The 257883-nt window shown below is 37.4% G+C and overlaps 3 protein-coding genes across 3 annotated transcripts; 1 reads left to right on the forward strand and 2 right to left on the reverse strand.

Annotated features, from left to right (window-relative positions):
* Positions 1-5352: 5352 nt before the first annotated feature.
* LOC121380558 (nuclear pore complex protein Nup160-like) lies at positions 5353-204328 on the reverse strand. The gene is made up of 32 exons (XM_041509426.1): positions 204216-204328; positions 201196-201307; positions 177808-178015; positions 173514-173748; positions 159506-159584; positions 156790-156904; positions 147517-147595; positions 144506-144594; positions 142524-142598; positions 134682-134779; positions 131157-131316; positions 127097-127192; positions 123479-123583; positions 119457-119522; positions 109095-109203; positions 103655-103820; positions 102376-102518; positions 101260-101420; positions 70135-70268; positions 62935-63005; positions 58134-58290; positions 50577-50732; positions 44405-44537; positions 37939-38502; positions 35608-35677; positions 30718-30828; positions 29752-29878; positions 29224-29346; positions 13379-13520; positions 7973-8110; positions 7081-7185; positions 5353-5601 (listed from the first exon to the last, which is right to left on the reverse strand). Exons 1-32 carry the CDS (start codon positions 204304-204306, stop codon positions 5506-5508), a joined length of 4314 nt encoding a protein of 1437 aa, XP_041365360.1. The 5' UTR covers positions 204307-204328; the 3' UTR covers positions 5353-5505.
* A 2096-nt stretch (positions 204329-206424) lies between these two features.
* LOC121380982 (U1 small nuclear ribonucleoprotein C-like) lies at positions 206425-234850 on the forward strand. The gene is made up of 6 exons (XM_041510043.1): positions 206425-206486; positions 215824-215866; positions 224321-224429; positions 227267-227377; positions 231145-231258; positions 233049-234850. Exons 1-6 carry the CDS (start codon positions 206479-206481, stop codon positions 233162-233164), a joined length of 501 nt encoding a protein of 166 aa, XP_041365977.1. The 5' UTR covers positions 206425-206478; the 3' UTR covers positions 233165-234850.
* On the reverse strand, positions 233705-236439 carry LOC121381820 (keratin-associated protein 4-12-like). Its single transcript, XM_041511178.1, has 2 exons — positions 236306-236439; positions 233705-234110 (listed from the first exon to the last, which is right to left on the reverse strand). Exons 1-2 carry the CDS (start codon positions 236437-236439, stop codon positions 233705-233707), a joined length of 540 nt encoding a protein of 179 aa, XP_041367112.1.
* Between the last annotated feature and the right edge of the window lie 21444 nt (positions 236440-257883).

A 257883-nucleotide genomic window follows, 5' to 3' on the forward strand; every position in this document is an offset into this window, starting at 1 on the left:
CCTATTTCACGTGCGAAATCATTATCTCGCTCAACTAAACCAGGCTGTTCCATGAAGCGGACATTCCATGTACCCCTTCATATGTTCATGTTTTGTTTCTTTTTGCCAGTAATGACAGCCCGTAGTAACAATTATACCTTATATGAATGAGAAATACTTATTTCTATTATTAGTGAACATAGGGATGTTGTCGAGGATAAAAACAAATCCAACAAACAGCAGAAGTAACAGGGAAATAGAACGTACGTGGACGACAATAACCACTAAATTCAATGCAATTCAAGGCACCCGAAATCGTACAACTAAACAATTAAAAGGATGCTGGAAAAATGTCGCCGAGTCTTGTGTGAAAACAGCAAAGATGTATAATATTGTTCTAAACACTTTGCTAGAAAAGAGAACCGATTCATATTCTGCAGTTATAGTTGGATACTCTAGAAAACATACCGACTTTCAGACTTGCCGACAATCTGTATATTCAATATTGTGCAGATATAAAAAAAAAATGTTTTCTTTAACAACACCACTAGAACACACTGATTAATTAATCATCGGCTGTTGGATGTCAGACGTTTGGTAATTTTAACACGTTTTCAGACGAAAGTCGGTACAGTTTCCATTAGTAGCAAGATATGTTTAAATGCACTTTCCCACAAACAGGACAGTCCATACCATGGCCTTTGTCTATACCAGTCGTGGGACAGAAAAACCCTAACATTTTAGTAACTCATTAAAGCATATTGAAGTAATAAAAAACACTTTATAACAAGATGTTAAAACATTTATGACCAATTTTCTAATTACGAATTGTTATAAACCTACATGTGACCTTGGGAGGGGTAACAAATTATGCTAAACGCATGTGTTATAGATCTTTGGAAAGGTATTCTAAAGCATAACATGACAGGAATGGTTTCGTATTGAATTTCAAAAATAATATTTTATCACCCCCACCCCACCCCCCACCCCCACCCCACACACACACACTGCTGTTGACAAATGTTTGTTTCGTAACATCTATCTCGTCTCCACATAATGTATTCCCTGTGTCATGCTGCAATGACTAAAATGGTGCGACAAATAGCACGGTTTGCATTTGCTATACTCATAGAAGTTAAGTCCGCACATACTATTTGAAATGATCCTGTTGCAAGAAACCTCAACGTGACCAATGGTTGTTGCATAAGTGTAATCGTATGGCCCCTCTTTATACGTTGTAATTGATTACGAAAGATAATTTCCAAGTTATGCACACCTTCTTTGGTAAAACGGGTATACATCAAATGGGTTAAACTGTAATCTAAAAACACGCGGTATCTTGAATATATGCCTATTTTCTAGCATTATTTCCATATCGTGAACGTCCGAGTCCGCCATATTTCCATGGACCAAGGCCTTAAAGGCCCGATTTTGAGGTTTAACTTGAACCTGGTTCAAGAAGATTTTGATCGAAGATTCAAATTTGATTTGCAATGAGAAATGAGAATTTTAGTTGAGCCGAGTTTGAACCGAGTTTAAACGAGAAATCGGCCCTTACACAAGTTAAACTGGTTTAACTATACTGGTTTAGCTAAAGCACACAAGTTATACTGGTTTAGCTAAAGCACACAAGTTAAACTGGTGTAACTATACTGGGTTAGCTAAAACACACAAGTTAAACTGGTTTAACTATACTGGTTTAGCTAAAACACACAAGTTAAACTGGTTAACTATACTGGTTTAGCTAAAACACACAAGTTAAACTGGTTTAACTATACTGGTTTAGCTAAAACATACAAGTTAAACTGGATTAACTATACTGGTTTAGCTAAAACACAGAAGTTAAACTGGGTTAACTATACTGGTTCAGCTAAAATAATTTTGGTTGAAAATGCTGAGTTGACGCGTAAAGCAGTATGAGGCGGAAGTGTAGTTATCCACACTTGCACAAGACATCAAAACAATGTTAGGGTGTTGTGATGACACTGCTATTCCCACGTTACACTAGTTTAACTAAAACACTTTGTGTTCACATTTAAACTGTTTTAGTTACACTAGTTTAACTAAAACACTTTGTGTTCACATTTAAATTTAAACTGTTTTAGTTACACCAGTTTAACTAAACCACCTACATGTACCAAAGTGTTTTAGCTACATCAGTATAGTGAAAAGAAAATGTTCACATTTTAAGTGTGAACACAACTAGTTAAGGATATAGGTATTTTCCAGAAATAAAATGCAGAAAGCAACTTAATTTTCCAACTTTCCTTCAAAAGGTACTTCTACACATAATCTTTTACATGAGAAGTTGCAAGGCCCAGTCCCCAGTAAAACCGCATCATGCTATGTCTAGTTCATGTTCAGATTTGGAATGCGATAGGATCGTAAATATCATCTAATGGAGGCCCAGTCCCCAGTATATATCATCTGATGGAAATCAAAGAATTGCACATCGTGGGAAGAAAAGAAGTTGATGATTTATCGAAATACTTAAATATTAAAAATATTCTGGGAGACTACAGCTTTAAGTCTTAACTACTAAACATTTCACAAATGCTTTTAGAAACTTACATATTGATTATGTTTAGCTCCTTTTGTCAACACATGTTTAATGTGTAACTAATTTTTTTGGACAATAAAACAAAAATAGTGAAGTGTTACATAATAACTTGAAGTTAACTGTTTGGTCCAGCAGCTCATTTATCATTGATTGATCTTCATCTCTCAGTATTGACTGCTATAAGCAAATACAAACAAGAATTTCTGAACTTTTCTCATTTAAAAAAAAATATCAGTTAAAATAGCAATGATGTTTCATTGCAGGCCCTTGGATTTCTTTGATGACCAAAAGGTTCAGAGAAAATTATTATCGCAGAACACAAAATTATAGCTTGCACTGTTGTCTAGTTTTATCTTTTCTTTTGTTTGGTTTGGTTTTTTATCTCGACTTACCCAACAGTTTGTTAACCCATCAGGAGACATGTCAAACACATTTCTGCAGGTATGGAGCCAATGACTGTAAGATTAGTATTTTGGTACCTTTATTTATGAAACAAAATGTGATGTTTCTGACATATTTGCTGATCATAACTTGCCATTTTGACCTATAAAACTATTTTGGGGGTTGGGGGAAGTCAAAAATAAAAATATCAAATGTAATACATGTAGCTCATTGAAAAGGTATTTTTAATCTGAACACTGGGACAGTGGTTTCATTTTGATATTGCAATGTATTTATCCCCTCCCCATCCCCTATTACACAGTGATTTATTTGTCATGTACAGTTGATATAATAAGAGCACTGGTCAGGTCAGGTCAAGTCCGTGATATATCCGTCAAAAGTAAAACTATGGTACACAACACACCACCATCCCAAGTTGCATCCAAGCTTTGATGATCCCATATGAATTCAAAAGATATGGCTCAGACAAGGATTTTCTTTAAATGTGCAGTAATGTGTGAAAGGTAGGTCCCAGTGACCTATTTATGGCACACACTTAGACATGGCCATCCCAAATTGTACTTGCATGCAAGGTTTGATGATGCTATATGAATTAATAAGAAAGATGTACTCCGGAAACGAAAAGTACACATGGACAAACAGACAACCATACCATAATACAACCTATCAAAGATGGGTGTATAACTATATTTAGCATTAATTTGAGACTGGGAAGCAATACTGCAGTATGATAGACAAATGCCTTATTATTATGAATGTCTGGTGAATACAGCTATTGTTGTTTGTCTAGTGGAACACCATCTAGTAAGATAATGAGGCTGACAGATTTGTACTTTGTAGTACAGAATCTACATATCAGTTTTAAAAAGTGTGTTCTTGTAAAAGTATGTAATCCAGTCTGTTTTCAAGTGATGTGATTAATAACATAAGTTTCCTTTGTTTGTTCATCTTTCTTGTGATGTGATTAATAACAAGTTTCCTTTGTCACTAGTTTATTTGTTCATCTTTCTTGTGATGTGATTAATAACAAGTTTCCTTTGTCACTAGTTTATTTGTTCATCTTTCTTGCATGTGGGGCGGGACGTAGCTCAATGGTAAAGTGCTTGTTTGATGTGCGGTCAGTCTAGGATTGATCCCCGTCGGTGGGCCCATTGTGCTATTTCTCGTTCCAGCCAGTGCATGATGACTAGCAACCCTTGCTGCTAATGGAAAAAATGTAGGGGTTTTCTCTCCAAGACTATAGGTCAAAATGATCAAATGTTTGACACTGCAGTCAGTCGATGATTAATAAAATGTTTGACATCCAATAGTCGATGATTAATAAAATCAATGTGCTCTAGTGGTGTCGTTAAACAAACTTTTTTCTTGTATGTGTACAGTGTTATGAATTTCATACAAATGTTTAACACTGCCCTTTGTTAAGATCCAAGAGTAAAGTTTTGTCACTTCCTCTAAAGAGTAATGTCTGGGAGTACCGACTGTCAAGCTGTAACGTACCGACTGTCAAGCTGTAACGTACTTCCTCTAAAGAGTAATGTCTGGGAGTACCGACTGTCAAGCTGTAACGTACCGACTGTCAAGCTGTAACGTACTTCCTCTAAAGAGTAATGTCTGGGAGTACCGACTGTCAAGCTGTAACGTACTTCCTCTAAAGAGCAATGTCTGGGAGTACCGACTGACAAGCTGTATCGTACTTCCTCTAAAGAGTAATGTCTGGGAGTACCGACTGTCAAGCTGAAACGTACTTCCTCTAAAGAGTAATGTCTGGGAGTACCGACTGTCAAGCTGTAACGTACTTCCTCTAAAGAGTAAAGGCCATCGGTCTACAGGCTGGTAGGTACTGGGTTCGGATCCGTTGAGGCATGGGATTTTTAATCCAGATACCGACTCCAAACCCTGAATGAGTGCTCCGCAAGGCTCAATGGGTAGGTGTAAACCACTTGCACCGACCAGTGATCCATAACTGGTTCAACAAAGGCCATGGTTTGTGCTATCCTGCCTGTGGGAAGCACAAATAAAAGATCCCTTGCTGCTAATCGGAAAGAGTAGCCCATGTAGTGGCGACAGCGGGTTTCCTCTCAAAATCTGTGTGGTCCTTAACCATATGTCTGACGCCACATAACTGTAAATAAAATGTGTTGAGTGCGTCGTTAAATAAAACATTTCTTTCTTTGTAAAGAGTAATGTATGGGAGTACCGACTGTCAAGTGTCCAACTTAAAGAGATTTTAGAACAACTAAAATTACATATTAAATAAATATTTGTGCATTTAGAATATCAGTGTCTGTATAAACAAACTGTTTCTGGTCATGACTGGACTTTACTTCCCAATGATTTAATCACATCGTTAATGGACAATGGGCCTATAATTCACACTAACAGAGGTTAAATATACAATAAAAACAACAAAATAAAATAAACACATTTAATATTGAATGAGCATGAAAAATAATGACATCACTATGTTGATGGTACTGTGTTTGTCGAATATGTGAAAATGATATTTGTCCAGTTTCTGGAAATGTCTTCCGACAGTCCTCGAATCACCAGTGAAAGCAGACACACTACTGTGATACTGGATGTGTTGCACAGATATTGTTTGAAATTCTTTCCAACAGCCTATGGTAATCGGCCATTTTGTCTGTCAATTCCTGAAACATCTGAAAGTAAAGAAATACCATTTTAGCAACAAATTATATTAAACCAAGTTTGGACATGCCTTTAATGCCGATCTTTTTGTTCACTTCTCATTGAAAACTAAAACCATTAGTGTGAAGTGTTTGTTCACTTCCCATGGAATACTAAAACCATTACTGTGATGTGTTTGTTCACTTCCCATGGAATACTAAAACCATTACTGTGATGTGTTTGTTCACTGAATACTAAAACCATTACTGTGACGTGTTTGTTCACTTCCCATGGAATACTAAAACCATTACTGTGATGTGTTTGTTCACTTCCCATGGAATACTAAAACCATTACTGTGATGTGTTTGTTCACTTCCCATGGAATACTAAAACCATTACTGTGATGTGTTTGTTCACTGAATACGAAAACCATTACTGTGTTGTGATTGTTCACTTCCCATGGAATACTAAAACCATTACTGTGATGTGTTTGTTCACTTTTCATTGAATACTAAAACAATTAGTGTGATGTTTTTGTTCACTTTTCATTGAATACTAAAACAATTAGTGCGATATTTGTTCACTTCCCATGGAATACAATTGTGATGTGTTTTTCGTAATTTCTCATGAGATAATTATGGTCAATAACTACGGTCAATGACTACGGTCAATGACTACGGTCAATAACTACGGTCAATAACTACGGTCAATGACTACGGTCAATAACTACGGTCAATGACTACGGTCAATGACTACGGTCAATAACTACGGTCAATAACTACGGTCAATCACTACGGTCAATGACATACGGTCAATAACTACGGTCAATAACTACGGTCAATGACATACAGTCAATAACTACGGTCAATAACTACGGTCAATGACATACAGTCAATAACTACGGTCAATGACTACGGTCAATGACTACGGTCAATAACTACGGTCAATGACTACAGTCAATAACTACGGTCAATGACATACAGTCAAGCATCAGAGGTAATTAGAGAGGAAGGAAGGAAATGTTTCTTATTTAACGACGCACTCAACACATTTTATTTTCGGTTATATGGTTACGGACCACATATATTAAGGGAGGGAACCCGATGTCGCCACTTCAAGGGCTACTGCTTTCGATTAGCAGCAAGGTATCTTTTATATGCACTATTCCATAGACAGGATTGCACATACCACAGATTTGATGTACCAGTCGTGGTGCACTGGCTGGAGTGAGAAACAGCGCAATGGGGTGATCGATCCCAAACTGATAGCCCATCAAGCGAGGTCTTTACCATTGGTCTATGCCTCCCCCCACCCCCAATTAAGAGAGGAAACCCACTGCTACCAACCCATGATTTACTCTTTTCACTTGAAAGCAAGATGTGAGAAAGAAACATAATAATATGCCTACATAAAAGTTTATATGAAAGTTTTCAGACAGGACATCACACACCATTGCCTCGACTCATACGTGACGGAGAACAGGTACTACCAATGGTACACAAAAAACTTACTCTGTTGTATGTTGGGTCATCCTGGTGATCTTTAATGGCTGCAAGCAGCTGGTCGATGCTTACGTAAGGAATCCAAGCTTCTTGAGGAATGTGATGTACACATCCCTGGAAAAAATTAAATTTTATAAATTTCAATGTCATTCAGGCTTCCCACATGTATGTATCTTGTAAAAACATTCCATGACAAAATAATTCTTAAAAACTGTAAAGAATAAATATAGGAGTCAACATACATTGATCAAGTAATATTAATTCTAATTGGTTTAAATTTTATTTAAATCTTTTTTTTAAAGGTGACATCCCCTGCCATATATCCATCCTCTCCAAATTAAAAAATGTCATTGGGTTTATACATTTTAAAAGTTATTTTATGGTAAGTTTACCAAGCATGTTGGAAACACACTGCTACTCCAACTACTGCTGACACACTGCTACTCTACCTACTGCTGACACACTGCTACTCCAACTACTGCTGACACACTGCTACTCTACCTACTGCTATCGCACTGCTACTCTACCTACTGCTAACACACGGCTACTCTACCTACTGCTAACGCACTGCTACTCTACCTACTGCTAACGCACTGCTACTCTACCTACTGCTAACACACGGCTACTCTACCTACTGCTAACGCACTGCTACTCTACCTTCTGCTAACGCACTGCTACTCTACCTACTGCTAACGCACTGCTACTCTACCTTCTGCTAACGCACTGCTACTCCACCTACTGCTACTCTACCTACTGCTAACGCACTGCTACTCTACCTACTTATAACGCACTGCTACTCTACCTACTGTTAATATACTGCTACTCTACCTACTGCATTTGTTGCTAAACTTGCCAAATACAGGTCCAATAAAGGAATGATGAACTTATTTCCTTCACTTACTTTCAAGCTGAACAGTTTGCTGTCCTGCCCTTGCAGAGAGACTGACACAGCATCAATCAGTTCCACACTGAGCTGGTGAGCCTCTTCCAACAGATCATAGTCAATGTACAACCGTAACAACTCTTCTGCATTCAAACTCTGAAATACACAACTACTATGATAACTAGCATTCTGAGAGTACTGCTAAATCAATGCATGTCACCTAGCGTTCAAGACCATGACTAAACACTGCCTAATCCCCATGGGAGTCAAACTTGATCTGTAGTTCTACATGTTTAGCCTGAACACAAAATGTTAGCTCAATATCTTGATGTATTTTGAACAAAAGAGATTCCGATGAACTATATGCAAGATGGTCAGATAGAGACAAAACAAACAGTGCCCTCTGGTTGGACTGGTAGGGGACTAATAATCTATTTTTAAAAATGCCTACCAAGATCTGTACAGGTTATTCATATGTATCGCGGATTTAGGCCAATTTTTATTCACATATTTACCTTTGACGCCCAACAGCCAATGTATGCTCTCACTGACATGTCTTGTTCATAACATTCCACGAAGCGATCTTGTCGCTGTACCTACTATTGCAAACTTAATTGTGTTCTACGATCATCAGCCCATCCAGGACGCAGCGTAGCTTACTATGATTGTAAATTACAGTGAAAATTTACAATTGGTACGAGGCAGTAGTAAGCCACTAACGTAGATGTCAAACGGCAGTTAGATGATGATTTGATCATTTTCTAAGAAGGATACTAACATGTAAAAATGGATCTAACATATACCAAATACCTTTTATCAAACTTGGCATTCGATGAAAACATTTCAAGCCATACGACCTTCATACGAAAATACGGGAGATAACTCTCATGTCTTATGCATTTGGCAGAATTATCACATAGCAAATAAATTGACAAAATTACTTCACTGATGTCCGATACCAATTAATACATCCAAGATGTTCTGAAAAGTTGGTAACCAATTTATTATTCAACTAATTCGCACTTCTTCACAAAGAAGATTTTAATTATTAAAGATGCACTTACGACTACAGCAAGGTTGCTTTGTAGAACAGCTGTAAAGTTTACAATGTCAGTTGTAAAATTCATCGTAAGTCACTACAATGAACCTAGTCCTACAATAAACCTAGTCACTACAATGAACCTAGTCCTACAATTAACCTAGTCACTACAATGAACCTAGTCCTACAATGAACCTAGTCCTACAATAAACCTAGTCACTACAATAAACCTAGTCACTACAATGAACCTAGTCACTACAATGAACCTAGTCCTACAATGAACCTAGTCACTACAATTAACCTAGTCCTACAATAAACCTAGTCACTACAATGAACCTAGTCACTACAATGAACCTAGTCACTACAATGAACCTAGTCACTACAATGAACCTAGTCCTACAATGAACCTAGTCACTACAATGAACCTAGTCACTACAATGAACCTAGTCACTACAATGAACCTAGTCACTACAATAAACCTAGTCCTACAATGAACCTAGTCACTACAATGAACCTAGTCCTACAATGAACCTAGTCACTACAATGAACCTAGTCCTACAATAAACCTAGTCACTACAATGAACCTAGTCACTACAATAAACCTAGTCCTACAATAAACCTAGTCACTACAATGAACCTAGTCCTACAATGAACCTAGTCACTACAATGAACCTAGTCACTACAATGAACCTAGTCACTACAATGAACCTAGTCACTACAATGAACCTAGTCACTACAATGAACCTAGTCACTACAATAAACCTAGTCACTACAATGAACCTAGTCACTACAATGAACCTAGTCACTACAATGAACCTAGTCCTACAATGAACCTAGTCACTACAATTAACCTAGTCACTACAATGAACCTAGTCACTACAATGAACCTAGTCACTACAATGAACCTAGTCACTACAATAAACCTAGTCCTACAATGAACCTAGTCACTACAATAAACCTTAGCTTCAATGTTTGTGTGGAACGGGGCCTGGGCCCAGACTTTGGAAGCTATCGTAGTGCTATGATATTGTAAACCGTCTCAGGCTATGGCATGCATTATGACTTCATACAAATCATAGTTTATATGAGAGTTTTATGATATCGTAGTGCTATGATATTGTAAACCGTCTCAGGCTATGGCATGCATTATGACTTCATACAAATCATAGTTTATATGACATTTTTATGATATCGTAGTGCTATGATATTGTAAACCGTCTCAGGCTATGGCATGCATTATGACTTCATACAAATCATAGTTTATATGAGAGTTTTATGATATCGTAGTGCTATGATATTGTAAACCGTCTCAGGCTATGGCATGCATTATGACTTCATACAAATCATAGTTTATATGAGAGTTTTATGATATCGTAGTGCTATGATATTGTAAACCGTCTCAGGCTATGGCATGCATTATGACTTCATACAAATCATAGTTTATATGAGAGTTTTATGATATCGTAGTGCTATGATATTGTAAACCATCTCAGGCTATGGCATGCATTATGACTTCATACAAATCATAGTTTATATGACAGTTTTATGATATCGTAGTGCTATGATATTGTAAACCGTCTCAGGCTATGGCATGCATTATGACTTCATACAAATCATAGTTTATATGAGAGTTTTATGATATCGTAGTGCTATGATATTGTAAACCGTCTCAGGCTATGGCATGCATTATGACTTCATACAAATCATAGTTTATATGAGAGTTTTATGATATCGTAGTGCTATGATATTGTAAACCGTCTCAGGCTATGGCATGCATTATGACTTCATACAAATCATAGTTTATATGAGAGTTTTATGATATCGTAGTGCTAAGATAGCTTCGAAAAATGTCTAGCATAGAGCCAATTTTACTAAACATCATAAGTTTACGTCTGCGACTAACAGATATAATGGCAGTGTTTCTGCCAGAAAGAATTTTTTGGGTATGGTGCTATGAAATTTAATATTTACAATGTGTGTGCTGAATGCAACCGCAGTCGACGAGGTATGAAATAATAAATTTAATATTTACAATGTGTGTGCTGAATGCAACCGCAGTCGACGAGGTATGGAAAGTATGAAATAATAAATTTTGTCAAAATGTCAACTTAAAAAAAATTAAATCTGCAAAAACATTTAGGTATGGCACCACCCCCATTTTACCCTCTGGCAGTAAATGTGGTTTACCCTCTGGCAGTAAATGTGGTTTACCCTCTGGCAGTAAATGTGGTTCACTTGTAGATTAACACCCGTTTTACCCTCTGGCAGTAAATGTGGTTCACTTGTAGATTAACACCCGTTTTACCCTCTGGCAGTAAATGTGGTTCACTTGTAGATTAACACCCGTTTTACCCTCTGGCAGTAAATGTGGTTCACTTGTAGATTAACACCCGTTTTACCCTCTGGCAGTAAATGTGGTTTACTTGTAGATTAACATTCATGTGCAAAACTAGGCTTACGATGTTTAGTGAAACTAGACCCCATAGTTGTAAAGAAATAGTTTAGTTAGAAAGAAAGAAATGTTTTATTTAATGACGCACTCAACACATTTTATTTATGGTTATATGGCATCAGACATATGGTTAAGGACCACACAGATTTTGAGAGGAAACCCGCTGTCGCTACATGGGCTACTCTTTCCGATTAGCAGCAAGCGATCTTTTATTTGCGCTTCCCACAGGCAGGATAGCACAAACCATGGCCTTTGTGGAACCAGTTATGGATCACTGGTCGGTGCAAGTGGTTTACACCTACCCACTGAGCCTTGCGGAGCACTCACTCAGGGTTTGGAGTTGGTATCTGGATTAAAAATCCAATGACTCGACTGGGATCCGAACCCAGTACCTACCGGCCTGTAGACCGATGGCCTAACCACGACGCCACCGAGGCCGGTAGTTTAGTTAGAAGTACATGTACTTGACTGGTTAATACATGTTATGAATTTTGATTCGGACAGGTTAACACTGGTTAATTCTCACACCTTTCTGGTTTTAAAACATTTTTAAATTAAATAATAATAGGTGGACGAAAAGATCAAAGGGTGAAATATTAAAATTCTTATAACTCTGGCCAAGATTTTCCAAAACAAAATATACTGTAGATCCTGAAATTAATGTGAAGTTATTGACAAGTTATTCAAATACCAATATATTTTATAAAACACAATTTGGGGAATATAATTATTATAAAGTTTAATTATTGAATCAGTAGCACAGCTCCTTGTCAGCCATCTGCGATGGATGCAGTGTCTTTCGCTACTCGTCACTGAGTTGACATCATTCACCTGTGATGGTTGCAGTGTCATTCACTACTATCACAGAGTTGAAACCATTCACCTGTGATGGTTGCAGTGTCATTTGCTACTATCACAGAGTTGACACCATTCACCTGCGATGGTTGCAGTGTCTTTCGCTACTCGTCACTGAGTTGACATCATTCACCTGTGATGGTTGCAGTGTCATTCACTACTATCACAGAGTTGAAACCATTCACCTGTGATGGTTGCAGTGTCGTTTGCTACTATCACAGAGTTGACACCATTCACCTGTGTCGTTTGCTACTATCACAGAGTTGACACCATTCACCTGCGATGGTTGCAGTGTCTTTCACTACTCGTCACAGAGTTGACACCATTCACCTGTGATGGTTGCAGTGTCGTTCACTACTATCACAGAGTTGACACCATTCACCTGTGATGGTTGCAGTGTCGTTCACTACTCATCACAGAGTTGACATCATTCACCTGCGATGGTTGCAGTGTCTTTCACTACTCGTCACAGTGTTGACACCATTCACCTGCGATGGTTGCAGTGTCATTCGCATTCATTCAGGGATTTGATGGGCCTCGGTGGCGTAGTGGTTAGGCCATCGGTCTACAGGCTGGTAGGTACTGGGTTCGGATCCCAGTCGAGGCATGGGATTTTTAATCCAGATACCGACTCCAAACCCTGAACGAGTGCTCTGCAAGGCTCAGTGGATAGGTGTAAACCACTTGCACCGACCAGTGTTCCATAACTGGTTCAACAAAGGCCATGGTTTGTGCTATCCTGCCTGTGGGAAGCACAAATAAAGATCCCTTGCTGCTAATCGGAAAGAGTAGCCCATCTAGTGGCGACAACAGGTTTCCTCTTAAAATCTGTGTGGTCCTTAACCATATGTCTGGCGCCATATAACCGTAAATAAAATGTGTTGAGTGCGTCGTTAAATAAAACATTTCTTTCTTTTCTTTCTTTCATTCAGGGACATTATATTCATGATCCAATCTGAAAATTGTGCTGAATGAAAAAATGGCAGGTAGACCTAAATGGTAAATGTTAAGTTAAGGCTATCAGAAATGTAGCTCAGGCTACAAGACGCAGACAATGGAAGTGTTGCCAGACACCTACCTTGTACCGGTTGACAAACCAAGCGGGAAGAGCAAATCCATGAGACAGCAGCTTTTCCCCAGTACACCGGTGATATTTAGCGGTTTTATCTTCGTAACATTCTAAATACTTCTGCAGCATCGCCCACGCCTGGTCTGAAGCACTGAAAACAGTTTCATACAACCTTATGTCAACTAGTTTATTATTGCTACAAAGTACTAGAATAAGAAACACAACTTAAACTTAATATTTCTGTCCACAGAATGTGCTTGGTGTCCACCTTAGGTGTGATAATCAGTTACCCTCCATGCATTCACTATCCCCTCCCATCCAACAAAGGCCCTGGTGTGTACTGTCCGCTCTAAGACCCTGGTGTGTACTGTCCGCTCTAAGGGCCTGGTGTGTACTGTCCGCTCTAAGGGTCTGGTGTGTACTGTCCGCTCTAAGGCCCTGGTGTGTACTGTCCGCTCTAAGGGCCTGGTGTGTACTGTCCTCTCTAAGGGTCTGGTGTGTACTGTCCGCTCTAAGACCCTGGTGTGTACTGTCCGCTCTAAGACCCTGGTGTGTACTGTCCGCTCTAAGGGCCTGGTGTGTACTGTCCTCTAAGGCCCTGGTGTGTACTGTCCGCTCTAAGGGCCTGGTGTGTACTGTCCTCTCTAAGGGCCTGGTGTGTCTGTCCGCTCTAAGGCCCTGGTGTGTACTGTCCGCTCTAAGGGTCTGGTGAGTACTGTCCGCTCTAAGGGTCTGGTGTGTACTGTCCTCTAAGGGCCTGGTGTGTACTGTCCTCTCTAAGGCCCTGGTGTGTACTGTCCGCTCTAAGGGCCTGGTGTGTCTGTCCGCTCTAAGGCCCTGGTGTGTACTGTCCGCTCTAAGGGCCTGGTGTGTACTGTCCTCTCTAAGGGCCTGGTGTGTCTGTCCGCTCTAAGGCCCTGGTGTGTACTGTCCGCTCTAAGGGCCTGGTATGTACTGTCCTCTCTAAGGGCCTGGTGTGTACTGTCTGCTCTAAGGGCCTGGTGTGTACTGTCCTCTCTAAGGCCCTGGTGTGTACTGTCTGCTCTAAGGCCCTGGTGTGTACTGTCCGCTCTAAGGCCCTGGTGTGTACTGTCCTCTAAGGGCCTGGTGTGTACTGTCCGCTCAAAGGGCCTGGTGTGTACTGTCCGCTCTAAGGGTCTGGTGAGTACTGTCCGCTCTAAGGGTCTGGTGTGTACTGTCCTCTAAGGGCCTGGTGTGTACTGTCCTCTCTAAGGCCCTGGTGTGTACTGTCCGCTCTAAGGGCCTGGTGTGTACTGTCCGCTCTAAGGGCAAGTTTAATTGGCACATTGTGGACATCTGTGCTCAGCTTCAAGTACAAGGTATACATCTTTCATGTGCAGAAAGAAATATATAATGATTCTTATCTCTGTTCGATAACGATTGTTTGGTATTGTGCAATAAATTAAATTGAATGGAATATTCATAGTCAGCCCTATATTAAATACAACTGCCCTGTAGATAGCCATTCCAATGTTAAATATGACTGCCCTGTACATAGCCAGCCCTATGTTAAATATGACTGCCCTGTAGATAGCCAGCACTATGTTAAATATGACTGCTGTGTACATAGCCAGCACTATGTTAAATATGACTGCCCTGTAGATAGCCAGCACAATGTTAAATATGACTGCCCTGTACATAGCCAGCACTATGTTAAATATGACTGCCCTGTAGATAGCCAGCACTATGTTAAATATGACTGCCCTGTAGATAGCCAGCACTATGTTAAATATGACTGCCCTGTAGATAGCCAGCACTATGTTAAATATGACTGCCCTGTACATAGCCAGCCCTATGTTAAATATGACTGTCCTGTAGATAGCCAGCACTATGTTAAATACAACTGCCCTGTAGATAGTCAGCACTATGTTAAATACAACTGCCCTGTAGATAGCCAGCACTATGTTAAATATGACTTCCCTGTAGATAGCCAGCACTACGTTAAATATGACTGCCCTGTAGATAGCCAGCACCTACCTTAAATATGACTTCCCTGTAGATAGCCAGCACCATGTTAAATATGATGGTCCTGTAGATAGCCAGCATTACGTTAAATATGACTGTCCTGTAGATAGCCAGACCCATGTTAAATATGACTGCCCTGTAGATAGTCAGCATTATGTCAAATATGACTGCCCTGTACATAGCCAGCCCTATGTTAAATATGACTGTCCTGTAGATAGCCAGACCCATGTTAAATATGACTGCCCTGTAGATAGTCAGCACTATGTTAAATACAACTGCCCTGTAGATAGCCAGCCATATGTTAAATGACAAAGATGGTCGCTTCCATCGATCAGTAGCTTACGACAGTTACCGTTACATAATTTAATAGTATTTCAAACAGCATCTAGTGTGTCCCATACCAGTATCCATTTGTACATTTGATATACACAATAAAAGTCATATTTATTTGAGCAATGAAAATATTTTAATTTGATCATTTCAGCAATATCGGACTGTAAAAAACCACTTATTTGGAGACAGATTAATCACGTGATCAGAAAGGTCATTCTGTCTTTTGTGTCCACCAACTCTCATCCGATATTTAGTCCTCAACTGTTGACTGAATTGGTCGTAATGATGATTTTCACTTATTGTCATTTGTTTATTCAACAATTCCTAATAAAATATCAGAAACTTTTCATTTTGTTAGAGATATCAATGCTTATAAAAACAATGGAAGTGGTAGTATTCATCATTAAAGATGGGTGCCAAATAATATATACATTGCCTTTACAAAAACGAAACTACTTTTATCAGCTTGAAATATCAGCGACTGATTTATTCTAAAATGATAGAAATAAAAAGAACAGAAAAATGTTATCCCATATTAGGGAATAACTTAAAAACAAATCTTTAATATTTTTCAGATATTTTGAAATCTTTATCAAAATAATATTAAAATTTTGATCGGATCACTAAAACGAATGCCGGTGAATGTCAAACGGACAATATCTCCAGTTCACAACATAAAAGATGAGTCATCATACCAACTTGTTTGTACCAGATACTGAGGGGCAGAATACAGAACAGGTCTTTCAACAAAGTCGACCAACACACAATCATATACCAATCAAGGTTTCAATTTGTTTAATAATTTGAATGGTGGGGTGGGTGTGGGTGTGGGGGTGTTGCAGTCAAGGAGAACACGGTGTACAGTAGTCAAGTGGACCTGAGCACAAAAAGATCCTTATGAAGTATGGAATTGAGCAAGTACAAAGAGGGCAAAAAGATCCTGATGAAGTGTGGAATCGAGTAAGTACAAAGAGGGTAAAAAGATCCTGATGAGGTGTGGAATCGAGTAAGTACAAAGAGGGCAAAACGATCCTGATGAGGTGTGGAATCGAGTAAGTACAAAGAGAGCAAAAAGATCCTGATGAAGTATGGAATCGAGTAAGTACAAAGAGGGCAAAAAGATCCTGATGAAGTGTGGAATCGAGTAAGTACAAAGAGGGCAAAAAGATCCTTATGAAGTGTGGAATCGAGTAAGTACAAAGAGGGCAAAAAGATCCTGATGAAGTGTGGAATCGAGTAAGTACAAAGAGGGCAAAAAGATCCTGATGAAGTGTGGAATCGAGTAAGTACAAAGAGGGCAAAAAGATCCTTATGAGGTGTGGAATCGAGCAAGTACAAAGAGGGCAAAAAGATCTTATGAAGTGTGGAATCGAGTAAGTACAAAGAGGGTAAAAAGATCCTGATGAGGTGTGGAATCGAGTAAGTACAAAGAGGGCAAAAAGATCCTGATGAAGTGTGGAATCGAGTAAGTACAAAGAGGGCAAAAAGATCCTGATGAAGTGTGGAATCGAGTAAGTACAAAGAGGGTAAAAAGATCCTTATGAAGTGTGGAATCGAGTAAGTACAAAGAGGGTAAAAAGATCCTTATGAAGTGTGGAATCGAGTAAGTACAAAGAGGGCAAAAAGATCCTTATGAAGTGTGGAATCTAGTAAGTACAAAGAGGGCAAAAAGATCCTGATGAAGTGTGGAATCGAGTAAGTACAAAGAGGGCAAAAAGATCCTGATGAAGTGTGGAATCGAGCAAGTACAAAGAGGGCAAAAAGATCCTGATGAAGTGTGGAATCGAGTAAGTACAAAGAGGGCAAAAAGATCCTTATGAGGTGTGGAATCGAGCAAGTACAAAGAGGGTAAAAAGATCCTTATGAGGTGTGGAATCGAGCAAGTACAAAGAGGGTAAAAAGATCCTTATGAAGTGTGGAATCGAGTAAGTACAAAGAGGGTAAAAAGATCCTTATGAGGTGTGGAATCGAGTAAGTACAAAGAGGGTAAAAAGATCCTTATGAGGTGTGGAATCGAGTAAGTACAAAGAGGGTAAAAAGATCCTTATGAAGTGTGGAATCGAGTAAGTACAAAGAGGGTAAAAAGATCCTTATGAAGTGTGGAATCGAGTAAGTACAATTGGGTAAGTAGAAAGTACTTGCCCGGTCGCCAAATGTGAGTAAAAATTCTGACGGACGAGTTAAAAAATACAACTACCAGTCTGACGGGGATCCGTCTTTTTTTTATTGACTAATTTAATTTGTTACATACATAACCCTATTTTGTTTTTGCATTGAATTCGCGGTGTGTTCTGAATAGATTGTTCTGTTAAACACCTTCAGGATGTCACTTGAATTTAAAAGAAATGTGAAATGAGTATTTTAAAATTTATTGATTTGTCAGTCACGGTTTGGGTCTTGTTTTAGTTGGCTACATGATTTTTAATCACTTACCAAGTGTCCTTAATTTTTTGTCATTAAAAAAAAAAAAAAAAATTAAAGTTGAACAACAATATATTCTATAGGCTGACCGACTAGTAGAAAGTCTGCCGGGTTAGTAAATTTTAGTTCGTTCTGGTCCGGCGGGCTAGTGAAACATTTTCCATTTTTGCACCACTGCATATATTACTATAATACTTATAGATTTTCAATTTGTCCCAATACATTACATCATAGTTAAAATATATGGAGATTACATGTATGTCATGGTGGGTTTTTTAATTACAATTTTATGTCAACTCATAATTTGTAAAAAACATATTTTCATGCATTACACACTTTATGCCAACAGTGAAATACCTGCTATCTCTGGACATTTAGATGGTGACATCACGAGATAAACTGACTTATTGACCTGCTATCTCTGGACACATAGATGGTGACATCACGAGATAAACTGACTTATTAACCTGCTATCTTTGGACACATAGATGGTGACATCACGAGATAAACTGACTTATTAACCTGTTATCTCTGGACATATAGATGGTGACACCACGAGATAAACTGACTTATTAACCTGCTATCTCTGGACACATAGATGGTGACATCACAAGATAAACTGACTTATTAACATGAACTACCTGCTATCTCTGGACACATAGATGGTGACATTACAAGATAAACTGATTTATTAACCTGTTATCTCTGGACATGTAGATGGTGACATCACGAGATAAACTGACTTATTAACGTGAACTACCTGCTATCTCTGGACATATAGACAGTGACATCACGAGATAAACTGACTTATTAACGTGAACTACCTGCTATCTCTGGACACATAGATGGTGACATTACAAGATAAACTGACTTATTAACCTGCTATCTCTGGACACATAGATGGTGACATCACGAGATAAACTGACTTATTAACGTGAACTACCTGCTATCTCTGGACACATAGATGGTGACATTACAAGATAAACTGACTTATTAACCCGTTATCTCTGGACTTATAGATGGTGACATCACAAGATAAACTGACTTATTAACCTGCTATCTCTGGACACATAGATGGTGACATCACGAGATAAACTGACTTATTAACCTGCTATCTCTGGACACATAGATGGTGACATCACGAGATAAACTGACTTATTAACCTGCTATCTCTGGACACATAGATGGTGACATCACAAGATAAACTGACTTATTAACCTGCTATCTCTGGACACATAGATGGTGACATCACGAGATAAACTGACTTATTAACCTGCTATCTCTGGACACATAGATGGTGACATCACGAGATAAACTGACTTATTAACCCGTTATCTCTGGACATACAGATGGTGACATCACAAGATAAACTGACTTAGTAACGTGTTATCTCTGGACATATAGACAGTGACATCACCAGATAAACTGACTTATTAACATGAACTACCTGCTATCTCTGGACACATAGTTGGTGACATCACGAGATAAACTGACTTATTAACGTGAACTACCTGCTATCTCTGGACATATAGATGGTGACATCACGAGATAAACTGACTGGAGAAAACTTGGAGTGTTTTCTCTTTTATAGATACATTACCTGTCCTCAAACAAGGGCACCTCCCCCCCACGCTAGTGGTCTGGTCCGAACATCCCAACAGCCAATGGGATGGCCTAAATTCTTCTACTGCATACTGCTCTCTAGTTCCGGTCACATGACTGTAACTTCCTTCTTTTTCCCTGAGCGCATCGCACAGAGAATAGGAAGCGGGGAGGCCTGGGCAGGATGAAATCTTGAGGACAGGTAATGTATCTATAAAAGAGAAAACACTCCAAGTTTTCTCCATTTCTATAGACATTACCTGTCCTCAAACAAGGGCAGCATTCAACAGATGGTGGTGGGTGCCGAGATCCGTAGATGCTTGTGATAACTCCCCAAACCGGAAAGAGGCTGACTAGTGGAAGAATGAGGCCAACCCTGGTAAGCCCTCCTCCTAGGGATGCCCGTCACAGACCAATGCAGGTGATGTTAGTAACAACAACCAGAATGGTGGCATCCGTCAGCAGTGGCAGGTACGGCTCCCAGAACAAAGGACCAGGAGGCGGCTGCCACATCTCATGCTGGTTCTGACAGGGTGGGAAGTCGTAGCCACCAGGGATGCAGGTGTTAGGTAACCCTCACGTATTGAAGTGTTATTTTTGTAATAACAAGCGACAACCTAATGAGGTGCATCCATCAGAACATTGAACAGAACAAGACCCCCGAGTGTTTTCTGTCTAGTACACCAAAGAACTGTTAGTTCAATAACGACAACAAATAACCACATGCAGTTCAGGGTAAAGGTTATCGAGACAAAAGTTCCGGCACCAGTACGTGAACTGTGCAAAAGAACAAAAGTCTAAGCAATCCTCACCTGTCGGTATGCAGCCCAGAATCAGACAGACATCAACGGCGACGAGGACGGCTTGTATTCAACAGAGTCTGTGCAGCAACAACCGGACCCAGATGATGGAACCCCTCAACGTCTTCTGTGGAGATATCCCTCAGATAATAGTTGGCGAAGAGTCCATAGCCCAGAAACAACCAGTGATAATGTGCTGAATGGGTGTGTTGCCGTGCAGGGACATTGTGACAGCCAAGGCACGGAGTTCATGCGGATTAGAAGCAGATGGAGCAGGTAAACCCTCCTGATAGGCAGTCAGGATAGAAGACCGGATCCAGGTGGCCACCGTGTTTTTGGTAATATCCCTCAACCGACTTTGGTTACAGGAAAGGAAAAGTCTTTTGCGATGTTGTCGAAAAGATCTGGTCCTCTCGATGTACCAGGGCTCTGACAGGGCACAACGCCAAGTCCGCAATGTCCGCTGGACCAACGATAGAGGAGAGGGCCTGCACAACATACGAACGAGGCGCTTGGTCTGGTAACTGATTCTTTGCAACAAAGTTCACGAGTAACCCCAAGTTGACTGCACGCTGATCTCGGTGAAAACATACCAAGTCTACATCAAGAGCATGGAGTTCTGAGACACGGGCAGCTGTGGCAAAACGAGTAAAAACACCGCCTTCCACGTCAAGTCTTGCAGGGAAGAAGATTCGATCGGCTCATAAGGTGTGGTCGATAACGCTCGTAACACCAGATTCAGGTCCCACCTTGGTGGCTGAAACCGGTGTACTTGATCATCAAGGCGAAACCCTTTGATCATCTTATGGATCTTCGGAATACCCGATAACTTCGTTCCAGTAGCGACATCACGAACAGTAGCGATGACCAAAACGTACCCAGCGATGGTAGACCCCTTTAATCGTAAAGTGGTCCGCAGATACAGCAAAAAAACCCCAGCAAGACGAAGTATCTGGATCGTCTGAGGTTTTAGTTTTTGCCGGACACACCATCGGTAAAAACAAAGCCATCTGACGTTGTAAGCCGCAGTAGTAGATGATCTGTGCGCTTTCAAAATGGCTGCCGTAGACTGTGAAAAAAACCCTTTCTTTCTCAAACTCTTGGAGATAAAGTCCACGCGTGCAGTTGGAACAACTGCGGACATGGATGGTATAGTCTTGACGTGGGATGCAGCAACAGATGATCCCAGTCTGGCAGCGGTAAAGGATGTGGATCGGCAAGACATATTAGATCTGGATACCACATCCTGGAAGGCCACATTGGAGCAATGAGTAACAGGCGACAATGGTACAGCTGAAACCTCTGGATCACCCTTGGAAGGAGGATTGGTGGAGGAAAAGCGTACGGGTCCATCTGTTCCCAGCTGATGGCCAAGGCGTCGAGATCCAGAGCTTCGGGATCTGGCACTGGTGACACGTAAACCCTCAGCTGATGGTTGAATCGTGTGGCGAAGAGATCGATGTTTGGTGTCCAAAGTCTGTCGCACACCCATCGAAACGCTTCGGGATGGAGCATCCATTCCGTCGGCTGTGGAGACGACGGCCGAGACAGTGTGTCGACTAGTACATTGGAAACCCCTGGAATATGGCGAGCCCGAAGTTGCAACGGAATCTCGTCAACCAGCTTGTAGAGACGATAAGTCAAATGCAGTAGACTGCTGGAGTGGGTTCCGCCCTGACGGTTGATATAAGCCACCGCGGTGGTACTGTCTGTGGCTACCATGAGAGAGGCGCCTGACAGCATCTCTCGCCAATGAAGGATGACGTAACTGCCAACATCTCCAACAGGTTGATGTGTAGATCGGCTTCATCTGGAAACCACAGCCACCAACAGGGACTGGACTGCAAGGCGACTGGTAACTGGATCAGCAAATCTGCGTTATTGTACTGAATGCATGGATTCAGAAACAAACTGGATACCGCGACCTCTAAGCATAAAATGTTGCGCCGACGTCAAAATTACTCTTGCAATGATACTTCATGAAACAGTAATAGAGTGATTCAGGAATCAAGACATCGGAAACAGCGACCCCGTGATACAGGCAAGAGCCAAGACAGCGTAGCAACTCGCTACGCTACATGCCCGATATACCTGGAAGTGAAGCAACGCAAAACAGCAACCGGCTAAAATCCACGGCCGTCACACCACCCGGTGCGAAACAGCAGCAGAGACCATCTAGACAGCATCAGTCACGAACTCTGGCGGTAACAACAGTGAACATCAGTGAGTTGATAAGCCGCAATGAACCATAGGAAAACGGTGACGGTAAAACCCCCGTACCACGTGATGGCAACTGGATAACTTTCGGAACCAGTGGAAGTAGCGACTGTCTTGCATCGCCACCGGATATAGAGAACGATCTACCGAATGTCGCTGAACCTTCCTCGAACAAGAGAATATCGGTGCACGGGATCTCAACACAAGTGACCGGACCAGTAGACTGTCTTCGTCACCAACCCAGAACGCTTGTAACGTCGAACCCCTTCACGGCAAAGAGCCGTATGTAGACCACAGGTCTGCCAAGATTACCGGCTTGTGCTGAAAGTCGAGAATGGATCGTTTCAGGCAAGTCGGTTGACGATAGTGTGCAATCGTAGTGAACATCGACGTCACAGAAGATATAAGGTAGACGAGCATCAAAGTCGACAGCTGGAACAAGGCATATCCTCTGGCATCCTGCACATGAGGAGTTATGGTCGCCAGGAAAACATCAAATAGGACAGCATGTACAAACATGTACACTGAACTGAAGCCATCGACATGACGTGCCAATCTAAGTTCTAGGAAGACGTCTGGTCCCGCCGGAAACAGCGTCATCCAAGGCCGGCGCCTCACCGTTGAAGGATAGGTTGAAGACGGTATACGTTCGTTGTGACGAATGGGGAACGGCACAAACGAAGTCTACTCAAGTAAACCTCGACATCGGATCAGTCCTCAAACGGAAACCTTCTAGAATGGTGCCAGTGGACTGTGCAGTGACGAAAGCATATACACCGCAGCGAGACAATCAGTCACAGCCATGTGGGTCACTGCGTCCGGATCTTCTATAACGGAAGGTGTTGACGCATCATCTGGAAAATCGGTCAGTAACCTGGCACTTCGATCCAATGTACTGGCTGCAATCGGATACACGGACCGTGGACGGTCCCGGTACCGAACGGTGAGCCGATGACGCAATTTTCCAGTTCGTTACAGGGCTCCGTCTGCTTGCTGGAACAACGATCCGCACGGGCCGGTTACTGGTAGCCGTATAAACCGACGGGGGCCTGTGGCAGCCAACGATCGAATGCCGACATCTGCCGGTGGAACCTCCGTGGCGATCATCGAAACCGGACCCTTCTTGGCTGAAACCGGTGGATGGGCCAGCGGCGGTAGCATATCAGATATGACAGCCAGACAATCCCTCAGTGACAGGTGGTCCGCCGCATCCAGATCTTCCAGCACCGCAAGAACCGATACATCATCAGAAAGTCACGTAGCACCCATGAACAGGCCAGTCACTCTGGTCATGGCCCGATGGAGATACCGGAGAACCGGACCGTGGGCGGTCCCGTGTGGATACCAAGGAACGGATGACCACATCGTCGTTGGATGTGGCAAGGACGGCAACATGTCGTAGACGGCCGCCAGGCAATCCCTCATAGTCATATGGTCCGTAGAGTCGGGCTCTTCAATGACAGATGCCACAGGCGCTTCATCACCAAAGTCTCGTAGAACTCGAGCACAAGCCAATCGATGTACCGTAATGGAAGTCGCCGGTTAAACCGGACCGTGGATGGTCCCGTCTAGCCCTCGGAGGCCTTGGAAGCCACATCAACTGAAGGTTGGCGCTGACGATCTGTGGAACCCGTAGGGAGCCATACAGGTCATGTGGAACGGCTACGGTCCCGGCTCTGATGCGCCGAAGAGGACTTCCCCGCCGAAGATCGGTGAGCCTTGGAATCCGTGGAGCGTCTGTCGGAATGAGCCGGCTTCTTAGAGGGCTGCGTAAAGACTGCAGGCCTGTCATCCGAAGTCTTAGGTATCGGTGGAGCTGAAGAAGCCGCACCCCCTGAAGAGGGGACTGGAACCGGACCTGACCCCGAACCCGCCGGTTTGGGTAAGGTCGCCATTGACGCCATTGTTTCTTTCAGCATGATCGGTAGAATTGAATGTAACACTTCTGCCTCGGAGTCAGCAATCGAAGGCGAAGATTCCACCTTCTTGGTCCTCGCTGACACCACCTTCAGGTAAGCCGCGAACTCGACATCAGACAAGCCTGAACAAAGGTCGCATCTAGAAGTGAGGCCACATGGAACACGACAACCTGGACATAAGTCGTGTGGGTCGCTGCCGGCACTAACTTCTTGCAGCGTAAACACGCTCGAACTAGTCGCTGAACATTATCAGATATGATAATAGTAATTTTTCAATCTGTGAAAAGAAAGAAAAACCAACCATAACACAAATACAAAGCTGGTAAATAAAGACGCCATTTTGCAAATGGCGTCCGACACGACAACCGGCAATATAAACAACATTTCATGTAATTAAACGCTTGGAAAGTCAAGCGAAATATGCGAAAAAACATACGAAAGCTAACGAAAACGAAGGTGAAAAACATTTCACCCAAACACGAATACAAAACCAAAGGTCTTATAAAAGTTGACTCCAAACAGAGCCAAGCAAAAGGACGTCCAGACCCTTTAGCGAAGAGAAAAAGAAGGAAGTTACAGTCATGTGACCGGAACTAGAGAGCAGTATGCAGTAGAAGAATTTAGGCCATCCCATTGGCTGTTGGGATGTTCGGACCAGACCACATGCGTGGGGGGGAGGTGCCCTTGTTTGAGGACAGGTAATGTCTATAGAAATTATTAACGTGAACTACCTGCTATCTCTGGACACATAAATGGTGACATCACAAGATAAACTGATTTATTAACCTGTTATCTCTGGACATATAGACGGTGACATCACGAGATAAACTGACTTATTAACCTGTTATCTCTGGACACATAGATGGTGACATCACGAGATACACTGACTTATTAACTGACTTATTAACGTGAACTACCTGCTATCTCTGGACACATAGATGGTGACATCACGAGATAAACTGACTTATTAACTGACTTATTAACGTGAACTACCTGCTATCTCTGCACACATAGATGGTGACATCACAAGATAAACTGACTTATTAACTGACTTATTAACGTGAACTACCTGCTATCTCTGCACACATAGATGGTGACATCACAAGATAAACTGACTTATTAACTGACTTATTAACGTGAACTACCTGCTATCTCTGCACACATAGATGGTGACATCACAAGATAAACTGACTTATTAACGTGAACTACCTGCTATCTCTGGACACATAGATGGTGACATCACAAGATAAACTGACTTATTAACCTGTTATCTCTGGACATATAGATGGTGAAATCACGAGATAAACTGACTTATTAACCTGTTATCTCTGGACATATAGATGGTGACATCACGAGATAAACTGACTTATTAACGTGAACTACCTGCTATCTCTGGACATATAGATGGTGAAATCATGAGATAAACTGACTTATTAACCTGTTATCTCTGCACACATAGATGGTGACATCACAAGATAAACTGACTTATTAACGTGAACTACCTGCTATCTCTGGACATATAGATGGTGAAATCACGAGATAAACTGACTTATTAACGTGAACTACCTGCTATCTCTGGACATATAGATGGTGAAATCACGAGATAAACTGACTTATTAACCTGTTATCTCTGCACACATAGATGGTGACATCACGAGATAAACTGACTTATTAACGTGAACTACCTGCTATCTCTGGACACATAGATGGTGACATCACGAGATAAACTGACTTATTAACGTGAACTACCTGCATTTGCAAAATGGCGTCCGACACGACAACCGGCAATATAAACAACATTTCATGTAATTAAACGCTTGGAAAGTCAAGCGAAATATGCGAAAAAACATACGAAAGCTAACGAAAACGAAGGTGAAAAACATTTCACCCAAACACGAATACAAAACCAAAGGTCTTATAAAAGTTGACTCCAAACAGAGCCAAGCAAAAGGACGTCCAGACCCTTTAGCGAAGAGAAAAAGAAGGAAGTTACAGTCATGTGACCGGAACTAGAGAGCAGTATGCAGTAGAAGAATTTAGGCCATCCCATTGGCTGTTGGGATGTTCGGACCAGACCACATGCGTGGGGGGGAGGTGCCCTTGTTTGAGGACAGGTAATGTCTATAGAAATTATTAACGTGAACTACCTGCTATCTCTGGACACATAAATGGTGACATCACAAGATAAACTGATTTATTAACCTGTTATCTCTGGACATATAGACGGTGACATCACGAGATAAACTGACTTATTAACCTGTTATCTCTGGACACATAGATGGTGACATCACGAGATACACTGACTTATTAACTGACTTATTAACGTGAACTACCTGCTATCTCTGGACACATAGATGGTGACATCACGAGATAAACTGACTTATTAACTGACTTATTAACGTGAACTACCTGCTATCTCTGCACACATAGATGGTGACATCACAAGATAAACTGACTTATTAACTGACTTATTAACGTGAACTACCTGCTATCTCTGCACACATAGATGGTGACATCACAAGATAAACTGACTTATTAACTGACTTATTAACGTGAACTACCTGCTATCTCTGCACACATAGATGGTGACATCACAAGATAAACTGACTTATTAACGTGAACTACCTGCTATCTCTGGACACATAGATGGTGACATCACAAGATAAACTGACTTATTAACCTGTTATCTCTGGACATATAGATGGTGAAATCACGAGATAAACTGACTTATTAACCTGTTATCTCTGGACATATAGATGGTGACATCACGAGATAAACTGACTTATTAACGTGAACTACCTGCTATCTCTGGACATATAGATGGTGAAATCATGAGATAAACTGACTTATTAACCTGTTATCTCTGCACACATAGATGGTGACATCACAAGATAAACTGACTTATTAACGTGAACTACCTGCTATCTCTGGACATATAGATGGTGAAATCACGAGATAAACTGACTTATTAACGTGAACTACCTGCTATCTCTGGACATATAGATGGTGAAATCACGAGATAAACTGACTTATTAACCTGTTATCTCTGCACACATAGATGGTGACATCACGAGATAAACTGACTTATTAACGTGAACTACCTGCTATCTCTGGACACATAGATGGTGACATCACGAGATAAACTGACTTATTAACGTGAACTACCTGCTATCTCTGGACATATAGATGGTGACATCAAGAGATAAACTGACTTATTAACTGACTTATTAACGTGAACTACCTGCTATCTCTGCACACATAGATGGTGACATCACGAGATAAACTGACTTATTAACGTGAACTACCTGCTATCTCTGGACATATAGACGGTGACATCACAAGATAAACTGACTTATTAACCTGTTATCTCTGCACACATAGATGGTGACATCACAAGATAAACTGACTTATTAACGTGAACTACCTGCTATCTCTGGACACATAGATGGTGACATCACGAGATAAACTGACTTATTAACGTGAACTACCTGCTATCTCTGGACATATAGATGGTGACATCAAGAGATAAACTGACTTATTAACTGACTTATTAACGTGAACTACCTGCTATCTCTGCACACATAGATGGTGACATCACGAGATAAACTGACTTATTAACGTGAACTACCTGCTATCTCTGGACATATAGATGGTGACATCAAGAGATAAACTGACTTATTAACTGACTTATTAACGTGAACTACCTGCTATCTCTGCACACATAGATGGTGACATCACGAGATAAACTGACTTATTAACGTGAACTACCTGCTATCTCTGGACATATAGACGGTGACATCACGAGATAAACTGACTTATTAACCTGTTATCTCTGGACATATAGATGGTGACATCACGAGATAAACTGACTTATTAACGTGAACTACCTGCTATCTCTGGACATATAGATGGTGAAATCACGAGATAAACTGACTTATTAACCTGTTATCTCTGCACACATAGATGGTGACATCACGAGATAAACTGACTTATTAACGTGAACTACCTGCTATCTCTGGACATGTAGATGGTGAAATCACGAGATAAACTGACTTATTAACCTGTTATCTCTGCACACATAGATGGTGACATCACGAGATAAACTGACTTATTAACGTGAACTACCTGCTATCTCTGGACACATAGATGGTGACATCACGAGATAAACTGACTTATTAACGTGAACTACCTGCTATCTCTGGACATATAGATGGTGACATCAAGAGATAAACTGACTTATTAACTGACTTATTAACGTGAACTACCTGCTATCTCTGCACACATAGATGGTGACATCACGAGATAAACTGACTTATTAACGTGAACTACCTGCTATCTCTGGACATATAGACGGTGACATCACAAGATAAACTGACTTATTAACGTGAACTATCTGCTATCTCTGGACACATAGACGGTGACATCACGAGATAAACTGACTTATTAACGTGAACTATCTGCTATCTCTGGACACATAGACGGTGACATCACGAGATAAACTGACTTATTAACCTGCTATCTCTGGACATATAGATGGTGACATAACAAGATAAACTGACTTATTAATGTGAACTACCTGCTATCTCTGGACACCACGTTGTCGGTTATCTGCTGTTTCTGTAGCCAGTCCCAGGCTTGGGCCGTGTAGTCGTTGTCACCAATCATAAAATACGAGCTGTTCTTTGCAAGGTTCACACATCTGTGGAGAAAATAATTTGAGATATTTAGCTTCTGGCTTCACCCCACAAACAGAATGCTTATTTGACTCATTTTTCTTCGACAGACCTGCTTCACATACAACTGTAACTTCACTAAGTAAAAATGGGTCAAACATCTGGAACCCACATGAACAAAATGTTTATGACAATTCTATTAGATTAATTATGTGCTTTAAAAAGTGTATGCTTTTCATCAGACATGAAAAGAACATATCCTTCGCATGTTACTAACAGCATTTTCATTCAGTAACATGGGGACAAAAACCGAGAATAATATTCTTTATATAATAGTATTAAAATGTTTCCCAACACTGTGTTTAAATTCGCAAGTTAATGTTTATCCATTCATGCAAAATGATTTATGAATTTGTGCGAACAATTCAAACCTTAGAGCTAAGTTTTCAAAGACTGTGTTCAAGGGCAGATTGAAACACTGAGCAAGTACAACTGCTCGGTCAAAGAGTCCAGCATTTACCAGCAGTCCAACCATTTCATCAGCATCGGCTGTTGGACCTGGAACATAAAAACAATTATTATTTCAACAAACAGAGAATAAAACACTTATTACTGCAACAATAAGAGAATAAAACAATTATTATTTCATCAATCAGAGAATAAAACAATTATTACTTAAACAATCACTGAATAAAACAATTATTACTTCACCAATCACAAAATAAAACAAAAACAATTATTACTTCAACAACCACAGAATAAACTGGGGTTTTTACTTCAGCAATCATAAAATAAAACAAAACTGATTATCACTTGAACTATACATGTACATAGCTGCAGGGTCATGGTCAGGCATAGCAAATGATTACCTGACATAGCTGCAGGGTCATGGTCGTGTATAGCAAATGATTACCTGACATAGCTGCAGGGTCATGATCGTGTATAGCAAATGATTACCTGACATACCTGCAGGGTCATGGTCGTGTATAGCAAATGATTACCTGACATAGCTGCAGGGTCATGATCGTGTGTAGCAAATGATTACCTGACATAGCTGCAGGGTCATGGTCGTGTGTAGCAAATGATTACCTGACATAGCTGCAGGGTCATGATCGTGTATAGCAAATGATTACTGGACATAGCTGCAGGGTCATGATCGTGTATAGCAAATGATTACCTGACATAGCTGCAGGGTCATGATCGTGTATAGCAAATGATTACCTGACATAGCTGCAGGGTCATGATCGTGTATAGCAAATGATTACCTGACATAGCTGCAGGGTCATGATCGTGTATAGCAAATGATTACCTGACATAGCTGCAGGGTCATGATCGTGTATAGCAAATGATTACCTGACATAGCTGCAGGGTCATGATCGTGTGTAGCAAATGATTACCTGACATAGCTGCAGGGTCATGATCGTGTCTCGCCAGACGAAGGCGAGCATCCACCAACATGTATTCTCTTTCTATGTCTGCTAGCTCTAAAATCTCCATCTTCTGACCACCTGATGTATAAAAGACAACCAAATAGTTGAACTGTAAGTAACAAGATAAATATTTATATGCAATTTACTTAAGTTAATTTTCATAAATAAATAAACTAATAAGCTACTTATCCGGACTTGAAATATTGGCCTGATAAAAGTGAACAGCAATGAATGAATGTTAAATGACACCCCAGTACAAAAATACATCAAACAATGGTAAAATATGAATGAACTCATGATCAACATCAATATTAAAATTCTAATGTTAAACTAAAACACAGTGTAACGAGCCACGCAAAGTATAAATATCACAAGAATATTAAAATTCCAAGTATATAAATATAACAGGTAAATATACTAAAATTTAAAATAAAAATAAAAATTAGCATCTCTTAAACATCTCAAAATACGTTCTGGGTGGAACCGAAACTATTACATCACATTTTTCTCATTAAAATAGATATTCACCTACTAAAAACACCAAAATGGAGAAAACTTCAGGTGTTTTCTCTTTCATAGATACAACACCTGCCCTAACAGTGCATATTCCCCTTCAGGTGTTTTCTCTTTCATAGATTATTAGATACAACACCTGCCCTCAACAGTGCATATTCCCCTTCAAGTGTTTTCTCTTTCATAGATACAACACCTGCCCTCAACAGTACATATTCCCCTTCAGGTGTTTTCTCTTTCATAGATACAACACCTGCCCTCAACAGTGCATATTCCCCTTCAAGTGTTTTCTCTTTCATAGATACAACACCTGCCCTCAACAGTACATATTCCCCTTCAGGTGTTTTCTCTTTCATAGATACAACACCTGCCCTCAACAGTGCATATTCCCCTTCAAGTGTTTTCTCTTTCATAGATACAACACCTGCCCTCAACAGTACATATTCCCCTTTAGGTGTTTTCTCTTTCATAGATTACTAGATACAACACCTGCCCTCAACAGTGCATATTCCCCTTCAAGTGTTTTCTCTTTCATAGATACAACACCTGCCCTCATCAGTGCATATTCCCTTAAGGGAACATCCCAACAGCCAATGGGATGGCCGAAATATCTTCTACTGTGCACCCATTCCTGTTCTGGTCAAGATACTTAACTTCCTCCTTTTCCCTGAGCGAATCAAACGGAGAACTGGAAGTGGGGAGGCCTGGGAGGGTATAAACCCTTGAGGACAGGTGAAGTATCTATAAAAGAGAAAACACCTCAAGTTTTCTCCATTTCTTTTCAACTTCATGTCCTCAAAAATGCATCATTCAACAGAAGACGGTGGGTCCCATACTCTGAAGATGCATTATTCTTCTTCCCATGGACCAGTTGGAAACACAGTGGAAGAATAGGCCAACCATAGTAAACCCATCTCCGTGGAATGCCCAGAACATGTTAGTAGCAACAGCAGTGATGGCGGCATCGGTCAGTGGAATGGAGGACAGACCCCACGGTTGAACCTAAACTGTGAACCAGTCATTCATTATAAATAGGGTTCTGACAGGGTGGGTAAGCGTAGCCACCGGGGATGCAGGTGTTGGGTAACCTCCCAATCAATTCTTGTTATTAAATACATCAACAACCTTATGGGTGCATCCATCAGAACATTGTACTAAAACAGCCCCCTGTTTTTACTTTCTAGTAAACAGTGATCTGCTAGTTCAATTAGGAGGAAACATGTCACCAATATGCAGTGCACAATGACTAATGTTATCATGACAAAGGTCCTGTCACCAAACCAGTGCGTTAACTTCAGATCAGTGCAACAAACAAGTGTCAAGGCGAGACCTCAGTTGTTGATTCGTTGGACAGCTCGTGGTGCAGTCTATGAATCTGACAGAACATCAGTGGCGACAAGGACCCAAATGATGGAATCCCTCAACGTCTTTGGTGGATACATCATGAAGACAGTAGTTTGTGAAGATTGAGTCAGTGGCCCCAAAACACCCTTTTAAGATACTGTTAATAGGTGTGTTGCAGTGCAACATTGTTGTGGAAAGTGCTTGGAGTTCATGCGGGATAGATGCTGATGGGGGAGGTAATCCCTCAGCTTGGTAAGAACAGAGGATCGTGGAACAAATCCAAGTAGACACAGTGTTCTTAGTGATGTTTTTCAAGTGGCTCTGGTTGCACAAGAAAAACAGCTGCTTTCGATGGTGTCGGTAAGATGTCATTCTCTCAATGTAATGTTTGAGGGCTCGAACAGGACATTAATAATGATAAGTCCTCAACCTAGTGTGGACCCACAATGGAAGACGAGTGCTTGGACAGAGTAGATACATGGTGCTTCATCAGGAAGTTGGCAACGAAGTTCATCAGGAGTCCCAAGGTGACAGAAGTATCATCTCGCTTAAACCACACCACCTGCATGGCATGTATCTCTGACACTCTTGCCACCATAGCGAAGCCCAGCAGAAACACTGTCTTCCTCGTCAACATCTAATGACGCCGCAGTTAAAGGCTCATAAGGTGCTTTAGACAAGGCCCTCAGAACAAGATTCAGGTCCCATTTCAGTGGATGAAATGTTGAACCCGGTCTTCATGCTTGAAACCCTTTATCAGTGTGGATCTCAGGAATCGCCGCCAACTTGGAACCGGTGGCTGAATCACAGACAGTATAGATGAACGAGATGTAGCCGGCTATGGTAGAACCCTAGAGTTTCAAAGTGGACCGGAGATATAGCAAAAACTCTGCAACTTCTCCATACGAATTGTATGAGGTCTCAGCTTATGCCGTATGCACCATCCGTGAAATCAAAGCCAACGGACATTATATGCAGCAGCAGTGGATGCCCGATGCACCTTCAGTAACACCGCCGTGGTCATGGAAGAGAACCCTTTCTTCTTCAAACTCTCGGAGATAAAGTACACGTGTGTAGTTGGAACAAGCATGGATTGGGATGGCACTGTCTTGACGTGGGATGAAGCAGGAGGCAATCCCAATCAGGTCAGGATACCAGACTGCCTGGCCACATCGGATTGTTGAAGAGTAGTTGAAAGCAAAACACTTGAAACTGCTGGAGCACTCTGGGAAGCAGTACTGGCAAAGGGAACGCATAAGTGTCCAGACTGTCCCAAATGATGGCCAATGTGTCGAGATTGAGAGCTTCCGGATCCGGAACAGATGAAACATACACCCAAAGCTGGCAATTGATGTGTGTCGCGGGCAGGTCAACGTTTTGTGTCCAAAGCCTTTGGAAGACCCACCGGAAGGCTTCTGGATTGAACATGCACTCTGTAGCTTGTGGAGTGGATGGTCGGGACAACGTATCTGCCAGGACATTTGAAACTCCTGGAATGTGACGGGCTCATAGCTGCAGTGGAATGGCATCTACCAACTCGTACAGACAATAGGTGAGCCGGAGCAGGGTGATGGTGTGTGTGTCCCGCCTTGCTGCTTGATGTAAGTTGCGGCTGTCACGTTGTCTGTGGCTACCAGGAGAGTCAGGGATCAACAGCTAGCGCCAATGTTGGCCTTGTTTGTCTTCTAACAATCGGCTATACGAGCAAACATTACTGATTAATCGTGTTTATTAAATCCCAACACTGACAAATCAAAGAAATACACTGATAACAATAAACTGTAATTATCAGTCGACAATTACAAGATTTCCGTGCTCTTATTCACTCATGCCGCGTGATCGACAAAAGACATCGATGGAGAATTTATTATAAGAATCCCCCCCACCCCCCCCCCCCATGTTTAAGCAATGACATTGAGAAAAGTACAAGATTGAGAAAGTATGGAAACGAAAACTTTATTTGACCATAATTTGCACATTAAAAAAAAAAAATTCTATACTGAAACCCCCCCCCCCCCTATTTTTGCAGTGATGGAACCCGTACAACTGGCTGTAAAATCCGTATGCCGTATAAGTCGGCATTTTACCGTACAAAATACGGTCAATCCGTACAAGTACGCAGCCCTGTATAGTGTTTCTGTTCATTTATCTCTAATTTTAGTTATTTCTCTTACTCAGCAAACCATCTAATAGAACACATTTCTATTTGCAATTTGTTTTACTATGGACAAATATAATTTACTTATTTCATAACAAAAATGTAAGTAAATTACCCATTAAAAATAATATGTTTGCTATTCCCAAGTTTGATACTTTTCCATACTAATGAGAAAATGATGATACCGACAGAAAACAGTTTTGTGGAGACTGAACAAAGTAAATTAATTTCAGATGGCATGGCATACTCTGAGTCTTTATACTCCTTCAAGACTGTACATGTGTGGAATGCTCTTTTATATCTGTGATAATTAAATGGTAATATATGCTATTTTGTATGAAAGATTCTGAAATGCTGTTTTATATCTGTGATAATTAAATGGTAATATATGCTATTTTGTATGAAAGATTCTGAAATGCTGTTTTATATCTGTGATAATTAAATGGTAATATATACTATTTTGTATGAAAGATTCTGAAATCCTATTTTATTTTTAAGTAATAAGAGTGAAATGATATGAAATGCCATTTTGTTTTATGAAATGATATGAAATTCAAATTACAGGAGTGAAATGATATAAATTCAAGTAACAGGAATTCAATGTTTTGAAATTCAAGTAACACGAGTGAAATGTTCTGAAATTCAAGTAACAGGAGTGAAATGATATGAAATTCAAATAACAGGAGTGAAATCATATGAAATGCTCATATATTATATGTTAGCTCTTCATATATAGCATAATAAATAACCCACATAACAGTGTAAAACAATGTCTTTGAAATATTAATTTGTTTTAAATATTACTTTTACAAAATCTAAGTTTAATCAAGACAAGCTCTTACATGGCTGCTCTGGTTTGTTTTCTCCATCGAGGCCATGTTTTAGTGAATGTTCAGGACTTTCATACCCAAGCTGAAACAATAAGAGACAAAAAACCATATTATACAGCAACTTACGGTATTGACAAGTGAAACACTTTGGAAAGGCACTGGAAACATTGGCATATGACCGCAAATACATAGAGGCTATTTCATGGTTTTCTTCGAATACGATTTTTATGTCAAAGAGTGATGTGTGAAAACCATATTTTCACGAATTGCGAAGCAATGAGTGAAAATATGGTTTTCACACATCACGAGTTGACATAAAAAATTGTATTCGGAAAAACACCATGAAATGGTCTATTTATTATATACAGATTTCCTAATTTTTGACAATATCTTTCGCTTTTTGGTAATAGCTTTCGCTTATCCTATCGAAAACACGTAACGTCATGATATATTTCTTCCTATGGAACTTTGCCAGAATATTTACTTGACCATAGACTTTTAAAAAGAAATTTGAATAAAAATTATCTTTATTAACATTTATTTAACAATACTGCAGTGCAAACATACCTGACAACATGATTCTCTAAAAACTCCCACAAAAACAAAACGAGTCGAACGCGGTTAAATTCTTACACTAACACTCGATGACACTACATTGTGTCATCATTATGCAGCTTCGTAGTCAATTCGTTTGATATATTTTGTCGTAATTGCACTTCGTATCCCTTTTTTTATAGGTGCAGATGTTTAAATTACATTTTTTATTTTTTTGCATTCGGTCAGATGCATTGGTAATCATCAAATTTAAATACAAAGAAACGAGACAAAGGGGATAATTTAATCATGCACTTTTACAAAAAAGTAAATACGATTTCTATATTTTCACTGTAGCTAAAATAGTGAAAATATGACTTCACCGGATATCACTTTTATGGTTTCCGTAGATCTATATATTTCATTGCTATGTATATAATAAACTGGTATTCAAAACAAAATGTATTCAATATGTAATTTTAGCTGCAGAAGACATGTAATCAAATTGTATTAAAGTACTTTGATTTTGTCTTATTTTCTTTGGCTAACTAAAACTGAATTTGGCTACAAATTTTCAGACCAAATTTTCACAATCGCTAATAATTTTTTGGGTCCAGCTTAAACCCTGGTTTTCTCCATATAAAACCATTTTCTCCTTCTACTAAAAATACTGCAATGAAACTGAATGAAATTAAATAGCACACTCCATATTTTTACCACTTTCTGTATCCCGCATTCTGTTCTCCATGTTCGGCAGCTTAACAGTACATCTTTAACATTCTGACTACTGCATGCAGAAATTGGGCTATTTCTTGTTCTAGCCAGTGCACGACGGTATATCAAAGGGTGTGGTATGTGCTATCCTGTCTGTGGGATGGTGCATATAAAAGATCCCTTACTACTTATGGAAAAATGTAGTAAGTTTCCTCAATAAGATTATATGTCAAAATGACCAAATGTTTGACATCCAATAGCCGATGATGAATAAATCAGTGTGCTTTACTGTATTTTCGCTTGACAAACAATGATGGAACTTCGCAGTCATTTATAATATTCCGTTGTCCACCACAGTAGAAACAGGAAAAGTGGTCATATTTTTTCAGACAATGGGGCATTGCACAACAAATGGCTAAAGACTGCAAAATGGATCTATTATATGACCAAAAAACCCCAAAATAAAATGTGAATTGCTAGAGAACAAGATTGTGTTTCGGTGGTGGTATGTTTGTGTTTTCTTACAGGTTTGTGTTTAGGTGGTGGTACATATGTTTTCTTAAGATTGTGTTTTGGTGGTGGTACGTTTGTGTTTTCTAACTGGTTTGTGTTTCGGTGGTGGTACGTTTGTGTTTTCTAACTTGTTTGTGTTAATGTGGTGATACATGTTTTCTTACCAGTTTGTGTTAATGCGGCGATATGTTTGTGTTTTCTTACCAGTTTGTGTTAATGCGGTGGTACGTTTGTGTTTTCTTACCAGTTTATGTTAATGTGGTGGTACGTTTGTGTTTTCTTACCAGTTTGTGTTAATGTGGTGGTACGTTTGTGTTTTCTTACCAGTTTGTGTTAACGCGGTGGTACGTTTGTATTTTCTTACCGGTTTGTGTTTAGGCGGTGGTAGGTTTGTGTTTTCTTACCGGTTTTTGTTTGGGTGGTGGTACGTTTGTGTTTTCTTACCGGTTTGTGTTTCGGTGGTGGTACGTTTGTGTTTTCTTACCGGTTTGTGTTTCGGTGGTGGTACGTTTGTGTTTTCTTACCAGTTTGTGTTTTCTTATCGGTTTGTATTTTGGCGGTGGTACGTTTGTGTTTTCTTACCGGTTTGTGTTTCGGCGGTGGTACAGGTTTCACTATCCAGGCGTACTCGTGTTTGGCGAGTCTGAGTGCGCTGAGAGCAGCCAGGTAGCACTGCGCCTGTCTCTGCAGACCCTTCAGTCCGGGCAGCTCGCAGCCCAGTCGCTTGCCGTGCTCGTACATGACACTGCCGGCAGTGCGGAACCGGTGGCGGTACACGTGGAAGGCGTACAGCAGGTTGTAGTAGTTGTGTGTGGCCAAGTCGACGGACCGCGCACGGTTCTCCAGGATGGACACCACCTCGTCCTCCAGGCCGATGTACGGGAAGCGGACGACGGCGTCAAGGTCCCCGCGGTCTCCCAGCACGATGAGCAGCTGGCGCAGACAGTCACGGCGGCGTGACATGTCTGGGTTCCCAACCATCGCCGCGTACGCAGCCTCGTTGTGGCCCAGCTCCAGGTTGTACTTGAACACCTTCGACCACAGCGTTGCCAGGTTCGGGTCGTCCGCCGCAGCCTGGCCAATTGCAGCATGAGCAAGATCAATCACCATGTCAGGCATCAGAAATTCTTCAAACTGTTTGATGACCTGGAAAATAAAATAAACAAGAAGACCCATCAGAATTTCATCTAACTGTTTAATAACCAGGAAAAGAAAATAAACATGAAAACCAGGAAACAATCAGAATTAATAGAACTCCACATTTTTAACTAAAGCCACTAGTTTGAATATACAACGTGTCCAGAGACTTGAAATGAAAATAAAGGAGATAAAGCCATAGGCTTTATTTGTGGCCGCAATGCAGTCTGGGGGATGAGTTCGGGGGGGGGGGGGGGGGGGGGGGGGGAAGAGAGAGATGTCCCTGACGTTCGTCTATCGAAATTTTGGAAAAAAACCAACAAGTGACCTGAGATGCATTCTGACAGCATCTAGAGTCAACATTTCAAGGTTTGCTCTGAAGAAATCTGTCCACAATCTATAAGATTTTAACAAGAAACTGTATTAAATAATAACAGAACATACTATAAGTCAGATATTTAATAGCTGTTTTATTTTAATGAATGGCCTCCTCCTTTACCCTCTGATGCCATATAATCTTAAATAAAATGTGTTGAGTGCATCATATTAAATAAAATATTTCCTTCCTTCCTTCATCCTTTGCCCCTCACAGCCATTCCATCCTGACCAACATGTCCTTCATTAACACAGATATGATACACAGTACATTATATTATTACCTTTTATCATGTATCCAATGTACACCAGCAAGTGAATTTTAACATAGTATAAGATAATTATCTTATTTTCCTATGTGACTACTTAATATTTACACTACTTATTGGAAGTCTAGTAATATGATGCTACATGAAAATCTGCAATGAATTACAAATGGACTAATGTAAAGCTAATTGTAAAATTGGAAGAAAAATAAATCATGTTATATTTGCACTTGCTGGTGTAGTCTAATATTTGGTTTACTAGACAATACACCTTTATAAACCAGTGTTTTATTGCAGAAAGAGCTCAGTTTGAAAGAATAAAAGTCACTTGAATACAATTACACACTCAACTGTGAGGAAATAAGCCAATAAAAATGCAGACAATCTCCTTTTTTTCCAAAATTAGATAACTGCCAAATAAGTGAAAGACTCAATTGTCAATGTATTTCTTATGGACAAATTCACAATGTATTTCTTATGGACAAATTCACAATATATTTCTTATGGACAAATTCACAATGTATTTCTTATGGACAAATTCACAATGTATTTCTTATGGACAAATTCACAATGTATTTCTTATGGACAAATTCACAATGTATTTCCTACAAAATCGTTTAACAAACTGACATCAAACTTCTACTTTATGACCTTTATATTAGACTGATCCATAACGATCTAGCTTTTGGGGTCACCCAAAGGTCAAGGACACATTTAATCAAAAAGAGATACAGATGTCAGTTATTTTCTACACAACTGTGAATACATTTCAAATTTCTACTATGTAACCATATAATAAGCTGACCTATATTTTGCTCTATTTAACAAACCATCGGGGGGGAGGGGGTGAGCACGGGACATGCCCCTCAATGAACCCTTTTTTTAACTATTAAATTTTATAAAATCATACATACATAATGTGGGCTGACCCTCTCCCCAATATGGGTTGTACCCTCCATGTAACCAACTGACCTCAATTGCATGACCTTAGTGCTAGATAGCCACATATATTGGCTTTGGTCATTAGGTCAAAGGTCAAAGTTACCTACATAAAAACAAAAATCAAAGCAGTTTTTTTTACAAACCATGCAACAGATATACTTCAGATTTGTCCACCACATCAATGTCCTTCATGCAAATCAGGCACAGTGACACTATCACTTGCTAAATGATTTTAAGTCACTATCAGTAAAACATTTACATTAGATTTCTAGGTATTGCTGTTCAAATCATTCACAACAAACATCACAAAATCTTCATGTAAAGAGTATTTTTTTGAACAACTTTTAAGGTCACAGTCAAATATCACGGTCACTGTACCTAATTAAAAAAATGTTTCTATGTGATTTTACTGCAATCCATTTGACAGCTAGCCCAAATAAAAATGCATGCTTGCGGCAAGATTGTCGCAAGGTAGTTGCAATGCAAGCTATTTGCAAGCTAACATTTAGCTTGCGTAAGGTAGTCAGTAATTCTGCAAGCTTCCCGCAAGCATGTTTTCATTTTGCAAGCTTGCTGCAAGGTATTCACAAGTGTGTGGCAAGCTTGCTACAACCTAGTTGCAAGCAAGCAAGAAAAGCTTGCAACAAGCTAGTCGCATGGTTGCAAAAAGGTTCCAAATACTAGCTCAAAACGCGGTAGTTACGCAGTTGTCGCAAGGTTGTTACCAGATATTTAATAAGCTTGCAATTTTTAGGTTCACCAAAAACCAATAACACGAGGATGGACTAGCTTCACACTTCCACTTTAGGTGCAGTTGCTGTGAAAGAAATCTAACAACTTCATACTCTGATACCACTTGCCTGCAAAAATCAGCACGGCCAGCCATTTGTAAAGAAAGGCTATATGAAAAACTCCCCTTGAAACCCACTTCGCCAATGAAGGGAGGAACATGGGGATTATCAGGGACGTAGGCTGGGGCTGAAACCCCCCCACCCCCCTGCTAATTTATTTTTATAGTGCAACCATTGCAATTAGGAAAACGACTGGAAAAAAAAAAAATGCTGTGGAAAAGTAGTGTCCACGGCAATTTTACCGTTAACATGCATGTTTAAACTCTGAATTATAAGTAAATCTGAATGATGAGTTGGTTATTTGTTTTGTTTGACAATACCAGTAGTGGTATTCATTGACTGAAAGTCACTAACGGTTAACAGGCAAATGACACAAATGTCAAGTACAAGGGCTCCCAATTTCTAGGAGGGGGAGGGGAGGGGGCTGGTTATGGCCAAATTAAAGAAAATGACTGAATAAAGATAACAACCCCCCTCCCCCCAAATCCTAGAGTTGCGAAAAAATCACTATGCTATTTTACATGGATTACAACTAATTTTGCAGGCAGAATAATGGAATTATATGGTAGAAAATCTTGGGATGGCACATTTTGCCCAAATATCTTGAGAATTTGAAATTTTGCTTCAGTACTGGGGTGTGGCGTGGGGGAGAGCAGTTGTAAGGGGATGACGTGCCAGTTCATTATCTTTTAATTATATTACATCAAAGTGTCAAAATATATTTAATGGGATATAGAATTAAATCTTTTTCTATAGTAACAGCATAATTTCTTTTGGAAATTTGTCACCAAGACCGAATGCACCCCCTTTGAAACTCTTCAAATATCTCATCATCAAGCTGACTTCAAATGACTTGGAGTGTATGTTGAACATTTTACTAAAAATAGCCATGGTTCAAGCTGTCACCCCCTGCAATCTAGTGGCCCCTGCAATGCATGTGTTATGAACAGTCAACAGAGTTCAATTACCTAGAAGGAACTCGCTCAATATTGGTAACTGACATGTACTTTCGATGATGCACAATGGCGAGAAGATTCAGATACTTAGTAATAACAGTTCAGTTAGTTTTAATATCTACTTTTAATCTGTTTTCAGTTCACAAAGTATATTTTATTTTTAACAATAAGGAAAAAATACATCTTGAAAAAACAAATCCAATATAGTCCACAGCAAAATAAATGCTTGATGCACAGTCGGTTTTGGAATCGATCCTTATAGGTGGGCCCATTGGGCTATTTCTTTCCAGCCAGTGCACCACGACTGGTATATAAAAGACAGTGGTATGTGCTACCCTGTCTGTGAGATGGTGCATATATAAAAGATCCCTTGCTACTAATGTAAAAACAAAGTGGGTTTCCTCTCTAAGACTATATGTAAAAATTACCAAATGTTTAACATCCAATAGCTGATTAGCTTATTAATATATCAATGTGCTCTAGTGGTGTCATTAAACAAAACTGGAAAGAGTTTGACCCGTACCCCTCTATATCAAAGGCTGTAAAGACTAACCCTAACCATTGAAGGGGGTGGGGGGGGGGGGTATGGGTCGAACTCATGCCAAAAAGATTAGTGGTAGTTAATCTTAAGGCAGTGATGAATTTTACTTGTAGAATGCAGGAAATTGCATTTCAGGACATCTAGTTTCAAACGTTTACGGAGGAGTATACCCCCGAACACCCCAGAAACTTTCCTTTGCACCCTCGATCTGTCAGCCCCCAATGTCTACTTGCTTCCATCGTGCCTGGTAAAATTTGTCAAATGGCTCCGTTATTCCATCGTAATTAATACAGAAGTAACATCGCTGGTCGGTAAATGTAAAAATTTTGACCGGATCAACACGCAATCTAATGGTCGGTGAGCGGCATTTATTAACCATGTATAACACGCATGTGCTGTTCGCCACATGACTGGACATAATGAGCATAGACCAGTGTTCGAGATTTAAAATTTTGGCCAGTATCCCAGTTGGATACAAACATTTCAAAATCTGGTATCCCACCTGAGAATTTAGTATTATATGGCATCCTAGTGGGTTCTTGAAGTCTGGTATCCAAAATTAAATTCTGGTATCCCCGGGATATCGGGATACCATTAATCTCAAACACTGTGGACATTACTTCAAAAAGAGGAAGTTGCACATTTTAATTAGTGTTTTCACTTAATTTACAACTACTGTAATAACTACTTTTAACTTGTAAAGATGTTACTAAAACATTAATATTGTTTTAGAGAAATAATAATAATTAAAATATTAAAAATTTTGAAGAAAAAAGTATGAAACAATTCCAGTGACGGACGTTACATTCAAATAGGCTGGAGGTTAGGGTTGTGACTGGTCACTTATTGAACACGTATAATGATAAACACTTTTTTATTCCTCAGTGTACCCACATGGGCAATTCCACAGTGACGGACGTTACATTCAGAGAGGCTGGAGGTTAGGGTTGTGACTGGTCACTTATTGAACACGTATAATGATAAACACTTTTCTATTCCTCAGTGTACCCACATGGGCAATTCCACGGTGACGGACGTTACATTGAGAAAGGCTGGAGATCATTCCAACTCTAGCAATCAGGTCAGTTGGAATGATCTCCAACCTCTCTCAACGTAAAGTCCATCACCGTGGAATTGCCCATCAGGGTACACCGAGGAATAAAAAACGCAACATTATAGATTAAAAACAAACTATCTTTAATTTTTTTAATTTATTATAATAATGTTTTATTTGCAACAAGCACTGATCCTCAGCTGCCAGTTGTCTTTGAGGCTTTTAAGTACCTATTATCCATTTTCATATGCAAAAACCTAAAACAGTCAAACCATAGCAACAACGGTTCCATTCGATGTCATAATATTTGACCTAGAACGTGTATACACATCTGCAGCATTCTACGGGTTAAGACAATACCATTATAACTATGAATCTTCCACAATTAATTTTTGGTTCCTGCAAGTATAAACCGAAAAACGATGTGCACACTGTATAACTACATGTACGTGTAGTGTGTTATACAAAAGTGTGCACATCGTGTCTTCGGTTCATACTTGCATGAACCAAAACATAATTGCGGTCAATCCTTGTAATTAAAATTTATATGCATAATTTAACAATCCATGTTTGAATTTGTTTTGTTTACCTTTAAATATGTCTGTAGTATTGTTCGTGTGAACGTGATTGAGACTTGTCGCATAGGAATGCAAACTTTCATCAGGTGACTGCCAAAAGACTTCATGTGATAAATGATGTAATTTTATAAGTGACGTCATTTTCAGCGACTCTTAGCTGTGTACTCTTAGCTGTGTACGGTTCATGTAGCCATGCTGGAAGGAACTGTCCCATTTGTATAGTTTAGTCTGTTTCATGACTGTGTGGACACCTGAATATAACGTGTCAAACATTCACACTGTCGGTGAACCGTTTAATGTTTCTCAACAACTGTAGAAGAATGCATATAACAGTATAATAGCACACACCTTGAGGAAATAGAGAACTTCTAGTCTCTGGAGGTGATCGTCTGGCGCCTGTAGGAGTTTTTCTGTGAGAAACGTGTCTACTCCGAGTCCACTGGTGGCCTGCATGAAACACTGGGCAGCTTGGTGAGGTTGGCTAAAAACATACAGAACAGGTGGCACTACACGGTATATAGCACCAAATCAAAACCCATAGACGACAATAGTAACACAATTGTAAGATATGCATGTGTGCTGGAGGGTTAAGCTTTAACAGAGAAACACTTTATTATTATAACAAGAACTTAACAAGAATTTGACGTAGTAAACCTGTACTGGAATGGGACAGACAATACAGGTATCCCCTGCATGATAAACTTAAACAACTGAGAAAGAATGACACCATCTGAGCCAAAATAATCTTGGTAACACCATAGACATTTTTGCTTGGGACAAGGCCCTTAACATGATTTTCTTGATCTATCTTATTTAAAGTTTTGATGTTCATCCATCTTTATATAATCACACAATTTAATACATTATTATATTTAGAAGAGATTTTATAGAAATTGAAATGTTGGTGATTTTACTTGTGACACACCGATTTTCTGTGGTTAACATTTTTATAAGCTTAAAAGCAAATCTTTTAAAACTTACTTTCTAGATCCCTTCTTATTAGTTTAACATAAAAAAATTATGTTATTTCATTTAGGACATTCAGAAAGAAATGTGATAAGCGTGCACAGTGATTTGAAACATTTGTGATAATGACTTGTATGTAGATACATGTTTGTATAACGATAACCCTAGTGTACTGAACATCTAACTAGTCTAAAAGTATAGGGGCTGTAACTTTCTTATTACACATCCATTACTATATGGATACATGTATGTATAACCCTACTGTCAGTGTACTGAACGTCTAACTAGTTTAAAAGTATAGGGGCTGTAACTTTCTTATTACACACCCATTACTATATGGATACATGTATGTATAACCCTACTGTCAGTGTACTGAACTTAAACTAGTTTAAAAGTATAGGGGCTGTAACTTTCTTATTACACACCCATTACTATATGGATACATGTATGTATAACCCTACTGTCAATGTACTGAACGTCTAACTAGTCTAAAAGTATAGGGGCTGTAACTTTCTTATTACACACCCATTACTATCTGGATACATGTATGTATAACCCTACTGTCAGTGTACTGAACGTCTAACTAGTCTAAAAGTATAGGGGCTGTAACTTTCTTATTACACACCCATTACTATCTGGATACATGTATGTATAACCCTACTGTCAGTGTACTGAACGTCTAACTAGTTTAAAAGTATAGGGGCTGTAACTTTCTTATTACACACCCATTACTATGTGGATACATGTATGTATAACCCTACTGTCAGTGTACTGAACGTCTAACTAGTCTAAAAGTATAGGGGCTGTAACTTTCTTATTACACACCCATTACTATCTGGATACATGTATGTATAACCCTACTGTCAGTGTACTGAACGTCTAACTAGTCTAAAAGTATAGGGGCTGTAACTTTCTTATTACACATCCATTACTATCTGGATACATGTATGTATAACCCTACTGTCAGTGTACTGAACGTCTAACTAGTTTAAAAGTATAGGGGCTGTAACTTTCTTATTACACATCCATTACTATCTGGATACATGTATGTATAACCCTACTGTCAGTGTACTGAACGTCTAACTAGTCTAAAAGTATAGGGGCTGTAACTTTCTTATTACACATCCATTACTATCTGGATACATGTATGTATAACCCTACTGTCAGTGTACTGAACGTCTAACTAGTCTAAAAGTATAGGGGCTGTAACTTTCTTATTACACACCCATTACTATATGGATACATGTATGTATAACCCTACTGTCAGTATACTGAACTTACAACTAGTTTAAAAGTATAGGGGCTGTAACTTTCTTATTACACACCCATTACTATCTGGATACATGTATGTATAACCCTACTGTCAGTGTACTGAACTTACAACTAGTCTAAAAGTATAGGGGCTGTAACTTTCTTATTACACATCCATTACTATCTGGATACATGTATGTATAACCCTACTGTCAGTGTACTGAACGTCTAACTAGTCTAAAAGTATAGGGGCTGTAACTTTCTTATTACACACCCATTACTATGTGGATACATGTATGTATAACCCTACTGTTAGTGTACTGAACTTACAACTAGTTTAAAAGTATAGGGGCTGTAACTTTCTTATTACACACCCATTACTATCTGGATACATGTATGTATAACCCTACTGTCAGTGTACTGAACTTACAACTAGTCTAAAAGTATAGGGGCTGTAACTTTCTTATTACACATCCATTACTATCTGGATACATGTATGTATAACCCTACTGTCAGTGTACTGAACGTCTAACTAGTCTAAAAGTATAGGGGCTGTAACTTTCTTATTACACACCCATTACTATGTGGATACATGTATGTATAACCCTACTGTCAGTGTACTGAACGTCTAACTAGTTTAAAAGTATAGGGGCTGTAACTTTCTTATTACACATCCATTACTATCTGGATACATGTATGTATAACCCTACTGTCAGTGTACTGAACGTCTAACTAGTCTAAAAGTATAGGGGCTGTAACTTTCTTATTACACATCCATTACTATCTGGATACATGTATGTATAACCCTACTGTCAGTGTACTGAACGTCTAACTAGTCTAAAAGTATAGGGGCTGTAACTTTCTTATTACACACCCATTACTATATGGATACATGTATGTATAACCCTACTGTCAGTATACTGAACTTACAACTAGTTTAAAAGTATAGGGGCTGTAACTTTCTTATTACACACCCATTACTATCTGGATACATGTATGTATAACCCTACTGTCAGTGTACTGAACTTCTAACTAGTCTAAAAGTATAGGGGCTGTAACTTTCTTATTACACACCCATTACTATCTGGATACATGTATGTATAACCCTACTGTCAGTGTACTGAACTTCTAACTAGTCTAAAAGTATAGGGGCTGTAACTTTCTTATTACACATCCATTACTATCTGGATACATGTATGTATAACCCTACTGTCAGTGTACTGAACGTCTAACTAGTCTAAAAGTATAGGGGCTGTAACTTTCTTATTACACATCCATTACTATCTGGATACATGTATGTATAACCCTACTGTCAGTGTACTGAACGTCTAACTAGTCTAAAAGTATAGGGGCTGTAACTTTCTTATTACACACCCATTACTATGTGGATACATGTATGTATAACCCTACTGTTAGTGTACTGAACTTACAACTAGTTTAAAAGTATAGGGGCTGTAACTTTCTTATTACACACCCATTACTATCTGGATACATGTATGTATAACCCTACTGTCAGTGTACTGAACTTACAACTAGTCTAAAAGTATAGGGGCTGTAACTTTCTTATTACACATCCATTACTATCTGGATACATGTATGTATAACCCTACTGTCAGTGTACTGAACATTAACTAGTCTAAAAGTATAGGGGCTGTAACTTTCTTATTACACATCCATTACTATCTGGATACATGTATGTATAACCCTACTGTCAGTGTACTGAACGTCTAACTAGTCTAAAAGTATAGGGGCTGTAACTTTCTTATTACACACCCATTACTATGTGGATACATGTATGTATAACCCTACTGTTAGTGTACTGAACTTACAACTAGTTTAAAAGTATAGGGGCTGTAACTTTCTTATTACACACCCATTACTATCTGGATACATGTATGTATAACCCTACTGTCAGTGTACTGAACTTACAACTAGTCTAAAAGTATAGGGGCTGTAACTTTCTTATTACACATCCATTACTATCTGGATACATGTATGTATAACCCTACTGTCAGTGTACTGAACGTCTAACTAGTCTAAAAGTATAGGGGCTGTAACTTTCTTATTACACACCCATTACTATATGGATATTTGCCACCAAATTGTAGGCCTATACTTAGAGAATAGCTAACGAGCTACGAGGAATTACGAATTATCTGTCCCGAGTGAATGAATGTTGTAAACCCGAGCCTTTGGCGAGGGTTTTACAACATTCATTTACAAGGGACAGATAATTCGTAACTCCTCGTAGCGAGTTGGTTATTCTCTTTATTACCCATTGTCAATTTTAACTGATTTTTAATGTTTACAATACAAAATAATACAACTGTATTTGCATTTGAAAATAATTATTTTTATATATTACTAAAGCCGCTGCTTATGAAAATATACCATTTCATGTTTACGAAACAAATGAGTCAAATTTTTTTTGTAAATCTGTGTAGATCGTATAACGTATGTGTAATCTGACTCATGAATGGAAACATTATATGAATGAAAGTGAAGTTCCGGCCATAGCAAGCAACCAACCAAACGTCGTGATTTTTAAACCAGCCAATCAGTGGCTGTAGAAGCAATCTGCACACTGTGCAGAGATCGAAAAAATATTACCCTGTATATTTTAGCCCATATGGGTAATAAACCCAAATATTGTTAAAATAGCCAGATTCAAAATTGTAAATACAAAAATGTAACGCCGAAAGATAAATGTCTCCTTCCCGCCAATAACCCTAGCGATCCGACAAAACCGCAATACATGATCAAGTTTGTTTCTTTTGTTTAATGACACCACTAGAGCACATTGATTACTTAATCATCAGCTACTGGATGTCAAACATTTGGTAACTCCGACCCATAGTCATTAGAGGTAACCCGCTACATTTTTCCTCATGCAGCAAGGGATCTTTTATATGCACTTACCCACAGACAGGAAATACCACGGCCTTTGACCAGTTGTGGTGCACTGGTTGGAATAAGAAAACCCCCAGTCATTTGAATGGATCCACTGAGGTGGTTTCATTCTGCGATGCAAGCACCTCAAAGAAGCACTCAACAAACTGAGCTAAATCCCACCCCCAATATGTAATGAGGGCTACACGTATCTGTGCACAATGCAGTCGATTGGGGATCCGGCAAACAAGTGGTTCATTCCACGTGCCTCATCTATAGGACAGCTACTCCCAGATTACTGCAGATTTCATCTGTCTTGCACTGCCACAGAGGACTGCCAGTCCTAGACTAATTTACTGAATCAAAACTAGCACCGGACAGAGCTCATTGGTACAGTTGTGATGATACGCACCCACGAATCACTGTCATAACAGTAATGATATCAGGTGTTTGCAAACGAGGAGTATATCCTGCCCAACACCAGTGGCACCAGCAATATGGAATTATCTAAAGAGTATGGGTAGTGTGATTTTAATATTTCACACAAATTATTATATGGATATTTGCCACATTCTGTGAAAAGTGTAGGCCAATAGTTCAAATATTGTCAAAACAGCAAGAGATTAAAAATTGTAAGTATGAAAATGTGACACCAAATGCTAGTCAGGGATCGAACTTAAGAATTGGTCTCCCACAGCAATTTTGTAAAGAAATGCCATGAGTGAAATAGCCCACCGATGGCAATTTTGTAAAGAAATGCCATGAGTGAAATAGCCCACCGATGGCAATTTTGAGCTTCCCTATGGCAATTTTGAAAACAAAGTGACATTTGCAACAAATAAACATGAACGAAAGGTTATTTTGCTATATGTAGACATATTTCAAATGCACAAATATTAAATACAGGCAGATACTATACATCAGGTGTATACATTTTGTCACTGCTGAGGAACTTCACTGACACACTTTTGTTGGTAATGATCTCTACCTACGGCAATTTATATCTGAAAAATGGCAGTTGCATTTGTCGGTGCAGTCGTTACGTTCGAACACTGCTACGTGAATTTGATCTACCTTTGTTTACTTGAAAAGGTGGACACCATCTTGCTCATAGACAGCACTCAAAAAAAAAAATTCCCATGAGGAAATTGATTTTATGATTCCCCCACCCCCCAACATGATTTCTTTCCATTTTTCTCTTTATTTTGACCTTCAGTTCATTTACTGTGAATAATACCATGCCGTAAACAAAGGTAGATAGATAAAAGTTCATTTAGCTTTTGGCAACAAACATTTTTACTTACAATTTTGATTCTGTTGCTATTTTAACTATATTTGACCATAATATTAAATTATATACATATATAGTAACAAATAATACTAAAAGAAAATGTATCAGAAATGAAATACTCACTCAAAGTGCAGATAACTCAAGCCAAGTAGGAAACACCGGGATGCTGCATTGAAGGGGCACCATCCGGCCAGAAGACGGACATATTCTTGTAGGTGGAGATACTGACAAGATTTGACCAGAAATTCTGCGAATAAAAAGTTTTCACTATTCGGCCATCTGCATCTCGCTAAGGATGCATAACTGAAGGAAATATTTTAATTCCGAACTGGAACATATTAACATGTGGGCAAAACAAAATGGACGGTTAAGTTTAATCGAGAAAACACCCGGAAGCTATGACATTCAGCCATAAAGGTTACTATAATCCAAACTTATTTTTAAATAATGCCCAAGTATTAGAGGTTGCAAATTACAAACATTTGGAGATGGGGAGTTTCACATAAGTATTATCAACATCTTCACATGACAAGTATTATCGAAGCGGCCAGCAACATAATTATAATCAGAAATCTGGACATAATCACAGAAGTATTATCGACACCGTCTGTAACATGATTATCAGAAATCGAGGAACATCACACCAGCTTCTTTAAAAAATCCTGGGTTTATATCTTTAAAGGAAAGGAGGAGCACCATAAATTATGTATAATGGACAAAACTGCAAATAATCCAGAGCCCATCTACTTAACTTTACAACACACCACACACTGGATGTGCACTGTACACCCTGCTCCTCATCCATAGGAATACTACATATACCAACACATCACACACTGGATGTGCACTGTACACCCTGCTCCTCATCCCGTAGGAATACTACATATACCAACACACCACACACTGGATGTGCACTGTAAACCCTGCTCCTCATCCCGTAGGAATACTACATATACCAACACACCACACAATGGATGTGCACTGTACACCCTGCTCCTCATCCCGTAGGAATACTACATATAAACCCTGCTCCTCACCCCGTAGGAATACTACATATACCAACACACCACACACTGGATGTGCACTGTACACCTTGCTCCTCATCCCGTAGGAATACTACATATACCAACACACCACACACTGGATGTGCACTGTACACCCTGCTCCTCATCACGTAGGAATACTATATATACCAACACACCACACACTGGATGTGCACTGCACACCTTGCTCCTCATCCCGTAGGAATACTACATATACCAACACACCACACACTGGATGTGCACTGTAAACCCTGCTCCTCATCCCGTATGAATACTACATATACCAACACACCACACTGGATGTGCACTGTACACCCTGCTCCTCATCCCGTAGGAATACTACATATACCAACACACCACACACTGGATGTGCACTGTACACCCTGCCCTAAAAGTTGATGCCGTCATCGCCGTTGGAAAAGCAATACATGTATCTTGCCTTTTTATGTGGTAAAGGCAAGAGAACACGTCTGACTTGGTAGCAGCAAGACTGAAGAGAAAACCATCTGACTCAGTAAAAGGTAAGAGAAAAACGTCTGACTCAGTAAAGGCAAGAGAAAACAATCTGACTCAGTAAAGGCAAGAAAAAAAGTCTGACTCAGTAAAAGGCAAGAGAAAACCGTGTGACTCAGTAAAAGGTAAGAGAAAACTATCTGAATCAGTAAAGGCAAGAGAAAATGTCTGACTCAGTAAAAGGCAAGAGAAAACTGTCTGACTCAGTAAAGGCAAGAGAAAAACGTCTGACTCAGTAAAGGTAAGAGAAAAACGTTTGACTCAGTAAAGGCAAGAGAAAACCATCTGACTCAGTAAAGGCAAGAGAAAGAGTCTGACTCAGTAAAAGGCAAGAGAAAACCGTCTGACTCAGTAAAAGGCAAGAGAAAACTGTCTGACTCAGTAAAGGCAAGAGAAAACGTCTGACTCAGTAAAAGGCAAGAGAAAACCATCTGACTCAGTAAAAGGTAAGAGAAAAACGTTTGACTCAGTAAAGGCAAGAGAAAACTGTCGACTCAGTATAGGCAAGAGAAAACCATCTGACTCAGTAACGGCAAGAGAAAATTAAACAGTCTGACTCGGTAAAGGCAAGAGAAAACCGTCTGACTCGGTAAAGGCAAGAGAAAACCGTCTGACTCGGTAAAGGCAAGAGAAAACCGTCTGACTCGGTAAAGGCAAGAGAAAACTGTCTGACTCGGTAAAGGCAAGAGAAAACCGTCTGACTCAGTAAAAGGTAAGAGAAAAACGTCTGACTCAGTAAAGGCAAGAGAAAACTGTCGACTCAGTATAGGCAAGAGAAAACCGTCTGACTCAGTAAAGGCAAGAGAAAATTAAACAGTCTGACTCGGTAAAGGCAAGAGAAAACCGTCTGACTCGGTAAAGGCAAGAGAAAACAGTCTGACTCGGTAAAGGCAAGAGAAAACCGTCTGACTCGGTAAAGGCAAGAGAAAACTGTCTGACTCGGTAAAGGCAAGAGAAAACCGTCTGACTCAGTAAAAGGTAAGAGAAAAATGTCTGACTCAGTAAAGGCAAGAGAAAACTGTCGACTCAGTATAGGCAAGAGAAAACCGTCTGACTCAGTAAAGGCAAGAGAAAATTAAACAGTCTGACTCGGTAAAGGCAAGAGAAAACCGTCTGACTCGGTAAAGGCAAGAGAAAACCGTCTGACTCGGTAAAGGCAAGAGAAAACCGTCTGACTCGGTAAAGGCAAGAGAAAACCGCCTGACTCGGTAAAAGCAAGAGAAAACCATCCGACTCGGTAAAAGCAAGAGAAAATCATCCAACTCGGTAAAAGCAAGAAAAAATGTTTGACTCTGTAAAGGCAAGAGAAAACCGTCTGGCTAAATCAGATGGAGGAATATAAGACTTCATCATATGCTGTCATGTGGGATAGAAAAAGTACAAATTTTAACGTGGGACAAGGCTTGCAGAATCCCAAGGTTGAAATTTTCACGACCGAGGGGTACTTTTTCTATCCCACATGACCGCATAAGATGCAGTAATTTTCTCTCATCTGTTCAGTAAATAAACTATTATTTTACAAGAACAGATAAGGATCGCTGAAAAAGTTACTTTTTTATTTGACCATTTTATCATAAATACACTACATTATCGTATTTGCTGTCTTAACTTTTATAATTAAGGTTTTAATAAGAAAATATTGATTTAAAATTGTTGTCTGATGACCTCATATTACCAACCACATCATATTGAGCACAAGCACTTCATATCCCATGTACATGTACATGTGTAGGATAGACATTTCTTACATATTTTTCAGGGGTCCAATTAAATTTTTTGGGTAGCATGGCAAGTGTTGCCTTTGGTTTAATAAAACAAATTAGGGCACCAAGGCATGTTGGAGGGGTACCAAGACAAGTTGGAGGGTCACCAAGGCATGTTTGAGGGTCACCAAGACAAGTTGGAGGGTCACCAAGGTATGTTGGATGGGCACCAAGGCATGTTGGAGGGTCACCAAGGTATGTTGGATGGGCACCAAGGCATGTTGGAGGGTCACCAAGGTATGTTGGATGGGCACCAAGGTATGTTGGATGGGCACCAAGGTATGTTGGAGGGTCACCAAGGTATGTTGGAGGGTCACCAAGGCATGTTTGAGGGTCACCAAGGCATGTTTGAGGGTCACCAAGGCATGTTGGAGGGGCACCAAGGTATGTTGGATGGGCACCAAGGTATGTTGGAGGGTCACCAAGGCATGTTGGAGGGTCACCAAGGCATGTTGGAGGGTCACCAAGGCATGTTGGAGGGTCACCAAGGCATGTTGGAGGGTCACCAAGGCATGTTGGAGGGTCACCAAGGCATGTTTGAGGGTCACCAAGACAAGTTGGAGGGTCACCAAGGCATGTTGGAGGGTCACCAAGGTATGTTGGAGGGTCACCAAGGCATGTTGGAGGGTCACCAAGGTATGTTGGATGGGCACCAAGGCATGTTGGAGGGTCACCAAGGTATGTTGGATGGGCACCAAGGTATGTTGGATGGGCACCAAGGTATGTTGGATGGGCACCAAGGTATGTTGGAGGGTCACCAAGGCATGTTGGAGGGTCACCAAGGCATGTTTGAGGGTCACCAAGGCATGTTTGAGGGTCACCAAGGCATGTTTGAGGGTCACCAAGGTATGTTGGATGGGCACCAAGGTATGTTGGAGGGTCACCAAGGCATGTTGGAGGGTCACCAAGGCATGTTGGAGGGTCACCAAGGCATGTTGGAGGGTCACCAAGGCATGTTGGAGGGTCACCAAGGCATGTTGGAGGGTCACCAAGGCATGTTGGAGGGTCACCAAGGCATGTTGGAGGGTCACCAAGGCATGTTGGATGGGCACCAAGGTATGTTGGAGGGTCACCAAGGTATGTTGGAGGGTCACCAAGGCATGTTTGAGGGTCACCAAGGTATGTTGGATGGGCACCAAGGTATGTTGGATGGGCACCAAGGTATGTTGGAGGGTCACCAAGGCATGTTGGAGGGTCACCAAGGTATGTTGGATGGGCACCAAGGTATGTTGGATGGGCACCAAGGTATGTTGGAGGGTCACCAAGGCATGTTGGAGGGTCACCAAGGTATGTTGGATGGGCACCAAGGCATGTTGGAGGGGCACCAAGGCAAATTTTTCTTCTAAAGGGTGTCACGAAGACAACTTACTTTTTATCAAATTTCTCAGACAAAAATTGTTTCACCTTCTTTCAATGGACTCTAGCCTATGCAATTTGTTGGATATAGATGCCTTTTAATAAAAGTAGATATGTGATAGACAGCTGGGTTTAAACTTTATACCAACCTGTACAGTACAGTAGAGAATAACACACTTGAAATAATAGTATCAACGTAAATAACATTATTTATTATGGGCATTTTAGCACGTTTTGTTTTAGATCCAAGTAAATGAGACATTTCAGTTCGTGTGTCAACAAGTTAGCTTCATGTTTGATGAACGTCAAGGTCACAATGGAGTAGGCAAACATGAAAAAGAGAAGCTCCTGTAAAAAGTGTGATATTTTAAGATAAAAAACCCATCCATTACAACTATGTTGCAGTCAGGAAGTGCAATATTGGCACAGGAAACTTTGCAGCAAACCTTTTAAGGTAAAGCTAGCTAAAAACTCTTGGTTTGATTCAAAATTTCGATCCTTCTTGACATACAAGACTATACTATACTAGACTATAACCAGACCTGTCAACCCTCCCGGATTCCGCGGGAGTCTCCCGGTATTTGATCAAATCTCCTTAAACCTGTGCAGGAGACAGTTTCTCCTGTTAAATGACATTTTTGTAAGCATAAAAAAAAAAATCGATCCTCTTTTGTCAAAATAACAGAAGAGAAGTAACTCTGCCTTTTTTTTCTCATTCGGAAAATGTCGACTACTTTCGGTTTCCGAGAATGTAACAGGCCGAATTGTCCCGACTGTTTAACCTTTGCCGAAGTGAGAATTGTGGGATAGCCTATTTATATTGTTAAAAAAGCACATGGAGTTTATAAAATGACGTGTTATTATAATGTTTGTTGTCATGGTAATGGCTACGAAGCGTGTTGCCGCTAATTCAACTGGCTGTGTATTGACATTCAGTGTTGCCATATATAAAATAAAAAAAACTATCCAATTTAGTTCTAATAACACCTCTGAATTGTAAAATGTCTTCCCACTGGATTATATAATGCAACTATGACGAATCTGAACTGCCAGACTCCCGAGTTGACCGATATACACGATGCATATTAAACTCACATGTCACAGCAAGACAACGAAAAGACCAATTAGCTGTATAAACATACTTGTGTCAGTTAATTTTGTATGTTTGTGCGGTAAAATGTTGGTTATAAGGGTACACTTCAAGAAATTATTTTTGTACAATTAAAAAATGTTGTGTTTGACATTGACATAAAGTTACTCACGGAAATGGGTATAATTCCGGTATATTTCACATGATGTCCGTAATGAGGTTTTACTTATGATTAATGAAAATACAATGTTTATTGCATCATTATAATGATTTTAAATAAGTACCACGCCACCGTTCCTCATTATAGTAAAAACTGAATATTAATTTATAAGATTTATATAAATTAGTTTTTGGTACTTATGTACACTAACCACAAATGATAATGTAACGCAACCTGTAAGGCTGTAAGTGTAATACCGTAAATGTACTAATTAATTTATTTTTTTCTTGTTCATGTTCTTAACATTTTTGGATAAAATATTTATTTATTTTAAATATGTTTTAAATCATAATATTTAAACTTAAAAAAAACACCCCAAAAATGCCAAGATCTAGAAGTATATATGACATTATAAAGTATTCATATCACTTATTGTAATAATTTTTTTTTTTAAATCTTACGATTTTGGGTTAAATTGTGTGAATTAAAAAAATCTCCTGCTTTTTGACAAAATCTCCTGCTTTTTCAACACACACCTCCTGCTTTCTCTTGACTAAAGGTTGACAGGTCTGCTATAACAACAGGTTTTAAAAAAAATTCTAAACATCTGCTCATTCAACCACGATGAACTTTTATTTAAGTGAAGTACACATGTACTAAAACAACAAATGAGTCAAACAAGAGCCACAAATAGAAATCACAACAGCGACTCTAGCTTTGAAACAGCTGATCACACAAGCCGATCGAGTTCAAAACCAAAAGCGAAACCAGATGCAAAAGAAGTTAAAACTTGCGATCACCAATTTTACCTCTCAAACACCATCGCAATCAACTTCCTTTGATACGATTATTAAACATTTGAAAGATCTTAATGATCACCAGCAACAGATTTCGATCAAGCTAGACACTTGTATTAGTGAGAACTACTTCAAAAGCGATCTTGATAGTGTGAAGGCTGAAATCATTAACAGTTTTAATGAAAATGTGGAAAAACTAGAAGGAAAGATTTCTAGAATTTGAATCAAAGCAACAACAACTCATTCATCAAAATAATGAATTAAAAAAGGAAACTGGAGCCATGCATATGAAAGTTGAAACAATGGAGTTTACTGCAAAATTAGAACTCGACCCAAGATGGGATCACCTAGGCCAAGCTCCGGTCTAACGGAAGGATTGTTTAAGTACTGTCAATGTGGCTTGGACCCAAGATGGGATCACCTAGGCCAAGCTCCGGTCCAACGGAAGGATTGTTTAAGTACTGTCGATGTGGCTTGGACCCAAGATGGGATCACCTAGGCCAAGCTCCGGTCCAACGGAAGGATTGTTTAAGTACTGTCGATGTGGCTTGGACCCAAGATGGGATCACCTAGGCCAAGCTCTGGTCTAACGGTAGGATTGTTTAAGTACTGTCGATGTGAGACCTGCCGTGATCATACGTTCTTGTATCTGTTTTCGAAATATTGACAATATGGAACTTTACAGTTGGATTGTCTCATCGTCGTCATCATTACTGTTTTAAAATAGCATTATTTATTTATTCAGCTAATTATGTACTTGATGCCAAGGATGAGACTAAAGGATACACTATCTTGGCAATGATGCTAATTATGAGAGACTAAAGGATGCACTATCTTGGCAATGATGCCAAGGATGAGAGACTAAAAGATACACTATCTTGGCAATGATACTGAGGATGAGAGACTACAAGATACACTATCTTGGCAATGATGCCAAGGATGAGAGACTAAAGGATACACTATCTTAGCAATGATGCCGACGAGAGGCACCAGCACCTGCGACCACACCATCTTCGGTTCCCTCTCCATCATGTCACACTGAGCGAGCAGGGATCGAGCCTGTGTCCCACCAACTCCCTCAATAAACAGCTCAGCCAGGGTGCTGTATCTCACACCTACAACAAAAACAATACACTGTCGTCAAACCAGTGTCGTGTGTGTTACACCTACAACAAAAACAACACACTGTCGTCAAACCAGTGCAATCATGTGTCTGTAAAGTCTAAACAGATTTAACAAATACATTGTCATCAAACCAGGGTCATTATATGCCTGTGAAGTCTAAACAGAATAGCACCATGCATAAATTGCTCGGGCAACATGTCAGTCCTTGAATAAACACAAATACATTGTCCTCAAAGCTACTGCATCATACATCTGTGAAGTACCAACAGAAATAACTACATTATAGTGAAACCAATAATTTTTACTTGTCACATGCTTTAGGGACATACATATAGAATACTATACGAGTTTTCGCTAGATATCATTTTACGAAACGAGTGAACTTCCCAAACGTATCTGACCTCACTTTCGTTCGGTCAGATACGTTTGGGAAGTTCACGAGTTTCGTAAAAATTATATCTAGTGAAAACGAGTGTGGTATTTTATTTATTACCCTCCTTTAAATCACGCAAATTATAAAAAATAAATAAATCAATCAATCAATTTTGCATTTCAAGACTGGATGTTGATTTGCATAACTAGCCGGTGCACCACTACGTGCCGCCGCATTGAGAAATAGTTCATTATACTTCCGCTACTTCTCAGTGACATTGTCAGGGGAGTGGTGTAGACGTACTTCCCCTTAAATTTGCATCAGGTTTCTTTTTTTTTATTTAAACAAAGTTGTAAGGTACATGCATATATATATATGTTTATTTTCATATTGGGTGATAAAAGGGTAAAACTAATGCATAATTCCATATTTTAACAAAACGCCCCCAAGAAACAAATGTTCCCGTTACGCCACTGGTTATGCTAATAATGATGAATTCACAAATCACAGCTGACAATAACAATTTGTTTACCAAAAATCTAACCAATAAGAGAATAACAAGTGTTTTCGCAGTTAAAAATGTGTAGTATGCAAAAGCAGCTGAGTTCACGGAAAAACTAAAGTTACAGTATTAGTCAATTTCAACTTCAACTTTTTGACGTTTAGCAGTCGGGGAATTTTGATTGATTATGTTTATGTTTATGGTGCAGCGAAAATGGAACCGACAAAATCACAGCGGTTTTCTTTGGACTCTGTTGTTAAATTAACAACTTGTTTTGACTGAGTGAAAGGGACGGCCATGTGAGGGACACTGTAACTGGGGCCAGTGAAGGAGGAAATTACGTTACTCAGTTGTCGATGATGTACTGTGGATATATTGCTGTAATTATTTATACTTTGCACATTTCGATGGCCAGACATTTGCATTATTGCAGTTGGTGGGACATTATTTTCTCTAAGAGTTTGGATCATCGTTTTTCTAGCCGAGTGGTTTGTTAACCGTTTGCCTGTGAAGCCAACTGAATTTGCCATTCGTCTCATTATGGAGCCAAGTTTATTTTTTCCGACCGGACCTCATTTGAACCAGGGATGGTTGTTTGGAGGTGCAGTTTTTGCACTGGTGGCTAAATAAAACGGGGTATCAGAAGAACAAAAATCAGCTGGACGTAAACGAGCATAGAGTTTGTAGAGAGAAACCGGACATCGTGGATCACCGGGGATAGCCCATGCACGAGGTGCCACGTCACGGACATTCCTTGGGTCTACTCCAGTGCGTGTTTTTGTTTGGCGTTCGTTATATTCCATAAACTCTTTGCCATCTTAATCCACTTTAAGGGTGACATCGCCCCATTTCATTTTATGATGCGGTGTGACACTTCGAAGTCCAAAATGCCTGGTGTTATTCCACCACAAAGTGTTCAATATTGATTCGGGGTTATTCCAACCCAGGACACCGGAATCCCACAATCTTTGAATTTCGTCGCCTGACAGACTTTCGGAACGGAAAGGTAGGTTGCCTAAACCTTCCATTTTCAATACTTTTTGTTTCGTCAACAGCACTTTTCTAAGCTTGCAAAATTCTCTATCTTGAAGTAATGATTTTTCGTAATGAAGGGAAGTGAGGTACCTATCAAAGCTAGACAGTTTGGAAGTCAGGGAAAACGGTTCATAATCTTCACCATTTGATTTTTTAATGGAAATAAAGAATCTACACAGAATATTACAAAGCTCACTTGGGGGTATTGATTTGATAGGCCTACTTTCACCACTCTCGATCACAAATTTCTGCAAAATTTTAACATCATACTGGGTTTTACGCCAGGTGTTTTGGTTTCGATTTGTTTGGATGTAACTGTTGATATCTGATGTATCATCGAACTGATCAGCCTAATTATCAGCTGGTTCATCGAAAAAATCATCCTTAAACAATTCTTCATAGTCAATGTCAAGGATATCATGTCCTGTCTCAAATGGATGGAGAGATGAAACAGTCTCCGGGACAAGGCTCAACCGGTATTGAGATACTTGCCTCACGTCACCAAAGTCAGTTTTTATGTTAAACATGCGATAGGTTCCAAGTGGTTTCACAATTGAAATTACTCTGCCCTTAATGTTTCCATCAATTTTTACTAAACTATTGACATTAATCGATGTGGCCATGTGTTGATTGCGAACCTGTAGCTGACGATATTATGTTGTCACGGTAATAAAAAATGCATTTGCTATGTATTTTCTTTTAAAGCATATATTAATCTTTCGTTTTGTGAAAATAAATATGTTTAATTACTGTTCTGTTCATTATTTTATTTTTATTTTTCATTTAAAATTATTTCTCAATCGGTCCGGTGAACATCAACTTATAATGCATGACATTGCTGAATCGGGGAATGACATTTGTAGTAAAGTTGTGGGATATTACTGACCTTGACATTAATTATGAATGAAAAAATAGTCCCGTTATGCTAATAAGGTTGCTGTCCAACCAATCGAAATGGACTCTGTTCTCTGTTGACAAATCAAAATAGTTTGTAATACGCACCTGGTGGTGCGTACGAAATTTGTACGACACCGCTATATCTTCACCAGGAGGGTAATAAATTTGATAATAACGTACTGTGTTTGTTATAAAAGCCTTCAATTTCTATATACGTAAATGTACATGCTTAAAAGAAATGATGCAAACCACTTAACACACTGATCCGAATATTGCTGTAACTTTGTATTTTAATCACGTTCACAGATAATTCTCAAAAACCACAGATCTATATATTGTCTTGAAAAAGTCTACAATGAACTGCATTAAAATAACATATTATTACCAATTTAACCATGAAAACAGAGTCGTAAACGTGAACTTTTAAAACTAAGTGATGCCATTTTGTGTTGGTCAAATTGCGATCACGTCATTTTTAGTTGCTTTGTGAGTGTCAAATCGTCCAATAGTATTGTACGTTACACCAGTGCAGAATATTTCTCACTCGGATAACATGAAAAATAGTTCCCCCGTTGTGTGACTGATGTGGTAATATAAACATTTATTGCATTTTGACATGTATTTACAGTTATTTAATAATCTTGCTACATTTTCATATGCCATTACTGGTGTTGCATACAAGAGAACCTGAAAAGAACATTATTCTTGCAGGGAACATTTTGTTTTAAAAATTTTGATTCGCGATATTTCAAGTCAATAGAAAATTGATTAGCAATTACTGTTTAATGTTTTAAAATTAAGTAGCCAGGGGTGCAGAAATGGAAAATATTTCACTAGCCCACCGGATCAGTGCCAACTAAAATTGACCAGTAATTTCTACTAGTCCGCCAACCTATAGAACAATGTATTATTGTTTAACAATATTAAAGTATAGACCGTCTTCATTTCATTGGTAGGCTAAGTGATCAACATCACGTGGCAAACAAAATCAAGCCTCAGACCTTGATTGACAAAACAATAAAGTTTGAAATATTCTCGTAAAGTCTTTTACATTTTATTCATATAGATTTACAAAATTCAAGTGACATAACACAACATAAACAAGCCATTTCTAGAAAGTATTGACCTCTGACCAGCTCTTTATCCGGACTGCAGTTCAGAATACCGAAGGTTGTTTTTGTTTGTTTGTTTTTTTAAAGTTTATTCAGAACACCGAAGTTGTCTATTGTCAATGCAATGCACTGTTAATTTCCGGTACTGCCCATTTGGATGTTAATTTCCGGTACTGCCCATTTGGATGTTAATTTCCGGTACTGCCCATTTGGATGTTAATTTGTTTAAGAAAATTTCACATTTGTAACAAAAGCTATCACTTGACATTAATTGGAAACTTATAAAACAAAGACTAAAAAAATATATTTGCCAAAATCTGAAACAGAAATACATCCCAGTTATAAATGGTACCTTGAAAAATAGCCATCTGTCTATATTGGCCAATTCTAATAATGGACATCTTGTATAACAACCACCTTTGTACAACAAGTAGTTCAGTTATACAGGTAATGTATATCCTTTCAACATGAAAATGCTTGCTTTCTAACTAAATATTTATACCTGTATAAAGGGCACCTCAAAACCATTTTTAAAAATTATTATTGTACACTTGTCTGAAAACTTGTCATGATAGTTTTATAAAATAAAATATGAAAAGGCACCAATTGATATATTCCTATTTTATTATTATGGCTTGTTTAATCTCAGAGCAACATGGTACTAGACTTTTGAGCCTGAGTCAACCTACCTGAAAAAGAAAACAAAAAAAGCTACCTTGTTTGGGGTAAATGGCTCCAGGACCGTCCGAGATCTCCAGGGCAGCAAGCTGTCGAGTGTTGAAGTCGCTGCAAGTAAAGAATCTCACAAATTACTCACACAGATACAACCATTATTACTTCAGGATCTCACCCCTGTATTACTCACACAGATACAACCATTTATATTTCATGATCTCACCATATTATTCACACAGACACAACCATTATTATTTCATGATCTCACCATATTACTCACAGATACAACCATCATTACTTCATGATCTCACCCCTATATTACTCACACAGATACAACCATTTATATTTCATCTCACCATATTACTCACAGATACAACCATTATTACTTCAATATCTCACTGCATTACTCACACAGATACAACCATTATTATTTCATGATTTCACTTATTACTCAGATACAACAATTATTATTTCATGATCTCACCGTATTACTCAGATACAACCATTATTACTTCAATATCTCACTGTATTACTCACACAGATACAACAATTATTATATCATGATCTCACTGTATTACTCACACAGATACAACCATTATTACTTCATGATCTCATTGTATTACTCAAACAGATACAACCATTATTACTTCATGATCTCACCATATTAGAGATACAACCATTATTACTTCATGATTTCACCATATTACTCACAGATACAACGTCTCACGATATTACTCAAACAGATACAACCATTATTACTTCATGATCTCACCATATTACAGATACAACTGTTATTACTTCATGATTTCACCATATTACTCACAGATACAACGTCTCACGATATTACTCAAACAGATACAACCATTATTACTTCATGATCTCACCATATTACAGATACAACCGTTATTACTTCATGATTTCACCATATTACTCACAGATACAACCATTATTACTTTATCAGTCCTTGCCTTTTGAAAAACAAAGGCGAGTGAAAAATCGCACACCTGAAAATGCTTAGGCAAGTGAAAAATTGCACTCATCAAAATGCTAAGGTGAGTGAAAATCAAGCATTTATTAATTTAGTAATTGGTACATGTAAATGTAGAGACATATGTTGCAAAAATTAACCAATAAACCAATAATATTTTCTTCTAATGTTATGTTGTTTGGTTCATTAGTGTAGTCTGACTTCTTTTCCCTTTCAGGAATGGAGTTATAGTTTATTAAAAAGTTTCAGGAGTAGTACTATAGATATATAATTATGACATGTGAAGAACATTTGATTTTTAATTACAATATGTTCTATTCAGATAATTTGATGCACACAATTATATATATACCTTTTCAGTGTTAAGATGGTTTGATGAACGTGCAGCTAAACATATATAGGAATCAACTTGTCTTGAATTTGATTATTATGTACAACGAACATGATTAGGATAGTTGGGATTGGAAAAAAAACACTGGTTCAGAGGAGGTGGTTCATGAACTACGACCCAAGCATATCTGGTGTGCACTACTGACTCATATTATTAAAACATTTAAAAAACCCAAAAAACTTGTGAAACGTGGGCCTACAATTACTTCAATTGATAGTGTTAGTTGTGACATTGACATTCACGTGGCATTTTTAATTCAACAATTACGGAACCACCACTACAAGTTACGAACAGCTCTGACGGCGTTATGTCATTGATCTAGAACGGCCCCAATGTTGTTAATAACAAAATACACAAACTATTTAAAAATCTGTCATTGCAAAGGATTTTATTCCAAACGTGGGATGCCATAATAAAGATAATTAAAACAACAACATAATTTTAGACACCATCATCAATGTGTAATAAGTTGTCAAGTAGACCAGCGTGTGAGTGCAGAATTCCAAGAGTAGAAATAATCTGACCCCAACAGCTCTGATTGGTCAATATGCCACAGACTTCTGTGCATCAAATCATGTTCCAGTCACATGGTCTGTGACTTTCTAGCAAACGAAACAAAAATTAAATAGTCGGAAATGATCATTGATTACTGTTACTATACTGTGTACATATATACATATCTAAATAACATATGCACATTTATTAACCTCTGGCTGAAATACAAATATTGAAATGAAGTTTTATTTGATTTTTTTTTTAAAGATAAAAAAGAAAAATAATAAGACGTAAAAAAAATACCTAGGCTTATTCCTACATACTATTATCATTTCTTTTCCTTCTTTTTATTATTCCATCTAAAAATTTTTTAAAGAAAGTATATAATTACACGATTGCCATTTTCGGGACCCTACATAAGCTTTGTAGACTAACAGTTATGAAGCCATTATTTAATTCAATCCCATTTCTCTTTTTGTCATAACTATATAACAGTATAAATGAGTTATCCTTATCAGACGTTGTGATCTATTACCTTACAAAAGTGAACTGTTTCTAATTAATAATAAGTTAAATAGGCAAAGAATTTTGATCGGATTGGTACGTCTTCGAAGATGTCTATTAAACCTGTATTTTCCGATTTGTATAGCAAAGATAAGTACCAGTCATATATTAAAATCTTGCATGGACGCTACCGTTCTAACATTGTTTTCTGGTATTATTAAACAGATCTTTCTATCAGCTACATACGGTAAAATAGTGGCAATCAATATACAAAATTATTTTACGTGCGCTGTTTGTTAAGTGTAACGTGTGTTATTTTTCACACTCGCCAGATTGAAATTACATGCGCTGTACAAGCGCGATCGCACCCGCGCACCTTAAAAGGCAAGGTCTTCTTCATGATCTCACCACATTACTCACAGATACAACCATTATTACTTCATGATCTCACGATATTACTCACAGATACAACCATTATTACTTCATGATCTCACCCCTGTATTACTCACACAAATACAACCATTTATATTTCATGATCTCACATTACTCACAGATACAACCATTATTACTTCATGATCTCACAATATTACTCACAGATACAACCATTATTACTTCATGATCTCAACCCTGTATTACTCACACAAATACAACCATTTATATTTCATGATCTCACATTACTCACAGATACAACCATTATTACTTCATGATCTCACAATATTACTCACAGATACAACCATTATTACTTCATGATCTCAACCCTGTATTACTCACACAAATACAACCATTTATATTTCATGATCTCACATTACTCACAGATACAACCATTATTACTTCATGATCTCACCCCTGTATTACTCACACAAATACAACCATTTATATTTCATGATCTCACCACATTACTCACAGATACAACCATTATTACTTCATGATCTCACGATATTACTCACAGATACAACCATTATTACTTCATGATCTCACCCCTGTATTACTCACACAAATACAACCATTTATATTTCATGATCTCACATTACTCACAGATACAACCATTATTACTTCATGATCTCACGATATTACTCACAGATACAACCATTATTACTTCATGATCTCACCCCTGTATTACTCACACAAATACAACCATTTATATTTCATGATCTCACCACATTACTCACAGATACAACCATTATTACTTCATGATCTCACCCCTGTATTACTCACACAGATACAACCATTATCATTTCATGATTTCACCATATTACTCACAGATACAACCATTATTACTTCATGATCTCACTGTATTACTCACACAGTTATTATAACCATTATTACTTCCTTATTATTATATCCTTGATAATTTTCCGTTATGCCCTTATTGTGTCCTCAAAATTGCTGATCCCATATCCCGCTAAGACAATAATTGCAGTGACTTGCTAAGAACGAAACCTAACCCTAACCCTCGTGATCCCATATCCCGCTAAGACAATAACTGCAGTGACCTGCTAAGAACAAAACCTAACCCTAACCCTCCTGATCCCATATCCCTCTAAGACAATAATTGCAGTGACCTGCTAAGAACGAAATTCAAACCCTGCTAAATCATGTTTTTATATTAAAATTTCAGATAATTTGAGCTATATATTCAAAAAAATTTAAACTACTTTATTTGCCCACAAACAAAGATAAAGTTTGAAAAATGTTAAACTACTTTATTTGCCCACAAATAGAGATAAAGTTTGAAAAATGTTAAACTACTTTATTTGCCCACAAACAGAGATAAAGTTTTTAAAATGTTAAACTGCTTTATTTCCTACTTTATTTGCCCACAAACAAAGATAAAATTTGAAAAATGTTAAACTGCTTTATTTCCCTACTTTATTTTCCCACAAACAAAGATAAAGTTTGAAAAATGTTAAACTACTTTATTTGCCCACAAATAGAGATAAAGTTTGAAAAATGTTAAACTACTTTATTTGCCCACAAATAGAGATAAAGTTTGAAAAATGTTAAACTGCTTTATTTCCCTACTTTATTTGCCCACAAACAAAGATAAAGTTTGAAAAATGTTAAACTGCTTTATTTCCCTACTTTATTTGCCCACAAACAGATATAAAGTTTGAAAAATGTTAAACTACTTTATTTGCCCACAAATAGAGATAAAGTTTGAAAAATGTTAAACTACTAAACTTATTTGCCCCACACTTTAACAAAAAGATAAAGTTTGAAAAATGTTAAACTGCTTTATTTCCTACTTTATTTGCCCACAAACAAAGATAAAATTTGAAAAAGAGTATTTCCCTACTTTAAAGATAAAGTTTGAAAAATGTTAAACTTTATTTGCCCACAAATAGAGATAAAGTTTGAAAAATGTTAAACTGCTTTATTTCCTACTTTATTTGCCCACAAACAAGACAAATTTGAAAAATGTTAAACTGCTTTATTTCCCTACTTTTGAAAAGATAAAGTTTGAAAAAAACTACTTTATTTGCCCACAAACAGAGATAAACTTTAAAATGTTAAATTCCTACTTTATTTGCCCACAAACAAAGATAAAATTTGAAAAATGTTAAACTGCTTTATTTCCCTACTTTATTTTCCCACAAACAAAGATAAAGTTTGAAAAATGTTAAACTACTTTATTTGCCCACAAATAGAGATAAAGTTTGAAAAATGTTAAACTACTTTATTTGCCCACAAATAGAGATAAAGTTTGAAAAATGTTAAACTGCTTTATTTCCCTACTTTATTTGCCCACAAACAGAGATAAAGTTTGAAAAATGTTAAACTACTTTATTTGCCCACAAATAGAGATAAAGTTTGAAAAATGTTAAACTACTTTATTTGCCCACAAACAGAGATAAAGTTTGAAAAATGTTAAACTGCTTTATTCCCTACTTTATTTGCCCACAAACAAAGATAAAGTTTGAAAAATGTTAAACTGCTTTATTTCCCTACTTTATTTGCCCACAAACAGATATAAAGTTTGAAAAATGTTAAACTACTTTATTTGCCCACAAATAGAGATAAAGTTTGAAAAATGTTAAACTACTTTATTTGCCCACAAACAAAGATAAAGTTTGAAAAATGTTAAACTACTTTATTTGCCCCCAGAGATAAAGTTTGAAAAATGTTACTTTACTTTATTTGCCCACAAACAAAGATAAAATTTGAAAAATGTTAAACTGCTTTATTTCCCTACTTTATTTTCCCACAAACAAAGATAAAGTTTGAAAAATGTTAAACTACTTTATTTGCCCACAAATAGAGATAAAGTTTGAAAAATGTTAAACTACTTTATTTGCCCACAAATAGAGATAAAGTTTGAAAAATGTTAAACTGCTTTATTTCCCTACTTTATTTGCCCACAAACAGAGATAAAGTTTGAAAAATGTTAAACTACTTTATTTGCCCACAAATAGAGATAAAGTTTGAAAAATGTTAAACTACTTTATTTGCCCACAAATAGAGATAAAGTTTGAAAAATGTTAAACTACTTTATTTGCCCACAAATAGAGATAAAGTTTGAAAAATGTTAAACTGCTTTATTTCCCTACTTTATTTGCCCACAAACAGAGATAAAGTTTGAAAAATGTTAAACTACTTTATTTGCCCACAAATAGAGATAAAGTTTGAAAAATGTTAAACTACTTTATTTGCCCACAAACAAAGATAAAGTTTGAAAAATGTTAAACTACTTTATTTGCCCACAAACAGAGATAAAGTTTGAAAAATGTTAAACTGCTTTATTCCCTACTTTATTTGCCCACAAACAAAGATAAAGTTTGAAAAATGTTAAACTGCTTTATTTCCCTACTTTATTTGCCCACAAACAGATATAAAGTTTGAAAAATGTTAAACTACTTTATTTGCCCACAAATAGAGATAAAGTTTAAAAAATGTTAAACTGCTTTATTTCCCTACTTTATTTGCCCACAAACAGATATAAAGTTTGAAAAATGTTAAACTACTTTATTTGCCCACAAATAGAGATAAAGTTTGAAAAATGTTAAACTGCTTTATTTCCCTACTTTATTTGCCCACAAACAGAGATAAAGTTTGAAAAATGTTAAACTACTTTATTTTCCCACAAACAAAGATAAAGTTTGAAAAATGTTAAACTACTTTATTTGCCCACAAATAGAGATAAAGTTTGAAAAATGTTAAACTGCTTTATTTCCCTACTTTATTTGCCCACAAACAGAGATAAAGTTTGAAAAATGTTAAACTACTTTATTTGCCCACAAACAAAGATAAAGTTTGAAAAATGTTAAACTACTTTATTTGCCCACAAATAGAGATAAAGTTTGAAAAATGTTAAACTACTTTATTTGCCCACAAACAGAGATAAAGTTTGAAAAATGTTAAACTGCTTTATTCCCTACTTTATTTGCCCACAAAGATAAAGTTTGAAAAATGTTAAACTGCTTTATTTCCCTACTTTATTTGCCCACAAATAGATATAAAGTTTGAAAAATGTTAAACTACTTTATTTGCCCACAAATAGATATAAAGTCTGAAAAATGTTAAACTACTTTATTTGCCCACAAATAGAGATAAAGTTTGAAAAATGTTAAACTGCTTTATTTCCCTACTTTATTTGCCCACAAACAGAGATAAAGTTTGAAAAATGTTAAACTACTTTATTTGCCCACAAACAGAGATAAAGTTTGAAAAATGTTAAACTACTTTATTTGCCCACAAATAGAGATAAAGTTTAAAAAATGTTAAACTACTTTATTTGCCCACATGGATAGTGTTTGAAAAATGTTAAACTACTTTATTTGCCCACAAACAAAGACAGTATTTGAAAAATGTTAAACTACTTTATTTGCCCACATGGATGCACACAGCAGTTTAGCAGTACTCACAGTGTGCTTGTCTGGTTGCTCACGACGACAGTCTGCGAGGTCCACACCAGGAGAAGATAACTCTGGATAAGGTTAGATGTTTCAGACAGCAAATGAGACTTAATTTTGTTTGTTACCTCAGGACCTATTCCACACTGAAAAACACAAACAAGAGTACCGGTGAGGTACATGATGCCATTCAAAAGTAGGTCATGGTGACCTAGTTATGGTATGCAACACACACCCATCCCAAGTTGTACTAGTTTGTATGCACGGTTTGATGGATCATATTATGGCTATATGATAAAAAAGAACAGGCCGTAGGATTTGAAATTTCATGGGAAACACTTTTTCGGTTTTATACCTTGTGATCATGGGAACCCATCGGAAACTATTTTTAGGTTCCATGTAAACAAGTCATGGAACCCATTTTTAATACCAATGATTTAAGTTATTGCAGAAAGCGACACATTTTCAAACTCAATATAAAGTTGATTTTCGACACACCCTTTCCATTACAGGGTTTCTGCCAGAGAAAAAAGGGTATGGTGCCATACCCAAATGGTTTTGCAGGGTTTTTTTTTAAAGTTAACCTTTTTGGACCTTCTGTATGCCAGCTCATGTGTGACTCAACTGCCACCTTCTGTATGCCAGCTCATGTGTGACTCAACTGCCACCTTCTGTATGCCAGCTCATGTGTGACTCAACTGCCACCTTCTGTATACCAGCTCATGTGTGACTCAACTGTCACCTTCTGTATACCAGCTCATGTGTGAAGTCAACTTTTGTTGGCTAGTAGTCAAAAGGTTAAATATTTTCAACAAAATTACATTTGAATTACAATACCATTTCCTGACCCCTATATTTAAGAGATACACTACAAATAATTAGTGCCAGTGATTTTGGTTCAATTGTGCAACGTCTTTGATTTGAGCGTGTGTTGAAACTCTGATTCCGGTTTACTTGAACCGGAACACTAAAAACTTTGCTTAACACAACAATCCGAATTGGGTCTTGTGACTGTGTCAAACACACTCTCCAGTAGTGTGATATTAGAAACTTAAAAAAATTAATTCTTCATATATATATATTATTGTTTTCATTTAATAGTCGTACTGGATATAGTAATCATGGGAAACAAAATTACGGTTCTGTAATTTTATCAACACAGTACAGGAAACGATCATTTCCTTGAAATCTGAAGGCCTGCAAAAAAATTATTTAATGTGCAGTAATGTTTCAAAAATAGGTCACAGTGGCATATAATCTGCAGCAATGCTTCAAAAATAGGTCACAGTGGCATATAATGTGCTTAGCTTAGTAACTGGTTTAACGTGTCCATATACCACTAGGGTTTCGAACACGCCTATCCTGAGTCCGGTCTCCGATAGGATCAGGAGCCTGACTCGGGACAGGAATAACCTAACAAATAGGGTCAATTTTGAATATTAACGTCAAAAGTATAAAAAGGGGAAAATTGGGGTTAAAATGTTTTGGTTGCGCCCTTAAAGAAAATTATCAACATTCCTAACCTATATAAATTATTAATATAATATATTTTCGGCGCAAATTTAGATGGGCTGGTCTAAAATTAATAATAATTCTTAAACAATATTCATTAAGCCCATGGGAGGTTAAGAGAAAAGGGGCTGCCAGTCATATTTTAAACATTGGTGTGACCAGGTGAGGGTCGGGAGGGAGGGGAGGCCGGCCCTACACAAAACCTAAGGCCGAACCGCCTATGCATATAGCCCCAAAGAATACCCTAACTCCCGGCATCCCATCACCGCCCCCCCCCCCCCCCCCCGCCACCCCCACCGTGTCCAACCGCAGTTCAGTCCAATCCTGGCAGCCTACTAGTTATTTAGGAAGTTATTATAACTTCCCAAACCGGCGTCACTTAAAGAGTGACACCAAAGGGTTGTAAGAGTTTAATCGCTGGTGCCACTAGGGGAGTGGCACAAAAAATCCAGCGATAGTTAATTTAGTGTTTCATTTTGGAGCATATAATGTTTCAAAAATAGGTCACAGTGGCACATAATGTGCAGTAATGTTTCAAAAATAGGTCACAGTGGCACATAATGTGCAGTAATGTTTCAAAAATAGGTCACAGTGACACGTGCAGTAATGTTTCAAAAATAGGTCAGTGGTGGCATAATTAAAGTTTAAAAGTTTGTTTTGTTTAACAACACCACTAGAGCACATTGATTTATTAATCATTGGTTAGAGGATGTCAAACATATGGTAATTTTGACACAGTCATAGAGAGGAAACCCACTACATTTTTCCATTAGCAACAATTAAGGGGTCTTTTATATGCACCATCCCACAGAAAGGATAGCACATACCATGATATGCCAGTCATGGTGCACTAGCTGGATAGAGAAATAACCCAATGGGCCCACCGATGGGATCAATCCTAGACCGACAGCATACGTGCACTTTACCACTAGGCTATGTTCCGCCCCATTGACATAATTAAGGTACATGACACGCTGCCTTTCCAAGTTGTACTAGCTTTGATTATCCTACACGCTGCCTTTCCAAGTTGTACTAGCTTTGATTATCCTACACGCTGCTTTTCCAAGTTGTACTAGCTTTGATTATCCTACACGCTGCCTTTCCAAGTTGTACTAGCTTTGATTATCCTACACGCTGCCTTTCCAAGTTGTACTAGCTTTGATTATCCTACACGCTGCCTTTCCAAGTTGTACTAGCTTTGATTATCCTACACGCTGCCTTTCCAAGTTGTACTAGCTTTGATTATCCTACACGCTGCCTTTCCAAGTTGTACTAGCTTTGATTATCCTACACGCTGCCTTTCCAAGTTGTACTTGCATGCTAGCTTTGATTATCCCACACGTACATCGGGCCGTTGTACTTGCATGCTAGCTTTGATTATCCAACACGTACATCGGGCCGTTGTACTTGCATGCTAGCTTTGATTATCCCACACGTACATCGGGCCGTTGTACTTGCATGCTAGCTTTGATTATCCCACACGTACATCGGGCCGTTGTACTTGCATGCTAGCTTTGATTATCCCACACGTACATCGGGCCGTTGTACTTGCATGCTAGCTTTGATTATCCCACACGTACATCGGGCCGTTGTACTTGCATGCTAGCTTTGATTATCCCACACGTACATCGGGCCGTTGTACTTGCATGCTAGCTTTGATTATCCCACACGTACATCGGGCAGTTGTACTTGCATGCTAGCTTTGATTATCCCACACGTACATCGGGCCGTTGTACTTGCATGCTAGCTTTGATTATCCCACACGTACATCGGGCCGTTGCACTTGCATGCTAGCTTTGATTATCCCACACGTACATCGGGCCGTTGCACTTGCATGCTTGCTTTGATTATCCCACACGTACATCGGGCCGTTGCACTTGCATGCTAGCTTTGATTATCCCACACGTACATCGGGCCGTTGTACTTGCATGCTAGCTTTGATTATCCCACACGTACATCGGGCCGTTGTACTTGCATGCTAGCTTTGATTATCCCACACGTACATCGGGCCGTTGTACTTGCATGCTAGCTTTGATTATCCCACACGTACATCGGGCCGTTGTACTTGCATGCTAGCTTTGATTATCCCACACGTACATCGGGCCGTTGTACTTGCATGCTAGCTTTGATTATCCCACACGTACATCGGGCAGTTGTACTTGCATGCTAGCTTTGATTATCCCACACGTACATCGGGCCGTTGCACTTGCATGCTAGCTTTGATTATCCCACACGTACATCGGGCCGTTGCACTTGCATGCTAGCTTTGATTATCCCACACGTACATCGGGCCGTTGCACTTGCATGCTTGCTTTGATTATCCCACACGTACATCGGGCCGTTGCACTTGCATGCTAGCTTTGATTATCCCACACGTACATCGGGCCGTTGCACTTGCATGCTAGCTTTGATTATCCCACACGTACATCGGGCCGTTGTACTTGCATGCTAGCTTTGTTTATCCCAAACGTACATCGGGCCGTTGTACTTGCATGCTAGCTTTGATTATCCCACACGTACATCGGGCCGTTGTACTTGCATGCTAGCTTTGATTATCCCACACGTACATCGGGCCGTTGTACTTGCATGCTAGCTTTGATTATCCCACACGTACATCGGGCCGTTGTACTTGCATGCTAGCTTTGATTATCCCACACGTACATCGGGCCGTTGTACTTGCATGCTAGCTTTGATTATCCCACACGTACATCGGGCCGTTGTACTTGCATGCTAGCTTTGATTATCCCACACGTACATCGGGCCGTTGTACTTGCATGCTAGCTTTGATTATCCCACACGTACATCGGGCCGTTGTACTTGCATGCTAGCTTTGATTATCCCACACGTACATCGGGCCGTTGTACTTGCATGCTAGCTTTGATTATCCCACACGTACATCGGGCCGTTGTACTTGCATGCTAGCTTTGATTATCCCACACGTACATCGGGCCGTTGTACTTGCATGCTAGCTTTGATTATCCCACACGTACATCGGGCCGTTGTACTTGCATGCTAGCTTTGATTATCCCACACGTACATCGGGCCGTTGTACTTGCATGCTAGCTTTGATTATCCCACACGTACATCGGGCCGTTGTACTTGCATGCTAGCTTTGATTATCCCACACGTACATCGGGCCGTTGTACTTGCATGCTAGCTTTGATTATCCCACACGTACATCGGGCCGTTGTACTTGCATGCTAGCTTTGATTATCCCACACGTACATCGGGCCGTTGTACTTGCATGCTAGCTTTGATTATCCCACACGTACATCGGGCCGTTGCACTTGCATGCTAGCTTTGATTATCCCACACGTACATCGGGCCGTTGCACTTGCATGCTTGCTTTGATTATCCCACACGTACATCGGGCCGTTGCACTTGCATGCTAGCTTTGATTATCCCACACGTACATCGGGCCGTTGTACTTGCATGCTAGCTTTGATTATCCCACACGTACATCGGGCCGTTGTACTTGCATGCTAGCTTTGATTATCCCACACGTACATCGGGCCGTTGTACTTGCATGCTAGCTTTGATTATCCCACACGTACATCGGGCCGTTGTACTTGCATGCTAGCTTTGATTATCCCACACGTACATCGGGCCGTTGCACTTGCATGCTAGCTTTGATTATCCCACACGTACATCGGGCCGTTGCACTTGCATGCTTGCTTTGATTATCCCACACGTACATCGGGCCGTTGCACTTGCATGCTTGCTTTGATTATCCCACACGTACATCGGGCCGTTGTACTTGCATGCTAGCTTTGATTATCCCACACGTACATCGGGCCGTTGTACTTGCATGCTAGCTTTGTTTATCCCACACGTACATCGGGCCGTTGGCCACGAATTTAGTTCAGAGGGTTGGCAAAATAGTTTAATGTAAACTCAGCCCCCAAACGGGTTGAAAATCCTTAAATGTTTTTAAAAATTAATTTGCTTTTATATGCATTCTGGAGTACATAATAAAAAAAATTATGAGTGTCATATACAAATATACAATGCAGCAAACTCAGAATTGTCCCTTTAAGTTATATTTCAATAATGTTTATAATTTTGATAACAGTAATTGGAAAAGGAAGTATGGAATTATTTGACTAAACACTTAAAGGAATGCTAAAGCAAGGCTTTTGGTGTGTATATTCAACGATACATAATGCACATTATTGCTTAATATCAACAAGTATAATCTTATAGTTAATTAATAAAGTGGTTAAATGTGACAGCTATTATATATAACAGGCACAGCCATTTTGTACCATCCCAGTGAATACGCCCTCTGGCGAGCTGGTGGTTACGTAATACCTAACGTGTCACATCAGGAATTAAGTCTTCGAACTGAAGAAACAAAACATACCCGTTTTTTGCAGATGCATCGCAATGTTCTGTAATATTATCTATCCCAGTAACACAGCAACGTGTATATGTGGTTTATTTTTCAATACAAAATAAAACACCATTGTCAAAGTGTTGAAATAACTATTATATTTTGTATATAAATTAACCCACGTACTGAAATAATAGTCGGGAGTATTTTCTTGTGTAATTGGTATTTTCTTTCCGTGGCCTGTACCAGTGGTTCTTGATTGGCAGGTGTATATGTGCCCCTTTTATTAAGATCACAGCGCGGACACCCCTCAAATCGTAATGGACATTATCACTTTATTACTGTAAGTAATTCTGTAAAACCCTTGATTAAGTAGACTTTCCCATCTAAAATCACAAAACTGACCAATTACGTAGTCCCAGAGAAAAGAAAATTATCACTTGGGTATTGTGAGTGGTCGTTTTTGCTCGAACGTATCCTACCAATAGGCCTAATAATATGGATTTTTTCTTTGGATTTTTTTTAAAGAAAAAAATACTATAACTCCATTTCGTTATATTGATGCAAATTGAAATATATTTAGTTAAATAGTTTATTATACTATCAAGTCATTTATGTTGTTTTACAAGTCAGGTTGATGGAAGCGAAGCGCCTTATCATAAATTAGAGCATTTGTTTACACTGTGTATAATAGAGAAGTTGGACCTGAGCTGACGTCACTTCGCCCCACGCTATACCACCGGACGTCACAAAAACGAAACAAAATGGCTGCCCCCAGTTAGCAGGAATAATCATGTTTTTTTAATTAATTCTAAAATTATGCGTTTTTCATTTGTTAAAGTGTCAGTATGTGTTGATGGTCCGGGTATGCATCTTTCCAACACATAATGCTCTTGTTGGAGTTTAGTCTACCTTTAATACATTCACTTGATAAAACCAATAAATGAATGTAAATAGCCTATTATTGTACAATTTGTAATACTGATATAACTGTGATTGTGCCTGATTGTTTGTCACTTTATACAACAGATGAATCATACTTTATCTAGTTTTTCAAGAAAAATATTTTAAAATATTCGTCAGTTTCAAATGAAGTTATCAAGTACATGTACAATAATCTATAAATGAATGCTTAAAGACATGCTAACACAAGAAATACCTTGGTTACCGGGTGTGAAACAAAGGTAAGTATATGAATGAATGAAGCAAAAAACTAAGGAATTAAACATTAACAAGAGCATGCTTTGTTACATATAAATTGTGTGGATATAAAATTCTGCTTATGCCCGTGATAGTTACAACTGTTTGTGTGCCAGTGATTACAGGAAAATAGTGGCAAAATAACTGGTAATGTTTTGTGACTTACAACTCTAAAGCTAGTGAGTGTGTCGCAAACCTCAATGGTTAGGTGTAACCTCTTACACCGACCTGTGTGCACAACTGGTTTATCAAAGGTTGTGGTATGTACTGTTCTATTTGTAGGAGAGTGCATATAAAAGATCCCTTTCTGTTTAGGAATACGCAGAAGGTTTCCTCTCATAATAACACTAACTTCTGTCCTGGGCAGGCAGTCGAGGCAGCTGGACTGTCTGTCCAGAACAGACGTGCTTGAACCTTAATTGAATAGAAGCACATAAATAAGTTAAAACTAACAATTTTTTAAATGAAAATTAAAAAAGAAGGATTCTATATTCATCTGTCCAACAATAATATTTAAAAAAAATTTTAAAATAAATATCTTTTCTAGTGTATTTAGGACATGGTAGACTTAACAATTTTATAATTTACAATGTTAGTTTTATTCTGTAAGAATAAGTATTTCTAAATCCAGTATTAAAGTACACACTTGCAATCAATTGGTCCAATGAATCCCAGTGACCATTTACAAAAAATAATGAAAATAAATTGAAATTTACTGACATATTTAATCATTTGATTTAGCAGTAAACATTATCAGTATCAGTAAACAACCCTTCCCCTAGCTAGCTTATCAGAAGGTCCCTAAATTTCTACAAGGCCAGTTTGTCACTGGAGTAAATCAGAAAATATTGCATATTTTTTAATAAAGACAATTTTCCAACAATCGGAACTCTTCGCCTGATATCTTACGAAAGTTACTAAACTTGCCTTTCAATTTGAAAGGAAGTAACTCCATCAATCAATTGTTAGAAGAAAATGATTCCGCGGCTCGTAAACATACTTAATATAGAATGATTTGATTTATAACGACATCAAATTAGTACTTGTGATAGTTTTGGAAAATGTTCATGGAAATCGTTGTTATATTAACCTTCTGACTACTGCAGGCGAGATATCTCGCCCGACATCACATTAGTCGACATACTAATACGATAATAAATTTGATCGTTTTACCAACAACAAAAATCACCAAATATTGCAATATGAATTGTAGTTTGGATTTTTAAAACAATTCTGGTCAGAAAACCACTGTTATCGGGAATAATGGACATAAATAGTGGACAGCTGGCCACAAATGCGACTTTTTCAATTTTTTGCCTAATGTTAATCACCATTAACTGATCTAAAAAACATAAAAATTACAAAAACCCACGAAATTATTACTTACCGATTCATATATGAACTTTATTTTATGTAATTATGAAACATTTAAGTGAAAATATGTCAGTAAAAATTATAAACTTGTACCCTCTTAACATGGTTTTTGTTAAAAATTAATCCAGTAGTCAAAAAGTTAAAGAACCATTTTGGACATACAAAAAAAGATTTATGGTCGGCAGGTTCAAATTTGGGTCGGTCGGGTAACCGGAAACAAACAATATTTTATGATACGCGTAAGGAAGATATGGCCTAGACAAAGATTTCCTTTAATGTGCATTAATGTGTGAAAAATAGGTCACAGTGACCTAGTTGCAGTACACAACACACTGCCACTCCCAAGTTGCACATGCATGCAAGGTTTAATTTTCTTATATGAAATGATAAGAAAGATATGCTCCAGAAACAAAAACATTTATGGATGGATGGACACTGCCATACCGTAACCTTTAGACTACTCAGGGGTGGGAATTGGTGAACTGTAAAAAAAAAAGAGGAAATCTAGAGGGGTCCTGGAAATGCTTGAAATCCTAGGTTAAAATCTGTGCCATCTAACACACTTTTGAGGAAAGGACGATTAAAATGTGAGGAAATGCAATGTTCCCAGGGTTGAAAATTAACATGAAAACCATGGTCGCCAAACTTGCCCTAAAATTTTCACATTCTAATTTAACTGCACAGCCAAATATTGAAAACTAGAATGTTCTTTGTTGAAGAATAACCATATGCTCATTGTACATGTATATAGACCATATGCTTCAAAAGAAAACCGATGAATTGGCATGTAACTTCATATGCTCATTGTACATGTATATAGACCATTTGCTTCAAAAGGAAACCGATGAATTGGCATGTAACTTCATATGCTCATTGTACATGTATATAGACCATTTGCTTCAAAAGGAAACCGATGAATTGGCATGTAACTTCATATGCTCATTGTACATGTATATAGACCATTTGCTTCAAAAGGAAACCGATGAACTGGCATGTAACTTCATATGCTCATTGTACATGTATATAGACCATTTGCTTCAAAAGGAAACCGATGAATTGGTATGTAACTTCATAATGAATAAAGTTAAAATGCATATAAAAACATGATAAAAAGTTTTAAACCCATTTAACACTTTTTGAGAAAGAAAAGAATTCAGTAAAACAAAAAATGTTTCTTTACAAATTACCATTAAATTATACATGTTAAATCTCATTTTAATACAGCGGTGAAGACAAAATGATAGAACAGCCAAGGTATGCAGCTTGACTTGCACAGTCTCTGAAGTAAAATTTTTTTAAAATAATGCAGTACAAAGAGAAAAAAAGTAGAACTGAGCATGCTTTAGTATATAAACTAGTCTGGAGTGGCAGTCCTCTTTGTGGCAATGCCAGAGGGCTGAAATAAATTTTCTGGCGATGCAAGAGGGATAACATTTCCTCGGGAGTGGCTGTCCTCCTAGACGAAGCACGCACACGTTTAATTTGGATATTGTAAATACTAGTAGGCTACTAATAAAATAAATATCGAAAGAAAAATAAACCTGTGACCAAAATCCCCCCCCCCCCCCCTCCCCAAACAAAACATTTTACCAAAATATACGATGTATCACATTACAAAGTATAAACACATGGTACCGTACTTATTGTTTATTACAGTAATATTTGGACAGTTATGTCATCATGTAAATCTTGGTGTCACTTTAGATCTGATCCGTTCTTATTTCATGCAAATCGCTTAAACTTAAAACAATATCGACAACAACAATCAATTAACTGACCTTTGGAATTAGCCCTATGGTAATGGAAAATGTAATTAGTATTTTTATCTGCGTGCATGTGCTGTTGTTAGTGTGAGTTAAAACTACAAGAAAGATTTTGATTTTGTCCTAGACTAATGTAAGCTAATTAAATATTGTTCCTTTTTACCATAACATTGAATAACAATTGTCAAATAGTAGCTCTACTAGATAATTATGGCGTATCCAGTCCATTCCAATAAGCCGACGACTTCCAGATTAAAAATATATATGCAATATCTTCAATATGTTTTGAGCTCTATTTTCAGAAAGACACAGCCCAAAGCCAGAGAAGCTGAGTCTGGCGTTGTCAAAATATTGAACATGTTCTATGTCTTCTGCTTCTGTATTTCGCGCCAACACAGATGCAGTGATTTTTTGTCACATTCGATTCAGTTTCAGTGTCTTTTCTTTTTTGACTGGTACCATTACTTGCCAGACCCTAAAATTGATGGTCGCCCAACGGACTATCTTTCTAAAATTCTGTCGCCCTTAGCCAATAAAGGTCACCACGGGCGACTGGGTGACTGCTAATTTTCAACCCTGTGTTCCATGAGAGGAAAACAGTGGATCCGAGGAGAATTTCCACCCATGACTACTGGACTAATTTTTGACAAAAACTACGTTGAGTTTATAATTTTTACTGACATATATTCACTTAAATGTTTTATAAATACATAAAATAAAGTTCATATTTGAATCGGTAAGTATTATTTTTGTGTATTTTTCTAATTTTTTCTATTTTAGATCAGTTATTGTTGATTAAAATTAGGCAAAAAATCTAAAAAATCGCATTTACTTACGGGCATTTGTGGCCAGCTGTCCAGTATTCATGTTCATTATTCCCATTAACAGTGGCTTTCTGACCAGAATTTAAAAAACAAAACAAACTACGATTCATATCCAATATATGGTGATTTTCGTTGTTGGTAAAACGATCAAATTTATTATTAAATTAGCTGTCACAATAAGCTATCGATCCCTGAAAATGACCGTGACATGCCACCATTGTTGTCAAACGAAAATACTTGCCAAAAACCACTTTTTCAACTCAAAATTCCAAGGTACTTTCCTGTGAAAAACTTAAATCTAAAGACACAGGAAGCAAATGACTTTGAAACAAAATAGCGATGACATGTGAAAATTGAATGTTGACATCTTTTGATCAATAATAGTTCAGGGAGTTATGTAAACTTGCATATTTTTTTTTGCTCAAGTCAGTAAAATGTATTTTTTTTTATTCTTAAGACTATCCAGAATTAGAAATCCATTGGTAGCATTTTTTTATCGGTCATTTGATCATGACAGCCATCTTGAAATACACATAGATGAGAATGCCCCATCTCAAAAAATCCTGAAAATTACAGTGGCTTATTTAGAACATTGTTTAAATGACATACTGTTTAGCAGGTTATAAATAATAATGAAAGGCAGTCAATGGTACTGCGGGGAATGCTCCCCCGGACAATTTTGAAAATATAATTTTCCTGAAAGCCGATTTCCTGGCATCTGAGTAAAAATATTAATCATTTTCTAATTATCAGTTTAGATAATTTTTAAGGTTTTTTTTAGTTGATTTTATTTTGGTGGTTTCGCAATATTTTTTATTCATCTTAAATTTTATAATACAGTTTATTTTTTTACACACATTGATTATCAAGAAACATTTTTGCCACCTCCTGTCTCTCACATCTACAGCTTGCATTTTGAACCAAATATCAAATTATGTTGTATGTAGTGTTATTAATCATTTGTTAAAAATATGTACTGGACAAAAAAAAACCACCCTACATTTTCTACCATTCTTGTTTGCTTATTTGATGTCAAGTCTTTGGCTATAGGCTATGGCTAAATGTTACACAAAAAAAAAAAAAAAAAATGTAAATTTTCGGATGTATTTTTTGTCCTTGAATATCATTAAATATTGTTTAAATGATGCAGACGTAACAACGGCTGCCTTATTGGAAATTGCCAACAATTTCGCCACTGTCACTTGTTTGGCTGACCAGTTATGTGAGGGAGTATCGACCGGCATACGCCGCTGTAGTCCAAACAAATACGCACATTTACACTGCCTACAGATCTCAGAGATCAAAACTGATCAATGGTGATGAAAATAACATATGTGGATAATATAACCGTGGCCATGTTAGAATCCCCGAAATGCTGGTTGGTATAAAAACCCGCACTTCTTGGTAAGTATAAAATCTGGATTGCTAGGTTGGTATAAAATGTAGCAAATTTTGACAAAACCCGGAACATAATCGGACAGCGCAAAAATCCAGAATTCCGGAGGATTCTCATCTATGAATACAAAATGGCCACCAGTTTAGGGTATTTTGTATTTACTCCCAGTTAACACAGAAACACAATTTTTGTGTCTATTTACAATTTTGAGAACAATGAACTCGCTAATAACATTTTGTTTAATAATTTGGACATAACCGCCATCTTATAATTCAAAATGGCAGTCATTTAAATATCTTTATGTATAACTTTACTCTCAGTTGACCCACAACAACAATTTAGGTATCTCTTTACATTTATGAGCTCAGTGAATGAATTCGTACAAAAAGAAAATTGTTGTCAGACCTAGGCAATCATCTTGGAATTCAAAATGTCCACCATTTTAACATATTTTCCCATATATTTCAACTCCCGGTTAACATAAAAGACAATGTGTTTTGTCTATGTAAATTTTTGCAGTCATAAATTTATTGGTGATATTTTTATAGTTATCCAGCAATGACAACCATCTTGAAATTCAAAATGGCCACCATTTTAATGTATTTTTGATATATCTAAACTCCAGGTTGACATAGAAGCACAATTATTTTTATCTACATACACATCTAGGATCAATGAATTAATTGGTGACATTTTTATATCCTCCAATCATAGCAACCACCTTGAAATTCAAAATGGCCACCAATTTAATAATTTGGCAAACAATTTTCCTCCTAGTCCACATATATTTTATATCAAATGATTAAACTATTGTATTAGATGTAGCATGGAATCTTGAGCTCAAATATTTTCTTGGGGATGTGCTTTTTGAGTATGCTGTTTTCATATCCCAGAGATATGTGGCAATGTTTCCACACTTTGATTTGGTAATGGCTTCTTAAACATCTTTCCTCTCAGAATAACTGTATCAGTTGTACAAATGATTCTTCAGCTTTATACCATGCAGTAAAATTTTCACATTTTTACTGAACTCTTTGTACAGTTCATCACCAATTCCAAACTGGCTAAGAGCTTCAGATATAGCTGGTGGATCGTTTCCGAATGCATCCAATAATATATTTTGCAAATACCATCAATTTATCCTTTTGTGTTACATCCAGTTACTGCATTGAAAGCCTTCTAATGTTGAGGTTCTTTTTGAACCCAGTTCATAATAAATTAATTCCATGTTGATCTGGTTGTGATTTACGTCTGTACTACCTATAATTATTTATTACCCATATGGGCTCAAATATACGGGGTAATATTTTTTCGATCTCTGCACAGTGTGCAGATTGCTTCTACAGTCACTGATTGGCTGGCTTTAAAAAGACAAGATTTGATTGGCAATTACATACTGCCGGGACTTCATTCATGATTCCATTTATCGGTCAAACTATTACTACGAACTACAAATATTTTTATACGATACGAACATTTACGGAATTAAAAATCAAAATATATGTACAAATTTTTAAAAATATTTTTATTTTATTATTTTGACTGGGTTTTTATTGGAACTATTCTTTGGTGGATACTGTTGGGTGTGCACCGGTAACGGCGCGTATGAATATATTGTTATGGCTGGTAGAGCTTGTTAGTTGTTACATCAGCGAGAACGTAAATATACTTTTAAAATCGTTAAAGATTGACAATGGGTAATAAAGAGAATAACCAACTCACTACGAGGAATTACGGATTATCTGTCCCTCGTGAATTAATGCTGTAAAACATTAATTCAACATTAATTCACTCGGGACAGATAATCCGTAATTCCTCGTAGCTCGTTAGTTATTCTCTAAGTATTGGGACCCATGTGTGTAACCTTCCCAGGATGAGAACCCAACAGTCTGTGTCTAGTGTAGAAATTCACTTCATATATGCCAGATATGTTGTCAGTGATCAGAAGCATTTCCTGAATTAATTGATTCACTATTAGATAAAAGATTTACATGTGTATGTTTACAACAGAGCAATATTTATGAAAGATGACATATTTCCATGAACCAGGCTACAGATTTTCGAAGCTATCTTAGCACTACGATATCATAAAACTATCAAAGGCCATGATGTGACAGTGACATGTGCCAAAGCCAACTTCAGTTGTATGATATCATAGTGCTAAGTTATCTTCGAGACTAATGACACAGGTAGTAGGGATGACTTGTATGTTTAGGATGTTACTCCTATCAATGAAATCAAGTAGATATATAAAGGATCATCAGATAACACATCTGGCAGATAGTTATAGAGACACAATAAAAGATGTTATCTGAAATGTACCAAAATACAGCTGTCAGTACACAGAAAGAAGTAGACATGAACAAAACAAATTGTGCTTCCACGTTAACCGGAGTGCAGATATTTGACAAATATATTAAAATAGTAGTCATTTTGAATTTAAAGATGGCTGCCAAGATCAGACAATTTTTTCCTTTCTTTTCACAAAATAATCAGCTGAGCACATAAATGTAAACTGAGACCAAAATTATTGTTCTGTGTTAAGTAGGAGTAAAGATGGAGAAAAAATACGGTGAAATGACGTCCATTTTGTATTTCAAGATGGCTGCCATGATCAGGTGAATAATAAAAATACAGTACACGAACCAACCATAGTGGCAATATCGGAGATCGGCTCGGCGGTTTCGGCGGTCTTGGGGAAAAAAAATGTTTCCAAACATTCGCCGATCGGCGTATCGGCAATTTTGTAAAATATTTATTTCAACAAGAATTACGTTTGCACTTCATCCAACGCATAGAACTGTTCATTATGATTATATTGACCATGTTTACATGCACATTGTTATTAACAGCTTCAAGTCATAAAAGTGAAACACCAATTTTTAAAAATAAATAAATTGTGAAACTGACTCACGTGCAACTTGCGTCAGCTGTGGAAGAATTCAATATATTTGATGGGGATGTGCCACCGATTTAAAAAAATAATAATAAAAAAATGGGTAGAGGGGTGGTTCGAGGTAGGGATGTTTAAAACCAAATTGGCTATCAGACTATTTTGTTCCACACCAGTAACAACTTGCTGCGATTCTGCAAATTCGCACCAGTCACTTTGCTGCGAATCTGTGACCTCTTTATCTGTCGGTTGTTGTCAACTACCGATATGTTATAAATTTAATTTAATTAAAAAAAAAAAAAAAAAAAAAAAAAAAAAAACTTATATGCCGCAGCGTTGACATGTTTTAAAAGCAGAATTATTAATTTATTATCCTAAAACTTCTGTTATTGATATATTCCGAATGGCATCTTAAATCATTCACTCTATACTGACTATAATAAATTTTAAAACCAAAACACATGATGTAATTTAACTGACCGACAACCCTTGTAGACAGCTGAAAAAGGAAAACTATAAAGGAATTGCGGTTTTGAGAAAAAAGAAGTGAAATCTACAAATAAATGTGCATGTGGCTTGCCTACGTGACGTCTGTCACAAGCGGCTAACAAAAACTTCATTTTATTTGTATTATTATTACATGTATTATTATTTAGGGTGTTTTTTAAAATTCGTTTCTTTTTTTCTTTTTCTGTTTTTGCCAATGCAGGCGCGTATGAAATAATGTCTAGACTGGCGAGCTATGTTTATGGGGGGGGGGGGGTGTGTGTGTGTGTGTGTGTGTGTTTTACAAAACAATGTACACAGGCGCATGTGCAGAAAACTGAGTACCGGTGTCTAGACTGGTGAGATGTTTTTAGGGAATGTCGTCATGCTTCGCAATTTTTTTATATTTTTTTAAAGAAAATTCGGGAAGGGGGAGGAGGGTAGACCCTGAAGCACACCCCTGTGCACACACGCCTGCAATATAATTATGTTTGCGGCTTAATTTACCAACGGCCCAAACGATCGCGGGTCTGCAAGCTGCTTTGTTAATCGATTTCCAAAAGGAACTAGGGTTTAGGTTTTATTTGAGGCTGTTTTTACTGTGGATATATTCCCGCTAGCCCCCATTTACATTTTCTTCACTATCTATAACAATAGCATTATACATGTATGTTTACCACCGATTTGACAAATGATCGTTAGTCGTTTCGTCTGCTTTGGGAGTGATTTTTGATAGGAACGTACGCAGGCACGTGGTAACAATATCCGGGTGTGGGGGTTTGGAGCACAATCTCTAATGGAGGGGGCTCAGTCTCTAGTGGGGGAGGAGGAAACAGAAGCCAATTTTAAAAAATCTGTATTTATATATAGGACAAAAAAAAAAAAAACCCCGTACATATTCGTCCACAAGTGGGAGAGGTGTGTGCTACATGTGCCTGGAAGAGGTTTTATATGGGGATGTTGTTGCTGCAAATATGTTATATCTAACCCCATTTACCTTTTCACTAGCTGTACCAATATCATTCTGTGTACCATCGATTTGACCAACGATCGCCGTTTGTTTGTGTGCTGATTTGTCAATATGAGAGTTGGCGTGATTTTCAAAAGGAACGTTGGTAAAGGTTGTATCTGGGGCTGTTGTTGTTGTTGCAAGAATATTCTCTTTTGCCCCCATTTACCCTTTCTGCTCTAGCTGTACCAATATCATGTTTACCGCCGAGTTGTCCAATGATCCAAACCATTGTTTCGTCTGCGAGCTGTTTTATTTAATTAATGTGAGTTAGCGTCATTTCCTAAAGGATCTTAGATACAGGTTTTATCTGGTGCTGTTGTTGTGGGCCCGGTATATAATCCCTAACCCCCAATTACATTTTCTCTACTAGCTGTATCAATAACATTGTATACTTGTTTACCGCCGATTTGACCAATGACTGCCGATTTGACCAACGATCGCCGATCGTTTGTGTGCTGCTTTGTTAATATGTGAGCTGGCGTAATTTCAAAAAGTAACTTGGGTACAGGTTTTATCTGGGGCTGTTATTGTTACTGGTGTATTCTCTCTAGCCACCATTTACCCTTTCTCCACTTGCTGTATCAATAACATTGTATACTTGTTTACCGCCGATTTGACCACCGATCGCCGATCGTTTGTGTGCTGCTTTGTTAATATGTGAGCTGGCGTAATTTCAAATAGGAACTTGTGTACCGGTTTTATCTGGGGCTGTTGTTGTTACTGGTGTATTCTCTCTAGCCACCATTTACCCTTTCTCCACTTGCTGTACAAATATTATGTTTACCGCCAATTTGACCAATGATTACCCGTTGTTTCGTTTCATAACTCCTGTTAATAGTTATTGTGAGCTGGCGTGGTTTCCAAAAGAAACTTGGGTACCTGATTTATCTGGCACTGTTACCTGTGTTCCAATAGCTGTACCAGTATGCTTACTAGTATATTTTTTTTACCAACGGTCCTATGTTATTTTGTCTAGGAGCTTTCTTTTAATAACTCAAAACGTGTCAGCAATTACAAAAGGATTGAGTGCGGGTTTTATATAGGGCTGTCATTTACATGTTCATTTGATTTTGATTTGGAAAAATGTGTAATCATAAAATATGCCATTTCTCTCCAATAACCGTACATGCACAGTTGTGCGTTTACCAACCCGATTTACGAAAGTAATTTGGGTGCAGGTTTGTCTGGTGTGTGCGACCCCCCCCCCCCCCCCAACACACACACACACAGATAGAGGGGTTCTGGGGTTATTTCAGGTGTTATTTACTTTTATTTTATTTTTATTAGGGTCTTTTTCTTCAAATATATCAGTTTTGACTGATTAGTATTTACAATATTGTGACGATTTAAAAAACAACAACAAAAAACCCAAACAAGAACATTTTAATTCAAAATTTGTCTCGCAGCTGTTCCTTTTTAAGCACATAAAATTCAGTGCAGCGGGAGTGGAGAAACAACAGCAGTCTGAAGATTGGATTCACCCACGCTATATTCCTCGTGCTGGGACCAACAATGGGTAAGACTCGATAAGAATAACGTTATCTAAATTTGAAAGAAAAAAAACTGGATCTTTGGTTAAAAAAACCTAATTAATAATAATAATTTTTAAAAATCGACACCATATGCGCACGGTATCAACCGATGGTAAATATATACATGGAAGATGACGTTACGGTACTACATATAGCAACTGAAATTTTAGATGTGTACTCTGCTTTAAAAAAAAAAAAACCTACTTATATCCACGCCTGGATGTTATTTATATAGTTGCGATCTATCAGCAGTGATGACAGTAAATTGTCCTATCTTTCTAGAAAAATCAATCAATCAATCAATAAAGTAAAAAATAAATGAGATGATGAAGGTTGGTTTCATCCACACTTAATTTACTTTGTTTTTAATTTATGATATTTGGACTGTCTTTGGATTTCTTTATCTTTTTTCAGGTATTTAATACAGTAAGTTCAAAGCCAAATAATAAGAAGACAAAGAAGAAGGACCGTTACAGTAGTGTCTGATATATTTTATGTATTTGTAGAATAAAATAAAATTATCAAGATATATTAACCAAAAACGCTTTTAATGGTTAAAGAATTTAACCCACCCCAATAATGAATAATGAAATTAAATATCCCAGAATGCACCCACAGACATCTTGAATTAACAAAAAAGAGAGAAGAAAGTCTATACATCATTTATGTGGCATGTAATCGGAGGGGACTTTGTTTTCACCAAAGTGAGTTACAGACTATTCCCAAAAAAAACAACCCTCCATCCAATAATTATTTACCGTTATGCCACCCACAACTGATACTGCCACAACCCCACCCCCCCGCCCCTTTTTCTGACCCAAGTAGAAGCGTCTCTACGTCTCTTCTTATCATTGGAACGAGTACTACAATTGCAATGCCTTCACCCCCCCCCCCCCCCCCCCCCCCCCACCCCCAGTATGGTCATTTTTTTTAAATAACCCTATAAATGTAGAACTCCACCAAACTCATAAATATTAACAATGTTATACTGTTTGCTTGGTGAACTGTTCTAAAATACGCCAAAATTCCTTCAAGAAGGGGCGGGATTTAGCTGAGTCAATTGAGCGCTCGCTTGAGGTGTTTGCGTCGCAGGATCGAACCACCTCAGTGAATCCGTTCAACTGACTGGGGTTTTTCTCGTTCCAACCAGTGCACGGGTCAAAGGCCATGGTATGTGCGTTCTTGTCTGTGGGCAAGTGCATATGAAAGATCCCTTGCTGCATTAAGAAAATATCGCGGGTTTCCTCTATTGACTACGAGTCAGAATTACCAAATGTTTGACATCCAATAGCCGATGATTAATAATCAATGTGCTCGGAATATTCAAAATTCAATAGCATCAAAATTGCCCCCTCTCCCACCCACCACAACCATTTTCCTTTCCTGGGCCGAGGCACCTGCGCCCATAACAGGCGTGCGCTACATCTTGTTCTGAATGTGCAGGTAAAACCCTATGACTCTATTGGTAATTGTCTGTGATTAATTTCCCCTGCGCGTGCTGTAACCTCACCGTGGTGCAGGGGTGTAACATTCTCTTTGAGAATGGCCAATACAGCACACATTGAAGTTTTAGAGTAAAAGTCAGTATCTCTCTGTGATATTTGTATTTTGCACAGTTCTTTACACTGTTTTTATTTATATCTTGAATTTTTCTGTTGATGTTGATCATCACCTTATTTGTTTCCATTACCATAGTTTGACACCCAATAGCCGATGTATTTTTCGTGCTGGGGTGTCGTTAAACATTCATTCATTCGTTCATTCGTTCGTGATTAATTTATGGGAAATTTAACTGAAAATACTGACGTTTTCCTGAAAGTACAACTTGCAGCAATTCACTGGACTCAGTGTGACAAGTATCAACAATAATTTGTGAAATATCACATTTACCACAAGCAGTGTCCAGCATATTATTTTGTTTAGAATACCAGCTGAACGGTGTTGTAGTGGATTACATGAACCCATGGTCGGGCCACAAGGCTTCGGGTCCCTTCCGGTACTACAATCTTTCACCCTACTACAGTGCCTCAGCAAAAAAAAAAGAGAAAAAAAAAGAAGTAAATAAAAAAAAGAAAAAAAAAGAAAAAGAAAGAATAAATAAATAAAAATTGACAAGCTCGTAGTACTTGTGGGGCCCCTAGGCTTCAGCGTAGTTAGCCTTGTGGATAATACGGCCCTGCACGAAACTTGGAACAGAATCCCCACACTGACCATCAGTGTGATGATTGTTTCTCCCCTTTGATGATCCATGCATATATATATATATATATATATATATATATATATATATATATATATATATATATATATATATATATATATATATACTACTCAAAAGAATTTAAGGGTCAGACGATATTTTCGACATTATTTTCTGAATGTCAATTATATTAGCTAGACCATAATGTAACGCATGGTATTGTTCCATTTTGACGAAAGTGGGTCTAAGCAACTCATAAATGAATTAAAATCCACTGTCATTGACACTGTCGACTAGTTCTAATGGCGAAAACATGCTTACATTTGCACGTAAATTAGGGCGAAAGCGAAAGGTCTGCTAAGTGCCCATAACTTGCTTTTTCACAAAGCGCTTCATTTTCACGCTTTGCACGTGTATTCCATGTTCCCAATGCTGAATTTCCGTATAATTGGAGCTTGCGTTCGTGTACGGTGCACACTCCAAATTCGACAATGGTACGACTTCAACTGACTATCGAAGATCGAGGAAGGGCTATTGCTTGGCTTCAGGATGGCAATACGCAAAGAAATGTTGCTCTGAGACTTGGTGTCAGTCAGAGTGTCGTTGGCTGACTGTGGCAACGGTACCAAGCAACGAATTCTGTTCGAAATCATCCACGTTCGGGAAGACCCCGAAGCACTACAAATAGAGAGGACCGCTACATCACCAATATGGCTCTACGTCAACGCACAACCACTGCACGCCGATTACGTGACAATCTGCGGACTGCGACTGGAACTCGAGTGTCTGATCAAACCATACGCAATCGTCTGAGAGCCAATAATCTACGCTGCCGTCGCCAGGCTGTTCGACCACCACTCTTACCACGTCACAGAACGGCCAGACGTCACTGGTGCACGCTTCATCTGCGGTGGCAACGTGTTCAGTGGGGTCAAGTGATGTTCACTGATGAGTCCAGGTTTAGTCTCCAGTTCAACGACGGTCGGGTTCGTGTCTACAGACGTCCTGGGGAGCGCTTCGCTGACGTTAACGTTAGACAACGTCACCGGTTCGGTGGTGGCAGCATCATGGTGTGGGCGGCATCTCTATCCACCACAGGACCCCCCTCTATGTGGTGGATGGCAATCTGAATGGAATCCGCTATCTGAATGAGATTATCCGGCCGTTGGTTCTCCCAGGCCTTCAGCAGATTGGCGGCGGGGCAGTTCTGCAGGATGACAATGCCAGACCCCACCGCGCCAGGGTGGTAACAGACTTTCTCAGACAACAAGGTATCGCCAGAATGGATTGGCCAGCATATTCGCCTGACTTGGCCCCAATAGAGAAGGCTGGGACGAATTAGGCAGGAGAGTTCGGGATAACCATGCCCCTCCGGCCAACCTTCATGATTTGGGTCAACTTCTTATGGCAGAGTGGCAGGCCATTCCCCAAGAGTTCTTCAGATGTCTGATCAACAGCATGAGGCAACGATGTGTCGAGTGTATTCGCGCCAGGGGTGGATTCACACACTATTAAACGAATGTTCTAATGTGTAAAATCCATGTTTGACAACCTTCAACTTTGACAGCATGTCATGTGGCTTTCTTGTATACAGTGACGTTTATTTGTGGTTTTTTGAAAATATGGAACAATAAATAAAATTTTTTGGTGTAGTTTACATAATCAATCTAATACACTCTGAAACTTATTTGGTTATAAATTTTTGACCCTTAAATTCTTTTGAGTAGTATATATACATATATATATATATATATATATATGTGTGTGTGTATGTGTGTGTGTATGTGTGTGTATATATAGGTGTATATATAGGTGTGCGCCCCCCCCCCCCCCCCCTTTGGCAGCTTCCTACGGCCACTGCTGGTTTAGCCTAATATATTTTTAATTATGCTGTTCTAAGTCAAATTTTAATATATTTATCAATTTTTTTTTCTTTGAAGTCATTTAATATTTGGTTTTAATAATTTCTCTTAACTAATGGTTGGTTACACAGTGATTAATTTTTAAACAACTGGCCTGATTTGCATGCTTGGCAACGGTCGATTCAACCAATTGTCACATACAATGAAGGTGGCATGCTGCAACAGTGTGACGTCATCTGATCTCTCTCTCACACACACACACAAACACACACACGATAAGACCCTACTGCTCGGGGAGATTAAAAATCAAAACAAACGGAGCCCATTGATTTTGTTTATTCAAATTATTGCATTGACTTTTTAAAATCACCCATAAAAATGTAGTTAGTATTATTTAGCACAATTAATTTATTAATATATATCCAAAAGATAATAATTATTGCGAAGACTAATCGTCGAACAGTGCACTGGCTAGTACTTAATCCATTATGATGACCCAGACAATGTTAGAACTGTTCCTATACAAGACGCACGAGCTGCTTGACATGTTTTAGTTTTGACTTAGGCTTGTAGGTCAAAGAAAAAGCCGACATGAAATTGAGAACGTTTTATCTAAGCCAAATCGCAGTTATTTTCGTGTTACTACGTAATATTTGTAAAGTTTGTTTGTTTTATTTAACGACGCCACTAGAGCACAATGATTTTTTATCTTATTATCGGCTATTGGACGTCAAACATATGGTCTTTCTGACAATATTTTATGTTTTTTAGAGGAAACCCGCTGGCGCCACATAAGCTACTCTTTTTACGATAGGCAGCAAGGGATCTTTTATTTGTGCTTCCCACAGACAGAATAGCACAAACCATGGCCTTTGTTGAACCAGTTATTGATCACTGGTTGGTGCAAGTGGTTTACACCTACCCACTGAGCCTCGCGGAGCACTCACTCAGGGTTACTCAGGGTTTGGAGTCAGTATCTCGATTAAAAATACCATGCCTCGACTGGGATCTGAACCCAGTACCTACCAGCCTGTAGACCGATGGCCTAACCACGACGCCGGTACATAATATTTATTTATATTACTCGTTTTTACTGTGGTGTTCTTTAAAAATTTACCATTTATGAACATTTATCTGTACTTTAATATTGTTAGAAGTTAAAGTGCATTGTTTAATGACACTACTAGAATACATTGATCATAGGCTATTGGATGTCAAACACCACGTTGTCATCAGAAAAAACCCCGCTACATTTTTTTTCTGATGTAGCAAGGGATCTTTTTTATGCTTTTTCCCACAGACAAGAAAATACATAAGACAGCCTTTGACCAGATGTGGTGCACTAGTTGGAACGAGAAAAAAAATCCAATCAGGTGAATGGATACACCGATGTGGTTCGATCATGCGACCCAAGCACAGCAAGCGAGCACTCAACCGATGCCTCAAGATATTGAGTTGAAATATTGTGTACTTTTATTCTTAATTTATTTAGTATTTTTGTACTTACAATTTTGAATCAGTTGCTATTTTAACAATATTTGTCCTAATGCCTACAATTTTTACTAAATGTCGCAATTGGTGTGTGTGTGTGTGTGTGTGTGTGTGTGTGTGTGAAACAAAGTGAATATTTCCTTTTCTGAACAGATCGGGCCCTTTTAAGGGCAACTATGGGCAACCTAGGGAGACATCTTAACTCCAACAAGGTCCCAGTAACAAGCTACTCTCGGCATACTAAGTTCAAAAATATATATAGCTCCCCATTTCCATTTAGGCGGACCGTTCAAAAATGCGTCAAATTTCCTACATTCAATTATGCTTAATCCTACGGGATATCCCAAATGCCATAGCACCAAAACCACCTCCACCTGCTACCGATTGGATGTGCTACTCTCTTACACCTGCAAGTGCAGACAGTCCCCTCTCCCACCCACCCCAACCCTTTCCTGCCCTGGACGGAGGAGCCAGCTGAGGCTGGCACCTGTGCCCATGACAGGCATGCGCTAAAACAGCTTGCTCTGAATGTGCACGTTAAACCCTATGACCTGACATAACCTGATTATGAAAGCACTCCGTTTAAAATTTCAGTCAGGTCAAGTCATATTTAAAGTGCACATTCAGAACAATTTTGGTTCTTATTGACAAACAAAATTTGAGACCACTGTCTGCATTTTTATTTTTGGTGAACCCTCTAAATTTGTGCACAACTGTTAATCTAGTGTTCACTTGTTTGGCTGAATTGGCTGTATTGCATTTCCCCTTCCCCTCCTACTATGTAACCATTAAAGGGACATTCCCGACTTTGCTGCAATTTTTAAGATGTTATTGACTAACACATACTTTTTAACGATTGTAATTACATATCAAACATATTTTTCTGCATAAAATATTAGTGGCTGTATATTAAACGTGTTTCTGATCGTTCTAATAGTTGTACTAGGTTAAATTTCATTTTATTTCCTAAAAAAAATTTTTTTCGTATGTACGAAATTATTTGAAGACAAAATCCAGTTTGGGCTTCTTACAAATATTAAGACAACCAGAAACACATTGAATATACAGACAATGATATTCTAAACGAGAAAATATATTTAATATGCAAATTTAATCGTAGAAATATTTTATTTGTCGGAAACTTCTTATAATGCAGCAAACTCAGGAATGTCCCTTTTATATCCTAAAAGGTACCGACATAATAGTCCTCATTCTCCCACTTTTCCAGTTACTCTGTTCAGAAGGCCGGAAATGTGACATTTTAACCCCTGAAATTCAAACTTGTCTCAGAGAAGCAGGTTCAGACGGTGAAATATATTTATTTTCATCTCCCAGGCCATTGAACCGACACCATGCCCCCACCCTCTCCACGGCTTTCAAATACACCCCACGGTCATTGTTATAGGCTACATCCCTCCCCACCCCACCCCCAGAAAAAAATCAAAATAAAAGATTTTCACTTCAATTTTATTATTTATAAATATCTCCCCCCCCCCCCCCCCCCCCCCCCCCCCCCCCCCCCCCCCCCCCCCCCCCCCCCCATGATAGTACATACTTAGTAGCTGGAACGAGACATAATCCCACTGGCGGGGATCGACCACGATTCTAGACTTAAATGAATGCGTCCGAGCAAGGCACAAGACAACTTCATCCTTCCTGCACCGGCAGTAAGAGGACTACCCCTATTCCAAGATTGGATTGACAAAATGAAGCTTGATCGTGACCGCACAGTCCTTGCAATATTAAAGCAACAGATAAAACAACAACAACAAACATACCAAAAAACCCAACAACAAACAAACAAAAAAAAACCCCAACAACCCCGTATTCAAAATCCAGTTGACAAACTTGTTTTTATGTCATTTTCTGCATCTGCACATGCACATGTATGCAGGTGTTCATGTGTATTGCATCACAATCAGGTGTACGTACATGTGTTCTTACCATCTCTCCATACAGCCCACCAAAGCAAGTACAAAGCTACACAGCAAAGAGCCATAAAAGCGTATTGCGTAATGTGTATTCAGTTCAAAGAGCGTGCATGTTCATGTAAAGTACGTAATTCGACAGTATTGTTCTGCTTGCTAACGCTTGGTGCCTGTGTTAAAGGGACATTCCTGAGTTTGCTGCATTGTAAGATGTTTCCCACTAATAAAATATTTCTACGATTAAACTTACATATTAAATATATTTTCTTGTTTAAAATATCAGTGTCTGTATATTCAATGTGTTTCTATTTGTAAGAAGCCCAAACTGGAATTTGTCTTAAAGGGACACAAATATTTTAGGAAATAAAATGAAATTTACACATATTAGAATGATCAGAAACACATTTAATATATAGCCACTAATATTTTATGCATAAAAATATATTTGATATATAATTACAATTGTTAAAAAGTATCTGTTAGTCAATAACATCTTAAAAATTGCAGCAAAGTCGCGAATGTCCCTTTAACAAAGTAGCTCGCAGACGAAACGACTCGTGATCGTTGGTCAAATCGGCGGTAAACATACATGTATAGAGGATAATAAACGAGTTACCAGTTATTATCAAATTTATGTCTCGAGTGAAATAATAAATAATGATATTGGTACAACTAGTGGAGAATACACATGCAAAATAAACAGCTCCAGATAAAACCTGTAACCTAAGTTCCTTTTGCAAATCACGTAAACACATTTATGTAACTAAGCATATCACAGACCGGCGATCGTTTGTAACTTTGGCGGTATAAACACACACACTGGTGTGCATGTATGGCTACTGGTGAAAAAAAGGGGTATTTTATTATGGGGTGTTTTTCCAAATCGAACTGAATGGATAAAATTAGCATATAAATATATGACATAAAAAAACTAAAATAATAATAGTAATAAAAAAAAAAATGGAATATTTTCCCCAAATCAAATTGTATGGTTTAACATTGAAAAAAATGTATACACACACAAACAAACAACATTAAAGAGAGATATCTACAACGACAGTCCTAGAAAAAGAAAATATACATATAGCTGTAATACAAACAGCCCCTGTACCGAAATTCTTTTTGGAAATCACTCCAGCACACATTTATTAAACAAAGCTCGTAAACGACATGTAACCCGCGATCGTTGGTAAAATCGGCGGTAAACGTATACAGGTAATATTGGTACAATTAGTGGAGGAAAAGGTAAATGGGTGATAGAATACATTTTCCACAACAGCTCCAGATAAAACCTGTACCCATGTCCTTTTTGAAATCACGCCAACACACATTTATTTAACAAAGTTCGTAAACGACATGTAACCCGCGATCGTTGTGATCGTCGGTCAAATCGCGGTACACGTTTACAGGTAATATTGGTACAATTAGTGGAGGAAAAGGTAAATGGGTGATAGAGAAAATACATCTGCAACAACAATAGCTCCAGATAAAACCTGTACCCATGTTCATTTTGGAAATCACGCCAACACACATTTATTTAACAAAACTCGTAAACGACATGCAACCCGCGATCGTTGGGATCGTTGGTCACATCGGTGGTGAATATACAATGAGATTTGTAGTCACATGTTATTATTATTGTTGAAAACTTTAACGAAGACACACAAAAAAATAAAGTAAATACTACAATATACTACTTGCTCCCAAATTTCTGGCAGCACCTGAAAAGGTATCATAAAACATATCAATAGACTTAGCGGGGATCAAATACCATATATGTAATGTATTTTATTGGCCAAACAAGAAAATTATTAAAATTTGAAAACTAACACCCCAGCGAACAGATTCGACATCCCAGGCCTGTGGGAATTTAGGTGGACGGGGGGGGGGGAGAGCGGAGCAGCCCACCCCGCTTGCACTCGAGGACAAAAATAAAGTAAAAATATGGTCTGTGTCCGATCTCCACACCATGGGGGTTGTGATCCCCCGCTAAGTTGTGCACCCTCCCCCAGATATTATTCCTACGGACCTGGGAACCTGATTCCCTCCAACAAATAAAACAATATCCATAGCTGCCCATGACAATCGTCGCGTAGGCAAAAGCAAACTTATTATTATTTTTAAATATTTATTAACACGCAGTATCCCCCCCCCCCTCCTTTTAAAAACACTTATTTTTATCATTTTCTCTTTTATTATTATTATTATTTATTTAACTTTTTAAAATGTAGTAAACGTAAAAACAGATTCGACATCCCCTCACAAATGAAATGAACTGTCCACTGCTGTGCTAATTATCACGTACGCAAAAGCAAGCTTATTCTTTCGTTTCCCCCTTTTTCTTTCGATTTCACTTCTTTCCTTAGTAAACCGAAGAACTCTTCCTTCTCCATACACTCCTGTTCATTGTTTGTTTATTGTAATCGTTTCCCACTGAATGATTTACAAGGGCTATTGGTTAATAAAAATCTATTATTTAATTATTATTTTCAATGTAGTGCGAATGCCTTGTAAACACGTCAATCGCGATTTAAAAACTTCCACGTGAAATATATATATATATATATATTATTATTTTTTTAAACTTTTTTTTTACTTCATAACATCATGTAGTGGCAATTGTCAACCCACAAAAAAAGCTTAGAGGCTCAAATCAAGTAGCTCGTGCACGTTTTCAGTGTCTGCAGCTACTGCCGATCAACCGTCTAAACAGGAAATTTTAACATTTTGCCGACTAGTCTAGACACCGTCTAGCTTGGACGGAGTCGCCATCTAGACGCAATTATGGTTGGTTCGCGTACTGGACATCTTTGAATTCACTGACATAAAATGTTTTAAGACATCAAAAATATGTCTCTATGTTAAATGGGAGTGGAGATATATAAAGAAAATATATGAAAATTATAACCATTTTAAATCTCAAGATGGCTGACATGATAGGGTCAGAAAAAAAGGCTACCAATGGATTTCTGGTTCAGGTAGGTCATGGGAACATATGACAAAAAAATTATAATTTGAGCTAAAAAAATGCAACCTTAAAAAATTGAACGCTACTACCTGGACCATAATTTGTAATACCTTGACAATTTGTCAAACGTGTTTATTCCATGTGGCATACTAAGTATCAATTTCCCAATGATGATTTGAGCAAGTCTATCCCACTCCTCTTGCAGCGACTGGTCAGGTTCAGCTAAAATAGCCGGTGGCCGTTGCCATACACCTTGAAACACAAACCGTCGACCAGCACAGTGAGCAAGTGAGTACACGGGACAACAATCGGTGCCAGTATGTTATCCTGGTAATACTGACCAGTGACCCTCCGTTGAGCACTATGGAGTGGTGTTCTGTCAGTCGTAGTGATGCCTATCCAAGAAGTCCAGAGTGAATCTGGCCTCTGGACATTACACGAGACCACTGATGATTCACCCAGTTTCTACGCTGTGTACACCATTGGCGCCTGTTTACCATGTGGCGATTTGTTAACGGTGGCACAACACGTGGTCACCGAGCATGCAGATGGGCTGCAAGTAGACGATTTTTAATCATCTGACCTGTCACTTGGAACACAGTAGCTTGGTGTAACTGTGCAGCGATATGAGTCGCTGTTTGAGCTTGATTTCATATAACCTGGGTTTTGTGTCTGCTGCTATCTGTTCCATAGTCTGCAGATCACAAACGGAGAAACATTGAACATATTGGGTACATTACGCCGAATTTTACCAGTTTGAAGCATGCCCTAAGCACTAAGGTGTTCTTCACGTCGAAGACACCGCATCACTAATTCAAAGACAAACAATGCAAATCATCTGAGAACAAAAGTTAAAGGATCTTGAAATTCAGCAAAATTAACAGCAGTAATCACTCAAACAGATTTATCAACCGCTCTGTGAAGTGTCAAAATTGCGAATGACTCCCTACCCACGTGTATGGGGCTATTGTGTGTTGCACGTGCACATTTTTGGCTGTGTTCTTTCCTAGAAAGTCATTTTTGAAAGCTGATCATTGGTAATGACATTTGCATTTTAAATGCCCCTACGTTTTTTTTTAAAGGATATATATATATATATATATATAATATATATATATATATATATATATAAATTCAAATGAAGCTTGTTATCGGTGTGCCGCTAGAGTGCTCTATACTGTTACAGTAGAGCGGTTACACATATAATAATAACTTGGATATATTATATTTTGACTTCCATGATTTATTTACATACAATACTGTTTCGTACAGGTCGCGATGTTTGTGCGAACCTGCACTCTTCAGTGCATAGACCAGAGTGATTTGTATAGAACATTAATTACGGCAACGTGTCTCTTCTAATCATGTTAAATTACTCAAGAACTGGTCAGCAAATGTAGACACAAAGACAAATACCTCTTGAGTAATTTAACATGATTAGAAGAGACACGTTGCCGTAATTAATGTTCTATACAAATCACTCTGGTCTATGCACTGAAGAGTGCAGGTTCGCACAAACATCGCGACCTGTACGAAACAGTATTGTATGTAAATAAACCATGGAAGTCAAAGTATAATATATCCAAGTTATTATTATTATATATATATATATATATATATATATATATATATATATATATATATATATATATATATATATATATTTATCATATAATATCTTACATTTTCAGTGCAATCAAAGTATGTGATATTTTTCAGATCACATACTTTAAGAATTTGATAACTTTGCAAATTAGATGTAAATTAGTCGAGGTCTCGGCACTAGGTTTATTGACATTTAAGCAAACGTACTTGGGTGACACTCCATGATTGACGTATGCATTCATAGTCATCAAATAAAAACATTTCAATGGCAATTTGACACTGAAAGCTGTCCAGCATTTAGAAAACAAAAAACGTTAGACATAACTTTATTTTGATGTAAGGACATCCAAAATGATGTCATTTGAGTTTGACGTCATTTCCATTAAAAAATACACCGCGTCACATATTCTTACGTCATTTGAATATCTAGTAATGGCGGACTGGAATTAAAGTTGTGTGTACAGTTTACAAAAAAACTTTGTATTAAGCTTGAGCTTATATGATAAAGAGATTATTACCCTCGTGTATTTCGGTATCATCAATATCATATATTAGGAATAAAAATAATTTATTATGCTCGCATAATACAATATTTATTCCTAATATATGATATTGACGATACCGAAAAACACTCTGGTAATAACCTCTATATATATAATAAAATAATTAAATATTAATGCTTAAATGACTCCCCACACGTGATCCAAGTGAAGGGAATGAAATAAATGATGTAGAGAAGATAAAGTGAGATAACCTACTGGGTCGTGGAGTTTGAGAATGGCACACTGTAAGATGAGCAAGTCTCGTGAGAAAGCCAGCCTGGTGGAGGAGATCTGCTCAAAGACTTGAGCCAACACAGCCGAGGCAGTCGAACTGGTAAACAGATGACTGCATTGAAGCTGGCGAGTCGCATCAGCAACTACAAAAAAAACATGTAGATATATATATATATATATATAGAATTCATCACAAGTATTTTTTAATATGAAAAATGTCAACAGAGTCTATGTTAATCAGTATTTGTCGAGGTTCTGCCATGGTAAATATGGTAAATAGTGGTTGAGGAAAGACAGTAAATAGTGGTCGAGGAAAGACAGTAAATAGTGGTTGACGAAAGGCAGTAAATAGAGGTCACGGAAAGGCAGTAAATAGAAGTCGAGGAAAGGCAGTAAATAGAGGTCGAGAAAAGGCAGTAATTAGAGGTCGCAGAAAGGCAGTAAATAGTGGTCGTGGAAAGGCAGTAAATAGTGGTCGTGGAAAGGCAGTAAATAGAGGTCGAGGAAAGGCAGTAAATAGAGGTCGTGGAAAGGCAGTAAATAGAGGTTGTGGAAAGGCAGTAAATAGAGGTCGAGGAAAGGCAATAAATAGAGGTCAAGGAAAGGCAGTAAATATTTGAGGAAAGACAGTAAATAGTGGTCGCGGAAGGCAGTAAATAGTGGTCGCGGAAAGGCAGTAAATAGAGGTCGTAGAAAGGCAGTAAATAGAGTTTGAGGAAAGGCAATAAATAGTGGTTGCGGTAAGGCAGTAAATAGAGTTTGAGGAAAGACAGTAAATAGTGGTCAGGGAAAGGCAGTAAATAGAAGTCGTGGAAAGGCAGTAAATAGAGGTCGAGGAAAGACAGTAAGTGGTGGTCACAGAAAGGCAGTAAATAGTGGTCAAGGAAAGGCAGTAAATAGACGTCACGGAAAGGCAGTAAATAGAGGTCATGGAAAGGCAGTAAATAGAGGTCGAGGAAAGGCAGTAAACAGTGGTTGAGGAAAGAAAGTAAATAGAGGTTGCAGAAAGGCAGTAAATAGAGGTCACAGAAAGGCAGTAAACAGAGGTCAGGCAGTAAACAGAGGTTGCATTGTTAGAGTGTCGTAAGCCAGACTGACCTGAGTCGTCCATCATTTCGTCTTCGCGGCCCTCAGGTTGCAGGTCCAACATCTTGAGCAAGACGTGCAGTGCAGGCAGCAGTCTGCGCACCTCCTGTAGGCGAGGTATCACATACGGATCCAGGCACTCGGAGCTCTCGCCACTGACAAGCAAAACGAAACATGTTGTAAACACCAAACATACATTATGTGATGACATTTCAGAGCAGATGTTAACAAGTCTGTTGAATGAACTGCCTCGCCTATAACGAACGTACTTGCTCTCATCACAGCTGCATCCATTAGATCTATATATCAATGCTGGTTTATAAAACAAAATTTAAAAATAATTATTCAATAAAAAAAATTAATAAACACTTTAGTTTAATTAACTGAAATATTTTGTCACATGAATTGTGATGAACATCCATGGGTGCAGCTATTAACAAGGTTTCACTGATCTAAGACAGTTTGTGAGAAATGGTGAAAAACAAAAATTTAATGTTAAGCAAAAAACAAATACTGTTTGTCTTCGTCTGGAAGTCAAATTTTTTTAAAGCTAAGATATATGGTATATTTTAATAAAAAATTGTTTAATCAATTCATTTTTAATTCTTTTAACATGCATTGTTGTAAATTTCCATAGAAACAACTATAAAATAAATTCCATCGATATATGACTTAAAGTTTGTGAAAATTGGAACTACATGTACATGCAAACCATTAATGCTAAGCTAAACGCACACATTTTAATCAGAAATGTTTAGTTAATTAATTTTTAATTCTTTTCACATATGACGAATATCCATGGGTGCAACTAAAAACAGGTTTAACTGACCTAGGACTTAGAGTTTGTGAGCAAATGATGTAAGTGTGAAAATCTAACTTTAAACTTTAATGCAAAAGTTGACAAATTCACCGCCACTACACTACACTACACTAACCTACAAACTACACTACTATACAATACACACTAAACTACACTACACACTAAACTACACTACACACTAAACTACACTGACATCGCCCCAGTCAGAAAAGTATTACCTATAAGTCTCGTTTTCACCTTGTACAGGTGAGACAATAAAACTAAATATATTGTAAACAGCAAACAGATGGGATGACATTTTAGAGAACATTAACAAAAAAACTAAATTTTGTCAGTAGAAACATTTTAATAATAATAAAACAAAAAATGCAATGTGACCATGGTGCAATATAAAAGCCTAACTATTATTCTTATGGCAGACTGGAATATAGCAAGACAACAATTCCTAATGACTTTAAACAATATACATACTTGCTATTGCAAAACAAAAATTCTGCAGCTTTTTCTGCCAGTGACTTTGGTGATTCCATCATGATGAGATTTGCTTCAAACTGAGCACACAGCTCCTCAGTCATAGCCTCCCTGATGAGACACACGCAGTCACAAATCTGTTTAACATCCTGGCTCAGTGCGTAGTCTAGAAGCAGAACACAATACAATAACTGTGTTATGGACATTCCTCATTTTAGAAATATGTTTAAATTCCTGGCTCAGTGCATAGTCTAGAAGCAGAACATAATACAATAACTGTGTTATGGACATTCCTCATTTTAGAAATATGTTTAAATTCCTGGCTCAGTGCCTAGTCTAGAAGCAGAACATAATACAATAACTGTGTTATGGACATTCTCATTTTAGAAATATGTTTAAATTCCTGGCTCAGTGTGTAGTCTAGTAGCAGAACATAATACAATAACTAAATTTTTTTGTTCATATTTCGATGAAACAAAAGCCACGCCTACTACCCCCCCCCCCCCCCGACTCACACTACTTTTGTGCAACAAGCCAGATTATTCAGGCAACCATATTTAGATATTTTGAAAAACCCCACAAAATGTATACGATAATTAATGGAAAATGCTACAGCAGAGAAGATCTATACGCATTGATTTAAAAAAAAAAAAAGCTTACGTGTAAGCGATGTTCTACAGCTGTTGGCGAAAATTAAATGGTTCCACCGACAGCATAAATGTTAGACACATTCCCTTCATTCACTTTTATAAAATATAAACTAAACATGAATAGGTCAATTCCTTCCAATATAACTAAATGATCCATAAAAATGCACAGCAGGTAGAGGAAATGGCGTCGCTTATCAAAATTACGTCATTTACCAAATGACGTCATTTACAAAAAACACCTGATTCAAATAATAGTGAATGAAAGTTTGCATTCTTATGCGACATAAATATCAATGAAGTTTACACAAACAATACTACAGGCGTATTTAAAGCTAAACAAAATAAATTCATTTATGTATTGTTAAAGTATGCAAATAAATTTAATTATAAGATTTGACCGCAATTATTTTTTGCTTTATGCAAGTATGAACCGAAAAAACGATGTGCACACTTTTGTATGACCCACTATGCGGAGTCATAAAGTGCACACAGTTTTTTGGGTTCATACTTGCATGAACCAAAAAATAATTGCGGTCAATTCTTAATTGAACAGGTCTATGAGGTACTGAGGAGTAACTCTGTTTAGTGTTTTATATACAAGAATGGCTTTTTGATATTCGACTCTTAAATTCTGCCAATAGCCGATGTATTTTTCGTGCTGGGGTGTCGTTAAACATCAGTGTTCAAGATTAAAAGTTTTGGGCAGTATCCCAGTTGGATACTAACAATTCAAAATCTGGTATCCCACCTGAGAATTTAGTATCCCACTTAAATGAAATTCATAAATAACATTATAACAAATTTGGACGACACCGTTCTCGTTCCCAATCTATTGCTATACCGCAATCAAAATCGCAGAATTCGTGAAATTCGCAATCAAACGGAATTGGCAAAAATATTTGCTGCATCTATTTTTGCGTAATACTGACATAAATTAATATTTAGCAGTAATCAATAAGCGTTTCTGACATTACTAGCGATAAACCTACCTGTATCAATTTTCTGCAGATGTGGAATCGATCAATATCTCAAATAAAATTGAAGGGAGGAAACATCCCACAAAAACAATAGCGACTTAGCGGTTCCCAGCATTAGACTGGGTACGAGTTGGGGGGAGATATTGTTACGGCATGGCATTAGACTGAGTAAGAGCTCAAAAATACTGTTACTTAACTTCACCAGTAAAAGACGACTTTCACTGTTTCAGCTAAAAATAAAAATGCAGTATTAATAAAACCAAGAACCGTATATGGTATCCCGGTGGGATACTGGGTTCTTGAAGTCTGGTATCCAAAATTAAATTCTGGTATCCCCGGGATACTGGGATACCGTTAATCTCGAACACTGAACATTCATTCATTCATTCATTCATTCATTTGACTCTTCTGTTTATTTTTAGCCACTTTAGTTCATGAAAAAGTAAATCAGTTGGATCATCAGGTGATTTGTCAAAAATAATATGTGCCGTTTTTTTTTTTTTAATTTATTTATTTTAAGTCTAATTTAGAACAATTTCCCCATATACTACTTGATATAGTCAAGCAGTAATCGAATAATGGTTGAATATAAGCATTAAAATAAAGTATTCTAATGTTTAGAGGAAGACACTTCTTTATTTTTGCAAGCAGAGTCATTTTTGAAGTTAGTGCTTTACATACCTCATCAACTTGTGTATCCCATTGAAGGAAACTGTCTATATATACCCCAAGGAGCTTATGACTCGATACTTGCTCTATTTGTGTGTCATTACATCTTAATTCTATATCTTTTTGTTTTATATGAGATAATTTTGGGGCAGTAGTTATTAAAGAACTTTTTGTTTTGTTCTTATTCAGAAACATGTTGTTGTTTTTACACCAAGCTTCAATGCTTTTCATATCTTTATTTAATTTATATTTTATAATGTCTATTGATGGGCCTGAGACATGTATCGTTGTATCATCTGCAAACATGTCTACATGTGATTCAGTAATAGCTAATGAAGGTCATTTATCAATATAAGAAAGAGTAAGGGTCCAAGTACTGAGCCCTGTGGTACAACTGCTCTAACATTTAAATAAGATGATTGAGTATTCCCTATGTATACTTGCTGTTTTTTGTTTTGGAGATAGGACTTTATTAACTTTATGGAACCTTCATCAAAATTGTAGCATTTCAGTTTAGAAACAAGATTTTTATGGTCAACCAAACTGAATGCTTTTTTAAAATCAAGAAAAATTACTCCTGTTAAATTTCCATTATTACTTTCTTTTAACCAAAGGTCTGTGATATTTATAAGAGCTGACTGACATGAGTGAAATCTTCGAAAACCAGATTGTTCATTGTGAATGAGGTCATTATCATTTAGGTATGAGGATATCAAATACTTTTGATAATGTTGATAAAACTGATATTGGTCTATAATTGCTAGAGTTATCTTTTGCACCATGTTTAAAAATAGCTGTTACTTTTCCACATTTTAGAAGGTCTGGGTAAGAATTTGTTTTAATACTTATATTAATAATATGGGTTACTGACTGTGTAATAACAGATGCGGTAAGCTTTAATAATTTGGGACCAATATTATCAACACCTACTGTTTTTTTCACATTTAAGTTCAACAATGTATTGAGAACCTCTGCGTTTGATATAGCCCTAAAAGTAAATGGAGACACATCTGATAATTGACAGGATACTACATACTACAACCTCTAATATTCCAGTCTTAAGGCACTGGTTGGAATTGGGAAAGATCCTGTTTTAAAGTTAACAAGTTCTTACCAGTATACTTCACACAGCCCCCAAAATGATTGATACAAGACTAAAATATGAGTGGCCATTATAAGTAGCATTTATAGAGTTCTTTCAAAATACAGTCAGACCTCGTTACAACAACCGTCATTACTACATTTACACCATCCGACCACAAATTGTCGGGAACGAACATACACCAATGTAATTCACAACTTCCGACATCGACAGAGCAAATTAGGAACAAACGTGCACCTAACATATAAAAACAGCTCTTTACAATGACAATACATAATCACAGATGCCGTAGTACTATGGCAGTACACACAGCCATTTGGCATCCTTAATCTTGTTGCTAGCCAACAGTCACATGATGTCTGAGTTACCGACGTATATTGCTTTTGAACATAAGCCTTTCGTCATTCAATTAAAGGATTAACTTCGAACAATCAAGTTTACTATTTTTATGACATTTTGTAAATGAAATAGGTACCAATCGATTAGATCGACTGTGAATGCACTTTGATTAATAATAATATAATAATTTATTTAATGATGGTCTGTGATCCATCCCCGTCGGTGGAACCATTGGGCTATTTCTCATTCCAGCCAGTGCACCACGACTGGTATATTAAATGCTTTGGTATGTGTTATCATGTCTGTAGGATGGTGCATATAAATGATCACTTGCTACTATTGACACCCAATAGCCGATGATTAATAAATCGCTATAACGACAATTTCGATATAACGACAAAGTGAGCCAGGGACGAACGTGGTCATTGTAACGAGGTCTGACTGTATATCTAACAAGCAAACAGACCGGCTAATGGGCTAAGTGCCGGCCAGAAAGGACATTGTGTACATTTTTGTATTCCTCATATGTATGTTAAAAAACAAGTTTTGATAAACAGCTTTCTAGTGGTGTGTTTGGCAAATATGGGGTTCAAAGTAGTTCCTCCTCCCAACAACATGGAAGAACCTTTTAACTGATGATACAACTTGCAACTTGGCAAGTAATCTCACCATCAAAGTCAAAGTTGATCTCTAACAGTACAATATAACTATATACAAAATATCAGCTCATTATCCTGAGGCATTGCGAAAACATTTCCTGAAAACTATATGTTGGACAGATGGACAGATGGACGAGTATAGGATTAATAAAGAAACTAAAAGAGTGTTGTGATATTTGGACAAGTTAATGTTAATTCTAACCCAACTTGTGGTGTTCTTTCTTGAACTAATATCAAATGGAATAATGAAAAACATTAAAATCATAACTGTTGTGGTATGGACAAGTTCCATAAGAGGAGACGACATGGGGGTAAATGAGGACCCGGGGGAGGTTGAGGGCAGGTAAGATAATGAAGACTAATATCCCTTTCCTCACTTTGTTCCTACACACAAGCTAGGAATATGACAAATGTTTTAACATTGAAATGCACTAAAGTCAGGCCTCCCAGCCACTTGTACATATTAAAATATAGGAAATATAAAATTTGAGTATATGAGTTTTATAAGAATTTTGAGGTCAAATATATGAGTTTTATAGGAAATTTGGACCGATTACCATGATTATAGGCATTTTACATGGATTTCTAAAGACATTTACATTACTAATTGTATGTTCTTACCTTGCGTATGTACACAAGATACCATCTACTACCTCAACAAATATATACCAAGGCTTGTCAGCAATCCATACCAATATCCAGGATACTTTGAAAGTTGGTGCATCTTGTATCAGTAATACATCCTCCTCACCTCATCAGGTGAGCAGAATCTTGATTGGCACTCGATACAGATCTCCCACATTCAAAGCAGCTTCTCAATTTCTGACAGGCCTTTCACTCAGTAATATATTTTATTCATTGGCATTCATCAGCATTTTGGCAAAGCAATGGCATTCATCGGCATTTTGGCAAAGCAATTGAGTCAAATATAGGAAATACAGGAAATGAATCCCAATATAGGAGTTTTATAGGATCCTATAAAAAATATAGGAAATATAGGAGGTCTGGGAGGCCTGACTAAAAGTATTTTTGACAAAGGCTTACCTTCGACTGAGATATTTAGAAGGTCGAGGTTGAGCGGTGACAGACAGCCGGACGACAGCAGATACATCTCCTCCAGCTGGTCACACGGCCGCACGTAACTCATGCAGTCCTAAACACAAAGTCAGCCAAATTACCACGTAACTCACGCAGTCCTAAACACAGTCAGCCAAATTACCACGTAACTCACGCAGTCCTAAACACAAATTCAGCCACATTACCACGTAACTCACGCAGTCCTAAACACAAAGTCAGCCACATTGCCACGTAACTCACGCAGTCCCAAACACAAAGTCAGCCAAATTGCCACGTAACTCACACAGTCCTAAACACAAAGTCAGCCACATTACCACGTAGCTCACACAGTCCTAAACACAAAGTCAGCCAAATTACCACGCTACTAACCGATTTTATCACAACCATCACACAGCTGCACATATCTCACGCAGTCCTAAACACAAAGTCAGCCAAATTACTACGTAACTCACGCAGTCCTAAACACAGTCAGCTAAATGACTATGTAACTCACACAGTCCTAAACACAAAGTCAGCCAAATTACTACATAACTCACGCATCGAAAAACAAAACTGCAAATATTTTAGCTCCCAATACACATAAATACTTCATGTAAGTTGCTAATCCCATATTTTCACAGGCAAGGAATTCAATAAACATGATAACAATAATGTATATCTATTTTTTATACTTAAAAATCAAATATGGGACCCATTCCTGCACATGTACACAGTTAAGTACACTGCAGCAATGCTGCTAAATATGTACGGTCTTCATGCCTTCTTGCAGCCCCCTCTAATCACTTCCACACAAGATTTGGCTGCTTCTGGAAGTGATGTGTAGAAAGGAATCAACTGATCATTGGGATCCTTGGTCTACTCCCAACCACACAAGGTTGGTAGCTGTTGTTTGGCTACCACTGATTGTACCCAAATATCACCTGCTTGGTATGCAGCCCTAACTGTTAGTATGTTTGGTAAGGGCACCTTTTGTATACCTTTTATGCCTGGTCCACCTGGGTGTTTTCGTTTGATGAACTATGATGAACCTTTCAAACTGCTACATGCTCTTAGCTGTGATGCAGACGTTTATTTTGCTAAATTATTTGAAATGAATTAATGTCTTTTATGTTTACTTGTGCCAACATAATGAAAATATAATGGAAGTGATGCCCTGAACTTCACAGTTACCAGTTCCGGGAGACTAGTGATTAGGGAAATGCATGCAGAAGATGCTGGAACTTATATTTGCATTGCTCAGAATATTGAAAGGCAAAAGGATATCCCACTAATCCAAATTACAGTCTATGGTATGTATTATGTTAGTGAAAGTAGGGAAGTTAGTGAGCACCTGGCACCAACCTATTAACACCACCAAGTGATAGACACTGTTGTAATTGTTGTTAGTGAGCACCTGGCACCAACCTATTAACACCACCAAGTGATAGACACTTTTGTAATTGCTGTTGGTGAGCACCTGGCACCAACCTATTAACACCACCATGTGATAGACACTTTTGTAATTGTTGTTAGTGAGCACCTGGCACCAACCTATTAACACCACCAAGTGATAGACACTGTTGTAATTGTTGTGAGTACCTGACACCAACCTATTAACACCACCAAGTAATAGACACTGTTGTAATTGTTGTGAGTACCTGGTACCAACCTATTAAAACCACCAAGTGATAGACACTGTTGTAATTGTTGTTAGTGAGCACCTGGCACCAACCTATTAACAAAACCAAGTGATAGACACTGTTGTAATAGTTGTGAGTACCTGACACCAACCTATTAACACCACCAAGTGATAGACACTGTTGTAATTGTTGTGAGTACCTGGTACCAACCTATTAAAACCACCAAGTGATAGACACTGTTGTAATTGTTGTTAGTGAGCACCTGGCACCAACCTATTAACAAAACCAAGTGATAGACACTGTTGTAATAGTTGTGAGTACCTGACACCAACCTATTAACACCACCAAGTGATAAACACTGTTGTAATAGTTGTTAGTGAGAACCTGGCACCAACCTATTAACACCACCAAGTGATAGGCACTGTTGTAATTGTTGTTAGTGAGCACCTGGCACCAACCTATTAACACCACCAAGTGATAGACACTGTTGTAATTGTTGTTAGTGAGCACCTGGCACCAACCTATTAACACCACCAAGTGATAGACACTGTTGTAATTGTTGTTAGTGAGCACCTGGCACCAACCTATTAACACCACCAAGTGATAGACACTGTTGTAATAGTTGTGAGTACCTGACACCAACCTATTAACACCACCAAGTAATAGACACTGTTGTAATTGTTGTGAGTACCTGGCACCAACCTATTAACACCACCAAGTGATAGACACTTTTGTAATTGTTGTTGGTGAGCACCTGGCACCAACCTATTAACACCACCATGTGATAGACACTTTTGTAATTGTTGTTAGTGAGCACCTGGCACCAACCTATTAACACCACCAAGTGATAGACACTGTTGTAATTGTTGTGAGTACCTGACACCAACCTATTAACACCACCAAGTAATAGACACTGTTGTAATTGTTGTGAGTACCTGGTACCAACCTATTAAAACCACCAAGTGATAGACACTGTTGTAATTGTTGTTAGTGAGCACCTGGCACCAACCTATTAACAAAACCAAGTGATAGACACTGTTGTAATAGTTGTGAGTACCTGACACCAACCTATTAACACCACCAAGTGATAGACACTGTTGTAATTGTTGTGAGTACCTGGTACCAACCTATTAAAACCACCAAGTGATAGATACTGTTGTAATAGTTGTGAGTACCTGGCACCAACCTATTAACACCACCAAGTGATAGACACTGTTGTAATAGTTGTTAGTGAGAACCTGGCACCAACCTATTAACACCACCAAGTGATAGGCACTGTTGTAATTGTTGTTAGTGAGCACCTGGCACCAACCTATTAACACCACCAAGTGATAGACACTGTTGTAATTGTTGTTAGTGAGCACCTGGCACCAACCTATTAACACCACCAAGTGATAGACACTGTTGTAATTGTTGTTAGTGAGCACCTGGCACCAACCTATTAACACCACCAAGTGATAGACACTGTTGTAATAGTTGTGAGTACCTGACACCAACCTATTAACACCACCAAGTAATAGACACTGTTGTAATTGTTGTGAGTACCTGGCACCAACCTATTAACACCACCAAGTGATAGACACTGTTGTAATTGTTGTTAGTGAGCACCTGGCACCAACCTATTAACAAAACCAAGTGATAGACACTGTTGTAATAGTTGTGAGTACCTGACACCAACCTATTAACACCACCAAGTGATAGACACTGTTGTAATAGTTGTGAGTACCTGGCACCAACCTATTAACACCACCAAGTGATAGACACTGTTGTAATAGTTGTTAGTGAGAACCTGGCACCAACCTATTAACACCACCAAGTGATAGACTCTTATAATACTCTTGAGTGCCAAATAAACGTACACCTACGTTTATTAAATTTGTGAAAAAAAATTGTTGTCTATGCTTATTCAGCACCCTACGTTTAATTACATCTAAACAAATTTAACCCCTACCCTGATTCGGCACCTAACGCTTATGTCATGTCATGTCATAGGGTTTTACGTGCACATTCAGAATTATTATATACAATTCTTAATTTATCAAATGCTTACATATAGCCTCTATTACGGGTACCGATTTTCCGCGATCACGGAATCGCGGACTTGCAAATCTTAAACGGAATTTACAATTTTCCCAGTTGTCAAATAAAATGCCAACTTTTGTGGTCAAATAATAGATTTATTTATTTATTTATTAATATACATACATTGTTTTTCTGCTTAATTGATCATTTGAACCATTAAGGCACAACAAAGTATGTTACTCTACGACAAAATGTAAACACGTTTCCGAACATTGTTGGCCGCCATTTTGTTTTTATCGCACGGCTCGGTTCGGTTTTATTTGGTTGGGTAAATTCCTAGGATGAGTTCGATTGAGTGCTCGCCTGTAAATCAATGCAACAGTTCATGCAAGCGCTTATATAAATTAATCAATTACACTTCAACACTTCATCTTTTCACCAAACATTGAAGACGGAGTACCGAATTCTTAAATGTAAATATGACTTTTTTAAAGCTATGTATACTAGAGTAGATAAAGTACAGTTCCTTTAGGATAAGGGGAACTGGCCCAAACTTTATCTACATTCTTTCCTCTTTTTATATATTTTTTTTTACATTACAAATTCCACTCATTTTAATTACAAATTCCACTCAACCTTTTTATTTTCACTTGCAAATAGAGTTTATTAGAAATTAGCAATAAAAATTAGGCAGAGTTACACCAGCTGAGATTTATGCATGGCAGCCCCTGGCATCATAAGTTTCCCCACCTACGCTTTAAAAATAAAGAATGATACAGGTAAAAATTAAGTTGATGAAATTACGTTTTGTTATAATTGACCATGTGTTAAATATAGGAGATGAATCTAGCGAGCTGTCATCCACCCTGATTGTTTTGGTTTTCTTGCATGGAACTTTTGGATTTTTTCCCAAAGCTGCAATCTCGCCTCACATTAATTATCATAATTTCATTTAAACGTACAAACACACTTACAGTTTTAATTAATTGTGCGTGACAGTAACACAGTTGTAACAGTTAGATAATAGAAACATATGTTTATAGTGAACACATTTTTTCATACTATGGAATTTACTAAAAGGTATATATTTCTGAGCCGCTTGTTTTCTAAATTACATGTACACATGTACACACAATAGTATATTTTTGTTATTTCCAAAAAACTTAATTTTTATTTTTACGTCAAACCAAATTGTTTTCATTACTAGTCAATTTTTACAATTTAGCTAAATTTCCAGAGCCTATGCTAATTCTGCACTCTACTCTTATTGTTTTGTTTTTTTATTTCCACAGCCTACTTTTAATTGATTTTAGGAAATTTTCCAGACCCTATGCTTATTCAGCCCCTATGTTTATTAGGCACTCGAGAGTAGTTGTGAGCACCTGGCACCAACCTATTAACACCACCAAGTGATAGACACTGTTGTAATAGTTGTGAGTACCTGACAACAACCTATTAACACCACCAAGTGATAGACACTGTTGTAATAGTTGTGAGTACCCGGCACCAACCTATTAACACCACCCAGTGATAGACACTGTTGTAATAGTTGTGAGTACCCGGCACCAACCTATTAACACCACCCAGTGATAGACACTGTTGTAATAGTTGTGAGTACCTGACACCAACATATTAACACCACCAAGTGATAGACACTGTTGTAATACTGATGACACCAGTGAGTTTACGGTCAATATACAACACTACCAAAATACAATCTGCACGCATGGCTACTGCAGTCATCTGACGACACCAGTGAGTTTACGGTCAATATACAACACTACCAAAATACAATCTGCACGCATGGCTACTGCAGTCATCTGACGACACCAGTGAGTTTACGGTCAATATACAACACTACCAAAATACAATCTGCACGCATGGCTACTGCAGTCATCTGACGACACCAGTGAGTTTACGGTCAATATACAACACTACCAAAATACAATCTGCACGCATGGCTACTGCAGTCATCTGACGACACCAGTGAGTTTACGGTCAATATACAACACTACCAAAATACAATCTGCACGCATGGCTACTGCAGTCACCTGACGACACCAGTGAGTTTACGGTCAATATACAACACTACCAAATATCTGATGACACCAGTGAGTTTACGGTCAATATACAACACTACCAAAATACAATCTGCACGCATGGCTACTGCAGTCACCTGACGACACCAGTGAGTTTACGGTCAATATACAACACTACCAAAATACAATCTGCACGCATGGCTACTGCAGTCACCTGACGACACCAGTGAGTTTACGGTCAATATACAACACTACCAAAATACAATCTGCACGCATGGCTACTGCAGTCATCTGACGACACCAGTGAGTTTACGGTCAATATACAACACTACCAAAATACAATATGCACGCATGGCTACTGCAGTCATCTGACGACACCAGTGAGTTTACGGTCAATATACAACACTACCAAAATACAATCTGCACGCATGGCTACTGCAGTCACCTGACGACACCAGTGAGTTTACGGTCAATATACAACACTACCAAAATACAATCTGCACGCATGGCTACTGCAGTCACCTGACGACACCAGTGAGTTTACGGTCAATATACAACACTACCAAAATACAATCTGCACGCATGGCTACTGCAGTCATCTGACGACACCAGTGAGTTTACGGTCAATATACAACACTACCAAAATACAATCTGCACGCATGGCTACTGCAGTCACCTGACGATCAATATACAACACTACCAAATATCTGATGACACCAGTGAGTTTACGGTCAATATACAACACTACCAAAATACAATATGCACGCATGGCTACTGCAGTCATCTGACGACACCAGTGAGTTTACGGTCAATATACAACACTACCAAAATACAATCTGCACGCATGGCTACTGCAGTCATCTGACGACACCAGTGAGTTTACGGTCAATATACAACACTACCAAAATACAATCTGCACGCATGGCTACTGCAGTCACCTGACGACACCAGTGAGTTTACGGTCAATATACAACACTACCAAAATACAATCTGCACGCATGGCTACTGCAGTCACCTGACGACACCAGTGAGTTTACGGTCAATATACAACACTACCAAAATACAATCTGCACGCATGGCTACTGCAGTCACCTGAAGACACCAGTGAGTTTACGGTCAATATACAACACTACCAAAATACAATCTGCACGCATGGCTACTGCAGTCACCTGACACCAGTGAGTTTACGGTCAATATACAACACTACCAAAATACAATCTGCACGCATGGCTACTGCAGTCACCTGAAGACACCAGTGAGTTTACGGTCAATATACAACACTACCAAAATACAATCTGCACGCATGGCTACTGCAGTCACCTGACGATCAATATACAACACTACCAAAATACAATCTGCACGCATGGCTACTGCAGTCACCTGACGATCAATATACAACACTACCAAAATACAATCTGCACGCATGGCTACTGCAGTCACCTGACGACACCAGTGAGTTTACGGTCAATATACAACACTACCAAAATACAATCTGCACGCATGGCTACTGCAGTCACCTGACGATCAATATACAACACTACCAAAATACAATCTGCACGCATGGCTACTGCAGTCACCTGACGATCAATATACAACACTACCAAAATACAATCTGCACGCATGGCTACTGCAATATACTGCAGTCAATACAATCTGACGACACCAGTGAGTTTACGGTCAATATACAACACTACCAAAATACAATCTGCACGCATGGCTACTGCAGTCATCTGACGACACCAGTGAGTTTACGGTCAATATACAACACTACCAAAATACAATCTGCACGCATGGCTACTGCAGTCACCTGACGACACCAGTGAGTTTACGGTCAATATACAACACTACCAAAATACAATCTGCACGCATGGCTATGCAGTCATCTGACGACACCAGTGAGTTTACGGCACGCATGGCTACTGCAGTCACCTGACGACACCAGTGAGTTTACGGTCAATATACAACACTACCAAAATACAATCTGCACGCATGGCTACTGCAGTCACCTGACGACACCAGTGAGTTTACGGTCAATATACAACACTACCAAAATACAATCTGCACGCATGGCTACTGCAGCTGAGACACCAGTGAGTTTACGGTCAATATACAACACTACCAAAATACAATCTGCACGCATGGCTACTGCAGTCACCTGACGACACCAGTGAGTTTACGGTCAATATACAACACTACCAAAATACAATCTGCACGCATGGCTACTGCAGTCATCTGACGACACCAGTGAGTTTACGGTCAATATACAACACTACCAAAATACAATCTGCACGCATGGCTACTGCAGTCATCTGACGACACCAGTGAGTTTACGGTCAATATACAACACTACCAAAATACAATCTGCACGCATGGCTACTGCAGTCACCTGACGACACCAGTGAGTTTACGGTCAATATACAACACTACCAAAATACAATCTGCACGCATGGCTACTGCAGCATGGATCAATATACAACACTACCAAAATACAATACTGCAGTCAGTCACCTGACGACACCAGTGAGTTTACGGTCAATATACAACACTACCAAAATACAATCTGCACGCATGGCTACTGCAGTCACCTGACGACACCAGTGAGTTTACGGTCAATATACAACACTACCAAAATACAATATGCACGCATGGCTACTGCAGTCACCTGACGACACCAGTGAGTTTACGGTCAATATACAACACTACCAAAATACAATCTGCACGCATGGCTACTGCAGTCACCTGACGATCAATATACAACACTACCAAAATACAATATGCACGCATGGCTACTGCAGTCATCTGACGACACCAGTGAGTTTACGGTCAATATACAACACTACCAAAATACAATCTGCACGCATGGCTACTGCAGTCACCTGACGACACCAGTGAGTTTACGGTCAATATACAACACTACCAAAATACAATCTGCACGCATGGCTACTGCAGTCATCTGACGACACCAGTGAGTTTACGGTCAATATACAACACTACCAAAATACAATATGCACGCATGGCTACTGCAGTCATCTGACGACACCAGTGAGTTTACGGTCAATATACAACACTACCAAAATACAATCTGCACGCATGGCTACAGTCACTGACGACACCAGTGAGTTTACGGTCAATATACAACACTACAAAATACTGCACGCATGGCTACTGCAGTCACCTGACGACACCAGTGAGTTTACGGTCAATATACAACACTACCAAAATACAATCTGCACGCATGGCTACTGCAGTCATCTGACGACACCAGTGAGTTTACGGTCAATATACAACACTACCAAAATACAATCTGCACGCATGGCTACTGCAGTCACCTGACGACACCAGTGAGTTTACGGTCAATATACAACACTACCAAAATACAATCTGCACGCATGGCTACTGCAGTCACCTGATGACACCACGGTCAATATACAACACTACCAAAATACAATGCACGCATGGCTACTGCAGTCATCTGACGACACCAGTGAGTTTACGGTCAATATACAACACTACCAAAATACAATCTGCACGCATGGCTACTGCAGTCATCTGACGACACCAGTGAGTTTACGGTCAATATACAACACTACCAAAATACAATCTGCACGCATGGCTACTGCAGTCATCTGACGATCAATATACAACACTACCAAAATACAATCTGCACGCATGGCTACTGCAGTCATCTGACGACACCAGTGAGTTTACGGTCAATATACAACACTACCAAAATACAATCTGCACGCATGGCTACTGCAGTCATCTGACGACACCAGTGAGTTTACGGTCAATATACAACACTACCAAAATACAATCTGCACGCATGGCTACTGCAGTCATCTGACGACACCAGTGAGTTTACGGTCAATATACAACACTACCAAAATACAATCTGCACGCATGGCTACTGCAGTCACCTGACGACACCAGTGAGTTTACGGTCAATATACAACACTACCAAAATACAATCTGCACGCATGGCTACTGCAGTCACCTGACGACACCAGTGAGTTTACGGTCAATATACAACACTACCAAAATACAATCTGCACGCATGGCTACTGCAGTCATCTGACGACACCAGTGAGTTTACGGTCAATATACAACACTACCAAAATACAATCTGCACGCATGGCTACTGCAGTCACCTGACGACACCAGTGAGTTTACGGTCAATATACAACACTACCAAAATACAATCTGCACGCATGGCTACTGCAGTCATCTGACGACACCAGTGAGTTTACGGTCAATATACAACACTACCAAAATACAATCTGCACGCATGGCTACTGCAGTCATCTGACGACACCAGTGAGTTTACGGTCAATATACAACACTACCAAAATACAATCTGCACGCATGGCTACTGCAGTCACCTGATGACACCAGTGAGTTTACGGTCAATATACAACACTACCAAAATACAATCTGCACGCATGGCTACTGCAGTCACCTGATGACACCAGTGAGTTTACGGTAAATATACAACACTACCAAAATACAATATGCACGCATGGCTACTGCAGTCACCTGAAGACACCAGATCTGTTAATGTTGCCAATACTCTCAGTTATATCAAATAAAGACTTAGTAGAGTGCAACAGCTTTTTAATTACATAAAAAAATATATTACTATTTTGTTTTACCTTTTTAATCAGTCCAACTAATCCAGTAGTGTTGTTGGCAAAAAGACCTTTCACTTTGGCACCAACCTGCAAAAAAGGCAAGAACATGATAGGCTGCTTTGAATACTATTATTAATGGGGAACTAAGCTACATTCTTGTGGAATAAATATAACAAACAAGAACATGATAACACACACACACACACACACATACACACAGTCTCTCTCTGTCTCTGTCTCTCTCTGTAACTCCCTCTCTCTCTATACCTCTCCCTCTCTCCGTACCCCCTCATTATCTCTCTGTACCGTTTCCCTCTCTCTCTGTACTTCTCCCTTTCTCTGTATATCTTTCCCTCTCTCTGTACCCCTCATTATCTCTCTGTAACGTTTTACTCTCTCTCTGTACCTCTCCCTTTCTCTGTATACCTCTCCCTCTCTCTGTACCCCCTCATTATCTCTCTGTACTGTTTCCCTCTCTCTGTACCTCACCCTTTCTCTGTATACCTCTCCCTCTCTCTGTACCCCCTCATTATCTCTCTGTACTGTTTCCCTCTCTCTCTGTACCTCTCCCTCTCTCTCTATACCTCTCCCTCTCTCTGTACCCCCTCATTATCTCTCTGTACCTATCCCTTTCTTGGTGTACCTCTCCGTCTCTCTGTACCCCCTCATTATCTCTCTGTACCGTTTCCCTCTCTCTCTATACCTAACCCTCTCTCCGTACCCCCTCATTATCTCTCTGTACTGTTTCCCTCTCTCTGTACCTCACCCTTTCTCTGTATACCTCTCCCTCTCTTTGTACCCCCTCATTATCTCTCTGTACTGTTTCCCTCTCTCTCTGTACCTCTCCCTCTCTCTCTATACCTCTCCCTCTCTCTGTACCCCCTCATTATCTCTGTACCGTTTCCCTCTCTCTGTACCTATCCCTTTCTTGGTATACCTCTCCGTCTCTCTGTACCCCCTCATTATCTCTCTGTACCGTTTCCCTCTCTCTCTATACCTAACCCTCTCTCCGTACCCCCTCATTATCTCTCTGTACCGTTTCCCTCTCTCTGTACCTATCCCTTTCTTGGTATACCTCTCCGTCTCTCTGTACCCCCTCATTATCTCTCTGTACCGTTTCCTTCTCTCTCTGTACCTCTCTCTCTATACCTAACCCTCTCTCCGTACCCCCTCATTATCTCTCTGTACCGTTTCCCTCTCTCTGTACCTATCCCTTTCTTGGTATACCTCTCCGTCTCTCTGTACCCACTCATTATCTCTCTGTACCGTTTCCTTCTCTCTCTGTACCTCTCTCTCTATACCTAACCCTCTCTCCGTACCCCCTCATTATCTCTCTGTACCGTTTCCCTCTCTCTGTACCTCACCCTTTCTCTGTATACCTCTCCCTCTCTCTGTACCCCCTCATTATCTCTCTGTACCGTTTCCCTCTCTCTCTGTATACCTCTCTCTTTCTCTGTATACCTCTCCCTCTCTCTGTACCCCCTCATTATCTCTCTGTACCGTTTCCCTCTCTCTCTGTATACCTCTCCCTTTCTCTGTATACCTCTCCCTCTCTCTGTACCCCCTCATTATCTCTCTGTACCGTTTCCCTCTTTCTCTGTATACCTCTCCCTTTCTCTGTATACCTCTCCTTCTCTCTGTACCGTTTCCCTCTTTCTCTGTACCCCCTCATTATCTCTCTGTACCGTTTCCCTCTCTCTCTATACCTAACCCTCTCTCCGTACCCCCTCATTATCTCTCTGTACCGTTTCCCTCTCTCTGTACCTATCCCTTTCTTGGTATACCTCTCCGTCTCTCTGTACCCCCTCATTATCTCTCTGTACCGTTTCCTTCTCTCTCTGTACCTCTCTCTCTATACCTAACCCTCTCTCCGTACCCCCTCATTATCTCTCTGTACCGTTTCCCTCTCTCTGTACCTATCCCTTTCTTGGTATACCTCTCCGTCTCTCTGTACCCACTCATTATCTCTCTGTACCGTTTCCTTCTCTCTCTGTACCTCTCTCTCTATACCTAACCCTCTCTCCGTACCCCCTCATTATCTCTCTGTACCGTTTCCCTCTCTCTGTACCTCACCCTTTCTCTGTATACCTCTCCCTCTCTCTGTACCCCCTCATTATCTCTCTGTACCGTTTCCCTCTCTCTCTGTATACCTCTCTCTTTCTCTGTATACCTCTCCCTCTCTCTGTACCCCCTCATTATCTCTCTGTACCGTTTCCCTCTCTCTCTGTATACCTCTCCCTTTCTCTGTATACCTCTCCCTCTCTCTGTACCCCCTCATTATCTCTCTGTACCGTTTCCCTCTTTCTCTGTATACCTCTCCCTTTCTCTGTATACCTCTCCTTCTCTCTGTACCGTTTCCCTCTTTCTCTGTACCCCCTCATTATCTCTCTGTACCGTTTCCCTCTCTCTCTGTACTTCTCCCTTTCTCTGTATATCTTTCCATCTCTCTGTACCCCTCATTATCTCTCTGTAACGTTTTACTCTCTCTCTGTACCTCTCGCTTTCTCTGTATACCTCTCCCTCTTTCTGTACCCCCTCATTATCTCTCTGTACCTCACCCTTTCTCTGTATACCTCTTCCTCTCTCTGTACCCCCTCATTATCTCTCTGTACCGTTTCCCTCTCTCTCTGTACCTCTCCCTCTCTCTCTATACCTCTCCCTCTCTCTGTACCCCCTCATTATCTCTCTGTACAGTTTCCCTCTCTCTGTACCTATCCCTTTCTTGGTATACCTCTCCGTCTCTCTGTACCCCCTCATTATCTCTCTGTACCGTTTCCTTCTCTCTCTGTACCTCTCTCTCTATACCTAACCCTCTCTCCGTATCCCCTCATTATCTCTCTGTACCGTTTCCCTCTCTCTGTACCTCACCCTTTCTCTGTATACCTCTCCCTCTCTCTGTACCCCCTCATTATCTCTCTGTACTGTTTCCCTCTCTCTCTCTGTATACCTCTCCCTTTCTCTGTATACCTCTCCCTCTCTCTGTACCCCCTCATTATCTCTCTGTACTGTTTCCCTCTCTCTCTGTACCTCTCCCTCTCTCTCTATACCTCTCCCTCTCTCTGTACCCCCTCATTATCTCTCTGTACCGTTTCTCTCTCTGTGTACCTCTCCCTTTCTCTGTACCCTGTCTCTCCCTCTCTCTTTGTACCCTCTCCCTCTCTCTGTACCTCCTCTCCCTGTCTCCCTGTGTGTGTACCCTCCCCCCTCTCCCTCCCTTTCTTTGTACCCTTCTCATTCTCTCGCTGTCTCTTCCCCCCCCCTCTGTATGCTCTCTCACCCCTCTGTCCCCCCCCCCTCTCTCTGTACGCTCTCCCTGTCTCCCTCTGTACTCTCCCTCTCTGTCTTTCTTTCTCTCCTCCACCTTCATCCCTCTCTCTGTCTGTCTCTCCCTCCCCCTCCCTCTGTACCCTCTCTCTATCTGCCCCTCCCTCTTCCTCTAAAAGGGAAAAAAAGTCAAGACTATGCTAATGAACGAAACAACATAAATTTAAAAGAAAATATTATTCGTTTATTGGTTCATTTTTTAAACATACAATGTATGTCTCTACATTTATATGTACTAATTTCTTCATAAATTGATACTGGGGTTTTTTTTCACTCGCCTTGTGTAAACCATTTTGATGAGTGCAATTTTAAACTCGCCATGGTTTTTCAAAAACTAATGTCTGCACCGATTTAAAAAGATTAAAGCTGTAACTTGTAATATTTTAAGTTTGACAAGGGGTAGGTGGAGGTATAGGTGGGGGGAGAGAGAGGGGTGGGAGAGAGAGACAGACAGAGATAGAGAGACAGAGACAGAGACAGAGACAGAGACAGAGACAGAGAGAGAGAGAGAGAGAGAGAGAGAGAGAGAGAAGAGAGACAGAGAGGGGTGGGAGAGAGAGACAGACAGAGATAGAGAGACAGAGAGAGACAGAGACAGAGAGAGAGAGAGAGAGAGAGAGAGAGAGAGAGAGAGAGAGAGAGAGAGAGAGAGAGAGAGAGAGAGAGAGAGAGAGAGAGAGAGAGAGAGAGAGAGAGAGAGAGAAAGAGAGACAGATTACCTCTTGGTACTGAATACAGCAGGAGTAGAATTTGGTCCACTGTTCCAGCTGCAGCTGATAGTACTCCTCTTCCTGCACTTCGTAGTCCATCACACAGTTACGAATCTGTTAACACAAACCCATACTTTATTAGTTACGAATCTGTCAACACAAACCCATACTTTATTACAGTTACGAATCTGTCAACACAAACCAACACTTTATTACAGTTACGAATCTGTCAACACAAACCAACACATTATTACAGTTACGAATCTGTCAACACAAACAACACTTTATTAGTTACGAATCTCAACACAAACCAACACTTTATTACAGTTACGAATCTGTCAACACAAACCAACACTTTATTACCGTTACGAATTTGTCAACACAAACCAACACTTTATTGCAGTTATGAATCTGTCAACACAAACCAACACTTTATTATAGTTACAAATCTGTCAACACAAACCAACATTTTATTAGTTACGAATCTGTCAACACAAACCAACACATTATGTCAGTTACGAATCTGTCAACACAAACAACACTTTATTAGTTACAAATCTCAACACAAACCAGCACTTTGTTTACAAATTTGTGAACACAAACCAACACTTTATTGCAGTTATGAATCTGTCAACACAAAGCAACACTTTATTACAGTAACGAATCTGTCAACACAAAACAACACTTTATTAGTTACGAATCTGTCAACACAAACCAACACTTTATTACAGAGTTACGAATCTATTACATACAAACAGCTTCCACATGACTAGATATGTAGGTTTTTACATACAAACAGCTTCCACATGACTACAGATATGTAGGTTATTACATACAAACAGCTTCCACATGACTAGATATGTAGGTTATTACATACAAACAGCTTCCACCTGACTAGATATGTAGGTTATTACATACAAACAGCTTCCACGTGACTAGATATGTAGGTTATTACATACAAACAGCTTCCACATGACTAGATATGTAGGTTATTACATACAAACAGCTTCCATATGACTATATATGTAGGTTATTACATACAAACAGCTTCCACATGACTAGATATGTAGGTTATTACATACAAACAACTTTCACATGACTAGATATGTAGGTTATTACATACAAACAGCTTCCATATGACTATATATGTAGGTTATTACATACAAACAGCTTCCACATGACTAGATATGTAGGTTATTACATACAAACAGCTTCCATATGACTATATATGTAGGTTATTACATACAAACAGCTTCCATATGACTAGATATGTAGGTTATTACATACAAACAGCTTCCACATGACTAGATATGTAGGTTATTACCAGGCCTTCTAGAATTCAAAAATATGGATTTGAAAATTCACTGGCCATAGATAAAATTTCACTTGCCCAACTTTTAAACACTAACGAAATAAAAACACAACAAATGAAATTAAACCAGTTAACTTTATGATATTAATAAATAATTAAATATGTGATACATTAAAATATTCAAAATATAAAATGTTCATTAGTACAGGGTTTTATCACCTATGTTCCTAGACTCAGATAATGGGCACCATTCCCCACCATTCTTGAGAGGCCATGTCATTTTTTATTCACAATTTTGAAGTAAAAAATTCCCAATGTGAATTTAAAGTAAATCTAATTCATTTGACAAACTTTCCCTCCTCAATAAAGTTTTGTAATGCACAGTAGATACATTTATTTGAATAAACACAAGTACATGTTTAGCATTACTTTTTAAATTCTAACTTAGCTAAATAAGATGTTTTTGAAATGAAACTGAAAATTTCCAATCTTTGGTAAAACTACGCTAAAATTCCCAATGCCAATGGTTGTCAAGTCAAATTTTAGAAATAAAACCCTGTAGTAATAATAACCCTATAATAAAAAATATTATTAAGTTAATATTTATTTCATAATATAAATTTATTCCTAATTAACTTAAACTCAAAATTAAGATTGTATTAATGTATGAATAAAGATCTACATATCTGATATGTAACGAAGGAGTGGGGGTAACGCTATTTGTTGTACAGCGCGACTTTACTCCCCTTGAAATTATCGCACAAGTCTTAACCAACCCATGACCCTGCATAAATTTGTCCACTCGCACCGAAACACACAAACGCGGTTTCATGTATGTACCACAAAGTGTAAGCTTTATTATAAAGACAACTTGAATAAGTTTTTATTCTATCATTCAACATTGTAATGCGAAGTCATCCATTCATATTTACCGTGACACGTGGTATACACATTCTAACATGGTTCACTTGTGAATTTGTTGTGCTCATGGAAATTAACAAACCAAGTTTAAATGCTGAACAAAAACGTATTAGTAGCAAGGTGTACATTGTTTTGACAGAGTTTCGATGTGGATTACAAACACCTCCCACGATAAAAGTGTTACACTTTACGCAAAGTCCAATACATGGAACAGCGTAAAGCGGTTACGTGCAAATTTAGCGATCGAAATAGGAATATAGTTAAAATTATGACATATCTGCTTCACACCACTAAAGTGTGCCAAATCCTCTTGTAATATGTGGGCAATCTGTGTCAGTTCTCGCCGTTGTTTTGACGAATAGTGGTACAATTTAAAGAGACTTAATGTTCGATTACAGTTGACATTAATTAATCTACTGTTTCGCATTGTTGTCATGATTGAATTTATATTAACACGACTAACCCGAACAAATATGGCGACAAATCAAACGTAGCAATTTTGTTTGGGTTTTTTTTTGGGGGGGGGGGGGGGGGGGGGGGGGGGGGGTTGTTGTTGTTTTTTGTTGTGTTTTTTTCTGTCATTTTTTATTACTTGCCATCGGGAACAGCTAAACGCATTTTTTTGTGGCCCAAGTGTAAAATTCACTGGCCTCGGGCATCGGGCCACCGTATTCTAGAAGGCCTGTTATTACATACAAACAACTTTCACATGACTAGATATGAAAAACAATCATTATTACACAGGGATTTATCCAGGGATTCTCTGGGTCTGAACATAGCACCCTTCCCAGGAAAGAAATGTTTAATTTATTTAACGACGCACTCAACACAATTTACTCATGGTTATATGGCGTAGGACATATGGTTAATGACCACACAGATATTGACAGAGGAAAACCGCTGTCAGCACTTCATAGGCTACACTTTTCGGTTAGCAGCAAGGGATCTTTTATATGCACCACCCCATAGACAGAATAGCACATACCACGGCCTTTGATGTACCAGTCGTGGTGCACTGGCTGGAGCGAGAAATAGCCCAATGGGGCCCACTGACGGGGATCGATTCCAAACCAACCGTGCATCAAGCGAGCACTTTACCACTGGGCTACGTCTCGCCCCTTCCCAAAACAAAGTGACATTGAAAATTCCCAATTTTTTTACTAAAACGTCCCAATATATATATTTAATTATGTCTGTTCAAATACATTAATCTAACAGTCATGTACAGCATCATTCAGTGACCTGAAAAAATATCCCAATTGGAATGACTCGCTCTAATTTAGCCAATCCTGTTGAACTTGGCACCCTGGTGAAAAATCTGTGTTACAGCAAGAAAGTAAGTTTTAGTGAGACAATGTCTGAGGATACAGTAGCTCTAAGAGTAAAGACATTACCTCTGATTCCACAGCAGCGACAACCTCCTCCCTCAAACCGGCCATGCTCACCACTGTGTCGGGGTGTACAGGCATATCCAGAGATCTGCGGTAAACCTGCCAAACACACTCATATTTAAACAGTCATTTTAAAACACAATCTTTGTCAAAAGGTAAACAAAGTAGAAGCCTATTTTTGTATCATCGTTAGTTATAACTGTTTTTTCTTAATCTATACTAGTTTACAGAGATGCCACGATGTGGTTTATAAAAATCATTGGTGAGCTATAAACTGCTCTCCTAAAATTATGTACATATAGGAGAGAAATTGTGTCAAATTACAATCTTTTTGTGTAAAATAAATTAGATATCAGCATGTGATGAGGCGAGCAGTTTTTCACCATCATGCTGATATGAATACTTCGCCTGCCCTCTAGGGTTTCAACCCACCACACAGGTGGAAGCAATTGCTCAAAGGAAAGCATAAAAGTTGTCTATACCATAAAATTGTTTTTTGTTTCAGATGAAATCTCTACATCATACTTAAATAAAGAGAATTATTTAGCAATGCAGATGAAATCTCTACACCATACTTAAATAAAGAGAATTATGTAGCAATGCAGATGAAATCTCTACACCATACTTAAATAAAGAGAATTATTTAGCAATGCAGATGAAATCTCTACACCATACTTAAATAAAGAGAATTATGTCGCAATGCAGATGAAATCTCTACACCATACTTAAATAAAGAGAATTATTTAGCAATGCAGATGAAATCTCCAGTCCTTATGGTTTGACGCGAGTAATTGCTCATGTCCGCGTGTGCTCGTGGCAAAACTATTTCCACATGGGCAAAGAACTGCTTGCCAAGTCACATGCCGAATATCAGTAATTTATTTACTCAAAACTACTGTGGATTTGTACCATGGAAAATTAAAAATACCTTCCAGTGTTACTTCTACGTATATAGAAATGTTTAACTTCTGCTTTTAATGTTTTGCAAGCGGTGTATTGATTGGTCATTGAGACTTAATTTAACAGCAGAATGTCTTCATTGATTGGACAAAGTATACGGGTCAAGGATTTATTTCCTGATTTGCTCGTGCTTTTCCAAATGACCTATGTTCTTTCATCTGGAACGTCTCCATTTGCGGTCCCATTATCGGCCAAGATGAATCGAATGTCACCTGTTTTGTACTTTGATCATTCGTTCTTGAGTTTTGTTTTGTTGATTTAATATTTTTTATTATACTTATGTCAAAAATTTATTAACCCGTGTACTGTTACATAAAACATGGTTACTCTGACAATAAAGTATTGCCATGTAGGCCTAGATCGATTTTCAGGTGTTGTCAGAATTTGTAGGCCTACACAGGGCGCACAGAGTGTATTCGAAAGTTGGGGGGTGGGGGCACTATCAGTGCGATGTTCTGGGGGGTAAAAATACATGTATTAGAGGGTCCAAATCTGTTAAGGGGTTCGAGGGCATGCTCCCCGAAAAAAAAAGTAGAAGTTAATTTCAGGTGTTAAAATACGGCATTTCAAAAGTGTGGGGGGGAAGAGAGCATGGCCAACGCAGCCCCCGTTCCAAGGCCCCTGCTATGGGCATTGGCAATTAGTCACGAAGCGTAGAAACTTCTAGAAAGTTGAACATGCAGAAATTTACCACTAAATGTTATCCTAGAATTGCTGATGGTGTACTAAATTAAATCTGTTTAAAAAAAAGAAAAAGTTCTGACCCTCTTCCTCTCAATCTAGAAATCTCATACCTTGTGTAAGTGCAGTTATTTCACTTCTTTGTCATAAATCACATGCCTTCAATAACTTGAACTTACTTTAAGATAGATACATCTAACAACACCTCGCAGATTGTTTTCCCCATTTGGATACTGAGAGCAATTGCTCTCCTACATAATTTCACAAGAGCAATTTAGGGCATCGATTTTCAAACCATAAGCACTGAATCTCTACACCATATTTAACCTGACTACTGCAGGCAAGATATCTGGCCCAACCAGTCACCAACCAACACTATACTGCATACAATACATTCATTCATTCATATTTCCTGACACATTGCACACGGCGCTGACTAAAACAATGACAGAACAACCCTGTATACTGCATACAATACATTCATTCATTCACATTTCCTGACACACTGCACACAGCGCTGACCAAAATAATGACAGAACAACACTGTATACTGCATACAATACATTCATTCATATTTCCTGACACACTGCACATGGCGCTGACCAAAACAATGAACAACACTGTATACTGCATATAATACATTCATTCATTCATTTTCCTGACACACTGCACACGGCGCTGACCAAAACAATGACAGAACAACACTGTATACTGCATACAATATATTCATTCATTCATATTTCCTGACACACTGACCGGAGACAATACTAAGACTGTCAAAAAGTGACCGGAGACAACACTAAGACTGTCAAAAAGTGACCTAAGACAACATTAAGACTGCCAGAAAGTTACTTAAGAAAAAACTAAGACTGTCAGAAAGTGACCTACAACAGAACTAAGACTTTTAGAAAGCGACCTGAGACAAAACTAAAACTGTCAGAAAGTGACCTAAGACAACACTAAGACTATCAATGCTGTCAGAAAACAACCAGAGACAACACTATGACTGACAATGCTGTGTCAGAAAGTGACCAGAGACAACACTATGACTGACAATACTGTGTCAGAAAATAACCAGAGACAACACTAAGACTCAGTTCTGTCAGAAAGTGACCTGAGACAACACTAAGACTGACAATACTGTGTGAGAAAGTGACCGGAGACAACACTAAGATTGACAATCAGAAAGTGGCCTAAGAGACAACTAAGACTGTCAGAAAGTGACCTAAGAGACAACTAAGACTGTCAGAAAGTGACCGGAGACAACTAAGACTGTCAGAAAGTGACCTAAGAGACAACTAAGACTGTCAGAAAGTGACCTAAGAGACAACTAAGACTGTCAGAAAGTGACCAGAGACAACTAAGACTGTCAGAAAGTGACCGGAGACAACTAAGACTGTCAGAAAGTGACCTAAGAGACAACTAAGACTGTCAGAAAGTGACCGGAGACAACTAAGACTGTCAGAAAGTGACCTAAGAGACAACTAAGACTGTCAGAAAGTGACCTAAGAGACAACTAAGACTGTCAGAAAGTGACGGGAGACAAAACTAAGACTGTTAGTGCTGCCAGAAAATGACCAAAGACAACATTAAAACTGTCAGAAAGATGCTTAAGCCAACATTAAGACTGTCAAAAAGTGACCTAAGACCAATAAGATTGTGAGAAAGTGATCTAAGACAACACTAACACTGTGAGAAAGTGACCTAAGAAAACACTAACACTGTCAGTGCTGACAGAGAGTGACCTAAGACAACATTAAGATTGTCAGAAAGTTACTTAAGACAACATAAAGACTGTGAGAAAGTGACCTAAGACAACATTAAGACAGACATAAAGTGACCTCAGACTGTGAGAAAGTGATCTAAGACAACACTAAGACTGTCAGAAAGTGATCTAAGACAACATTAAGACTGTCTGAAAGTGATTTAAGACAACACTAAATTTGTCAGAAAGTCTAAGACAACACTGTCAGAAAGTGATCTAAGACAACACTAAGATTGTCAGAAAGATACCTAAAACAACATTAAGACTGTCAGAAAATTACCTAAGACAACACTAAGACTGTCAGAAAATTACCTAAGACAACACTAAGACTGTCAGAAAGTGATCTAAGACTGTCATAAAGTGACATAAGATGACACTAAGATTGTCCGAAAGTGATCTAAGACAACACTAAGACTGTCAGAAAGTCACCTAAAGGGAGGGACAACTCAAATATGAGCCTGATGTGTTGGAAAGATGCATACCCGGACGGCCAACACATAATGACACTTTAAGAAAAAAAAAACATGTAATTTTACAGTTAATAAAAAAACGTGATTAACACTAAGACTGTCAGAAAGTGATCTAAGACAACACTAAGACTGTCAGAAAGTGATCTAAGACAACACTAAGACTGTCAGAAAGTGATCTAAGACTTACATTTAAAGCTTTGAGCAGGTCCTGACTGCTGAATCTGCCTGGATGAAATATGCGTTCGAGATAAACATCACTTGGGTCCTGGAATGGAGGGATAAGTATCTCAGCCACCTCGCGGCGTTGTAGCAGAACATCAATCCATCTTTCACCCTCAGAGTGATCTCTAGGAAACGAAAACAGAGTAAAACTTAGAATGAGAATTGAGATTCACTGCATGTCTTTGCTTCATTTTCATTGCAGTAATGAAGGCATGTGAATAATTTGGTAGCATATTTTACAACTTTTATGAATAATTTTATATATTACTATTGTACTTAGAGTTAGGCACCTAAGAACAACAGGTTTGAATGAATGAAAGCATAATGACAATCCATCATAAAAATACATCAGCTACTATAGTCCATCCCACAGAGAATGCCTTTTTTTCATATTTCTAAGCAGATTGTTTTCTAAATTGCACACAAAAATAGAAAGAAAGAAATGTTTTATTTAACGACGCACTCCACACATTTTATTTACGGTTATATGGCATCAGACATATGGTTAAGGACCACACAGATTTTGAGAGGAAACCCGCTGTCGCCACTACATGGGCTACTCTTCCGATTAGCAGCAAAGGATCTTTTATTTGCACTTCCCACAGGCAGGATAGCACAAACCATGGCCTTTGTTGAACCAGTTATGGATCACTGGTCGGTGCAAGTGGTTTACACCTACCCACTGAGCCTTAAGAGCACTCACTCAGGGTTTAAAGTCGGTATCTGGATTAAAAATCCCATGCCTCGACTGGGATCCGAACCCAGTACCTACCAGCCTGTAGACCGGTGGCCTGCCACGACACCACCGAGGCCGGTCCACAAAAATAGTTTGTTTTCCCCAAAGGCATATAGCGTAGAGGCCCGCTATGTCTTAAGTGTATAAGTAAGAGTTTTGATGTTTTGTAATAGAGTGGCCCACTATGTCTTAAGTGTATAAGTAAGAGTTTTGATGTTGTCTAATAGAGCGTCCCGCTATGTCTTAAGTGTATAAGTAAGAGTTTTGATGTTGTCTAATAGAGCGTCCCGCTATGTCTTAAGTGTATAAGTAAGAGTTTTGATGTTGTGTAACATAACCAAACAAAACATGGAAATGCACAGACCTAAGGTCAGGGAAGATGACGTCCATTATGGAATCACAGACCTAAGGCAAGGGAAGATGACATCCATTATGAAATGCAGAGACCTAAGGACAGAGAATATGACGTCCATTATGGAATCACAGACCTAAGGCCAGGGAAGATGACATCGCCCATTATGAAATGCACAGACCTAAGGCCAGGGAATATGACGTCCATTATGGAATCACAGACCTAAGGCCAGGGAATATGACGCCCATTATGGAATCACAGACCTAAGGCCAGGGAAGATGACGTCCATTATGAAATGCAGACACATAAGGCCAGGGTAGATGACGTCCATTATGGAATCACAGACCTATGGTCAGGGAAGATGACGTCCATTATGAAATGCAGAGACCTAAGGACAGAGAATATGACGTCCATTATGGAATCACAGACCTAAGGCCAGGGAAGATGACATCGCCCATTATGAAATGCACAGACCTAAGGCCAGGGAATATGACGTCCATTATGGAATCACAGACCTAAGGCCAGGGAATATGACGCCCATTATGGAATCACAGACCTAAGGCCAGGGAAGATGACGTCCATTATGAAATGCAGACACATAAGGCCAGGGTAGATGACGTCCATTATGGAATCACAGACCTATGGTCAGGGAAGATGACGTCCATTATGAAATGCAGAGACCTAAGGCCAGGGAAGATGACGTCCATTATTAAATGCAGAGACCTAAGGCCAGGGAAGATGACGTCCATTATGAAATGCAGAGACCTAAGGCCAGGGAATATGACGTCCATTATGGAATCACAGATCTAAGGCTAGGGAATATGACATCCATTATGGAATCACAGAACTAAGGCCAGGGAAGAAGACGTACAATATGGAATCACAGACCTAAGGTCAGGGAAGATGACGTCCATTATGAAATGCACAGACCTAAGGCCAGGGAAGATGACGTCCATTATGGAATCACAAACCTAAGGCCAGGGAAGATGACGTCCATTATGAAATGCACAGACCTAAGGCCAGGGAAGATGATGTCCATTATGAAATGCAGAAACCTAAGGCCAGGGAATATGACATCCATTATGGAATCACAGACCTAAGGTCAGGGAAGATGACGTCCATTATGGAATCACAGACCTGAGGTCAGGGAAGATGACGTCCATTATGGAATCACAGACCTAAGGTCAGGGAAGATGACGTCCATTATGGAATCACAGACCTGAGGTCAGGGAAGATGACGTCCATTATGAAATGCACAGACCTAAGGCCAGGGAAGATGACGTCCATTATGAAAATGCACAGACCTAAGGCCATGGAAGATGACGTCCATTATGAAAATGCACAGACCTAAGGCCAGGGAAGATGACGTCCATTATGAAAATACATCAGGTGGTGCTCACCTTATTTTGCTATTTATCAATGAAACTTTGCAACGCCACACAACTATCAATGAAACTTTGCATTGCAACGCCACACAACTATCAATGAAACTTTGCATTGCAACGCCACACAACTATCAATGAAACTTTGCATTGCAACGCCACACAACTATCAGTGAAACTTTGCATTGCAACGCCACACAACTATCAATGAAACTTTGCATTGCAATGCCACACAGCTATCAATGAAACTTTGCATTGCAACGCCACACAACTATCAATGAAACTTTGCATTGCAACGCCACACAACTATCAATGAAATTTACACAAACAATATCATAAACTATTCAAGGCTAAACAAAATTATTAAAATATATATTTTGTTAAATTATGCGACTACCATTAATTATAAAAATTGACAGCTAGTATTTTTATGATTATAAAAGTATGAATCAAAAGAACTATATACACATATTTTGCATGACGATCTTTGCAGTCACACTGTATGATGCAGTCACGACCTCTCAAAACACGTATTTCACATTGTGTGAGACAAAAAATATCAGATGGGTATCTCCATCACTGCAGTGTTTATAAACAGGCATTCTGATTCACCCCTCTAACAGGTGAAACATGTCCTCAATACCCAACTAGGGAAGAGGCCTTCAACACCCTTTCCTTTGATAGCAGTCAATTGCTAAATGTAAGACAATCAAGCTGGCATGCATCAAATGTGACGCCATCTTGCAACCATTTCCACTTGCCTATGATTGCGTAATTTGTGAATCTCTCCAAAGTGCAAGTGCCATAACTCTTGAAAGTCAAATGTGATGTGTACTAGTACACCTGAAATATATACACCGTAACATGGCCACTCACAAAGATAATGGAGTGATCTGTAGTAGTACATGATAAAGCTGTAAGTCTAAAAATATACATGCCTTAACTCACGAGGATAAAGGTGGGATCTGTAATAGTACATGATAAAGCTGTAAGTCTATAAATGTATACGCCTTAACTCACGAGGATAAAGGTGTGGCGCGTAATATGGTTTCTCCTGATGAGCTAGTCCATAATGTGAACAGCTTTCCTGATGATATACAAAAGTCAACCAAGTCCTCCTAAAAACAAACAAGAATATATTTGTATCGGTGCACTGCACTCATTACATTATCAATATAATTAACATAAACCCCATCTCAGTTTAGAGAAGTTAATCTGAATAACCTAATTAAACTGTTATAAACCAATGTCACTCCAGTATTTATTTCCAGTAATATCAAACATATGGCTTTATCTCCAGTAATATCAAACATATGGCTTTATCTCCAGTAACATCAAACATATGGCTTTATCTCCAGTAACATCAAACATATGGCTTTATCTCCAGTAACATCAAACATATGGCTTTATCTCCAGTAATATCAAACATATGGCTTTATCTCCATTAATATCAAACATAATGGCTTTATCTCCAGTAATATCAAAAATAAGGCTTTATCTCCAATAATATCAAACATATGGCTTTATCTCCAGTAATATCAAACATATGGCTTTATCTCCAGTAACATCAAACATATGGCTTTATCTCCAGTAACATCAAACATATGGCATTATCTCCAGTAACATCAAACATATGGCTTTATCTCCAGTAATATCAAACATATGGCTTTATCTCCATTAATATCAAAAATAAGGCTTTATCTCCAATAATATCAAACATATGGCTTTATCTCCATTAATATCAAACATATGGCTTTATCTCCAGTAATATCAAAAATAAGGCTTTATCTCCATTAATATCAAACATATGGCTTTATCTCCAGTAATATCAAAAATAAGGCTTTATCTCCAATAATATCAAACATATGGCTTTATCTCCAATAATATCAAACATATGGCTTTATCTCCAATATGTCATGAAAAGAATGGTTAACTGATACTTCACTGATACTCCACCTATAAGTGGTTTATCAGTGGTATAAGTGAACTGGAATTAGACATGTTTTTTGCTGTTTCTACAAGTGAAATATAAGTGAAATATTAGTTTGGAGATAGTCCTTTTGCAAAGGAAATGATGTGTTCCAAATGAACAGGGAAAAAACTATGTTCAAAACATTTTCATGGTTATTTTTTTTAAATTCATAAATTCTCACAGGATTTATCAAATTCATTGGGAACAGTGGCTAAACAACCAAACATACATGTAACAGAATTTGATAGTATTCCAATAATAATTCTTTTAAATATTAATTTCTAATTTTCATTATTATTCATACTTACCTAGTGCTAGCACAACAAATATGCTATTCAACCTGAGTCATACCTTCACAATGCAGAATTTTCTCCCTTGCAGGATATTCACAATGCTATCCTTGCACGGGCTACCTGTAACTTCATTCTCGGTTCAAAGTCCACCCAAACCCACCAAGGGAAAGCCTCATAGGGGTGGGTGGGAGGTATAGTTTGTTGTGCTAGCACTAGATAAGTACGAATAATAATGAAAATTAGAAACAAATTTTCTAATAGTCTTATTCAACTTACCTTGCTAGCACAATAATATGCTATAACGGACATGCAATGACACCATTAGAGCACGTGAATTCAACATTAATGGGAGGAGGTAAGAAAATAGAGGACTTACCCGTTCCCAAAAAGCTCCTTTTAAGTAATGGCATGGAGATAGGACGAACCACAACATATGGTAACAAGGAATCAAAAGACTTTTGAGAATAAAAAGGGGACTTCCCAAAAGAAAAAACTCACCCCCATGAAAGGGAGGAAAACATCTCCCCAGGGAGAGGAAACGGTAAACAACACTACAAAAACCCCATCCCTCAGAAAGGGGTGGAGTGTTAAACATGTCCGAAATGTGAATTGATGGCAGTCGGACGGAAAAGAGGTCTACCCCTTTCCATTGCCCTGCGCACAGACATGACGTGTTGAGCCGCAATGACTGTCTGGATCCTGCACGTACCGTCAGGACCAACCGTCATATCCCAGAAATAAAAACAGTCAAAAGTGTGCCGTCCTTTCCAAACCCCTGCATTCATGACCTTTATAATATTTAAAGAGTTATGAAAGTTCAGGGAAGTTCAGGGAAGCAGAAATGGCTCGGATTTCATGTGGTTTAACGGAGAAATTCCGTAACACATGATCACACGCCATCTCATATGCTAGCTTGATGGTAGCTGCTATCCATCGAGACAAAGCATTTTTAGTGACATCACCAGGCCGAACAGGGGTATGTCGACTGAGCATTTTTAGTGGCATCACCAGGCCGAATGGTATAAGAAATCAAAAATCTCTTTTTACCCCGCCGCAGGTTCTTCATACGCTCCAAATAATACTTCAATGCTCTCACCGGGCAAAGAAGTCTATCCGAGTTGTCAGATGACAGTGTACGAGATAAACTGTGAATGACAGTAGGTGGAAACTCTTCCCCCAGAGACTGGTTTTTAGCAACAAAGATAGGGTCGGTATGTAAAGTGACAGACCCGTCCAAATTGTAATCAACCAAGTCATGCAAAAAAGCATGTCTCTCACTGATCTGACGAAAAGCCACCAGTAAACCAGAAAGAGAGTCTTCCACGTCAAGGCAGGAAGACTAGCAAACCTCAATGGCTCATAAGGCGCACCCTTAAGAGCGTGTAACACCAGAAAGACATTCTATTTCGGAAGAATGGAAGGTCGTTCAACCGTGGATTGCAATGATTTAAGTAAATCATGCAACACCAAGTTCGTAGAAAAGTCACGACACCCACACTGTTTAAGAGTAGTGAAAATCGCAGCTCTGTGACTTTTCACTGTCTTGACTTTAAGTTTCCTTACTTGGACCAACGCCAGAAAGTACTCCGCTAAATCGTTGACAGTAGCCGATAAGGGATCAAAATCCCGTGCGTTCACCCAACGAACTCACACATGCCATTGACACTGATAAACCGACTCGGTAGAACTGTGCTTTGCTGAAGAGATGAGGTGCGCAATTCTTGTCAAAAAACCTCTGTGTCGCAAGGAAGCCCTGATAACCTCCACGCGTGAAGCCGGAAGACTTCTGGTTTCAGATGCCACACCGTCTGACTCAGTCGCTGACTGAGTAGATCGGGCAACGCTGGTAACCGTAACAGGACTGCCACTACCAGTGACAGGAGCTGTGGAAACCAGGGCTGCGCCACCCACAGAGGAGCCATCAATGTCACGTGACAAGGTTCCTGGACCACTTTGGTCAACACCTTGCCGAGTAAGACAGGAGGAGGGAAGGCATAAAAATCCAGTCCCGTCCAATCCATACTCAACGCGTCGTACTCCAACGCCAATGTGTCCAGTACCTGGGACACGAACACTGGCAATTGGTTGTTCAACCGTGTGGCAAACATGTCCACCTGTGGACTGCCCCAAACACGGAGAACCGCTGCGACCACCCCTGTGTTCAACATCCACTCCGTCTGAACAGGGGTATGTCGACTGAGGGCATCGGCTAACACATTCACTGAAGAAGGAACAAGACCGACAGTCTGGACACAACACATGTGTGTCTTTACGTCGTAATGGAAATAGACAACCATCTTTCGCACAAACTTCCCATGCACTAGCTGTCATCGAACTTGTGTCGTACATGGTAAATTCCACACAGAATTCCCAACTACCAACCGTATGTCAAGTTCAACCGAAAAAACTAAAAGTTACAAAGTAAAGAAAACTAATTTGCCAAAGCTAAAACAGGTGTTGACAGGTGGACTGCAGAATTGAGAATGAAGTTACAGGTAGCCCGTACAAGGATAGCATTGCGCATATCCGGCAAGGGAGAGAATTCTGCAGTGTGAAGGTATGAGTCAAGTTGAATAGCATATTTATTGTGCTAGCACAGTAAGTTGAATAAGACTATTAATGGTAATTTGTATTTACGTATAAAAAAGTTAATTATCTAAAAAAAAATAAAAAAAATAAAAAAAAACCCACAAGAAAACCAAAGACAACAACAATGACATCAGGAATTCAGATAGAACAAGGGATTATTATGAGAGGTGCAAAATCCTGAGATTAATAGGCTTGCCATCTTAGGCAGTATGGTGCAACTTCAAAAGGACTTAATCATAACTGATATGAGACATGACCAATCATAACTGATATGAGACCTGACCAATCATAACTGATATGAGACGTGACCAGTTTATAACTGATATGAGACGTGACCAATCATAACTGATATGAAACCTGACCAATCATAACTGATACGAGACCTGACCAATCATAACTGATACGAGACCTGACCAATCATAACTGATACGAGACCTGACCAATCAACTAATATGAGACCTGACCAATCATAACTGATATGAGACGTGACCAATCATAACTGATATGAGACCTGACCAATCATAACTGATATGAGACGTGACCAATCATAACCAATATGAGACATGACCAATCATAACTGATATGAGACCTGACCAATCATAACTGATATGAGACCTGACCAGTACTGATATGAGACCTGCATAACTGATATGAGACTTGACCAATCATTACATGATATGAGACGTGACCAGTTTACAACTGATATGAGACATGACCAATCATAATTGATATGAGACATGACCAGTCATAACTGATATGAGACCTGACCAATCATAACTGATATGAGACGTGACCAGTTTATAACTGATATGAGATGTGACCAATCATAATTGACATGAGACGTGACGAGTCATAACTGATATGAGACATGACCAGTCATAACTGATATGAGTCGTGACCAGTCATAATCAGGGAACATTTTGTTTTTAAAATCTTAATTAGTGATATTTCTAGTCAAATGAAAATGATTAGCCATTACTGTTTAATGTTGTAGCGATCTCTGAAACTTGCGTAGCGAATTGCGACACGATACTGAACAAAAATTTCCCTAATAATCGATACTAGACCTGGCCAATCAACCACTGCAATTAAGAAAATTATTTGCTCTGGAAAAATAGTGTCACACAGCATTTTACACAGCAATTTTTCCGTTAACATGTTTGCAACTCTGGATTGTAAGTATATTTGAGTGATGAGTTTGTTATTTGTTTTGTTTGACAATATGCTGTAAGATTTATTTATGACAGTAGCGGTATTCGTTGACTAAAAGTGACATAACAGTTAACACATGGATGATGTGTACGTTCTAGAACAATGGGGTTGCAAGGCGATGACAATTTATCTTATCTCGCCTTCATGTAAAATTGTTTGATCTCATTGGTTGTTTGCCGTTGGACAAATCCCTTATCCCCCTGTGGGCGGAGCCAAATTCTCTTATACCCCGTCTGTAATTTCCAACAGTTTCCAGCCGCCCCAGTTAATGCTAAAGCAATAATTAGATTATAAATAACATTGATAATCAATCAAGTATACATAATTAATTTAATTTTTACTATAAAATACAATATTTCAATACTTTTAAAAGCTGCAATGTTGAACTCGGCCACCTAATTACGGTCGTGGTGTTATTGTATTAATGCGCGATTAGCAACAGTTTTTTTTTTTTTTTTTTTTTTTTTACTACATACATTTCTGATAAAAAAAAGTTGTTTTTTTTATTCTATTTTTATTAATATCTGTTTCAGACAATTTCGTATTACAAACATTTGAAGTTAAAAACTCGTTTATCGATGGAACTATTTTTCGTCACTGGCAAGTGGTTTCGTTCGCGTCCGCGTGGTACGGCTCCGTTAATAAATTGTTAACAATTATTGTCTGACGTTATTTTGATTATTTGGCTATATGGTTTAACATGTCGGCAAGATAAATTGGTTGTAGAAGCATCTCTCGGGGTATATGGCTTTTTATGTACCCTCTGTGTGCTCTTTTACCCCCTCGCCTTCGGCTCGGGGTAAAAGAACACACAGAGGGTACATAAAAAGCCATATACCCCTCGTGTTGCTTCTACAACTTATAATATACAGCGTCAGTCCACAGTGACGTGCCAGTTCAATCTTTATATTTTAATTATATTACAAAGTGTCAGAATATATTTAATGCGATATAGAATTAAAATAATTTTCTTTAATAACGGCATAATTTCTGTTAGGAAATCTGTCACCAAAAACAAATGCCCCCCTTTCAAGACCAAGTAAATCAGTAAAGTTTGTTTAGTTTTTTTGGATTAGGCCACTCGGCACCAGAAAAGGGTAGTATATTTTGCCAATATAAATGACGGAGAATTTTGATTAAACTATATATATATACAAATACAGCATCATCAGGCTGGCTCTAACACTTCAAGTGACTTGTAGGGGTGTATATTGAACATTTTACTGAAAATCAAACCCCCATAATGCACCATTAGCCACGGTTCAACAATGTATAAAGTGTCATGCCTCTGCAATCCAGTCCCTGCAATGCAATACCCTCCGGCAATGGAATCATGAGCTGGCTATGTCAGTACTTGAATCCATGGCTGGCGTGCCTGAACCTCAAGGATATGGGCACGTTAAAATAGTTCCTTCCTTCATTCCTGCAATGCACTTGCTATGAACAGTCAAGAGAGTTCAATGACCTGGTTGATACTTGCTTAATGCTGGTAAGTTACATGCCCGATGACACCGAAATTCGGATTCTTAGTAATAACGGTGCAATTACTGTTTTAATAGTTACTTTTAATCTGTTTTATTTTTAACAATAAGGAAAAAATACATCTTAAAAAACTCTGTGGCACTGTCAATTGCCACGGGCAATTGCAGGGGTTGCCAATAACTGATATGAGACATGACCAGCCATATTCATAATTGATATTATCAACGACCAATGATAATTGATATGAGACTGTACCAATCATGATGATAGGAGACCTGATCAGTCATAACTAATAGGAGACCTGACCAATAGTTTGCTACTTATTTTGAGGGCTGATAATTTTCCATGTGAAAATCAAAATCAAATCATTTATCCCCAAAAGAAATAAAAAATGGGGAATTTTAATTCAAATTAGGAATTTTTCACTCCTTAAATGGGATACAAAAAAAATGACATCCCTATTTTTTAAACTTCTTATCTATATTACTAGTGATAATGTCAACTTACTGACGGCCCATACACTGACACGAGCCAGGTTATCTGAAACGATAATGTCAACTTACTGACAGCCCATACACTGACACGAGCCGGGCTATCTGAAACGATAATGTCAACTTACTGACGGCCCATACACTGACACAAGCCGGGCTATCTGAAAACTGACATGAGCCAGGCTATCTGAAACGATAATGTCAACTTACTGACAGCCCATACACTGACACGAGCCAGGCTATTTGAAACGATAATGTCAACTTACTGACAGCCCATACACTGACACGAGCCAGGCTATCTGAAACGATAATGTCAACTTACTGACGGCCCATACACTGACACGAGCCGGGTTATCTGAAACGATAATGTCAACTTACTGACGGCCCATACACTGACACGAGCAGGGTTATCTGAAATGATAATGTCAACTTACTGACGGCCCATACACTGACACAAGCTGGGTTATCTGAAATGTTAATGTCAACTTACTGACGGCCCATACACTGACACAAGCCGGGTTATCTAAAATGATAATGTCAACTGACTGATGGCCCATACACTGACATGGGCCGGGCTATCTGAAACGATAATGTCAACTTACTGACAGCCCATACACTGACACGAGCCAGGTTATTTGAAACGATGTCAACTTACTGATGGTCCATACACTGACACGAGCCAGGTTATCTGAAACGATAATGTCAACTTACTGATGGCCCATACACTGACTAGAGCCAGGTTATCTGAAACGATAATGTCAACTTACTGACGGCCCATACACTGACACGAGCCAGGCTATCTGAAACGATAATGTCAACTTACTGACGGCCCATACACTGACACGAGCCGGGCTATCTGAAACCGTCCGTCGGTGAAGTGGGGCTCAAGAAGACAAAACTGAAACGATCAAAAGTAACACATCATTAATAGTGTTTTCACCTAGGTAACCCATCGTTTGGTTATCAAAATGCTAAATATGTTCATAGGAAACATCCACGAGAAAAATCAAGATATTATAATTTGATTGCAAAAAAAAATTGCCTGCAAAAATAATTTTCTTTGGTAGAAAAAGGATCTCCAAATATCATGACGCAAGATACAATGTTATAGAAATATATTAAACATGTAGTCTGCAAGTTAGGCCAATACAGATACTGCAATGTTACAGAAATATATTAAACATGGAGCCTGCAAGTTAGGCCAATACAGGTACTGTAATGTTACAGAAATATATTAAACATGTAGCTTGCAAATTAGGCCAATACAGGTACTGCAGTGTTACAGAAATATATTAAACATGGAGCCTGCAAGTTAGGCCAATACAGGTACTGCAATGTTACAGAAATATATTAAACATGTAGCTTGCAAGTTAGGCCAATACAGGTACTGCAATGTTACAGAAATATATTAAACATGGGCCTGCAAGTCAGGCCAATACAGGTACTGCAATGTTACAGAAATATATTAAAACATGTGGCCTGCAAGTTAGGCCAATACAGGTACTGCAATGTTAGAAATATATTAAAACATGTGGCCTGCAAGTTAGGCCAATACAGGTACTGCAATGTTAGAAATATATTACACATGTACATGTAGTTTGCAAGTTAGGCCAATACAGGTACTGTAATGTTACCGAAATATATTAAACATGTAGCTTGCAAGTTAGGCCAATACAGGTACTGCAATGTTAGAAATATATTACACATGTACATGTAGTTTGCAAGTTAGGCCAATACAGGTACTGTAATGTTACCGAAATATATTAAACATGTAGCTTGCAAGTTAGGCCAATACTGGTACTGCAATGTTACAGAAATATATTAAACATGTAGCTTGCAAGTTAGGCCAATACTGGTACTGCAATGTTACCGAAATATATTAAACATGGAGCCTGCAAGTTAGGCCAATACAGGTACCGTAATGTTACAGAAATATATTAGGGAAATAATTTTAAGAGAATGGTAATTGAATTTTCTGTTTTAAACCCTCAATTCATGAATTGTGCCTTCTTAAAGGAATGAGAATAATACAATGTCCAACCCATCCATAACATACAAATATCGCCATTCCACCAAAATATACAAGGGTCCATCAGTGTTAATAAGTTAAAAATACATTCTAAGCCTGCAAACTCATTCAGTTAGTGTGCTTTTGTAACGGGGTAAAAATAGATGACTATGTATGTATGTTGTATTTTATCACCTACTTATTTTAGAATATTAATTTTTATTAATTGGTTATTTTGTTTGGTTTTAGGATATTCGTCATAGAGAATACCCTATTAGACAACGCCCTAACCCCTTTTTTCCCGCCAAATCAGCTGTGATAAAGATCATTGGTGGAGTTTAGCTAATGATATTTTATTCTGGTGTCACATGACCATTCAATGAACCAGCGGTGTATTTATTTTGAACTGTATTGGTGACCTATGTCCACAGATGAGGGTTTTGATGTATGTTTATTTTGATAACATGTAATTGTGTGTGCTAAGTAATATAAATTAATCTCCTTAACAATGTGTATTATGTCAAGCTGCGTGACTGGTGTAGACTACTATAACATTTGCATTGTACACGTTGTCTTATCAATTATATTATATTATTTTTAGATACTATTTTCATTACCTTTATTTGTTGGTTACTGGACAAATCAAATCCTACCCAGCATTGTTGTTGTCCTCCTTCCTGATTAGACAGATTTAACCAAAATGCTACACTTTTCCTCCACAAATAGGTTTACAATACCACAATATTTATTATCATCAATAAAAAATTTAAAAATCATTTTGAAAACTGTAAACTAACCTGGTTTCTGTCTGGAAAGTTGAGGTGCACACACACTCTTAAACAGGAAAAACTTGACGTCTGGATTTTTTTAATCGTGTGACCAGATGCTGTAAGAGAGAAAAATCCAGACGTAATTCTGCAGCAATGATAAACAAATAAAACAGGCTTACTATATATTTTTAGGTAACACAGCTAGCTGAAATGGAGAAAACTTGGATAATTTTCTCTTTTATTAGTTTTAACATAATTAATCTGATCTCATACAATGGCATATTCCCCCTATGTAAGTAGACTGGCCTGAACATCCCAACAATTTTGCTGAGGCCTAATTCACAAAACTCTTGCAACTTTGCGATCTCGCTAAAAGACTTGCAAAGAGGATGCTTTGTTGTCTAGCAGAGCCAAAGAGACCTTTGTGAATTAGGCCCCAGATCTTTATCAGCCATGAATGTCTACATTTAGAGTAGGACTTTAATAATCTGACATGATTGCTTACTGCAGATCTTTATCAGCCATGAATTTCTACATTTAGAGTAGGACTTTAATGATCTGACATGATTGCTTACTGCAGATCTTTATCACACATGAATGTCTACATTTAGAGTAGGACTTTAATGATCTGACATGATTGCTTACTGCAGATCTTTATCACACATGAATGTCTACATTTAGAGTAGGACTTTAATGATCTGACATGATTGCTTACTGCAGATCTTTATCACACATGAATGTCTACATTTAGAGTAGGACTTTAATGATCTGGCATGATTGCTTACTGTAGATCTTTATCACACATGAATGTCTACATTTAGAGTAGGACTTTAATAATCTGACATGATTGCTTACTGTAGATCTTTATCAGCCATGAATGTCTACATTTAGAGTAGGACTTTAATAATCTGACATGATTGCTTACTGCAGATCTTTATCAGCCATGAATGTCTACATTTAGAGTAGGACTTTAATAATCTGACATGATTGCTTACTGCAGATCTTTATCAGCCATGAATGTCTACATTTAGAGTAGGACTTTAATAATCTGACATGACTGCTTACTGCAGATCTTTATCAGACATGAATGTCTACATTTAGAGTAGGACTTTAATAATCTGACATGACTGCTTACTGTAGATCTTTATCAGACATGAATGTCTACATTTAGAGTAGGACTTTAATAATCTGACATGATTGCTTACTGTAGATCTTTATCAGACATGAATGTCTACATTTAGAGTAGGACTTTAATAATCTGACATGATTGCTTACTGTAGATCTTTATCAGACATGAATGTCTACATTTAGAGTAGGACTTTAATAATCTGACATGATTGCTTACTGCAGATCTTTATCAGACATGAATGTCTACATTTAGAGTAGGACTTTAATAATCTGACATGATTGCTTACTGCAGATCTTTATCAGACATGAATGTCTACATTTAGAGTAGGACTTTAATAATCTGACATGATTGCTTACTGCAGATCTTTATCACACATGAATGTCTACATTTAGAGTAGGACTTTAATAATCTGACATGATTGCTTACTGCAGATCTTTATCACACATGAATGTCTACATTTAGAGTAGGACTTTAATAATCATTTAGAGTAGGACTTTAATAATCTGACATGATTGCTTACTGTAGATCTTTATCAGACATGAATGTCTACATTTAGAGTAGGACTTTAATAATCTGACATGATTGCTTACTGTAGATCTTTATCAGCCATGAATGTCTACATTTAGAGTAGGACTTTAATAATCTGACATGATTGCTTACTGTAGATCTTTATCAGCCATGAATGTCTACATTTAGAGTAGGACTTTAATAATCTGACATGATTGCTTATTGCAGGTCTTTATCAGCCATGAATGTCTACATTTAGAGTAGGACTTTAATAATCTGACATGATTGCTTACTGTAGAGCTTTATCAGCCATGAATGTCTACATTTAGAGTAGGACTTTAATAATCTGACATGATTGCTTACTGCAGATCTTTATCAGCCATGAATGTCTACATTTAGAGTAGGACTTTAATAATCTGACATGATTGCTTACTGTAGATCTTTATCAGCCATGAATGTCTACACTTAGAGTAGGACTTTAATAATCTGACATGATTGCTTAATGCAAAATACAAACAAAACAATCAAAACTCACTATTTTACTTACATATATTCACTTAAATGTTTTATAAATACATCAGAATAAAGTTCAATTTGTATCGGCAAGTTTTTGTAATTTTTATATTTTAGACCAGTTAATGTTGTTTAAAATTAGGCAAAAAAACAAACAAAACAGAGTTGTGTTTACTTACGGGCATTTGTTGCCAGCTGTCCAGTATTTATGTCCATTATTCCCAATAATAGTGGTTTTCTGACCAGAATTTGTTTTTTGTTTTTTAAATAACTACGATTCATATCCCATGACGTCGGACATATGGTTAAGGACCACACATATATTGAGGGAGGAAACCCGCCGTCGCCACTTCATGTACTACTCTTTTCGATTAGCAGCAAGGGATCTTTTATATGCACCATCCCAGACAGGATAGCACATATCACAGCATTTGATGTACCAGTCGTGGTGCACTGGCTGGAGGTAAAACAATCAAATTCATTATCAAATTAGCAGTCACAATCAGCTATCGATCCCTGAAAATGACTGCAACGTGCCGAAAATACTTGCTGAAAACCACTTTTTAAACTCAAAATTCCAAGGTATTTTCCATTGAAAAACGAAAACTAAAGCAGCCATTGTGTCAAATAATGTTTACAGGAAACTGTATAATTTATTTCCAGTGAGAGTCATGTGCAAAACGGTGGGGAATATGTATTCAAGAATGCACTGTATATAATGTACAGTATGTCGACTGGCGTGATGTCGGGCGAGATCTCGCCTGCAGTAGTCAGAAGGTTAAAATGATCACAGTTTTAAAGCAAGAAATAATTTACACATACTGCTGTCTCTGCTATTATGCCTTTAGAAAAACGAACAGGTTTAAAGTAGGAAATAATTTCAACATACTGCTGCTAAGTGGTGGCATACTGAGATCTCCGTCTGGCAGACAGTCCAACAGATTGAAGACCAAAACACATTCTCGAGTCTGTCAAAAACAAAAACAATAAACAGTTTACAAACACTTAATAGACTTTTGTGAAACATTTTCTACGTTGTCCTGGTATTCCATTTAACCAAACATTAATCACTTTAACTGACCTTTAACCCCACTTTAGCTGACCATTAACCTCTTTAACTGACCATTAACCACACTTTAACTGACCATTAACCACACTTTAGCTGACCATTAACACTTTAACTGACCATTAACCACACTTTAACTGACCATTAACTACTTTAACTGACCATTAACCACACTTTAGCTGACCATTAACCACTTTAACTGACCATTAACCACACTTTAACTGACCATTAACCGCACTTTAACTGAACATTAACCACACCTTAACTGAACATTAACCACTTTTAACTGAACATTAACCACACTATAACCCCTATCAGGCTGCATTGTTTTTAAAAAACTTCAAGAATTTGACCTATCATACATTTTTAATGATATCTCTCTTAATGTTTGGCATATTGAAATGAAAATATACACACTTATTCTATAATGGACTGGCTACTTTACTACAATATTTTAAAATAAATTATTTTATTTATGTTACCATGGCAACAAGTACAAAGTTAAAAAGATTTGTTCTTTGATACTACTTAATAAAAAAATAATTTTAAGTTAATAAAGTTCTTGTAATGTAAGACAATATCTTTATTTATTAACTATATTTATGTTTTTAATGTATTTTCCCCCTAGAAAACACCTTTATTTGATAAAAAAATGACATGAAATGATTAGTACTATCAGTTTTGTTTCATCATAATTTTCGGCATTAACTACAGTTTTAAAAGTGTTACTATTGCTACATTTTTTGTTAATTATTCTTCAAATTACACACACCTTAAGAATATTAAATGTCCTTTAAAAATTACCATGGTATGCAAATGTTTATGAAGCAGGTTTACTTTTTTTTTAATCTGTTACCATGGTAACCACTGCAAATTGGGTAACTGCCAAAAAGGTGAAATTGAAGCAGGTTTACTTTTACCAAAATCAATGAATAGTGTTATTATAATCCTCTGTTAACAGACCCTTATACAACAAGAATGTATCTGATTAATATTAAGGTCCTGAGGTCAAAGGTCATGTACATAGTTAATAATGAAAACAGTAGTTTCCATTGGATTACATACTAAATCATTTAAGAAATTTCTTCAAACATCTTACTTATGAACTTCAAACTAGGCAAACTAACTAATGCAAATATTACTTTGTAGGTCAGATTATCAGGTCAACTGTCAAGGTCACATTAAAAAAAAGGGGCAATTATTGGGCATTTCTAACAAAAAAGACACAACTGTTGGGCATTTCTCACAAAACTTCTTACAAAAATTGTTAAACAAACAGACCTAAAACTTTTACTATGCATCACCAATCTATATTTTGCTTTTGGGGTTACCAAGTCAAATGTCAAGGTCACAATGAATAGAAAGAATCAACTGTCAATGTATTTCTTATAGAACCGTTTACTTGATTGACCGTAAACCTCTAACTTATGAACTTCAAACTAAGCAAACTAACTAATGCACATATTACTTTGTAGGTCATAAATTATTAGGTCAAAGGTCAAGGTCACATACAAAAGAGGAAAAAAAAGAAATAATTGTTGGGCATTTCTGACAAAACTTCTTACAAAATTGTTAAACAATCTTACCTAAAACTTCTATGCAACACTGATTTATATTTTGCTTTCAAGGTCACCAGATCAAATGTCAAGGTCACAATGAATAGAAAGAACCATGGCCATTATGCTAAGCAGATCCATATTCTGCTTTCTTTTGGGGTTACAAGATCAAAGGTCAAGGTCACAGTAAAAGGAGACAAAGACAATGTATTTCCTACAAACTGTTTAACAAACTAACATTAAACTTCTACTTTATGACTTTTATATTAGACTGATCCATAACGATCTAGCTTTTGGGGATCACCCGGTCAAAGGGCAAGGTCACATTTTGCTCATTGTTTCACTACCAAACTATTTAACAAACTAGCAGGAGGTGGCGGGCACAGAGTCACGCCCCCAATTAAACCTCTTTTTTTTAACTTAAATCTTATAAAATTATACACATACATACATAGTTGTACACCCCCCCCCCCCCCACCCCCCATGTAACAAACTGACCTCATTTGTCTGCTGCATGACCGCAGTGCTAAATAGCCACATATTGGGTTTGGGTCATTAGGTCAAAGGTCAAAGTTATTTACATAAAAACTAAAAATTCAAAATAGTTTATTTTATTTTATAGTGCATATTAGGCTTGTTTGTACTAAGAAATATATTATTATGTACATCAAACTCATCAGATACAACACCAAACTCTGAGCTCTGTATAATAATACATTTTGTAAATTGAACCCAATTATTGTAATACATTTCCAATGGGTTGCCCTTATATTGTAGTATATGCATTATGGGATGGGACAAGACCGTTAAAAATTATGGTAAAAACAAATGTCTGCATTACGTTAATGTTGAATGGTCCTTTGTTGATCTTTGAGGGGCATGACGATGCCTGTGGTAAAGCGCTCGCTTGATTGGTAACAGTTTGGGATCAATCCCCATCGGTGGGTCCATTGATCTATTTGTGGTTCCAGCCAGTGCACCACGACAAAGGCAGTGGTATGTGCTATCCTGTCTGTGAGATGGTGCATATAAAAGATCCCTAGCTACTACCCATATTTGACCGGAAATTAGCCCATGTCTTTGAATAAGACCACACACACACACACACACACCCCCCCCCCCGTTTTGATAGCATTTAAGAAATTAGGCCCTCATTCGTAAATAAGCCCACCCCCAACTTCATCACCTTATAAATTACACGAAATTGCAAGTTTGCGCAAAGTTAATTTAAAAGGTCATACCTCCTGCAGATAATTAAACACAAATGTAACACAAAATTTTAGCACCAGTGAGATTTAGCAGTCTAACAGTAACAGTGTGTAACATTGTTTTCAATTTCATGCCTGCAGTATTTCATTGAAGTACCCAAGTCTGAACTAAAAACCAATGTCTATTTTTACCACCACACTGGGTCCGCAGTTAAGCAAATACCGTATTCTGATTGGCTAAGAACAATGACCTAGACTGACAATTCTTTGTAGTGTAAGCTGACTGCCTGTGTCAGAAACTTTTAATACCCCGCTGTCTCTCACATTCGCAATAAAATATAGAATATCAGGTTTTTATGTTTTGATAACGTGGTTATTTGGCGAGGTTTAGACAACAGTGTAACAGGCGACTTTCACCTAGCCTGTTACACTGATATCGAAATGTAGTAACTTGATACATTTTTTTTATCATCATGCAACCTTTTTTAAGTTATATTTTTCTAATATGTTTCAGTCAAAAGCGGTATACAAACGCATCCCACGATTCCCCATCTCCTTGAGAGCGTTACGTAAACAGGCACAGTGGAGACAGGGCTCTAGTGACCCCCCCCCCACCATCTCCTTGAGAGCGTTATGTAAACAGGCACAGTGGAGACAGGGCTCTAGTGACCCCCCCCCCCACCATCTCCTTGAGAGCGTTACGTAAACAGGCACAGTGGAGACAGGGCTCTAGTGACCCCCCCCCCCCCACCATCTCCTTGAGAGCGTTATGTAAACAGGCACAGTGGAGACAGGGCTCTAGTGACCCCCCCCCCCCACCATCTCCTTGAGAGCGTTATGTAAACAGGCACAGTGGAGACAGGGCTCTAGTGACCCCCCCCCCCCACACCATCTCCTTGAGAGCGTTATGTAAACAGGCACAGTGGAGACAGGGCTCTAGTGACCCCCCCCCCCACCATCTCCTTGAGAGCGTTATGTAAACAGGCACAGTGGAGACAGGGCTCTAGTGACCCCCCCCCCCACCACCATCTCCTTGAGAGCGTTACGTAAACAGGCACAGTGGAGACAGGGCTCTAGTGACCCCCCCCCCCCCACCATCTCCTTGAGAGCGTTACGTAAACAGGCACAGTGGAGACAGGGCTCTAGTGACCCCCCCCCCCCACCATCTCCTTGAGAGCGTTATGTAACAGGCACAGTGGAGACAGGGCTCTAGTGACCCCCCCCCCCCCACCATCTCCTTGAGAGCGTTACGTAAACAGGCACAGTGGAGACAGGGCTCTAGTGACCCCCCCCCCCCCCCACCATAATAATTCTGAATCAAAGATAATATTGTAGTAAATATTAAGGCAAAGATGAATTTTATTTGTAGAATGCAGGAAATTGCATTTCAGATCATCTAGTTTTTAGAAGTTTACGAGGGAATATACCCCGGAACCCCCTAAATTTTTTATTTCCATCATCTATCTGTCGGCCCCCTACATATCAATAAGCGGAGGGCTGGAGGTGACTCGAGTTAGCAATTTAATGATCGCTGAGCAGAACTATTACGTTCGACACATAACTTTACATAATGAGCACGGACATTACTTCAAAAATAGGAAGTTGCGCATTTTAATCAGACCTGTCAACCTTTAGTCAAGAGAAAGCAGGAGGTGTGTGTTGAAAAAGCAGGAGATTTGGTCAAAAAGCAGGAGATTTTTTAAATTCACACAATTTAACCCAAAATCGCAAGATTTAAAAAAAACATTATTACACTAAGTTATATGAATACTTTATAATGTCATATATACTTCTTAACTTTAGATCTTGGCATTAAAACAAAACAAAAAAAAATATTATTATTATTTTTATTTTTTTTTAAGTTTAAATATTATTATGATTTAATACATATTTAAACAAAAAAAAATATTTTATCCAAAAATGTTAAGAACATGAACAAGAAATAAAAAATTTAATTAGTACATTTACGGTATTACACTTACAGCCTTACAGGTTGCGTTACATTATCATTTGTGGTTAGTGTACCTAATACCAAAGACAAATTTATATAAATCTTATAAATTAATATTCAGTTTTTACTATAATGAGGAACGGTGGCGTGGTACTGATTTAAAATCATTATAATGATGCAATAAACATTGTATTTTCATTAATCATAAGTAAAACCTCTTTACGGACATCGTGTGAAATATACCGGAATTATACCCATTTCCGTGAGTAACTTTATGTCAATGTCAAACAACATTTTTTAATTGTACAAAAATAATTTCTTGAAGTGTACCCTTATAACCAACATTTTACCGCACAAACATACAAAATTCACTGACACAAGTATGTTTATACAGCTAATTGGTCTTTTCGTTGTCTTGCTGTGACATGTGATTTTAACATGCATCGTGTGTATCGCTGTCAACTCAGATTTGTCATAGTTGCATTATGTAATCCAGTGGGAAGACATTTTACAATTCAGAGGTGTTATTAAAAGTAAAGTTTGTTTTATTTAACGACGCCACTAGAGCACATTGATTTTTAATCTTATCATCGGCTATTGGAACTAAATTGGATAGTTTTTTTTTTTTATATGGCAACACTGAATGTCAATACACAGCCTGTTTAATTAGCGGCAACACGCTTCGTAGCCATTACGATGACAACAAACATTATAATAACACATCATTTTATAAACTCCATGTGCTTTTTTAACAATATAAATAGGCTATCCCACAATTCTCACTTCGGCAAAGGTTAAACAGTCGGGACAATTCGGCCTGTTACATTCTCGGAAACCGAAAGTAGTCGACATTTTCCGAATGAGAAAAAAAGGCAGAGTTACTTCCCTTCTGTTATTTTGACAAAAGAGGATCGATTTTTTTTTTATGCTTACAAAAATGTCATTTAACAGGAGAAACTGTCTCCCGCACAGTGGTAAGGAGATTTGATCAAATACCGGGAGACTCCCGCAGAATCCGGGAGGGTTGACAGGTCTGATTTTAATTAATGTTTTCACTTAATTTACAACTACTGTAATAACTACTTTTTACTTACAAAGACGTTATCAGAACAATTTTTTTTAAATAAATAATAATAATATGAAGAAAAAAGTACGAAACATATGCACACCTTTTGGAAAAATAAGATCGTCTGTTTAAACTTGCACAGAAAATATTGCATTGAATGTGTTGCCGAAGATCCCAAATGGTATGTGTTAACGAAAATGGTTAAATCAAAAGAAAAATTTGTATTCTTCTACCAAAAATGTATTATATCGAACAATGTAGGCCTATTACTAAAAACTACGATACAACAAACTGTATTGAAACAGGATACACCTAATTTGCATATCCAGGTCAGACTTCTTTGTCACGTGATTCTCCATTTAACTGTCAGTCGGAAAGCCCGAAACCATGGAAACTAAATGTTTTCGATGTCAGGTTTATTTTAATCTAGTGTTCACCATTAAAATAATTTATCTTGGGTGTCAAATATTATTTTGACCGCCTTTATAAAAACGAAACTACTTTTATCAGTTAGCGATGTCAATGCGATGGATTCATTTGAAGAATATAAAAATAAAACGAACAATTTTTTTTATCCCACTTTAGAGGATTATTTCCAAAAATCTTTATTCTTTTCTCAAATCTCTTTAAATCTTTATTAAAATATAATAACGAAAGTTTGTATCAGTTCAGGCGTGCATGCAAGTTAGGGTTTCAGGGTGGAAACCCCTCCGTATTCAAGGAAATTTTCTCTTCCTCACCCCAATATATTTTCCGGAGCATGACCCCATAAAACTGCACTCGTTAGAGTAAGAACCCCCCTCTCCCTTCCTTGTTAAAATGCCTGCATACAAGCATAACCACATCTACTGGACTAATGCAAATGCAGCGCCTTGCCACTCCATAATTATATGTGTGACATGCTATGTTCGGGTTTTTGTGATTGGTTCCTAAAATTGAGGAAGTTCAAAGCAATCCCCTCTGCGGTCTTATCGGCCTTGCCCCACTTTTGAGAATACATACTGGTAGTTTCATTTAATGTAAGAGTGATTTGATGGGAATTGGGGAGAGAAACAGTACCGAGCATAAATGCAGTTCACCTTTATTAGTGCAACAAAAACAATTCTTATTATTATTTATTTTTGTTTAGGCAATTCATCTTTGTGAATAGCTATATACACGGGCGTACGACCCGGGGGGGGGGGCAAAACAGTGGGAAAACTTCGGGCAGTTTTTATCTGGGTAAAATTTTGGGCAAATCAACCCCTCCAGCCCCCCTAAATCAAAGAGTCCCCATACGCCCTTGGCTATATAGGCCTGTAAATCGCATGTAAATTTACACTGCATTACCATACCATAAAGTTTAGTGATTTTTTATGAAGTACAACAATAATAACTTAGTGATTTATTGCACATACAAACAAAAACCAACCAAAATTTAAAAAGAAGGAAAGAAGAAAAAACCCAAACCCCAAAAAACAAAACAACACAACAACACTGATATTCGTTGATACGTTAGCGCTACTGATATCTTTCGTGATAAAAGGAAGTGGTACTTGTGCTGTCAAATGATCCATTTTTGTAATAAATATCAACTGCTTTATAACATCTAATATAACATCAACAAATCATTTTTTTTAAATCGATAGGGAATGGGGAAACAATGACATCACGTGATCAGCTGTCAAAAATTGCGCGAATGTTCTTTTAGGTACCAGACGTCGTCAAGTCGTCATAGTAAAACGTGTTCCATATAACTACGTTTTAGTAATATTTCGAAGTGAAACTACACTGTTCTTGTAATTCTGGTGATATAGCAATGTATAATACAGTTCGTTGTAGCATGTGGGTAGGCCTACACTGAGGAATAAAAACTGCAACATCATAGATTAAAAACAAACGCATCTTTATTTATTTTATTTTTTTAAATTTGCAATAAACACCCATTCTCAGCTGTCAGTTTTTGAGGATTTTATACACCTATTATCCATTAACGTTTTCATATGGAAAAAAATTAAAACAGTCAAACCATAGCGACGCTATGACGATGGTTCCATGTGATGTTATAATACTTGACCTAGAACGTGTATACACATCTGCAGCACTCTACGGGTTAAACATTAACCACACTTTAACTAAACATTAACCACACCGTAACTAAGCATTAAACATTAACCACACCTTAACTAAACATTAACCACACTTTAACTAAACATTAACCACAATTTAAGTAAACATTAACCACACCTTAACTAAACATTAACCACACCTTAACTAAACATTATCCACACCTTAACTAAACATTAACCACACTTTAACTGAACATTAACCACACTTTAACTGAACATTAACAACACTTTAACTTAGAATTAACCACACTTTAACTGAACATTAACCACTTTAACTGAACATTAACCACACATTAACCACACATTAACTAAACATTAACCCAACATTAACCACTCTTTAACCTTTAGACTACTGGATTAATATTTGACGAAACCCACGTTGGGTGGGTACAAGTTTATAATTTTTACTCACATATATTCACTTAAATGTTTTATAAATACATAAAATAAAGTTCATATTTGAATCGGCAAGTATTATTTTTGTGGGTTTTTTATAATTTTTATATCTTAGATCAGTTAATGTTGATTAAAATTAGGCAAACATTTTTAAAAGTCGCCTTTACTTACGGGAATTTGTGGCCCGCTGTCCAATATTTATGTCCATTATTCCCAATAACAGTGGTTTTCTGACCAGAATTTTTAAAAAACCCGAACTATGATTCACATCACAATATTTAATGATTTTCGTTGTTGCTAAAACGATCAAATTAGCTGTCACAATCAGCTATCAGTCCCTAAATATGACCATGACTTGCCGCCATTGTTGTCAAGCGAAAATATTTGCCAAAAAACACTTTTTGAACTCTAAATTCCAAGGTATTTTCCATTAAAACCAAACAAAAGCTGTGAAATAAATTGTTTCCTGTTAAAAAAAAATTGTTTCCTGCAAGTGTCGTGTGCAAAACGACGGGAAATATGAATTGGGGAATACACTGTATACAGTGTACAGTATGTCGACTGGCGTGATGTCAGGCAAGTAGTCAGAAGGTTAACTGAACATTAACCACACTTTTACCTAACATTAACTAAACATTATGCACACTATAAGCAAATATCATAAGTTGGCTTAACCAAGATTAAAGTGTTTATAGATTTTGTTCTCAACAAACTTCAACCATTTTTCATCACTTGTTAAATGCATTTTTCATTACCCGTATTACAATTTTTAGCCCTTTTCTGCAGTTATACAGCTGAAAGAACCACTAACCTTGACAGACCAAAGTCGTAGCTTATGGTCCCTACACACACAGAAAACAATGAAGTCTCCCCTCAGAGGCTGGATGTCTATTGATGTCGCAGTTTCTGCCGATTGCTGACCACCCCTGAAACCATTTGTACAAATATCAGTGTCACCAGCGCCGGTCTTATAATAACACAACATTATTTGCAAATGTAAAATACAAACACTACTATTGTCAAGATACAAGCTGATGCTGTGTCTGGGGGCTTCAGATATTTACTCATCAACTAGCCATTAAATTAAAACTTATTCTGTCACTCATTTCAAAGCATGAAAAGAACCAGAGGCCTATAGCATTCTACAACTTAATTTTGAATTTGTAGTAGATAATTCATTAATTTGTAAAGACCACCTAATGTTTAATTTTTATTTAAATTTTTTAAATTTAATAGAAATTCTAAAATATCTTGAGCTATTTTCTGAAGGCCCAAAGAAATCATAGTACCAAGTTTTAGAACTATTCTATCAAAACTCTAGAAGGTAGACTTTTAAATGTTTAATGTTAAATTTGTATTTAACATTTTAAAATTTAATAAAATTTAAAAAAATATGAATTTTAAAAATATATCTCTATTAATTTGTGAAAACTGCCCCTGAGAATCCGAATATCAAGTTTCAACTATCCAATCAAACATTTAGGATAAAAATATCAAAGGAAATTTGACAGACTGATGGACGGACAGACACTGAACTAATCAGTATTAGAAAACCTCTGCTGATGAACATCATATCGAAGCTAAAAGTATTTAAAATTTTAATTTAATTAATTCTTTATTTGTTTTCACATGCATTGTGATGAACATCCAGATATATTGTGATGAACATCCAGATATATTGTGATGAACATCCAGATGAACTGTGATGAACATCCAGGTGCATTGTGATGAACATCCAGATGAACTGTGACGAACATCCAGTTGCACTGTGACGAACATCCAGTTGCACTGTAACGAACATCCAGTTGCACTGTGATGAACATCCAGATGAACTGTGAACTGTGATGAACATCCAGATGAACTGTGATGAACATCCAGATGAACTGTGAACATCCAGATGAACTGTGACGAACATCCAGATACATTGTAATGAGCATACAGATGAACTGTGATGAACATCCAGATGTAACTATAAACCATATTTTGTAACTATAAACCGTTTATCAGAAACAGAGCTAAATGCACAATTTAACTTTAAATAAAGTATGATTAAATTGATTAATTTGCTGTGATGGACATCTATAGGTGCAACTTTAAACCATTTCACTGATGTAGGACTTATAGTTTGTGACAAATGAATCTAAACTTGAAAATTTAACAAAAAAGCTAAAATATTTTAATGAAAAATGTCTGTAACAGTGTGAATACTCATTCAACATAACAGTCTGTTGCTGTGTCTGTTACAATGTGAATACTCATACAACATACCAGTTTGTTGCTGTGTCTATATTACAGTATGAATACTCATACAACATACCAGTCTGTTGCTGTCTGTATTACAGTGTGAATACTCATACAACATACCAGTCAGTTGCTGTGTCTGTTACAATGTGAATACTCATACAACATACCAGTCTGTTGCTGTGTCTGTGTTACAATGTGAATACTCATACAACATACCAGTCTGTTGCTGTCTGTATTACAGTGTGAATACTCATACAACATACCAGTCAGTTGCTGTGTCTGTTACAATGTGAATACTCATACAACATACCAGTCTGTTGCTGTGTCTGTTACAATGTGAATACTCATACAACATACCAGTCTGTTGCTGTCTGTATTGCAGTGTGAATACTCATACAACATACCAGTCAGTTGCTGTGTCTGTTACAATGTGAATACTCATACAACATACCAGTCTGTTGCTGTGTCTGTTACAATGTGAATACTCATACAACATACCAGTCTGTTGCTGTCTGTATTGCAGTGTGAATACTCATACAACATACCAGTCTGTTGCTGTGTCTGTGTTACAATGTGAATACTCATACAACATACCAGTCTGTTGCTGTGCCTGTATTACAGTATGAATACTCATACAACATACCAGTCTGTTGCTGTCTGTATTACAGTGTGAATACTCATACAACATACCAGTCTGTTGCTGTGTCTGTGTTACAATGTGAATACTCATACAACATACCAGTCTGTTGCTGTCTGTATTACAGTATGAATACTCATACAACATACCAGTCTGTTGCTGTCTGTATTACAGTGTGAATACTCATACAACATACCAGTCAGTTGCTGTGTCTGTATTAGTGTGAATACTCATAAAACATACCAGTCTGTTGCTGTGTCTGTATTAGTGTGAATACTCATACAACATACCAGTCTGTTGCTGTGTCTGTATTAGTGTGAATACTCATAAAACATACTAGTCTGTTGCTGTGTCTGTATTGCAGTGTGAATACTCATACAACATACCAGTCTGTTGCTGTGTCTGTGTTACAATGTGAATACTCATACAACATACCAGTCTGTTGCTGTCTGTTACAGTGTAAGTGAATGAATGAATGAATGAATGTTTAACAACAACCCATCATAGCCACCCACCCACCCCCACCCCCGGTTTTTGTGGTTTTGCCAAGAAATATGTTGTGTTAAGAAGTGTGTTGTGTTAAGAAGTGTGTTGTGTTAAGAAGTCTGTTGTGTTAAGAAATATGTTGTGTTAAGAAGTGTGTAACCTGATCATGACAGGAACAAGACCCTTCCACAGTTTCTGCATCACAGTCGACTGGGTCAGCTCACTCTGCATGACAATACCTACATAAAATATCAAAGTCATCAAATACACAATACATACATAAAAAACCCAGTCATCACATACACAATACCTACCTGTACATAAAATAAGTCATCACATACACAATACCTACATACAATAACAGTCATCAAAGACACAATACCTACATACAATAACAGTCATCAACGACACAATACCTACATACAATAACAGTCATCAAAGACACAATACCTACATACAATAACAGGCATCACATACACAATACCTACAGTACACGAACCAACCATAATGGCGTCTAGACGGCGACTCCGACCAAGCTAGACGGCGTCTAGACTATCGGGGAAAAAATTGAAACATTCCTGTTAGACGGTTGATTGGCGGTCACTGCGAACGTGCACGAGCTACTTGATTTGAGCCTCTGACCTTTTTCTTGTTGTCAGTTGCCGTGGAGGTTGTCAGTTACACTATGTAGCAGAGTACACTACGTGATGAATTAAAAAAACAAAAACAAATTTAATTTTTTTTTTATAATATATTTATTTCACGTTGTTTTTTTTGTTGTTTTTTAAATCGCGATATACGTGTTAACAAGGCATTCGCACTACACTGAAAATAATAACTAAATAATACATTTATATTGACCATTAACCCTTGTAAATCTTTCAAAGGGAAACGATTACAATAAGCAAACAATAAAAAGGAGTGTATGGAGAAGGGAGAGTTCGGTTTACTAACAAAAGGCATGAAATCGAGACAAAAATGGATGGATGGGGGGGGGGGGGGGGGGGAAGAAAGAATAAGCTTGGTTTTGCGTATGTGATAGTTGGCACAGCAGGGAAGTTCATTTCATTTGTAAGGGGAGATCGAATCTGTTTTTACGTTTGTTGTATTTAAAAAAGTAAAATAAATAATAATCAAAAAAGAAAGTGAATACAATAAAATAAAAATGTTTTTAAAAGGATAGTGGGGGGGGGGGGGGAATACTGCGAGTTAGATGGGAAATAAAAAATATATAAATATTTTTAAATAATGTTTTATTTTGCCTACATGACAATTGTCACAGGCAGCTATGGTTTTATCTGGAGCTGTTTATTTTGCATGTGTATTCTCCACTAGTTGTACCAATATCATTATACATGTATGTTTACCGCCAATTTGACCAACGATCACGAGTCATTTCGTCTGCGAGCTGCTTTTTTAATATGTAAATGTGTACGAGTGTGATTTCCAAAAGGAACTTGGATATAGGCTGTATCTAGTGCTAGTGCCGTTCTTGTTCTTGTTCTTGTTCTTGTTGCAGACCCGGTATAGTCCCCGTTAATTTGATCCATACAATTTTATTTTGGGAAAACTTCTTAAGATTTATTTCATCCACGCTAAATCTTTTACTGGTTTATATTTTGATTTATTTTCTTTCTTTTTTTCAGGCGTTACAGTAAGTACAAAAAAAATAAAAATAAAAGACTAGGAAGAAGAATCTGGTGTATTTTGGGTACAATTCCATGTCATTCCCATTTTTATCCAACGTTATATTATTATCAATGGAATAAATGTTAATATCCGACCTAATAGTCCTCATTCTCCCACTTTTCCAGTTACTCTGTTCAGAAGGTCGGAAATGTGACATTTTAACACCTGAAATTCAAACTTGTCTCAGAGAAGCAGGTTCAGACCCTGAAATACATTTATTTTCATCTCCTAGGCCACAGAACCGACACCATGCCCCCCTTTCAAATACACTCCTTGGTCATTGTTATAGACTGTATCCCTCCCCCACCCCACCCCCCAAAATCAAAATAAAATATCTCCACTTCAATTTTATTATTTATAAATATGCCCCCCCCCCCCCCCCCCATGATAGTACATACCCATGCCTTAGTAGCTGGAACGAGACATAATCCCACTGGCGGGGATTGACCACGATTCTAGACTCAAATGAATGCGTCTGAGCAAGGCACAAGACAACTTCATTCTTCCTGCACCGGCAGTAAGAGGACTGCCACTATTCCAAGATTGGATTGACAAAATGAAGCTTGTTCGTGACCGGTCCTTGCAAAATCAAAGCAAGATACCCCCCCCCCCCCCCCAAACCCCAAAAAACAACAACAACCAACCCCCTATTCGAAATCCAGTTAACAAACTTGTCTTTATGTCCTAGTCTGCACATGTACATGTATGCAGATGTTCATGTGTATTGCATCGCAACCAGGTGTACGTACATGTGTTCTTACCATCTCTCCATACAGACCACCAAAGCAAGTACAGAGCTACACAGCAAAGAGCCATAAAACCCTATTGCGTAATGTGTATTCAGTTCAAAGAGCGTGTATGTTCATGTAAAGTACGTAATTCGACAGTATTGTTCTGCTGGCTAATGCTTGGTGCCTGTGTTAATGGTTACATAGTAGGAGGGGAAGAGGAAATGTGATGGACTGAAATATGCAATACATTTAGTCTAATTCGGCCAAAAAAGTACACTAGATTAAAAGTTGGGCACAAATTTAGAGGGTTCATCAAAAATAAAAATGAAGACAATTAATGTATTTTAGAACAGTGTTTCAAATTTTGTTCGTCAATAAGAACCAAAAGTGTTCTGGATGTGCAATTTAAATATGACTTTACCTGACGGAAATTTTAAACAGTGCTTTCATAATCAGGTTAGGTCAGGTCATAGGGTTTAACGTGCACATTCAGAGTACGCTGTTTTAGGGCACGCTGTCATGGGCACAGGTGCCAGCCTCAACTGGCTCCTCCGTCCCGGACAGGAAAGGGTTGGGGTGGGTGAAAGATGGGACTGTCTGCACTGGCAGGTGTAAGAGTGCAGCCCGTCCAATCGGTAGCAGATGGAGGTGGTTTTGGTGATATGGTAGTTGGAATATCCCTTAGGATTAAGCCAAATTGAATGTAGGAAATCTGACGCATTTTTTAATGGTCCGCCTAAATGGAAATGGGGAGCGATATATATTTTTGAACTTAGTATAGTATGCCGAGAGTAGCTCGTTACTGGGACTTAGTTGGTGTTGAGGTGTCTCCCTAGGTTGCCCATAGTGGCCCTTAAAAGGGCCAGATCTGTTCAGAAAAGGAAAATATTCACTTGGTTTCACCCACACACACACCGATTGTCACGTTCAGTAAAAAGTGTAGGCATTAGGACAACTATTGTTAAAATAGCAATTGATCCAAAATTGTACGTAAAAAAAAATGCTAAATAAATTTAACAATAAAAATGTACACAATATTTCAATTCAATATCTTGAGGCAACGGTTGAGTGCTCGCTTGCGGTGCTTGCGTCGCAAGATCGGACCACCTCGGTGTATCCATTCACCTGATTGGGTTTTACTCGTTCCAACTAGTGCACCACATCTGGTCAAAGGCTGTCATGTGTGTTCCTGTCTGTGGGAAAGAGCATAAAAAAATATTCCTTGCTGCATTAGAAAAAAATGTAGGGGGTTTCCTCTGATGACAACGTGGTGTTTGACATCCAATTGCCTATGATCAATGTATTCTAGTGGTGTCGTTAAACAATACATTTTGATGCTATTTAACAATATTAAGTACAGATAAATGTTCATAAAAGGTAAATTTTTAAGGAACACCACAGTAAAAACGAGTAATATAAACAAATATTATGTACCGGCTTCGGTGGCATCGTGGTTAGGCCATCGGTCTACAGGTTGGTGGGTACTGGCTTCGGATCCCAGTCGAAGCATGGGATTTGTAATCCAGATACCGACTCCAATGGTTCAACAAAGGCCATGGTTTGTGCTATCCTGTCTGTGGGAAGCGCAAATAAAAGATCCCTTGCTGCCTATCGTAAAAGAGTAGACTATGTGGTGCCAGCGGGTTTCCTCTTAAAAAAACCCAGTAAGAATGACCATATGTTTGACATCCAATAGCCGATGATAAGATGTGCTCTGGTGGCGTCGTTAAATAAAACAAACAAACTTCATAAATATTATGCAGTAACACGAAAACAACTGCGATTTAGCTCAGATGATAAAACGTTCTCAATTTCATGTCGGCTTTTTCTTTGACCTACAAGCCCAAGTCAAAACTAAAACAATGTCTATTTCTCAAGCAGCTCGTGCGTCTTGTATCAGGGACAGTTCTAACAGATTGTCTGGGTCACCATAATGGATTAAGTACTAGCCAGTGCGCTGTTCGACGATTAGTCTTCGCAATAATTATTATCTTTTGGATATAAATTAATAAATTAATTGTGCTAAATAATACTAACTACATTTTTAGGGGTGATTTTAAAAAGTCAATGCAATAATTTGAATAAACAAAATCATGGGCTCCGTTTCTTTGATGTTTGATCTCCCCGAGCAGTATGGTCTAATCGTGTGTGTGTGTTGTGTGTGTGTGTGTGTGTGTGTGTGTGTGTGTGTGTGTGTGTGTGTGTGTTTGAGAGAGAGAGAGAGATCAGATGACATCACACTGTTGCAGCATGCCACCTTCATTGTATGTGACAATCGGTTGAATCGACCGTTGCCAAGCATGCAAATCGGGCCAGTTCAATAATTAATCACTGTGTAACCATTAGTTAAAGGGAAATTCCTGAGTTTGCTGCATTGTAAGATGTTTCCGACTATTAAAATATTTCTACGATTAAACTTGCATATTAAATATATTTTCTTGTTTAGAATATCAGTGTCTGTATATTCAATGTGTTTCTGGTCGTCTTAATATTTGTAAGAAGCCCAAACTGGATTTTGTCTTCAAATAATTTCGTACGTACAAAAAAAAAATTATGTTTGGAAATGAAATGAAATTTAACCTAGTACAAATATTAGAACGATCAGAAACACATTTAATATACAGCAATTAATATATTATGCAAAACAATATATTTAATTACAATCATTAAAAAGCCTTTGTTATCGATAACATTTTAAAAAGTGCAGCAAACTCAGGAATGTCCCTTTAAGTTTAAGAGAAATTATTAAAACCAAATATTAAATGACTTCAAAGAACAATTGAAAAATATATTAAAATTTGACTTAGAACAGCATAATTAAAAATATATTAGGCTAACCCAGCAGTGGCGTAGGAAGCTGCCAAAAGGTCGGGGGGGGGGGGGAGAACACACACACACACACACACATATATATATAAATAAAGGGGGGGGGGGAGGGGGCAGTATCAGTTGTGGGTAGCATAACGGTAAATAATTATTGGGTGGAGTCTTTTTTTTTTCGGGGTGAGGGTAGAAATAGAGCCTGTAACTTACTTTGGTAAAAACAAGTCCCCTCCAATTACATGCCACATAAATGATGTCTAGACTTTCTTCTCTCTTTTTTTTTTTGTTAATTCAAGATGTCTGTGGGTGCATTCTGGGATATTTAATTTCATTATTCATTATTGGGGAGGGGTTAAATTATTTAACCATTAAATACTTTTTTGGTTATTCTATAAATACATAAAATATATCAGACACTACTATAAAGGTCTTTCTTCTTTGTCTTCTTATTATTTGGCGTTGAACTTACTATATTAAATACCTGAAAAAGATAAATAAATCCAAAGACAGTCCAAATATCATAAATTAAAAACAAAGTAAATTAAGTGTGGATGAAACCAATCTTCGTCATCTCATTTATTTTTCACTTTATTGATTGATTGATTGATTTTTCTAGGAAGATAGGACAATTTACTATCATCACTGCTGATACATGTAGATCGCAACAATAAATAAAATCCAGGTGCGGATATAAGTAGGGTTTTTTTTTATTAAGGGGATAGGGGCAATCTAAATCTGTGCCTATATTTTATAAAAGCAGAGTATACATCTAAAATTTCAGTTGCTATATGTAGTACCGTAGTGTCATCTTCCATCTTCGGTTGATACCGTGCGCATATGGTTTTCGATTTAAAAAAAAAAAAAAAACATTTTTTTTACCAAAGATCCACAGGGGTTTTTTCTATCAAATTTAGGTAACGTTATTCTTATCGAGTCTTACCCATTGTCTGTCCCAGCACGAGGAATTCGCACCTCCAACCCCCCACCCTCATTAAAAAGCCCGCGTACGCGCCTGATATACTAGTATTTTCTTTATGTGATAGAACAAACTGGCCTAGCTGTGCCCCATCGCCGGCCCAATGACACCTATCCCCCCCCCCCCCCTTTTTTTTTACAATGACCGGCCATCCCATATAACACGTGGAAAAGATGGAATTAACACTCATGTACGGTGTGGTGATTTGCTTCCTTTGAGAGTCTGTGTATTCGAGACGTCTGGAGTCTGTGTATTCGAGACCTCTGGTGCTTTTCTGTAAAGCAGGCGAAACAAGACCGTAAAAGATAAATGTTTTGCATACTTCGGATTGTAGTTAGGTTGTGTGGGGAGCATAATTGTTTAAAACGTGTCGTTTTAGGCAGGGTTGAGGGTTAAATTACATGTTACCTAATATATCTTTTGATAATTATATTTTATTTTACAAACTGAAATACACAAAATATACTAGATACTAAGTTATAAAGGTCTTATTTCATCTGCCGTATTATTTTATTTTTGAACTTACTGTATTAAACACCTGGAGGAGGGTGGGGGGGGGGGGGGGGTCCAGAAAGTGAAAATATAAAACAATAAATATAGCGTGGATGAATCCAATCTTCAGACTGCTGTTGTTTCTCCGCTCCCGCAGCTGCGAGACAAAATTTGAATAAAAATTGGGTTTTTTGGTTGTTTTTGGGTTGTTTTTTTAAATCGTCACAATATTCAAAACTGATAGAGAGAATACACAAGTAACAACAACAGCCCCAGATAAAACCTGTACCCAAGTTCCTATTTAAAAATACGCCAGCTCACATATTAACAAAGCAGCGCACAAACGATCGGCGAACGTTGGTCAAATCGGCGGTAAACAAGTATACAATGTTATTGATACAGCTAGTATAGAAAATGTAATTGGGGGCTAGAGATAATATACCGGGCCTATAACAACAGCACCAGATAAAACCTGTATCTAAGATCCTTTAGGAAATTACGCTAACTCACATTAATTAAACAAAACAGCTCGCAGAAAAACGATGGTTCGGATCGTTGGACAAATCGGCGGTAAACATGATATTGGTACAGCTAGAGGAGAAAGGGTAAATGGTGGCTAGAGAATATTTTTGCAACAACAACAACAACAGCCCCAGATACAACCTCTACCAAAGTTCCTTTTGGAAATCACACCAACTTTCATATTGACAAATCAGCATACAAATAACCGGCGATCGTTGGGATCGTTGGTCAAATCGACGGTAAACAGAAACAGAATGATATTGGTACAGCTAGTGAAAAGGTAAATGGGGTTAGATATAACATATTTGCAGTAAAGCACACACCCCTCCCACTTGTGGACGAATATGTACGTGTTTTTTTGTAGTTTTTTTGTTTTTGTCCTATATATAAATAAAGGTTTTTTAAAATTGCCTTGTGTCCCTTCTCCCACTATAGACCGAGCCTCCTCCATTACAGATTGTGCTCCAAACCCCCACACCCAGATATTGTTACCACGTGCCTGCGTACCAAAGTTCCTATCGAAAATCACTCCCAACGCATTTTTATATTAACAAAGCAGTTCGCAGACGAAACGACTAACGATCATTTGTCAAATCGGCGGTAAACATACATGTATAATGATATTGGTACAGATAGTGAAGCAAATGTAAATGGGGTCTAGAGGGAATATATCCACAATAAAAACAGCCTCAAATAAAACCTGTACCCAAATTCCTTTTGGACATCTATTAACAAAACAGCTTGCAGACCCGCGATCGTTTGGGCCGTTGGTAAATTACGCCGCAAACATAATGATATTGAAGGTGCGTGTGCACAGGGGTGTGCTTCAGGGTCTACCTTCCTCCCCCTTCCCGAATTTCTTTTTTTTTTCTTTTTTTTTTAGCGAAGCATGACCCGACATTCCCTAAAGACATCTCTCACCAGTCTAGACACCCGTACTCAATTTTCTGCACATGCACCTGTGTACATTGTTTTGTAACCCACACCCCCCATAAACGTAGCTTGCCAGTCTAGACCCCCCCCCCCCCCCCCCCCCCCCCCTCCCCCCTTGCTAACATTATTTCATACGCACCTGCATTGGCAAAAACAGAAAAAGAAAAAAAGAAACAAATTTTTAAAAACACCCTAAATAATAATACATGTAATAATAATACAAATAAGTTTTTGTTAGCCACATGCACATTTATTTGTCGATTTCACTTCTTTTCTCTCGAAACCGCAACACCCTACAACCCATCCCCACCCCTTTTCCTTTATTACTACTAATAGTTTTCCTTTTTCAGCTATCTACAAGGGTTGCCGGTCAGTTAAATTACATCATGTGTTTGGTTTTAAAATTTATTATAGTCAGTATAGAATGGATGATTTAAGATGTCAATCGGTATATATCAATATCATAAGTTTTAGGATAATAATTTAATAATTCTGCTTTTAAAAAATATGTCAACGCTGCGGCATAAAAGGTGGGGGTTTTTGTTATTTTTTTCGGTTTAAAAAAAAACAAAATAATAATTAAAAAATTAAATTTATAACATTAACATATCGGCAGTTGACAACAACCGACAGATAAAGAGGTCACAGATTCGCAGCAAAGTGACCGGTGCGAATTTGCAGAATCGCAGCAAGTTGTTACTGCTGTGGAACAAAATAGTCTGATAGCCAATTTGGTTTTAAACATCCATCCCTCAAAATCGACGGCACATCGAAACGTCAAACTGATCAAACTGATCCCCATCATATATAATGAATTCTTCCACAGCTGACGCAAGTTGCATGTGAGTCAGTTTCACAATTTAATTATTTTTAAAAATCGGTGTTTCACTTGTTTGACTTGAAGCTGTTAATAAGAATGTGCATGGAAACATAGTCAATATAAATAATAATGAACAGTTCTACGCGTTGGATAAAGTGCAAACGTATTTCTTGTTAAAATAAAAGTTTTACAAAATTGTCGATCCGCCGATCGGCGAATGTTTGGAAACATTTTTTTTTTCCAAGACCGCCGAAACCGCCGAGCCGACCGCTGAGCCGATTGCCGATATTGCCACTTTGGTTAGTTCGTGTACTGTACATACAATAACAGTCATCAAAGACACAATACCCACATACAATAACAGTCATCAAAGACACAATACCCACATACAATAACAGTCATCAAAGACACAATACCCACATACAATAACAGTCATCAAAGACACAATACGTACATACAATAACAGTCATCAAAGACACAATACCCACATACAATAACAGTCATCACATACACAATACCCACATACAATAACAGTCATCACATACAGAGTACCTAAATACAATAACAGTCATCACATACACAGTACATACATACAATAACAGTCATCACATACACAATACCTACATACTATAACAGTCATCAAAGACACAATACCTACATACAATAACAGTCATCACATACACAATACCTACATACAATAACAGTCATCACATACACAATACCTACATACAATAACAGTCATCAAAGATCCAATACATACATACAATAACAGTCATCAAAGACACAATACCTATATACAATAACAGTCATCAAAGATCCAATACCCACATACAATAACAGTCATCAAAGACACAATACCCACATACAATAACAGTCATCAAAGATCCAATACCTACATACAATAACAGTCATCAAAGATCCAATACCTACATACAATAACAGTCATCAAAGATCCAATACCCACATACAATAACAGTCATCAAAGATCCAATACCTACATACAATAACAGTCATCACATACACAATACCTACATACAATAACAGTCATCAAAGATCCAATACCCACATACAATAACAGTTATCAAAGATCCAATACCTACATACAATAACAGTCATCACATACACAATACCCACATACAATAACAGTCATCAAAGATCCAATACCCACATACAATAACAGTCATCACATACACAATACCTACATACAATAACAGTCATCAAAGATCCAATACCCACATACAATAACAGTCATCACATACACAATACATACATACTATAACAGTCATCAAAGATCCAATACCCACATACAATAACAGTCATCAAAGATCCAATACCTACATACAATAACAGTCATCAAAGATCCAATACCCACATACAATAACAGTCATCACATACACAATACCTACATACAATAACAGTCATCAAAGATCCAATACCCACATACAATAACAGTCATCAAAGATCCAATACCTACATACAATAAGTCATCAAAGACACAATACCTACATACAATAACAGTCATCAAAGACACAATACCTACATACAATAACAGTCATCAAAGACACAATACCTACATACAATAACAATCATCAAAGACACAATATCTATATACAATAACAGTCATCAAAGACACAATACCTATATACAATAACAGTCATCAAAGACACAATACCTACATACAATAACAGTCATCAAAGACACAATACCTACATACAATAACAGTCATCACATACACAATACATACATACAATAAGTCATCACACACACAATACATACATACAATAACAGTCATCACATACACAATACCTACATACAATAACAGTCATCAAAGACACAATACCTACATACAATAACAGTCATCAAAGACACAATACCCACATACAATAAGTCATCAAAGGCACAATACCTACATACAATAACAGTCATCAAAGACACTATACCTACATACAATAACAGTCATCAAAGACACAATACCTACATACAATAACAGTCATCAAAGACACAATACCTACATACTATAACAGTCATCAAAGACACTATACCTACATACAATAACAGTCATCACATACACAATACCTACATACAATAACAGTCATCAAAGACACAATACATACATACAATAACAGTCATCAAAGATCCAATACCCACATACTATAACAGTCATCAAAGACACAATACCTACATACAATAAGTCATCAAAGACACAATACCTACATACAATAACAGTCATCACATACACAATACCTACATACAATAACAGTCATCAAAGACACAATACCTACATACTATAACAGTCATCAAAGACACTATACCTACATACAATAACAGTCATCAAAGACACAATACCTACATACAATAAGTCATCAAAGACACAATACCTACATACAATAACAGTCATCAAAGATCCAATACCCACATACAATAACAGTCATCAAAGACACAATACCTACATACAATAACAGTCATCACATACACAATACCTACATACAATAACAGTCATCACATACACAATACCTACATACAATAACAGTCATCACATACACAATACCTACATACAATAACAGTAATCACATACACAATACCTACATACAATAAGTCATCACATACACAGTACCTACATACAATAACAGTCATCAAAGACACAATACCTACATACAATAACAGTCATCACATACACAATACCTACATACAATAACAGTCATCACATACACAATACTTACATACAATAACAGTCATCAAAGACACAATACCTACATACAATAACAGTCATCACATACACAATACATACATACTATAACAGTCATCAAAGACACTATACCTCCATATAATAACAGTCATCACATACACAATACATACATACTATAACAGTCATCAAAGACACTATACCTACACACAATAACAGTCATCAAAGACACAATACCTACATACAATAACAGTCATCACATACACAATACTTACATACAATAACAGTCATCAAAGACACAATACCTACATACAATAACAGTCATCACATACACAATACATACATACTATAACAGTCATCAAAGACACTATACCTCCATATAATAACAGTCATCACATACACAATACATACATACTATAACAGTCATCAAAGACACTATACCTACACACAATAACAGTCATCAAAGACACAATACATACATACTATAACAGTCAGCAAAGACACAATACCTACATATAATAACAGTCATCACATACACAATACCTACATACTATAACAGTCAGCAAAGACACAATACATACATACTATAACAGTAAGCAAAGACACAATACATACATACTATAACAGTCATTTCTTTTCTTTGGGACTATGTAATTGGTCAGTTCTGTGGTTTTAGATGGAAAAGTGCACTTAATCAATAGTTTTACAGAACTATTTACAGTAATAAACCATATCCATTAACATTTTAGGGGCGACAGGTAATATTCCACAATACCGGTATGTATTTTTGTGTCTAGATGGCGTAAATTAATTGGCTCGTCTGGTTACCAATCAAATACACACCTGCCAATCAGGAATCACAGGTAGAAGCAACGAACAGCATAGACCAATTAACTAAGAAAACACTGTGTATCATTTCAGTACGTAGCTTAATGCAGGGACAAAACATTGTTAATTATTTCGACTTGTTGTGTAGCCACTTTGACAATGGTATTTTATTTTGTATTGAAAAATAATATATATAGTGCTGGATATACTTATTGCTTGCTTACTTGGATATGTATTATTACAGAACATTGCAATGTATGACTATTTATCATCCCGAAAAAGCAGGTAGATTGTGTTTCTCTAGTTCTAAGGCTCATTCCTGACGTTACGCGTTAAGTATTACGTAACCACCAGCTCGCCAGAGGGCGTACACACTGAGATGGTACAAAATGGCTTCCCCCGTTATATATAATAGCCGTCACATTTAACCGTTTTATTAATTAACTATACGATTATATTTGTTGATATTAAGCAATAATGTGCATTATATATCGTTCAATATGCATACCAGGCCAAATGCCTTAATTGTCCCTTCCTTTAACGCAGTTCCGGAATCTGCTCTTTGCAAATGAACAGGGGTGTAAAGCAAGTGCTACAAACAAGTTTATAATTTCCGAGTTCACTTGAACAAAGTATAAATATTATGAACTGTATTCTTATAAAAGTTGCATGATATTTTAGTTTAGATATAATAAACCTTTTAACAGAACATACTTAATGTTTTTTAAGTAGTCTGCAAATGTAAATTTATATTCATGTAAAATGAACGTGTAAGGTGAAGTTAGATTTCATTAGCCCTTCATCATAATCATGATGGTGTGATGCCCTCTAAGCATACATGAATATATTCTTTAAATTCTGCTTTTTAATAAATTATGCTCAATAAATTAAAAATACAAGGCTGCAATCGATGTACAACCCTCTCCTGCTGTTGTTTACTAAGCCTGCACTATTTAAAAACATTTGTAGCGTAACAGAGCTCATGTTTACTTTGAGCCCAGCCATGGCTGTTTGCGAGAGACTTCTCAGCTATGAACAGGGTAAAAACATCCCAGAGAAGTGTTTTGGGGCAGAGAGTAAAATTTTTGAACCAATGCCAGCCATAAAAGATGCTCATAACATCCACAACCATACAACAAGTGGTCACGAAGACATACACTGACACAACAGTTATATTTAGATGAACAAGTGGACAGTACCAAACAAATAACAAAGTTTAAATCAACAAATGGACACTATTTAAAAAATAATGTAGAAAAGACAGTGGATACTACTAGTACTTCCTGGGTAAGTGTTGTAACCTATTGGCAAAATGCTTTATTTGTGCAATTAAACCAATTACTTTCAAGATTATTACATTATTAAACACTGTATTAAATTAAATAGGACTATCAAGAAGTTTGGGCAAGTGGAAAAATATATGGGGCAAGTGAATATGATTGGCACTTACCCTGTGGCAAGTAATTTTTTTGAAAAGTTTTGAACCCCTGCTTTGAACTTAGAGGCCAAATATGTAGACGTTTGTTTTGTTTAACGACACCACTAGAACACATTGATTTATTAATCATTGGCTATTGGATATCAAACATTTGGTAATTTTCACGGGGACGAGCTGTCAGACTGAGACTACACTGGAGGTGGGGGGAGGATATCAAAAATAAGATGGCCAACCTTGAAGTCCAGCAGGTGGCATCCTGACAAGAACAACGCCCCCTGTGCTGGTGCCAAGGGCAAACAGTGCGTCTCCATCCCCAGTCACATATGTAGCTGCTGTGAGGACGCTGTAACTGGTGTTGCCGCTCGGATTCAACATATGTTTGTCCTGGGGATACATCTTGTCAGACAGGGAAGCATTGTGGAACACAGACAGCGCAGCCGAGTCACTTGTGATGGAAAATGCTGACTCCTAAAGATATATCAAGAGAAAAGAGGACACAGTAAATGATAGGAATATTTGTTTCACACCACCTATAAACTGTTTGCGTCAAAAGGAACTGACAAATTGGCTTATAACTCTACAATGAATAATACTAAAATTAATATAAAAACACATTCATTATCTTAAAAAAAATTCTAATGTACATAAAAAAATCCCTTTACAAATTACCATCAAATTGTACAGGGTAAATTTCATTTTTCATACAGGGGTGAACGTGGTTATTGAAACAGCCATTGTAGTGAATTGTACGTACAGAGCAGCCTTTAGCCTGTGCATACCAGTCCCACGGAGTATATGTGAACGTGGGAGGAGGGGGCACTGTCATGGGGATGGCCCAGGGATGGAAATTTGAGGGCCCAAAGCTGTTCTGGAGGCGGGTTGGGGTTGGGGTGGGGTGTTCTCCACCAACATAATGTCCCAGCGTTCTGAACATAATAACTGGAAAAGGTGGGGGACCATAACCCCGTACCCCCCGTTCCAAGGCCCCTCAAAACTGCATATCGATTACTATTACAATACCCATGAAATACACACGTGAGGTAAAGGAAATAATGTTTAATGTTTATGATTTTTTTAAAGCTGAGAATGTAAGTGGAAGACCATTCTATCATTTGACAAAATTCATGGCATTTTTTAGAGTAAATAATTAAAAAAACATTTTGAAACAAAATACTAAAGTCAATCGGGAAATCAAAGGGACAAAAAATGGACAAACTTTATAGCTTCCAAAAAGAACTTGTTAGAAACACTATCAGGAATTTCTTTTCGTAAAACAAATTCATATTGTTAAGAATTTTTAAGAAATTCATGGAAAAGGAACATTCTTTAACTATTTCAAAACATACTCGATTAGTTACTGCTACTCTCTTATGGTTATAGATAAATAAAATAAATAATTAAATAGTGGTGAAAACAAGCGACTTTTATGTGAATAATATGATATTGTAAGTTTACGGAACAATTATCTTTGAACAATAAAAAGGAAACGTCAAGAAGGATATGAACCTATTTTCCAAGATGAAATATGAGTAAATGGTTCCCACACAGTTACAAGTTAGTGGGTACCTAGTACTAGTGATGGCTAGTGGTCGTAAAATTCCCTCTGGTAAAGATGCGAAAGTAAAGGCTTCTTCCCTGGCGGAGCACTGGTGTTTAGAGCCAAACCCAAGGACAATCATGACTACCACTCGGAGATAAATAGTAAGGTTTTTGTGGCGGGGCGCTGGTGTTTAGAGCCAAACCCAAGGACAATCGTGACTACCACTCGGAGATAAATAGTAAGGTTTTTGTGGCGGGGTGCTGGTGTTTAGAGCCAAAACCAAGGATAATCATGACTACCACTCGGAGATAAATAGTAAGGTTTTTGTGGCGGGGCACTGGTGTTTAGAGCCAAACCCAAGGACAATCGTGACTACCACAGAGAGATAAATAGTAAGGTTTCTGTGGCAGGGCACTGGTGTTTAGAGCCAAACCCAAGGACAATCGTGACTACCACAGAGAGATAAATAGTAAGGTTTTTGTGGCGGAGCACTGGTGTTTAGAGCCAAACCCAAGGACAATCGTGACTACCACAGAGAGATAAATAGTAAGGTTTTTGTGGCGGAGCACTGGTGTTTAGAGCCAAACTCAAGGACAATCGTGACTACCACAGAGAGATAAATAGTAAGGTTTTTGTGGCGGGGCACTGGTGTTTAGAGCCAAACCCAAGGACAATCGTGACTACCACTCAGAGATAAATAGTAAGGTTTTTGTGGCGGGGCACTGGTGTTTAGAGCCAAACCCAAGGACAATCGTGACTACCACAGAGAGATAAATAGTAAGGTTTTTGTGGTGGCGCACTGGTGTTTAGAGCCAAACCCAAGGACAATCGTGACTACCACTCAGAGATAAATAGTAAGGTTTTAGTGGAGTGGGTTGAAAACCAGAGTGATTTGACATTTTGTTTAGGATGGAAGGAAGGAAGGAAGGAAGGAAGGAAGGAAGGAAGGAAGGAAGGAAGGAAGGAAGGAAGGCCACTGACCAATATTTAAAAAAAAAACAGGGAATAAATGTTAATTAATAACCTCTTTACTTCTTAAAAGATGAGCCCTCTATGTTAACATTTCTGTCCAGGAGCCAGACGGCAACTACTTCTATTTTTTTAAGTGCCAAATAGAAAAATTAGGAGCCATATTTATATACTGATATAGTGTATCGGTATATATGTGTGTATGCATATTTATGTGTGTTTGTGTCTATGTGAGTGTGTGTAACTTTGAAAAGCATGAAGTTTATCAGAGAAACAATTGTGCAATTTATCTATGTACTGAGTGACTAGTGTCTATAATTGTCTGTTTATTATCACATCAGCAAGTAAATTCTAATCTCATTAAAAAAAACCTTTACTAAAATGCAACACTAGAAAGTGGCAATCTTCCTATTTATGAAATGGAAAACAGTATTCAAATTCATTGATCATGTATCATGGGTAAACCAGTTTCGGTGAGCATAAGCATTTTATTCTAAAACATATCAATATTTATAAACAGACAGTTGTTTTTCAAACAGCTACCTTTTCATTAGTATTTCTACACTTCAAATAAGCACTAAACAGGCCTCTATGTAGCAAAGATCACCACACGTGCGTCAAAACCTGTATCATACATCAGCAGAAAATATTGTTAACTACGTAACCTGAAACGTTTAGTGGTATAGCTTACAGCAAAAACTTTTAAACACAAAAATTTTCAGTGTTTTAAAAAAACATGTATGTTGTTCAACAAAACATGTACTTATAATAATTTATAAAAATTAGTTTAAATAGTTTAAAGGGACACGCCCTAGTTACGGCTAGTTGTTAACCATTACGGCGTTGTTTTTCGCTATTAAACCCATTTTTTCACAAATAAAATTGCACTTTACTTACATTTTATTATTTAGAATACACATTTCCATTCACCTGAAGTGCTTTTTGGTAATCCTGGTAATCCTGATGTTTGTAAAACCACGAAATGCATTTTTTTTATTTCTTAAAAAGCTGCACGCACTCGAGAAAAAAGCGTTAAGCAAGCGAGGTCCAATCTATTTTTAGAGGGAATCTTCCTGTGTAAATGTCACAGACGTTGGTATACCACGTGACCATTATCATTTTGGTTTGGTTTGTTTTCTCGTGCACGGTTTGCGCAATCAACATCCGATTTGTTGTCGTTTGCTTGTTGTTCATTCGTGCGATTTTTCTTCACAGTTCGTGAACATTTTCAGTAACAATAATGTTCAGACAAATGTCTCAATACAAAACGTTACAAACCCTTAAAACCAATAATTTTGCTAAGTCTTACGATATCTGGAGAGGGGATACAATGAGGACAGAACAGTTGGAACATGTCCAGGAGAGGTGAAAGGAACGCACCCCAAGTCTGTGCGCACTCTATGAAATTTGTCGCGATGTAGGCATTGTTGTGCTTCGAGCGACATCTACCGGTGACATCAGAATACTAACTTTCAAAATTATTTCAAGCAATTGGGACATGGGGATTCCCATGGTATTTATTGATATAAAACCTGCTTTTTCACTCCATTTGATAAAAACGTGATCTAAGTGTGTTACAGGTTTGTAGATTAACCAAATTATAATTTATTTTCGCTGGATGGAACTAGGGCGTTCGGCTTTAAGGCAAATTACAAAATGGACTCTTCGAGAACCAATGTCATCAGATAACTTTTAGAAAAACAAATATAGCAAAAAAGTATTTCAGATACTTAACTTGAAAAGCCTACATTTAAACCAACTAATCACCAAATAATTTTATAAACTTCAGACAACACAATTAAAACAATTACTGTAGAAACAAATTTAGTTTTTTATGGAAAGTTCCATTTTACCCATATATTTTTAATTACAATTAAAAATTGCATCGCAATTGTTTGCAACACAAAAATGCATTTGACTAGCAAAGCATGATATTTGTGTCATATTTTGCAATGTGATACCGCTTATTTCGCATCCTGTTGTATGTAAAAGTAAGAAGTGTAGAAGAAAGCACCTACGTGTCTGCAGATTTCCTCCGGGTGTGGGAAGACAAGTCTGTGTACACTGGCCACAGTGGCCACCAGCACGACAACGCTGTTGTGCAACTCATGGATCGACACACCATCGAGGATGGGCGTGTCCTGGAACCGGTAGCGGATGTGATTGGCAGTTAGACTGACATCCAGTGACTGCTCCACCAACTCAAGAACATCATTGTACACTCGCCTGAAACAGTCAACTAACATTGTACACTTGCCTGAAACAGTCAACTAACACTGTACACTCGCCTGAAACAGTCAACTAACATTGTACACTTGTCTGTAACAGTCAACTAACACTGTACACTCGCCTGAAACAGTCCACTAACATTATATACTCTCCTGAAACAGTCAACTAACATTGTACACTCTCCTGAAACAAGTCAACTAACATTGTATACTCGCCTGAAACAGTCAACTAACACTGTACACTCGCCTGAAACAGTCAACTAACATTGTACACTCGCCTGAAACGGTCAACTAACATTGTACACTCGCCTGAAATGGTCAACATTGTACACTCGCCTGAAACGGTCAACTAACATTGTACACTCGCCTGAAATGGTCAACTAACATTGTACACTCGCCTGAAACGGCCAACTAACACTGTACACTCACCTGAAACGGTCAACTAACACTGTACACTCGCCTGAAACAGCCAACTAACACTGTACACTCACCTGAAACAGTCAACTAACATTGTACACTCACCTGAAACAGTCAATTAACATTGTACACTTACCTGAAACAGTCAACTAACACTGTACACTCGCCTGAAACAGTCAACTAAAATTGTACACTCGCCTGAAACAGTCAACTAACAATGTACACTCGCCTGAAACAGTCAACTAACACTGTACACTCGCCTGAAACAGTCAACTAACATTGTACACTCACCTGAAACAGTCAACTAACACTGTACACTCGCCTGAAACAGCCAACTAACACTGTACACTCGCCTGAAACAGTCAACTAACATTGTACACTTACCTGAAACAGTCAATTAACATTGCACACTCACCTGAAACAGTACCTGTTGACTTTTATAATAACACAAACAATATGTACACTTTAACAGCAATTCATGTGGGTTTTTTAACAAATTAGGGAAAATAGTACAGTCCAAAAAGTAGGAAAAAGAAGGAAAAGGAGGATTGCTGGACAGCCTTAAGAGGCCAATACACATGACTAATACACACACATTTTTAATACTAGCAATGCCCCCAATGTACCAAACTACCCACCAAATTTCAGGTAAATCAGCCCAGAACTTTTCTCAGAAAATTACAAAACAGACTGCTTAAAAAAATAAAAAATAATAATAACCCTAGCAAAAACAATAGGTTCCAAGCCGAAAAAGCTTGGGAACCCAATAATAAATTCTTAATTTAGTGAGGGTAAATCAGTTAGCAATAGCTAATCTTCCCTGAAGCCCTCAAGTACAAACAATACTGAATTACAATATACACAAATTTATAACATATAGAAAACACATATATGGCTTAATAATTATACATAACATAAAGTGTATTACATGTATATACCAGTATTTATAACATATAGAAAACACATATATGGTACGTATTCATTTATTCACTGAAACAAGCAAGTCTTTCGGATGGGCAAGTGGAAAAATATTATGGGCAAGCAACCCTGGATCAAAAATTCCTGTAGTCAAAATATTAGCCAAATGGAATTTTTATTCAACATAATAAAAATGTTTTAGCCAAAATTGCATTGTGCAGTACTGTAGTGGGTTTTTTTTTACAAATTTACATCAAGATTTACTTGCATGTAATCTTATTGTTTAATGTCTGCAACGATGTCTCTTGACATGTGGTCTCGGATAACTATGAAGTGTGACCTATATTCACATTGACAGCTTGGGATAACCTACTTGTCATTCGGCCCTGAAATAGCATTCAAACTAACACACAATATTGATTAGTTTTTATTACGTTGGTTCAAAGACTTTACAAAGTTAGAATGACAAGCTACAGATTTTTACTTTCATGTATGTTGAACATATGCCATTAAAATTAATAACTATGATTATTAAAATAAGCAGTCCTAGAGGGGATGATTTTCCATTTAATATAAACTATATCCATATATGTTTTATTGTTACAGCTCTGAGCTGATATGCTATTGCTATTTTTTAAATACCTGTAAATATTTTGGTTGAAACAAATTTAAAAAAAATAAGTTATGTATTGTGTACTTGCTACTAATAAAGACAAAAAAGTGATGTACATAAGCAGTGTTTCTGCCAGAAAGAAATGTTTAGGTAGGGCACTATGGAATTGAATGAACCAGTATGGGGGGGGCCTCCCCTAGAAATAAAATGGGTTGAGTTTAGGGTGCAAGTGCGAATAATTTTTACATGCTCATATACCACTAGAGTTTTGAGCATGTCCGTCCCGGGGCCTGTCTCTGGATAGCCAGGGGCTTGTCCCGACACAGAACAAAATTAAGCGGACAATTTTGAAATTTATATCCAAAAATTAAATAGTGGGCCTTTAAAATTTTGATGCGCATCTCTACTCATTAAATTTGGTCGCTAGATTAGATCGGGTGGTCAAAAAGAAATTAGATAAGATCGGTGGCCTGACTTGGGATGGAGGGGAGGGAGGGGGTTGAAAATGGGCAGAATTTTGAAAATAGCAATTAGTAAAAAAAAGTTAATAGAATTTAAAAAAAAAAGAAAAAAAAAAGTTACAAGCCAAAAAAAAGTTACAAGCCAAAAAAAAGAAGAATTGACTGCTCGGTCGAATATTTATATAATTTGGAGCATTTTAGAAGGACAGTCCAAAAATAAATAAGAGAAAGAAGAGAGGATCGGACTATTTAATAATATTTTTAAAAAAGAAAGTAATTTCGACAAAGTTTTGAACGAAGGTCTAAAAGTTTAAAGTCCGATCTATATGTCCACGTGAGTGGCCTCGTTAATGCCGTTAAGGTGCACAGCTTGTAGGGACGATATGGCTTGTATCCCGTCAAGAAAACCCCTAGATTGACAGTCAATAGACGTTGAAGGTGTAGTGCTGTGCTGAAATACAGATCTTGAGAAGCCGGATCTGTCTGAACGAGAGAGAGAGAGAGAATCAGACTAGGGTATATTCCAGTCGTCATGGGTTGGTATAGTGGTGCGGACGGGCCCGACTCCGGAGGATACGAGATGGTATCACAATAAAACAAAGTAAAGTCGACAAAAGAGTAGTAGGGGCCGACCCCGCTTCCTATTTCTTCTTAGAGTGGGGCGGTCACTATCTAGGACAGGCTCTAAACACGAACAGTTTAGGGTTAGGTTTAAGTAAATCATATAGTAATGATAATAGTAATTAATTTTGTCAAAAGGTTAATTTAAAAACAAAAAAATCTGCAAAACATTTGTTTTGGTGAGTGAAATGCTTAGTGGGATAGGTTAGAACCAAAACTTTCAAACATAAAACTTTCAGTGTTTTATCAAAATATGTATGTTGTTCAACAAAATATGTACTTATAATAATTTATCAAAAATATTTTTAAAATTTTCAAGCAAATTACAAAATGGAGTCCTTGAGAACCAATGTTAACAGACAGCATTTTAAGGAAAACTAATATAACAATTCTGATGTCTTGCAATCATATTATGAGTTGAACAAATGAATAGTTATACGGTAAAATTGTTTGGTTAAAATATATAAGCTGCATTCTGAGTTTTAATAAATATATAAACAGATATCCAGAGATATTTACGTTAAAACATATAAGGACCATTTATATTTGGCAAGTATCTGTAAAGAGAGTTTTGTCAGCAGATGCCATGACAATCATGTGACTTCAATAACTAAATAGCAGTACAGTTGAAAACAGATAAAAATAGTTTATAAAATTAAGTTTTCTTTCAAATGACAGTCTTTGAAAATCATAGAAAACAAGTATTAAGAAATGTGCCGTGTTTATGATGGAGTCAAGTTTAATCTTGCTCTCTTTGCTTGTTTTAACTTTATTTTTATGAACATTTCTGTGAATGTGCAGGGCTTCTAGATTATAGTAGCCCCACTCCCACGGCTAGTGATATTTAATGTTGGGCTAGTAAATAACTACTATTGCATTGCCAGACAGGGCTTCTAGATTATAGTAGCCCCACTCCCATGGCTAGTGATATTTAATGTTGGGCTAGTAAATAACTACTATTGCATTGCCAGACAGGGCTTCTAGATTATAGTAGCCCCACTCCCATGGCTAGTGATATTTAATGTTGGGCTAGTAAATAACTACTATTGCATTGCCAGACAGGGCTTTTAGATTATAGTAGCCCCACTCCCATGGCTAGTGATATTTAATGTTGGGCTAGTAAATAACTACTATTGCATTGCCAGACAGGGCTTTTAGATTATAGTAGCCCCACTCCCATGGCTAGTGATATTTAATGTTGGGCTAGTAAATAACTACTATTGCATTGCCCGATGGCTAGTGAACTTTGTTTGGCCAAATGTTGCAGTCAAGTCTATTTTGTAAATATGAATATCTAGCCTCCACCCCATCCCAAATGTTAGTGATTTTAAACTCTATCTCGCTCTTTAGGTGACATATCTGATTATTACTATTATTTAGTAAAATTGTATTAATTTAAAGTAAAGTATGGCTATTGAATTTTTATTCGTGGCTAGTAAAATTTTTAAATCACTGATCCTATGGCTTGTGGATTTTATTAAAAAAATTCCAGAAGCCCTGGAATGTGACAGACATTTGTTACCACTCTCCCTTAAAAATAAAACAAACAAAAAACATTATGAAATCAGTAAATATGCTGAACACTTCCTTTTACAAAGTTCTGCAAAAAGAAGTGACTTAATTAAAGAGACAGTGCCATTCAGTTTGGCATTTTCAGGAAGCAGCGCAAGATTTGCATATGACAGTTTTATCTATAGATATTTATTTTACTTCTCTTTTTTTTTCATTCTATTAATGATTACACCTTTTGGTAAAATGGGCAACATTGCACATTACTGTCCATTTTTCACAAACAATATAAATTACACAATCATAGCATGACAAACAAAAGTGATTGTTTGTTAGTAGTAAACTAGTAAACCATATGATAATAGTTAAAGGGACAGACACTAGTTTCAGCCCATGAAAATGCACACTAAGTTTAGTTAATCTACAAACCTGTAACGCATTTGGATAAAGTTACAATTGAGTGAAACATGAGGATGTGACTTTGAAATGGTGAAATACCCTATAAAACTAGACTAAAACTTGACACTATAACTGTTACATCTCAGACACACATGCATTTTAAAAAATATGAGAAATGCATTTTGTGATATTAAAAACACCAGGATGACCAAAAACACTTTGAATGTACGGAAATGGATAATCTAAAGAACAAAATGTAAGTAAAGTAAAAATGGCTCTAATAGTAAAAACAATGTGCCTTTAAGAGGACTTGAGAATTCACATTATTATGGTACCTGTACTCAGCTTGCAGTCAGAATAAGGGGGTGGTGGGCAAGGGTGGGGTGGAGATTGTTGTATTTTATATTTAATTTTAATCATCATTTTAATGGACAAACAAACGTATGCAATATTCCTGTTGAAATTTATCGATCTTGAAATATGAATTCTCTTCTAATGGGAGGAGAAATGCAAGACGAGTGCTATAGCTACAGCCATGTTGAAACACTGCGCACTCGCTCAGCTTGTGATAGCAAACAGCAGTTACGCCTGGTGGACAGGTGTCATAAAGTACGCCCATCACTGTGCTGTTTCCGATATAACTACTTCATTGTCTGTAAACATTGGTTTATGTTGTCAAATCATTGTCGTGCGCCCGTGTACCACATACAGGGTATGGAATAGTGATGATTTATTGTCAAACATGATTATTACACCTTCATTTAGTTAATTGACTGACAATGGACTGAAGACAATTACAGTACATTTGCACTACATTTATCACTTATTCCACATTTGTACTTTGTTACTTTAGTTAAATATTTATAAAAATATATATATTATTTGTAGTTGTGTAGCATATTGCAATTGCAATGGCCAATTGTATATAAATGGAATTGTTTATTTAGACAATTGCAGTTTTACTGTCCAACTGTTTTCAGTTTGACAGTTTACAATAACTTCAGTACTAGCTACACTGAAATTTACTGGATACATACACAATTGCTATTATTGCTGTTCAGCTGTTATAACTTGAACAGCTCAGTTTTATTTTATTTATTTACTCAATTTCTTCTTTCTCCCTTTGCAATATATATATTTTTTCAAGACATTTTTATATCGCGATTTGTTGTTACTTTCCTGATTGTGTTCCGTATTTCATTTAAATTGAATGACTGAACTGTTACTTTTATAGAGATTTGGTGTTGATATGGTTTTAGGAGTTGGAATATATTTGCTTGCTTATTGTTGTTTCTGCTGATGAGTGTTGGTTGTAAATCTGTCATTAGCTAATGATAGATTGATGGTAGTTAGTTACATTTCTGTTTCAGGAATCAAAATTTTTCTTCACTTTAATCTGGATTTTATTGACATATATGTATACGGTTTGACTTTGGTTTGTCTTAGTTTGAGATATTTTATATCTACATTTGGGACAAAGAGCTTTATGATTTCATAATTTGTTGATTTCAGAAGCCTATTGGTGAATTCTTTCCATTAAATTAGATAACTTTGTTTATTTTTTTTACAACACTGATGCTGGTTTTTCTTATTTATGTAGTGACTTTAAATTAGTTTTAAGTTATTACATACTTGGGAATTATTTAAATTCTGTTGATTGTTATCATACCGAATTACAATCATGGAACTTAATCAGCAAGAGATAGGGGAAATGATCAGTATCTTTCATAAGATGGCTTTAGCGCCTAAATATGATACACCTGAGGAATTAAAAGCGTGGATTCAAGGCATGTCTCAACAACAGGAGCCGATTATCAAGATTGAGGATCCTTTACCTCCATCCAAGGAATCTGCTGTTGCTTTCCCCCGTTTTCCGAAATTATCCTTCTTTAGTGGAGATGGACAGGGGAAAGATACTTCATTTGACTTGTGGACTTATGAAGTTGATTGTTTACTTCAGGATAAAACTTAAAGTTCTGAGGTAATTAGTCAGGCCATTAGACAATCACTGAGAGGTGAAGCCGCTCGAGTGGCTATGCGATTGGGTCCTAAAGCTTCTATTTCAAATGTTTTGGCGAAACTTAGAAGTATTTTTGGGACAGTGCAGCGCAGAGAAGCTTTGATGGCACAATTCTATAATGCGAGTCAGGGTGTTGAAGAGGATATAGCAACTTGGGGTTGTCGATTGGAAAATCTTTTGTCTAAGGTAACAGAGCATCATTCAATTCCATTGCCAGAGCAAGATGAAATGTTGAGGAATATGTTATGGAGTGGACTGGTACCGGAATTGAAGATTGTTTCTGGTCATAAGTTTGACAGCATACATTCCTTTGATGTGCTTAGGGTGGCTTTGAGGGAAATTGAGTACGACATGAAGAGTAATTCGGTTGCTGCAGCCATGGCATCATCTTCGTCCAAGAAACCAGCTTCAGTGAAGATGGCAGCATCAACAGAAGCTGTGACACGTACCGATTTGGATAAACTGACTTCAGTGGTACAGGATCTTTGTAGCCAGGTTTCAGATTTGAAACATAAACAAGATTCTGCTTTTGTTCACCAACAACAATTTCAGATTCCACCAAGCCAGTCCAGATACGATTCACCATACAACCAAAATAGAGGTGGTAGGAAACCCTTGAGCCGTGAACCTAGGTCTTATGACAGTCATCAGTATGGACAGAGACAGATGTCACAGAACATGGACAACAGTAGACCTAAGACATTTCCAACTAGAAGTAATGAGCCTGCTTCATCTTTTCCAAATGGAAATAACTTGGAGGGTGCAGGTGATGCAAGGTATGAATGTCAGGAACCAGTGTGTTACCGGTGTGGTTACGCAGGACACATTGCATTAGGCTGCAGAGTGCGACTCGATCATTTACGCCGACCTTTAAACTCCCGGGGACTTATGCGAAGAGGGCGACCATAGGTTCCACAGCATGCCCTACAGTGAATCGAGTGCCTGATGGGTTAGTTGGCCAAGCTAACGAGGTAGAAGTATCTATTGAAGGGGTACCAGTGTGTGCTCTTCTAGATACAGGTGCCACAGTTTCCATTATTTCAGAATCATTTTTTATGACTAATCTACAGCATATCCCTTTGGAACCTGTTGGGGATCTTCTTAACATTGAATGTGCTGGAGGAGAAAACCTTCCATATAAGGGTTTTGTGGAGGTTCAACTTGCTATTACTGGTGGTGGTATCGATGTGGGATGTGTACCATGTTTGTTTTTGATTGTCCCTGATACTAAGTATAATGCTCGTGTGCCTGTGTTGCTTGGTACTAACATCTTGAGTTGTCTGATAGCAGAATGCAAGGCTAAACATGGAAACAGATTTCTGCAAAAAGCTCCATTGTTTACTACATGGTACTTGGCTTACAGAAGTATGGTTTTGCAGGAGAAAAACTTGATAAGGAATGATTGGCGTTTGGGTTTAGTTAAAATGCAGAAGACCAAAACATTTTTATTCCTCCCAATAGTAGAGTGGTTGTAAGAGGTCAAGTGGATAAAGTTTTGAGATCTCCGAAGGTTTGTGCACTTCTCCAACCAACACTGAGGTCATCTTTAACTGACGACATTGATATTGAACCTACTGTTATTGATTTTGACAGTGAGAGTGTGGACATTATTGAAGTTCATGTCTGTAATGTAACATCTCGAACGGTAATTATTCCGCCACGTGCGCTGCTTTGCGAACTACACCCAGTGACTTTAGAGGATCCACCAACTCAACAGCCGATTGATGTACCAACATTGTTAGATCAGGTTGAGATTGAGAAAAATGGTCTTACTCGGGAGGAGATGGAACAAGGAATAAATCTTGTTCAAAAGTTTCATGACATATTCTCCAAAAGTGATGAAGATCTTGGTTATTCCGGGCAGGTTCGGCATAGAATTGATTTGTACGACACTACTCCATTCAAACAACGACATAGACGGATTCCTCCATCCATGTTTGAAGAGGTAAAGAGTCACTTACAACAACTTTTATCCGCTGGAGTTATTAGACGATCGCACAGCCCATGGTCTTCGAATGTTGTATTGGCAAAGAAGAAAGATGGTAAGCTTAGAATGTGTATTGATTATAGACAGTTGAATAATCGAACCATCAAGGATTCCTATGCATTGCCACGGATTGATGAACTTTTGGATTGTTTGGGAGGCATGAAATATTTCTCGGTTCTTGATATGAAAAGCGGATATCATCAGGTTGAAATTGAGGAAACCCATAAAGAACGGACCGCTTTTACAGTTGGGCCTCTCGGATTTTATGAGTTTAACAGGATGCCCTTTGGATTGTCCAATGCTCCGGTAACATACCAGCGCCTGATGGAAACTTGTCTTGATGAATTGCATCTCAACATTTGTATGATTTACATTGACGATTTGATTGTCTTTTCGAAGTCTTATGAAGAACACGTCCAGAGATTAGAGATGGTGTTTCAACGACTTCGTGACTGTGGGTTGAAGCTTGCTCCAAAGAAATGCAATTTATTCAAGCAACGAGTGAAGTATGTCGGGTATATTGTTACTGCAGATGGCATAGAAGCAGATCCGGAGAAGGTGGATAAAATCAAACAATGGCCTACCCCAGTAAATCCAGAAGAGGTGAGGAAATTTCTTGGGTTTGCAGGATATTATAGAAAGTTTGTACCCAATTTTTCCAAGATTGCCAAGCCATTAAATGAACTTATGCCAAAGTCCGCTTCTAAGAAGTCAAGAAGACAAGCTTCTGATATGGTGCAGTGGGAATGGGGAAAAGAACAGGAAGAGGCATTTGAACACTTAAAAAGTAGACTGTCTTCTCCACCCATATTAGGATATGCAGACTATAATAAACCATTTGAACTTCACACAGATGCTAGTGCTCAAGGTTTAGGAGCTGTATTATACCAAAAACATGATGGACTTTTAAGAGTCATTGCCTATGCCAGTAGAGGAGTGAGCCGTTCTGAAAAGAATTATTCAGCTCACAAACTGGAATTTTTATGTCTGAAATGGGCAATATCAGAAAAATTCCATGACTATTTATATGGACATGATTTTGTTGTGGTGACTGACAACAATCCTTTAACTTACATATTGATTTCTGCTCGTCTTGACGCCACTGGGCATCGGTGGTTGGCTTCGTTGGCTAATTACAATTTCAGTATCAGATATAGACCAGGCAAGGCTAATGCTGATGCGGACACTTTGTCAAGATTGCCAGAATACACAGATGACTCACAAGAAATGGAAAGTTTGTCAAAGGATTCCATTGAAGCAATTTGTAAATTTACTGGTGTTTCAAATTTAGTAGAAAGTTTGTGTTTGGCTATTGATGTTGATGAATTTGATGATGTAAATATTACAGATGACAAGTGTGAACTGAATGCCCATGAATGGAGACATTCGTAAAACAAGGATCCAACACTTGCCACAGTAATTGGACACTTGACGAATAGAACCAGACCTGACAGAAAGCAGTATGCTGGAAACAAGGAGATGATTGGACTTTTGAAGACATTTCAACAGTTTCGACTTAAGCGTGGTGTTTTGTATCGAATCACTGAAGTGGATGGTGAAACACATGAACAGTTGGTTCTTCCCAGTAGATGCCTATCTGTTGCTATGACCAGTTTACATGATAATGTTGGACATCCGGGCAGAGACAGAACATTATCACTCATTAAAGACCGCTTTTTCTGGCCAGGAATGACCAAAGATGTAGAGGAGCACGTACATAACTGTGTGCCTTGTCTACGAAGAAAGACTCCCACAAGTCGAGCACCTTTGGTCAGTATAGAAACATCACATCCATTGGAACTTGTTTGTATGGATTTCCTGACATTAGAACCATCGAAAGGAGGACAGCAATATGTCTTGGTGGTTACAGACCATTTCACAAGGTATGCACAGGCCTATCCCACTAAGAACATGACTGCAAAGACTACGGCAGAGACATTCTTCAACAACTTTGTAGTTCACTATGGGATTCCAAAACGTATTCATTCCGATAAAGGAGCTAACTTTACAGGGAAACTGATGCAAGAGTTGTGTGCCATGTTGCAGATTGACAAGTCTATAGAACCACTCCCTATCACCCAATGGGTAATGGGATGTGTGAATGCTTTAATAGGACACTCTGCAACATGCTCGGAACTCTAGACCCGGACAGCAAGAAGAATTGGAGAGGACATGTAGGACCTTTAGTTCATGCGTATAATTGTACACGGCATGAGACTACAGGTTACTCTCCATTCTTATTGATGTTTGGGCGTGAACCACGTCTACCCATAGATCTAGCTTTTGGATTGGATATGGAGCCAAAGAAGTCCAAATCTGTTAGAGCATACAATACAGAATTACGAGAATGTCTAAAACATGCCTATGATTTAGCCTCCACTACAGTCAAGAAGTCACAGGAAAGACAGAAGCTTTATTATGACCAGAAAGCTAGAGCTGCAGTGTTAGAGCCAGGAGACAGAGTGCTAGTGAAGATTGTTGCTTTTGATGGTAAGCACAAGCTATCGGATAAGTGGGAAGAAGATGTTTACATTGTTCAGAAGCAACCAAATCCATCTATTCCAGTTTTTATCATTGGAAAGGAAAATGGAGATGATCGCAAGAGAACACTGCATAGAAACTTATTACTTCCCATAGGATCCATTCCTCACCAAGAACCTTTGGTGCCAGTTCCTAAACCAAGGAGGAATAGGATGTTAACATCTTCATTACCGAATAGCACCGAAATTAAAGATACTTCTGTGGTTGATAGTGATGAGTCTGGGGATGACGATTTGGTTATAATGTCCACATACCCATCCGAAACTTCAGTGTCAGCTGATATTGCAGCTGATGGGCCGACTGAAGTGGAAGTAGTACAGGATGACCAGAGAGAGGACATTTTTAGTGCTGGGGATGAGGTTTTAGAAGGAGATGCAGAGATATCGGAAGATGCTGTGTCAGAGATATCGAAAGACGATGTTTCGAATGAGCCAGTATCTGACGAACTGCCAACTTATCTGGTGGATGTGGATCCTGATCCGCGTGGAAACGACATTGTTGTGGAAGATACTCCGATTACTCCACCTACAACCTTCACCTCGAAGGTCTAGTCGACGGCGCACACAGCCTACGTGGATGACTGGTGGAGATTATGTATTTTCAGCAGTGTCACAACCTGACTGGTTTGTAAGAGCCAATTACCTCAGGTCTCTTCTAGCTGAGGGAGTGCTGACTACACAGTCAGAAGTTAGTCATGCTATTCTGAGCCTGGTCACCGGTGATGCTAAATGACGGGGACGTCATTTCACGGTGGGGGGAAGTGTGTGGCAGGTGATATTTTAGTAATATTAAGTGTATATAGTTTGCTATTTTTAATATTATGTTTTAGGTATTTGTCAGATATAGTTGTCTGCCAAATAGTATTTATTTTAATTAGTTTTCTTAGTCAGGTATCCTTTATCTGATTGGATAATAGCACTGCATGCTTTTCATGATCACAAATCACACTGACAGCAGACATGTTGGACATGAGATTGTGACAGGACAAATTACATTTACAGGTACAAATTAGTTTAATAGTTTTATTTAAACATTATTAAAACAACAAATATAATATAATATAGTTATGTAGAAATTAATCATTACAGGTAAATGGTGGTTAAATTATTTTGATAATTTAATTATTATTGTGTAAAGTTTTGTGAGTAACTATTAACTAATTGTTAAATGTTTAAATAGTTTCTAAAAGTAATCTTAACAATATATAATATTATTTATTTAGCTTAAAGGTTATATTTTAAGCTTAGGTTTGTATTTTAGGCATTTATCCATTTTTAATATTTCCAATAATATTTACTAATTTATATCAATGGGTGTATGCGGTGTGAATGTTTTATGTTTTGTCTGTAATGAGGTAATGATTAATAACTCATATTAGGTATTTAGTTATATTTATATCAATGGGTGTATGCGGTGTGAATGTTTTATGTTTTGTCTGTAATGAGGTAATGATTAATAACTCATATCAGGTATTTAGTTATTTTATATCAATGGGTGTATGCGGTGTGAATGTTTTACATTTTGTTTGTAATGAGGTAATGCTTAATAACTCATATCAGGTATTTAGTTATATTTATATCAATGGGTGTATGCGGTGTGAATGTTTTATGTTTTGTTTGTAATGAGGTAATGCTTAATAACTCATATTAGGTATTTAGTTATATTTATATCAATGGGTGTATGCGGTGTGAATGTTTTATGTGTTGTTTGTAATGAGGTAATGCTTAATAACTCATATTAGGTATTTAGTTATATTTATATCAATGGGTGTATGCGGTGTGAATGTTTTATGTGTTGTCTGTAATGAGGTAATGATTAATAACTCATATTAGGTATTTAGTTATATTTATATCAATGGGTGTATGCGGTGTGAATGTTTTATGTTTTGTTTGTAATGAGGTGATGCTTAATAACTCATATCAGGTATTTAGTTATATTTATATCAATGGGTGTATGCGGTGTGAATGTTTTATGTGTTGTTTGTAATGAGGTGATGCTTAATAACTCATATTAGGTATTTAGTTATATTTATATCAATGGGTGTATGCGGTGTGAATGTTTTTTGTTTTGTTTGTAATGAGGTAATGCTTAATAACTCATATCAGGTATTTAGTTATATTTATATCAATGGGTGTATGCGGTGTGAATGTTTTATGTTTTGTCTGTAATGAGGTAATGCTTAATAACTCATATCAGGTATTTAGTTATATTTATATCAATGGGTGTATGCGGTGTGAATGTTTTATGTTTTGTCTGTAATGAGGTAATGCTTAATAACTCATATCAGGTATTTAGTTATATTTATATCAATGGGTGTATGCGGTGTGAATGTTTTATGTTTTGTTTGTAATGAGGTAATGCTTAATAACTCATATTAGGTATTTAGTTATATTTATATCAATGGGTGTATGCGGTGTGTTTTGTTTGTAATGAGGTAATGCTGTTTAATAACTCATAACATTAGGGGTATTTAGTTATATTTTATTATTCCCCAGGTTTTGACAGTAGTGACAACTCACTTGTGAAATCATTGTCGTGCGCCCGTGTACCACATACAGGGTATGGAATAGTGATGATTTATTGTCAAACATGAATTCAATACCTTATAAATATTTAATGTCATTATATTGTAATTGTAATATTTAATAGAGTAAAGTATTTATTTTCTCACAACATATTCACTTGTAATTTATTTACATCTAATTAGGGTAATATATTCATTTAATGCTAACCATTTACTTTAGTGGTTATCTCCCCTTGAAATAGTATTTTTTATCATCTATAGGTGTGAACCAGAAAAAGTTAACTATGGATTGTAATATTTTTATGATGATGATTTATGTTTTTATTATGATGAATTGAAGATCTGGAAAACATTTGTATAATCAACTTATAATGAATTGTTATTATATACTATGCATTTTTCAATCTTGCAGGGTGTTTGTCATTGACACATGATTCTCCCATGAGAGTAAAAAGTTTTCCAAATGAGACGTGTTGTTGTTTTCAATACATGGACCCTGTTACATGGCTAGCGATGTCACAAGTGCCATTATAACCACTCCATTAAACCCGGGCCCTGGATCACAAACACCTTCATTTTCCACTGTGTCAAATTCATTATTATGCAAAATATGCCATAACAGCTGGCTCAGGATAGGAATTGTTAATTTTTTAAAGAATACTGTGAACTATACAGTGCATGTTTATATACGACGGCCATGTTTATAGCCTCTGCTAACGAGGGCTCGCAAAAATGTATATAGGCGGTAAATAAATATTTGATTGATCCATATTACCAAACCATTTGGAAAAGGAGGAATACATACTAAGTACTGTACGAACAGCGCATGGTCTGAACAGGGGAGGGGATGGATTGTATATGAATCTAGTAGACACTTCTGTGTACGTTTTTCACAGACATATGAATAGCGTAATATTGCCCCTGCAGTACTCAAAATATTTTTTTTTAAATAATAATAATAATAATATAAAAAACCAAAATTAAAAAAAATTTAAATATATATATATATATATATATACTGACACACAATGAAAATGCAAAACAGATATTTTTCAATATTTTGTTGTCAGTATGCGATTTTAAGGCGAGACCGGAAGCCCGGGGCTCGCAAAAATCATGTCGGACTCTCTGGTTTGCCTAGAATACGAGCCCGCATGGCTCTTAAATATAAGTTGTACAAATGAAATTGAATTTTCTAAATGACACATGCAACAGATCTTAAAACACATGAAAACGACAGTCTTGAAATGCGATGTTTTCTTTGATTTCATGGTGCTATTTTCGCTTTCCATGTGTTGAAATTTAGTAGTCTCGATAACCCATTCGTTGCTTCCCGGTCAGTAAGAATCGTAAAAGTAATTCGGAATAACTCAGCCAATTTCGTTACAGATATTTTTTTTAAACCGACATGCATGGTCCGAGAGGACATTAATTTTTCAAAAGTTTTGCTTTTACAGTTTTAAATTTTTGATTGGGTTAATTAATTAAAACATAATTTGACAGTTGTTATTATTTTAAATTTAGACTTAATGACTATCTGTGCAAGATTAGAGTTCTTTATTATAACTTGTGAACAGTCTGACTCGCTTTTGCTGGTCAGATACCAAAACTGTTCACTCATTTCATTAAAATGGTATGACAGGCAGTCTCGTTAAGTATTCTATAAGATGATAAGATTGAATTTGGGCCTGCGGCACTTGCTTCACCATCCAGTTGATCTAATTTTCTGCACATGCGCCTGCAGCATGGTTAGTACATTTCCATTGAGGCCTTTCGTATGACACGGTTCCTTCCATTTACGTTATTTTACTTGCTCATTACGAACGTTCTACCGAACTGTGAGAGGTCTTAAAGCTCTATCCTAACCGGACGCATGCTATGCGAGCGATGTTGTTTCTTTTTAGAAACCATCGATTTCAATAGCCGTATCCTAACCGTACACGTACGGCGCGACACTCGCGTCCGGTTAGGATACAGCTTTATTAGATTTTTCTCTCATGCCAGCACAGCTGGCCATGGGAATAAAATCGAACTAAGGCTGCATCCTCACCGGAGGCGTGCGATGCGAGCGATTTTGTTTTTAGAAACCATTGATTTCAATTGCTATATATTAAATAATCAAACAACTTTTACTTGGCGGTTTCAACTGTTGATAACAATTTTAAAAAGAAGACTGTCATTATGGTCGGTTAGGATACAGCTTAATGGAAAGGCAACCCAACTTCAAACTTTGTTTCACTAGTACTACACAGATATTTTTCCATTTACAGCATCATTGAAAGTCTTTATTAAATTGTCTGAAATAAATTTGGAATATTTTGTCCAGTGTGGAATAATTGTTTTATTTTTAGTTTACCTTTAATTTAATGCATTATGATTAATATTCAATTACATAATCTACAATTAATTCAAAAAAAAATTAAAACTTCATTTAATATTTGATGTTGATAATTTCAATGCCCATACTGACACTTATTGGTTACCACAGAGTACTCGGTGTACAGGTAAAACATTTTTATTTAAAATGTCAACAAATTTAATTATATAATATAGCATGATTCATGCATAATTACTATTAACCATCCAAGCTAGTGCCCCACGACCGTTATATCAAAGGCCATGGTACTGTGTGCTTTTCTATCTGTGGGGAAGTGCATATAAGTGATCCCTTGCTACTAATGGAAACATGTAGCAGGTTTCCTTGGACTACGTGTCACACTGACCAAATGTTTGATATCCAGTAGCTGATGATTAATAAATCAATGTGCTCTAGTGGTGTCTTTAAACAAAAACAAAATTTAAATTACTGTTAAAGTATTTTATTTAAACAATGCATGTATGCAAGTCTCCATTAAATTTTAATCTGACATTTGCCAATGGAAATTATCATTTGTATTAATTTTAAAATTATGACGGGGTTTAGCTCAGTGTTCGTCTGGGGTGCTTTGGTTCTAGGATCGAACCTCCTCTGTGGAACCATTCTCGGATTGGTTTTTGCCATGTCCCAACCAGTGCCCCATGACTGGTATATCAACAGCCATGGTATGTACTATCCTGTCATTAATAACTGCAAGTTTTATTAATCCTATTTCAGATCATTTCAACATTTACTACATATAGTCTAACAGCTGAGTTTCATAAATACATCACATTTTAGAATGAGATTGCTAGTATACCATTTGCGAAAAAATCTAGTGTATATTATGATGCGCTGTAGGGCTCGCTGGATTGTTGGCGGGCTCTCAAGATTTGTAAACAGGGAGTCCTTATGGCACTTTAATTTTTGAAACCAAAATCGCACACTGGTTGTGATTAATGAAAAATATATTTATTGGACTTAAAATAACAATTTATGAGAGGAAGCCATTGATTGGTACTTTTGTCTGGGTTTTAATCCTGGTTTTGTTCTCGTTACACATACAATAGCATAAACACACAAAATGGTGTGAAATGAGTTCACTACATGCTCAATCATGCTGCATGCAATGCACGTGAAATGCCAGTATGTGGACACATAAAAGTCACGTAACGGTGTCATATTCCTCGTCACATTAAGCAAGCCTTGAAATAAAAAAAATTGGTGTACCTGACACAATGTCCTGCACCAATCAATTTGTGCCTGACATAAAAGAAATTATACCTGCCACAAAACATTATAAATAAAAATTAAATAAATTATGTTTTATGTTGTTTAATAATTGATATATTTAATTACTAAATAAACAATGCAGCAGTTACGGCAATGATGACATTTATTATTGTTATGTACTTACTAGTCTATGATGCATTAATATGTGTCCTCTGGTAAAGCTGTATCCTAACCGGCCGCGAGCGACGTGAGCTATAATTTTAGAAATGGATTTCAATTGTCGTATCCTAACCGCACGCGTATCATCAGTGTCTTGTTTGTGGTAATATTCTATATTTTTGGTTCCTGAGTGATCTTTAGCATTTGATACACGCAGATTTGTGGACCCTTTGATCCACGCATCCGAAAAATTGTGATTACACTGCATTTCTTTTTGAAATGTTTTGCAGAGCGAGCACGTCGTAAGTGTAACCTCGCCTTTGGTGTTTTCTTCAAACTGTAGCCACAAAGAGGCATTTGTTTTAACTAAATCCTCCTTTTGCCATTTTAATTCAGTGCTAGATTTTAAGATACTACTCTGAAGGATATTCGTTTGGGAATTTTTGGGGCACGATTTAATCAGCGGCTGCCCACCGCGGATACCAGGAACAGGGACAGTTGATTTGTCATTATCAGTACCTGTCTGTTCTTTTACAGCAAAGACTGAAGTTATTTTGGTCAACATCCTTTAATTGTTAACCACGAGGCAATTTGAATTGCAAACTTTAAACGAAAACGCCACAGGAAGTATACGCTAAGTACGAAAGGTTAATTACTAATATGTGTGACATCACTTTTTACAATGTAAGTTCCCACAAAATCGAGACTGAAAAATCCTACAAAACAGGTACGAGGACTGTAGATGAACTTCGTGTTGGACTGTCAAGTGCCCTGCGAACTGGTTCGAATCCACTGGTACACATTTGTGTCATTTCATTTTTCACAACGCGAGCTTCGGACATGATGACCGGCGCAATCAACATTGTTACTGACGAGTTACAAATTTGTACCGGACAATGACCGTGACCGGCCGCTTATTTCAAGGCTTGTTAAGAATGCCACGACTCAGAGAAAAACAAAGGGAGCGAGCGTTGGGCATGGTTCAAGGGGGAACTTCGCAAAGCAAAGTTGCTAGGACCTTCAGAGTCCTTCCATCAACTATTGGACGACTTGTTGAACGTCATTAACAGACTGGGAGTGTCCGTGATCGACCTCGATCTGGTCAACATCCCGTTATGACCCTATGCCAAGATCGGCAGATTCGACGACACCACCTCCGTGACCGGTTCAGAACTGTGACGATGACAGCAAGCAACACGATAGGACATCGTGGAAGGCATATCTATCCGATGACGGTCATCCATCGACTCAGAACGGCTGCACTCAGATGCAGACGCCAGTACAACAGTAACATCATGACACCACGACATCGTGCCTCTAGACTACAGTTTGCTCTCCAGAATGGTAATCATCCACCAGCCTTTTACCAGTCATTAATGTCATATTACATTATCCATCAATTCATTAATAGTCTGTCGTTATTTGCAATAAATAGTTGTTTTTGCATTTTCATTGTGTGTCAGTATAAAATAAAATAAAATAAAATAAAATAAAATAAAATAAAATAAAATAAAATAAAATATAAAATAAATAAAAATTACAAATTATCAGCTGCTGAGGTAGATTATCTGAAAGACAAACTAACTACGGCCAGTACACAAACTAACAACGGCCAGTACACAAACTAACTACGGACAGTACACAAACTAACTACGGACACTACACAAACTAACTACGGACACTAACTACGGACAGTACACAAACTAACTACGGACAGTACACAAAACTAACTATGGACAGTACACAAACTAACAATGGACAGTACACACACTAACTACGGACAGTACACAAACTAACTACGGACAGTACACAAACTAACAACGGACAGTACACAAACTAACTACGGACAGTACACACACTAACAATGGACAGTATACACACTAACAACGGACAGTACACACACTAACTACGGACAGTACACAAACTCACTACGGACAGTACACAAACTAACAACGGACAGTACACAAACTCACTACGGACAGTACACAAACTAACTACGGACAGTACACAAACTAACAATGGACAGTACACAAACTCACTACGGACAGTACACAAACTAACTACGGACAGTACACAAACTAACAATGGACAGTACACAAACTCACTACGGACAGTACACAAACTAACTACGGACAGTACACAAACTAACAATGGACAGTACACAAACTCACTACGGACAGTACACAAACTAACTACGGACAGTACACAAACTAACAATGGACAGTACACAAACTCACTACGGACACTAACTACGGACAGTACACAAACTAACTACGGACAGTACACAAACTAACTACGGACAGTACACACACTAACAATGGACAGTATACACACTAACAACGGACAGTACACACACTAACTACGGACAGTACACAAACTCACTACGGACAGTACACAAACTAACAATGGACAGTACACAAACTCACTACGGACAGTACACAAACTAACAACGGACAGTACACAAACTCACTACGGACAGTACACAAACTAACAATGGACAGTACACAAACTCACTACGGACAGTACACAAACTAACTACGGACAGTACACACACTAACAATGGACAGTACACACACTAACAACGGACAGTACACAAACTAACAACGGACAGTACACAAACTCACTACGGACAGTACACAAACTCACTACGGACAGTACACAAACTAACAACGGACAGTACACAAACTCACTACGGACAGTACACAAACTCACTACGGACAGTACACACACTAACAACGGACAGTACACAAACTAACAACGGACAGTACACAAACTAACAACGGACAGTACACAAACTCACTACGGACAGTACACAAACTAACAACGGACAGTACACACACTAACAACGGACAGTACACAAACTCACTACGGACAGTACACAAACTCACTACGGACAGTACACAAACTAACAACGGACAGTACACAAACTAACAACGGACAGTACACAAACTAACAACGGACAGTACACAAACTAACAACGGACAGTACATAAACTCACTACGGACAGTACACAAACTAACAACGGACAGTACACAAACTAACAACGGACAGTACACACACTAACAACGGACAGTACACACACTAACAACGGACAGTACACACACTAACAACGGACAGTACACAAACTAACAACGGACAGTACACAAACTCACTACGGACAGTACACAAACTCACTACGGACAGTACACACACTAACAACGGACAGTACACACACTAACAACGGACAGTACACAAACTAACAATGGACAGTACACAAACTCACTACGGACAGTACACAAACTCACTACAGACAGTACACAAACTCACTACGGACAGTACACAAACTAACAATGGACAGTACACAAACTCACTACGGACAGTACACAAACTAACAATGGACAGTACACAAACTCACTACGGACAGTACACAAACTCACTACGGACAGTACACAAACTCACTACGGACAGTACACAAACTCACTACGGACAGTACACAAACTAACTACAGGGCTTGAACTATATAATTTTTCAACGACTGCAATTTCGAGACTGCTTACGTAAATTTGTTTAAAATTTAATTTTACCACAAATAAATATGACTAAAAGGTTATTTTGCTGTATGTAGTCATATTTTAAATGCACAAAATTGCAAGGGGCAATCCCAGCCCACTGCGACATGATTATCAACATTATTATAATAATAATAATAATAATAATAATTATAATAATAATGCAAAATTATTATTATTATTGTTAGCCTACCTTTTTGGGGTGGAGGGATTGGTGTTTTATCTGGGGGTTTTGGATATAAAAATGCAAGATTAACGTGCATGCACACACACAAATGGCAATCTGAACTTGCCCATGCACACAGAACTGGATTCAACTGTGTTAACTTATAATTAAGCCAACCTTCGCATTGCTAAACATGCGACACCACACTGTTTTTTCATGCTATACATTAAACCGAATGACCACTTTGTGAATCAGTCCAAATAATTTGCAAACGTTTAGCAAAAAATTACTGGCTGGTCATAGGCTACATTGGTGACACTGGAAAACATGTTAGCTGTTTTGAAACCAAGTGCTATAGAGTTGTAACCATCTCGACTCCCGCCCCTGCTAAATTCCATGCACCTGAAGTGGTACTGTCTAGGGTATTTCAGTGAGCACTCTACAAAGTGAGTAAAATAAACTAAAAACATTCCCTGGCGTCTAAAAAATAAAATCACATACGCCAGTTGGCGACTGTCCAATAATTTTACTTTAATCTGTAAACAAAACTGGACATCAAAAAACACAGTGGACCAGTAGCAATTTATCTTCCATAAAACGTGTTTTCTATCAGTAGTTTGTTTGAAAAATAAAAGTTAATCGGACTATGAATAACGATTTTCCAGTATTCAAGAGTAAACATGGTGATATTATCACAATTCTTTTATTTAACTTTTAACGAGTACTGCAATTTAAATGCATATCTTAGCAGTGCCATTAAAATAGTAATTCGCTTAAATTCATTTAATACAATTATTGGGTACGGAATTTGATAGTTAATAGTTGTTCACTGTTTTAGTGGAACCGGACACAAACAGTAACTTGTAATTACTATTTAACAACTAGGAATTACTGCTTCACGAGTTCATTCGAATGCGGTCCTAATAATAATTACAGCATTAGTAATGTGCCGTAAAATGGCAGATGAATCGATTTAATTACAAGTAAATATTAGCTGGCTACTAAATGTAAGTGGCTGGCGACTAAAATATTACATTTTACTGGCCAGGAAAGAGTAAATTTTAACTTGTTTTGTAGAGCACTGAAAAAAGAAGAAGAAAAAAGACACATATTCTTTTTTTTTAAATCATAATAATAATAATAATAAAGAAACTGTGAGTTCATGTTCTGACTGTTTATTATTTTATTTCAGCGTATTTGCAGTTATTTTGTCATGAAATAATACATTTTTAATTATTTGCTATGTATATAGCTCATTTGCCAAGTCTCTATGCACAGCGGTCGTTTATATAAAATTCAAGGATACATTACATGGCTGTCGTATATATAGATCATCACTACGAGTCAGTTTTGCCGTACATTTTATGACTTTTCACAAAAAGATTTCCAAATTTTAAAAATGAAGTGTGTCATGGAATTCCCTCAATCGTGATTCAATTAAAATGTTTTGGATGATAAAACAAGGTCATTTATAATCCACTTTTAGAGAAATAAGGCAGGGCTTCAAGATAATGGTAGCCCCACTCCTATGGCTAGTGATATTCAGTGTTGGGCTAGTAAATAACTCCTATTGCCATGCCTGACGGCTAGTGAAAAAAAATTTCTTCAAATGTTGCAGTTAAGTCTATCGCCAATAAATATATCTGTTTGACTCACCAATAAATGTATCTGTTTGACTCACCAATAAATGTATCTGTTTGACTCACCAATAAATGTATCTGTTTGACACTGGAGAACCAGCTATGCCACTGTCTGTGTAGCTGTAGCCTCCGCAGCTTTCCGGAACCTTGATATCTTGAAGTAAACTGGCTGAAGCCCCTAAAAAGGAACACACGCAACTTTTTAAAAATGTTTAGTATAAACTGGCTGAACGCATCGAGATCTTACCGACATATTTAATCATTTGGTTTGGCAGTAAACTCCATCAGTATCGGTAAACATTCCCTCCCCTAGTTTATCAGAAGGTCACTAAATTTCTACAAGGCCAGTTTGTCACTGGAGTAAATCATTAAATAGTTATTATTATTATTAATCGGAACACCTCGCTACGCTAGATGTAGAATAAATCGGAAAAGATCGCATATATTCGTGAAAACAATTTTCCGACTATTCGCCCGATATGTCACGAAAGTTACCAAACTTCAATTTGAAGGGAAGTAACTCCATCAATCAATTGTTAGAAGAAAACATTTCGTGGCTAACGGGTCGCCAATAAAACTAAATTTGCGACAGTAAAACCACCGATATACGTCCGCAAATCGGAAAACACAGTAGGGATATCCCCTAAATGACACCAAATTAGTGTTGGTGATAGTTTTGGAATGTTTTCGTGGAAATCGTTTTTATATTAAAAAAACTTTTTTGGATATACAAAAAAGGTTTTAGGGTTGGTCGAGTAACCGGAAACAAACAATATTTTATGATACGCTTAATAATAATAATAATAGTTATTATTATTATTATTTTCTTCTTAATCTATCTGGATTCGTCATTTCAACCACTAGTTCATAATTCAACCATGCATGTGTTGGACCCATATCATAATAGCCCTAGACTTTCGTTCCAAGGCCAGTCGTCCTCTGCAAAATATTCTATTAATAGTTGTAGTTCCATCTATTTTTCTTTTATTATTTTTGTTTTCTACAGGTAATGACAATATGTATATAATGTAAAGACATGTAGGCCTATTTTATAAACTGATACTACGATTTTAAGTCTTCTTCCACTTGTCTCTCACGTTATATTTGTACATGTAATTTGCCATTCGTACACATACAGCTGCAGTCATTCACTTTCGAAATTAGAGGCTTACACCTTCAAAAACACTATTTCCACCATTTTAGCACTTCCTGTACGTTAGTGGATTCTGCCTGACATATTTTATGGCCATTTGCAACTCCATGAGGTACACCCCCTGATTACACCCTAATTAGTCATTAATAATTTCTAAAATCAATTGAAAATCAACGATGGCGTCCCATGACATCAGATGTACAGGAATAAAGAAAATAACACTGGATATATTGTAATTATTTTTGTTTTATTCCAATATATAACAAATGTGTTTTCTGTCAGTATGTGGGGCAAACTACTGTAATCAGTTGGGTTTGAAATCATGATTACAAAATCCTAAAGATGAAACTGCCTCTTAACCTCAGCCTCTACATATTGTTTACATTTGTACAGGCCTCTAGGAACTATATTTTAAGTGTGTGTGTGTGTGTGTGTGGGGGGGGGGGGGGGGGGGGGGGGGGTTGGATATAGTCTCTAGTGAAGGGTACAAACTAGATTTCATCTTTAGATCATCTTTATTTGTGTAGTAGTAAAAATTTAAAACATACATTTCTGTCCTTAAGTGTGGAATGGAGAACAAGCCCGTAGGCCCGCCATTCCCACTACACCACCCCACCCCAGTTCCTACAGGTCTGATGTATTTTATTTTAATAAATGCAAAGACTACACAATGATATTGTCTATAGGACATATTACTTTTATTGTTATTAGTTGTAAAGTGATTGTCAGTATGTGACAACATTATAATATTTTCCAACATTTCTGTGTTTCTGTGCCCTGCTGTGGACAGTTTTGGCAGACGGGTAACACATTTGCCAAATAATAAAAAATACACGGTTTAACCAAACACATTAAAACTACTAGAGGATTACTAGTTAAGATAACAAAGAAAAGAGTGCTAATTTTTGTTTTTTGTTTTAAAGTATTATATCTTGCTTTGGTGATGAGGGGACACTTTTTAGCAAATTTGCGAAATTGGCCTCTGGAATATCCATTGACGTATCATGTTTACATCTATGCTGAACAAGATTTATGATGAAATATTATTACAATTTGTGTTTTTTTCTTCTAATTAGGTCCATTTGCTTCAGTTTACATTACAAAAGTCATAAAAAAAAGTATGTTTAAAACATTGCTTGTTATATGCTAGTTTTTGGTGTTAAATGTTTACCTAAATTTACATTTTATATCACTGTTTATTTATATGGTGATTGTCTTTATTACCAAGAATTTCTTTTAAAGTCATACGCGCACATGTTGACATAATTCACAATTTTGTTTGAAGTGATCCGGAACTGGCGCATCATGATCACTAGATACGATAACGTAGCGCTGGCATCGACGCGGTCTTCTGTTCAGCGCTACGAGATGAGGCATAGACCCCATGTGTAGCAAAAACAAACTTCAGTGTTCTGTGAAAAAACATTCATACTTTGTTGGAAACACTTACTCGATATTGTTGATATATATTAAATTAATTGTTGTTGCAAATATAATTAATATAATGCAGATTAACAATTATCAAGACTAAAAGCGTTCTTCGGCAGCCATGACAGATAATACGAGAATCTCGTGAGAATGTGAAATATCCATACATAAAAATATATAATCTACTTTTTGTTTTTATGATATATTTGACGAAATGTATTTTTTTGGAAAGTGTACCGCCCATTCCCCCCATTAGTTATCGATCTAAAGAGGGATTTTTTGATGGGGTATATATAGAAAAGTGGGGCATGGGGCCCTAACCCTAACTCTATCCCTAACCCTAACTCTATCCCTAACCCTAAACTATTATAAATGATGGGGGGAACGGGTGGAGCTCTTGCCCAAATTCGGAAATGACCATTTCTGATTCGATTTCGTGCATGTATACGATTCTGGACCGACGTAATATACTAATATTAGCTAAATTAATGAGTTACTATCATACCACTATAAACTGTTATCTCTTTCCATCGTACACCAGTATAAGTTGGTACAATAACCTCTCGATGCAAATGAGTACTCAAGCTTTCCGCCATTTTTTTAAAATAACTAGTTGATATAAATTGTTACGCACAGTAAAAGAACCAGTCTGCTGGTGACTGCTATAGGTTGCACTATACCAATTAATTTCCGGCTGGGTCGAAGTTCGAGGTGTACCGAAATTTTGATAGAGAAGTTAACACCCCAAGTCCTGTGATTGGTTATAAATGTGAGTGTGTTGGTTGTAAAAAAAAAAAGTTTCATCTGGGCTAAAAACGTATGCAATTTTATTTGATGTAGTACCACCGTGTCAAGTAGCCTTGTGCTTGGAACATGTATGGGGTACCTGTACAAAAAAAGTACTCAAATTTTGTGCGAAACTAGGGGTGTTGCAGAAACATCTGGTTATATCGAAAATGAGCCATGAAAGGTACCATTTTCTGCAGTTAATACTTTGAGGTAGGGGTTGTAGTACTGATATTTATGGGTCACAGTTTGGTTGATATATTGCATATAGTGTTTTTAAACACAAACGTTAACATGGTCGCCTATGGGATTTGAATTGGTATAGTCCAACCTATGGGATGCAGTCGATTCGTCCACTGGACAATTCGTCCACGGACGATTCGTCCACTGAGGAACTCGAGACAATTCGTCCACTACAAAAAATCAGTTCCGGACGATTCGTCCACTGGGTTCTTATTTCCCCAGTACATTTCGTCCACGGACTAAATAATGTGTACTACATGTACATAGGGGCTAAATAAACTATTAGATATATTTTACCCCGTAATTTTTTTTTGCTGTGTCATAAATTTACAAAGGTGAAAATAAATTATATTACGCTTAGTAGATGTTTTTGTAACAATGCTCTGCAGACATAATTCTTTGGCGTTTCTATTTATTCGGTTATTGTTTGTTTCTATAATGTACGCCTTTCACGCTACATGTCGTAGGATGTTTTTAGTACAATATACCCAGTAAAGATAATCTTTAGCCCTTCCCTTTCAACTTGTTTGGTTTCTGTTTGCTTTACCAATTAAGTGTACAGGTGTCCTCTATTGTGATATTGTGAAGTAATTAGTTTAAGCTTGTTTCACCAAGTTGGATCCAGTAGCGTCTAAAACAACATTTAATTAAATTGGAATTGAAGGTAACAAGTTGTTTTTTTATTTCGAGGTTATTAGGCATATGAGAATAACATGTGACGAGAGAGGGTACAGTGGATAGAATTTATGGCATTGAAGGAGAACATGACATGGTAATAAAGTCTTCCGACGCGAAAGCTTGCATTACCTATTTACCTCATCGTGACATGTGAGATAATGTACGAGCGAGTGAACGAATCGCTGCATGATAATGAATACAAACAGCAATCTAATTAAAATTAGCTCCACTATTACATGTGGATCTAATAGCAGCCAGTTGTAGCTCATGTCCACCAATCAAAACCTTACTTGCAGAATCATGCCAGTGATTTGAAAATAATTTGAAAATATTCCGAATTATTCTGAGGGTATACGATATGTTTCATGTGAATTACGATAGTCTTATTTAGACCAGTAGAACTAACTTTAATCAGATTGCTAACAATACTGCGTAGTCTCCAATGTCCAAGTAACATTTCGTCCGTAAATAATAATTTAAATATTGACCAATCACACTTCGCCTTTTATAACGTTATTTGGGAGCATACAAATTCTAAAAATATCGGGCGAGTCTATTTTAGTGGCCGCAGTACAGCGAACCATACCAATACGTACGGGATGGGTTATCAGTCTTCATTTTTACATTAACAATTATTTATTTTATAAAATAAAACTTGTTTTAAGGCATTCGTAATTCACACGAAACATGCAATAGTGGAGCTAATTTTAATTATATTGTACAAACAGTTAATAAAAACTGGATATTAATGTTGAATTCTAACTATTTTACTTTTTTGGTTATAGTATACCACAAAATAATGTTAAGAAACGATTATAATGTCAAAGAAATAACTATTAATATGTTTGAAAAAAATGCACTCATCGAGTGGACGAATTGTCCGAGGTGAGTGGACGAATCGTCCGTGGACGAATTGTCCAGTGGACGAACCGTCTGGAAAGCACTGCTATCTTGTAAACGAACCGCATCAAACTATACACCGTAATACATACATTATTAACCAAGAAACAGTCAATTTGGATTCGACCACGGAGCGTGGGGTTTTTTTTTGTACTTCGAAAATGCCAAAGTAATTTCAAATTAGTAGATTTATTAGATTATTTATCATTTTAAGTTATATTAATCAGTTAATGATATAAATGTACGGTGACAAGACTTCCGATCATTTCAGTATCCAGTATTTTCAAATTTACGACTACAGCCACTTTTTGCACTGTTCGTGTATCCTGGCGGAATCATGGCCTCGGAACACAATTAATTTCGCTATATGTTTCTATATAGCCTTAGTGGCTATAACATTTTTATTAATATCAGCAGGCCCGTGGATTTTTGTATGTACCTTTGCCTGCCTGGGGGACACATACCCTGAAAAGGACAACCCCTGTTGTCCAGCTCTTTCTCCTAGCATATTCATGATATTGGTTTAAACAAACACACCCTCTTAGGGCCTCTAAACCAGGCTGGAGTACTCCCATTTTTATATGATTTTACACAAAAAGCACTACTTTTGCATGGGCCGGAATTACCACAAATAAATCTTCAATGTCAACAAGTTACACATGTTTACAAACTACATGATCTCCGCTGTCACTTCAGTCAAATAGTTGCCACTTCATAGCTGTCTGCCATGAAATAATCACGGTCAAACAGCAGACTACTTGCATGGTCAAATTTCCGGATTTTGGACAACCAGATGGGAAGATAACTAATCTGAGGCCTATCATAGTCACTTCGTACCCTAGTCCTATCGTACCACCCATTTCGTACCATGCTGCCTGGTCATTTCGTACCATTTAAAAAAGTCATTTCGTACTGTAGTCATTTCGTACTGTAGTCATTTCGTACCATTGTGGAAAGTCATTTCGTACCCCAGTCATTTTGTACCCAAGTCATTTTGTACCAGTCATGTCATACCAGTATATAGAAAACAAATCAACCATAGCATAAATGCAGCGTTGTTTTGTTATTTTAAAACTTTATTTGGAAAGTTTGAAATCCATAATACGTTATTGTGCAGCATATCGTTATTGATACCCATAATACCTGTCAACTGCCAATATAATTAAAATTAGCTCCACTATTACATGTGGATCTAACAGCAGCCTGTTGGAGCTTATGTTCAGTTGACCTTTCATTCGACCAATCAAAACCTTACTTGCAAAATCATGCCAGTGATTTGAAAAGAATTTGAAAACATTCAGGATTATGCCGAGGGTATACAAAAAGATTCGGGTGAATAACGAAGTATGCCGGAAACTATAATTGCAATATAAAATTTGTTTCAAGACGGAAAAAAACCCATGATGGTATAGCCATAAAATCTGTTTATACTAGTATACAATCCAGAGTTTATTACTGCACTTTTCTCCCTGTTTTTTCAATGTTGAAATAGACCAACAAGTTTGCCAAATATTTTTAGAATTTGTATGCTCTCGAATAACGCTATAAAAGGCGAAGTGTAATTGGTCGATATTTAAATTGTTGTTTATAGATGAAATATCACCTGGACATGGGAGTCCATGCAATGATGTTAGATCAACTGGTAGACCCAGTAGAGGTAATTTTAATCAGATTGGTCAACTGCTATGTCCATTTTACCTGACAAGAGCCGTATTTGGTATTTACTACTAACTGCCAACTTCAATGTTTTGTGAAATGGCTCCAGATAATTAGTCTGAATTTCAAAAACAACAAAACCACATAATGGACCATGTTTATACAAAGATTTTTTTTAGGGACAAGATTAAATGGTTAATGGTTTATAAAGTCAAAACAAAAGTCAGTTGCAGGAGGTGTTTGCATCTTATGGATGTAATTTAATGTTATTTTGTAAAAGACACTACTGGGGTGATTGTTATAAATTGTTATGCCATGGTACGATATGACTTTCAGTTATTGTACAAAATGACGTTTTACAATGGTAACAAAATGACTTTTTGCAATGGTACGAAGTGACTAGCAACCATCCTGCCGTCATATGTTTTCGATATAGTTGATTATAATTTGTAATTTCGAGCGGTCACCCGAAATATGCCAAAAACCGTTTTTTTTTGCATATTTACGATCAAAAAAACTATTTCCCAATAAAAAAACCTCACTAAGAAAATAATTCTACCAAAGGGCAATTCCGCATTAAAGTGAACATGGAGTGAAAAATTAAAATCATGTTATTACTTATATATTAAGATTTCTTCTAATGTAAAATTATCTGGAGAATCCAAATCTGATAAGTAAAATATTGTAAAATAAATGGATGTGGTTGACTTTAGCCATTTTATGAGGATACCGTCACACTAAAAATATGACACTCCCATAATACTATGAATTTGTGTACAGCAGCCATGTTATTGAAGGTATATTCTTTTTATTAGTGTTTTTGTTTTACCACTAACAAAGGACAACATTGCATCTTTAATAAAAAGATAATTTTTTTTTAGATATAGCTGAAATTAGAAAACAGAATCAGTTTGTAATTCTGTTACCGAAACAAACAAAAAGTTAGATTGTATTGTTCATATATATGTAATCAAGGAATCAACTCGTATTCTCTGAGTAAATGTTAATGAACATGATCACCCACATTTACTTTCAAATTCATGCATTATTAGTAAAATTATAGCTGTCAACAATTTTGTAATTCTGTTACCATAGGTTTGTAATTCCGTTACAGTCTTTGGTATATTTTGTCAAGAAACACTTTGGTACTAGTACTAAAATGCTGCACTCCTATCCATATAGTCATATACATCAAGTGATGTACCAATAGGAAAATATACAATTTTTTTTTATTCCACACGGTAATACATGTAGTACTAGTAGTGGCACCAAATACATTTGAGGAACATTCATAGCAAATTAACAATATAGAAATTAAGAAAATATGATTAAATTTAACCAAGCAGTATTATTTAAAAGCTTATGCCGACTAAAAATCAGCAAATTCATGACAAAATAATCAAAACTCACTAATATTATATCTGGCTCGAAATATGAAGTAAAATATGGCCTGCCATTATTTTAATTTTTTTAAATTGCAGGCCAAAAGAAATATGGACAGCACATGGTGTATGTAGGGTTTTAGACACTATGTGGAAAATTAGGACCTTTATAAATAGGAATGGGACGAGTATTCGATGTTACCGAAAACCTTGGTTTTAGGCCCTCGGTTCGGTGCACCATTTCACAATTTGCAAACCGCAGGTAATTTCGATACATGTATAAATGTTTCTGCACCTTGCTGGTAATCCCAATGACCCGAAAAGTATTTTGGCCAATCACAGCATTTGATTCCTTTAAACCTGACATGTTTGCATGGGAGATGCATGTAGGTGCATGTAGGTGAAACGTGATGTTCAGATCCTGCCCGGGACCATACAACTTGTAACCTCCCAAAATAGGGAGGGACTGACCTCAGTGATTAATCTGCCGAGAGAATAAACATTTTAAGTACATGTATGTTTCATCCCAGTGGTCAAATTTTTTAAAAGTAAACATATGTTAACTTCAAGAATTATAAAATGGTGACCAATTTTGGTCATATTAAAACGATTCAACATCGCTAATTTCTGTAAGTTTTTATCGGGATGAAATCGTCCACTGATCTTGAACTACAATGTATACAAACTCCTTTGCACTTTTTTTTCTTTAAATAAATCTTTGCAGATTATATTTTTTCACTTTCAGTATATATGAGCAAAAAAAATAATAATAATAACTAGTTAAATAATTCACTATTATATATTATGTGCATGTACTTGTGCTTGCTTATCTTTCTTTTTTTTTCTTTCTTTTTTTAAATCAGTGATACCTTTTTATGTAACTTGTGTCCAGTTAATAATCAACAGTAGGCCTATATATACTCTTCAAAAGAAGAAACGCAAAATCACATTGTCGTAACATTTGGAGAATTGATTTAATTATTGAATGGTGAGTCCGATAATTACCAAATGTTGCAGGATTGTTCACAATTCACTCTAGTCCATTGTGAGTAAGTGATAGGACACACCACCAAGGTCAAGGTCATCTGGAGTCAATACCGGGTGTGGCCTCCGCGTGTGTTGACAACTGCCTGGCACCGCCTGCCCATTGAACCAACCAGAGTACGGATGACGTCCCGGGGGATGGTGGCCCACTCGGCCTGCAAGGCTGCTGCCAGCTCGGGCAGGGTCTGGGGCTGTGGTTGTCGCTGTTGGAGGCGTCGGTCCAACTCGTCCCATAGATGCTCAATTGGGTTCAAATCCGGAGATATCGATGGCCAAGGAAGGACATTAATGTTGTTGTTCTGTAGGAAAGCTGTTGTGAGACGTGCTGTGTGAGGCCTGGCGTTGTCATGTTGGAACACTGCGTTGGCGTTGGCCATAACTGGAACGATGTGTGGCCGGAGGATCTGGTCAATGTAGCCCTGTGCATTCAGGTTGCCCTGCACGTGGACCAGGTCAGTTCTGCCAGTGTGTGAAATGGCTGCCCACACCATGACACTATCCCCGCCGAATCTGTCCACTTCCTGCACGCAGTTTGCCGCATATCGTTCACCACGACGCCTATACACGCGACATCTTCCATCATGACGTCGGAGCAGAAATCGGGACTCGTCACTGAACCACACCTGTCTCCATCGCAGTTGAGGCCATTGTCGATGAATCTGGCACCACTGCAGTCGGAGTCGACGGTGTTGTGGTGTTAAGATGACACCTCGAACTGGACGTCTGGCACGAATTCCTACCTCACGTAGGCGGTTCCGTACGGTCTGGTCGGATGTCCTGCGCAAACCTGGTATTGCTGCGGCTGTGGATGTGGCAGTAGTCAATCGTTCCCGAAGGTGGCGTACCCGGATGTAGCGGTCCTGCCCGGGGGTAGTGACCCGTGGTCGACCGGATCTAGGGAGGTCACGTGTTGATCCATGTTGCTGGTAACGGTCCCACAGTCTGGAGATGGTGCTTGGGGACACATGGAATGCCCTGGCAACGGCCGTTCTGGATTCGCCTGCGTCTAGTCGGCCAATGGCATTGTTTCTCTGCGGTTCACTGAGACGTGGCATGTCCTGGATTGTCAACTGTCGGCCAGATACAGAGGCCAGGCAAGCGAACACCCTGCACTTTTATACTGTCGGTGTTCATGTTGCACGTGCAGACAACGCACGTGCAGTGGTGACATGGTTTGCACGTGGCTGCGTTTTTGCGAATATTCACATTTTGAAACTTTATTTACAGTAGCTGCGTTTTATCGAATGTAACCGTGGGAATGTGTTTGGGACATGCAATGACCTTATATTCACAAAGCATGAACCGGTAGGAAACATAAAATCGGAGTTATAACCCATTTGTACCCTTTTGCATTTCTTTTTTTGAAGAGTATGTTATGTATACATTTGTGCTTATATCGAGTAATCCATCAAGGATTTGACATTATCAAAATAATATTAAACATTACAGAAATATGTCTTGACATATATCTTTCTTTTAGACTTCTATACAATTGCTGTCAAACATTTTAAACATTTACTATGTAATATGTACACAGTTTAAATCTCCACTCATATACATGTACCTGTTACTGATACTAAAACTAGTATGAATATGTATATTAGTATGAATGCTTAAAACAAGTATACATAGTTATTATTTAACTTATAAAATTATGCAAAAATATTTGCAAACCAAATTTAAAGTAAATAAATTATTTTGTTCAAATGTAAATTCAGAGCAGTAATTCCATTACCGAACTGTGTAATTCCGTTACCGGCATTCAATGTTGTACAACAAAATTATGAAAAGATAATTTGTAATATAATTACTGTATTGTTGATGTCAAGTCATTAGGTCATCGTTTCATCATGAAGATAAATAATTCTTTCATCATACTTCACAGAGTTTGTCGATGTTTTGCGATGCCCGTAAAAATGGTGTCCGTTTTGCGTAATTCCGTTACCAGACTTTAATTAAGTACTCATGCACTACACCTTGCAGTAGGGAATCTCACTTCTGCCCTTAACAAGCACTAGTGCAGTACTAGTGTATGACATAGATATATCATTATGTTAATTTTTCTTATGTGGACTAGCTGAGTTTAATGCCTGAAATATCTCTCCAGCTCGTAATTCCGTTACCGTGGAATTGCCCCAAAATCGTATCCAGTAAGTGGTTTTGTTTTTTTAGTTTGTTGACAGTTTATCAATGTCATATGATTTACTCCAAGCACAAATATAGTCGTAATAATAATGTCAGGCCTAAACATGCACATCTCTCTGTTTCCGCCTTGTTGGTAAGATTCGGAACAGAACAGATTTTAGAGTTTATGAAACAACAAAATACAATCAGATATTATTTTATCAATTAGATTTATGCACTGTTGGGTCTACTCAAATTTGATGTTTCATAAACTCTAAAATCGCATTTAATATGTGTTCCGTTCCGCATTTTAACAACACACACACACACACAGTGAACCCATTTACCGCAAGGCGAAAACGGACAGATGAGGGCAGGATTTTTTAAGCCTGATATCCATAAAATATGTTCCTCTGTGTTGTTTTTCGATAGCAAAATCAACCCTTAATCAAGATATCACTTGTAATAGAATTATTTTCTTAGTGAGGTTTTTTGATTTGGAAAAAGTTTTTTGATTGTAAATATGCCAAGAACCCAGTACAAGAAAGGTTTTGTTTCTGGGGCATTTTATTACCTATCTTTTGTATTTAAAAAACCCTCCTTTTTTAACCAACTGATGAAAAGGACAGTAAAATTCACAAAACAATGAATAATGAAACAACATAAAATTTTAAATGGTGACAACTATGGAATAGCTGAAAATCAGTATGGAACGTGTAATTTGAACAAAAGCTGTAATGTTTGCCATCCAACCCAAACCATTTTTGTCTACTTCTGTATTTTTTATCACGCTGGGTTTCGTTTCCGGGGTGAAAATAGTTAAAACCTAGATATAAATAAACATTTTGTTCTGGTTATACCTATTTGTATCGCATTATTTCTGTGAAACTTGTTCGTAACCTCTTGGTGTCTCTTCTGCTTGCAAAATTTCCAAAAAATCGCTGAGTCTTAAAGTTGGAATCCTCTCGATTTTATAATACTTCACCATATGATAAGCAAAAAATTAAAATATAATAAAAACAATACTTTGTAAATACATTTATACTTTACCTTTGAAACTCACAGGTCTTCTAGATTATGATAGCCCCATTCCCATGGCTAGTGATATTCAATGTTGGGCCAGTAAATAACTACCATTGCCATGCCCGACGGCTAGTGATTTGTTTGGGTAAAATCTTGCAGTTAAGTCTATTTTGTAAATACGAATATCCTGCCCCCACCCCAATCCTCCAGTGTTAGTGTTTTTAAGCTCTAGCTTCCTCTTTAGGTAACATATCTGATTATTACTAATTATTTTGTAAAATTGTATTTACTTAAAGTAAAGTAGGGCTAGTAAATTTTTAATTGTGGCTAGTACATTTTTAAAAATCATCAATCCCATGGCTAGTGGATTTTACAAAAATTCTAGAAGCCCTGACTTTCTCGAGTCACATTAGTTTATTGTAAAAAAACAGTGAATATCACGTTTTCCTCCAAGAAAAACTACCCACCAACTCGTACAGGTGTTTCTGCTATATTTTGACAAACATGATATGTTTTCGATACTTTCATTGGCTGTCTATTTTTGTCCTTGTTATGGTAGTAAAGGGTCTATACTCTGTGCAATAATTTACATGTAGGGCTAGTGAATTTTAAATCATGGCTAGTAGCTTTTTTAAAATGGCTGATCCCATGGCTAGTGAATTTTATGCTATAGTGTCTGGGATAGTGCACCAGGGATCTCACTGACCCTCGAAGTGTCTTTTTTAAAATGGCTGATCCCATGGCTAGTGAATTTTATGCTATAGTGTCTGGGATAGTGCACCAGGGATCTCACTGACCCTCGAAGTGTCTTTTTTAAAATGGCTGATCCCATGGCTAGTGAATTTTATGCTATAGTGTCTGGGATAGTGCACCAGGGATCTCACTGACCCTCGAAGTGTCTTTTTTAAAATGGCTGATCCCATGGCTAGTGAATTTTATGCTATAGTGTCTGGGATAGTGCACCAGGGATCTCACTGACCCTCGAAAAGTGTCTTTTTTAAAATGGCTGATCCCATGGCTAGTGAATTTTATGCTATAGTGTCTGGGATAGTGCACCAGGGATCTCACTGACCCTCGAAGTGTCTTTTTTAAAATGGCTGATCCCATGGCTAGTGAATTTTATGCTATAGTGTCTGGGATAGTGCACCAGGGATCTCACTGACCCTCGAAGTGTCTTTTTTAAAATGGCTGATCCCATGGCTAGTGAATTTTATGCTATAGTGTCTGGGATAGTGCACCAGGGATCTCACTGACCCTCGAAAAGTGTCTTTTTTAAAATGGCTGATCCCATGGCTAGTGAATTTTATGCTATAGTGTCTGGGATAGTGCACCAGGGATCTCACTGACCCTCGAAGTGTCTTTTTTAAAATGGCTGATCCCATGGCTAGTGAATTTTATGCTATAGTGTCTGGGATAGTGCACCAGGGATCTCACTGACCCTCGAAAAGTGTCTTTTTTAAAATGGCTGATCCCATGGCTAGTGAATTTTATGCTATAGTGTCTGGGATAGTGCACCAGGGATCTCACTGACCCTCGAAAAGTCTTTTCAAACATGGAACTTGGACAGGACTCTTATTGTTTTAGTTTTAACTTAAAATCCTATTATGGGAGTCCCCAAATTTCACAAGAAAGCTCAAATGGCCCCCAGTGGAGACAGGCCAGTGAGAACCCTGGTGCACACAAAAGATCTCTTGCTACTAATGGAAATATGTAGCAGGTTTCCTTTGTAATTTATGTAAAAATTACCAAATGTTTGACATCCAATTGCCGATGATTAATAAGTCAGTGTGCTCTAGTGGTGTTGTTAAACAACACAAACACACTTCATGGCCTGTTACCAGTTTTTACATAGACTGAGTGCCACTCAGAAAGGACATTATGTAGACATGCATTTACCAATTCCTTATTATATTTGTTGACAAAAATGTTTTAGTGAACAGATTTCTGATGGTGGTTTGACAAATATGGAGGTCAAAATAAGGCCCCCCTCCAAAAAATGTGGCCAACTAGTAACAGCACTTTTGGTAGATCATATAACTGGGAGAACCTTTTAAATGATGATACAAGCATGAAACTTGGTACAGACGATCTCAGTGGGGCATTCTTCAAATCCATTTAATGAACCACTTGAATTTTCAATGTGGTGGCCATATTGTCCTACAAATGTATGATTTGATTTAAACATATCTGCCTAATAGTATATAATCATGCTGTATTCTAATTAAAAACAATTATGGGTATTAACATTGAAACTTAAATTCTCTTCTGTTTTTCCAGGTACTACTGTGATTATTGTGATACCTACCTCACACACGATTCAGTAAGTATACAGACACGATTCAGTAAGTATACAGACATATGTACACACAATTCAGTAAGTATACAGACACGATTCAGTAAGTATACAGACACGATTCAGTAAGTATACAGACATATGTACACACGATTCAGTAAGTATACAGACACGATTCAGTAAGTATACAGATATATGTACACACAATTCAGTAAGTATACAGACACGATTCATTAAGTATACAGACATATGTACACACAATTCAGTAAGTATACAGACATATGTACACACGATTCAGTAAGTATACAGACATATGTACACACGATTCAGTAAGTATACAGACATATGTACACACAATTCAGTAAGTATACAGACATATGTACACACAATTCAGTAAGTATACAGACATATGTACACACGATTCAGTAAGTATACAGACATATGTACACACAATTCAGTAATATACAGACATGTACACACAATTCAGTAAGTATACAGACATATGTACACACGATTCAGTAAGTATACAGACATGTACACACAATTCAATAAGTATACAGACATATGTACACACGATTCAATAAGTATACAGACATATACATGCGATTCAGTAAGTATACAGACATATGTACACACAATTCAATAAGTATACAGACATATACATGCGATTCAGTAAGTATACAGACATGTACACACAATTCAATAAGTATACAGACATATACATGCGATTCAGTAAGTATACAGACATGTACACACAATTCAATAAGTATACAGACATATATACTACTCAAAAGAATTTAAGGGTCAAAAATTTATAACCAAACAAGTTTCAGAGTGTATTAGATTGATGATGTAAACTACACCAATTTTTTTATTTATTGTTCCATATTTACAAAAACCCCACAAATAAACGTCACTGTATACAAGAAAGTCACATGACATGCTGTCAAAGTTGAAGGTTGTCAAACATGGATTTTACACATTAGAACATTCGTTTAATAGTGTGTGAATCCACCCCTGGCGCGAATACACTCGACACATCGTTGCCTCATGCTGTTGATCAGACGTCTGAAGAACTCTTGGGGAATGGCCTGCCACTCTGCCATAAGAAGTTGACCCAGATCATGAAGGTTGGCCGGAGGGGCATGGTTATCCCGAACTCTCCTGCCTAATTCGTCCCTGGCGTGCTCTGTTGGGGCCAAGTCAGGCGAATATGCTGGCCAATCCATCCTGGCGATACCTTGTTGTCTGAGAAAGTCTGTTGCCACCCTGGCGCGGTGGGGTCTGGCATTGTCATCCTGCAGAACTGCCCCGCCGCCAATCTGCTGAAGGCCTGGGAGAACCAACGGCCGGATAATCTCATTCAGATAGCGGATTCCATTCAGATTGCCATCCACCACATAGAGGGGGGTCCTGTGGTGGATAGAGATGCCGCCCCACACCATGACGCTGCCACCACCGAACCGGTGACGTTGTCTAACGTTAACGTCAGCGAAGCGCTCCCCAGGACGTCTGTAGACACGAACCCGACCGTCGTTGAACTGGAGACTAAACCTGGACCCATCAGTGAACATCACTCGACCCCACTGAACACGTTGCCACCGCAGATGAAGCGTGCACCAGTGACGTCTGGCCGTTCTGTGATGTGGTAGGAGTGGTGGTCGAACAGCCTGGCGACGGCAGCGTAGATTATTGGCTCTCAGACGATTGCGTATGATTTGATCAGACACTCGAGTTCCAGTCGCAGTCCGCAGATTGTCACGTAATCGGCGTGCAGTGGTTCTGCGTTGACGTAGAGCCATATTGGTGATGTAGCGGTCCTCTCTATTTGTAGTGTTTCGGGGTCTTCCCGAACGTGGACGATTTCGAACAGAATTCGTTGCTTGGTACCGTTGCCACAGTCGGCCAACGACACTCTGACTGACACCAAGTCTCAGAGCAACATTTCTTTGCGTATTGCCATCCTGAAGCCAAGCAATAGCCCTTCCTCGATCTTCGATAGTCAGTTGAAGTCGTATCATTGTCGAATTTGGAGTGCGCACCGTACACGAACGCAAGCTCCAATTATACGGAAATTCAGCATTGGGAACATGGAATACACATGCAAAGCGTGCAAATGAAGCGCTTTGTGAAGCTTTATGAAAAAGCAAGTTATGGGCACTTAGCAGACCTTTCGCTTTCGCTCTAATTTACGTGCAAATGTAAGCATGTTTTCGCCATTAGAACTAGTCGACAGTGTCAATGACAGTGGATTTTAATTCATTTATGGGTTGCTTAGACCCACTTTCGTCAAAATGGAACAATACCATGCGTGACATTATGGTCTGGCTAATATAATTGACATTCAGAAAATAATGTCGAAAATATCGTCTGACCCTTAAATTCTTTTGAGTAGTATACATGCGATTCAGTAAGTATACAGACATATGTACACACAATTCAATAAGTATACAGACATGTACACACAATTCAATAAGTATACAGACATGTACACACAATTCAATAAGTATACAGACATATGTACACACGATTCAGTAAGTATACAGACATATGTACACACGATTCAGTAAGTATACAGACATGTACACACGATTCAGTAAGTATACAGACATATGTACACACAATTCAGTAAGTATACAGACATATCCATGTGATTCAGTAAGCATACAGACAGACACGCGATTCCGTGAGCATACAGACATAGACACGCGATACAGACATAGACACGCGATTCCATGAGTATACAGACATAGACACATGATTCTGTGAGCATACAGACATAGACACTCGATTCCGTGAGCATACCGACATAGACAAGTGATTCTGTGAGCATACAGACATAGACACTCGATTTCGTGAGCATATAGACAGACACACAATTCCGTGAGCATACAGACATAGACACGCGATTCCGTGAGCATACAGACATAGACACATGATTCTGTCATACAAACATAGACATGCAATTCCGTGATCATACAGACGTAGACACGATATTCTGTGAGTATACAGACATAGACATGCGATTCCGTAAGTATACAGACATACCCACGCGATTCCGTGAGCATACAGATATGTACACACGATTCAGTAAGCATAATCATTACAGACGACGGATCTGGACGGGACTTTATTATGAATAAAACTCTGCTTAAACCGGATACTGTCTATTCCGGATTTCGGATGCAAATTCTAGAACAAAAGAACGGTTTATGTAGTAATTAGCTCTGTCTACACCGGCATGCGATCTGACATCTCTGTCTACTTGTGGTCACCTTTTAAAGAAAGACGGCAGTTTCCCAGTAAAGTCTGGTTTGTTTAATGACATCACTGGAGCACATTGATTAATTAATCATCGACTATTGGATGTCAAACATTCCATAATTCTGACTCGTAGTTAATCATCCTTTTACATAGATTTGTTTAGTATGCCGGTCTAGTTAGACCACAGTTATTGCAGCCGTTGAGTGACAGGTGTAATGATCGAGGGTGTAGCTGTGATTCAGTAAGTATACCGACACGAATCAGCAAGTATGCACAGACATGAATCAGTAAGTATATACAGACATGAATCAGTAAGTATATACAGACATGAATCAGTAAGTATATACAGACATGATTCAGTAAGTATATACAGACATGAATCAGTAAGTATATACAAACATGATTCAGTAAGTATATACGAATCGGTAAGTATATATACAGACACGATTCAGTAAGTATATACAGATACGATTCAGTAAGTATATACAGACACGATTCAGTAAGTATATACAGACACGATTCAGTAAGTATATATACAGACACGATTCAGTAAGTATATACAGACACGATTCAGTAAGTATATATATACAGACACGATTCAGTAGTATATATACAGACACGATTCAGTAAGTATATACAGACACGAATCACTAAGTATATACAGACATGAATCACTAAGTATATACAAACACGATTCAGTAAGTATATATACAGACACAATTCAGTAAGTATATATACAGACACGATTCAGTAAGTATATACAGACACGATTCATTAAGTATATAAGTATATACAGACACGATTCAGTAAGTATATACAGACACGATTCAGTAAGTATATACAGACACGAATCGGTAAGTATATACAGACACGATTCAGTAAGTATATATATATAGACACGATTCAGTAAGTATATATACAGACACAATTCAGTAAGTATAAAATTTGATTTTTTTCAAACAAACGATATGTCTACAGGCTGGTAGGTACTGGGATTGGATCCCAGACGAGGCATGGTATTTTTAATCCAGATACCGACTCCAAACCCTGAGTGAGTGCTCCACAAGGCTCAATGGGTCGTTGTAAACCACTTGCATCAACCATTGATCCATAACTGGTTCAACAAAGGCCATGGTTTGTGCTATCCTGCCTGTGGGAAGCGCAAATAAAAGATCCCTTGCTGCCTGTCATAAAAGAGTAGCCTATGTGGCAACAGCGGGTTTCCTCTAAACAACAGTGTCAGAATGACCATATGTTTGACGTCCAATAGCCGATGATAAGATAAAAAATTATATGTGCTCTAGTGGCGTCGTTAAATAAAACAAACTTTACTTTTTTATTCTTTTCAAATTTGTTGAGATAGTTTAACTTTCTAATATTAATATCACGGGCATTCCAGTCCCAAACTGCTCGTGGCAAAAATTATTTCTTATACAGTTCTGTTCTAGTACGAATTTGTTTCAATTCATCAGCATTTCGAAGGGGATAATTTGTCACTGTCATTACTGTCTGGGGCACTAATGATGATAAATAATTAGGATTCCGCTTTAATCATTTTATAATGACGGCAATTTTTTGGTTACCGTATATCGTTGTATGTTGGTTGACTGTAAAATACCTATCCCTTATTTTGCCCCTCGGGATCTGGTACAGTACTGAAAAGTTGGTATGTACAAGCTGCCTTAATTTTGTTCACTGTTGGTTAAAACGTAGTTCAGTTAAAACATTATGTCAGTCTGACATTCAAGGGTATTCGTTTTACTAAACCGATAAAAGTTTTAATATTATTATTTAAATAAAGATTTTAAGATATCTGAAAAATAATACAATTTTTTTTAAGTGATCCGCTACTGTGGAATAACATTTTTCTGTTCTTGTTATTTCCATCTTCATGGAGTGAATCGATCGCATTGATATTGCCAGCTAATAAAAGGGTCATTTCACGCCAAAACAACCAAATTCCAGAAATCTTCCCGGGTGACCATCTCTGATTTTGATGAAATATCACTCAGTTGTGCATCTATATAAATGATGGATGCATGCAAACTTTTAAGTCCAAATACTAAGTAGTTTTGAAATTATGACCGGTTGACCCATTTTTTGCACTCGCGACTGTGTTAAGTGATTTCGGATGATTTTTGAATGCTAGTAACTTTTTTAATTATAAAGATATCAAGTTGCAATTTGCTGTATTAGCTCATTCATACCTGGATAATCTATAATTGTACTCATTTTGTACATATCTGTCATAGTTTCTGTCCTGGAGACTCCTATGTTGAGTTTTTTATCATTCGGAAATTATATTTTTAAAATTTTGGGGGACTATTACTCCCTGATTATTTATCACTTGATATCTTTATAATGAATTAAGTTATTAGCATTCAAAAGATGCCCGAAATCACATGACACAGTCGCAAATGTCAAAAATGAGACAACGGGCCCTGCATTTGATCAACCATAATTTCAAAACTAATTAGAATTTGCCCCTAAAATTTTGCTTGCATCCATTATTTATATGGAAGTATAAATGGGTGAAATTTTATAAAATTTGGAGACCTATACCCTAACCCTGGAACCTCTGGTTGAGTTGGCACGGAATGACCCAAAAAGTAGTTTCCTTTTTGTAAAGGCAGTGTATATATTATTTGGCACCCAAGATAAATTATTTTAATAATGAACACTACCACTTCTGTTTTCATGAGCAATGATGTCCCCCCCCCCACCCCCCACCCCCCAAAAAAATAAAAATAATATATATTTTTTTTTTTAAATTAAACGTTTCTTATATTTTATAAGGAATTGCTGAATAAACAAATGACACTAAGTGAAAATCATCAGTTACGACCAATTAAATCTACAATCGAGGTTAAAATATCAGACACGACCGTTCTGATCACGTGACAAATTTGCTGCCAAAAAAGTAGTTTTTTCAGTTGGAGATAGCCGAAACGATAAAAATAAAATGTTTTCATTGCTAAAATAAATATAACTGTTACTGTTTGTATCAAACATACAAGTAGATACTGGTATGGAACACAACAGACGCTGTTAAAAAATAGTTTAAATTATGTTACGGTAAAGTTTTTCATCAGTTGCGCTTTCGTACTTGTTTCGTACTTCGGCTTGTTTCCTTTGTTTGATGTCCAGTGTGCAGACTGATCGATGTTTTTCAGTGTGAAAAAAGTGTGCATTTTGAAATAGCAAAGCTGGGTGCTGTAAATTATAACAAGATGCTGAAAAGTAAAGAGGGGCGCAGAAAAACAAATGGGGCTGCCAAATGTGAAAAGGGGCGGCATAACAGGAAAGCGAGGAGGCAAAATGCAGTGAGAACGGATATTATACCAGTGTTTGAGATTAAACATTTTGGGCAGTATCCCAGTTGGATATTAACATTTCAAAATCTGGTATCCCACCTGAGAATTTAGTATTATATGGTATCCTGGTGGGATACTGGGTTCTTGAAGTCTAGTATCCATAATTAAATTCTGGTATCCCCGGGATATCAGGATACAGTTAATCTCGAACACTGTATACAATAACACAGGGTACTCGCATGACTGAATATAGTTCCATCACGTGGTACTAACTAAACGCCCATTAACTCCAACAAGGACCCAAAGGTCCATTTTTTAATACTGCCAGATAATGTTCATATACGTTTATACATTTTGCCGTCGGCGAGGAGCTTTACCGACAGCAATAATTTTTATCCGGCGGCACAAAAGTGCCATCGGTAGAGCACAAACAACCGATATGTATTGTGTGGTAGAGCACAAACAACCGACATGTATCTGAGTGGTAGAGCACAAACAACCGACATGTATTGAGTGGTAGAGCACAAACAACCGACATGTATCTGAGTGGTAGAGCACAAACAACCGACATGTATCTGAGTGGTAGAGCACAAACAACCGACATGTATCTGAGTGGTAGAGCACAAACAACCGACATGTATCTCGGTGGTAGAGCACAAACAACCGACATGTATCTGAGTGGTAGAGCACAAACAACCGACATGTATCTGAGTGGTAGAGCACAAACAACCGACATGTGAGTGGTAAAGCACAAACAACCGACATGAGTGGTAGAGCACAAACAACCGACATGTATCTCGGTGGTAGAGCACAAACAACCGACCTGTGGTAGAGCACAAACAACCGACATGTATCTCGGTGGTAGAGCACAAACAACCGACATGTATCTCGGTGGTAGAGCACAAACAACCGACATGTATCTCGGTGGTAGAGCACAAACAACCGACATGTATCTCGGTGGTAGAGCACAAACAACCGACATGTATCTCGGTGGTAGAGCACAAACAACCGACATGTATCTCTCAAACAACCGACGGTGGTAGAGCACAAACAACCGACCGGTGGTAGAGACACTGACATGTATCTCGGTGGTAGAGCACAAACAACCGACATGTATTGAGTGGTAAAGCACAAACAACCGACATGTATCTCGGTGGTAGAGCACAAACAACTGACATGTATCTCGGTGGTAGAGACATGACATGTATCTCGGTGGTAGAGCACAAACAACCGACATGTATCTCGGTGGTAGAGCACAAACAACCGACATGTATCTCGGTGGTAGAGCACAAACAACCGACATGTATCTCGGTGGTAGAGCACAAACAACCGACATGTATCTCGGTGGTAGAGCACAAACAACCGACATGTATCTCGGTGGTAGAGCACAAACAACCGACATGTATCTCGGTGGTAGCAAGCACAAACAACCGACATGTATCTCGGTGGTAGAGCACAAACAACCGACATGTATCTCGGTGGTAGAGCACAAACAACCGACATGTATCTCGGTGGTAGAGCACAAACAACCGACATGTATCTCGGTGGTAGAGCACAAACAACCGACATGTATCTCGGTGGTAGAGCACAAACAACCGACATGTATCTCGGTGGTAGAGCACAAACAACCGACATGTATCTCGGTGGTAGAGCACAAACAACCGACATGTATCTTGGTGGTAGAGCACAAACAACCGACATGTATCTTGGTGGTAGAGCTTCGTCAGGGTCAGATGATTGATCATCTTTGATGGATTCTCTTCTCTCGTTTTTGTTCCAACCAGTGTCCTTGTTCTACATGCAACTAGTGTCCTTGTTCTACATCCAACCAGTGTCCTTGTTCTACATCCAACCAGTGTCATTCTACTCGCAAGTAGTAAAAAATCTATCTTTTTTGTTTCAGCCTTCAGTGAGAAAAACACACTGTAATGGAAGAAAGCACAAGGAAAACGTTCGGCTTTATTACCAGAAGTGGCTGGAAGAACAAGTGCAAAAATTGGTAGATGACACAAGTAAGAATTTTTTTTCTCATTTGTGAACAGTGATGATATTTTGTTCTCATTTGTAAACAGTGATGATGTTTTGTTCTCGTATGTAAACGGTGATGATGTTTTGTCTCTAGGATGTGACTTCACCTCATGGCAAATACAAAGTAGTAGTGGATATTTGTAGTGTAGTTTGAAATAAATTGGCAAATGAAATGTTTAGCTTCTAAAACATGAAAACTGATTATTAATTGGGTCTTGTTTTCTTTCTTTTTTCATTTGAACTGAAGGCTTTATAGGGCTTATGAAAATCCTGTAAAGTTGTAATCCTGGGAAGTCCTGTAATTTGTAAATGTCTGGAAAGTTGTAATCCTGGGAAGTCCTGTAATTTGTAAATATCTGTAAAGTTGTAATCCTGGGAAGTCCTGTAATTTGTGAATTTCTGAAAAGTTGTAATCCTGGGAAGTCCTGTAATTTGTAAATGTCTGGAAAGTTGTAATCCTGGGAAGTCCTGTAATTTGTAAATATTTGTAAAGTTGTAATCCTGGGAAGTCCTGTAATTTGTAAATGTCATATTTCAGTGTAATTAAATTGTATACTCCATTGTACACGTAGTGAAGTTAAATTGTATACTCCATTGTACACATAGTTAAGTTAAATTGTATACTCCATTGTACACATAGTTAAGTTAAATTGTATACTCCATTGTACATGTAGTTAAGTTAAATTGTATACTCCATTCTACACGTAGTTAAGTTAAATTGTATACTCCATTGTACACGTAGTTAAGTTAAATTGTATACTCCATTGTACATGTAGTGAAGTTAAATTGTATACTCCATTGTACACATAGTTAAGTTAAATTGTATACTCCATTGTACATGTAGTGAAGTTAAATTGTATACACTCATGACACATTAGTCTGTGCGACACAAAGTCTGTGCATGTTAATTGTGTTACATTACATCTTAAAATAAGTGTTGGTATGTCTCTAAACAAACAAACAACATTAATTTAATGCATAAAACAATTGTTAACACAACCCATCTTGGTTGTGAATATATGTATAAAACTGATAGATAACAATTTAATTGAAAGAATCTTCTGAATTAATGCATTAAAAGTATACTTTTGCTAGCCTCGATCAACGTGTTTTTGTATCACCTGTCAACACATCTGTCACCGCTGTAATGATCAAGCCTTGCATATCAACTTAAACAAGTTTACATAAAAGCTTCAATACACCTTATTGCAATTTATGAACCCATAAATGAAATAAATGTTTTATTTTATCTGTTAACGTAACACCTAAACATACTTTGAATTCTCCTCCGAGTGACACAACACAACTATAAAACTTACAGCATGGCCTATGTTCAGTTATAGTCTGTTTCATAATTATCATTGATTTTCCTATATGGCTAACGCACACTATTTGTGCTCATTTACACAGTTAATAACAGACAACTTTTGTTGAATAATGATCATAAATTTTGACATTGGCTTTTTTATATTATCATTCTGTGTTATCCAAACTAAGGAGCATGGAACACAATTTATATTTATCTTATTTACATAATCTAGATTAACTTAAAACAAACTATAATAGGAAGTGTTTGTTGTCTAGAACTTAAGAAAAGTTGGATCCATTACCTGTTTGTTGTTTCTGTGAAAGTTAGCGATAAAGTGGTTGTTTTAATGTTTGCTGCACAGACTTGTGTGCCATAAATACAGGGGGGGGGGGGGGGGGGGTGCCACTACAAAAGCGCTCATTACTTGAGTTTTAAAAGAAATATTTAATCTTTAACTTTCTAACTAGTGTACATACACCTTGTATTCATCGTAAAGCCTGATTACACTGCGCTAAAACACTTTGTTTGTTGCCATGGAGTTACGACAAACAGATATTCATAGTACTCATAGCATTGTGTTTTAAAAAAAATATGCTCTGCCACTGTGCCAAATGTGAAAAGAGCATTGGAGATCAGGGGTGATCAAAACTGATGGGGATTAGGGGTGATCGAAACTGATGGGGATTAGGGGTGATCGAAAATGATGGGATTCCTGTATTGGGGATCAGGGGGATCCAAACGGATGGGATTCCTGTATTGGGGATCAGGGGTGATTGAAACTGATGGGATTCCTCTATTGGGGATCCTTCTTTGTTGTATTGCGCAAACACCGGTCATCGGTGGATCTGCTGTTAGCATAGCCATTGGTAAATCGGGTAAGCATCTATCATCTCGCTTTCCCTTCAGTTGATCCATGTTACCATAGCTATCAGTAGATCAGGTAAGCATCTATCATCTCGCTTTGCCTTCAGTTGATCCATGTTACCATAGCTATCAGTAGATCATGCAAGCATCTATAGATCTCGCTTTGCCTTCAGTTGATCCATGTTACCATAGCTAGCAGTAGATCAGGTAAGCATCTATCGATCTCGCTTTGCCTTCAGTTGATCCATGTTACCATAGTTATCAGTAGATCATGCAAGCATTTATCGATCACCCTGCATCATCAGTGGATCCATTGTTTGATTGTATAAGTATCACTTGATCACACTTCACCATCAGAACTGTGGTTCTGATGAGATTTCAAATTTGTATCTTTTCATACCAGAATTTAAAGTGTAGTTAATTGCAGGATTTAAAAGAACTTGTCAGATTACCTGTTACAAGTATGATATTGCTGATCAGCTGAGGAGTTCCAAGTGGAGATAATTCATTCCCAGCAGTTTTACAGACTCATTAAAATGCCACAGCAAATCAGCTTATGCGGGCACATTGCAGATTGCCATGGTGAATTTTGAGGACTGAAATGTACATTTTTATATAATGTAAATCTTTTTATTTCTTTATCTGTAGCTGCAGCTTACAAGGCAGGTAAAATAGCCAATAATCCATTTGGCAATACTGGAGCTGGTAACAGTGGTGGACCTGGCGGTGCTATGATCCCGCCCCCAGCAGCCATGGCAGGTACGTTACCCTGAATGAATACAGTAGATCATAGAGATAAAGTACAATTATACATAGATAAAATTAGATCATTAGTATAGCCCCTTCTCATGATACGGGGCTTTCCATGTGGTTATATCATTAATATAGCCCCATCTCATGATACGGGTCTTTCCATGTGGTTATATCATTAATATAGCCCCATCTCATGATACGGGGCTTTCCATGTGGTTAGAACATTAATATAGCCCCATCTCATGATACGGGTCTTTCCATGTGGTTATATCATTAATATTGATATATCTTTCCATGTGGTTATATCATTAATATAGCCCCATCTCATGATACGGGGCTTTCCATGTGGTTATATCATTAATATTCTCATGATGGGGCTTTCCATGTGGTTATATCATTAATATAGCCCCATCTCATGATACGGGGCTTTCCATGTGGTTATATCATTAATATAGCCCCATCTCATGATACGGGGCTTTCCATGTGGTTATAACATTAATATAGCCCCATCTCATGATACGGGGGGGCATGTGGTTATATCATTAATATAGCCCCATCTCATGATACGGGGCTTTCCATGTGGTTATATCATTAATATAGCCCCATCTCATGATACGGGGCTTTCCATGTGGTTATATCATTAATATAGCCCCATCTCATGATACGGGGCTTTCCATGTGGTTATATCATTAATATAGCCCCATCTCATGATACGGGGCTTTCCATGTGGTTATATCATTAATATAGCCCCTTCTCATGATACGGGGCTTTCCATGTGGTTATATCATTAGTATAGGCCCTTCTCATAATACGGGGCTTTCCATGTGGTTATATCATTAGTATAGCCTCTTCTGATGATACAGGGCTTTCCATGTGGTTAGATCATTAGTATAGCCCCTTCTGATGATACGGGGCTTTCCATGTGGTTATATCATTAGTATAGCCCCTTCTCATGATACGGGGCTTTCCATGTGGTTATATCATTAATATAGCCCCATCTCATGATACGGGGCTTTCCATGTGGTTAGATCATTAATATAGCCCCATCTCATGATACGGGGCTTTCCATGTGGTTATATCATTAATATAGCCCCATCTCATGATACGGGGCTTTCCATGTGGTTAGAACATTAATATAGCCCCTTCTCGTGATAAGGGGCTTTCCATGTGGTTATATCATTAGTATAGGCCCTTCTCATAATACGGGGCTTTCCATGTGGTTATATCATTAGTATAGCCTCTTCTGATGATACGGGGCTTTCCATGTGGTTAGATCATTAGTATAGCCCCTTCTGATGATACGGGGCTTTCCATGTGGTTAGATCATTAGTATAGCCCCTTCTGATGATACGGGGCTTTCCATGTGGTTATATCATTAGTATAGCCCCTTCTCATGATGTGGGGCTTTCCATGTGGTTATATCATTAATATAGCCCCTTCTCGTGATACAGGGCTTTTCATGTGGTTAGATCATTAGTATAGGCCCTTCTCATGATACGGGGCTTTCCATGTGGTTATATCATTAGTATAGGCCCTTCTCGTGATACGGGGCTTTCCATGTGGTTATATCATTAATATAGCCCCTTCTCATGATACGGGGCTTTCCATGTGGTTAGATCACTAATATAGCCCCTTCTCATGATACGGGGCTTTCCATGTGGTTATATCATTAATATAGCCCCTTCTCATGATGCGGGGCTTGTTCATTTTGCGAGAACTGGAACTACATTCTTATGATGTCATTGAAGAGGATGTTTGAACAGAAACACTGATCCGAATGTTTGAACTGCAACACAAGAATGGCTTATTTGATACACATTCAGCATAGAATCATTAAGAAATTAAAGATATACAACACTGGCAGTTGAAAAGTGTCATTTTGTTATGATTATATCAAGTATTTTTGTTTGTGAAAATATATTTTGGTACTTATTATGTAATCATGGATATTTAGTGTAGATGTGTTCAATGAAGAATAGTTATGTTTACTTTTACTATTGAGGCCTCAGCGGGGTTCCCATTATAGGGTGATTTCACTTCTCTCACATTTTGAGAGGAGGGAGACTTGATTGTTTTTTTGCATTAAAAATAATCATTAATAAAATTAAAATAATTTCTCCATCTTTATTTGTGTGTTGCATTTATTTATTATGTAACATTAGTCACCAACAAACAAAGTGTAATCAGTGAAAATGTAATACACATTAAAAATTGTCTACAAATATCTTGCTCACAGACTATAAGTGTAGTTTAATAGCAGTTTCAACATTCTTATATTTGTGATAGGGATGCGCTATGTGGAGTAACATTACTCTGTTGTTTTGGTTTGGCTTCCTCGTGTGAAACAGACAAATCCCTCCTGCTGGCCCATAATGATTTCCACTGTCATGCGGAGTTAAAGATAGGGTGAATGTGTGTTGTTGTTGAACATGGGGTTTTTGTTGTTGGTTGGGTTTTTTTTATAACAAAATTGTATTAGGCCTAATAAAGCACAGTCATAATAGGCATGCAGAAGATGGACCAAAAGTGCTCTAAAAATGACCGAAGTGGCAACTATCATATACTAGCTAATTGTGTGTTTTTATGAAAAGTGTGGGCCCTGACTAGCTCCTAGGTAATAATTACCCAGAATACCTGTGGCGAAACATTGTTAAATGACATCATCAATATGGCCGTCTCGATTTTGATATTGTTGCATCTAGTTCCGATAGATTCTTCCTTCTCTTTAGTTGTTTGATATTTTAAGCCTGTACTAAAGTTGGAAACGTTATAATACAGTATGAAAACAACATTTATTAATTTTTTGGTATTAATAAATGTTTAAACACTGGAGACCGCTTCCAATGTGGCTGTGTCCAGGCCAATAATGCTGATTCTTAGCAATGATGAAGTAAGATAAAAAAAAAAATGTTTAGTTGTAGCAGCTTTTCTGGTTATAGCTACAACAATGCCTTGATTACTAATACAAATTCATTTTAAAAACATAGTTTTATATTTTGGATCTTGATATTTAGTGTCTGTTTGTATCCTCACAAGAGATATGCTAGTCTTACTTTCGTCAATTGTATTTTTGAAGATATCTAGCTATGTATGTAAATAACTTTCTTTCAAACACTCCCACACATGTCAGCATCTAATATTACCACACACACAAATACACACGCATGCACGCTTGAGTCCACATGCACACACAAAAACACAAAACATGACCCTGTCATAGTTTCTAATATGCTAGTTTCATCATGACACTTGTAAGAGGTCTGACTCTGGTATATGAAGCCTTTGTACAGATCTTTATGACACACATCTTTGTATTTGTTGTCGATTTCAGCTCCAGTTTTTGTCCTCCATCATTACACCGTATGACTGTTGGTCTTGTCTTGCAGTTACATGGAATCCACTCCTGGATATGACAGTATGACAGTTGGTCTTGTGTTGCAGTTACATGGAATCCACTCCTGGATATGACAGTATGACTGTTAGTCTTGTGTTGCAGTTATATGGAATCCACTCCTAGATATGACAGTATCACTGTTGGTCTTGTTTTGCAGTTAATGGAATCCACTCCTAGATATGACGGTATGACTGTTGGTCTTGTGTTGCAGTTACATGGAATCCATTCCTAGATAGTATCACTGTTGGTCTTGTGTTGCAGTTACATGGAATCCACTCCTGGATATGACAGTATCACTGTTGGTCTTGTGTTGTGTATTTCAGGGAATCCACTCCTGGATATGACAGTATCACTGTTGGTCTTGTGTTGTGTATTTCAGGGAAACCCGGCGGCAATGTCCCACCAGGCCCAGCTCAGCCACCACACATGCAGGGACCAGTGGGCATGCCCCTCATGGGTCCACCAGGTGGCATGGGCCCACCCATGATGCCAAGTAAGTATCCAGTAATTGTCAGGTCGGCTACATTACTACTGCTTTTTGTTCTATACAAAATAAATTCACAGATGATAATATTAGATAATTTTTGCTAAAAAATGCTGTAACGAATATATCAGCCAAATTAAAGTAATACAGTTTGTTATGTTTAACAACACCACTAGAGCACATTGATTTTTATTAATCATCTGCTATTGGATGTCAAACATTTGGCCATTTTGACATATATAATCGTAAAGAGGAAACCCACTACATTTTTCATTAGTAGCAAGAGATCTTTTATATGCACCATCTCACAGACAGGATAGTACATTTCACGACTTTTGATATACCAATCATGGTGCACTGTCTGGAACAAGAAATCGTCTGACAGGGATCGATCCCAAACCAACCATGCATTAAGTGTCAAATTATAACCCATAAATATACTATACGCCCTTTCCCAAAGTATTAGCTGAAGAAAGTAGCTCGTTTTCTTAGCTGGATGATTTTACACCTCTAATTCCGTATAAATGGTAGTAATCCTTTTACTGGTACCTCTTACATGTTTCGAGTGCAAGGCTACTTTTCTGAGCTGGATGTTTTTACACCTCTAATTCTGTTTAAATGGTAGTACTTCCTTTTACAGGTACCTCTTACATGTTTCAAGTACACGGGTACCTTGACACAGTGATACTAAATTTTATTCTAAATTTTAATTTTACCTATCTATGATATTTATACTTTTTGGCATAGTTCATTTTACTGTGTTTAATTTAATTCTTGAATTGTTTTATTGATGTTGATTATGAATTCATTTATGCTGTATTTTTCATGTTGGGGTGTCGTTAAACATTCATTCACTCATTCATTCATTCATCCAGTGGTACTGTATGAAATAATTGCTTACATTTATTGCCAAAATTTGTTTTAACAACAAACAAATGCTGTCACATTTATCACCAATGGCAGGACTAATTACTGTTTTTTAATGTTAATGTTCTCTGAAATATTGGATCGCATGGCTTTATGTTGTACCAACTTGTTTACCACAGCACAGAGCTTGATTTCCATATTATATATTTTCTTGAAAATAAACAATACAAAACACTACAATTAAAAATGTGGTTCAAAGCAAATAATCTACTTTTTGCTTTAAACGATCATCATAGTCTGCCAATATATACACTGATAGCAGAGTCAAATTGTTTATCACTTTCCTCTAATCGATGGTTGTAATCAGCCAATATGTACACTGATTGCAGGGTCAAATTGTTTATCACTTCCCTCTAATAGATGGTCATAATCTGCCAATATGTACACTGATCGTAGGGTCAAATTGTTTATCACTTCCCTCTAATAGATGGTTATAATCTGCCAGTATGTACACCGATCGCAGGGTCAAATTGTTTATCACTTCCCTCTAATAGATGGTCGTAATTGGCCAGTATGTACACCGATCGCAGGGTCAAATTGTTTACCACTTCCCACTAATAGATGGTCGTAATCGGCCAGTATGTACACTGATCGCAGGGTCAAATTGTTTATCACTTCCCTCTAATAGATGGTTGTAATCTGCCAGTATGTACACTGATCGCAGGGTCAAATTGTTTTTCACTTCCCTCTAATAGATGGTCGTAATCGGCCAGTATGTACACCGATCGCAGGGTCAAATTGTTTATCACTTCCCTCTAATTGATGGTCGTAATCTGCCAATATGTACACTAATCGCAGGGTCAAATGTTTGCATCATTTTAATTCTGTCAACATGTGATATAATAACACAAGTTGATTGGTTTATTTTTCAGTGGGAATGCGTGGACCTCCAATGGGTCCTCCTATGGGGCCACCTATGATGGGTGTTGGAATGCGGGGACCACCGATGATGGCTGGTCCAGGAGGTCCGAGAATGCCCAGGAAATGATGTTCATTTTAAAATGGTGACTGTCTATGTGTGAATGGACAAAGTATTCTCAATTTGAATCCAGATTCGTGTTGGATGTGGGTCTCAGCAGATTTTAAAGCCACTGAACATTGTTTCTATTTGGAATAGCCTTTCTGATCACCTATCTCTGAAGATAACATTTCAGAGATATATGAGAGGACATTTTGTTCATCTCATCTGTATTCATGAGTAACATTTTTTCTTAATATGCAAAATAATTGCTTTGAAAAATCTCTCATCAGTTAAAATGTAAATTTATTATCCTTGACAAATATTTTATGGATACAGTTTCTCTCCTACAAACTTACAAAGATGTAGGAAATATTTGTCATATCAATTTTAGTTTGTGGAATTATATTTTTACACATTCTTGATCAAACTAAAAAATAAATAAGCATTTTTCAATAATAACTAATATTTTTTGAAAACATAAATTATGTTACATTATTACTTATTACATTGAGCTGAATCAGAGGGCTAGAACTAGTTTTCATTAACTGTTATTACGAGTCAGTTTCTCTACATTATAAATGTTTGGTTGAGGCACAGAATGGTGTAGCAATCTTGGTTGAAGCACAGAATCTTGTGGTAATCTTTGTTGAGGCGCAGAATGGTGTAGCAATCTCGGTTGAGGTGCAGAATGGTGTAGCAATCCTGGTTGAGGCACAGAATGGTGTAGCAATCTTGGTTGAGGCACAGAATGGTGTAGCAATCTTGGTTGAGGCACAGAATCGTGTAGCAATCTTGGTTGAGGCACAGAATGGTGTAGCAATCTCGGTTGAGGCACATAATGGTGTAGCAATCTCGGTTGAGGCACAGAATCGTGTAGCAATCTCGGTCGAGGCACAGACTGGTGTAGCAATCTCGGTCGAGGCACAGAATGGCATAGCAATCTCGGTTGAGGCACAGAATGGCGTAGCAATCTCTGAAATTTGCCAATTACAAAATGATTCTCAACAAAATGTTCATTGTAACTGAGCATCTCAGAAATTCAAATTGACATTAATTTTACAAAAGGTTTTTAAGTAAAAAAAACCCTGTTCTTATAAGGTATTCATTAATAATCATCATACACAAGATTATAGGTCAAATTGAGGTCATACATTTTCAGTGAATTTCAGTTATGAAGACTGTATAGCTGCTCTGATAGCAAAGTGAACATAATATCAAGTGAGAGCTGTAATTTCATCTAGTAACTTCATTTAGTAGTAATTATTAAAATGTGTTCACAATAAAAGAGATTTTAATACATTTTGTTATGCTCCATCTAGACGTTCTACTGCATGATGCAGGAGCTATGGTTTTAAGCTTGTCTGTACCATCCATATAGATGTTGTGTAAGTCCAAGGTTTATCAAAATAAGCCAGGACCTAGTGCATTTCATGGCTTCTGTTGGCACTGTTTACAATGTCTTTCATCTTCATTACAGATTGGTTGCATTGCTTAGAGATGTCTTTAACCAGATCACTATGATAAGTAGCCTACTTCTTTGAAAAATAACAAACATTGTGTATCTGTTTTTGGTCCAGCACTTGGTGAGGGGGCTCCTGACACCCCGTGGCATATGCTTATGCTTATGCCTAACATTGGAGGTATTGTGTTCCATGAATACATTTCTGGCTTCTTGATGTAATAATGTTATGTAATAAAGTAACAGCAGTATTAGACCTTTGGGTTTTTTCTCTTTGATTTGTTTTAAGCAATTTCATTGGATTGAAGGTTGAAATAGATGACGATCATGATATTGTAATTTATTTACATTATGCCATTTGTCGATATAGCTGTACTGGAGTTTCCCGTATTTAAGCCCACTCGAAATGAAGCTCATGGACTTAAAAACATTTTTTTTTTTACTCTATTTATGCCCGTCAGCTTAAATTTGAATAATATTTTTCAACTGGAATCCCCCTAGGTTACAAAAAAAAAGCTCTATCGGTGCTGGCCAAAAGTACTCGTCTGCTCGCCCTAGACCCAAAGGTCTGCAGCAAGCGTCGTCCACCATTTCAATGCTTGTCCAAGACCGCGAGACCATTCACAGACAGACTGGTTGTGCAAGTAAAACAATTTATATCTCACTCAGTTTTGTGGTACCGTGTCGATAGCGTGTCTATAAAATCACGAAACCGAAATTTCGTTTCCCATAATTATTATATCGAGTAGTGCATTTGACCGGAAGTAGGCCCTCGTCTTTGAATAAGCGCGCCCCTGCGTGTACTGTAACCTCACCGTGGTGCAGGGGTCAAACATTCTTTTTGGGAATGGCTAATACAGTACAACTCCCCTTTTAGGGCGCCTTGTTTGCCGTGAGGTGCGACCAGTGAAGATGGATGATGGGATCCTGGTGGCTGAGTTGGCACATACCTACGGGTATGACTTCTGACAATACACCATTTTGGCCTGGAGTTCAAATAGACGGGCGGTCAGGAAGGCCCGACCTGATCAATCAGCTGGTCACGCCAAGCTCCAGATCAAAGAATCTTTGTTTTGTTTACATTAGTCAAGAGCAAACATAGTTTTATACACCATATGAATTTGTTGCTCTTGGGTCGTTGGCTAGGGTCAATTGGGTGGTTTTGTTATTCTTATTGCCCAAGTATATCAACCATGTATCCCTGGCATGGCTGTCTGCTGGATAACCGCAGCACCATGTCCCTTTGTTGGACTCGGTGGTGGCTGGGGGGCATGGTTGATGAACCTTTTTAATCTAATATGGGTAAATCAAATTTATCAACTTTAAGAGTCCATGATATCTAGAACATTGGCCAAGGTTTCTCGTCATCAGTTCCACTGATGACGGAGCCTTGAATAAACTTTCACCTTTTGCCATTCAAAAGGCAATTGTTGGCTTGGCTGGTGAACCAAAATCTGTTAAGAAAATTAAGAATGGGCTGTTGGTTGAATGTTTAACCGAAAAACATTCAACCTGCCTCCTCAAGTCGACAGTTTTTTGCAATGTGCTGATTAAGGTAACTGTGCATACCTCCCTCAACTCGTCAAAGGGAGTGATCAGATGCAGAGATCTGGAATGAGTAAGCAAGGAAGAAATATGCCAAAATTTAAGTTCGCAGGGTGTTACTGCTGTGAGGAGGATAAAGGTTCGTCGAAACAATTATTTGTTACCGACTAATACTTGTATCCTCACCTTTAACGTCCCTACCCTTCCCCAGTCTGTCAAAGCCGGTTCCCTTAATATCCCTGTTGAACCCTTTATTCCAAACCCCTTGTATTGCTTCAAATGCCAGAGGTTTGGCCATGGTCACAAGACATGTCGTGGCAAACTTACATGTGCTCGTTGTGGTCGTTTTGACCATGATAGCAAGACATGCAAGAACGATGTACTTTGTCTCAACTGCAAGGGCAACCACTGTGCATACTCGCGAGAGTGTCTGCGGTGGAAATTGGAAAAACGAGTTCAACAGGTAAAGGTACAAAATAAAATATCCTTCATGGATGCCAGAAGGTTGGTGGAGACAGCAACGACGACAGTGGCTGACAAGTCATATGCAGTTGCTGCCAAAGTCGCCACTAAAAGTGTTGTGGTCAATACAGACCTAACCTGGCATTGTGACGAAGCCAAGTACAAAAAACTGTCTGACATTGAGAAGGCACAAAAACAAGTGCAGAAAGCAGCACAAAAAGAAAAGGTTACTCTCCAGCACGAGGAAATTGAAACCCAATTGTCATTGGATTCTAAGAATCCCCCAAATAGGTCGAGCACTAGTCTCCCTAAGACAGGCAGTGACACAAAGAAAGCTACAGAAGTACTGTCTGGTAGGTTGAAAAAGATCGAACTACGTTCGGTCCCTATCAGCAATATGTATGATACTTTGGCTGATATCGGATTTCATCTCCAGATCATTGCCGATCACAAAGACCACCAGCAAAGCCAAAAATAAAACCCGTACTTCCTCCCGATGGAAAATAAAGTTATCCAGTGGAACTGTCGTGGGTTTAGGCCCAATTTTGATGAATTAAGTCTTCTAATTCAAAACTATAATCCTCTTGCAGTGTGTCTTCAGGAAACCTTCCTGAAGGATACTGACAGTATTAACATCAGAGGATTTAATCTCTACCATAAATGTCAACAAAGCGAAAATAGAGCGTCTGGGGGTGTTTCCATTATTGTAAATGAAAACATTCCCCAGAGTGAAGTCATATTAAAGTCAAATTTACAAGCTGTGGCTGTAAAGGTCATGGCTCATAAAATTATTACTCTCTGTTCAGTTTATTTACCCCCTTGAAACAATTATAATTTTAACACTAGGGACTTTCAAGGTCTTCTTGATCAACTCCCTACTCCCTTTATTATTATTATGGGAGATTTTAATGCTCACCACACTTTGTGGGGATGCGATGACATAAATGCTAGAGGTAAACAATTAGAAGACTTAATTCTCAAAAATGACTTAATATTACTTAATGATAAAAGTGATACATACTTTCATCCTGCAAGTGGTTCTTTCACCTCCATTGATTTAACCCTTTGTAGTCCATCACTTTGTCTTGATTTCTCCTGGAAAGTTTGTTCAGACCCTTGTGGTAGTGACCACTTTCCAATTATTTTGGAGAATGATGGACCTCCATCACTTGAAAGTGTTCAGAGATGGAAGTTGACAGGGGCAAACAGGGATCAATTTCTGCATCTATGCAGCACTCGACTGCAACAACCTGCGTTTTAATAAACCATGGTTCAATGAGACATGCAAAGATGCAATCAAAAAGCGAAACAGGACCCTCGAGAGGTTTAAACGCGAACCTACCGGGGATAACCTGAATAGTTATCGCATTGCTCGGGCAAAGGCTCATAAAGCTATCAGACAGAGTAAGAAATCCTCTTGGAGAAATTCTGTCTCCAAGTTGATTTCTCAAACATCTGTGAAATCTGTCTGGAATAGGATACGTAAAATCAAGGGAAAAGAATCCAATAATACAGTTCTCCGTTTGTCTGTCAATGACACGGATGTCACGTCTCATCGTGACATTGCCAATGCTTTGGCAGACAATTTCTCTCATAACTCTTCTTCTTTCAGTACAGATGCTTTTACATCTGTCAGAAATAAAGCTGAAAAGCAACCTATTAACTTTTCATCTGAAAATGCTGAAGTATACAACAGGCACTTCTTTTTGGGGGAGCTGCAGGACGCTCTACGTAGAGCCCATGATACTTCGGTAGGGTCAGATGAAATACATTATCAACTCTTAAAACACTTACCTGAATCATCCTTAATTGTTCTATTAAATATCTTTAACAAAATCTGGATTTCGGGTGACTCCTTCTGATTGGAGAAAAGCCATTGTCATTCCTATTCCTAAGCCTGGTAAGGATCCAACAAATCCTACCAGTTATCGCCCTGTTGCTTTGGCAAGATGCATTTGTAAAACCATGGAAAGAATTATCAACCGTAGACTTGTCTGGTATCTTGAGTCCCACAAATTGCTTACTATCATGCAATGTGGGTTCAGGGCTAGACGTAGCATGGTTGATCATCTTGTTAGATTTGAAACGTTTTGTAGGGATGCTTTTATCCATAACCAGTATTTGGAATCGGTCTTTTTTGACCTCGAGAAAGCTTATGATACCACGTGGAAGTATGGGATTTTGAAAGACCTCCATGGCATGGGCTTAAGAGGCCGTATGCCTGACTTTATCTCAAATTTCGAGAGGTACGAGTGGGATCTACGTTATCCGATTCTCACTCCCAAGAGATGGGTGTGTCTCAAGGTAGCATCCTGTCAGTAACTTTATTTTCCGTGAAAATTAACAGCATCACCCAGTGTTTAAAACCTGGCGTTGATAGCTCGTTATATGTCGACGATTTTCATATTTGCTACAGGTCGTCCAGTATGAGTATCATTGAACGTCAGTTGCAGCTTTGTTTGAATAAACTTCAACAATGGGCAACTGACAATGGATTTCGATTCTCAAAGTCAAAAACAGTCTGTATGCATATCTGCCAGAAAAGAGGTCACCATTTAGATCCTCCGCTGTTTCTGGACAAAACTCCGGTTCCAGTTGTGGAGGAGACCAAATTTCTGGGGGTTATTTTTGACAGGAGGCTATCTTTTGTTCCTCATTTACAGTATGTGAAAAAGAAGGGCTTAAAGGTCCTCGATATCTTAAAGGTTATTGGCAAGACTGAATGGAGATCAGATCGAATGTTATGCTCCGACTTTAAAGAACTTTAGTTCAGTCTAAACTTGATTATGGGTGCATTGTGTATGGGTCAGCACGTAAGTCTTACTTGCAAATGCTAGATCCTATACACAACCAGGGACTTAGGCTTTGTCTTGGTGTTTTCACAATATCTCCTGTGGAGAGCTTGTATGTCGATGCACACGAACCTAGTTTGGGTGCTAGACGTGCAAAGCTTTCTCTGCAGTATGCTTGAAAGATTAAAGCAGTGCCAAAACATCAGGCACACAATGCGGTGTTTGATAATAAAAATATGAAGTTATTTGATGTGAAACTGAATGCGATTCGAACATTTGGTCTTCGCATTAAGCAGTTTTTATCAGTTTCCAACATTGATTTAACAGACATTTTGGAAACGCCTTCATATTTTATTTTGCCACCTTGGTGTATCAAACCGCCAAACATTGTATTCGATCTTGCCCTGTATATCGTATTTACTATTAAAAATAGCGAGGGGGGGGGGGGGGGGGGGGGGGGGGGGGAGAGAGCTCTCTAATTTAATAACAAATTTTAAATGTACTAGAATGAAAAATTCATTATCATTGTTGCAAATGTTATATTTCCTTATTTTTATCCTTATGATAAAAAAAAAAAGACATTCAAATTAATCAATATCAAATATAATGTTTACTTTAAGTGGTCCGTCTAAGCCCACAGCTAATAGCTGATTGGGAAAGGCAGGTGTGTGGCACAGATATCCACAAGACACAAGCACCTGTTGCCGTTAGAGAGACAAGGACTGGGATGTGGAGGTGGACAGCGAAAGAAGTTGAAAGATAGGAGTTGCCAGATTGGGAGGAAATAAGACGGAATTCAAACGAGAGAAAGGAAAGGGGGCAGTGATATATTTAAAAATAAAAATAATGCTTACCTAATTAAATAACTCAATAATATGAACATTGCAATTTGCTTCGTCAAGAATCCTTGTCTAATTTAAAGTGACATGCCTAGTTTTTAAACCCTACGGCATATTTATCACTACAAAGTACTTTATTTAACCATCTACATAAATAACATAACCCACTTATTACTGATATTTTGTCCCAAAAAATAATTGAATTATGTCATCGGTCCATAATTCAGGAAAAAATAACGGCTATTTGGAGCGAAGAGGTGTGACGTATTATTTTTGTAGTCACGTGATGGGCAACCCCCGAATAATCGCAGTGTCGAAACGATTTAACAAGTTTGTGTAACGAAAACGCTTGACGGTCCTCTGCGACGTAGGGTAAATTAGAAAAAACAACGATGAAAATAAGTTAATAAAAATTAATAAAAACGTACTGAATGATAATAAGCTTATATATTAATTTGTTTTATTAACAGAAGCATGTTAAACATCGACAATCCCGACTAGTTAGGCCTTTGCATATACAGGTAAATTTATCGTTAGTCGTACGCAAAAAACTCTAAACATCTAGATCACAAACACCTTCATTTTCCACCTTATTAAATTCATTAATATGCAAAATATGCCATAACAGCTGACTTGGAATAGGAATTGTTACATTTTTAAAGAATACTGTGAACTAGACAGTGTTTATATACGATGTGACTATATATACAACGGCCGTGTATATAGCCACAGCGACTGAGGGCTGGCTATATTCACAGCAAAAATGTATATAGGCTGCCCCATTACATTTCTTAATTTATTTCTATCCTCATTTTATACCTATTTTATCAATCTATCTATCCTTCTCTTTTTAATTTTTAAACATTCTTCACGTCACTTCTAATTAATGCGGTGCTTAACGCTTTTTGAACAGATCATTTCGAAACAAGCTGGATTACGGAAAAATTAAAGAATGTTAACATTAACATGGCTTGTTTTAATATTATGGCATTAAACTGTCCGGGACTAGGAGACCGTGAGAAACGAAGCGATGTACTTAATTATTTAAAATGTAAACATTTTGATATTTATTGCCTCCAAGATATACATTTTACACATGAATTAGAATCCTATATTCAAACCCAATGGGGGTATAAATGTATATTTAACTCATTTACTAGTAACTCCAGAGGGGTTGTAGTTATGCTAAACAATACTTTTGAATACAACTTGCACAAAAGCAAATTTGATAACTCAGGTAATTTTATTGCTTTAGATATTACCATAAAAGGAAAGTGAATAACTCTTATAAATATATATGGTCCAAATAATGATAATCCACAATTTTTCTTAAATATTCTCAAATGTATTGAAGAGTGAAAACGACCAATATTTAATATGTGGTGATTTTAATGTAGTATTAAATCAAGATCTCGACACCAAAAACTATTTACATATTAACCATCCTAAAGCTCAAAAACATTTCTTGGAATATATTGAAACATGATATGAAAGACCCTTTCAGGGAATTATATCCAGTACTAAAACGATATATACCACTCTGGAGTGGTTCTCTATATGAAATTGGGTACTATTGAAAGTGGTAAAGGATTGTGGAAATTCAATAATTCATTACTGTCTGATGGAGAATACATAAAAAAATTATAAAACAAAAAATAAATAAGATAACAACCCAATATGCTGTTTTAGTATACAATCCAAAAAATAGTATGACCCTCCCGAAAGATGAAATTCAGTTTACAATAAATGATCAACTTTTTCTCAAAACACTATTAATCGAAATTCGAGGGAAGACGATTTCATACTCGGCATTTAAGAAAAAGAAAAATAATGAATTAGAAAAAAAGCTATGTCAAGATATAAAAGAACTGGAAGAAAATGATTCCATGAATCAAAAACTGTTCGAAGAAAAAAAGAATGAATTAGAGGAGACTAAAGCTTAAAGGTCATTTTATTCGAGCGAGGGCCAAATGGATAGAAGATGGTGAAAAGCCAACAAAATATGTTTGTAATATGGAGTCTAAAAACTATCATAATAAATTAATTTCAAGATTAGAATAAATAATGGAAAGGTTATTACAGACCAAAAACAAATTTTAATTGAGACTAAACAGTTTTATGAAAATTTATATTCTGCACCATATGATCAACATGACAATGATATTATAGAGAAACTAAGTAATTATAATTTCAGAAAGTTAACTAATGAAGAAGCACAATCTCTAGAAGGGGAAATAAATTATACAGAAGTTCTAAATTATTTTTAAAAGTATGAAAAATGACAAAAGGCCTGGTTCAGATGGGTTCACTACAGAATTTTTCAAATATTTCTGGACAGACTTAGGACACTACATGGGTATTATAACATGTATACCTAAAACAAATAAACCGAAACAGTTTCTTAAAAATTGGAGACTAATATCATTGTTAAACTTTATATATAAAATGGCTGCTGGTTGTAGTGCTAACAGAATTAAAACAGTGCTAGATGTACTAATAGACAAAGATCAAACTGGTTTTATTAAAGGCAGACATATTGGGGAAAGTATTCGTATTGTATATGATGTAATGAAGTACACCGAAATACATGAAATACCTGGTCTTTTAGTACTTGTAGATTTTGAAAAAGCGTTTGACTCATTATCTTGGACTTTTATTAATAAAGCATTAAATATATTTAATTTTAAATCATCTATAAAATGTTGGATAGAAACATTTTACAAAAATTCAATGTCCAGAGTGCTACAAAATGGCTTTCTTTCAGAAGCATTTGAGCTACAAAGGGAATGCAGACAAGGAGACCCTCTGTCACCCTATATGTTTATAATATGTGCTGAAATTTTAAGTATTTTAGTGAGAAATAACAAAGGTATTATAGGTATCACCATTGATGGCACTGAATATTTAATATCACAATATGGTGATGACACCACTTTCATTCTTGATGGATCTTCTGAGTCTGAACAATACAATGAGAGTGGTTGATTATTACGCTGTAATTTCAGGCCTAAAAATTAACTATATTAAGTCTAAAGCCATTTGGATAGGAAGTAAAAAATATTCTAAAGATGTCTATCACCATGCTCGTTGTAAGTTAGAATGGGGTTTAAACCAATTTAGTTTGCTTGGTATAAATTTTACTTTAAATTTAAATGATATAATAGAATATAATTTTGATTCTAAAATCAAGCAAATTAAGAATCTGATTCAGGAAGCTTGCAGTATTAGGTAGGGTAACAATTCTTAAAACATTAATAATACCCAAAATCACTTACCTCCTAATATCATTACCAAATCCACCAAAACGAACTATAGAATATTTTAACGAAATGTTTTTCAAATGTATTTGGCAAAATAAGCCAGAAAAATTTAAACGAGAAATATTAACCCAAGATTATAAATACGGTGGTATACAAATGCCAAATATATATCATGTTATAACTTCTTTGAAATTAACCTGGATGAGAAGACTTTCTAAATGATACAACGTGGGTTAATTTATTTAATTCTACAACAGGTCTAACTACAAAAGATCTTATCATACATAGAGATTATTTCATTACACTAAAATGTGAAAGAATTCTAAATACATTTTGGAAAGATGTACTAATTAGTTGGGTTTTAATACAGCAAAAACTAAATATTGAAAATAAGGATTAAATATCTGGTATAATACCAAAATATTGAAACATAAACCATTTTTGTATACCAGTTATTTACAGAAAGAGATTGTTTTTATAAGTGACTTATTAGATGAATGTGGAAAGATTTTAGATTTTCAGTCTTTTAAATACAGATATAATCTAAAAACAAACTTTTTGAATTATTTACCATTAGTAAATGCTGTAAAAACTTTCTTACGCTCATTAAACAACATTAACAACATGACATTCATTTCTGGCCAAAAAACCTGTATTACCTTTTAAAATGAAAATTATGCTAAACAGAAACACTAAAAGTAAAGAGATATACACTATTTTGAACAAAAAACACATTATACCAAAGTCACAAACCAAATATGCATCCGGAGGTTTAATGTTTGATTATCATATGTGGGAACAGTTTTATTCGTTACCTTTCAAATATATGAAAGATACAACCTTGTTATGGTTTCAGTATCGATTGCTTCACAGAATTTTAGCTATAAATTCTTTCTTACATATGATCCACTATGTAGATTCGATAAAATGTAACTTTTGCAAAAATGCTCCTGAAACATTACAACACTTGTTATATGATTGTCATAAAGTTAAAATTATATGGGAAGCATTACAAGAATGGATATTTGAACAACTGAAAATGAAAATTTTGCTAAATAAACATAGTTATGTTTGGCATGATAAATGGTGAAATAAACCAAGTATATGTAGTTAACTGGTTAATAATTAATGTAAAATATCATATCTATTATACGAAAATACTCTGTAATAATCTTAATATTAATATTATTAAAAATACACTGCAACATAAATTTCATATGATTATTGACAGATATATTTACTTCAAAAACTGCGATTATGACAAATTTAATGAACGTTGGGGGAAATGGCTTCACCTTTTTAATGATGATACATAAAATTATATCTTGTATATTTGTATGCCTATGTTTCTATCTATAAAATGACATAGCTTGTTTGGAAATTAAAAAAAACATATCTTTCCTATATCTCTTTTTAAACATCATACTTTTACTTTCATACTTTATCTGTTTTTTCTCTGTTAGATACCATATGTCATTATTATTATATTAAATACCCAATAACAAGTTGACCTGGGTATCTAACGAATCTCTGCTTGAATTCTTTTCCTTATCTTTCCTTACCCTTTCCTTCTCTTCTCTCTGTTTTTTATTTTATTCCCTTTTGACCCTCAGATTACAAGTTGGAAACTAATTGTATGAGGAAGCCTATATAGATTCATATTTGTAAACAGAAACTCTTAAACATAACATATAATATATATTTTTATAATTTTGAATGTCATACTATTTGTATATAACTTTTATGTGATACTGTAAGACAATGATTCAAGGCTCCCCAACCTTGGCATTGCCTATGATCTGGGGGTAATATAAAAAAGTACCAATACCAAGTATGTTAGTTTGGTACAATAAATGATTATTTAGTACTCGACTGATCCATATTACCGAACCATCTGGAACAGGAGGAATACATACTAAGTACTGTACGAACAGTACGTTTTCTGAACAGGGGAGGGGCGGGGAGTATATGAATCTAGCGAACCCTTTTGTGAAAAGTTTCCATAGACACATGAATAGCGTAATATTGCCCCTACAGTACTAACAAAAAATTAATAATAAATTTTAAAAAATAAATAAATAATAATAATAATAATAATAAAAATAAATAAATAAATAAAAATTACAAATTATCAGCTGCTGAGGTAGATTATCTGAAAGAGAAACTAACTGCGGACAGTACACATACTATCAAGTATGGCTTGAAACTTAATAATTTTAAACTAATTGCAATTTTGAGGATTCCTTAATTTTTTTTTTTTTATAATTTATTGATTATTTTGCATTTATAAATACACTGTATGACGTAAATTTGTATTTTGATGTATTATATAGTCATATTTCAAATGCGTCATAATTGCTATTTCGTCTTTTTAAACTCTGAAATGTTATTATATAATATATATAATTAGATATTTTGATAATATTATATATATATATATCAATTATTTTGTTTTATTAATTCTTTTATTTTTAATTTTTTATAATTTTAGATTATGAATATATTATTAGACTTCTTTTCATTTTATCAATGTTTTAAATATTTGATTAATTATATTTTAATTATTATATTTTATGATTAAATATTGATATAATTATTGATATTTATTTTTATATTTTTTTATGATTTTTTATTTTATTAATAGATTGTTTAATTGGCATTTTTTATTAATATTTTTTTTGAATTATATAATTTATTTTTATTAATATTGATATTATTTTTAATTATTGCTTATTTTTTTTTATATTTTTTATTTATTGAATAATTTTTTTTTTTTTATTTTCTTATCTTTTTATTTTTTTTATTTAATTTAACTATTTTTAAATTACAGAATGAAAAATTCTATCATTGTTGAAATGTTATATTTCCTTATTTTTATCCTTATGATAAAAAAAAAAAAAGACATCAAATAATCAATATCAAAAATTAATTTTACTTTAAGTGGGTCCGTCAAGCCCCAGCTAAAGGATTGGGAAAGGCAGGTGTGTGGCCAAATACCACAAGACACAGACCTGTTGCCTTAGAGAGAAAAGGACTGGGATGTGGAGGGGACAGCGAAAGAAGGAAAAAGATGGAGTTTCCCGATTGGGAGGAAAAAGACGGAATTCAAACGAGAGAAAGGAAAGGGGGCAGGATAATTTAAAAATAAAAAATAAGCTTACTAATTAAAAACTCAATAAATGAAATTGCAATTGCTTCTCAAGAATCCTTGTTAATTTTAAAGGACAGCCAGTTTTAAAACCTACGGATATTTATCATACAAAGTACTTTTAACCAATCACTAAATAACATAACCCATTATTCTGTATTTGTCCCAAAAAAATAATTGAAATGGCATCGGTCCAAATTAGGAAAAAAAACGGCTATTGGAGCGAAGAGGTGTGACGTATTATTTTTGTAGACGTGTGGGCAAAACCCCCGAATAATGCAGTGCGAAAACGATTAACAATTTTGTAACGAAAACGCTTGACGGTCCTTGCGACGTGGGTAAATTAGAAAAAACACGAGAAAATAAGTTAAAAAATTAATAAAAACGTATGAATGATAATTTATATATTAATTGTTTTATTAACGAAGATGTAAACACGCAATCCCAATGTTAGGCCTTTGCAATACAGGAAATTTTATCGTTAGTGTCGCAAAAACTTAAACATCAGACACAAACACCTTCATTTTCCACCTTATTAAATTCATTAATATGCAAATAGCCATAACGCGACTTGGAATAGGAATTGTTACATTTTTAAAGAAAAGGGGAACTGGACAGGTTTTATAACGTGTGACTTTAAACGGCCGTGATTAGCCACACGAGAGGGCGGTATATTCCGCAAAAAGTTAATGGCTGCCCCATTCATTTTAATTTTTTTATCTCATTTTATCCTTTTATTTTAAAATTTCTATCCTTCTTTTTAATTTTTAAACATTCTTCACGTCATTCTAATTAAGGCGGTGCCCTTTTCTTTTTTTGAAACAGATCATTTCGAAACAAGCTGGAATTACGGAAAAAATTAAAGAAGTTAACAAACAGGCGGTTTTAAATTATGGCCTAAATGTCCGGGACTAGGAGCCGTGAGAAAACGAACGATGTATTAATTATTAAAATGTAAACATTTTGTATTATTGCCCCAAGAATACATTTTTACACATGAATTGAAATTTATTCAAAACCCAATGGGGGTATAAAGTAATTAACTCATTTCTGTAACCCGAGGGGTTGTAGGTTATGCTAAACAATACTTTTTGAATACAACTTGCCCAAAAAAGCAAATTTGAAATAGAATTTTATTGCTTTAGATATACCAAAAAAGGAAAGTGAATAACTCTTATAAAATAATAGTCCAAAAAATGATAATCCAAATTTTTCTTAAATTATTTCCAAATGTATTGAAGAGGAAAACGACCAATATTTAAATTGTGGGATTTTAATTGTAGTATTAAATAAGATCTCGACACAAAAATTTAAATTTAACCATCCTAAAGCTCAAAAAACATTTTGGAATATATTGAAACAGATAGAAAGACCCTTTCAGGAATATTCCAGTACTAAAACGAAAACCCCTGGAGGGTTTCTATATGAAAATGGGTACTATTGAAAGTGGGAAAGGATTGTGGAAATTAATAATTCATACGTTGAGGAGAATACATAAAAAAATTATAAAACAAAAAATAAATAAGATAACAACCCAATATGTGTTTTGATACAATCCAAAAAATGTATAACCTCCCAAAGATGAAATTAGTTTCAATAAATGACAACTTTTTCTCAAAACAATTAATCGAAATTGAGGGAAGCGATTTCATATCGGCATTAAAAAAAAAAAATAAGAATTAAAAAAAAAGCTATGCAAGATATAAAAAACTGGAAAAGGAAAAAGAAAATGTTTCAGAACAAAAAATGTTCAAGAAAAAAAGAATGAATTAGAGGAGACTAAAAGCTTAAAGGCATTTATTCGACGAGGGGCCAAATGGAAAAGAGGGTTTGAAAACAACAAAAAGTTTGTAATATGGAGTCAAAAACTATCAAAAAATAATTTCAAGATTAGAATAAAAATGGAAAGGTTATTACGACCAAAAAAACAAAATTTTAATTGGGAAAAAACAGTTTTATGAAAAATTTATTTGCACCATATGTCAAATGACAAATTTATAGAGAAAAAAAGTAATTATAATTCGAAAGTTAATAATGAAGAAGCACAATCTTAGAAGGGGAAATAAAATAAGAAGTTCTAAATTATTTTTAAAAGTATGAAAATGACAAAAGGCCCGGTTCAGATGGGTTCATACGAATTTTCAAATATTCGGGACAGATTGGGACACAATGGGTATTTAAAATGTAACCTAAAACAAATAAACCGAAACGGTTTCTTAAAATTGGAGACAATATCATTGTTAAAATTTAATTAAAAAATGGGTGGTTGTAGTGCTAACAAATTAAAAACAGGGGTACAATAGACAAACAAAACGGTTTTATAAAGGCAGACCAATGGGGGAAATATTGATTGTATATGATGAATGAAGACACCGAAATACATGAAATACCTGGTCTTTTTAAGGGAGATTTTTGAAAAAAGCTTTTGGACATTTTGGACTTTTATTATAAAGCATTTAAATATTTTAATTTTTAAATACTATAAAATGTTGGAAGAAACATTTTACAAAAATCAAGCCAGAGTGCTACCAAAAGGCTTCTTCGAAGATTGAGCTACAAAGGGAAGCAGACAAGGAGACCTCTGTCACCCCTAGTTTAATAGGGCTGAAATTTTAAGTTTTTAGTGAGAAATAACAAAGGTATTATAGGTATCACCATTGATGGCATGAATATTTAATATACAATTGGGATGACACCATTTCTTTTGTGGACTTCTGAGTCTGAACAATACAATGGAGTGGTATTATACGCTGTAATTTAGGGCCTAAAAATTAATATATTAAGTCTAAAGCCATTTGGTAGGAAGTAAAAAAATTTAAAGAGTATACCCTGCTCGTTGTAAGTTAGAATGGGGTTTAAACAATTTTTGCGGGTAAATTTTACTTTAAATTTAAAGATTAATAGATAAATTTGATTCAAATCAAGCAAATTAAGAATCTGATTCAGGAAGTGCAGTATTAGGAGGGTAACAATTCTTAAAAATTAAAAACCCAAAATATTACCCCAAATCATACCAAACACCAAACGTATAGAAATTTTAACAAAATGTTTTTAAATGTTTTGGCAAAATAAGCCAGAAAAAATTTAAACGGATCCCGAAATTGTTTTTAAATTTTTAATCATGGAAATTTTTGAAATACGGTGGGATTTCGAATGGGAATTTAATACAAAGGCCAAAAAGGGATATGTTTAAGACCCACATAAATGGAGAATTTTATATTTGAAAAAACTATTAGGTTTAAAAAAACCCTATTAAATAAAAGGGTTTTTGTATATAAATAGGCCTACGGTTTCATCAGAAGTTTAAAAAAGTACTAATTAATTAAGGGAAAGAATTTTTTTTTTAAATAAAAAATTTAAAAAAATTTTATTATTAATTGTAGTTATTTTTAGTTTAAAAACTTAACAGGACAGTTTGGGCCAAAAAAGGATTAAATGAAAAATTAGGCCACATTAGGAAATAAACCTATTTTTAACCAAAAAACATTTTAATTGAACAGTCGAGGTTAATTATATTACAGTTCCGGGTTCTAAATTAGAGGGATGTCTAGACGGTTACAAATTTAAGCTTTAAAAACCTTACAGTTTAAGTGCAAATTGGCAAAAAACCGCATTGGTTTTTTTGTCAAAATATTTTGGGAAAGCAAAAGTGGTATTGGAAAACGTAAAATCCCCAATACTAGTAGTTTGCCATAAAGTTGGAATTTAAACCTTAAGTTACCTGGTTTTTTGGTAAGAATTTTTTTTTTTCATTAGTAAAAACGAAAAAACCGGTATATATAATATAAAATAATAAAAAATAATAATAATAAGTTATTTAAAATTATTATTAAAATTGCATTTGGAAATTGCGGTGGGAGGGGGGGGGGGGTTTTTTAAGAAACATTAAAAATTTTGAAGGAGGCCAGTTCTATTTATAAATATATTTTAAATTAAAAAAATATTTCTTATTCTCTTTTTAAAATTAACTAAAACAGCTCCTTTTAGGAAATTGATTTATTTATTAAATACAAAAAAAATGTACTAAAGGCCCTCTTGAATTTTTTATTTCAACCCTTTTAATTTTCTCCCGTTTTTTTTTTAATTTACCTCGCAGTGTAAATGAATTTTTGATTTATTTATTTTTAAAATTATATATTTTTTATTTTTAAATTATTATTAATTTTTTTACGAGGGGCAATAACCTTTCCATGGTTATGGAAATTTCCACAAAGGGTGGCTAGATTATATATCCCCGCCCCCCCTGCAGGAAACTACTTTCGTACGACAGAGTTTTCGCCAGAGGCGGTAATATGGATCAGCGAGTTAAAAATTTTATGACCAAATAAATACGGTATTGGTACTTTTTAACCCCAAAAATTAAAAAATTGGGGATTAAATTTTTAAATACCAATAAAATTATAAAAATAATTAAAATAAAAATAAATAAAAATAAAATTACAAATTACAGCTGCGAGGTAAATCGAAAGAGAAACTAACTGCGGCAGTACACATACTATCAAAGGGTTGAAACTTAATAATTTTAAACTAATTGCAATTTTGAGGGTCTTACGTAATTTTTTTTAAAGTTAATTTTAACTGCAAATAAACACTTATTCCAAAAGGTTATTTTGCTGTTTTAGTCAATTTCAAATGCGCAAAATTGCTACGCAATAAAACCGAAATACTTTTTTATATATTATATATATATAAATATATATCATAACGCTGGACCACTCCCCGGGTTCCTTCTAAATTTTGTAATTTTCTGAACAACCCCCCCCCCCCATCCCACCGCGACGGATTTCCAACATGAATTAAATAATATTAAAATACACAATTATTATTTTATTGATATATTCTACCGTTTGGGGTGAAAGGGTCGGTGTTATATCTAGGAGGGGGGGGGGGTGCTATAAATGCAAGATTCCGTGCTTGCACCACCACAAACGGCAGGCTGAACTGTTAAGTAATAATTAGCCAGCTTTAGGATGGTTAACATGCGACAGTAGCCCCTATACTGGGGATTTTACGCTATAAATTAAACCGAATGACCATCTTGCGAATTAGCAACTACATTGACAAAAAAACGAATGACTGGTTGTATGCCACATGTTGACACTGGGAAATATGTAATTCCGGTTTTGGGGGGGACTCAAGCATTATACATTTGTAACCGTCTAGACGCTATCCCTACTAAATTCCATGCACCCGCGAACTGATAATATAACTTGAATTTGTCCTGGATCCGTAGTTCAATTAAAATGTTTTTGGCTTTATACCATAACTTAGGTTTGGTATTTCCAAATGAATGTCGGCCTAATTTTCATATTATCATCACAATTTTACGAAATAAGGCCCACTTAATCCGTGATTGAACGCTTTATCTAAACATAAAATAGCTATCAATTAATGACTAGTAAATATCTTATTTATACAGTATATTTATTATACATACAAACATTGCAAATTTGTGTCTCTTAATTAGTTAGTATCTTTTTTTCACAACTATCTTGAGTGCGAAGCCCGTAGTGCCGTAGCTTATCAATACTAAACCCCCTTTTATTCTAATAGAGTCGCCTCCTGGTGAGTGCACTAATAGATTTTTTTTTCAATATAAAGTAAAATTAGCTCCCACTATTACCGTCTGTGGAGCTAACATTACAAGCTCTGATCAGTGCTCCTTTGTGCGCTCATTGTCCGCAGGGTTTGAACTCGTCTCATTGAGCATTTTAGCAGATTGGCAGAATTCCTATCATACCGTAACTTGTCAAAATTCCTGCCAGTGATTGTAAAGATTGGAAATACAATTCAGGGATCCCGGTTTATTTTTTACTGGCTTAATATGCCAAACATTTGAAAAACATTTTTGTTAAAATATTTCTATATTTCGTTTGGTGGATTTGGGTAATGATATTAGGGATGTAATGATTTTGGGTTATTCGTGTCTCACGAATGTTACCCTACCTAATACTGCAAGCTTCCTGCATCAGATTCTTAATTTGCTTGATTGTTCGAATCAAAATTATAGTCTATTAGATCTTTAAATTTAAAGTACAATTTCTCCCAAGCAAATAAATTGGTTTAAACCCCATTCTAACTTACAACGAGCATTGTGATAGACATCTTTAGAAATTTTTTTACTTCATATCCAAATTTGGCTTTAGACTTAATATAGTTAATTTTAGGCCTGGAAATTACAAGGTAATAATCAACCACTCTCAATTGTATTGTTCAGATCGTCAGAAGATCCAGGCAAGAATGAAAGTGGTGTCATCACCAATTGGTGAGATTAAATATTCATTGCCATCAATGGTGATGACCTCTAATAACCTTTGTTTTTATTTCCTAAACTAAAATACTTAAAATTTCCAGCACATATTATACACCATATAGGGTGAACAGAGGTTCTCCTTGTCTGCATTCCCTTTGTAGCTCAAATGCTTCTGAAAGAAAGCCATTTTGTAGCACTCTGGACATTGAATTTTTGTAAAATGTTTCTATCCAACATTTTATAGAGTGATTTAAAATTAAATTATATTTAATGCTTTATTAATACAAAAGTCGAAGATAATGAGATCAACAAAAACGCTTTTTTTCAAAATCTACAAGTACTAAAAGACCAGGTTATTTCATGTCTATTTCGTGTCACTTTTCATTCCATCATATTACAATACGAATACTTTCCCAATATGTCTGCCTTTAATGAAACCATTTTCTGATCTTGTGTCCTATTAGTACATCTAGCACTGTTTTTAATTCTGTAGACACTACGACCAACCCGCAGCCATTTATATATATAAGTTGAACCAATGATATTAGTCTCCAATTTTAGAAACTGTTTCGGTTTATTTGTTGTTAGGTATTACATGTTTTAACATAACCCATGTAGTGTCCCTAAGTCTGTCCAGACAATATTGCAAAAACTTCTGTAGTGAACCCATCTGAACCAGGCCTTTTGGTATTTTCATCTTGTAAATAATAATTTTAGAACTTCTGTCTATTTATTTTCCCCTTCTAGAGATTGTGCTTTTCTTCATTAGTTAACTTTCTGAAATTATAATTACTTGTTTCTTCCTCTATAATATCATTGTCATTTTGATCATATGGGTGCAGAATAGTAAATTTTCATAAAAAAACTGTTAGTCCTCATTTAGAATTTGTGTTGTTTGTGTCTGTAATAACCTTTCCATTATTTATTCTAATCTTGAAATTACTTTATTATGATAGGTTTTAGACTCCATATTACAAAACATATTTTTGTTGGCTTTTCAAACCCATCTTCTTATCCATTTGGCCCCTCGCTCGAAAAAAATGACCTGTTAAGCTCTTTTAGTCTCGTCTAATTCATTTCTATTTTTTCTTCGAACAGTTTGTTGATTCATTGAAGCATTTTTCTTTCCAGTTCTTTTAATCTTGACAGCGCTTTTTTATAATTCATTATTATTCTTTGTTTTCCGCGCTTAAATGCCGAGTATGAAATCGTATTCCCTCTAATTTGCGATTAATAGTGTTTTGAGGAAAAAGTGCATCACTTTATTGTAAACTAATTTTCAATCTTTCACCCCCCGGGAGGGTTCATAACTATTTTTTGGATTGTATACTAACACACAAATTGGGTTGGTTCTTATTTTATTTTTTGTTTTTATAATTTTTTATGTATCTACATCAGACAGTGAATGAATTAATTGAATTTCCACAATCCGTTCTACACTGTCAATAGTACCCAATTTTCATATCGAGAACCACTCCAGAGTGGATATATCGTTTTAGGGTACTGGATATAATTCCCTGAAAGGGTCTTTCATATCATGTTCAATATATTCCAAGAAAAATGGTTTGGAGCTTTAGGATGGTAAATATGTAAATAGTTTTTGGTGTCGAGAATCTTGGATTTAATACATACACTAAAATCACCACACTTAAAATATTGGTAGTTTTCCTCTTCAATACATTTGAAATAATTTAAGAAAAATTGTGGATTATCATTATTTTGACCATATATATCTATAAGAGTTATTCACTTTCCTTTTTATTGTAATATCAAGCAATAAAATTAAACTGATTTATCAATTTGCTTTGGTGCAAGTTGTAGGTCACAAGTATTGTTTAAGCTAAACTACAACCCCTCGGAGTACTAGTTAATGAGTTAAATATACATTTATACCCCCATTGGGTTTTGAATATAGGATTTCTAATGTCATGTGTAAAAATGTATATCTTGGAGGCAATCAATAATCACAATGTTTACATTTTACATAATTAAGTCATCGCTTCCGTTTGTCTCACGGTCGCCTAGTCCCGGACAGTTTACTGCCATAATAGAAAAACCGCCATGTTAATGTTAACCATTCTTTAATGTTTCCGTAATCCAGCTTGTTTCGAAATGATCTGTTCGAAAAACGCAGGGCGTAGCACCGGCCTTAATTAGAAGTGACGTGAAGAATGTTTAAAAATTAAAAAGAGAATGATAGATAAGATTGACTTAATAAGGATAAAATGAGCGATAGAAATAAATTAAGAAATGTAATGGGCAGCCTATATACCTTTTTGCCATGTGAATATAGCCAGCCCTCAGTCGCTGTGGCGTAGATACACGGCCGTTTTATATATAGTCCACAGCGTATATAACAACACTGTCCTAGTTCACATTATTCTTTAAAAATGTAACAATTCCTATTCCACGTCAGCGGTTATCGACGCATATATTGCATATTAATGAATTTAATAAGGTGGAAAATGAAGGTGTTTGTGATCTAGAACTATGTCTATAGTTTTTTGGCGTAACTACTAACGATAAAATTTTACCTGTATATGCAGACAAAGGACCTAACTAGTCGGGATTGTCGATGTTTCACATTGCTCCGGTTAATAAAACAAATTAATATATAAGTTATTATCCATTCAGTACGTTTTTAATTAAGTTTTAGTTAACTTATTTTCAAATCGTTGTTTTTTGCTAATTATCCCCCACTGTCGCAGAGGATCCGTCAAGCGTTTTCGTTACAAAAACTTGTTTACCAATCGTTTTCGACACTGCGATTATTCGGGGTGTTGCCCTAGCACGTGACTACAAAAATACTACGTCACACCTCTTCGCGCTTCAACCACGAACAGCCGTTATTTTTTCCTGAATTAGGGGGACCCGATGCCATAATTCCAATTATTTTTTGGGACAAAATATCAGTATAAAGTGGGTTATGTTATTTATTTATGTAGATGGTTAAATACGGTACTTTGTAGTGATAAATATGCCGTATGTTTTAAACAACTAGGCATGTCAACTTATTAAATTAGACAAGGATTCTTGACGAAGCAAATGGGCAATTTTCATATTATTGAGTTATGTACAAAATAAGCACGTAAGCCTTATTTTGATATTTTTAAATATATCCCTGCCCCCTTTCTTTCTCTCGGTTGAATTCCGTCTTATTTCCTCCCAATCGGGCACCTCCTATCTTTCAACTTCTTTTCGCTGTCCCCCTCCACATCCCAGTCCTTGTTTTTTTTTTTATCTCTCTAACGGCAACAGGTGCTTTGTGTCTTGTGAGATATCTTGCCCACACACCTGCCTCCCCAATCAGCGATAGCTGTGGGCTTAGACGGACCACTTAAAGTAAACATTAATTTGAGATTGATTTATTGGCAGGTCTGTGTTTTTTTTTTTATCATAAAGCGATAACAATAAGGAAATATAACATTTGCAACATGATCATGAATTTTTCATTCTAGTAACGATTTAAAATTTTTGTTATTTAATTAAGAGAGATCCTCGCCCACCCCCCCCCCCCCCCCCCCCCCTCGCTATTTTTAATAGTAAATACGATATACAGGGCAAGATCGAATACAATGTTTGGCGGTTGATACACCAAGAGTGGCACAAATAAAATTATGAAGGCGTTTCCAAAAATGTCTGTTAAATCAATGTTGGCAACTGATCAAAAACTGCTAATGCGGAAGACCAAATGTTCGAATCGCATTCAGTTTCACATCAAATAACTTCATCTATTTTTATCAAACACCGCATTGTGTGCCTGATGTTTTGGGCACTGCTTTAATCTTTCAAGCATACTTGCAGAGAAAGCTTTGCACGTCGTAGCACCCAAACTAGGTTCGTGTGCATCGACATACAAGCTCTCCACAGTGAGATATTGTGGAAAACACCAAAGACAAAGCCTAAGTCCCTGGTGTGTATAGGATCCTAGCATTTGCAAGTAAGACTTACGTGGCTGACCCATACACAATGCACCCATAATCAAGTTTAGACTGAACCCTAAAGTTCATTAAAGTCGGAGGCATAACATTCGATCTGATCTCATTCAGTCTTGCCAATAACCTTAAGATATCGTAGGACCTTAAGCCCTTTCGTTTTCACATACTGGGGTAAATGAGGAACAAATAGATAGCCTCCTGTCAAAATAACCCCCAGGAAATTTGGTATCCTCCTCACAACTGGAACCGGAGTTTTGTCCAGAAACAGCGGAGGATCTAAATGGTGACCCTCTTTCTGGCAGATATGCATACAGACTGTTTTTTGACTTTGAGAATCGAAATCCATTGTCAGTTGCCCATTGTTGAAGTACTTATGCAAACAAAGCTGCAACTGACGTTCAATGATACTCATACTGGACGAACCTGTAGCAAATATGAAAATCGTCGACATATAACGAGCTATCAACGCCAGGTTTTAAACACTGGGTGATGCTGTTAATATTTCCACGGAAAATACTAGTTACTGACAGGATGCTACCTTGATACCCACCCATCTCTTGGGAGTGAGAATCGGATAACGTAGATCCCCTCGTACCTCTCGAAATTTGAGATAAAGTCAGGCATACGGCCTCTTAAGCCCATGCCATGGGAGGTCTTTCAAAATCCCATACTCCACGTGGTATCATAGCTTCTCGAGGTCAAAAAAGACCGATTCCAAATACTGGTTATGGATAAAAGCTCCCTACAAAAACGTTCAAATCTAACAAGATGATCAACCATGCTTATCGTCTAGCCCTGAACCACACATTTGCATGATAGTAAGCAATTGGTTGGGACCTCAAGATTACCAGGACAAGTTCTCCGGTGAATAATTCTTTCCATGGTTTTTTATATAATGCATCTTTGCCAAAGAAAAGGCCGGATACATGGTAGGGATTTGTTTGGATCCTTTACAGGCTTAGGAATAGGAATGACAAGGCTTTCTCCAATCAAAGGGTCACCCGAAACCAAATTTTTGTTAAAATATTTATAGAACAATTAAGGATGATT

This window comes from Gigantopelta aegis, chromosome 9 (genome assembly GCF_016097555.1).
Source record: "Gigantopelta aegis isolate Gae_Host chromosome 9, Gae_host_genome, whole genome shotgun sequence".
Classification (NCBI taxonomy): domain Eukaryota; kingdom Metazoa; phylum Mollusca; class Gastropoda; order Neomphalida; family Peltospiridae; genus Gigantopelta; species Gigantopelta aegis.

What these genes read in the sequence shown, in the direction of transcription:
- LOC121380558 (XM_041509426.1), bottom strand. Translation starts at nt 204,306, where the DNA reads ATGGCGGAAAGCTTGAGTACTCATTTGCATCGAGAGGTTATTGTACCA. An exon ending in TCTAAATATCTCAGTCGAAG is followed by an intron (nt 103,821 to 109,094) that starts GTAAGCCTTTGT and finishes TTCTGCTTCTAG; the next exon opens with ACTACGCACTGAGCCAGGAT. An exon ending in AAACAAACCAGAGCAGCCAT is followed by an intron (nt 30,829 to 35,607) that starts GTAAGAGCTTGT and finishes TTTATACATCAG; the next exon opens with GTGGTCAGAAGATGGAGATT.
- LOC121381820 (XM_041511178.1), bottom strand. Translation starts at nt 236,439, where the DNA reads ATGGCCAAACCTCTGGCATTTGAAGCAATACAAGGGGTTTGGAATAAA. An exon ending in GAGGATACAAGTATTAGTCG is followed by an intron (nt 234,111 to 236,305) that starts GTAACAAATAAT and finishes GGCAAATTTCAG; the next exon opens with AGATTGCTACGCCATTCTGT.
- LOC121380982 (XM_041510043.1), top strand. An exon ending in CCTACCTCACACACGATTCA is followed by an intron (nt 215,867 to 224,320) that starts GTAAGTATACAG and finishes TTTTTGTTTCAG; the next exon opens with CCTTCAGTGAGAAAAACACA. An exon ending in GCCCCCAGCAGCCATGGCAG is followed by an intron (nt 227,378 to 231,144) that starts GTACGTTACCCT and finishes TGTGTATTTCAG; the next exon opens with GGAAACCCGGCGGCAATGTC.